This window comes from Nymphalis io, chromosome 20 (genome assembly GCF_905147045.1).
Source record: "Nymphalis io chromosome 20, ilAglIoxx1.1, whole genome shotgun sequence".
NCBI classification, from domain to species: domain Eukaryota; kingdom Metazoa; phylum Arthropoda; class Insecta; order Lepidoptera; family Nymphalidae; genus Nymphalis; species Nymphalis io.
Genome location: NC_065907.1, coordinates 8529161 through 8817518, shown reverse-complemented (window position 1 = coordinate 8817518; position 288358 = coordinate 8529161). Strand labels below are relative to the sequence as shown.

At 35.0% G+C, this 288358-nt stretch overlaps 4 protein-coding genes across 4 annotated transcripts; 3 read left to right on the top strand and 1 right to left on the bottom strand.

The window, feature by feature from the left end:
- Window positions 1–14442: 14442 nt before the first annotated feature.
- LOC126776618 (uncharacterized) lies at window positions 14443–16117 on the top strand. Its single transcript, XM_050499268.1, has 4 exons — window positions 14443–14655; window positions 15205–15282; window positions 15513–15660; window positions 15945–16117. Exons 1-4 carry the CDS (start codon window positions 14443–14445, stop codon window positions 16115–16117), a joined length of 612 nt encoding a protein of 203 aa, XP_050355225.1.
- A 25538-nt stretch (window positions 16118–41655) lies between these two features.
- LOC126776617 (uncharacterized) lies at window positions 41656–42375 on the top strand. Its single transcript, XM_050499267.1, has 2 exons — window positions 41656–41734; window positions 42206–42375. The coding sequence occupies exons 1-2, from the start codon at window positions 41671–41673 to the stop codon at window positions 42373–42375; spliced, it is 234 nt and encodes a 77-aa protein (XP_050355224.1). The 5' UTR covers window positions 41656–41670.
- A 13178-nt stretch (window positions 42376–55553) lies between these two features.
- On the top strand, window positions 55554–192418 carry LOC126776616 (uncharacterized). The gene is made up of 2 exons (XM_050499266.1): window positions 55554–57134; window positions 192314–192418. The coding sequence occupies exons 1-2, from the start codon at window positions 55554–55556 to the stop codon at window positions 192416–192418; spliced, it is 1686 nt and encodes a 561-aa protein (XP_050355223.1).
- Window positions 192419–236534: 44116 nt separating this feature from the next.
- Window positions 236535–237239, bottom strand: LOC126776615 (uncharacterized; the record flags this gene model as incomplete). The annotated part of the gene is made up of 2 exons (XM_050499265.1): window positions 236535–236697; window positions 237169–237239. Coding segments are annotated over 2 exons (234 nt in total), but the record flags the coding sequence as incomplete, so codon positions are not given.
- Window positions 237240–288358: the final 51119 nt, after the last annotated feature.

Here is a 288358-nt window from a genome sequence, read left to right as displayed (position 1 = left end):
CTAAAATTACTTTATCCAAGGTTTAGAGATTTTTTTTATTAGCATGGTGGATGCTGCTCGAAAATAAGTTGATTAAATTCAGATACACTTATTAAGGCAGATATTTAACCAATATTTTCAGGTTTCATTATAATTATTTCCTTCATTACCGACAACCAGATCTTTTATCAGCACAATATAGTTTCCAGATTTTAAGCAAACAAAATATATTTGAAAGCGAACATAGACAGCATGAGCCACGCGAATTAATGCATTTGCAAACGAAATAGTATATTTTTTTCTTCTATTTGTATCTTGTTCAGGCAGCATCACATTAACCGCGGAGAATGGTAGTGAGAATGTTAGCAGCATTTCTCCCTTTGAATCGCAATTCCGATTCTCTGGGCGAAAAATGAACCAGCCCTCCTGTTATCAGTAAAGGCAATAAGTACTTAAATACTAAAAAATATGTTTCCAAATATGATGTTCCTTACTGTATAAAACTATCACTCTGAAACAATGATGCGAACGGACGTAAGGCTCCCCATACACGGTAGAGTTGAAAATAATTGTCCTGCTGATAGGCGGCGCGCAAACTAATTTCATTGTGTACTTGCTGAGATTGAATGGAGTAGTTTGCATCGAGTACTGATTAAAATGAAACGCTAACGGGGATGTTATTGCGTTCATTTTTATAACAAATAATATAAATTGTTCGAATTCTATAAGATAGGTATAGGATATAGATATGATGATGGGTAGCATGGATGGGGTGATGGGTGCTACCGGAGTTTGTCTTCGGTGAATAAAATCATCTTGGAGTTCTTAATTTTTAGTTGAAATTAAGTCGTTATTATTACATTACTCGCTGCCAAACGAGATCAATTTACATATGAAATGATCTCGTTTGGCAGCGAAGAAAAACTGCTACATACCTGCATGTTTTAATTGAAAATCTGCCACAAGTGTATCAATAAACCCGCCTTGAAGCAGCATTCAAACCTTCTCCTCGAAAGAAGAGACTACGTCAACTTTACTTTACTTTAGTGATAACATCTTAAAAGAAAAGAGGTGCTGTGTATCTTTGCATTGTTGTGTCTTTATACTGTATTCTGTCTTTGCTTTCATTAGGATTTACAAAATAATAATAATAATAATCCTCCCGACCGATTTCAGCCGCAGCGGCTAATCTCAAGAGAGATTAGCCAAATGTGCAGAACATATTATAGTGCACAAGCGTGTGCGTGTTTGCGCAGCACTCTTTATTCCCTCACTCTCATAATTCGATGGGACGGCAATCGGACACGACCGGAAAGAGTTCAGGCGCAGGACCAATGGCTTTACGTGCTTTCCAAGGCACGGGAGTGTACACACCACCAACTTCCAAACTCCTTGCTGATATTAAGAATTTTCGACAGAAAAATATCAACAGAACATACTTACAATTAAAACTATATCCTTATGACACCCGTCCACTAACGATATTTGAATTAAGTTTTTGTATAAGCTTAATGTAGTCGGTATCATATGTTTGCTTCTTATAATTATCAATTTTAAGTTAAACTTATTTAAAAGCTAATGTTATCATAAATATTTTCTTAGAAAATATGTCAATTGCAGACGGAACTAATAAGTTTGTTTGTAAACAAAATAAAAGTTAATAAACCATAGACTATATAAAATTATAGAAAGGACTCCTGTAATTTTAAATTTTCAAATAATATTTCTTACATAAATTTTATAATTCATAGCAGACGTCTTATTACATAAATCTATTTGGATATCTTATAAAAAAATAAAATTAACGATGATGATTTTACATTTTTATTACTTTAATATAAAAATTAATCATTTTGAGATAAAAACTTAAAAATTACTTTTATTAAATCAATATTGAATATATAATACATAAATCGATAATTATGACACTCTTTGAAATCATATAGTAAATTAAAATTATTGCTATTAAGTCATTTAACGAACCAAAATAGACTACACATTAAGATTGTCCTGTCTATTAAATATGAATATCTACAATTTGATGCTTGCGGCAGTTTTGCGAACAATCAACCGCTTTACGGTTCTTTGTCTTCTTAAATCGTTGCTTGGAGACAACTATTAAGTACTCGCCTTACACAAATTTTGTTTAGATACCCTGAATATTAATATACATAGAATTATCTCCCTGCGTTTTAATTTCTACTTGGGTATTTCTTTAAACTTAGTCATGATTATCTCATACATTTTTTTTTTGTTTTTGACGTGGTTATTTTATTTATGACGTATTTATATCTCAATAATATTAATTATTTTCTTTTTATTGTATAGCAGATAAAAACAAACAGCAAAAAAATGTATTAGGTTTATTCTCATTTATTATATTAACTAAGTGAAGCAATTAATGTTGGCTAGATTATTATTTTTGCAGATTATTTCCATTGAAACAGCTTTGTACTGTTTTCAATAGGATAACTGTTTCCAATATCGTATTAGCATTTTTATACCATTCCTAAAGTTCTAGAGAAATAATATTTGTTATTTAATTGAAACATAATTATTTTAACTATTTTAAATATCATGCGAATAATTTTACTTACTGCTTGCAGTTTTTTAATTTCGAACTAACTATAATAACAAACCAGTAAATCTTGCCAGTATAATGAGCAAACAAAACACTGTAATAATACGTAAGTTCTGCTTTTAAGCACTTTGATACCACAGGGTGCCTTTCTATCTCTAGAAGCTGCTGGCGCATACCTCCAGGCTGGGTGATCCTCTGTGAGGGGGTGTGTGACTTGTCCGGAATCGTGTAAAACTATTCTTATAGAAATAGAAAACGACTACAATTAGGTCACGAGATTTGTTTTTATTTTTGATATCGTATCAAATGAAATAACTTTAACTGGAATACATAAAGATCGCCGCTGTCCGTATCAGATTTTTGCTAAGCTCGTAAAACCAGTGTCTCGTACAAACAGTTGTCCCGTTGTAATGGGATGGAAGCGTCAAATAAAGCAATATACAGCGCTGTAAAGTGCAGGTAACTAAGAGATGCGACTGTTACCTTAGACCAGTTTAATCTATACATATAAATGGATATAGATATATCTGTTAGAGATTAATAGACTACGTCCTTGCTTGGTCGATTATCATGAAAGTTGGTACATATATGAGAGCGTTGAAATAATAAAAAAAAATATATAATAAATAAAAATATTTACATAAATTATATATTTAAGTAATGAAGTAATTAAAGCGTTCATTGAAAATTGATTAATAAAAATATTAAACATAAGTTATAATGTTGTAATTAATATTTATATAATGTATTCAAGATTACTCTGACATTAAAATATTATTGGTTGTACCTAATATTGATTTTTTTTTCAATAAAAAGGGATGCTCAATTATTATTTTACTATTTTTTTTAACTCATTGTTATATCAACATAAACCTCTCCAATATTGACACATAGATCCGATTTTTGAAATGATAAAATATACTTTTAATGTTACTTCTATTTGTCAGGTACAAATTTACTTGTTAAAGGACTTTTGTACATCAAAACAATCTATTTGTTATACAGCAGGTACATTTAATGAGATCATTTGCACTCGACACAGTAAAGTGGGTGGGAAGTGCCACAATGATTTACCGCTTCTTGTTCGATGCTAATCGTGTGCTTAGCAGCATCTTGATTTATGGACTGGATTTAAGTATAATTATTTTGTTGTTTCTGCTTGTGGCAGTCTTATTTCTTATCTACAGTGGATTATTATAAGGGATTTGATTTTGGATTTTTTATTAATTTGTTAAATAACTTTTTGATACGTGTTATATTTGATAAACAAGTCTTTCATATGTATACTGATATTATGCGAAAGTAGCTCTGTTTGTCTCTTTATCATGGCTAAAACACTGAACTGATTTTGATAAAATTTGGTATGAAGCAAGCTTAAATCCCGAGGAAGGACATAGGCTAATTTTTTGTAACGACAACATACGGGTGAAGCGTGGGGCGAACACTAGTATGTATTAAATAAAGTATATATTAATAGTCACGCGTGTATAGCGTGTAATTGTCTCACTATGTATCATGCCTGTAGGGCATCATAGGGCTACTGTTCTGTTAACAACAAGAAAATTAAGGTAAGCAGATTGCCATCAAAATATATTTCCTACCAGAAAGGATCACTAAGGATAATAAGGACTGATCACACGTCTATAGTTGTGAATTATTGACATTTTATTATTTTATTTGTAATGATTTCAATATGTTTTTATCACTTATATTTACTTTTTTTCTTACAATTAATAGGCCAGCGTTTGACCGTTGACTTGCCTGATGTTAAGCATCGACACGGTCTAAAATGTAGCACGCTTGCCTATAAGAAACCTGTTTACTTGTAGTATTAGTTTACTATTATAGTTATCAATCGTAATCGAAGATCGCGGCGCAAAAGCCAGCAAAGTTTCAGATTTCGTCAGCAAGTCCCTTACGCCTCACTCGACAAGCGCTCATTTCTGTGGTTACTCTGACTTTTTTATATATAGAATAGGACGGCGGACGAGCATATGGGCCACATGATGATAAGTGGTCACGCCCTTAGACACTGGCATTGTAAGAAATACCAACCATCGCTTACATAGCCAATGCGCCTCCAACCTTGGGAACTAAGATGTTATGTCCCTTGTGCCTGTAATTACACTGGCTCGCTCACCCTTCAAACCGGAACACAGCAATACCAAGTACGTTTTGCGGTAGAATATCTGATGAGTAGGTGGTACCTACCCAGACGAGCTTACACAAAGCCCTACCACCAGTAAATGTAAACGAAAGTGACTTATATTGTATTTTTTTTTCGTATTGCAAAAATTTACAATGTATTCCGAAGAATATGGTAAAGTTATTCACACTAAAATATGATAATTAATAATAAGCCCTCTCAAACTTTTTTTCGTAGACCTCTTGTCTCAACAGCGCCGCAACGATTGATTTAAGAAACAAATATATGTTTTAAGTATATATGATTATGTTTATATATATGTTGATATAGATGGTGATGTTGTTTTTTGCATAAACAAAATGTACTAAGTGCCAAAAACATTTTATTTTTATAAAAAAAGGAGAGAGTTTTATAAAAATTCCGAGATCAGCCCTCGGTTATTAGTTGAAAAAATAATTAATTACACAGTTAATGTCGCAATTACCTTTAAAATTACTATTATAAAATGAAGAAATATAACGATTAGAGGCATGTCGTCATTTGTTTCTATGGAGAATATTTGTATATACACCAAAGGCACGAACAACATATCTACGAATATATGATACTTTAAAATATAATTATATATTTACAAAATAGTGCTCAAAAAGTGTACAACCCAATATCAAAATAAATACCGAGAGATCTCACCTCAATAGACGGGGGTTAATGATCCGAGAACTAAATGGGGCGTGCAGCGCTGACCCGACTGCTAGACATTCAATTGATTATTATTGGGTTAACTTTGTCATGCTTATACAAATGTGTCTGTGCAAATAATAAATCTATAATTAAATTGATGTATAAAATATAATTATTTTTATATTCTTCAGTCAGTCAGTTTATTTAAGCAAATAAATAAACAATAGTTTGCGTAGGCGGCGTTATCCTTTGACCGATATCTACCAAGCATCCTTTGTATTATATACTATAGGAATAACATAGTAGTTTGAGCAAATTGATCAAATGTATTTTTATACTGTATTTCAAATAATTATTATATATACATTTAATTAAAAAACATTGTGTATGTGATTAGCTATACCAAAAAAAAGGAGATGTTGTTTTGTAATATCAATAAAAATAAATATGCAGCGCGTTTTGTATAAGGTATTACTATATAATATATTTATATGAGTAGCAGCGCTTCACAATTTCTAACTACTATGACGTGACTATTGATTTTTTGTTTATACACTTTCCTATCTCATATAATTGTAATTTTATATATAGGATGGTAGACTTGCAAATAAGCTATCTGATGGACATCTATTGGCAATGGTGACCATTGCCGATAGATATTGGCACTGTAAAACATAGTAACCATCCCTTACATCAATGCACCATTAACTTAGAAACCTGTGCCCGCAGCTACTTCTCCACCATTCAAACAATACAAAGTATTGCTGTTTGGCGGTTGAATATATGATGATACTTCCCAGACGTATAAGACACACTCACAGTATATGTTTTCTTTTTAAATATAGATATAGATAACATACGATAAATTAAAAGGGTGTCAACATCGACTAAGATGGATGCAGCAGGAAAAGGAAATGGTGTCGGATCGACCCTTAACAGATTCATTTTTCAACAGCAATGAATAGCTGGGCGTGTTGCTTAATGATGGCTGTTATCTGTAATACCTTTATAATGTTTTATTGTATATTTTGAAATTAGAAAGCTTAGTAGCAGGCTTTTTTTAAGCAGCTGCAACATTGGAATTATCGTTGTTTTCTTTTTGCGTGGCATATATATCACTCGTATACATCATTGCTATATAGTATTTTAATAACAAATAATGATAGATAAAAAATTTACTCATTTTGTTATTTATTTTATATTTTAAATAATAAATCCTTTTATTAACCATGAAATTTAATGTTTGATGTCAAAGGTCAGACAAGAAGAATCATAACAGCAATACAATTTGTAGATGTTTGACGATCCACTACCATCTAGAACTACCCGAAAACCCTACTGGTCAGTATAAATAAGTTTCCATAAATAAGACATTAAACCATACTCCCAATACACTTGAATATTATCAAGTGTGGATATTGTTCACAATAGCAAGTGGTCTGTAGTGGATAATAGCAATCATTACGTCCACCTTTTGTCCGTCCGACTATCCCTAATTGAGCAACCATGGTTACGTATGTTGAAATAGGAAACCCGTCATTGTATTATTTTGCTGTCTCATTATATAGGATTTTTTCTTGACTTTTGTATCTTATATTGGCAAATGCTTTCGGTTACTTTTATATATGGTTTATTTTTTTCTTAAAGTAAATCTATATTTCATTATTTAACTATGCACTTAAATGTATAAACTTAAGTAAATCATTGATTTTAATTAATTATTGCTATTTCTTTATAATTTTTATACATATATTAATATAATTATTTTAATAGACAATTGGTGCGATCTGTATTTAATATTAATTACTTGTTAACAAATATATTTGCTTGCTTATCGTGGGCGAAATGTATTAGAGACTTATAAAGAAATCATAACATCTGTAAAACTATGTTTCATGCAAATAAATGATTATTATTATTATTATTACTATTATTATTAAATAATCATTTCTTCAACAGTCCTTGTCTCCTTGACTTTGGTGTTTGTTTTAGCTAATCATTATCATTATTGATTGCCATTGTTGATTTGACACTCAAAAGAAGAACATAGTGGATTTTAATGATTATCATTATTGATTTGGTATAATTGATTTTAATGATTGTCATTATTGATTTGGTATTCGAAAGACACATGATTGTTTACCTAATTACTGTCATTATTGGCTGTCATTGTCGATTTTGTCATTCGAAAGAAGAAGACATGTAATTGTTTTAATAATCACTGTTGTCATTATTGATTTGACATTCGAAAGAAGAAGACACTATGTCACTATGTCATTAAGCTAATCATTGTCATTACTGGCTGTCATTGTTGATTTGTCATTCGAAAGGAAGACACGTGATTGTTTTACTAATCACTGTACTTAGGTTTAAGTACATGGATAAAATGAAAGACGAAGAAAACAGTAGTCGACATTGATAACAATATTATGAATTTTCATATTCTTAACCTTTTTTTCTACTATTATTTCAATTTTTTTAAAGCTACTTACCGAACTGTTTTGTCTTTGTCTATTTCTAAATAGATATAACATCAATTTGGTTATTATGTCATTGTTTTTATATATTTTATGAAAATTAATCATATATACCTTAGTAGTTTGCGTTCGCGACTTCACCCGCATTTTGGAGATTTGGACAAGTCACATAAATTTCATTAAAATCGGTTCAGTGATTAAGCCATAAAAGTTTAATAAACAGGCAGAGCTTTTCATTTACAATATTATTATAGATATTATATCATATAAATGTTTCAAATCTTAGCAAGACTTGTAAGTTGATCTTGAGTCAGCCTCACACTCTAAAGTATGTAAAAGTAATTTCAATGTATCACTTCAAAAAAACCTTTGTAATAAGAGACAATCCAACTACTCAGGAAGCCGTTGAGAGCACAAATTGCACCATAATACTCGCCACTTGACTGCAACTGAATTTAATAGTAAAAAATTCAGAGTGGTCAGCGGACAAAGGAGTTGAGAACAATTTTCTACTTCATAGAAGAGTTGGTTCTACACGGATCAGGTAAAAGTTAGACGTGGATATGACTGGCCATGATGATGGAATTAGACAGCTATTCATCTGTACTATTAAAACTTTTGATATAACGGCTCGAATGGATAACATTAAATAAATTAAATGGATTGATGAATTTGATTCTTTTAGACAAACGCATATAGAATAGGAAATGGACAAAGATAATTCTCAAGTAAAATTGACTGCAATTATAGACTAATTTTGATATATGAAAATAATATCTAAATATAATATAATAAATATCGTTGTGACTATAACAGTCTTATCATTATTGAAATATTTTATATTACTTCATAAATATAAATAATAAATATAGCTTCCTAATGGTGATAGAATCACAAACAAATAAAACTGATACTTTATAATATCTTATAAAAATAAAGTGTGAAACGAAACGTTAAAATAATACCATATCCAAAATCGTAAACAAATTCAATCAACTCCACAGCCCGACTTCGAACATTGACTGTGAAACTCTAACAGAAAACTTTCCACAAAGCGTCCGATAAACAAAAAAAACCAAGACATGTAATCCCCCGTCGCGGACATTTTCGTAATTCCTTTGATGTGACGCGTGTCGTCGTTATCATTTTGCGGTTTTAAATTTTCCCCGCGGCTCAATTTTGTCTGGAAATTGAGCAAATATCTATATAGTAAACTGTATATTGTAATCATTTCATTGCGCTACGATATTATGTATTGACTATTCCAACCATAAGAGAGACAAATAAATAACTTTGACATTAAATTGATGCGATTCGTCAAGATCTTGAAAAGACGTGAAATTTTATTTATTTAAATACTATTTTGACTACCATACATGTGTGTTACCATTACCATTACCATTACATGTGTAGTAGGTCATAAGGCGGACTTTTTTATATATAATAGGTAGGCGGACGAGCATATGGGCCACCTGATGGTAAGTGGTCACCAACGCCCATAGACATTGGCATTGTTAGAAATGTTAACCATCGCTTACATCACCAATACGCCACCAACCTTGGGAACTAAGATGTTATGTTCCTTGTGCCTTTAATTACACTGGCTCACTCACCCTTCAAACCGAAATACAACAATACCAAGTACTGCTTTTTAATGTCTTATGAGTGGGTGGTACCTACCCAGACAAGCTTGCACAAAGCTCTACCACCAGACTTAATGCGTAAAGACATTCTCTACCAGTCAACCTTTAGGCTAAACAGAAATTTGTGAGGGCGATAATTGATAATAAGAAATATACATACATACAAATATGACAACAACAAAGAAAATACAAAACAGAGCTAAAATATAAATTTTATATATATATATGAATAATAATGCATTATAGATGTCAAAGATGAAGAGAACTAGGAGCTTTCTGACAAAATATGCTCACGGAGACAAGTCTTGACAAGTTTTTTTTACTTTTTACTCTTTTTTCAATAGTAACCCTAATAGTAACCGAGATTGCCTAGTGGTTAGAACGCGTGAATCTTAACCGATGATCGTGGGTTCAAACCCGGGCAAGCATCACTGATATTACATGTTCTTAATTTGTGTTTATAATTCATCTCGTGCTTGACGGTGAAGGAAAACATCGTGAGGAAACCTGCATGTGTCTAAATTCATTGAAATTGTGCTACATGTGTCTTCCACCAACCCGCATTGGAGCAGTGGTGGAATAAGCTTCAAACCTTTTCAGTAGTGGGACATTTACAGGCTGTTAGTTTACTTACCCTAATAGTATATATTGAGTCGTTTCATGCCTGGTTCAATAAATAAGATAAATGATACTAGCAAAAGTTTGGTAAAATATTGTTTTATAAATATTATATATAATTAACAAACAATTCTTCGTTGATTAATACTATTTTTTTTAAATAAATAATATTATATATAAGATAAGAAAACCGCATAGACTAACAGGAATAATTAGATTACCTTTGTTGTATATAAAGTAATAAAGGAAAAAAAACGCTGTTATTATTTACAGCGTTCGCGATCGGATGCCCAGTCCATTGAGCATTACAACCTGCGATATTTCCTTATTATACAGGCTGTTACTAAATAAAAACAAATATAAATTTCGACAAACATGATATTACTTATCTTATCTAACATGGTATTACGTTACTTGAAATTTTATTTACACAATTAAATAAAAAAATTTCAACACGTTCGATACTGGCCTTTGTGGCTATTGCTAATGTTATTTTAAATAAAAATATAAAAATGTTGCTAACTTGATCTATATTACTATTAGCTGTGTAATATGAGTGTCTTGAATAATAAAGATAAATGTAATAACATTTATTTAAGATTAAGATGACTAAGCGTTTTATATTTTGTATATTTTTTTATACGAGATTGTAAATTAAAAAAAAATCTTTACCTGCCAATGTTGACACCGAATTTTCTAGTTCCCAAAATTCTTATTATCTATAACTAATTATAATGAATTATTATAAGTTTTTTTTATTCAAAAACAACAACCTGTATATAGACAAATTGAAAGCAATGAAGTCGAAAGCGTAAGTTCTCAATCATTCAAGTTAACGACAATCGTGAAGAGGGGCTTTCCTCGAAATGAAGATAATACAACATTATGGATGCGGTATTCTATTTTTGTATGATACAGGTGGCTAAAGAAGTTTTTTAAGTTACTTTTTAAAAAATTGAATAACAGTTTGAAACGGTTTTAATTCAAAAAAATACTCATTTGAAATTAGTTACAATTTGATGCCAAGCCTTGCCAATTAATTATATAGTGTCAGTCTATTGCCAGTCAGATACGACTGGAAAGAGTTCAGGCGCTGGATCAACGGCTTTCCTAAGCAAATGAAATTTACATATTTCCTACATCCAGGCTCCGGCCATACTGAGAGTCTTTCATCCAGGGTTTTAACCCAGGACATCTGGATCTGTTAACCCGTTGGCCACTAATCCATTAGGCGAACGAGGTAGTCAAAAATTAAATATGGATGATAGATAATGCCACATCCAAAAAAGTCTCAAGTGAGCTTTCTTTTGATTCGCAAGGCAATAACAACATAATAGTGTAAGAGCATGTGAACGTCGACTGAGCCACCTAATGGCAACTCTTAAACAATTTAGCTTGCTTTTATGTCAGTGTTTTTCCTTGATTGTTGTTACAATTGTTGTTATTGACACAAACGCTAGACAATATACGTTCATCGTGTACATTTATTTATTCTATTTTATTTCGAACAAATTAAACAAATCTTAAACAATATATATGATAGTAACTTCAATAGTATAATACTGTATGGTAGCTACTAACGCCCTCTAATTCGACGGCACATTTATTTATTATTTGTTCATTGCAAACATAACGATCAAATATCATTTAATTTAAAAAAAAATATAATATATACATATATACATCGAAATATATATACTAAAAATATTTGTATAGTGTATAATAAGGAAGGGATGGGGTAGGAAGGAGAAATAAGTTAGGTCAATGTTTTATTAATCGGTTTAGTAATAATTCAGTCTCATCATAGCCCAAATTGAGAAGCCAGTTGGTCATTTGCATTTTCACTGGTAAGTCGTTAGTGAGAAAATATTGATCTTCTTATTTATTCTATTATATAGAATACATGTATAAAGAGACCAGCTGGCAACTTTATTGTAAGCAATAACAATGATGTTTAAAAACATAATGTTTTTAATTTTGATACTTATATCATCAAGTTAAAATAAATCAATCACTTCAGGAAAGCTATTTGTTAAGAAAATTTGACATTTCAAAGACTTAAAGTCTTTTATATAGTCCTGAAGTAATCCTATGTTTGAGTATATAAATAAATAATAATATCCTGGGACATTATTCGCACTCGGTCATCTGATCCCAAACTAAGCGGAGTTTGTACTATGGAAACCAGACAACTATATCAATGAATATCAATGAAATAAGACAAAGTATATCACTATACTTTGAAGTAGGAATGGAAGATTGAAGAAAAAAAAGGTAGTATATGCAGTAACATATACTACTTTTTTTGTAAATACATACTTATATAGATCATTACACCCGGACTCAGAACCAACAGACATGTTCACACAAATGTCTGTCCTGGGTGGAAATCGAACCCAAAACCTTCGTCGTGAAAGGCAAGTATCTACCACGCCAACCGGCTTGTCAATCTGTGGATTAATTAATTATAATTTAGTAGTACTTGTCACATATCTCATAACACATGGTTACAGAAATAAAACTTACCTAACCTATGCTATTAGTCAAATATATCATAAAATAAAATAAATAAATGCTTCTGCCATCATGTGGCCAGTTAAAAGTAATTTTGCCTGGAAATGAGTTCTGACTGTAACAAATGTAAATATTTATTATACATAGCAATGTCGGGTCAAACTATTTAAAAGTTATGAGGGACATTGTTGGAACTCTTTTATATTTAATATATTTTATTTATCAACTGTAAAAAAAGAAAATCAAAATCTGATAGCCTTTATGCCACCTTTACACATGGTGCTTTTGTCAACAGAATTGAAAGGCTTTGAGCGCGCTGCGGTTAGTTCACGTCATTTCACTGTTAAAATCTATAAGCTGCCATTATGAGATTCCCATTACGTACTTTGGATTTGATCCATCAAATATCAATATAAATATGTCCCTCTGATCGTAGCTGATCATGACGCTCATTCCTAATGGAGACGAGGCAACTGCACAGGAGATATTCTCTCACTGATGGTGTGGTGGTAGGGATTTGTGCAAGCTCGTCTGGGTAGGTACCACCCACTCATTAGATATTCTACCGCAAAACAGCAGTACATGGTATCGTTGTGTTCTGGTTTGAAGGGTGAGGGAGCCAGTGTAATTGCAGGCACAAGGAAAATAACAACTTAGTTCACAAGGTTGGTGGCGAATTGGTGATGTAAGCGATGATTAACATTTCTTACAATGGGCGTTGGTAACCACTTACCATCAGGTGGCCCATATGCTCGTCCACCTATATTATAAAAAATACTCTCATTATGAAATGGACGGCAATTTCTGCCATTACCTAGACATAAGTAATTGCATTTTATATAAAACAGAATATATTTGGTGAAAGTCTGATTAGCACCACTCTGTCTTCAAGTATTTACTAGACAAATTCTGTCTCCTTTACTCATTTAAAGGGTTAGACGTTATTTAACGGTTTTTTTTACACGTGAAACAATAAATACGCCCATTATATGACTATATAATAATGTAAATATATTTTAGAAATTAGAAATGACCATAGACAATTAGGTACTTATAGAATCATATTAAAATTCAAATATACATTTTTTTTAAATTATAGATATTCGAATTACATTTTTCTACTATAGTATCAAATACACAAACATTGACGTAACTCGAAAGAGCCACTGTTAATCCTGAATTGTTATTGACATTCAGCCCGCAACCCGTTCTGACGTGACTTTGTGAATAAACAACACCATAAATTACAATTCCCACATAAATCAGACGAAACTCTACAAAATATTGAAAAATACTAAAACTTCCGCAATGCAATTTAAACTTAAAAACTTTTCGGAGCAAAACAAAGGGAAAAACTTGTTAAGCCGCTACAAAATGGTGCTCGCCATTATGTTTTTTTGTGGCTTTAACTTCAAAGTATTTAAATTCTTCAATCGTTACAGAATCCTGTCCGTTATCTATAGCATTTGTTTGATAATTGTTAGTATCACAGCTACTGTGTTCTGTCGTGACGATATCAACTATTTTCAAATTTGGTCACTGGTTGAATATGTCTTCTCGGTTTTCATTCTTATTATCTACAATAGTAAACTCAGCAAATTCTCCAACAAATTGTTGTATATCGACACTTTTCTAAGGATTAACTTTAGACATTATTCTAAGTCTCGTAACAGAATATTCTTGACGATATTAATACTTTGGATTGTTAGAATCTTGTTCGTAAGCATCCATTGCATTTGTTATGTCTGTTTTATCAATCTGAGTATGTTTATCTTAAGTCTTTTCTCGTCTTTCGCTTTGGATATGAATAGAGTTTGGCGTTTTCTCTTGCTTGACATTGTTCGCCATAGACTTAATTTGCTTCGACAAAGACTAGACGAAATGCCTGGATATAATTATTATCTATATGCACATGATAACAAAACGGTTAAAACTGATAAAATAAAGTTCTTTACTAATTTATATAAAGATATAGCTGACATCATTGATCTGATAAAACCTGAAATTCATGCATCAGTAAGTATTATCTCTTGTATTCCGTGGCTTGATTTTTTGCGTTTTTTTATTTGTGATTAGAGCACACAAGTGTGTGTCATAATGTTAACTTATGTTGTGCTTTTTATTCCGATTCACAAGATTCTTAAAATTTGTTTTCATTTTTATGCATATAAATGCATGCATGCATGCATTCATAGTGAATGAATTACTACTTTGTTATTAATGCTGGTATTACTACAAGGTTAAAGAGGAGCACTTTTGCTGAAGGTCATGGGTTGAAATCCAGGCAAGCAAATTGAATTTTTATGGACTTAGTTTGCTTAGTAAATTGCATGTCAAATTAAATTATGCCACATGTATCCACCAATCCGCATTAGAGCAGCGTGTTGGAATAAACCATAATACCTTTTCCCCAAGAGAAGAAGAGGCTTTTGCCGAGTACAGTTTAATGACAAATAGTTTACAAATTTTCTAGTATTTTTTTAAAATTGTTATTGGTCAAAGTCGAAGTCAAAATATAATTTATTTTTAGTAGGATCTCACAAACCCTGTTTTCTTTCTTTTCAGATATTTATCAGTATTATCTGCGGTTTACCAAAATTGATTTTCAATGTTTATCATATATTATTGGTGGTCGAGGACCGTGTAAGTATAAACTTGATTGATTTTAAATTTATATTTTACATAATGTAGATTTTAATAAACATACTACTAAAATAAAAAAAGTTACGAGAACAATTGTAAAATCAGCAATCTATGTGAGTATGACATTAAATAGAACTATCAATTACTAGTTCAGGCTTGCAGCTTTGTCCGTGTTTAAGGGGGCAGGTCTTAGGTGTTCTATATTTTAATATTTTTTTATTATTATTTAGGAACCTATTGAATCTATTGGATTTCTCATTATACATATATGTCAAGTATGTTTTCTTCTATTTTCACCATGTATTGTGGTTGAGTTACATTTGATGGAAGTCGAAAAAATTCGGACTATCTTAATCCACCACCTTATATGTGAGACAGGTATTTAAAAACATTTATTTTGATTTATCCATCTTATAATATAAATAAAATTGATACAAATTCATATTACATTAAATAAATTAAGAATTAAAGTTACTAATCTTAATAAGGACTATGTATATATTATGGATATACTCGTTTATTAATTGTGCCTCACTGTATCATATCAGATAGAGATTAGCCTCATGTATATCTCATTATAGAGAGACGTACCAGTAATCATAAGTCTTGAAAAATATTCATAGAACGACTTTTTCATTATCAACAAATATGATTTGTTTCAGATCCAAAAACAAAAGAAGACATAGAAATATTTCTTACCTACACAAACATAAGGTCATTCCAAAGTAAAATATGGCGGTTTATACCATTAAATGTTTCACTACCAATAGAGATTGCCAATGTATGCTCATCTACGATTATCGTCTTAATTAACTTCACACATTTATACGGTTAGATGAAATAATAAATTATTATTTAATTACTAAGTATTTCAGCAAAATAAAGCTGTTAAGCTATTCATATGTGTCTTTTTTATTATTGGGTTATTTTATTAGCTTTTGTTATAAGCCAGTGCCACCAACCAATGGGTACTGGATTCGCAGGTACAAAAACGAGTACAATATCAATGACTTTTCACGTTCTTTATTATTGTATAAATACACTCGATAACACAATATTCGGCGATGTATATAATCTTTGCTAAGTGATTAAATTTTGTCGCGTGTCCACCATACCACAATAGTTAGTCTGGTAGAATAAGATTTAAGCCTTCTCCTTATCAGTGAAGTAGCGACAATTCCTAATACATAATAGTATTCGAGATCCAGTAGTAAAAACACATAGATAATCTCAAAAGGAACTATCTATCTAAATACCTAACTTGTATATACATATAATTATTATATATCATTTTGTAACTGGCTATATAGAAAAACTTCATAAGGATATCTTCATGTAAAGAATGAAATTCCTTCTTCTCAAGAGCGAAGAAAGCTTCATATCAGCAGTGGATTATTTACAAGTTACTTTAGTTATTGTGTTTTTAAAACCACTTTTAATATCAAACCAATACAGGAAATATTATTAATATAAAATAAATGCCTGGCCAATGTAATATTTTCACAATAACTCTCTAAAATTGACCTAAAATATATTCTCAGAGCTACATATTCAGAAGTTATTTCCTACTTTGCTTTGCTCCAAACTTGGCGTAAAAGGAATCTTAAATCCCAAATTCTATTCACATTTGCCAAAATCTAGTAAAATATACTTCATTTATTATTAAGTTGGTAAACAAGTCGTAATTTCGAATGTCTATACATTTGGTTCAATTCTTAAGGAATTATGCCAATAGCGGGAGTAGCTAGCTAGCTAAATCCTTATTATATTTTTATTGTATACTTTTTTATCAATCGTATACATAAAATGTCATATTATAATTTCAATATTTTTATCAACTTCTTATTATAATAGTCACTATCTAATAATATTATATATATATTTACATATAGTATGTAATACATATACATACTATATAAATTTAGAACAAATCTATCACAGTTTACACATATGTCATGTTTCTACAGTAGTAACGTAGAACAGCAATCTTGGAAATTAGTTGTGGCTGTCTGTCATTTCTTATGAACAGTACGTACATACAAAGGTAGGTTATTTTTTTACACTTAATAGGCAAATGTTTGACCGTTGGCCTGCCTTATTTTAAGCATCGATACGGTCTAAGATGTAGCACGCTTGCCTAAAAGAAACCTGTTCACTCTGGATTTAATGTGATGTCTTTTTCTGACAACGTGTATGCAAAATATAACGATGATAAGTGGAGTTTTTCTTTCCGTTGGCCTGCCTGATTTTAAGCATCGATACGGTCTAAGATGTAGCACGCTTGCCTAAAAGAAACCTGTTCACTCTGGATTTAATGTGATGTCTTTTTCTGACAACGTGTATGCAAAATATAGCGATGATAAGTGGAGTTTTTCCAATATTAAAGGTGTTTAGCTTGTAGCTGCTCGGATCAATGTTCACTAGGTAGTAGGGCTTTGAACACGCCCGTCGAGTTACCACCTATTCAGCAGATATTGTACCGGTAAATGCTTAGTATTATTGGTGGCGCATTTGCGATGTAAGGAATGGTTACTATTTGCCACTTACCAACAGGATGCCCATTTGTCAGTTCCCCTATAAATTTTATACTAATAAATATAATACATTTTAAGAACTTATTAATTATATTGTTTTAATTTATTGTTAAAGTAACAAGTTTTTGGCAAATGTATATGTGAATAATAAACTGGAGTAAACATTATAAAGTGTAGGAATGTTAAACAATAATTAATCTCCTCTTTGTCGCATAGGGGGGGCGACGGCGCGAGTTTAATGTTCGCGCTTGTTCTTAATGATTTCTTGTTATATGTCATGTTTAAAGATGTGTTATCTCGTGTTATATAAAGAGATAAACGCTTTATCATTATGATTCATTAGAACATAGATTCATTAGAATGTTTATTATAATATTTATATTTCTTTCTCTGGAGGATTTTGCGTTCGTATCTTTTTGAGTTCTCATATAACTGATAATAGTGGCTTTAAGCCCAGCCAAGTATTACTTAATTATTAATTCAAGTAATTGATAGTTTAGTAATTAAAACTCATCAAGATAAGTTATCGCGAAGAATATTGTATATTTCAAAGTTCACTTACTCAAATTCAGTCATGTATATATCTCGCTTTGGAACAGCGTGGTGTAATAAACTCTTTTTATTTTTAAACAAAAAAAATAATCTAATTCGACCTTAAAATTTAACTGAGCAAACCACAACTCGCACCAGAATGGCGAGCAAACCAATTTGTAATCTTCTCTTTCAATTAATGGGTAACGTTTTACGTTTGTTTTAAATATTTAACTTACTTATATAAATAATAACATATATAATAATAACAAATAAATAATAACATAAATATATTTTAATAGAATTAATATACACACAAAGTTTTTGACAAACATAATATACGTTATCGTAAATATTTGATGAGTGGAACCTACCCAGACGGGCTTTCACAAAGCCGTACCACCAAATTCATACACACATACAAATCATACATACAAATAATAATCACAAACCAAAACTTACCTCTTTATAGTTTGATCTATTGCACACATATATAGATAGTTAAATCGAAATTTTACTGCTATTCGACTATTACGTATTACGATTGAGACACCGCTTACAACTATCAAAGTTATGAAGGCGCATAAATTCAGGTGATATCCATAGTATTATGGGCATCGTTAAACTTGTTATGGTTTTAGTTATGACGTTAGTGTTAACACAGATGTGCTGCTCTTATCTTTCAATCAATTTCAAGTAATTAAAAATATTATAATAATAAATATTACTGTTTTCTAAATAAACTTTTTGGTTACTTGTTTTCGCCCGCTTGTCAAAAGGAGAGCAGGTGTTCGGTTTAAAAAAAAAAAATGTCCTTCCTCGGGTTTCAAACTTGCTTCGTACAAAATTTCATAAGAAATGTTTTGGTGGTTTACCTTTAAACGACTTAGCTACTCAACCGATCATCATAAAATTTGCATACACTTTGTCAGAGGTACAGAAAAGGATAAAGGGTACCAAGTAGTAAGTAATTTGTGTTTATAATTCATCTTCTGCTTGACGGTGAAGGAAAACATCGTGAGGTCTGTATGTGTCAAATTTCACTGAAATTCTGCCATATGTGTAGTCCACACATCCGCATTGGAGCAGCGTGGTGGATTAAGCTCCATACCTTGTCCTCAAAAAGGGAGAGGAGGCCTTAGCCCAGCAGTGACACATTCACAGGCTGTTACTCTAAGTAGTAAGGAAGCTGATAGTGGAACTAAATAAGTTAATATATATAATAGTAAGATAATATTTGACAAAAATATATTGTATATGAACAATTATTTGACTACAAGTAGTTTGATTACGTTCAATTAAACGTGATCATTAACAACATTTATCTTAAGACGTAAATAAACATAGTATTTATTATTTGAAAAATGTATTTGCTCATGTATTTCAAACTTGACACAGCTTAATACATCTGTAATTAATCAAGCGCTAAAGTTTGTACTATGAATAATCTTCAGTTCTGCTCCACCCGTGTTTCAATTCAGTCAAGCTGTGATATTCGCAAATGGGACTAATCACTTAATGCAGGTGAAGTTTCCTCTGAAATATTAAGAAGTTCGAAAGAGGTTGCATAATAAAAAGTCGCTACTATATTTTCAAGAACTCGATAGTGAAACTTGTCTTTTTATAAGGGATAATGAAATTCAATGGTTTCATTTTGAATTATATAACATGTATATTCTTTATTTATGTTTTTAATATTTGTGTGTAAATAAATTTACGATATAATCATTACATTAAAAAAATTAAGTATTTTGTTGCTAGACAAATCACGCAATTTATATACACAAGCATACCACGATATTTAAGTGAATTTGTATTTTACATAATGTAATGTACATGTGTGTTAAGCCACATAATTTAATCAATTAGTGATCGTGTAGCTCTGCTACGGGAGTTACGCCACGGCTACGAGATATATCTACGATTTTAAGCGTGCGGCGAGACTTAACGCATGATACTAAACTAGTGTAACTTATGTTCTTCGTGAAAATATAATAAAGAAATTAAAAACTTATAATAATTTAAATGATTTGTTATATATAATAACCAGAAATTAAACTTAATAGACAGAGAATCAGCCTCTTAACATAGACTTGTAGCGGTAATTTAAAGCTGAACATAGATACGTTTTAAGATCATACGTTACATAGTAAGGGTAATACAAATAAAATAAAATATTCCTTCGATAATCTCAAACATTTACGTGCGACGGTGTTTGACTTCACTTCACTTCACTTGGGAAAACATCGAGGACCGAATAATATTTCTGAAAGCATTGTCAAGTTAACTATGTAATATTAATATAATAATATAAAATCAAAGTATTCGAAAAGCAGTCTCGATTGAGGATCAGAATATATTGTTCGTTTCAATTTACTAAATCAGATAATTCAGTGGTTGGAATTAACCGAAGATTATGGGTTCAAATCCGTGCAAGTGCCATTGATTTACATTGCATGTGTTCATATTGAATGTGCATAATTAAATTCTGTCAAGTCATGTGTATCCACAAACCTAGATTGGAGTATCGTGTTGGAATAAGATCCAAAGTTTTCTTCAAAAAAAGAAGTGCAAGAGGCCACTTTGGTTCCCCATCAGCGATTATCACTCACTCTTAACAACATCTTAGATGTATGGTGCGAGTGCTACGACAATCCATTGCAATATATTAAATTAAGCACGAACTCAGCTGGAGGCAATTTTTACTTTATTTTATCTATATCGTATTTAAAAGCGCGTCATACCCTAAATAAAAATTATTATTATTAAAGTATATTTTGATTTAATTATTACTAGGATACACATTTGAAAAGGTATCGAATAAAATGTAATAAAAACATCCCCACAGATCGTTAGTGCGGTATCGTGCGCGGACACCATTAAACCGTGATACGTTTGTATGTATGACAATTCAATTTGTACCCCAATAATATCGGATTACGAATAATGGACAAAGAAATTCGACTGAGGAGTCTTATCGGTTCAAATTGAGCTATTTATTTTTATTACATAGAAATATTTATTTCACATTAAAATTGAAAAATCAATTAAAACTACTCGAATTGAAATAAAAATGTTAATCTATCAAACAAAATTGATAACGATATGATTCATAATTAATGTTTAAAAAACTAAATAAATATAAACAACACGGCGATAATATTTAGCTTTGATATTAAAAAAAAAAAATTATGTTTTTTTTTTCAAATTTAATAATTTTGTTGATATCCTAATATGGACAATGTCTTAGATTTGTACATAAGTAAAAAACCGTAAACTTAGGGCAGTATGCTACGAAGGTTTATAAGAGTTTTATCTTTTATATCCACTGCACACGCGAAGTGTCATGGGTTTTCATGTCCTTATCATACTTATGATTCTTGATTGAGTTTTCTTTATGTAAACCGTATAATGAAGTTCATAGCCAAGTAGTGTTAAAAATAAAACTTAATTTACAACAGATGTATAAAGCAAAACCTAGTAAGTTAGGAGTTAAGTGAGCACTAGTACTCTTCCGTATCATTGTAGTAACAAATAAGTTAGATCAAAATTAATTACCAATTAATATTTCATACACACTTTGCTCTCGTTATATCCATATAATATTTCCTTTTATAAAAGGGCTGTTGTAAATTATAATCGTTATAATTTGGTATGTCCTTCAGACCGATTTTGGCCACGGCGGCCAATCTCAAGAGATATTAGCCAACTACATCCTGCGTAGTTGGCTAATCAATATTATAGTGCATAAGTGTGTGCGCTACACAGGTGCACTTTCTATTCCCTAACTCTCATAATCCGATGTGACGGCAATCCGATACGACCAGAAAGATTTTAGGCGCAGGACCAACGGATTTACATGCTTTCCAAGGCACGGGAGTGAACACATTTCCAGACTCCGGGCTGCTAATAAGAATTTTCTGATAGAAAAACCCAGTAACTTTTTATTGGCCCGACAATTCCCAGAATTGAACCCAGGGCCTCCGGGTCTGCGGCCTTACATCAAGCCACTAGACCAGCGAGGCAGTCGATTTGGTATAATGTAACTATGTATTGTTAATATAAATTGGTAAGTGATTGATTGAGAATAAAAATTAAAAATGATTAAACGATAATCATGTTGATGTAATTAACATTAATCGGAAATAAAATTGTATTTATTGTAGTTGTCATTAATAAAATTAAATATTTTTTGGTGGACTCCCAAAAAAGTTGCTATGATATGCTATTAAATACTGACAGAATCCCATTAATAAATAATTTTATATTTAATTTGAAATAATCACACTATTATTGTTGGAAAGCATCATATTTATTTATGTTTTTTTATTATTTTATCTTTTATGCATATTTCCTTTTGTGTCTCTTGTAATTTATATATTATTTATTATTCTCCTATTTAGTGTAGGTGGCATCGCCGTTCTAATGTGACGTAAAAAATAAATAAAAAAGCAATATTAATTTGTGTCCCCAAATGTGTAAAGCCGCGAGTCAAATCTAACTAAATAGTAAAATATACTCAAAAAAACTATCACCAACCTGCTTTGGAATAGCGTGGTGGAATAAGTCATAAACCTTCTTCAATTCAAGGCCTTAGTCCATCAATGGCAAATAAACATTCTACTTTATAAATAATACAATTATAATATAAAAATCTTAATTGAGTTTATCAATTTTAATAAATTTATTTTGTTCATTTAATTTATAAAGATCACAAACCTCTCAACCATAATCTTTAAAGAGAGCCATAAATCCGGGCATCCGACATAATGTATCCTCATATATTTGCCATTAAGGTGAAACCATTGGCAATTAAGCAGATTGGACGCCAGCGGCATTAAACCACGTTTAAACAACGAATCGGACAGTTTATGGGCTCGCCTTTGTTATATCCGTTTATATACCGTATTCAAAACGGTATAACTCTATTGTTTTATGTTCTCCTAGTACCTGAATATTTTTATGTTACTTCAATTTATCTTTATAATGTTAATCCATTATTAGAAATCAAAGTTTTTAAAAAGTATCAGGTATTTTTTTATTGTATAGCTAAAACAGATTAAAAAAAATAATCATTGGCATTTCGAAATCAAAATTACCTTAAAACATATGCCCGTACTTATACGCAGTGGCTCAAAATTCGATGAAACTATAATATGACTATTCAAAATGTACGAATATCCAAATTTTAAAATTAAATGCTTATTATTACTGCACATATTTTTTAAATATCAGCGAGGGCATTATTAAGAACGAATTTGAACTACTAATAAATAAACAAAAATCATTGGAACAATTTAATCTTGAATTTCATGAAAATAATTTAAAATATAGCCATGTATGGTTCATGTTTCACAACATGCAAGTAACGATACTTTAAACCGCTAAGGAGATAAATCACACTATCCAGAACGCGACCATTTGTCAATCTGACGTGAAAAGCACGTGCACCCGTGATTACATGCAGTGCATGAATCATGGAAGATACTTCTTTTATTACGTTTTATGTGGAATATAAGATTCGAGATTTCTTGTCGAGTTGTGTTTCAAAAATAGTTTTCTGAAAGAATTTTGTGCTTGCAGTGAAAATATACTTTTAAACGTAAAGACAGTAAAGACGATAATATATTTACAAAGATTACGTCACAACGATTGATAAAATTTCGTCATACTGTTACATACCACTTCAAGTATGTATTTTAAGTTATAAAGACAATTAATAGAATTATGTCGTTGCCTTTTGCCAACGAAAAAAAAAATACACTCAAAACCAAAGATACTTTGAAATGTTTTAACTAACGTGACGTAACTTTCAATAATATTTAACTTAAATCTTGTTTATATTATACATCATTATAAATGTATATTCCATTAAACATTATATCTACATAACTCTTTATTTCATAGCAAAAACACTAATAATTTACATAAAGTTTACACAAGTACAAATAAACGGCTCACCATTAACAGAAACAAGTCACCCCATTTTAGTACAAGATTCATCACTAAGCAGACCTACCATTCCTCAATCACCATTAAAACTTGCTTGTTTCGACGACAAGATAAAATGCCACATCAACGACTTTACAACTCATCAAGAAAATATCCTCCTCACGGAGCAGAAAGGTCTAAAAGTGACATTACTTTATATGTGAAATATCCGTCTAAACTTTAAAGTAATTGTACTGTTCTACCGCTGATAAAGGCCTCCGTCTTACATACACATGTGGCAAAATTTAATACACACGCAGGTTTCCTCGCAATAAGAAACAAATATTTTCATCATCATTATCACGTTTTTGATTCACTTGTTCAAACCACTGTGCCATTTCGGTTCTTTAAGTTTAACAAACTGTAAGATATTAGGATACAAATACAATTAATATAATAAGATGATAACATATGCATATATATTTGTATATTACTCGAATTTTATTTATAATGATAAAAATATATAATAAAATGTATCTACTAAGCTTGAATTAATGTATATTATTTAATAAAATATTGATATAGAAAAAATGCAAAAATAGCTCAACGTAGTAAACTCACGGTATTCTCTTAAATACTGCACTGTATTTTTTTTTTGCACTTACCACTTCATGAATTCCGAAAATATTGTTTTTAAATTTGAAACCTGAAGCTATTTCCAAATGATCACTGTTCTATGATCAGCCTACGCTGAACCCGGTAACGAGTTATAGGATTGCCAAAGATGTAATTTCGAGAAATTTGATTCTGAAATGTTATAATGTTTTAGTCCCTAGTTTGACAATTCTGTGTTGGATATTAATATGTAAAACGCGTATTGGTTTGCTTAAAGTAATTAGATATACTTTCATACAGCATTGATCTAGATAATTAAATTACAATATTTTAGTTTCTTAACTTAATAACAATTTTAACGTCAAAATAACCGAAATGTTTTTTCCAAATAGAATCAAGTACAATTCCGTAACAGCCTGTGAATGTCCCACTGCTGGGCTAAAGGCCTCCTCTCCTCTTTTTGAGGAGAAGGTTTAGAGCTTATTCCACCACGCTGCTCCAATGCGGGTTGGTAGAATTCACATGTGGCAGAACTTCAGTGAAATTAGACACATGCAGGTTTCCTCACGATGTTTTCCTTCACCGTAAAGCACGAGATGAATTATAATCACAAATTAAGCACATGAAAATTCAGTGGTGCTTGCCCGGGTTTGAACCCACGATCATCGGTTAAGATTCACGCGTTCTTACCACAGGGCCATCTCGGCTTACAATTGCAAGTACAATTGCACATCTAAAAAGTTTCATTACATTTATTTTAACAAGCCGGCAGTAAATTTCGACTAAAATATTACTAACAATCTGTTATAACCTTTTTCTGTTAAAAGTTATTATATTTAAAAAAAATAGCATACAAATTATGATAACAAACTTCTTTTTAATTTATGTAAATCGTGTACACATTGTAATAAAATTACTTTGACATGACGTCATCAAAGCGAACGTATTCTTAAGAGAAGTATATTTTTAACGACACCACGCGCGGGTTGATAACGTTAAAGGCACGGTTAACGCGTTTAAGGCCTTTAACGCGTTAATGTTTAACACGCGTCTCGGATTAGCGTTTACGTTGCGTCGACGTTACGTAAACTTTACGGCAGATTACAAACGTGAGTGCTAATGAGTTTCATGTCGTTGGCGTAACTATTTTACTATCAAATGCACATAAAATAAGATACGTAACGAGGGATCCAGAAGCTACGCTTCGGGTAATTAAAGTTTTAATTAAATTTAGTTTCAAATCATATACGAGAATACTCCTAGTTTGCTTATTACAATAAATTAAGAGTCAGTTTAGTTATTTAGCCCCAAAACAATCTATTTAAATTATTTTGAATATAAGGAATAATTTAGTATCATCACTTAATATGTATAACGAATCTTATTAAAATATATATATATATATATATATATACAATTGTATTAAGCTACATTACTAACTACCTTTGAACTCAAATTACATTCGTAAAATAAAACTAAATGAGAAAGTAACGAAATTTAATTTATAATTAATAAGGCAAATGTCTACACAACACTGCTGTTTTTCACAGCAATAATTAACATTAAGCCTCATCACACCGGATGAATTTAAAAATGTGAAATAAAAATTGTACTTTGTCGGGGCCAAAGGGAATTTCCCTTTGACCGGGTCACGCGTCAACGCCTCCGTTCTTGTGATAATTTTAATAATTCCCATTCTCTTTGTCAAATGAATATTATTTATAATCAGTGACGATTTGTCATTTTCGAATGTTCGCTTTGATATTTCATTCAAAAGAGAGCCGTGTTATTAAACTAATTACTTTAATTGAATTTTGATTTAGTTCATACCATTGAAGACAACATAATTTCTTTCATTCCATTAAAGGTTATTAAGAGTTTCATTTGTAGAGAAACCGAATAATATTCAAAGTTTATTTACAATTATTCTTAATACCGCTACAGTATAGAACAATAAAATAAAATTAACTTTTGTGTCATTAATCGAAATTTAAAGCGGGTGAAACGGCGAAGCGCAACTGCTTATATAAGAATGTGCGATATTATATTTTAAAGGCGAAAGTGACTATCTGTGTGTTACATTTTAACGGTTAAACCACTGAACTCAAGGAAGGACATAGGCTTTTATATATATATTTCTTTTTTCAGTTTGATATTACAAAAAAACGTCTACTCATTTATTAAAATTTACAAATATTTCACAATATAAAAAAGGGTCAGTGTAATATTTATTAATAAAAATCAAAACATATAAATAACTAAAGCCTCTAATTAATTTCATCAGTTATTTGGCTGGCCTCTTGACCTCTAATTCTTCTTCAGTCAATAAAATGAAACACTACAGAAAATATATACACATATATATGTGTGTATCATTATAAAAACAACCCACACAAACAAACTATTGTCCGCGGAAAACGAAATATTGTCAAATAAAAAACGAAGCCAATTTACGTTCAAAAACATACGCGGCATTGAATTACATCAAAGCTGTTTCATATCACGTCCAATATGTTTAGGATTTCAATGGACTGCCCTCAGAATTAAATTGCTTTCCCCTACAGTTTTAAAGGTCTTCGTGTCCGTCATTTTTATTTTTTTCTTTTAAAATATCACATTTCGTCTTATTACTTGTTATTGGTCTGTAATAGGGAATCCTTAGCGATGAGAATACCAAGTTGCTCGCAAACAAAGGATCGACTTTATTAATATATTATATACTTATCTATGTAGAGATAACAGTGATTGTCGCTTGAATAATAATGGCTTCTAAGAGAACAATATTTGATAGTTTATGTTGAAATGATTGAAACGCCTTGCTATTCGATACAGGTGTCATAAGTTATTATGTACTACGTAAAACTGGTTTGTATCAACAACATTATACTCAAATTTGAAAAAATATTGGTTAACAAGTATCGTTTTTTGTGCCAAAGATGTTCAGTATGAGCCCGGGGCTTGGAAATATATAAAAGCCGTTGGTTCCGCGCCTGAACTATTTCTGGTTATGTCGGGTTGTCCTCCCATCGGATTATGAGAGTGAAGAAATATAAAGTACAATTGGGTTTGCGCACAAACTTGGGTAATCACTCTTGAGATTGGCAGCCATGTCCGTAAGTCCGTTTCACTGGTGGTAGAGCTTTGTGCAAGCTCGTCTGGGTAGGTACCACCCACTCATCAGATATTCTACCGCAAAACAGCAGTACTTGGTATTGTTGTGTTCCGATTTGAATGGTGAGTGAGCCAGTGTAATTACAGGCACAAGGGACATAACATCTTAGTTTCCAAGGTTGGTGGCACATTGGTGATGTAAGCGATGGTTAACATTTCTTACAATACCAATGTCTATGGGCGTTGGTGACCACTTACCATCAGGTGGCCCATATGCTCGTCCGCCTTCCTATTCTACAAAAAAAAAACAACATCACACATCCCTTATTTTCATACCTTTTTTAGTTTCGTTATATCTATTACAGTTAGAACAGAAACCGCTAAACATGAAGAAATACTAAGACATTAAAATGTACCGGTAAATCTGTGTGCGTTTGAAAGACCTTACACTCACTTTATTAGTTCGTTTCAACTTAGTAGGATTACATCATCACCAAGAAGGGCTTTAGAGGTTACAGAACTATCTACTAGTAAAAAGCAATTTAATCAAATTACAGTTTTACTATGTTAATTATGTTTTATGTATAGAAAAAGGAACTTTTATGTTTAATTTAGATTGCATATCCATTATTTATATATGTGTATAACATTGACAAAACATTCTGAAAGAGCTTGTCTATTTCAATTATTTGTAGCAGAATCTGAAAATCTCCAAAAAAAACTAAAATTTGAGTACGGCGACAGCATTGAATCGCCAAATGACTAAAGCTAATCCGTGTGCATTTTACGGAATTGAACGAGTAACTCGATTTATATGTATGTCCTTTGTTTACAGCCTGAAAACATAAGAGTAGCGACTGTCTAAACCCTTCGCTAGCAATTCAATCACAGGACTAAACAATACACGTATTATGCATCCTGACACTGCCTGCACAAATTGAATATACATTCGATAAAACAAACGATAGCTCTTATTACTAAGGAAATAGAGATTAAAATCAGTGGTAAAATAAGTCTGAAAACAGCAAAAATATCTTGCACCAGAACAATTAACCCTACAAACTCTACTTCTCGACGCAAATGGATTGGATTGCCTTGAATCGAAATTATCTGAATTGTCTTCTGTCTCTATTAAATACAAACTGATATTGTAAGTGGTTTTGATATTTGAATTGAAATGTTTAATTTATATTTAAATATTAATTTTAAAACATTTAAATTTAGAATATGAAGTTATTATTCATATTTTATTTTTGTCATCCAATCACGCTTTAGATAACATTTGACAAATGATTTGTTGTCACGTTGGTGTCGAGTATCGAATTAACTATTATATCAAAACGTTGGCGAGTATTTTGTTAACAAAAATATAGTATTTTTTTTAAATGTGACAATAAAAAAATTAATAACTTATAAAGAAAAAAAAGACACACAGAATCCTTCACTTCATTTCAAACAATAAACATAAGCACGTTCCACGATAAAATTAGAAATTAGATCGCGACTTTTTTTATTAAATATTTGATTTTTAATTTACATAGTCTGAAATAAAATTAAACAAATCAATCTTGAAAGTATTATTCTAAGCAATAAAATATAGAACGAGTGAACATGATAAGCTCAGATAATTTACTTTGTTCATTAACATAAAACTTTCAAAATATTATAAGGGAAATATCACAAGTACTCGGACAACGTACTCAAGTTACATAAAGAACATTATAAAAACTATTCCGCTTCTCCAGAGCTCCAAATAAAAACTTTATTGAGACAATGAAAAGAAAGTACTGCGATAAGAGACGTAATAATTTCAACTAACCGTCACACGCTACTTTGTCTGTTGTATTATTGAAAAATAACAAATTCAATAATAAAAACAGTTTAAGGTGTTAATGATCTTTATTTCATATGTTAAATTGTGATTCTAACAAATTAGTTTAATTGTTTACAGGTACCAACTTCGTAATTCATATATAGTTTCATAGTCATATTAATTGAATTTCATTCTTGTTGAGAAACAAATGTCTTTAACCGTAATTTTTGTAATACGAACGTGATTTCGTAATTCAAAAAGTTGTATTTTATTTGCATACACACACACATATACCTATAAAATTCAAATATTGATATTAAATTTATTTTTAATTACAAACAGACAACTTCCATTCCATAATAACTAACACGTATAGATAATGAAACACAGAAATCCGGATATTACCAGCTCGAACCGGAGAGCGCCTTGATATTGTCCTCACAGATAAAAGAAGTTGGTGAAATTGTTCATTTTACTTAAATCGTCCATTTCACGCTGTCTTTATTTCCACTGTAGTTTTTATTCTATTTATAAAGTATCCAATCTAAAAATAATATAATTATATTACTGATGCCATTTTCATTTACGTTGTTCTTGGTAAACGTTAGAAAATGTTAATATTGTCCTTTATTTACTTTTTTTTTAAATTATTATTTTGAATATTATTTAAGTCTCCATTTAATTTATTGTGCGTTTTGAATTTTAATTTTGTTCTATAGTATTAAGAATAGTTTTTTTTATTAGGTTTTACAGTTATAATTGACAACTTATTCATATTACTAAATGTTATAAAACAGTCGTGGATTCCGTTTAAATTATGTTGGCGATGGAAAATGATATTTAAAATCACAGCCAATGCTTAATTAATCTTGAACACTTATCATCACAATACTACAGACACTGATATATCATTATTATTTTAAACGAAATCAATTATTATTCATGTATTACCACTCGAAGTGAAACACAGTAATTATATATTAAGCTAAACACAACAATAAGTTTAATAATTAATATATAATACAAATACTAACAAAAATACATTTTCACTAAGCAATTAGTTATTTGAAAAAATATTATTGTATATAGAATACATTTTATCTTTGAAATAGTTAATTATAATCAAAATATATATTATTTAAGAAAGCATTTATAATTACTTTTGAATTTAAATCGTTTGTTAAAATATTAAATAAGATGTTCTAATTAGCTTGATAATTTCTCTTTTCTCCTTTTATTTATAGAATAGGAAGGTGGACGAGCATATGGGCCACCTGATGGTAAGTGGTCACCAAACGCCCTTAGACATTGGCATTGTAAGAAATGTCAACCATCGCTTACATCACCAATGTGCCACCAACTTTCGGAACAAAGATTTTATGTCCCTTATATCTGTAATTACACTGGCTAACTCACCCTTCAAACCGGAACACAACAATAATAAGTACCACTGTTTTGCAGTTGAATATCTGATGGGTGGGTGGTACCTACCCAGACGAGCTTACACATAGCCCTACCACCAGTAAGGTCACGTATCAAATACTAACAAAAAAGGTTACATACAACATTGCGATTATTTAAAAAATACATTCTTATATTAAAAGATTTTATCCAGACCAAGGTTGGTCTGGATAAAACCTCTTAAGGTACATGTACATTAAATGTTTTCTAGAGGTGCATCACTCGGTAATTATGCTAAGTGCACAAAAAGCCGTGATTAATGGTATGAGCTATCAGTCTAGACCAGATAATGTATTCGATAGTGGTTTGTGATACAGCATTTCTTGTTAACGATCTAATGGGATTACAATTTGACAATGAACGTTTGATATGATATGTTATAATATTGAATTGAGCTATACCTATATAAGTATATATGTAGCTTTCGCTCGCGGCTTCACCCGCGTGTTAGGTATTAGGTAAAAAATAGTCTATGTCCTTTCTTAGCGTACAAGCTAGCTACTTATTAAATTTCATCAAAATACCCCACCAGTACAGTTCTGACTTCACGGCTACCCCAGCCGTGAAGTAAGAACAGTCAGAATTACTTTCACATTTATAATCTGTACCAATAACAGATTATTTATAAAAGTAACAGCCTTGTTAGGAGTAAATTGTTTTGTCAGATAAATGCAGGTTTATTCACGATGTTTTCCTTCACTGTCGAGAACAATATGAATTACAAACACAATTAAGTTTATAAAACTTCAGTGGTGTTAGTCCGCTTTTTCATTTATATTTTATTTCGAATACTAAATATAATTATGTTTTGATGAAAATTCAGTGGGTTTGAATGCAATCTTCGGTTATGATTCGGGTGTATCTCGGCTCATCATTAGATTAACTAGAATATATACACTGGAGTCACAAGGCAACTTCAACCGTATTTCTTAAACCGTATTTGACAGTATTTCTAGACCTTTTTCTTTATAAATACTGAAAGGTCTAGAAATACTGTCCGTGATATTGAAGATAACTCAATTGGAATTCACATGATTTCTAAAGGAAGTAGCATCAGCAAAAACGGCAGCTTTTACATAATATTACAATCTATTTTTATTATATATATATTATGTATTTATTTATGTATGTATTTATTATAGTATATATATATATGTATATTTATATTATATATAATAGTAGTGTAGTATATATATGTATGTATGTATTATGTATGTAGTAGTGTATGTAGTATATAGATAAACTGGCTTGTACCCTTCCCATTTATAAATATTATGATCCTCTGCCCAAAGGTTGCCTGGAAGAGATCGCTGCTTAGCGATAAGGCCGCCTGTTGCACCTCATGCAACTTTTTTGTTTAAAAATTGTAATTTTTAGTTTTAAGTTTGGGTGCAATAAAGTGTCAATAAATAAAATAAATAAATATATTTTTATATAATTTTTTTTTCAACGGCACCAGAGTCCTTGTATATTAAATATATGATAATACATAACTCTGTTTTAGATAGGGTTATGTAAAGGTTCGTCTCAGTTGGTACCTACCAATTATCTCATACATAACGTTGTGTTGATATGGCATACCATGGGCATACAAATGTAGGTCATGCATGTATTATAGGTATCTATGTATGCATGTATGCGAATGTTCGTGAGCGTTTGTTTAATCTCGCGTACTTTGACTACAAATTATGACATCAATTCATAATAACTAGTAATGAATTATAATTTAAATTTCGAACGAATACATACGTACAACGTAAAAGTACTCTAAAAGTATTATATGACTAAAATTCAGGACTTCGAAGCAGATTCGAAATTATGCAAATGGCTTGTAACATTGTATTCAATATCTTATGTTTACAAAACCTGAGGAGAAACGGAGTAAGCAAAAATTAAGTCCAAAACATGTTAACCCCATACAATCTAGTAATGAAATTCGAAATCAAGGCGACACAAAACAATTGTTCGATGCAAATGATTTTATCCCGATCGCTAGAAAGAAGTTACGGAAAAAACTTACCGGAATACAGATGGATGTTGTAAACATACTGAGAGATATTACGTCGACCAAACACAGGAATTTAAGTACAGATAGCTTACAAAATAGAAAAAGTTATTAAATTTTATTTTTTATATTTCTGGGATGGCAAATAACTTTACTCCATCTGATGGTAGGTGTTAGAAGAGTCCAAACGCGACGACGGCTAGTACAGTCGGGAAGAATGTTCTGCACTATCCGCCCTCGCCTTGCCGACCCGCAAGATGCCTCTTCACGCCTCGTTTGAAGGAACCCGGCTTGTAAGAGGAGAGAAACACGTGAGCTGGTAAGGAATTCCATTTTTGCGACAAAGAAAGGAGTTGCCAAATTTCTTTGTGCGCGATGGATTTGATGTCACAGTTAGGCGGTGACATCGAGAGCCAGCACGCGTAGACTTATGAAGGAAGGGGGAAGCAGGAATTAAAGAAAATAATTCCTCAGAGCACTCGCCGTGATACAGTCGATAGAAAGCGCTCAGCGCTGCTATCTCTCGACGCAATTGTAAAGGCTCAAGGGTGTTTGTGACCTTTACGTCGCCAATAATGCGGACCACACGTCCGCACGTAATATGTTTATAAATAATTAATTAAATTATATTATGGTCGATTTATTTTTTAATATATTAGGTAGGCAGACTGACAAGTGGACCATCAGATGGTAAGTGGTCACCGCCCATAGACGTTGACATTTAAAAAAATATTAATCATTGCTTACTTCGTAAAAGCGCCATCTACCTTACAAAGATGGCATGGTCATTGTGCCTGCAGTTACACTAGCTCTCAACATCATCATACTCAAGGTGAGTATGTTTCAAATTCATATTAAAAATATATTTCGACAACTGAGCGAAAACTTGTATATAAAATTAAACAAAGTTCGACGAATTATTTTAACATGAATACACAAAATCCTCTGCCAAAAACAAACAGACAACCTGACTGTATTGTAGTCGCGTCGTTTACATACTGTTTACAGAAACACAAGCAAAAATGCTCAATGCAATTACTCTATGCGATTGTTTGCAGTCGAGCCAGTCGTTTTCGAATACGTGGTATTAAAATATTGTACGTTTATTTTCAATTGAACTAAATTTTAACTTGAATTTGTGAAATTGCTGTACTTTTTTACATATTGAATGTAACTATAACCAATAATGAACACCAGGATATAACATAGACTCAAAGGTGATAAGCCGACTATACAAGTTCACTCTCATAATCCGATGGGACGGCAAGTTCTACATGACCGGAAAGAGTTGTCTCCGTACCAAAGGCTCTAAATGATTTCCAAGATACCGCAGTTGAAACATTGCTAAGGTGCTAAATCTGGTGTAATCCGGGCTAATATTGAGAATTTACAGTGAACCCATTATTGGTTCAATCCGGGATTGAATATCGGGATAAAGATAGCTACTAGATAGATAGAGGTAAGTTTTGTTAGTTATTTTAATTTCATTCACATTCCATACAGAGTGAGAAAGGTTCAATATCAATAGGAATACTAAAATTAAAACATAATATTGCAACAGTATATAATTTTTAATCTATCATAAATAACAAAAAACGCAAACGCGTATCAATATTACGTCATCAATAACAAATGATATAATCTATCATTATTATTTGCACGATAGCAAGTCCACATCATTAATATATACTCAAATTATATATTCTGTTAACATAATTAAGTAATCATATACATATATAATGTAAACACTGCGATGATTCCCGCTAATAGATTCCGTACAACTGATTTGCATCATTACCTGAATCAATTAACGATAATACTGCATTTAAATTCGTATTACATGATCATATTTGATATCACATTTACATTATATAATTATAAACTATGTATGCCTTCATAATTATATATTTAATTCGTTCGTATTGCACTGAACTCTTCCTAAGGCTTAACCGATTTTGATAAGATAATTGTATTTGCTCGGGTACGTCTTGATGGATTCCTGTCTTTCAATCTTGTTCGAATTTAATTGAATGGACTGTATTTTACTTGATTTATGACCTCAAATACACACAATCACATACGAATTATATAATATGAATGTATATTTCGTCAAAATAAACAAAAAACTACTCACTGTATTAAAATAAATATTAAAAATGATTATTTTCTTTAATTAAAGCCCAACACAAAAATATTTAACAGCGGTAAAATAGAAAAACATAAAATAGAAATAGAAAAAAAAATATTCCTTCGATAAAGCATAAATTTATTTTCTAACAATATATTAAGCATAAAGGTCGTACCCATTCATCACCCCACTCAGTCATCCGTCAAAAAACCGCTCACCGTATTTTATTGTCTAGCAACACCGGGAAAAATTCCTGCCCGCTTTGGTATATATTTTTTTTCATGGTAACATCGGAGATATGTTTTAAACATTAGAACGTTGGGGCTGTATCGGAAAACGCTTTATTTTGATATGATGAATCGATGCATGCTGTACACATGTAAACGGGGCGACTTAAACCGCTTAGACATTGTTTTTGTAGTCGAATGTGATTTTGAATTTATGATATATACCGTTAACCTTATTTATCGATCAAATAAATATAATTTAATATAACTAATAGATAAAACAGGCATATGACTAATTTCATTGAAATTCTGCCAGTAGAAATTCCACCAACGCATTGAAGCATCGTGACAGAATAAGCTCCAAGCCTCAAAGGGAGGAGGTCTTAGAATGCCCAGTTACAGTTATAACAATAAACATTACGTTTATCCCGAACAAGAAAAAAATTGTGTATCAAGATTTACATAAAATAATGTTTTAATATTAAAATTACTCTATTTCTGGTTATCTAATAAGCGGCTTAACTGAATCCTCTCATTCGTATCAAAATATAAATATGAAAATAATACATCAAAAACCGACCACTTCTTTCGTAATAAATCGGTTCAAATCCCTTGATAATATGAAACCTTTACGTCTTTAAAAGCGTTACAGGAATATGGGCTCTATATTAATATGGTTAAACGTTACATTGGCTTGTATATTTGGTTAAGATATTATTTTGATACGTTTATTTGTCAACATGCCAAAGTAGCCCTTTGATTTCTATATGCAATGTCCCTTTTCTATACAAAATAGGGAACAAATATGACGTGGGGACTTTGAATAATATTCATTTTATTAAATTGATATGGTCTGTTTCCTCTTATTATGAAAAAGTGAATATATTCTATTCGAAGTAAAAAACAATTTTCAGACGTTTCATACCCAAAATGTACAATTTTATGTTTTATGGAAGTACATAATTATCACCTCTGAATGTAGACCGGTCGCAAATGGCTATTCTGCGGAAACCGCAGAAGGTGTTAGAGTGTATGTTTGTGGGATAAATAAAATACAGTCACGGTATTACGAAGTATATTCTAATAGGTTAACAACAGGACGCGCGACGCGATACTGGCTCACAATACAGTAATTACATATCAATAAGATACGTTTATGTTAATCTTATAACTACAATTTTGCTCCCGTTTTTAATAAAAATATATTATAAAATTAATAATACATAATCGAGATATATTATAAAATTAATAATACATAGTCGAGATGGCCCAGTGGTAAGAACGCGTGAATCTTAACCGATGAACGTGGGTTCAAACCCGGGCAAGCACCTCTGAATTTTCATGTGCTTAATTTCTGTTTATAATTCATCTCGTGCTTTTCGGTGAAGGAAAACATCGTGAGGAAACCTGCATGTGTCTAATTTCATCGAAATTCTGCCACATGTGTATTCCACCAACCCGCATTGGAGCAGCGTGGTGGAATAAGCTCCAAACCTTCTCCTCAAATAGGGAGAGGAGGCCTTAGCCCAGCAGTGGGACATTTACAGGCTGTTACTTAAGATACGTTTATGTTAATCTTATAACTACAATTTTGCTCCCGTTTTTAATAAAAATATATTATAAAATTAATAATACATAAAAAATAAACAGTTTCAATAGAACATTATTTAACAAATTACATATTTAAATCGTATGAGGACATTAAATGGTGAATGATATATTTTTTTAATGCCGTAATTCTCACCATTCAGGTATCACATTACATAGCGGTGAGGGCGATACGTGGTTACAGAATGGGGTCGTGGACGTCGGCGACGATCTCGTCAGCGATCCGCCCTGGAAACTCCAGGATGTATGGAGTAGACTGTAGACATTGTGTTCTGGTTTGAGCTCTGAGTGAGCCCCCAGCGATCCGCCCTGGAAACTCCAGACTGAAGGGAGTAGGCAGTAGACATTCTGTTCTGGTTTGAATTCTGAGTGAGCCAGTGTTACTACAGGCAAAAGCGAAATAATATCCTTAGTTTCCAAGCTTGGTTGACCATTGACGATGTACATAAGTGTGATAAATATATTTTACAATGCTAATATTTTTAGGAAGTGACGACCACTTACCTTTACCTATATGCCAATGTACCTCACCTATATTAAAAAAATAAGTTTTCAAACGCTTTTAAAACTAAAGATATCGAAATGATTTAAAACAATAAGACAATTCAAATAATTGTAAATTAAATATGGTATATACTTTTTATTTTTAATTAAACAAAATATGAATAACATTTTCTTTTAAATTCAATTATTTATAAAAACATTTGCTGAATACAAATAACTTGTCCCGCCGTTTCTTGCGTTAAATGAAACGACACAACTTATTAAGTCGTATATAAATTTGCCTCACGTAACAGAACGTTCAGAGTATCTGTTGTTGCGAATGAAACTAGATAGTCAAGTAAATGTTTAACTTAAAATGGTAGATATTGTTTTAAATATCATTTCAATTAAGTAGTTTCTGAGTAAAATTAATTCCCGTTGCTATAAATTATACTACAATTATAAGGAGCTAAGCTTAGTTTGTTTGTTATTTTTTAAATTCACACAAGAATTGCTCATATTATTGATGTGAAACTTTAATAATAATAATATCCTGGGACATTTTTCACACACGGCCATCTGATCCCAAATTAAGCTTGTACAAAGCTTGTGCTATGGAGACCAGACAACTGATATACTACATATACTACTTTTCTTTTGTAAATACATACTTATATAGAAAATTACATCCAGACTCAGGACAAACAGACATGTTCATGCACACAAATGTCTGTCCTGGGTGGGAATCGAACCCACTACCTTCGGCGTGAAAAGACAAGTACCTACCAACCACGCCAACCGGCAAATCGTTTTGTTTAATGATAGTTAATAGTTTCAGAGCGGATATATATTATATAGTTTTAGGAATCAGGATGGAAATAAGTTTTTTAAACAAAACAAAGAACAAAGGATTCAAGACTGAGCAACTGAAATATTTTTACACAAGCAGAAGTGTCTAAAACCAGCCTGGTCGACCGATGAGCTCGGCAGGGCCAGTCCCCACCACGATGATCATCACGTGATCAAGTCAAGCCGCTAGGCCACGCTCCTTCGGAAGATATTCCTAACAATAGTATATTGTTTAAATATAGCTTAATGATTAGATTGATTATCGTAGATGAAAATCGGTAAGGATTGATTTCTGCTAACGATACTCATACTCTTAATGAAGGAACGTTGCAGTTTTGAGAACAAATTGTTTTTTTTAAAGAAGCCGTTTACTTTGAAAACTGGACTAGTTGGTAAAAAATAATGAACATTGAACAAACGCTAGAGTGGAAATAATCTTAAATTTTACTCTTTATTGAAAGTCCTTGTCAGTACAAAATTAACTTTTATTTAAACAACAAGCTAACTTTATTCTTATATTCGCCACGTGCGAACCGTACAATTTTATTTGAAAATAGAACGATTCGAGAACAAAGAAGTGGTCTCTGTCAACGGCATTTCCGTTTGAAAATCGAATACAACGGTCCACGACCGTGTCCAACGACCGCCTGTCTCTGAAACGGTCCGATTTAAATGTACACAAAAGGTACAGAAGCATTGATTAAATTTTTCTCGTGATTGTACCTTTGTTTTTAATCGAATAAACGAAAATTAAGGTTTAACTATGAAGTCGCATACTACTATTTTCATTCAATACGTCCATACATACGTTTCTTAGGCACAAATATATATATATATGTAATACAGCTGCACTTCAAATCCTAGAGTATGCTCTACCATATATACCACTGAGAAGGTCTCAGTGGTATATATGGCACTCTGTCCGATCCAGGCACTTTTGGGCAAGACCAGGTCACTCTGTCAGCCTTTTTATAAATATTGTTCTAAACTATAATTTACGGCATTGTTAAATTCCAATACACTGTTTAGATTTACTATTTCAAAAGAGAAATTATCTTTAATCTCCACTAGTTACAACCTTCTAAACAAACTAACAATGAAATATAATTGTGTTTAAATAAATACCCTAATGCTATAAAGTGATGTTTCCATAAAGATATTTATTTTGAATTGTAATATACTAAAGTAAACTTGATAATCTTGGAATTTGATGTATATCAATGATCTATGACGTGACAACAAACGGAGTAATGTTATTCGATTTCTGGACATTGGAAAAATAATTAACACAATCCAATATTAAGGATCCATAGATCTTAAAATTATGTATATCAATAGAAAAGTCACAAGAACTAAAATGTAATTTACTTACTTGGTAGAAGTGCATTTTACAAACACATATGTCTAGGTGTTGTGTTTCGGTTTAAAGGGTGAGTGAGCCAGTGTAACTACAGGCACAAGGGATATAGCATCTTAGTTCCGAAGGTTTGTGGCGCATTAGCGATGTAAGGAATGGTTGATATTTCAATTCCAATATTTATGGGAGGTATGGGGTAGTTCAATTAACTAGGTCACCTACCTATTTTATGAAATATATATTCAATATTTTGTACCCTAAAATTACACCTTACAAAATATATTTAATTTATAATATCAAGTATTATTGTGAGTAAACATATATGTACATATAAAAGTACATTATATTAATTTCATTATCATAAAAGGTTTTAGTCGGAGTTATTGTTCAACATTACGGTTAGAACGCAGTAAACTGTCGTAACTCTCCATCGAATTACATTAATATTCTGTTAAGAATTAAATAAAATTAAAATGAAATCTTTGACAGTATTTAAGAATATCATGACACTTCGGCTAGTTGTCGGTCATTACCATAATATAGAATGTTCTACATTTAAAAAAATAATTTTACGAGTGTATTGTTTATTGCTCTTGTCTTTTTTTGTTTCTGTTTATGTAATTGCATTTCCAAATCCGTTCAACTTCGAAAAGAATTATACATTTACTATGGTCGAAGTGTTTTTAAATTTATTTCTGTCTTTCATACTGAAAGGAAACTACGTAAATTTTTTATACGCATTTATTGAGAAAACTCACGTGTTGTTAAATTTTAGGCGCGTTTATATAACAAATTATGTATGCGTAGCGTTAACTGTAGCACTCATAATTCGTTTATATTTTATGCTTGCAAAAGGAGGATATTCCTATTGCGATCTCCATACATGGTTTGCAATTGCAGCATACATAACATTCTGTGTTAATTACGTGTCAAAAATTATCGTATTTGAAATAATATATCAAGTAATGAAATCACTCAGAATGAAAATTGCATTAAGACATTTGATAATTAATACCACTGGAAAAGAAAGGGTCAACGCGAAAGTTGAAAATATAAGGAAATATCTATTTTTCTATCACAATACAATGGATTTCATTAAGAATATTCATTTTGAAATTGAATGTTGGGTAAAGTGATGTTTTTTCCAAATTTTTATTCCTTGACTTAATATTTTTATCGTTGTAGCGTTTTTTTCTATATTTTTTTTTCAGATCTGTATTTTATTATTGGTCGGATTGCCGAAAACTGTGATGTATATGTACAAAGGTATGAAGGCTGCACTCAGCAAGGTAATTCTAGCTATTAAAAAGTTGAAAACTCAATGTACCCGAATTCTTTAATCTGATGAAAATGTTATTAAATGCAAATCAATCAATGAGCCAATGTCCAATCGACTGCTGAATAAAGACCCTTCCCAAGGAGCTCTGTAGCTCCTGGTTCTCCGCTTTCCTAATCTAGTTGGGTCCGGCCAATTACTTCACGTCATAACTTGGCTAGAGAGCGTCCTACGCTGTATATCCATGATCTCTTCTCTAGGACTCGTCTGTTCCAACAGCTATAAACCCTTCGACGTATGTGATCAACTCACTGCCACTTCAGTTTTCTAATTTTGTAAGCTATGTCGTATCGTTTTGATTATTTTTTATTTCAGGATTCGCCGATTTCATTTTATATATACTTTTACATCGGAGTCTACACCGTATTTCTGAATAGCGTACCAGCAATTTTTTTTGAAATGATATCGAATGAAGTTGACAATATCAGAAACGTGTTACTATTATTGCTGATTGACACTCAAGGTTTTTATAGTTTACTTGAATCGCAATGAATGTTCTTAATATTAATTCAATTATTCAGTTTTGCTAACGTTATTTATTGAAAAATGCTGACTACGTCTATAATACTTTCTATGAAATATTTTTAATATACATAAAATTTGTACAAATATTTTTATAAAATACAAAATTAAAATAAAAAGAACAAAATACACATTACAAATTTAAAGCAACAACACGCCGTCTAAAAGATTTTCCTGTGGCATTGTACCCAAAACGCTGGCACTATTGCCTCTCTGCACCGCTAGACTCAGCTTTTGGGCTAAATAAGCGCCAGCTTGGGTAACCAGAAATGTGGACCAGTTTCTTAGAAATATGTATATGTCTATATCGACATCTAGTCGAAGACTTAATTTGGGTGTGTCTGCAACATGATGTTAGCTAACTTAAGATTCTGTTGTTGTTAATAAATAATCATAATTTTTTTATTTGAAGATGAGATACTACTTCTGGAGATTCAACGGACATTGGACTACATGAAATTTCGCCCATTTGAGTACAATATTTGGAGGATGATCCCACTGGACGCTTCCCTACCTTTGAAATTTGTCAGCTTATGCGTTACATACATAATCGTGAGCGCTCAGTTCACAAGTTTGATGTAAAATATTCAAAGCTTAAATTATGTCCTAGCTATTTGTCATTGTATATTATTTATGTGTGTGTTTATTAAATATAAATAATGTGTGTAAAATTTTTATTGAAACTTTCCATTTACAAGCTTTTATAATGACTCTTGATTTTGAAGGTGTTAATTATACCTATAATTAAATAGCTATGTTAAAAATAATTTAAGGCAACTTATACAACGATTATATAAAATGTGAACAGACATTTCCCAATAACTTTTTTGAAGAATATATACTTGAGCCCGGTGAAAACTCTCCGCGCTCAGGTCTTACCGAGCTTTTTTAAATTTTTATTAAAAAATCCTTTTATTTATCTAGCAACCGCTTAATTTTTTCTTTGATCGACGAAATTATCTGTTATTTTCGAAAACAACGACTGTCGTGGTCGTAGCAGCGTCGTAGCACAGAAGACACGAACACACCGTGTGTTCTTCTTCTGTGTCGTTCTTGGCTTGCTTCCGTTCTACAAATTTTAATTTCAAGAATGAGCTGCGTAGTTAGTTGGCAGCGATAGTTGATAAATATGAATAGGAAGCTATGGATTTAGATCCATTCAAGCTACATTGTAATTATCAGAACATTCAACATAAATAATAAAGCGATACTCATAAGTGAATGATAAAATTGCAAAGACTCTCCGTCAGTATCAGCGACAGTAAAATCACGTTGAAACTTGTTTTAACTTTTTCAATAGGCGCGCAAATTCGAGTAATCTGAATCGGATTATTATTTATCAATGAAATATAGAAAGAAAAAATCATTTTGCTTTCAAATTATATTTTTTTATAAATAATAATTAAGCTGAGCCTATGTTAATATTTAACCTAGATCTTATTATTTCTATTAAATATTATATTAATAAGCCGAGATGGTCCAGTGGTAAAAACGAGTGAATCTTAACCGATGATCGTGGGTTCAAACCCGGGCAAGCACCAATGAATTTTCATGTTCTTAATTTGTTATTATAATTCATCTCGTACTTTACGGTAAAGGAATACATCGTGAGGAAATCTGCATGTGTCTAATTTCACTGAAATTCTGCCACATGTGTATTCCACCAACCCGCATTGGAGAAGCGTGATGGAATAAGCTCCACACCTTCTCCTCAAAAAGGGAGAGGAGGATTTAGCCCAGCAGTGGCACATTCACAGGCTGTTACGGATTACGGAAATATTATCTAAAGAGTATACCTCCAGAAATAATTATTAAGTTTGTCAGTCGAAAAGATCTTCCTGTATGATTTAAAAAATGCGAATTTTTAAATTAGCGCCGTCTTTGCGATATAACATCACTCTCATTTTTCACGATGATATGAGTGATTTCCAGCTTTTCCATTAGTTAAAAACTCAAGAAACTCACAATGCAACAATATTTAATTTAAATAAAAATTCTAACGCTTAATATAAAATGATCATTAAAAACATTATTTTGAATTGTAAAATACTAAGGTAGACATGATAATAATGGAATTTGATGCATATCTACTGTTTGTTTCGTGTCAACCAAACCAAATAAATTCATTCGTTTTCTAGAAATTGTGCTGTACGTTAACATAGTTACAAATTTAAATGTTTAAGAGACAGTGTGTTTACAGGAGCTATGAAAAAGAAAATGATCACATTATATCAAAGTTGTCTAATACCTTTGAGTACAATTATGTATTTTAATTTATTTCTCGGGTTGTATTCAGATTTGAGCAAAAATATTGTCTTTACTAGTCTTGCTAAGCTGTATTGCATCTTCAACGCTATCGTTGGCACGATTTCTAATATCAATTTCATATTCGCATTACGTGGAGATACAATTTTGATAATGATATCAGTGTATATGTTATTTGCATATAATTATACAATTTTTGTATTTATTATTACAAATGGAGAAAATTTTTACAAATATATCAAACGTTTGAGGATTATTGAAACCAAGGGTATGATCAGACGTCGAAAATTTGAATTAACAATTTCATTTTTCGTGTTTATGTCGATACTCTTTAAAAATATTGCTCGCTTTATATATTTTATAATTTATTTATGGGCTTATGGAGGTTTTTATACGCTTGGTCCAATATGGATTACATTGGGGTTTAATGCAAGTCACATGAATAAGACGATAATGTTTGATCTATTTTGGTGTCGCATAAAATCATTACGGAAAGAAATAGAAAGAAATATTGATCTTTCGCGTAACCTGAATAACGTTGATGTTAACAAGGAAATCATGAGGTTAAAAAAATATGCCAATATTTACAGTAGTCTTCTTGACAATCTTAAATGTTTAGGGCACGCTTCGAAATCTTTGGTAAGTAAATAATAAAGACAAAATTGCCACGTGTATATGTGTACATATGTACACACACAACTAAATATACATAAATATTAAATTTATTTAAATATTGCACCAACCCGCATTGGAGCAGCGTGGTGGAATAAGCTCCAAACCTTCTCCTCAAATAGGGAGAGGAGGCCTTAGCCCAGCAGTGGGACATTTACAGGCTGTTACTATATAAATATTGCACATACATGTAAGGTCCTTCAGACCGATTTCGGCCACGGTGGCCAATCTCAAGAGAGATTAGCCAACTACTCAGGAGATATTATAGTGCACAAGTGTGTGTGCAAACACAGGTGCATTTTCTATTCCCTAACTCTTATAATCCGAGGTACGGCAATCCGACACGACCGGAAAGAGTTCAGGAGCAGGACCTACGGTTTACGTGCTTTCCGAGGCACGGGAGTGTACACAGGTCCAACTTCCAGACTCCGGGATGCTACTGAGAATTTTCTGACAGAAAAACCCAATAACTTTTTATTGGCCTGACCTGGGAACCCAGAACCTCCGGGTCGGCGGTCTTATCAACCCACTATACAGACGAGGCAGTCAAGTACATAAATGTATTATAGACATAAATAGTGTAAATTGTATATTTTACGAATATTTAAAAAAAATACAGTTTTCACAAATATAAATCTTAAACATAAAAATGAATGTTTATATATCTCTTGGAGATTTGTTGATTTCAACACCTTTTGACCGATCACCATGATGGACATATATTATATATTTTTTATGGGTAAAAGCTTATGCTATCCATTCTCTGACGCTAAAGCATATCATTGCACATTTGTTATTGCACTATAAAATGTATTCTGCACAGGTGATAATAATGACCAAAGACTGATAAGGAGGGTTACTTATATTCATGGTTATTTATATATGATGCAACTAGTAATGTAATGAGCTTTATATTAATTAAAATAATTTGTTAATTTTCAGATATGTGTTGGCTTTTTGTCATATGCAACATATCTACTATATTACATTTGTGCAATTAAAAAAACTCATTCACTTTATGTGAGTAAAATTTTATTAGTCCGTTTTAATCATTTTGTATTTTATATTAATTGAAGAAAAAAAAACTTTTAGGTCAATATTATGTTTACCATTGACGTGATGTTCAGTTTGTGTTTACAATTTATACCAGCTGTAATTATGGAGTTTGCAAACGTTGAAGTAGAGAGGATCAAGAATCACCTAACTAAACAACTTCGTATTTGTCCCAGTAAGAGAAGTTATCGATATCTAATAATTCAAATTTAATTTCTACCTGTCTGGGTGGGTTATCAGATATTTTGCCGCTAAGCAGCAATACTTAGCCAGTGTAACTACAGGGCACAAGGGACATAAACTCTCAGTTTCCAAGGTCGGTGGCGCATTGGCGATGTAAGGAATCCTTACTATTTTTTATAATAATAATATTTTTTACCTCGCCAATGTCATGACTTTCTTCTTGATATTACCAGTAGTTAATAAGTACAAGTATGTTAATTTTTTATTTGACATTGCAGATAATAAATTAAGAAACAAAATCACTGACTTTCTGAGATTCCTGGATCTTCGTCCTTGCAAGTTTACCGTCTGGCGCCTCTTTAGCTACAACGTTTCTTTAATTTTAGGCTCTATAAACGGATGTGCAGCTTCCATTATCGTAATCATTCAGCTAAGCGATTTGTATAATTAAAATTGTTAACACACACTCATAATTTATTTTTACATATAATCTCATTACTATTTTTTGAGAAATATATTTGTCTTAAACTTCCGAACGTACCCTCATTATTATTATTTATATTGATTGATTGATCGTATTTCAGATAAAATTAATTTGGAATATTAATTAAATTGAATTAAAAAATATGCATATATTCTAATATTAGGTATATTTTAATTTTATTTGTTAACATATATAATATAAGTTTATTTATAACATAATAACCTGAATATAAATAAATTCTATGATGATGTATTGTAGAATGTAGTGCTTATAGCTTGGAAATGACATTGGTTTAAGTTCATATCTAATTCTATAAATATGAAATATATAATATGTATAGTCTGTACATTTTGTTTTATTTGTTACCATTCGTTACCAAGGTTTACAGATACCTTCTATGCAATCATGATCAAACGTGCCTTACCTATTTTATTAGCAGCCATACAAGGCTGTAGTATCCTCAATTGATTGAAAAATTGACGTGTAATCTTAAAAATCCTTTCTGAATTGAAGTGGTGTGCATTTTTTTTTTTATATTCGCCTTGAGGGCAAATGACTACTCCACCTGATGGTAAGTGGTAGTAGAGTCCAAACACGACGACGGCCAGTACAGACGGGAAAAACGTTCTGCACTAGCCGCCTTCGCCTTGCCGGCCCGCAAGATGCCTCTTCATGCCTCGTTTGAAGGAACCCGGGTTGTAAGAGGAGGGGAACACGTGAGCTGGTAAGGAATTCCATTTTTTGGAAGTGCGACAAAGAAAGGAGTTGCCAAATTTGTTTTTTGCTCACGTGGACTTAAGAAGGAAGGGGGAAGCAGGAATTAGAGAGAATAATTCCTCAGAGCACTCGCCGTGATACAGTCGATAGAAAGCGCTCAGTGGTGACAGAAGGTGCTTGCCCATCAATGTCTGGGATCCTGGTGGGCTAATCAACCAGTTGGGTCAAGTCATGTGTGAGAGCAAAAGCATGAGCAGTCCTTCCAGCATGGTCAGTTTTGAAGGATTTCAACCATGATTCGTGGTGAGCATTAAAATCCCCCAAAAACACCAATTCCGCGTTAGGAAATTGCTCTTGCGCAGCATCTGCCACCCAACTAAGATGGTCAAATAATCGGCTTGTCTCCAAGTCACCATTGTGGGATCTGTAGAGGCACACGTAGACTCGACTCTGACGAACCAGGTCCACACGTACCACCAACATGGAGAAGGAGGGGTCCTCCAAGCAGCGCAGTCGGTGACAGCAAACATCCGTCCTGACGAACAAGCATACTCCGGCTTTCGCTTTGAAGGATTCTTCAAGCGTCTAGCCGGGATAATTAAGGTAGCTGGTATCGGCAGAACGGAGTATTTGTGTCTCCGTGAGAAACAACATTGCTGGCCGTGCTGTCTTGAAATAGTGGTGGACAGCGTTGAGGTTAGTGTGGAGTCCACGGATGTTAGAGAACTCGACCTCAAACAGCGAGGGTATGGTGGGGGTGTGCACCGCTGTACGACCGTTATTTCTGTTATGTTGCGCTACCATTTGGGGAAAAAAAAATGGAAAAGAGACGTGAAGCGAGCGACGTATTGCCACGATAGGGATGGGCAAAGTGTGGAGGCGTGTTTCCTCAAGTGGTTGCCTAAAGGAAAAATACACTGACCCGCCGGACGGAAGGGCCCCCGAACCCCCCCGGAAGTGGCCGCCGGGACCCCACCTTCCGGTCACCAACCGGCACGACGGTCCACCCCGAGATTATGCGTGGCCTGGTGGGGCAGCCTCATGAGCTGGTTAGGCACGCTCGGGCCCCTGTACTATGCCACGGGCGGCCAGCGGAACAGCCGTTTCATCGGGTCTCCCTGTCCGGCAGGTCAATACAGTTTCCCCCGGCATTGGTTCAACAGCCGTCTCCATTGGACCAACACCCAACGCGGCAATACTCGCTCGGGCTCTGGCTGTACGCTGGCTGACCTCGAAACGCGGCTGCAAGCCACTTCACGAGTTTTTCACCATGCGTACGGTGGTAACAAGCCAGGCGGATATTTAACATCCTACCACCAGAAAGCACTCTTTTTATTTCTAACACACAAGCTGAATTTTATCGTTACCAACAAAATATATATTGTGTTATTATGCTTTCAAAGATAAGATATAGAATAATAGAGAAAGATATAGTTATTTGTCTTTTTGAATCTTTGTAATGTTTTTGTATTGTTATTTTCCCTGGTAATAATACATAATATTAAAGAATTTGTATAAGTGTATGCTACATTGTTTTAAAAATAAAATGATGTTTATTGATTAAAAAAACTAATACTCTTTATATGAGTGTCGTTTTATTTCGAGGGTTGATGAAAGATTGGACTAATTTTATACAAACTAATATCATATCTAGTAATTTTAAAAACATTGGAAACTTTTAGTTGTTTTCACTATAAATTACTTAAGATAATTTCTCATCGCAGGGAGTTAAACCAATAACAATAAATTACGACCAATTTATTTGCAACATAGAAATAAATATTAAAAATTCAAACACAATTTAATTACTTTCGACATACTATAAAAAAGATTTATAAGTTTCCTAACTATTTTTAATACTTTTTAAAATCTTGCAGTGAAAAGTCTGGAGCAAAATATAATTTTTTTTTTGGCAACACATAAATTTTGATCAGGCTGTGTAACAATACTTATTAATATCATATTTCCACATCATCGATTTGATTGCAGGTTTAAAATTATGAAACAAAAACATTACATATAATTTTATTAAAAGCAAAACAGTTTATTATATAACGTGATAGTTGTTAACACTTGTGGGCTTTATGAAATGAAAAACAGTCCAATTATTACACTTAATTTATAATAGACAGCGTAACGTGGTGCCAGGAATTCTTAACACGAATGTGCTCCTATGGCGTGTCCTACCCACTTTATACAATAATAATCGGACGTCAGTTTATGAACTAATAAATTATGGTTAAAACGTAATTTAATAATGTGATGATTAACGAAATTATTAATAATGAATTATAGACATAATAAGGTATAGGTAAATAAATCACAGAGATAAATATCATTGAGAGTAGTTATTATATGCCACAACAGCTGGGCGCCTATGTGGTACTTGTTAACAGAATGTTATTACGAATGCAGATGATATTGATTTGGAGTCAATATTGTTATGTGAATGCAAAATATTATGCAGATCAAAATAAACAAATATACTTAAAAGCAGACAGTCTTTTAGAAATCGTAGAAAAAAGTTAAGAACTTAAAGTATTGATACATCATTTGGAAAAAAACTTTTTTGAAATTGAGACTCATTACAACAGCTTGTAAATGTAAAGACTAAAAAACCTTTTCATTCTCACTTTATTTATTTGATAAGGACATACAAATATATAATGACAAATAGCTAATAGCTTAAATCAAATTTGTGAACTGAGCGCTCACGATTATATATGTAACGCATAAGCTGACAAATTTCAAAGGTAGATAAGCGTTCAACGAGAACATCCGCAGAATACTGAACTTAAATGGACGAAATTTCATGTAGTCCAAGGTCCGTTGAATCTCCAGTAATAGCATACCATCTTCAAACAAAAAAATATATCAATTAAAAAATATGTATAAGTATGATTAAAAAATTTAAAAACAAAAATTATAAAACTGAAAATCCTGAATAATACCTGTGTATATAAGTAAATTTGATATTAATATGTTTCTAATATTGTCAACTTCATACGATATCATTTCAAACAAAATTGCCGGTACACTATTCAGAAATACGGTGTTGACTCCGATGTAAAAATATTTATAGAATAGAGGCAGCCTATACAAATCCTGTAAGGAAAACGATTCAATATCAAAACATTTCTAAAGTTTCTTCTTCAGCATGAGTATCAGTATATATATTGAGTTTTATCTTCTACGTCTTAAGAACTACAATTGTTACCTGGCTGAAGATAGCCTTCATAGCTCTGTATATATACATCACAGTTTTCGGCAATCCGACAAATAACAAAAGACAAATCTGAAACAGAAATGTATAAAAAAAACTAATTTAATATATAAAAATTGACAAAAAATCATGATCATACCCAACTTTCGATTTCTATATCAATATCCTCAATGAAATTCAGTATGTTATGATAGACAAATAGACATTTCTTGATATTATCAACTCTCGCTTGCATCCTTTCATTTCCAATTGCATTGATAATCATATCGTGTTTACATTCAACTTTAATTCTGAGTGATTTCATTACTTGATATATTATGTCAAATACGATAATTTTTGACACGTAATTAACACAGAAAGTTATGTACGCGACAATTGTAAACCATGTTCGTAAATCGTTATATTCAAATAAGCTGTTTATAATAATACAAAATAAATGTATCATAAATGCTGCAGTTAACGCTAAGCATACATTACTTGTCATGTGAATCTGTCCAAAATTCAACAAGTCATTAGTTCTCTCAACAAATGCGTATAAAAAATTAACATAGTTTCCTTTTAGTAGAAATGAAAGCAATATATTTAAAAAAACTTCGACCATTATGAACGTATAACTCGATGTAGCGTTGAATGGATTAGGAAATGTTATTGTATAAACAGTAACAAAAAAACACAAGAGCAAGAAACAGTACACGCGCAAAATTATTTTCTTAATCGTAGAGCATCCTGGATCGTAATAATGACCGGCAATTAGCCGAAGTTTCATAATATTCTTCAACACTGCCAACGAATTCATTTCGAATACATCTAATTCACGGAATGTTAATGTGGCTCGATGGAGTGGTACCGCGCTTTTGACGGAATTGTTGAACAATAGCTATGATTAAAACCTTTTATAGTAATAAAAATAATATAATTTACTTGCATTTGCAATAATACATAATATTATAAATTCATTAACTTTAGGTCTAATAATATATTACAAACATATTTACCTATGATTACGAATGATTATAGTTATTAAAAACTACCTACATATCATGATTAGAAAAATGTATCTTATGACAGTAATACATTGTTTTTACTTCAAGATTAATAATGTAGCGTACATTATCAATCAAGAAAATTAAATATATTATGAAACTGTATTATGTAATGCAGTTTGTGTGTATTGCACTCATGATTTCAAAACATTAGCTCAGTTAGGAAACCAAAGTAGATCTAAACTTGTGTGTCCTATTCCAGACGACCCTGAGGAGGCTGTACCACGAGAATATATACGGGAGAGGCTGCGGATACGTCTCTCCAATCCTTACCGAAGACGGCCATTGTATGGTAATTAGTGGGTAGGAATCCTACATAACCAGGTTACCTCCACGGTTTCCCGCTTACCTCAAGGTTATTCAAAGTTACGACTGCGTGATAAAAGGTCTAAAAATAATAATCGTTTACATTGTAATGTATCAACCTGTAGGTTGACACTAAAAATAAAATATGCCGCCCGTAATCTTAACTATTAAATTCAGTGTTTTATAATGATATTATATTAATTTTAGAATTACTTTTTTATCAAATACTCAATTGAGGTTTTGTTATTGACGTCATACTGTTGTTGCTTTTACAATATTAATGTCTATTATAATATAGGACTGAAATTACAATGAAAATTTTCAATTGTTAATCAAAACTCAATGCTTTTATTTGATAAGACAATAAATATATAATAAATGCTATATAGAAGCATTAAGTAACTACAAAACATATTGCCTTTGTTACGTTAGAATATTGACTCATTTTATATATTTATAACGTATAATTAGTCGAGCCGAGATGGCCTAGTGATTAGAACGCGTGAATCTTAATTGACGATCGTGTGTTCAAGCCCGGGCAAGCACCACTGAATTTTCATGTGATTATAATTCATCTCGTGCTTGACGGTAAAGGAAAACGTCGTGAGGAAACCCGCATGTGTATAATTTCATTGAAATTGTATTAAATTTGTATTCTACCAACCCGCATTGGAGCAGCGTGGTGGAATAAGCTCCAAAAAGAAGAAGTTCTTAAAAGGAAGAGGAGGCCTTAGCCCAGCAGTGGGACATAAACAGGCTGTTACTGTATACTCCGTGGTAGGGCTTTGTAAAACACGCCAGTTTACCTACCTAATACAATAATAAGTATGTATTAAGTATTTATGATAGTGCATATCCACTATGTTCGCACACATAAACAAAAATGCTCTGTGAGACAATACATACACAAACGGCACATATATGCGCTTTGCTCCTCTTTGTTCCAATTTTAAAATAGAAGAAAATTTACTGAAACGCAAAATAAAGTTTGGTTAAGTTTCTGATTAAAAAGTTTTATATGTACTACAATAATAATTAAAACTATGGACTCGTGTCTTATCAATGGTTCAATCGTTGAAATATTTAAAAAAACATTTTTTTGAAAATAATTCAAAATTTTATTCTTATAAAATGGTTATGAACGAATATTTATTTTGCATATAAAGACTTAAATTCAAGTTTTAAGATATATTCTTAAAAAAATTAATGTATATCCTTGAGTCTGAAGTCGTGTAATAAAATGCGGTCTGTCGGTGCATACACTGAGCTTAGTTCCGCATATCTAACGATATCTCCTAAGTTTGCCTCAATTCGCTGAACTTGAAGCAATTTGTGCAAATTGGACCGTAAAGGAGTCGACGTTATCTTGACTAGAACTTCAAATGCTTAACTCGCTAATGAGATAGATCTCGAGAGAATTATTAGGATAATGAGAATTTAAAATTGTTGCTGTTTAAATTAAGTTATCAAAATATGTATGTAATTAATTTTTTATTGAAGAATTACGGAAAGAAATATGAAATAAGTTAATAATACAAATGAAATAAATAATATTATAGCCGAGATGGCTTAGTGATTAGAACGCGTGAATCTTAATCGATGTTCGTGAGTTCAAACCCGAGCAAGCACCACTGAATTTTCATGCGATTAATTTGTGTCTATAATTCATCTCGTGCTTGAAGGTGAAGGAAAACATCGTGAGGAAACCTGCATGTGTCTAATTTCATTGAAATTCTGTCACATGTGTATTCTACCAACCCGCATTGAAGCAGCACGATGGAATAAGCTCCAAACCTTCTCCTCAAAAGGGGGAGGAGGTCTTAACACAGCAGGGGGATATTAACAGGCTGTTACTGTTACAATAAAAATTCGGATTCGTCGTCACGCTAGTCGATTTAAGTTGATTAACTTCTAAATAGTTAGTAGAGAATTGAATCCATAACTATATCCTGTAAACTTAATTTGGAAAATCAAATAAAATATATCGACTTGAAATGATTTTAATTATTCTTGTGATTCATATTTTAGTGACATTAAAACAAGGAATTGCGTATATATATTTTTATATATAATTCTCTTCAAAAGTGTTCGAAATCAATTTGCCAGTATGTTTCGAATTTCACTTTCAATATTTTATCCTTATTTAATCTGTTGCTTTACTTAGTTTTCAAATAGTTACGTATATTCAACGACTACGTGTTTTTAATTTAAATTTCATCATAGAATCTGTACATTTTGTACAATGGCTTCCCAATAAAATAAACAACTATATATTTGCGTTTATATATTGAGCTAGTGTTATAATGAAAATATATAATCTATAACCAGGCTTAGTCTGTGTATTTGGGCTTGAACAAACAATATGCTAATCTGTTGGTATCGACGATCCGTTAATGATTCAATCTATCACGCGTCACTAAAATATTCATATACAACGTCTTCAATACATAGATTGTATGTATAAATATTGTATCTTATGCCGCTCGTAGCTGAACTGGCTCAGGGGCTAGAATATTACCTACACCGAAGATAGTGGGTTTGAATTACAATTCGTGTATTCAATTTGTGTTTAATATTATTCTGGTGCTATGTCGAATTAAACTCTGCAACATGTGTAGCAGAATTCCTTCGTATTTGGAATAAGCTTCAAATCAATAAAGGATTTTTCTCAGCTGTGAGACGTATATAGGCTGTTAGGTACGTTTGTGTATTATAAATATAAAATATATTCATAATGAAATTACAAAAATCATTCACATTAAAATTAAGCGTTAATCTTTTGAAACTGAAATCAGCAGTAGGCCCATCGAGACAAGCCTGCACAATGCGAATGAAAAAAGACAAACGGTACCTTATTTTATCACATGAGTTACACTTAGAGGTAGGGCTTTGTGCAAGCCCATCTGGGTAGGTACCACCTACTCCTCACATATTCTACCACCAAAAAGCTACACTTAGGTTTCCTGTGTTTCAGTTTGAAGGCTGATTGAGCCAGAGTAATAACAGGCAGACGGTACATTACATCTTATTTCCCAAGCTGGTAGCGCATTGACGTTGCAAGGAATGGTTAATATTTCTAACAGTACGTGGATTGTATTGTTGATGGTGCCCATTAGTGGATTTAATGGTTTGTTTTTTTACGGATTCCGTCTTAACTACACAAGCAATAATCATGAAATTCTGTATTTTTTTTATAGAATAGGAAGGCGGACGAGCACATGGGCCACCTGATGGTAAGTGGTTACCAACGCCCTTAGACATTGGCACTGTAAGAAATGTTAACCATCGCTTATATTGCCAATGCGCCACTAACCTTGGGACCTAAGATTTTATGTCCCTTGTGCCTGTAATTACACTGGCTCACTCACCCTTCAAACCGGAACACAACAATACCAAGTACTGCTGCTTTGCGGTAGAATATCTGATGGGTGGGTCGTACCTACCGATTCGTCGTTGACCGTCGTAGCGTGCGGACGTGTTCGTTATCTCGAGCGAATGTTGCTAAGCAAGTTACGAATACTAACTGAAGCGAAACATCGTGGCTTTGGCTGCGTTATCTATGCGTTGTGGATGTTTTTACGACTACTTTGGCTTTCTTTAAGGGTTTTTGTTGTTTCTGTTGTGACATATTCTGAACTCGGCTGTGCAAATGGATTGTTGTTTCGTCTTGAGATTGGTTATGTTGGTTTTCACTGTTGTTTGTTGATTTGTTTTTGTTGTTCAATTATTTTCATTTTTTAAATTTATATAGGGTATTTTTGTTTTCTTTTGTTTCGTTTGATTGTTCGTTGGTTTTTTTTTTTTTTTTGTTCTGATGGACGTCGACACGGAGTTGTCGTCGTCCGACGCAAATGCTGGGCGTAAACGCCCACTTGTGGGCCTTGCGCTCTTTGATTCCGGTTCGGATACGGAGACCGAAATCAGATCGGCGGCGAAACGTAACAGTGCTAGCCGGGGGAAGCTCACTTCCAAGGGACGCGGAACTGGCCTCGCTCGCGCCAAAGCCGAGCTTAAAGCAAAGGCCGCCGAGGCTAGGGAGGAGGCGTTTGAGCGCTCCTTGAGAAGTCGGGCTTTCCGTAAGGAGACGGCTGTGATCGCGCTTGACTCTGAGGAATCCTCTTCCTCGGAGGTCCGTAGGGAGGATCCCCTAAAATTGGGTGCAGAGGAGCTGCGTGCGGAGGCTGGTCGCAATGCAGCACTTATTCTGGAGATTGCCCAGAAATCCAGCAACCTGAAGGGTGGCTTCATCAAGAAGCTCAAAGAATCTGCATCTTCGCTCCAGTCCATCGTAGATGCTCTGGCATCAAGGACCGAGGCGGAAGAGACGCGCAGGCTTCGCGCTGATAATTGCCGCCTGCGTAAGGAGGTGGACAGCCTCAAGACTGAGTTAAAAGCCCACCGCCGTGAGTTTGCGGAAATGCGGACCACGGTGGCAGTGGCAAATGAGGCGTCCACCAGCACTGTGCGGGACACACAGGCTTTGGAGGAATTTAAGGCCTCTATAATGTCGTCGGCGGTGTTTATGATTAAAGCTCAAATGGAAGGAATCCAGGACCGTCTCCTTCCAGCTAAAGTGCTCCGTCCCCCTCTGGCTGCGGACAAGAAACAGGCTGTAGTGCAGAAAACTGCACCTACATACGCGCAAGTGGTCCATCCGACCCCAACACCGAAACCCGCACAGGCGCCGAAACGGGTGACTGCAGTCGAGTCAGTCCCGCTGGCACCGACTACGTGCCTATCAGCCACCCCGACCACGTCGGAGTCCCAACCACGGGAGGCCCAGGAGACATCATGGTCCACCGTGGTTAAAAAGGGAAAGAATAAAAAGGCTTCCCCCTCGGCCGCAGCGTCCGCCACAGTACCATCAACAGTGGCGAAGGCTCAGCCGGTGGCCAAACCGAGGCTGTTTGCTCCTCGCAGGGCTGCAGTAATGGTCACTCTGCAGCCGGATGCGCAGGAGAAGGGCGTTACATACGCTCACATCCTGGAGCGCGCGGAGCAGGGCGTTAAGCTTCAGGATATTGGAATCTGTGGCGGCCTTAGGGTCCGACGATCGGCGACGGGAGCCAGACTCCTCGAGCTACCGAAAGCACAGGCGGAGCAGGCGGATAAGCTTGCTGAGAAGCTCCGCACTGTACTGGATGGTGTCGCAATCGTCGTTCGACCTGTAAAGCGAGTGGACCTTAAGGTGACGGGATTGGATGATTCCGTCACCAAAGATAAATTGGTCGCTGCAGTTGCTCGTGCAGGGAACTGCTCCCCTGACTCAGTCAGATGCGGAGTGTTGCAGCGTGGTCCCGGATATATGGGAATGGTCCGCGTCACCTGTCCTCTCACAGCGGCGAAGAAGATATCAGATGCCGGTCGCCTCCTCGTAGGATGGAGCTCGGCCAAGGTATGCGTATTGGAGCAGCGCCCTTTGCGCTGCTTCAAGTGTATGGGCCTTGGCCACACGAAGGTGCTTTGCCCATCCAAAGCGGAACGGGGGGGTCTATGCTTCCGGTGTGGCGTAGATGGCCACAAGTCGGCGGGCTGTACCGAGAAACTGCGCTGTGCTGTGTGCGCAGACGCTGGCAAGCCCTCTGGGCACGTGATGGGATCAGGGGAGTGCAACCCCCCCATCACAAAGGGTACGGTGGTCTTAGGCACCCAGACTACCACCAATGTCGGACGGCGCCAGGCCGAGGAGGAAGCTTCAATGTCAACATGAGCACAAACATAAAGTTCCTCCAGACGAACATCAACCACTGCGCCGCGGCGCAGGACCTGCTGCTGCAGTCCATGGCGGAGTGGCAGATCGACCTGGCTGTGGCCTGCGAGCCATATTATGTCCCTCCCCTACCTAACTGGTTAGGAGACTTGGACGGCACCGTGGTGGTTACTACCCGGAGTGAAACGAGTTCTCTCTCACTCATTGAGAGGGGCTCGGGTTACGTAGTGGCAGGGTGGAGAGAATTCGTTGTTGTGGGTACGTACTTCTCTCCCAACCGCGGCCTGGCGGAGTTCGAGATTTATCTCGGCTCGATCAGAGCTGCGGTGACCAGGCAGTCACCGAGGCCGATACTGGTCTTGGGCGACTTCAATGCTAAGTCACGTGCCTGGGGCAACCCTGCCACGAATCCGCGAGGAAGGGCTATTCAGGTGTGGGCACTTCTCTCCAGCCTGTCCCTACTCAACAGGGGGCAGGTTTACACGTGCGTGCGGCAACAGGGGGGGTCCGTGGTGGATCTCTCTTTCGCCACCCATGTTGTAGCACGCAGAGTGTTGAATTGGAGAGTAGAGGAGGAGGTGGAGACTCTGTCGGACCACAGGTACATCCGGTTTGAGATCTCTACCTCTCGCAGGTCGGTGGAACCCTCTAGGGTGCCAACCACGCTTCCAAGGTGGTCTCTTAGCCAGCTAGATCGTGAGCTGGCCAGGGAGGCTGCCATCGTACAGCGATGGGGTTCCACAGGAAGGTGGGAGGGCGCCAGTGCAGAAGAGCTAGCGGGCCACATGCGCAGTGCTCTCAAAGAGGTCTGCGATGCTGCCATGCCTAGGTTCCGGCATAGAGCTCCGCGCCGGCAGGTGTATTGGTGGTCGCCCGAAATAGCAGAGCTTCGGGCGACGTGCAGCCGGGCGCGAAGGGCTTACGTCCGTTGTAGGAGGCGCAACGGTTTTGATGCGGACTTGGAGGGACAGCTATTGGCCGCTTATCGTCAGCTGAAAAAAGACCTACAGCTGGCGATAAGTCAGGCCAAGGAGAAAGCTAGGGAAGAACTACTGGCGGGCCTGAACCGGGACCCCTGGGGGCGTCCGTTCCGCGGTGTGCGTGGAAAATTCCGCACGCAGGGTGCCCCCGTGACAGAGACAATGTCATCGGATCTCCTCCTGCGCCTGGTCGGGGAACTTTTCCCCCATCCAGGTGAGCATGTCCCTCCACAGATGGTCCCTCGCTCTATGATTGACGACACAGTGGCTCCACCACTGATCACAGAGCGGGAGATGGAGGTGGCCTTCGACCGCTTGAGGGCCAAAAACACTGCGCCGGGCCCAGACGGGATTCCAGGGCGTGTTCTATGTGACGCTCTGGAATACCTAGGCGTAAGGCTTCGGGAGCTGTTCGACCAATGTCTGTGCAGCGGGCAGTTTCCGAAGCCTTGGAAAGAGGGAAAGTTGGTCTTGTTGCCAAAGCAAGGTCGACCGCCAGATTCTTCCTCGGCATACAGGCCGATTGTGCTGCTGAACGAGACGGGCAAATTCTTCGAAAAAATTATCGCTGCCCGTCTTATTCAGCACCTCGACGAGGTGGGGCCGGGTCTGTCAGAGGCTCAGTACGGGTTCAGGGCGGGTCGATCAACTATCGACGCCCTGGACGCCCTGAAAACCCGGACCACGGATGCGGTGGCCCGAGGGGACGTAGTTCTGGCGGTATCGATAGATGTTGCGAACGCCTTCAATAGTCTTCCTTTCGAGACTATTGGGGAGGCACTCCGATACCACGGGGTGCCTTCCTATCTCAGGAGGCTGTTGGGGGCATACCTCCAGGACCGGGTAGTCCTCTGGGAGGGGGGCGATGGGCGTCTTGTCCGGCGTCGGGTAGGCTGTGGCGTTCCGCAGGGGTCAGTTCTCGGCCCAATTCTGTGGAACGTTGGCTTCGACTGGCTCCTGCGGACATCCGTCCTTCCCAGAATGGGGGTGTTGTGCTATGCGGACGACACTCTCATCACGGCGACAGGGCGGAATTATCAGGAGGCGGCTCGCCTGGCCGAAGTCGGTACGTCGCTCACAGTGGACCGCATAGGAATGTTGGGCTTGAGGGTCTCCATCTCAAAAACGGAGGCCCTTTATTCCACGGTCCACGTCGAGCCCCCCTCGAGGGACGGTGATTAAGGTGCAGGCCCACATGAAGTATCTGGGCCTGACCCTGGACGGAAGATGGAGCTTCGGGCAGCATTTTGTCCAACTTGGCCCGAAGCTCATCAACGCTGCTGCTGCCTTAAGCCGGCTCCTACCAAATGTAGGAGGGCCGGAAACGCCATGCCGGCGATTATACGCCGGTGTTGTGCGGTCCATGGCTCTGTACGGTGCTCCCATCTGGGTGGACGCTCTCACCGCTCGGAACAAGGTTCTCTTGCGAAGGCCGCAAAGAATCATAGCGGTGAGGGTGATACGCGGATATCGTACGGTGTCGTGGACGGCGGCAACACTTCTCGCGGGCGATCCGCCTTGGGAGCTCCAGGCGGAGGTGCTCGCGGAAGTGTACCGGTTCCGGGCGGAAGTGAGGTCGCGTGGCGACCGTCCAGGGTTGGAGGAGGTGCTGCGAATCAGGACTCTCGCCCAGCAAGCCCTGATTCGCAGGTGGGAGGAGGATCTGAGGTCCCCATCAGCAGGCCTGGCGACAGTGGAGGCGATCCGTCCCCACTTGAGTCGCTGGGTAACGAGAAAAGGCGGCACACTGACCTTCAGACTGACTCAGGTGCTTACTGGATATGGGTGCTTCGGTAAGTACCTGCACGGAATAGTCAGGCGGGAGGTAACGCCCTCCTGCCACGAGTGTGGTGCGCCTACGGACACGGCATGCCACACTCTGATGGAGTGTGCCGCTTGGGGGCCTCAGCGCCTTTCCCTGGCGACTTTAATCGGCGGAGACCTTTCGCTGCCGAGCGTGATAAATGCCATGCTTGGTAGCGAAAGGTGCTGGATGGAGATGGTCTCCTTCTGCGAAAATGTCATGTCGCAGAAGGAGGCCGCGGAGCGGGAGCGCGAGGAGAGTGCCTCCGCTGACCCGCTTCGTCGAAGAAGACCGGGGAGAAGACGCCAGCGCTATGCGCATCTTCTCCTCCCGCCGTGAGTGTCGCCGGGGCCAGAGGGTCTCTGTACCCCGAGTACCCCCTAGTATTTGGAGGCCCGCAGAAGCGGGCCAACCGTCGGGACGGCACGGTAGTATGCGCAAGCGATCCCGTGACGTCCCCCGACAAGATGGAGTGGGTACCGCTGGTTTTTAGTGGGTATTCCGGCGCCTTCAGCGCCGGCGAGTCCCACATACCCCCCCACCTTATGTGGGGGAAACACATAAATGTGTTTTTCCAGCGAGAAAAAAAAAAAAAAAAAAAAAAGGGTCGTACCTACCCAGACAAGCTTGCACAAAACCCTACCACCAGATCTGTATCCACATTATTGTAATATCCTTCTCCTCACACGCGGTGAAAGCGAGCGGAAACTAGTATATCATATAGTTATATACGACTAATTAGAAAAGTAATGTTTTCATTAAGCCATGTCCATGCACTACTTAAATGAAACGTGTCATATTAATGATGACACGTCCCCGGGAGATGTATTCGCATTTTGCATACGAATCTTTTTATTAACCGATTCAGTCTGTTCGTTCGTATTCTAGATGGCCATGACTTTTTTAAAGAAATAGAAGTATTTAACTTGTGATATATATTTGGTAATTAAAAAGTGATTGCTAGAACTTACTTGAATAAAGTTAATTTTGCTATTGAATGAAATTAATTCAATATATGTTTTAATGTATAACGAAAAAATCAAAAAATATATTAATAAAAACCCAGAATATATTTGATAAAAATACTAAAAAAAAAGATTTCCAAATAAGCAAAGATTTTTTATTTTTGCATGTCGATTTGAACGATTAATTAATTTGTTTTTTATATCAATAAAAATATGTGTTTGTGAAAATATTAAAAAAAATTGATAAATGTCAATCAAATATATAAGTATCGCTTTAAATAAAAATAAGCGTTGCATTCATTTAACGGTCTTTCATAAACACAATTGTAATAGGATGTGTAACTTTATTACTAAGTAATAACTGTGCAACTATTTCTGCAATCTTCCTTTAAGTCATTGGTGGTGTCCTATATTATGTCGCTTAAATGATTTTCCAAATTCAAACCGTGAGAGTTATTTTAAAACTTTGAAATATTAATAAACGTTCACGAGTATGAAGTCACAATTAAAGATATTTAATGCAACTGCGGTAAAAGTCAACCAATCACGGCTTAAATAAATATATTTCTATATCTGAATAAAACATCTCGCTTAACTCCCTCAGGCATTAAGTTGTAGGAAACGCAGACCATCTATGTATTTGCGTGGATACCCTAAGTGTCACTGACACACTAACATAGAAGGAAAGCGCTCTACCAACAGAGGGTTCCAGTACAGAAGTGCGTTGAACTTGGGGTCGTATTATACATCCCGCGACTTTCCTCTGAATTTCCTTTTATACAACCCTTGACGTAGAATTAAAGTGACTGAATATTCACTGAAAAAAAAACTTTTTTTTTAATATTTCATCAGAAGTCTACTGGTGGTAAGGGTTTTGTGCAAGCTCGTCTGGGTAGGTACCACCCTCTTATCAGATATTCTATCGTAAAATAGCAGTATTTGGTATTGTTGTGTTCCGGTTTGAAAGGCTAGTGAGCCAGTGTAATTACAGGCACAAGGGACATAACATTTTAGTTCCCAAGGTTGGTGGCGCATTGGTGATATAAGCAATGTTTAACATTTCTTACAATGCCAATGTTTATGGGCGTTGTTGTCCACTTGCTCATCCGCTTACCTATACAATAAAAAAAGTCAAAAATCTTTATTTAATATAGAAGCGTTACACTTACTTTTTCATTATCATAAATCTACTACCGATTTGGAAATAAGCGCCTCAGCCCTGAGAAGAACCGGCGAATGAAACTCAGCGGGATTTTTTTTATCTCATGTTTTACAATCATAGGAAATAACCTGGCATATTAATTTAGCCCATCATATTATTAAATTAATAAACGAGGATATAAAAAAATAATTTCCTTATACACACGCACAACTGAAGTAAATAATGTTGGAAATAAAAATAAAAGTAGAAAAAAAATGTTCAAAAAAAGCAAATGTATATATTATATTTATCTAAATATTTTAATAATGATTTTAATTAAATGTCAGCCACTGGGTTAACAGCTGTAAATACAAACACACTAATAAATTGGTCAAAAATTACTAATATAGATGAAAGTAAGATATGTTGATAAGAGAGAACAACCTATTTGAGCTCATTTTACTTCTTATATTTGCGTATTAAGCTTTCATATTGATCATATTCGATCCAATTTTTTATATTTATTTAGTCCCTTTTTATTTATTTATTTATTAAATAGGAAGCCAACGTTATATGTTCAGGAATACATTTATTATTGCATGTATAAAAATATTTTAATAAAATCTAATTCTTTAATAAAATACTAATTCACCAAAATTAATATGGGACCGTCTCATCTAGCCACATTTCTATCTGAACCTTAAATTGTTTCTTCCCTGAGCGTAGATGAAAAATGCTCTTTGTGTTTTCCTATAATTATTCAAGTATTAAAACCAGCCAACATGAGATACGTTTAATCTGTGGTCTTTTGACGCGGAGATGTTACTGCCTAAGATAAAAAAATATTGTATAGATATGCACTCAAGGAAAAGGGGTAGAAAATTATATATTTTTCTTTATAGAAGATTGAAAAGATCAGAGAAATGCAGCAAATGAAGGGAAGTTGAAAGATTTATATAAAAATGACTATCTACGTATTGTATTGGTCTCTTAATTAAAATATTTCTGCAGAAAATATATACTTTTATAATTACAAAGCGTAAAGTCAGAATTAATATTTTTTGAATAATAAAGCATAATTTACTACTTTATTAAATCTAAATAGTAAATACAATTTTGGGGATAAAATGTCCTAAAATCAGAGAAGAAGCTCTACTTAGTACAGATAATTATATTTTTATATTTTGCTATTTAATTTTATGTTTAAAGTGTTTGCTAAATCGAAATAGCAAAATTTAAAAGTGAAACATTTCATATAGCAATTAATAATAATAATAATATCCTGGGACTTTATTCACACACGGCCATCTGATCCCAAATTAAGCAGAGCTTGTGCCATGGAAACCAGACAACTGATATACTACATATACTACTTTTCTTTTATAAATACATACTTATATAGATAATTACACCCAGACTCAGGACAAACAGACATGTTCATGCACACAAATGTCTGTCCTGGGTGGGAATCGAACCCACAACCTTCGGCGTGAAAGGCAGGTACCTAACGCCAAACGGCTCATCAAATAAAATATATACATCAAATTAAATATATACATACAATACAGATTATATAAATAAGACACCTCTTGGAGATGGTTTTGAAACTTATTACATCACATTCCGATTCATGTTGGTGGATAAACATGTGTGAGAATATTTGATACACATTCTGGTTTCCTCACGCTGTTGTCCTTTACTGAGAATGAAATTAATTATAAACACAAATGAAGCTCAAGAAAACTCAATTAACGATTGTACCTCGAATTATACTAATTAGTGTTGCAATATTGCTAGAAATCAGGCTTAAATTAGGATAATTAAGTACAGTTAAGCGAAGAAGTGAATTTAATATTGTACTCCTCGGTGTTAAAGCATTTTTTTGTTATTCTATTTTTGAATTTATGATCATGTATATAGTTTTACAATGCTTAACGTCAATCGTTGCCTTTTTTTCATAATAATTTACATAATATTTTGTTAACGATACTCTGAAGTTGCCCCAAGGTTGAATAGCAAGTAAGCAACTTTCATTTATATGCCCGATAAAATTCATCAATATTTATAATGTTTTTTTTTAAAATATTTTATCATATGACAATACAGTTTTCTTTTACCTGTTCGTACATAATAATATATTTATAATATATATGAGACTATTACGAAAACGCATTTTAACAAATATTTTAATGTAATAATTAACCACTTTTACCCGCGACATAGTTCAGAATAGCTAATTACAAATTTTCTTAGCTCTTTCTTCAAAAATGAAGGTGTTTCAAACACACCGATGAAAGTTTAGTGGTTAAATTTTTAAAAATCCTACAGTACAAACCTACTATGTAAAAAGTTAGTAAATTTTCATTGTAGCCCAAGTAGTTTGGACTGTACGTTGATATGTCAGTCAGTCAGTCAAGTAGTTTTTTATTCTTTTATAAGTTACATTCTTTTATAAATGAAATACTAAACTCCTGTTTATGGAACATTGTTCATCCACAGACTAATTAAATAAGCTTTTATCTAAGCGTTCATTAGTCGCATATTGCGTCATCGGCTGCTACCGATCAATGACCATTTAGATTAAACCCAAAATAATTTTAATTTAATCAGCGTTTTCGTGACTGCTCTTAATTAATCAGAAACTAAGAACTGTTTAAAAATAGCAATTCCATGGTGCTTACCCGGGTATGAACCCGTAATTTTCGGTTCAGATTAAATACAGTTCAAGCCGCTGAGCCACTCGGTTCTTACAACATTGTAAAGATGTTCTGATATATAATTGAAATACATTTGAAAGCAAAAATTACTGTGTACAATACATACAATATATATATATACATATAATATGAAATTAAAAAGGTTTTTCAAGAGGTTGAAAGGATTTCTATAATATCGCGAGAATAGGGATCAAGTGTTGAACTAAAGAGAATAATTAGTAAGATCCGAGATAATACTTGATGAGGGAGCAATTACGCTTGTCGAGAGATGAGACGGTGAAAAGATAAGACGATCTTAAGATATTAAAATTTTTAACATTGTTATTATTTTGAAAAATGAACAATTTAATTAAATTATTTGTATAAAGAATTTCTATAAACGTTTATAATTATTTACTAAATTAATACAAAATCTGTTTGAACGTGATGAACTCAAAAACAAGTGAACGGGTTTCGTAGTCTTCATCATTGGACGGAATGAATCATGAGGTCTAGGCGAAATATGACAATAATTATTATGTGTTTCGACAGAAACGGTTAAATATATTACGATATAAACGTTATGTGTAGACCCTTATTCTTTTTTTTTTTTTTTTTATATGCCCCGGGATGGCAAATGACTCTACTCCACCTGATGGTAAGTGGTAGTAGAGTCCAAACGCGACGACGGCCAGTACAGTCGGGAAGAATGTTCTGTACTAGCCGTCCCCGCCTTGCCGGCCCGCAAGATGCCTCTTCACGCCTCGTTTGAAGGAACCCGGGTTGTAAGAGGAGGGGAACACGTGAGCTGGTAAGGAATTCCATTTTTTGGTAGTGCGACAAAGAAAGGAGTTGCCAAATTTCTTTGTGCGCGATGGAATTGATGTCACAGTTAGGCGGTGACATCGAGAACCAGCTCGCGTGGACTTAAGAAGGAAGGGGGAAGCAGGAATTAGAGAGAATAATTCCTCAGAGCACTCGCCGTGATACAGACGATAGAAAGCGCTCAGTGCTGCTATCTCGCGACGCAATTGTAAAGGTTCAAGGGCGTTTGTGACCTTTACGTCGCCAATAATGCGTACTGCACGTCGCTGCAACCGGTCCAAGGCCTCCAGTAGGTACTTAGCGGAACCATCCCAAAGGTGCGAGCAATATTCAACGCAAGACCGTACCTGTGTTTTGTATAACAGGCACAGTTGTTGTGGCGTGAAAAAACGCTGCACCTTGTTCAGAACTCCGAGTTTTCGTGAAGCTGTTTTTATAATAGCCTCGATATAATCCCTTGGACTAAGGTCGCAGCGAACGTCCATCCCCAGCATGGCGATTTTGCTTTGTATCATCAGCGGTGTACCACAGAGGGAGGGATGAGGGTAAAATGGTGACTTTTTCGCTGTGAGAGCGCACACCTGTGTTTTCTTGGCATTAAACTCAACAAGATTATCAGAACCCCATTTGGCGATGAGCTCTAATGTCCTATCGAGTTCATTAACAAGATTCTCCCGCCTCTCCTCAGTTTCCGCCCGCCCAGCCACTGCGCGTCCGTGGTATCCATCGTGCACTGTACTATCATCTGCATAGCAATGTATGTTCCCAAGAGAGAGCATATCATTGATATGCAAAAGAAAGAGTGTGGGAGATAGCACAGATCCCTGGGGGACGCCAGCATTCACTACATAGAATTGTGAAGCGCAACCATCTACTAAAACACGAAGGCTACGCTTGTGTAGGAAGCTGGCAATCCAGGTGCATAGCTGAGCAGGCAGACCATATGCCGGTAGCTTGGAGAGAAGACTTCTGTGCCAGACCCTGTCGAAAGCCTTGGAGATATCGAGGCTGACAGCCAACGATTCTCCATGTTTGTCGATTGCTTCACCCCAGAGGTGCGTTACGTACGCTAGAAGATCACCTGTGGACCGTTTTGGTCGAAACCCGTACTGACGATCATTAATTAGACAGTGATCTTCTAGGTAATGGATCAGTTGGTTGTTTAGAATCCGTTCCATCACCTTACAAAGTACTGAGGTGATAGCTATTGGCCGATAATTTGCCGGGTCAGACCGATCCCCTTTTTTGGGAACCGCTTGCACATTAGCTCTTCTCCAAGCCTCCGGCACACATCCCAAAGAGAGAGAAAGTTGGAACAGGCGCGTTAACACAGGAGACAGCTCCGCCGCGCACTTCTTCAGCACAATGGCTGGTATTCCATCGGGACCGCTAGCTTTCCGTATATCGAGTGATTGCAGCTCCGCACGCACATCACGTTGCCTGATTTTGATGTCAGGCATCGTGTGGCCACATGAAGGTATTGTTGGTGGCTGCGCACTACAATCATCGATCACAGAGTTGTCGGCAAAGAGTTTAGCCAGGAGGTCAGCTTTCTCCTGCGGACTGTGAGCTAGCGATCCGTCCAGATTTCTGAGCGGTGGCAGCGAAGGTTGGCAGAAATTGTTTTGCACAGACTTGGTCAGACGCCAGAAGCTACGGGAGCCCCTAGGATGCGAAATAAGGTCATGACCAATCTGTACAATGCGCTGTGCATCCGCTCTCGTGTATGCCTTCCTACAGGACTTGGAATTTTTATTGTAGTTTGCTTTCAGTGAGTCAATGTTAGATGCCCCGCTAATGCAGCCGTTGATCCACGCGCGATATGCCGCCTGCTTAGATGATACAGCGTCGGCACATTCACGCGTGAACCAACGGTTACGCGTACCCCTATTGATGAGATCTGAGCTAGGAATATAGTATTCCATTCCTAACATGATCTCATCAGCAACAGCAGCGGCACTAGCAGTCGGGTCATTCCCACTGAAGCAACGTTCCTTCCAAGGGACTGACGCATAGTAATCGCGCATACCGTCCCAATCTGCCGATTTATAGTGCCAAACGCGACGTTTGCATACCGCTGATGGCGGCAGCTTGGTCTGTGGCACTTTGGTAGATATAAGGCCGTGATCCGAAGAACCAAGTGGAGCTTGAACCACAACCTGATATTCCACCGGGTGAGAAGTCACCAGAAGATCCAGTAGAGAAGGCGCTTGCCCATCAATGTCTGGGATCCTGGTGGGCTGATCAACCAGTTGGGTCAAGTCGTGTGTGAGAGCAAAAGCATGAGCAGTTCTTCCAGCATGGTCAGTTTTGAGGGATTTCAACCATGATTCATGGTGAGCATTAAAATCCCCCAAAAACACCAATTCCGCGTTAGGAAACTGCTCTTGCGCAGCATCTGCCACCCGACTAAGATGGTCGAATAATCGGCTTGTCTCCAAGTCACCATTGTGGGGTCTGTAGAGGCACACGTAGACTCGACTCTGACGAACCAGGTCCACACGTACCACCAACATGGAGAAGGAGGGGTCCTCCAAGCAGCGCAATCGGTGACAACAAACATCCGCCCTGACGAACAAGCATACTCCGGCTTTTGCTTTAAAAGATTCTTCAAGCATGTAGCCGGGATAGTTAAGGTAGCTGGTGTCGGCAGGGCGGAGTATTTGCGTCTCCGTGAGAAACAACATTGCTGGCCGTGCTGTCTCGAGATGGTGGTGGACAGCGTTGAGGTTAGCGTGGAGTCCTCGGATGTTAGAGAACTCGACCTCAAACAGCGAGGGTATGGTGGGGGTGTGCACCGCTGAACGACCGTTATTTCTTATTTGCGCTACCATTTGGAAAAATTAGGAAAAGAGACGTGAAGCGAGCGACGTATTGCCACGATAGGGATGGGCAAAGTATGGAGGCGTGTTTTCCCAAATGTTTGCCAAAAAGGAAAATATACTGATCCGCCGGACGGAAGGGCCCCCGAACCCCCCCGGAAGTGGCCGCCGGAACCCCACCTTCCGGTCACCAACCGGCACGACGGTCCACCCCGAGATTATGCGTGGCCTGGTGGGGCAGCCTCGCGAGCTGGTTAGGCACGCTCGGGCCCCTGTACTATGCCACGGGCGGCCAGCGGAACAGCCGTTTCTTCGGGTCTCCGTGTCCGGCAGGTCAATACAGTTTCCCCCGGCATTGGTTCAACAGCCGTCTCCACTGGACCAACACCCATCGCGGCAATACTCGCTCGGGCACTGGCTGTACGCTGGCTGACCTCGAAACGCGGCTGCAAGCCACTTCACGAGTTTTACACCATGCGTACGGTGGTAACAAGCCAGGCGGATGTTAGCATCCTACCACCAGATGAGCAGATGGTCGCTCAGATATCCCTTAGTCGCCTCTTACGACACCCATGGGAAAGAGAGGGGCAGTGAGATGTATTCTTTCTCCGTCACTGCACGGATGGAAACCGTGGAGATCCGGTGTAAAGTGCGAAACCGGGGAGAATAGCTAGTATATTATAAATACATAACATTTTTTTTTAATGTTAAGAATGTCATGTCCTTCTGAAGGATTTCTTAAAGTTTAGCTTGAATGGAGAAAACGTTTATATATATTAAGTAAAAAAGGTACTTACCTCTATATATTTATAATATTCTGTTCCAGACATATTCAGTGATAAAGACGATTTCAGTATTCGTTTAAATATGAATATCTTCAATAGAATTTTCAAATTCCATCAATGTATCCATTTTATTGTAAGTTCAATATGTGAGTAACATTGACCAGTAAATGGATAAGGTAGTTATAGCCGGGTGTCCGATAAAAACCACTCTGATTGCAAATGTCCGTTCTCCATTTGTTTCGATGTATCCGAAAACAATGTTGTGCTTGAAATCCATTAACGCACCGCGCCAAAAGCTGTTCCCGTTTTACAACAATCAAAACAAATATAAATAATTTCGAAAACTATACATGCGATTATCGACTTTGTGGTAACGCGTTATGGTGTATAATAGCTTGTACAATGTAATTACTTTTGTATGGCATTTGTCGCACATTGTACAACAAATATGCATTCGTGAACAGTCATTTCGCGGCAACAAACAATACGGAATATACATATTGCCTTTTCAACTTGAAACCTCGTTGTAGGTAAGTTGTAACTTGTTATAGAAACTATTACTTTAAATAAGGGCTTCTACGTGTAAGTGTTTTCATAGCGTCATGTAAAACTAGCACGGATTTTTGTTTGTTTAAAAAATACTAGCAATGCATTTTTACAAATAAGGGTAAAGCTTGTTAGGAGTGGGTATAACATTAATCCAGCTGGTCAAGATTGAATCTGTGACTTTCTTATCATTATGCAACCCCTTTAACCTTGAATCTACGGCTTTCCTTAGGTCACCTTTTAAGCCATTGATGCCTATAGTCCCGAGGTGAATGCTTTTAGTTTATTGCACTAATGCTGGTTGGTGGAAGAATTACATCCGATATATAATAATTCAGACCAATTTCGGCCACGGCGGCCAATCTTAAGAGAGATTAGCCAACTACGCAGGAGATATTATAGTGCACAAGTGTATGCGCAAACACAGTTGCATTCTCTATTCCCTAACTCTCATAATCCAACGCGACCGGAAAGAGTTCAGGCGCAGGACCAACGGCCTTAAGTGCTTTCCGAGGCACGGGAGTGTACACACTTCCAATTTCCAGACTTCGGGCTGCTACAGAGAATTTTCTGACAGAACCTCCGGCTCCGCGGCCTTACATCAATCGAATAGAACAACGGGGCAGTCAACGAGGCAGTCCGATATATATATACATATATTCAACGTCAAGCACATGATGAATTATAATCAAGCAGCATCATAAATTCAGCACTTGAAAATTAAGCAGTTGGTGCTTGGTTTGATCCCACAATATTTGGTCAAGATTCATGTGTTCCACTTACTGGCCATCTTAGTTCTCTTTTTAAGTTAATAAAAGCTTGTGTTAAAAAGGCACGAATAAGCCCGCTACTGCTACACTAAGGAGAAAACACGACCGACATTAATTGCAACGGTCGGATGCAGTGTTTATTAAAGTTAAAATACACGTAAATAGTTGAGTTCTTAATTCTAAACTTACCGCAAGACGCGATCTTAATATGTCAAAAGTGACAAGTGACATTGACAATAGTAATTCAAATACTTGAGGATACACAAAAAAAACGTAACACTATGATATGTTAAAGAGTTCTTAAAGAATAGAATGGCAGTAGAGAGTTATTTGTTATCTCTTCCAACAATCTTATTTATATTTGCTCAGACTTAAATATGTATTGTATCTTACTTTCCACAGATTATGCAATATCACGTTCAAAAATAATATTAAAAATAAATATATATAAAATAAGAAAAACACAATGCAATATTGGTGAACGAAATAGTTATGGTAATACATTTTTCCACTGAAGGCCGAGATAAAGATCGGGATTCTATGAATAACTGAATACTCTAAAGGTATGCCAATTTTATCGCATGCCAGACGCCTTTTACATCCAAGTGTCGAGAGGCTCTTAGAAAATAGTAATGTCATCATATTAATGACAAAGAGAAATGGACTTTATGACAATAGTTTAGAGTGATTTATGCTACAACTGTATTATTTATACTGTTTTTTTGAACGTTTAATAGAGCCGAGGTTGTTTTGTAGAAAGATGGTGAGACTTTAGTGGAAGGCCGTGGGCCGTGGCCGTTAAATTCGACAAACGCCGATGATTCTTATGCCCAGGTTGTCATTATAATTGATTTCAGAAGTGAAGGAAAATAATGTTGAATAATTATGTTGAATTCAATTCTGTTACATGTATGTACTCAGGATAAGATTCAAAACTAATTTTTAATATTCTTTGCTTTGCGAGGCGTTGGCCCATGTCTGTAGCCTAAAATGTTTTGAGCTGTAACTACAAGTATATAGTTTTTTGCGTTTCAGGTACGCAAGGCTTTACGAGTCGTGCAAGTTAGTAAAATGTTTTGACGCAGATAAATAGAACAATAAAAATGTAACAGTAACTTTTTAAAGAAAACCATTAACTATTAAAACACGTGAAATGTTCTTGCGCAAAGAATGCAAATTTTTTACTCAATGCAAATTAAAATTGATACCGAATCGAATATCGATTAAATTAAAAAGCAATTTTGACGATCGCTCGATATAAATGAAACTACGGACAGCTGTAAATCACAAAGGAGTCATGTAAATCGCGCTACAGTTGTTTTCCCGCCCATAATGGCTCTCTGACAAACCGATAGACAATACACTGTGGGAGTACAGAGCTATGAAGTAATAGAAATAGAAATATAATAGAAATGTATTTAATTATTGCCAGCTCCTGGCTAGTATCACTTAAAATAAATAGACTTTTATGCTTCTTTAGCTCATGCCGAGAATCGTTAAAAATGTAAATATATATCAAACAAATGTCAAACATAATATAATTTATTCAAATATGACTTTAGTACGTATAATTCGTCATATTACAGTTTGCAATTGAAGGTAAAGCGGTCACCGTTTGGAAATGTTGATTTTATCGAAAATAACCGGGTAGTTATTTTTGTTCTTAAATGTTGTTTTCAAATGTTTTAACAATTAAATAAACAAAATTAAAAATAAATTTATAAATACATATAAAAGGCGGATTTTTGTCAATAATACTATAATTTTGTTTTCATATAAAGATTTATATATAATTGTTAATAATTTAATAATATTGTATAATTTATCATTAATGTATTGAATAGTATAATATGTTTTTTGTATAAAATTGTGTGATTCCCGTTTCAAGTCACTTCTATTCTCTTCAAAGCCCTCTGGCCTGTTATACCCAAAACGGGCATCAATCAAACGCGTAAATTGCTTCTCTCGACACGACAGCTTTAAAACGCAATCCCTTTAAACCTTATATCATAGCTATAGTTCAAATACAGGGTTGATGATTGACTTTTGTGTTACACGAAAATTTTAATCGTCCGTGAAATGAAGAGAAAAATTTTAAGATAAATTTATTAAGTATTTAATATTATCTTTTATTATGGTTGATGGTAATTAATTCCATACAAAATTAATATTTAAAAATAAAGCGACCGGACTAATGATTGTCCCTCTGAGTTAATTATTGTTATCTTACGATATTATAATTTATAATATTGAAACATATTTTTTAATAATAATAAGCTTAAAGCTATCAGTTATGTAACTTTAACATTAAAAAAAACAAACAAATACCTCAACAAATCATCAATTTATGCTTAAGTAATGTTCCTTTTTTTGTCTTCATTCTTAATAAACATGCTTAAACTTAAGCATACGTAAGTGTAAGTTTAAGTTTAAGCATAATAATAAATAAATATAAAGTTCTATTAATATAACGTAACTGTAAGATACTTATCTTTATTTTGTGTTTATAAATAATTTTCTATCGGATTTTTTGTCTGTTTCCTTTTTGTTATTACATAAATGGTATACATATATATAGGTCATATGTATGTAAATAGGTCAAATCATATAGAAGTTATACGATGACTAAAATACACACCGACGATTACACGATACAGACGACGAAAAAAAGTCATATAATAACATAATAGTTAATATTTTAAATATTTGCTCCATAATCAGTAAATTATCATCAATCAGGATGAACATGTCCAAGACCAAAATCATGACTAATCGCTACATACGTGCACCTAACATAATCGTTGGTAAGGACACCGTACAGGTGGTCAGCGATTATATCTATCTTGGTCATCATTTCACAATACCTCAAGACCAAAAAAATTTAATAAAGAGTGCGAAAGTTTAACCAATGTGTCTTGCCTATACTCACCTACGGTGCCGAAACATGGACGATTACTAAGCATAACATGCACAAAATATAAGTGGCACAAAGGCCGATGGAGCGTGCTATGCTAGGCATCTCCCTCGTTGATCGTGTACCAGACGCAGAAATCCGACGAAAGACGAAAGTCGAAGATATTGGGAAGCGTATCACGGTTAAAGTGGAGATGGGCTGGACACTTGGCCAGACGAGAAGACGGAAGGTGGACTAAAGTCGTCACGGAGTGGTGGCCTAGACAAGCAAAAAGGCCAGTGGGCAGACCACCCACCTGATGGTCAGACGATTTTAGGAAGATGGCGGGTGCTCAATGGATGCGACTAGCACAGGACCGGGAGAACTGGCGCGCCTGTGAGGAGGCCTATGTCCAGCAGTGGATTAATGTGGGCTGAATATGATGTATCAGTAAATTTAATAAAGAATACGAAAATTTGACATGATTTTTAAATTTTTACTAATAGTTCCCGCTGAATGTATGTACATAGGCTGTGTACTAAATTGTAATTTTATGCAATACGAAGCATTAAAGCTTTGCGGGTTACTAATTATCCTCTGCACTACACTTAACACTGTTTTAAAATGTACTGCCTACTATTTGCACTACTCTGTTAAAGGGTGACACTAAAATAAAGAAGAATGCACACTTACCAGCCCTCATTAGTTATTTTGTTTAAACAACTTCAACAAATCTTTTATTAGAAATACATTGTTTTTTTCTTTCATGTAAATATATATATTTTTTATAAACCTTAGTTCAGGCTTGTATTGATCATATTAAGTAAATACAGTATTAAGCTGTGTCTTAGAATATGAATATCAATTAATGAAATCGCAGAAAGTATGAACAAGATCTACAATTGGAAGTGTGCGATAGCCTTAAATAAACATGGATATATTATCAAAGCTAGAATATTCTGTTTCACGCACGCTCAATTAACTCGTTATCATGATGAAGCGTCAGCGATCACAAGCCTTCGATTAAAATTTTCAATGCGCCAAAGGTTGGCAAGGATCAAAGGGATGACATGTTATTCATTTGAATGGAAAATATTACATCGTATGTAAAAGATGCAAAATTATCAAAACCTGGAAGTGCCGGGTTAACTTCACAGTGAAACGATCAGACTTTTATATATATATATATATTTTAATAGTATAGGAAGGCGGACGATCATATGGGCCACCTGATGGTAAGTGGTTACCAAACACCCTTAGATATTGGCATTGTAAGAAATGTCAACCATCGCTTACATAGCCAATGCGCCACCAACCTTGGGAACTAAGATTTTATGTCCCTTGTGCCTGTAATTACACTGGCTCACTCACCCTTCAAACCGGAACACAACAATATCAAGTATTGCTGTTTTGCGATAGAATATCTGATGAGTGGGTGGTACCTACTCAGACGAGCTTGCACAAAGCCCTGCCACCAGTATTTTTAAGAAAATCATTAACGTATATTCTTTTATTAGACAATTATTGGCAATTATCAAACATCCTATATATTATATTTTGTTGCCTGTAAACATGAAAAGCAAAACCATATCTAAATATTAAATTTCAGCCAAACCGTTAGAGCCGTTTCCGAGATATACAATATGGGCCATCTCGACTTATTATATATATATATATCAGTGGTAAGAACGCCTGAATCTTATCCGATGAACGTGGGTTTAAACCCGGGCAAGCACCTCTGAATTTTCATAATTCATCTCGTGCTTTTCGGTGAAGGAAAACATCGTGAGGAAACCTGCATGTGTCTAATTTCATCGAAATTCTGCCACATGTGTATTCCACCAACCCGCATTGGAGCCGCGTGGTGGAATAAGCTCCAAACCTTCTCCTCAAAACGGGAGAGGAGGCCTTAGCCCAGCAGTGGGACATTTACAGGCTGTTACTTACTTACTTATATATATATATATATATATATATATAAAGTAATCAAAAAGTCAATATGTCAATAATAGGTGGCTACCATTCACCACCAAGATATTAACAAATTAAAATAACTACTAATATAATATAAGATATATAATATATAATAAAAAAAAAATGACATATTAAGGCGTTTCCAGTTATTCTTAATGAATGGTCATGTGTGATTGAGTGTTTATTGAATTAGGCTTCCGGTTATGTTATTTCAATGTATTATCTGTGGCTTTTGAGGCTTTTAGCGGAGCACTTGATAGGTTGCAAAGTGTTCACGGTTTGTTTTACTCTTTCATCTCCGGAATGAATGAAGCTCTTTGAAATGTATGATGAAAGTAGGATGACAACACTGACTGTTTTTTATAATTAATAAAAACAAATGTATTCTAATTTATTTGACGTATCATTATTTAAATTAGTATTAATAATTTATTGATTCTATCATTGTTATAATAAAAAAATACTTATATAAATATTACAATATGATATTCTACAATGTTTTTCCGATAAAACAAGTAAAACTATTGTATGGCTCAGTGGTAGAATTCGAAAAACTTAACTGAAGATCGCGCGTTGAAATCCAGGCAAGCATTATTGATTTTTCATGTGTTAATTTAAACTCGTGCTCGGTGGTGATAAAAAACATATTAAGTAAAGCATATGTCGTATCTCTGTGAAATGTTTTCCACCAACGCACTGAACAGCGAGGATAAACATTTATTTATTTAATAGGAAAGGAGAATATAGAGAAGGAGTATTAAGTGAAACATTTACTTGGGTAGACCTTCGTGTAAGTTCGTCTCGATTTCACTACCCGCTCTACAACCAAACAACGATACTTAGTATTGTTGTTTTTTGTGTTGAAGGTTGACTAAACCAGGGAAACTACATGCACAAGGGACATAACATCTTAGTTCCAAATTTTGTTAGCGCGTTGGCGATGGAAGGAATGGTCTTTCTTACAGCGCACAATGTCTATTTGCAGTGGCGACCACTTACCATCAGATAGACCATTTTCCTGCCCGCCTACCTAAATACTTTACATATAAAAAAAATTATGTATGTGTTATGTAATAATGCTTGATTCTGTTGGCTTTGTAATACTTAGTAGTAAGCGTATAACAAACTTCTCAAAATTTTGGTTATTATTAAGGTCGGTATATTTTTTCTTTACAAAGTTAAAGATAACTTCTTAGGTAACTTGATTAATGATAATACTACCTAAAAATATACTAATTTATATATTTAAAGAACGTTTTAAAAATAATAGTAATAGTAAAAACAAATGAGATTTGTGGAAATAGCATTCTATGCCTAAAGTAACCGCACCGCATAAATAATCTCCTTTTTAAGATTTTTCACAATGCTGCTTCAACGTGGGTTGATTTTCAGATACTTGACACATGCAGGGCACATTTCTTCACGTTATTTTCCAACCAACCCAAGATCTTGAGTATTATAAATATAAATTAACCATATGAAAACTCAAAGGTGCTTGCCTAGATTTGAACCCATAATCTAACTAGGCCATTGAGCCAACTCGGGTGTTAAATTCTATTCATATGAGACCAAATTAAAATACCTTATGTACATATGTTTATTAGATATACAAATTCGAATAAAATCTTTATCTCCACGAGTTTTGAAATTCGAAGTTTACTATTGTTTGATAATTTTTAGCTCGTTTGAAACATAATTAAAGAAATATATGCCGTTAGCATCACACATACTTAGCACGTGATAAGAGCGCGTTGATTTTCATACTCCCCCTTGTTTTAAGAGGGTTTCAGAGGGATAGGCGTATGATGCACCAGGTGTTGGACGATCCATATTCTGAAGTATTGCACCGTGTTGATACTACTGAAACTTGGAAGCTATTTTTTTGTATCGTTTTCAATACTTTTAATATAATTTGATAAAGTATTGTTATTTATGTATTATTAAGATTTAACCACAGTGCTGTGTTTTTATTTAAAAGTTTGTTTAATATAAAAATGCAACTGATGGCAATTGGTCACCAATTAATAGGGCACAACAATATTGGTCATCAATAATGAAAGTGACTATAAGATCTGAATATAATATACAAATCAAAAGCGGTTGACAAGTTAAAAGCGAAAGAAAATAAAATGTACTTAATGAGTAATGGATGTGAGCATGCTTTTATAATCTATTTCAGTAAAAATATTATTTAATGAAATTTAGACTTTTTGCTTAGTTAAATAGCTGTTTGCAAGCCCGGGTAATTACCACCCAATGACTCATTCCGACGTTAAATAGCATTGCTTGATAATGTTGTGTTTCGATTAGACTTAGCCAATGTAACACCTTAGTTCTCAAGGTTGGTGGCGCATTGATGTAAGGAATGATTAATATATCTATGGTCGGAAGTATCTACTTACCACCAACTCCTGCCTATATTTAAAAACAAAACACTATAACTTCCCGAAACCTATCGTATGTACATACTCGACCGTATAGTAGTGGAGACGAGTGATGCTTTAAGCGATGCGACCTTCTGCTTAAATTCCTTGGCATTTTACATATTTTTGCATAATAAAGAAAGCTTTCATATTAAAATATAATGCGATCTTTTCATTACAATTCCAACTATAAACATGAACCTTGTGGTCTTTCAAATTAACGTTTAAATGGCTTTGAGTATTAAAATTGTTTGATATTTGTTATTAGAATTTTAAATTAAGTCACATTATAAAAACCCACACACATACGCAGAGAAAATAAGTACATTAAAAAATCTCTAGTTTATTTCCTATTCAAGGCACCGTAGCAAGCGTTTACTCGTTGCTATTGAATATTTAAATACCTCGCGTCATATTTACTGTGGTTGTACTTACCAGAGGTAGGGAGGGAGTCAACAAAGCAGCGGTGAGTAATTACAGAAAAATGGGGAATAACTAGGTCACTGTTGATGTGTGCGTGAGCATAGTTCGGTGACTACACTAGTACAGGGGATTAAGAGTTCAATGACTCTAAGTGTTGAGATGACGATGAATCAGCGTGTTTAACGGGATTATTATATCTATGGATATATACATAATAGGTAACTGTGATGAAATTGTGTCTATAGGTAGGTAAAATGGTTTTTTTGAAAGGATTAACCATAGAGGGCATTGAACCTCTTCTTTTCAATACAAACAAAATTGTATGACGCTTTGTAGTGCACAGATGATATACGTATACAACGAGTAGAATGTTTTTTTTTTAAATCTAAAAAGCACCAACAAAATTTTACATCAAATAGTTTTCTTAAAACCAATTGTTACTTCGTCTGTACCTCATACACGTATTTAATACTCGTACTTTATAACGTTTTTACTACAGTGGTATTTTAAGAAATGGTAATAAAAATTAAAATATTTTGGCATTTAGTTTAATCGACGATAAATCATTTTAGTAAGATGACATAATTTTATATATTTATAATGGTTTAAAAGAAAATATTAGTGAATATGAATTTGAAAAACAACTTAAGCATTTACTTTTTTTACTGGTGGTAGAGCTTTGTGCAAGCTCGTCTGGGTAGGTACCACCCACTCATCAGATATTCTACCGCAAAATAGCAGTACTTGGTATTGTTGTGTTCCGGTTTGAAGGGTGAGTGAGCCAGTGTAATTCAGGCACAAGGGACATAACATCTTAGTTCCCAAGGTTGGTGGCGCATTGGCGATGGTTAACATTTCTTACAATGCCAATATCTAAGGGCGTTTGGTGACCACTTACCATCAGGTGGCCCATATGCTCGTCCGCCTTTCGATTCCATAAAAAAAAAATGTGATTTACGAGAGACGCAACAAGATTTTAACTTTAAATTTTAATTAACTATAAATTTTCTATATAAAGATAGGTATTTTTTTAGTTATGAAACATTTGAAAGGTGTTTAAGCTTGACACATAGACCTAATATTATTTTACGCTCAATTTTAGCAGCCTTATATTATGTTTCATACCATTTTCAGAGACGCATATTCCTAAAACATAAAGGTAACCAAGGTTAAAAGAACCGCAGTGCAGTTCCGTCGACAAGTTTAATGAACTCCCGATTAATTTTCCGTCTACAAAAAAAGCAACTAACACGAGGTCAATGACATTTAATATGGCGTCAATGTAAAACATTTCGAAGAATTTCCTAACACTAATTCTGTCCAACCTTCACGTGTTTAGTACTGTAATTATGATTTTCCGTTTTATCTTGATCGTTTTTAATTTATTATTATGGAAGTTGCATTAAATACTGTTCTGTTTATTTCAGCTGTAACCTTCAACTTTATTATTCAAAGTTAAAAATACGATTATATCTTATCTATGCATTATATATAAATACATATACATGTGACGTAATAACTAGACGTCGTTGTTGTATATACAAAATATTAAATATTATATTTTACTAGTTTTGCAAGTTTTTTTTACACGCTTATTAATAAGAAGAGGATCAAAAGCAAAGTCAAAAAATGTTATGCTATCAAACATTAAAAGTAAAATTGAAAATTGTTAGTTGTCTTCCTGGGATTTTCATAGATCTACTTAGGATGGTATTCGGTCAGTAGGATCATAATCCGGTTATCTCTATATGGCCATTTTATGTTGTAATCCAGAATTTAAAGAAACAAAAATATTTATATTATTAACACCGCAATATTTATCCTGACTTGTCCCAAATTATTAATAATAAGAAATCAACTATGGCTTTGCGATAAAACCTTTGATTTCTTTTAACGGAATATTTTGCACTCTGATATGTTTCATATTGATATATTATATATTGATTGATTAGAATATGCAAATTTACCTAAACACAATAAATGACATATCCGTTTAAATAGCTGCAACACAAAACAGTATAGACAATGTCTGCCCTTTCGCCACCCTGTCATTGCGATGCGGAATGACGTCATTGAATGCAGAGATGGATTTGGCCCATAATTCCTGAACACAAAACTTCTACCACAACATCAATATTACACGATCATGAAGCAAGTTTTCATTACATCGCTGGCTCCAAACGTTAATCCAGAAAGCTTTAAATGAATAACAGCAATGGATGAATTGCTAGTGAATTATACGTTGTGTAGAAAAGTAATTGCAGGATGACGTGTGTCATTTAAGCACTGATGGGCGGACATTAGGGCGTCTGTGGGCCTTCCATTTGTTAGGGCTTCGTGTAATTTTGCAAATGTAACGCTAACGGGTTGAACGGGAAAAAAAATGTAAAGTGGAATATTTCTATTGACAATGGAAAAAGGGTCGTTGGTTTTTAATTTAAACCATATTTTATAAGGTAGCTGGATTAAATTTATATTTTATCTGTGATGTAATAATGATTTAAATTAAAATGAATATCGTAAATTATAATGTAACCTTATTAACTTACTCTTAGTATATTATGTATACATAATTTACTTGTTTGTTTGCCCAAAAAATATATTAACACGAAGGATAAACAATATGACAAAATATTTCATAATTAGACATGACACTTATTTAAAAGGCTTATTCAATGTTGAATTTATTATTAAATGTACAGTAACCATATTGATTTACATATACCTATAGATCCGATTGATTTAAAATTTAACAAAATTACTCATTTCTCGACGTAGACACTCACAAAGAACGAGCTGGACGCAAATCCTATCCTATTCCTATCCTATAATATTTTTTTTCGAATTCCAGACGATGAAAATAGCACACAGGTTTTCAACTAAATTAAAATATTACGGAAGTTACTTTGTATGAATTTTGCCCTTACGACAACGAACAACTGGTACTATGAAATATCATGTTGTCATCTTTAACACTAATGGAATCAATTCTATCAGTGAAAAGTAATATATAATATATATATTTATTTATTTACTTTTCAAGCCAAAAACACAAATGTCAACATCATAGTTGGTCTATTGAGTTTTCTTTTGATCTTACAGAAAGTATCAGTAGCAATCCGAAGATAGCTAGTAATGTTACATGACCACGGCTCACGTTCAAGGCCGCGAAAGTATGAGATTCTTTTGTTAATGTGTTTGACTGATTGTCGGGTATCAGCTGATATGAGAGCGAACGAGTAGAGATTGTTTTCTATGCAGAAGATGCTCGAGATTGGCAATGATATGCAAACTTTTAAAATGAAATGTTTATGACGCAAAATATTTCCCTTCTATTGCTTGTATTGAGCAAGTCAGTATTTTTTTACGCAAATTAAACGATTTATTATATAGTAAATTATTTTTCATTACAACTAAGTTATATTACTATCCATGCTCAAAGGTATACCAACTGTCATTGTGATCGTTTGAACGTACAAAGATGTTGATGCGCTAGCACCATCTAGCGACGAGATACAACAACATGGATGTCACAGGGACCATTTCCGTGAATAAATACATACATGTGCTAACTTTCATGATCAATCAAACAATGTTGAAATGCACAATTTTCAATCAGATATACCATTCTTATGAGATAAACCAAAGTGAGAAATTCTCAATACAATTCTACAACAATTTTACGAAAGACAAACGATATGATTATTCAATCAATTTACGATTCTCATGCAGTGTATTTTATATTTCGAACAATATACATACAGACTATAAAACCCGTGACATTGGTAAAGGCCACGACGCAGTTCTTATAATTCTTAACATTTCTCGGTCTTACATAAATTTTCAATCTCTTTGTGGCGGGATAAAACCTTGAACTGTTTCCTTTGAGAGCTTTCTAGAGATCGCGTGGGAGTCGACCTTGGCCTTGAATGAAAAAGGTGTCTACTGTACTCGACTTTCTTTTATGTAATTTAGTACAAAATATCACTAATCAAATACTGATGCTTAATCTTCTAACCATCTCTAGATTTAGATCTCTAGTATTTGTATATTAGGAGGTCGTTGCCTGATAACACCACTGTATTGTGAGTAAATATAGAATAAAGCGTGGAAAGGAAGTTAATTATTTTTGTTTGCAAAGTCATTCTTCTTCTAGGAAATCATATAGGTTTTTCCACTTCTGATAAAATTTTGTTTTGTTATTCCATTTAATATATTTGTGTTTTGTAAAGCGTCTTACTTTTCCATAAATCGTGTGAAAACTATAAAAACGAAAATAAATATTTTTTAAGAATATAATTCTGGTTTATTATACTTTTAATCGCGCTCAAATAACTAGAGCAACTTTAACGTATTTGAACATGTTTTATAAAACTCACTCTTAATAAATATAATATTATAATTATGAGTACTAAATAATACGTTTTATACATAAAATATAATTATATATTCCTAACGCCGCTTAAAACAAACGACCTTATGTATAAACGTTGAAAATCGGCTGTTTAGTTAAACACAGATTTCGCTCTTTCTGTCATTATTGATTTGACATTTGAAAGAAGAAGACATTGTTCAACTAATCACCTTACAAAAAAAACACTGTTTATAAGGCCAATATTTTTTTTGTTATAGATTGGCAGACGGCCAAATGTACCACCGGATTTTAAGTGGTTACCACTGCCAATGTAAGAAATATTCACCATTCCTTTCATCGTCAATGCGCCACCAACCTTGGGAACACAGATGTTTTTTTTTGCTTTTGCCTGTAGTAACGCTGGTTCACTCACCTTTCAAAGCGGAACGCTTTACTAAGTATTGCTGTTTAGTGGCGGAATATCTAATGAGTGGTAAAGGCACATATGTTTATAATTATAAGAAAAACATATTTATTTTATTAACATTTTCTCCCACAAATTTATTTCTTGGTATTTTTTAATTATAAATTATATCAGTATCCATCAGCAGATGTAAATTTTTTTTAAATATTTTGAATGAAATATTTATACTTTTTTAAATCATTTCTCCTTGAAACCTAAGACGAAAAACGTGTAAAGGGCGAGCAGGGAAAACACTTTCAAAGTCCCTGACATTCAAGCAAGGTTGCGATAACTAAGACGTAGTACAAAGACGTGTAAACATATAATTTTATGTTTTTCAAGGAAAACGGCGACAACTTTATATTCCTTGATAAAAGTATTTTAAAAATACAAACAAGATATTTTTATAAAGACTCTTACATTTTAAAACATTTGAATAACTTGATATTTTATGACCAAATATCTCAATTGAAATGCTTAGAAATCAAAATATATTCATGTCTCGAACATTCATGATAAAAATATTAGATGTATGAGCAGTGAGTTTTTTTCTCTGTTATGATAATCATTAATTCTATAAAAAAACATTTTATTCATGATTTTATGAGTTTCTTACTTTTTCATAATATAAGATAAAGGGTAGCATTTTTACATAAATAACTAAGTTGCTATAATTTGATAATTTATAAGAGCAAATTGTTATTTGGAAAGTAGAATTACGTGGACGGGCAGAAAGACCACCTTATAGTAAGTGGTCACCACCGTTCAAAGACGTTGGCGCCGTAAGAAAGTTTAACCATTCACATAACCAATGCACCACCAACCTTGGGAACTAAGTTATTATATTACTTTTGCTTGCACTATCTCAGTCGCCCTCGGTCCAGAACATAACTATCCTCTGATGGCTGTTTGGTATACAAACTTGGATTGCGAGCAAAATGTACAACTACTCAAATATACTTGATTTTTTTAATATCTGTAAGTTATCTGATGTCTGTGCTTATTCCTTTCTTTACCCCCTCGATCTACAATGAGCACTTAAATCCAGCTGTTCTTATATTTGGACCAACCTTCGGGCTAGACCTACACTTCCATATTTTATCGCATTTATTCATTTTACTTTTTTCATGTAGCACGCTATTAAACTATCTAGAAAAATATTTTATATAAAACTTGGATTTCTCGCCTAACCCTTCTGGTGAATCTTGAGATCCGTTGAATAATTGAAAGAGTTCTCGAGAACGAAATACATATAGGTCAGTGGCGCTGAATTATATAGGGCTATGAGAGCTGGGGCGCTGAGTGTATGACACTTCCTTGTTGCTAAGCGACTTTTTGTTCATGAGAATAAAAATATAACTTTTAAAAGTTTTAAAATTTCAAAGATTTCGTTCAGCTTCGATCTATTATCGACATTAGAATAACTGGATAGCAATAAAAGAAAGATTTTAAGGAAAAAAAAGTAATAAAATTGATATAAGATTTTTCATCCCCAAAAAATTAAGTAAATGCAGCAGAATTTTATACTATAACAGTTTGGCATAAAGAACTTAGTAACAGCCTGTGAATGTCCCACTGCTGGGCTAAGGACTCCACTTTTTTTTTGAGAAGAAGGTTTGCAGCTTATTCCACCATGCTGCTCCAATGCGGGTTTGTGGAATACACATGTGGCAGAATTTCAGAGAAATTTGACACATGCAGGTTTCCTCACGATGTTTTCCTTCACCGTCAAGCACGAGATAAATATATAAAGTACGTACTTATCTGGATTTCAACCTACTACTTTCGGTTAAGTTGTTTCATCCACTAGGCCATCTAGCCTCTCATACTGTATTATCAACAAAACTATGTATGTAACATTACAATGATTACACACAAAGCAACTAATATAACTCAGTATTATAATATTCAATATATAATATATCCAAAAAGAAACAAAAAAACAGGGACAAAATTAAAAAATTAAATTCGAAAGAAAATGTTCAAATTAAACTCGTATACGATATGCATAATCAAGCAGCCTGAGGGGAGTATTATGCAAAATGACATCAGAGAAACAAAAAAAGACAATATTTATATCCCATACGTACCATTTAACAGCAAAAATGATACCTCAAATGAATGCAAATTTACACGCATTTGCATAAACGGTCAATATGAAAATGTTTGTAGACATATTAAAAACGATTAGGGGATAACGATTAAAAAATAAACTTCGTATTTTATTTTGTTCATTTAAATATTATTGACTTGTTCATAGTATAGACTACATTCGACTTTGCTTATGTAAACTTTGAATATAATTATATACTTTGTAGGCTATAACTACATTACTTGGGAGTCAGAAATTGCTTGGTAGTAGCGCTTTATTAATTAGCTCATTATTCATTCTTATATATTTTAATTATTATTGTTTTTGTGATTGTGATGTGAGTGTGATTGTGATTCTAATTATTAATGTATGTTATGTAATGTTATGTTTGATTATCATGTACCAGAAGTATGGGCCTTATTGCCTGAAGAATAAAGATTATTATTATTATTATTTATGTAAGTCTGTCCATATATATATACCACACACTCATCCGACATCCTACCGCCAAACAGCAATATTTAGTATTGTTGTGTTACGGTTTGAACGGTAAGTTAGCCAGGCAGGTAAGGCACGTGGGACATAAAATCTTAGTTCCAAAGATTCGAATAGTATTTGTTACAGCGCCAATAGGTGGTGAAGGCACATACCATCAGGTGGCCGATTTGGCTGTTCGCTTTTATATTTAAAAAAAATACAGCTTTGATGATTGATGTGTTAAAATTGTTAGAATTATGTATATTTCAATTTAGTTAATAGTATAGCTGTTGTTTTGATTAAAATTACATTATTATAATAAAAATAATTATTGCAATTAGTATTTTTGATATATATAAATCATATATATTAGTCTCACATCATATAAAATATACCTTAATTAAGCGCGCTCTATCTTAGACTGTATCATCACTTTCTATTAGGTGTGATAAAAGTCAAGCTAGTATATATATTTAAAAAAAATACCTTAATTGTAAAATTATGTACTGATATTAAAACACTTATTTTGTTATATATGTAATGGATACAAAGACAGACGTAATATAAAAACATATGTGAAGGTAATTGTTAATCACAATAGATAATAATTTTAAGAATAAAAATATATTATATAAAGATAGAAAAAAATTAGAGAAAATTTTGTAAATGCCCAATTTTTACATATCTCCACGTTTCAAAGTCACCAAAATTCAACGGTTTTATAGAGATGTATGTGCGTGTGTATGTATTTTATGTGTGTATGTTTGTATGTACGTTCGCCTCGATTATCTCGCGAACCAAAAGTGATATTAAAATCATGCGTAATTACATAATTATGAAATAAAAAAGTTTTGCAACGAAATCGATCCATCTGTTTTTTTAGTAAAAATAAAAATAATATAAAAAATACTGCAATTATAAATAAAATAAATTAGCTTGAAAACGATTTTAAAATATTTTTAATATTTTTTATATTCCTCACCTCTGGGAAGTCAATCGTGTGGACCTCACGGGTTGCGCCCAGTTTATTTTTTATGTAATATGTGACGACCACCACCCATGGACATCTGCAAATCTGGAGATTTAGCAGGTAAAATGCCGACCTTTAATCATATTATTAATGAATAACATTTGTGTTCATTTAAAACATTTTATTCATATTTTTAAAGTATAATATCATAGATCATAGGTACTCAAAAGGAAAAACTAAAATAGAAATTGAAATTAATAGCTATGGTGCCTTATAATTTTATTATGTACATTTTCATCGTTTCATTAATAAATAAAAGGAAACATTTATCTAAAACAATTAATCGAAGTGGAAGCAAGAAAATCATTGTTGAGCCTATTAGTAAACAAGACGTCTTCTTCGTTCGTGTCCAAGGTTCAAGTTATAAGGGATAAAATGTTAACAAACAATTTTTTAATTAATAATTGAAGAAGGATGTATATTCATAATTCCTTCTAATAGGATCTAGTGCAGGATCGAGTCCATTTTGCTAGGTACTACCAATGAATGATTTTTAACTCATTTTAAAAACTTTGTTATTTCAGAAAAAAAGCACCCGCCCTGAACAGGATGGACAAAAGAAAGCAAGGTAATCTATAGACTCGCTATATAATTGACTCGCTAAATAAAATTTCTCAGTAAAGTGAGAAGTCTAGAAGTCGGCGCTTATATTCCCGTACCTTTTTTATAACATAGGAAGCTGGACGGACAAATGATGGTAAGTGGTTACCATCGCCCATAAACATTGGCGATGAAAGAAATCCAGACGAGCTTGCACAAGGTCCTACTATTAAGCCTGAGTTTAATATTTTAACAATTTTAAGAAAAAAAAAAAACGGTATTATACTTAAACTGAATATAAAAAAAACAAGTCTTAAAATAATTGTTTATTGTTTAATAAATAGAGTATTTAAAAATGGAACAAAGATTGATTTTGACTTTTATAAAAATTGTATAAAATATCAGTATTTTCATACAGTTTATCGCTTAAACCACCCAACGTCTTCGAAACAGTGACGTCAATTTATCAATGTCCTGTCTCAGGCTCCCGACCATCCGATTACGGCGTGACATCTTCATTTTCCCTCCCCAGTTCTTAACATTCACTTGTAACTCGCCTTTTGACTTATTATTAATCTGCTATATCATTAATTACTATCAGATCGGCTTATCCATTAAGGCTTTGTTTTATATAAAATTACTTTTTGAGTTACGATAAAATCTGTCTTTGAATAAACGAATTGGGATGTTTAATTACTTTATTAAATTGAACATTTTAATTAAATTTTGTATACATAATATTGTTTTAAGATAAATTATTTATTTAAAGTTTTTATATTATTTCCCATCGTTGAAAAGACAATTAGTTTTATAGTATCTTAATAATGTCCCATAACTCAGTTAATCTCTCGTCCAGTCTCTCGGCCAGGAGGTATTTGGAATTTATTCCAGACAAAATGTTATCCAACCCATGCAAAATCACGATGTTTTCGCTGAACAAGAGATGAATTAAAAACCACTTACCATCAGGTGGCCCATATGCTCGTCCGCCTACCTAATTTAAAAAAAATGGAATACATGGAACTTCAGTGGTACAAATAGGCCACCTGCCCAAAGACATTGGCGCTTTCAGAAATATTAAACATCCCTTACATCATCACCGCGCCACCAACCTTGGCAACTAAAATGTTAATTCTCTTGTGTATAAATATGGTAATAGAATGTGATGAGTAGGTGGCACCAAACCTGACGAGCTTGCATAAAGCCATACTAGACACAAGAAACATGCTCGTACCAATTTAGACTCCTTTGGAGACGCATTGGCTCTGTAAGAAGTGGATTATATTTTATTTACATACATAACGTGCTGTTACGCTACAGTAAATTTTATCGACCAATCGATAATAGGTACTGAACTCTCTGAATCCTAATGACAAACATACGATATGTATTTTTATTATGGTAAATATAGTTTTCATTAAAATTCTTATATCACGTTTCACGAATAAAATGATTGTTTACGAGCGTCTAACCTAGGAAAGAGCGAGTTCCGAATGAAATTTTATATCAAAATTAAGCGCACAGGTGCTGAAAGGTTCAGGGTTTCTGGATAATGGAAATGAGCTACACCTGTTTCTTGGAATATGCAGTCTACGTGAAGATCAGAAAAAATAAGTAAATTCACTCGAGCTAGATGGAATGGAAAATGTAAGAACTAAAAGTTAAAATTTTTATAAAGATTTTTCTAAGAGAAAGCTATACCTTAAGTAACTTAAAAAAACTATTTATAAGCTAACAAAAGAAAAAAATGTTTACTAAAATTAAAAAATATATATTTTTCAAGAAAATTTATATTAATTGAATTGAATAAGAAAACAAACTTGATGTCCGCTTAATCGATTTCAGCCACGGCGAGCAATCCGACCAAGGGGTCAGCCAACCACGCAGGACTTATTATAGTACATAAGTGTGTGCGCAAATACAGGTGAACTCTCTATTTCTGCACTCAAAATCCGACACGACCGGAAAGAGTTCCAGACTCCAGGCTGCTATTCATAATTTTTGAGCAGAAAATATATCTCATATATATATATGAGACTTTTTGCTTCTTATCAGGCAGTCATCTTTAAAAACCTTTACAACTATTTTTACGCTTTTAATTTTGTGATTATTTGTCTTTTGGAGAACAGAGATAGCCCAATATTTAGAATACATAACCGATTATTATGAAATCAATCTCGGGATTTTCAAAGCACATTTACTGTATAAGGAGAGTCCTTAGCCCAACATATTTGACATTAAAACACTATACCTTAATACCTAGTAGTATATTTACTCCATACATTTGAAAACACGTTTTTATACTTATATATAGCTATTGTTTCAACGGTTTGGGCCGTTCCAAACATGACAATTCATAACACGACTTGCGGATATGTCGTTTACGGTTTTGGATATGGATATATTCCACAACAGTAAAAGCTAAAATAGCCATATTGGCTGAAACAATCCAGATTTTATTGACCATCCACTTTTGAAAGGTTTGTTTGAAAGTGCATTTCTGTGTACAGCGAATGGCTCAGAATAATAAAACATCTATCCAAGTTTTATGTTTTCGACAACTAGAAGTATTCGATTTTTAAATATTTATTGCTTAATAATATATAATTTTATCTAAGCTTATAACTTTTTGTATAACCCGGCAGTTACAGTTTTAAATATAATAAAGCTGTTCTTGTAACGCAATTATTAATTAGTAGCAGTTTCGTTTTATCCTTTTGTGGTGTACATACTTAATTAATGTCTTTAAAATTACAAATATAGTATGAAATATCGAATCTATTTTTTATACGCGTATTAATAAATCTCACTTGTTATCTAAATTATGTTGATTTAAAAAACTAACTTTAACTAAAATAGACGTCACACTAATGAATGGTGTATGACTAATGTCTACAAATTACAGGCTACGGTAAAATCGAAACAGATGTACAGAAATACCAATCAAAATCGTATTAGCGAGCTTTAGTTGTTTTAGATCTTTTATAGGGGATTGATTTATTAGTAATTACCAATAGGGGGACGTTTTATGTAATGATGTAAATGATCAATCCCTACGAATAATTTTGATGCGTCAAAGCTGTCAAGTCTATGTTGGTGGCGACACCAATTGTATTGTTTATTTATTGTTTTATAGCCCGTTCAATATACCAAGACTTGTATCATAGTTCCATTACACACTTAACAGTAACAGCCTGTTAATGTCCCACTGCTGGGCTAAGGCCTCCTCTCCCTTTTGAGGAGAAGGTTTGGAGCTTATTCCACCACGCTGCTCCAATGATTGGTAGAATACACATGTGGCAGAATTTCAATGAAATTAGACAAATGCAGGTTTCCTCACGATGTTTTCCTTTACCGTCAAGCACGAGATGAATTATAAATACAAATTAAGCACATGAAAATTCAGTGGTGCTTGCCCGGGTTTGAACCCACGATCATCGGTTAAGATTCACACGTTCTAACCACTAGGTCATCTCGGCTATTGCTATATTACACATTTGCACTATAGCTATTAGAAAAAAAAGTGTGAGTGGATTGAGACTATAAGAAACTGTGGCACTATCTAGCTACTTCCATAGAAGTAGTTTGCTTAAAAATGCCTTAAAATGTTTTTTTTATTTATCATTATTTATACATTCCACGTGTGAGAAGAGGAGGGAGTTAGATACCTATGTAATTTTCTGTACCCCCGACAACATATAAAATGTACATGCAAAATTTCATGATCGGTTGAGTAGTTAAGACGAAAGTGTAACAAATAAACAAACTCACTTTCATATTTATATTATTAATAAAAATAACATTCGACTTTTAGAAATCGTTAACCGAAAAAGAGCCGAGTGCCCGCAAGTTGTGTAGTATTATATTTTCGGGGAATTTAAATAAAGTAGATTGCAACACTTATATAGAATGTCTATATACGTCTTGAAAATATCCACATAATAATCGGTGGTAGCTTAACGTTATAAAATGGCGATGCAAGCGAAAGCTACTTGAGTAAATTATATTTTAGTTTTGATTTACCATTCTCAGTGTTTGTAGTATTATCAAAGGTTACTTAGTTAACTTTTATCGAATAGTTATATAACACTAATACAAATATATTTTTTTTTTTTGTCGACGTCAATGTTTTCGCGCCATCTTAGAGAAATTTCTAGTATGTGCGGCGGCGGCTGCGGTTACAATTTAGAAATTTTAAAGTTAATGGTTGAGCGTTTAGGTACGCTTAGATTATATTTTAGGTATTAATTACATTAATTACAAACACAACTCGTAAAATAGTGACCGGCATTTGCAAAACAAAATATTATCGTTAGCGGTCGGTGGGAATCCCACAAAAGGTTTATACCAAAAGAGATTTCCCCTTCAGTTATTATATAGACAAAGTCGAAGTCAAAAATCTTTATTCAATATAGAAGCGTTACACTTACTTATTGTCATAAATCTACAACCGATGCGGATATAAACACCTCAGACCTGAGAAGAACCGGCGAAAGAAACTCAGTGGGATTTTTTTTAAGCAGATTATTATTATTGATTATTAAATATGACTAATGCAATTGTGAGTGTATTTAATATTAATTTGAAACGTATGTTTAATACAATGACCACATTTGAAATTGCTGCCGTTAACTCTGCAAATGCGTTCGACGGGTCTTAATGACTTTAGGTCTCAGTTTAATTTAATATGAACTTGTAACAAGACGCTAGCCTTAAGACGTAAGTTGACACGATAAAGACACTCACACACAACACAGAGGAAATTGTGGATACGTAATAGCTGAAATGGATTATCGGATTCAATTTCTAGTCTGGGCTATCAAGTTTCTTAAGTTTCTTATCGAACGTTTGGCTAGATTTAATTTATTTGTTATTGAATTAATTTGATAAAAATATTGCATAATGTATTGCATATTAGGAATAAAACATTGTTTTTTTTTTTTTGTTTATGTGCAAGCCTGTTTGAGAATGTACCACCCACTCATCTAATATTCAACCACCAAACAGCAATATTTTAGCATTGTTGTGTTCCGATTCCGGTGGGTGAACCAGTGTACCTACAGGCACAAGGGAAATTACATCTTAGTTTCCAATGTAAGCAGTGCAATGACGGTGCAAGCGTACAGCGACAATGTTAAAAATAAATAAATATAGGCATTGCTTGGAATGGTAAGTGTGAATGGTATCTTATAGAACTTATTCCGCATGGATGTTTGGTCTGTGTGTATTGTGCTGTCGGGAGCACGCGGCGCGTTGATGTGCGGCGAGTTCAGGCGCTTAGCGTTAACAATGCAACTATGTTAGCAAAATCCCTATTGGATGTAAAATTAACGCTTATGTTTGAAACAATTGGATATTTTTTCAAGATTTTTTTATTTTATATCTCCTTAATTTTTATCAAGACTTACATCATAAGTGTGAATGGTATCTTATAGAACTTATTATTATATGTATCGTAATAGCATATATATTTTGTGATATTTTATTATATCATCAAATTTAATGAAATTGTACTTTTCTTATATTCTGTGTATTGCACTGGTGGTAGGGCTCTGTGCAAGCTCGTCTGGGTAGGTATCACCCGCTTATCGGATATTCTATCACAAAACAGCAGTACTTGGTATTGTTGTGTTCCGATTTGAAGGATGGGTGAGCCAGTGTAATTACAGTCACAAGGAACATAAAATCTTAGTTCCTGAGGTTGGTGGCGCATTGGCAAAGTAAGCGATGGTTAACATTTCTTACAATGCCAATGTCTATGGGCGTTGGTGACGACTTACCATCAGGTGGCCCATATGCTCGTCCACCTACCTATACTATAAATAAAACTATTTTATTACATTGTCTCTTTACGTGTCCTTTTTTACTCGACATAAATAGTTATAAACTTTCCTATATTATCTAATATAATAAATGTTTAAATTTAACGAATATCGTATGCATTCGTTAAATTACACAAACAATTACACAACGTACAATTTATTAGTAAATAATGTACAATTGTGAATTGTTTTTTTTTTAATTTTTACTTATACACAAAGGCCAAGTAAGAAATTAGATCAGCTATTTTGTTTAAAATGACACTTTAGTATATTTCCTATGTATTAAGGACAATAATATTTAATAATGTGGATAAAAATTTATATTTATTTTATTCTCTGATGTATTAATTTTTTTTCACTCGTAACCCTTGTCAATCTCTAATAGCATTTAAGGGTTAAATGACATACCGTTCTAGCAAATTTCGCTACGATTCATTGTTAATTGAATTATTTATAATTCGGTTACTTCTTTACGGCCCAAGTATTGAGGATTTAACCCTTTAGTCCAGATGGGTCTCTGACGATGATGGAATTTAATTTTCGTACTGTTAATACTTTAATTATAGTTAATCGAGCGATTTAAAACGGTAATATCTTTGTTGATTGTGTGAGTAATTTTGTTATGAAGTATATATATTGTATGGTGGTATTGTATTGTATGGTGTATATTTAGGAATGTGAGAAATACATATATTTTAAACAAATGTGTATAAAAACTCAGGTGCAAGCCATAAGTACTAACTCTGATTAGCCATTGGGAGTCAACCTGAGGAATAAGTACAAGACCAAAGTATATACGTCTTTTTATTGTATTAGGCAGACTGGCAAGTTGGCCGTTTTATAATAAGAGTTCACCACTGTCTATAGACATTAGCACTGTATGAAATATTAACCATTGCTTGTATGCTCATCGCCACCAACCTTGGGAACTAAAATGCTATGTCCCTTGAGCCGGTAATTATACTGGCTCACTCACCCTATAAACCAGAACAGAACTATTGTAAGTATTACTGCTTAGCGGTATAACGTACCAAGAAAATGCTGTATGTTTTACGGATATATACCATTGCCAATTTCCTAGCCCAAAAACTTTGATTGATGTGACAAGGTACTTTTACCAAGGGCCTCGGAATTTGCCTATACGCTATACACTAAACCAACAGGATATTTATCTAAAATATAATCATGAACATTCACATTTTAAATCCGAACGAACTTTATACATTATCTGTACGAATATAAAAAAAAAGAAACGCGGCAAGAGGAAATGTTTTTATATTTGTCAACGTCAAGTCCCCACGGTTTCGGTATAATATGAAAAAAAGACAATTTTTTTCTCAAATGAACCGTAGCCTTTATTAGATTAACAGGTCGATTTGCAATTCCGTGAGTTCACGTATCTACATGTTTATTTTACGGAAATGAATCGCAATTTTGGTCGGAGGGACGCTTTTGTTGACTCAGCTTTGTGTGTGTATTTCAAACGACTCATATAGAACGGTTTGTGGAGGATTAGATGAATTAAACTATTTGTTATGGAAGATTTTTTATTAATATTATTAATGTAAAAGTGACTTTGTTCGAGATGAAAATGCGAGTTTTTTTATGTTATAGGTAGGTAGACGGGGAAACAGGTCACTTGGGGTTAAGTGGTCACCACCGCCCATAGACATTGGCGGTGTAAAAAATAGTAACCATTAATTACATCGCCTATGCACCACCAACATTGGGAATTAAGATGTTATGTCCCTTGTACTTTAAGTTGCATTGGCTCACTCACCCTTCAAACCGGAACACAATAATACTATACTTACTAAGTATTGCTGTTTAGCGGAGTTAAGATATTGTGCCAAAATAAAAGCGGCACTAAAATCACTCTTGTATAGAATCGTATTCGTATAAATCGGTCGTATGGACCATCTAATTGTTAAGTCAAAACTTCCCATAGATATTGACAGTGTTAAATATGTTTATTCATACTCCGCTAATAAGCTGTCTTCCATGGAAACTATCACGGCATATTTTTTCATATTTACTTCGTTTAAACCAGGAATATGCACTATTTTTGTTCGGTTGGAAAATGATTGATGTCAAATGGTAACCACCGAGTATAATTTAAAAGACTAAATATAAATTCGTATAATAATATACAATAATGTTAATGTATAAATACAAATTGAAAGCAAACGTAACTGACGATATTACATAAGATAAAACATTACATAATATGTACTGATATATGCATCTGATTGGATTAAAAGCAAATAATAATTGCAGCAAAGGACAATTGTCATTAGCCCTATATCCATATTTGTTTTTGAATTTACCCATTAAAGACTATACCAATAAATTCATAGTCATGCTGTGATTTCCATTGAACATAAATCCTTAATCTTGAACACCATAAAATAGGAATTCGTCATGCGTTAATCCAAATTCAATACAAAACTATTGTTATAGAATAATAATGAAAATAATACGTTAGTACTTATATGTGACGAAAACTCGACGAGTCACGTGTCCATTTAATTAGTTTACTGATTCATTGCATTCGAAAATATTCACAAAAAATATCTATCACACAATTTTAAGCCTTATTTCAAGACAATAGAATACATAATAAAATACTATGTCCATATATATGCATTTTACCCACGGATTTTTGCTAAGTGGTTTTCAGCTTAAGAGTAATGCAATTAGGGTTGATATTTAAATGGCATTATTGCTAAGACGGTTGGATTGAATTCTACATTCACAATGGAATTAGTTGACCGCCCGTAGTTTTTGCTACTCAACACAATAGGTTCCTTGGAACTGGAGTGTGTTCTGAAAATTACCCCTTGTTCTTTTAAAATAAGTTTTCCATTTCCCATGGAGTAAGTGGTTGGTGAATTTTTTGTTTATTTAATAAGATTGCATTGTACTTGTTACAGATACTGCTTAGAAGACGAAAATGAAACGAAAATAACGTTTAAAATTAGGAAACTTTTTGTGACTTTAGATATGTATACTATTATTATAAAGAGAAAAGATTGGTTTTGTTATGTTTGTTTGTAATGGATAAATTTAAAATATATTTAACTGATTTTAAAATTAATTTCACCCATAGAAAGCTACATTATCAGCGAGTAGCACAGGCTATATTTAAAAAAATAAAATAATGAGCGATCCCTATGAAAATTACAATAATGTAAAACAAGTATCCTTATTTTTCCTATAAAAGCAATTATTGACGTAAAAAAGATAAATGTACCTGGACGAAGTAAGGGCGAGCTAGTATGTTATATATGTAATTCGATTATTTAAATTTGGAAGTGCACAATTAAAACCTATTTTCGTAACATCTAGTCATCTTTTTTTAATAATTTAGTTTGGCTTTGGTGTATTTTTTTTTGGGCTTACGCTATTCATGTATGATTGCATGTTTTTATTACCAGGTGACATCACAATCTATATTTTAGATTATCGATGTTATTCAAAAAAAAAACAAAAATAGTTTATTTTATAGCAAAATATTACACACTTGATACAATAGCTGGGTTGTTAGCGGAAACGATGTCATAATTGTATTTCCGGTGGTACCACACTAAGCAAGCTTGTGTCGTGGATACCTTGCTACGATTTACAGACAGCGTTCCACCTACGGTTATTAGCGTGTTCTTAAAACATTGTTGTAAACTTTATAGAAGTATATATATATATATTTCTATAAAGTTAGTTTATATAAGTAAGTATTATAAGTAGACTATGCAAGAATAATAATAATAATAAGTAATATATATATATACTTTTTTTTTATTACAAATTTTATATGACTCTGAATGTTGTGCACCAGTTATCTTCCTTGGGTTTTTAACTATTTTTATTTTGTATTAAAAAATCCGTAATCTGTCATCGATGTTATATATTCTGGTTACTCTTTAGAATAATTAAAATGTAATATATATTTATTAGTACTACCGAATGAGAAGATTAATAAGGAATAAACTCCTAAGCTTCTTCTCAAAAAGGGAGAGAAGCCTTAGCCCAGCAGTGGGACATTCACAGGCTGTTACTGTACTACCTAATGGTAAGTGGTCATCATCGCCCATATACAGTGGCAATGTAAATATATATATACAACATTTAACTCACCCAATACGCTACCAATCATGCTCATCATCACAACTTGGATAGTGCCATTAATTTAAGCACATATAAAAATAATCTTAAGCAATATTTAAAATAAAGCTCATACGTTAATTCATTCATTCTATTTGTATTTTTAGTATTTTTTCTTTGTATTACTTTTATTTTTTAGCTTTTCAAATTTTATTCCTAAATTTTAGTCATTTAACATAAGTTCTGTTCTTTGTTTTCGTTCTTTAAGTCATATCACTTTAAATTTGTTAAGTTCTTAATTTAAATTTTACTTTTTATATTAGCTGTTACTTATTTTATTACTGTGGTTTCCGTTAACTGAGGGAGCACATAGATTTATAACTCGCATATTATATTAAAACTTGTCATGTGTTTTCCTTGTTGGAGATCCTGATAAAATAAAAATATTAAATAATAATGGTTTAAATAACATTATGTTATATAATTTGATAGTGGGTAGTTTCCACCTGCCTCCTTAAAGCTCTACCGTCACATTAATAGAAAATAACTTTAATATTAATTAAAATATCTTATTTAAAAACAATACACAACAAACAAAGTTTTCAACAATGTGAATAATTTTTGAAATTGAATATTATAATCTCACAGTAGTAAAATTCAAAATATTGAATATCGAATTAAATTAACAAATAATCTCCATTCTAGTTCCCCAGCTCAGCGTGCATTTTATGTGACATTTAGCAATATCTGTCTGAGCTAAATTCGATGAAATGTGGAGTGACGGGAGGATAACGTTTGACGACTTCGTAAAGGTAATCTTCCGGTGATGTGCAATTTTATAATATATTAATTCGTTGTCCAATTGTTGTTACCGTTGTCGCGGTAGCATGCGCAAGCGATCCCGTGGCGCTCCTCGTTAAGACGGAAGGGTACCGCTGGTTTTTTAGTGGCTATTCCGATGTTCGGAGCGCATTCGGCGCCATGGACACCGGCGAGCCCCACATACCCCCCACTATTCCCGTGGGGGAAATGGGAACGCGTTTATCCAGCGTGAAAAAAAAAAATCGTTGTCCAAAAGGGAAGTCTGCTATCATTATTCTCTATAGTAAAGTTATTAAACATGATACGATGAGCTGTGTGCATACTGATGAAGGCGTTCTTGATAGAGCGAAATTGAAAATGCAGGAACGCGGACTCCATCACCAAACCGGACAAACGTTGAGAAGAATATGAAATATGATCGTAACCATATATTAAATATCAGGTACAAAAATTGTAGGATTATATTACGCTCGTTTTTTGTTTCATTTATCTTTCTTCCATTTTATTAGTTTATTGCCAAGCGATTTCATTTGTTTTTTTTTTTTTAACCAAAGCTGTTCTATTTTTTATTTAAATATAAAATAATTAAATTTAAAAAATAAATTAATCTCTAGAAATTTATACTATATATATTATATATATATATATATATATATATATATATATATATATATATATATATATATATATATATATATATATATATTTGGTATACTATTCTTTCTAATATTATAGCTTTCAGTGGCTTTATTCTTAATCTGGCTTAAAAAGGACCCCATCTGCTTTGAAGGGTTAAATTGTTATGGCTATTGCGAATAATGAGAAGCGCTTAAAGAAATTTAAAGGCTTCGGGGTGTTTTTGTCACGTCACCGGGGGATTGAAAATGGGACAATTTGAGGTGAATAAAATAAATTGTTAGTGTTAACTTATACATATATTAAACAATGTATTAATTTACTCAGATTCGCAACACGTGCTCTTAGAAAAGATTCAACGAAATCCAGTTCAATCAAACATAGTTTCTTTTTCATAATTCTTGATATTCTTTAGATGTATTCGTAAATTTCATTAATAAATTTTTTTTCTTAATTTCTTTTTGCTTACAAAAAAATATTTACATATAGATATTTTAAAGAATTGGTAGGCGGACGAGCATATGGACCACCTGATGGTAAGTGATCACCAACGCCCATAGACATTGTCATTGTAAGAAATGTTAACCATCGCTTACATCGCCAATGCGCCACCAACCTTGGGAACTAAGATGTTATGTCCTGTTTGCCTGTAACTACATTGGCTCACTCATCCTTCAAACCGGAACACAACAATACGAAGTACTGCTGTTTTGCGGTAGAATATCTGATGAGGGGGTGCTACCTACCTAGACGAGCTTGCTCAAAGCCCTACCATCAGTAAAATATATAATAAATAAAAAATAGCTATTGCACAAAATATGACCGCGTGGAATAGCAAGAATGCTAGCAGCGTGTCCACTTTGAATCGCAACTCCGGTCCTCTGGGCGAATGAACGAATGAATGAAAATGAACCAGCCCTGTCACCAGTAGAGGCAATAAGAGGAAATATAATTTATTATGTATGTAAATCAACTGACTTATCAAATAAATTCACATCATCAGACACATCAATAAATAATTATAGCTTTATTGACTATGTCAGCCACTTAGCCAATTATGCCTGCGAGGCAATGTCTAAGCTGTTTGTAGAGGTTGTACCCTCTACCAGGCAACTAATACATACACACTTGTATGTATAGTTGAAAGTACCTGGGCGACCGAGCTTCGTTCTGCTTTAATGTCTATACTAATATTATAGCAATAATATTTGTTTTTTGTGTATTTGCTTGTAATGAATAAACTCAAAAACTGAAAAACCGATTTTCTTTCACCAAAACATATATTTATGAGATTACTAAAGCAAAAAGTAAGAAATATTATATCTATGCTAATATTATAATCCAACCTGGATTTTAATTTTTTGTATGTTTGTTTGTGTGTAGACTCAAAACTACGAAGCCGATATTAAAAACTCGTTCACCTACGAAAAACTTTATTATCAGCATGTAACATATTTACTGTATTTTATTTTCAAATATACATATTCCAACGAAAATTGCAATAATATAACCCAAGGTATCAAAGTTTTTTCTATAAAAAATCTACTAATATATAGATAAATATGCAACCTGGACGAAATTAGCGCGGGCCGCTAGTTATAAATAGTTACTTATAAGCATTTTTTTTTATTATGACACTGAATTTGAACTTTGGTCCTTAAAAATGACACTTATGTAGATAAACATGAAAAGCAAAACTTCATCTAAACATAAAATTTTGTTAAACAAATTGTTAAAACCGTTTCCGAAATAAATGAAATAATTTTATATACAAATACTAGTGGAATGCAAAAGCATCAAATAGTAGCGTGATTTTATATACATGCAGCGCCATCTATCGACCAAATGATTAAGCAAATTTAATATTTTAGTAAATAATAAATATTCCAAATAAAATTGCGCGTAACTATCTCATATTAATTAAAAATGTGTTATTGTTAAAGTCTGAAATAATTGAGTGAAAAAAAATCGTATCTGTCTGTGACAGATAATTTTGTACCAAATAAATATCAACCTTGAACGGTGTGGTGGAAAAAGCATATCGCCTTTTCTAAATAGAACATGCCTAGCAGTGGGATACATAAGATCTTTAATTGTAGTTACTTTAGGAAAAAAAAACTTGACGTCTAACAATATCAAATACATTTATCTGTATCAATCTTCGTTACAAATGTACCATACACGAAAGTACCTGACGATTCCAAATAAATCCAAAACAAATTCAACTTTATTTGTATACATTAAGGTTTAAAATTACTAATAACAAACGAAATATCAAACGATCCGGTTATTTCGCTAATTCAATACATCACGTATGGAATATTCAGAACAAACATACCTTTTGAATTGTAAATGTGGTCTGTAAACACGATTTGCGTAAAGAGATTAATTAACTGATAAAATGCAAACATTTGCGGTTTGTCCTTTAGTGTTTAATCAACCAAATGTTCTTATATAATAATTAACAGAGTTTAATTTTAGCGATAAATTTGAAGCAAACATATTATTGATTGTGAAAATATGACCACGTTTCTGAATTTAACAAGAACCCAATTGGTACCCTATTCGCCTTCACAGGAATAAGTTAACATTATGTCTCTTCTCTACTCGATTTTGTTTTATCCAGCTCTCTCTCTCTATTTCAAAAAGCGGTTGGTGTCCTCATTGAGAATCACGTGAGAACCTCTCCCATTAAAAATGATTGTTTTATTCATAATTCCTTCTCAATCCTCATCCTTCTACTCTCAATAATTTACTGATGAAACTTCATGTCTTTGGATAACTACCTCTGTCTATAAAGCGTGCTCAAGAAGTGTTTAAAAAAAAGCTTCCTATAATTCTTTATTTTAATTCTACATTATGTTTAACAAAACATATTATACATGTAGCAATTATATTTATTTATACATTTACTTTATTTATTAAGCCTCTTTCCGTTGGTCCTTTGCCCAAGTTTCCTGAAAGTGATTTCTGATTAAGAGGTAATACCGGATGTTGTATATAATGTAACTTATATGTACCTTCTGATAATTTATTACATACTTATGTATATAACAAGTGGTTATTAGTTGATATTCCGTGGATATTGAAGCGAGTCAATTGATCTAAAATGTTCTTATTGAAGTGAAAACTTCTTTAGGCGGGTTGCGCTGGTTTATCGTAGGGGATAGACTCTTGGATCCGCGTCACCGATATGCTAATGCTAAAATAATGAAATCGTGGAAAATACAAATAATTTAAGTATAATCGAAGTTAATGAGGATAATAATGATTGAAATTTATGTAAGTACCAACAGTATATACAAATAATATTATTATTTATTTAAATTAAGCTGTTTTAATATTTTGTACCGAGTTTGCGAAATTCTGTGTATTTTGATGAATAAAAAGCTATATAATAAAAAGGGATAGCATTATTGCTTAGTGTAAATAGATTTGGAAATTGGACAAATATATTTAATATTTTCAACTTTTCACTTCTATCGACAGTCCCTACGACTACCTGTTTGTTTTATCGACTTTAATACCTTATGACGAAATCATTAAGCTGATTCATTATTTTCAGACTATAGTTGAACAATACTTTACAAACTAGTAGAGTTTTTCTAAATAACATTTTAAAGTTCAATATTTCATATCATATCGCCTAAAAGCTATCTGAAAAAGCGATCACGTGTCGTCGTTAAAATTTTAACCGTAAACAGTTAGTGGCAATAACGCGGTACAGTTAGGAACAGTTTTATGGTCTATAACTGTTTAACGCGTACATGACGTTATGTACACACGAATAAACTTAATCGGGCTCCGACGTTAAAAGTTCGATTTTATAGTTGAATGATTTTAAAACGATTGGATAAACGTACGTTAGTTTGCGGAATCGTTATTTTTTATAATTTTTTATCAATATTTTTATACCTCGACGAATGACTACGCTTGACGTCAGATATGAGCGTCATGAAACTTAACTAAACTAAGTTTTTTTTTTTTAATTTAAAATAGAAGAGCGAAATAGCAAATGGCAATGTAAACAGTGTAAACAATTGCACACATCGCCAGTATGCCGCCAACCACGAGATCAAGTTATATCCCTTGTGTCTGTAATAACACTAGCTTACTTTTTCAGCAATTGAAAGTCGGTATGACGGGCGGGAAAATCTTCGCAGTGGCTGGTACCGACCCAAGCTTACACATAGCAACAATAAAATTAGAGCTCACTCCACCACGCTCCTTTACGGTGAGTCCGTGCATATAAATATGGCCAAATTGTAAATAAATATTATTTGAAAATTCAGTTTCTACCCGAATTGTAATCCGCAATCTTCGCTTCACTTGCTGCACCACTGATATATTTTGTTTCGATATGTGACGTCATAGTTAAGTGTAATCCAGGTAATATGCTAACGGAGCACCAGACATGAGTTTGCGATACATAAATCATTCATCTTGCATACTGAAATACACCGGGCTCATCGAAATGTACTTCGATTTTAGAGTTATATCGTCTTGAGTCATGGAAGTGCGAAATTAGAAATTAAACATGAGACTATTTTATAATATAAGGATATATATATATATATATATAAGAATATATATATATATTCTTATGAAAGTATGTACCTAATAATAGCTGAACTCGTGTGTGTGAGTTATAATTAGCAATATATTCTTTGTTTTAACAAAAACACTGATACTAGATTTATATCAAAGCATATCTCATTTTCAAGTGAACTGACTTATTCATTTTTTTGTAGAAACTTTCCTCATATTCAATATTTATTCCCCACATACAAAGGCAGAGTAAGAAATATATGCTATTTCCTTGAATTAAGCAATTGTATAATCAAACATTATGAGAAAACAAACTTGAACGATTAAAAATTACAAAGCCAATCCCGATTCAAGCACCTTTTGTGCTTGATTTTGTCTAAATTATATTATTATAAGCCAGATTAGTATTTACTTGACTGTACTGTACTTGTACCCAACATTCATCATATATTTTATTAGGACACAGCATTACTTAGCATTATTGTGTTCCAATTTGAAGGGCGAGTAACCCAGTTAACTATAAGCACAAGAAATTTTAAATCTTAGTACGAGGCCAGTGACGCACTGTCGATGTAAGGAATGGATAATATTTCACACAGCGCCAATGTATACGGAAAATTTCCCACATTCCTATTTTATAAAAGAAATACCTGATTCATATTTTTACTTCGTAGCTCCGTATATGAAAATGCATATAAGTTCCGTACGCCGAATGAAACTTACGACGCTAATACCTCTAGACTTCTTCGTTGAAAACTTTCACAATTTAATATTGTTTGTGACACGTTTGTTCAATTCTAGGATATGAAAATTTTAACGGGAAATATTAGTTTATATGGAAATGTTCACTATTTTTACCTGTGAGAATTACAGTTGACAATTATTTTACAAAATGAATAGACGTCCATACGTTCTAAATTAAATATTTGATTGTAGTAATAATTACAAAAAATAATCTCAGAAAATAGTGCCCTCCAGCTTCCAGAACTGGTTCTGGAAGCTGGAGGGCACTATTTTCACCACCACTAGTCACAAATGGAGGCAATAAGAGGGTGTTTTTTATATTATTTTATTCAAGCCCGTTTGTTCTCTTCAGCATTTTCTGTGAATGCGCCTATGTAATGTTGTTTCATTGGTATGAGCTCTGCTGATGTGTCAATATATACATCCCACAATAGCCCCTCCCTATTGCCACCTGTGTCACTCTATCAGATCAATTCTTTATAAAGTCGTATAAATAACTTATGAAATATGTCGCATCCGGTCAATCGTACGGACACTCAATGGAACGAAAGGCGCACCAACGGTTGTGAACTTGACTCCGGTGTGATTTGGCAGAATTTCAGTTAGCTTTCGACAGAGTCGTGATGGTTCGCTCGGGTCCGGGCCGAACACTCTTTGCAAGGCATCGGTCGTGTAAGATCACGGAACTTTCTTAACCGTTCCACAAAGTACTTTGTGTGTGATATTAATTGTGAAGTGTAATAAAGTGTTATTATATTAACTTAGTGTTCATCATTTCACGATAACCCACTGTACGCCCACATGATATTTGACAATAGTGATCGAAGATGTGTTATATTTATTTTCTATTTTAAATTTCTTTACACATAAAGTTGTATGGAATATCTATGAACTTTGAATATATATATTATCTATTTAACAAACAATAATTAATACATTTAGTTTCTTTAGCTTATGGATACATTACAATTACGTACTTATTCAATGAGTACAAATGCCTGAACTAGGCCGAGCCTTAGACGCTAGTCTCTTCTGATAACGTTATTAAATTTACTTATATACTATAGTCTAGTACACTTAAATATTAAAAATTTGTTCGGTCGGTACCACCCACTCATCAGATATAAAGAACTCATCAGACACTAAACAGCAATACTTAGTATTGTTGCGTTCCGGTTTAAAGGAATAGTGAGGAACTACAGGCACAAGGGATATAACATTTTTTTTCCAAATGTTGGTAGCGCATTGGTGATGTAAGGAATGTTTAATATATCTTAAGTTGATGTTTATATTCGAAATTTATTAAATATAATTTATTCTCGTATTACATTCGTTAGTTATTTATGAATTCAGTACGAATTAAGAAAATGAGAACTGCATCAAGATGCTGTTGAACTAAGTTAGCATACATTACGTCTTCTCTCCCTAATCTAATAATGCCTACGACTCGAGTAGACTTAAGTTTGGCTGATGCTAATTTATAAGTGCTTATTTTGTAAAAGCAAACACGTGAGAATAAATGATCTGTAACTATTCTGCGTCTTTTCGTTTGTAAATAATAAAAACGGATTTTTAAAACGATTTTATTGTTTCGAAGCCTGCCTCTAGGACAACAAATGCTTCTCTTATATCGCTACTAAGATCCCTTGCGCCTGTAGTTACACTTGCATACTAACCTTCACCTTTGAAACAATACTAATAATTGCATTGTATTACCCAGACGGGTTTGCACAAAGCGCACCAGGTCATTCACCTGGTGAATGTTTAGGGTAGATCAGAGTTGACGTGGGATTCTTACTCACTAAAAACCCTGCGTGGCGAATCTTGACACAGATCAACGAGGTAGTTATATAAATTCAAAGTCAGCTGTAATTACTATAAACAATATCATCTTATATGAATTTACATATTTGTCCGTATGTCTGCTGAATATAATTTGTTGATTTTTTATTTCTATTTTATACCTTGGCTTAAACGATACACCTCAGGCGTTTTGTTTAGGTTCACTCAAATGAATAATTGACAAAGGTCGATAATTGATTTAAATTGTTTTATTTCGGTTTTTAAATTCAAACGCACCAGAGTATGTATACTTTTTTCAAAAATGTTTTTAAATGGGAATCATTTTGTTTTGTGATTCGGCAGTCTGCTTTGGGCTTGGTAACTCTCTATTTATTTAACCAGCAAGGTTTAATTTTATACTATGGAACGATTTTTTAAATTTATTTTTTATTATTGGAATATCGTGTTTTCCAGTTCTTACTCGTATATTTAACTAATTGTCAGTTAAATCCTTTACCGGTCATTATTTAATTAAGAGTAATGCGGTAAGTATTTCCTTTGCATCACGTATATGCGACTTTGAAATTGCAGAAACGTCTCCAGACCGATTTCAGCCATGGCGGCCAATCTCAAGAGAGATCAGCCAATTGTGCAGAAGATATTATAGTGCACAAGTGTGTGCGCAAACGCACTCTCTATTCCCTCACTCTCATAATCCGATGGAACGGCAATCCGACACGACTGGAAAGAGTTCAGGCGCAGGACCAACGGCTTTACGTGCTTTTCGGGGCACGGGAGTGTACACACTTCCAACTTCCAGACTCCGGGATGCTAATGAGAATTTTTTAACAGAAAAATCCAATAACTTTTTATTGGCCCGACGTGGGAATTGAACCCAGGACCTCCTGGTTTGCGTCCTCACATCAAGCTACTAGACCCACGAGGCAGTTAAAACATAATTGTATATATTACCCACATAAGGTATTGAATATGGGGAATGTTTGTTCGCCGTATAAATATTAATACATTTTTATAATAATTGTGATTTACAATTGTTGTATCCAGGGTGCATATTACTTCCTTATATTTAGGGTTTATGTAGAATAAATCTTGCGTTTAAAAACTCTAAAAAAGACAGCGCAAAATTGCGATTCAAAAGCCAGACATACAAACAACAGATAATGTTTCTCATAGGATATCAAATATTTCAATGCGTCCGTTTTTAATTATGCCCTTAAGAGAGAAAACATACTTTATAACAAGGGATTTGATACTTTTTGGAGAGAAAAAAATGTAACTGACCGGATGAAACAACGTGGTTTACGCTGTAAAGAAAATATAATTAAAAGAATTAAAAAACGATAACTCGACTTGTATATTAAGTAAACGAAAAATACAAGGATTTCGTATTATTTTAATGTTAAAATATAACTACCTAAAGTGAAAATACAGATTATATTATACCAGTTACCCCACGCGGCTTAGCCCGCGTGCGAGACTGTGTTTTAACCCTTACCCTTCTGTATTTCTGTCAAACTGTTTGCCAAATTATACAATAATCATTTCAGTATTTAAAATATTAAAGAATATAAATCAAAAAAAGAATCACATTTACCTGTGTATTGATTAAGATATTAATTAGCAGAATTAGCAGAATCATCACCAAAATCCTCTCTGATGCGCCAATTGAGCTGGTATTATTCTATTTTCATCTAACTATTGGGCTGCCCACTGGTCTTATAATATCTCAACTTCTTGACAACTTTAGTCAATCTCTCATCTTTTGCTTTGGTTAAGAGCCTACCTCCGCATTACCTATCTCCGCCGCCGTCTATGGCATTCGTCTTTCTTCATCAAATTTTTGCAAAATAATGTTAAAAAAAATTATAAATGTTAATCTATTTTTATATTTTAAAATATTTTCAAATTATTTTAAAAACTGACAATTTCAATGTTTCACATTAGCGTGACGTCACGTGACCGCCATATTCTTAATTTTAAGTGTTCGAAATATGAAAGTTTACATACAATACTAAAACTCTGGAATTCCATAAACAACATACGGATGTAGTCTCGTCTGTATAATAAAAAGAGCCGTGTGTAGAATATCGACAACCCTTTCTACGTACAATTCCTGTTGCAATCGTAAATATATCTCCGAAGCTATTAGTTCGATAAAATTCAACTAAAACGATAAATATACTCGACTTTGACGAATCACCGGTTTCCCTCGAAAAGAATACTGATACAAATATAAATCTGCTACCTTTTTATACTATTTTTTATTAATTTATACCTTATGCAATTAGTAATAGCGCTCGGTTTTCTTTGTTAGATTTTCTTTGTAAGTATAATATATATTTGTAAAATTTTGGTATCTGTGTCACTTGGGATCGTTTTGTCCGAACAAAACTTATTTACTAGCGCCCACTGAATAAAACATTAGAGAAAGAAATATGTAGACGAATGAGATAGGTGGATTCCCTATCGTGAGTAATTACAGATATAATTCGAAACCAATATCTGAAATGTACTTCTTTAGATATATATTACAATGAGAGCCTGTAAGTGTCCCATAGCTGGGCTAAAGCATCCTGTCTTTTTAAGGAAAAGGATTGGAGCTTTTACCATGCTGCTCCGATGCGGGTTAGTGGATACAAGATTTTTATCCGCCATATGCAGTTTTCCTCACGATGTTTTCCTCCACCTCTGAGGTGATTATAAACATATATTAAGCACATGAAAATCCAGTGATGCTTGCACGAGTTTGAACTTGATCCATGTCTTCTAACCATTATACCATCATGGTTCTTGTCACATTTGTAGATATATACAATATAAAATATGGATTAACCATGTGACACATATTGATTTGTGAATGAAGAATAGTTCTAGTTATAATTTCAAACACAAGATGGAACTGCAATGCTATTCTGTAAGAACTTACTTCATTACTACCCTTGAAATGTCGACAACCGACTTATGGTGATATACTATTTTCATGCGTGTATTCTCTAAATGTTATCATTATTATGATCAATATCGAATATCACTTTCTAACATTTGACTACCTTTTTCGGTGAGATGCGTGTTTTTACAAAATAGTCCTACTGATTTACGCTTTATTATATTATAAACTGTCACACATTGCGTTGACAACACGAATAATTGTTTACAGAATTGGAAATATCTTAAATTGTCGACAATATTTGAATGTAATTTTTAGAATTTTAAACAGGTAGACAATATGACAACTCATTATTTCGGTGGAAATGTCAAAAAATCTCCAATTTAAAGTTCCTGTACCTTGTTTGAAAGATAACAAAATCAATTAACGGCAAGAGTTCGATCAACCCTCAATATACTACATTTTGTTTCTTAATATTCATAGCATTCTATATACTACCCGTACAAGGACAAAAGCGCGATGACAGTACACCGAGTAACAAATACATATCATTAGCGTGGTTTCAGCTAAAATACAGTAACCATTGTGCTTTTATCGCACTAAGGTGATCGCCAGACTGTAAAATGTCCTGTATTTGTCAACTCAATGTGGTATTCAAGAAATACAAGAAAGAATTCTAAATTCTTTGACGAAACTATCTTTGTTTGAATCTGACCTTACATACTCGTATCATATATACACCAAGGAGTATTTAGTTTTACTAAAATAGGTAATGTTATTTAATGGGAAGAAATTAAATATTAAGTTTCTTGCTGGTTTTTTTCTCACTAGCACCTACGTGTGAAACGGTTGTTACTTATTGCCTGTATCATAGGTAACAGATGTTTGGTATATATATATATAATTTATATAATTTTAATATATATATAATTTATATAATTTTAATATATATATAATTTTACATAAAGTTATAAATGAATGACATATATATATATACATAATACATCCATTCTCTGGGCGGGATCACCGCCAACGGGCCGGTCGGGTGTTCGTTAATTTTTTTTCAGTCAAATTTGTCAATATTATAATTTAGACACTTAATTAGTGTATATCTTTATATAAATGATTAATTCAGGTATTCATATTATAGTTGTTCTTATCCAAGAGCTATTTTCATTTATAGTATAGTATAGTAACAGCCTGTTAATGTCCCACTGCTGGGCTAAGGCCTCCTCTCCCTTTTTGAGGAGAAGGTTTGGAGCTTATTCCACCACGCTGCTCCAATGCGGGTTGGTAGAATACACATGTGGCAGAATTTCAATGAAATTAGACACATGCAGGTTTCCTCACGATGTTTTCCTTCACCGTTAAGCACGAGACGAATTATAAACACAAATTAAGCACATGAAAATTCAGTGGTGCTTGCCCGGGTTTGAACCCACGATCATCGGTTAAGATTCACGCGTTCTTGCCACTAGGCCATCTCGTTTTTTATTATATTATATAGAACCATTTTCATTTGGTACGACCAAACCAATTACAAAACAAATTTGATTTCTAGGCATTTTTTCAACCTCGAAAACTTTTTTTATTTTCAAAAATCGAATCATCCAATCAAAAATAACGACGTGGAGGCCACAGTTTTAATCCTCAAATCCACAATAAAGCTATAAATAACAATTGTCCGCAAATATACTACGGAGTTAAGCAATAAACCAAACGGATGATTAACAGATCGGCTGTTAATAGACCGTGGAATTAGGGGTGGTATTATGAAGTTAAATAATTAGCATCCAAGCATTATATACAACAAAAAAAACGCAATATTAAATATATGCTTACAATTAGACTTAATAGCAATTACTTCATTTTCATTAATCAACAGTTAATAAATTCAGCTTCAGTTTTCTCAAAACCGGTTACATCTGGTTATGAAAATAATGACGTACACATCTCTATACGTCTTTCACGACCAGACAGTATGTTTTATTTTAATTAATATATGACAATTAATTTCTTCAAAATTAATCTGTTTGATTTATTACAAAACCCAAAAATAACTCGCCTAAATATTCCAAAAGTAAAATAATACTTTTAGCGAGAATAGTTGAATATGTTTGAAACTGTATTTAGGTACTTAGCTTTATATCTTTAGCTTTTTCTTTTTATAGAATAGGAAAGCGGACGAGCATATGGGCCACCTGATGGTAAGTGGTCACCAAATGCCCTTAGACATTGGCATTGTAAGAAATGTCAACCATTGCTTACATAGCCAATGCGCCACCAACCTTGGGAACTAAGATTTTATGTCCCTTGTGCCTGTAATTACACTGGCTCACACACCCTTCAAACCGGAACACAAAAATAACAAGTACGGCTGTTTTGCGGTAGAATATCTGATGATTTATATGTTAATAAATATGTTTTATTGTTACAATAAATGTAACTATGATTGTATATATATATTCAAATTATACCAATTCGCATTTAGTTTCAAAACAAATATGTCGATTGTGGCAGCCCTTGACGTAATTGTGGCTGAATATCACAATCGCTTTGCGGTCGCAAAGGCGTTTAATCATGCAACTGATGGCGGTATTCTAATGAAGATCGCAATATTATCTCGTGTTACTGATCCATTGATCATAGTTATCTTACAGTCATTTATAAGTACAACATCCGATCACTTATTGGAAATGAATACACGGGTACGTTTTTATCATATTGTCGTTTATATATTAATGATATGTAGAGTTTGATATGTTGACCGGTTTCAGTCAAGGTGACGATTATCAACGAAGATTAGCCAAATGTATGGAAGGAGTGCACGAGCTCAATCTCATAATCCGATAGGACGATAACTTTCCAAGGCGCGGTAGCTTAATTACTGTCAACATCCTGAGCTCCTACTGATAATTTTTCGAAAGAAAACTTAATATTTTTAACCACGACCCAAGGTATTTATGTTTTACAATTAGTCATGTATATTAAATTGATACAAACATAGCGATGACTTTCAGTCTCGCAGGTTTTCGGGCTGAAAGTCAAAGAAGGCGATAAATAATAGACACAAGAAATATAACAATCGTGAAAGATACGGTGGTTATCCGCCATTTACAATAGCTTGCTCTGGTACATTTCGGTATGAAGGATTAGTGAACTAATAACAAAGGGTATTATAACATCTTATCGCACGGCAATGTCAATGAGAATGACTATCAATTAATTTCTTTAATGGCATGTATAAATTAAAAAAAAGGATTCAAATTGTTCTAATTTTTAATTGTAACCCAAGTTCCTCTCCTAAATGTCGGTCGGTGAATCGTTATGTTCTTAACAGTTATATATAATAATCATTGGAGCAATTATTATATATTCAACAGATCTCGCTCTTTGATCTTATTCGGTCTACAAGAGTTTATTAATTTTGAACTTATAACAATTTTTATTAAAGAAATTCACACTTTTGTTCCAAGGGGATATTTCAAAGAAATCTGTCATTAATTACTGTCGACGCCAAAGGGGTTAAATCTTTAACCCTTCCCGCAGAGGGGGTAAAAAAATACCCGAAAGCTATTTTCATGCACTCCTAACTCTTTTAAACTTATTGTTTTCTTTTGTGTTTGAGTCTTTGAGAAATGGTGATTATTAGCGTTTGATGTTTGGTCTCGCGTTCGCTATTAAATTTTTTCTAAATCGTCTTTTTAATTTCAGTGACAGCCTTTAAGAATTATAACTCTTTTATTTTAATCTGTTAAATCTGCTGAGTTTTCCTTGTCACGGTAATTCTATGCAGACTACTGTGTGTAATTTAAATAATATTTAAAATTCATATAAATCAATTATCTATATAAATATGTATTTACAAAAGAAAAGTGGAATATGTAGTATATCGTTATCTGGTTTCCATAGTACAAGTTCTGCTTAGTTTGGAATCAGATGGCCGTGTGTGAATAATGTCCCAGGATATTATTGTTATTATACCAACCCCCTTATTATTAAATATATACTTCATTTGTAACTATATAATGATGTAATTAACTTATATAAATCGCACTCACTTCTGGTTTTCAGAATAAAATTGAGATTATTTATTTTTATAATACAAATGTAATACACTATAAATAAATTAAAATACCTATAATGCAACTCCCCTGGGTTTACTCGTCCTTGGCAAACATTTCTAGTGGCATATAGTTTAGGTATTTGTATTTCGGGGAACTGACAGTTTATTTAATTGAAGTCATGTGTGTGTGTGTGAAGCAATTGGCTTATAATTAATTATTATTATTTAATACAGTATTGCTAAATGCAAAGAAACTAATCAAAGAATATCCTTATTATTATTTTTTTATTGAATAGGTAGGCGGACGAGTATATGGGCCACCTGATGGTAAGTGGTCAACAACGCCCACAGCCTTTGGCATTGTAAGAAATGTTACCCATCGCTTACACTAAAAATAAGTGACTAATTTTGGGAACTACGCACTACTTACTCACCCTTCAAACTGGAACACAATATTGTAACAACACCAAGTACTGATGTTTTGTGGTAGAATATCTGATGAGTGGCTTGTACCTACCCAGACGCCAAACTTACCATCAATAAACAATGCTATATTCTTTAATTTCCTTCCTATTAACTAAACTATTCTTGATCAATTTGATAACTAACGCATGACTAAAATTATACCAAAATAGTTTTAGTAAAAAAACATTTAATAGGTCTTATCAATAAGAATCTTTGCTTAACTATAAATAAATAGCTATATACATTCAATTTAGCGTATTAAGGAAACTATGTACAGTAATTTTTATAATATATAAAAATAAAATAAAAAAACACATTACAAATTTATAGCAAAAACACGCCGTCTAAAAGATTGTTCTGTGGCATTGTACCCAAGACGCTGGCAAATTAGCATACATTCATATATTTAGATAAATATATTATACAATTTTCTATTTATCTCTACTTACGTTTAGTATGTATATAGGTAAGGTGAGCTCGTCTGTCATAGAGTCAATAACACATAATTGACAGTTCAAGTGGCAACTTGCGAGACATGCTGAGTCATCTAAGTTATAGGTGTCTATTGTATACAGAGTGTTCATAGAAACGATGACAAATAAATTTAAAGATAACTAACTACGATTTGAAAGCAATAATTTAAATAACATAGCATATATATGCCATGATAGCCAACTATCAGTTTTAATATTATTTTAATGACACGTTCACCAGGATGCTCTTTATTTTGTTGTGTCGAGAAGTTACACTTAAAACATTTATATAATAAAAAATTAAATTGTTATTTTTAACAAAATATTTGAATAACAAAAATTTATCTTTTGAATAAATGTGTTATCAAATATTAAACATTGAAATACAATAAAGATTTAAATTAGTAACAAAAAATAATCCATAATTATTAATATTAATTTACATTTTACTTTAAAAAATCTTAATTAAATTAACCAACTCCTTTAGTTACTTTGCAATGAACTTGATAAAATCGTATGTTTTTTCTCATTTGTATCATCAGAATATTCGAAATTAATGAGTCTGTAACTTCAAAGGTGCGAGAACTGCAGCAGCAATACGTTACTTTGTATTTTGGACTCAAAAATTGCATAAATCTAGCTATAATTTTATATATTTATGTTATGGAATAAGCTCCAAACCTTCTCCTCAAAAGGGAGAGGAGGCCTTAGCCCAGCAGTGGGATATTAACAGACAAATCAATCAAGATTAAATACTACATATAACTAGCAACCTGTATATTATTAATGGTAGCCTTGCCGCCCGGCTGTCATCGCCAACACGTCGTTAATCACCTGCTAGCCTCGGTCTAGGCATCAAATATAACCTAACCTGCGACCTAAGTAACGGGATACGGGTCTGTGAGATTGAGTGAGATTTTGATTAATCGTTACAGTAGAGCTATACTATGCGAACAAACACGACCGTGATATGTCTGTAATATGATATGCAATATTGATTGAAATAATTATAACATTTAAAGGTTATACGCATTAAAATAGCATACCACCGTACGTCGATATATAACATTTCATAAGTGAGATACGAAGTGAGTTTTTAACTAATAGATCTGCAGATAAAAGTGTTATATCCACAATCAATATTTACAATGATAACATACATACATAATAATTTCCCTAGGATACGTAATATTTCTTATATTTTGACAAAAAATTCGTTGGACTGAACACGGAAACATGGAAATCATATTCGAATTACTCCTATTTGTTTGTTTGTATGTAAATCATACAATACAAAATGTTATTAAATACGTTTAATAAAATACCTAACTAAATAAATCGATAGTAAAACGATTGTTTTTGTTAAATTTATCATATATTTAATATGATTAGATTCTGCTCTACAAGAATATCGCATTAAGAACATAACCTTTAAAATAAATTGAATGGGCTTAGTAAATTGAAATTGTTTCGAATAAACACAGCGGGAGAACCAATAGCAGTCTAATATCATACTAAATTCCGTTAAGCTACTGTTTACATTCTTAGCTGAGCCAGATAAGAGGTCCCCGCTGAGTTGCGGGACCCTAATGTTTTTGTAACGCGTGCTTACAAACTGTTATGCTAGAGAAGAATAAAGTTTAAGGAAACGGGTCAGAGATGTTGGTCTGGACACTAATAGGTAACAAAGGGTTTAGGAAATAAAACGTCTTTTTTATTTAGCGTAACAATGGTTCACAGATTAAAAAAATGTTGTTCTAAATCTTACCCAAATGAAATCGTTTTTTTTTTTTTTTATTATTCACGCATTTCGTTTAAAGTATGTATATTTTTTTGTTTTTTTTTCTATATTTATATTTTGTTTTTTTATTAATATTTTTTATTAATTTTAAAGACCTTTTTTCTTTACGTTACGTTTTACGTTTGCGTCATTGTGTTTCCCAATATATAAAAATGTGTTACAAAGCAGTAGAGCTATTCTGCAAGAACAAACTCGAAACTCGCCACAGAAAACGATCGTGAAATGTCAGAAAGTGATAAGCGACATTGATCATAATAATTATAGCATTTCAAAAATACATGCATAGTATAGCGGTATAACTCGGTTATTAACAATTTACGGGTAATGAAGTGAAGTAATGCTTCTTACAGAATCGCGCTACTGAAGTTAGGCTTAAGTAATAAGGAATACACCACGTGAAGTTATGACGTTTCAATGAAGATGATATGAGAAGTAATTTAATTTTCCATCGCTTGCTACAATATTGATATTTACAGCTTGCTTAGTACAATGCAATAAATTGACGCATTTTTTTTTTAGAGATATAAAACAATAACAATGAAATTCAGTAATCATATAGAAATACGAGATGATTTAATATAATTTTCCTCACAGACACGAGGTACAAGTTTCACACATCATTTATCCGCACGTCTCTTGTTTCTGCGGGCCATTTGTCAAAAACTCGGATGTCAGTCCTCGGCGTGATTTATTGTCACCCGAGCAATCGTTATAATGGATAAATATTGTATATTTTTTTTTTATTAAACCTAGGGTTACCATGGTTTTCGAATATTAACTCGGCAATTATTTATGCGGAAATTTATATTTGCCTGCCTTTTTTTATAGTATAGGTAGGCGGACGAGCTTATTGGCCACCTGAAGGTAAGTGGTCATCAACGCCTATAGACATTGGGATTGTATGAAATGATAACCATCGCTTACATCGCCAATGCGCAACTACCTAACCTTGGTAACTAAGATGTTATGTCCCTTGTGCCTGTAATTACACTGGGTCAACACCCTTCAAATCGGAACACAACTATACCAAGTACTGCTGTTGTGCGGTAGAATATCTAATGATTAGGTGGTACGTACCCAGACGAGCTTGCACAAAACCCTACCACCAGCCTTGCCTTGCTAAACATGGATGGTGCATGTTCATATATATATTTTTAAAGCTTTATACGGTTCATAACTTATAACACATATTCACATATCATAGTATAAAAAAATACTATGTTCTCATATTCCGTGGTTACCATACAATACATTGAAGGACCAACGAAATTTGGTTTACATCGAATTGAACTGCTGTGACGTCATTAATCACAATATGTAATGATGCAATGTAAATTCTTTGAATAAGAAACTTTTTCATTTCTTTGAGTATATATTCTCAATAACTGAAGTATCGTACTATTTGTCATAAATTTTTTTATGATATATTTTTTTCGACTAGCGCCTGCGTTCTCTTTTATCCGCTTTAAGATTTACTCCAATCCTGTGAGTTATAGAGTGATGTTATCTAGTCTTAAACCTTACTCTAAAAAGAGAATATCTAAAGGAATTCAAAAAATCTATTGGGCTTTATAACATTCACTCACTCACTGTTAGGTTAGGCCTCCTCTTACTCCGTCACGGTAGCATGCAAAAGCGATACCGTGACCGCCACTTTTTTATTGTCCTTTTCTGGACAATTATTTATTATCTGCAATACCTACAGTGCTAATCTGTAACTCATATTACTCATCCGTGAAATTGTGACCTACTTATGATGTACTATTTTGATGCACGTATTCTTGAAAAGTAATAATTGTAATGGTCATTGTCGCATATTTATTTCTGACATTCGTATCACGACTGTTTTCTGTGGCGAGTTTCGAGTTTGTTCTTATGGAATAGCCGGCTTTATTATAATTTAATATTTTCTTATTCCCTCTTTGTTTGCAAGATAAATAAGAATTTTTTCCGTAGACCCTAAACTAGATAACATAGAATGTTTTATTCGGTGTTGCTTACCACATTTTTATATATATATATATATAATATTATGTCAACACCAAGATACAAATTGACACATAATTGAAAACCCTCTAGATCAGATATATGACACTAATTACAAGTTCGATAATCCGACCATAATTAACCGGCAATCAAACTCAATTGACATTGCGAATAATCCACGGACCATAATTAGTGAGTAAATTCAATCCTTGTGTTGATATATATTAACGATACATAGCTTTACATTCAAGTATCATGCGTTATAAGACTGAACTATGTGTAAAAAATATTTGATTGATATTTTAAAAGATAAAATTTTAAAGCTATCACGCGTTTGTTTTTTCATTTAATATAACAAGAAACTAATTTTTTTAATCACATTGAATTATGTTAAGTAAGTGAATTATAACGAAATATATATAATTCACCGTTTCTAATACACAGTACTTATGTTTTATTAAGTTAGTAAAGTAACTTTTATTAATTTTTGTAATTCTAATACATTTCCTATTTGATAATATTTTTAGGCAATAACTAAAGTAATAAAAAAAATAATTGAAAGTACAACTTATGACTTTTTGCTCCAAAATTCCATTAAAAAAATTAGCTGAACAAACTAAATCAAGCTTAAGTTTTAAAAGAGTATCAAATGATGTCCAGCAAATCCATTAATCCAATTGCTTAAATCAATTAACAGCTAACAATACGCAATCCATTAAATTTACTTCCTTTCGTATCCCATCTGCATATATAACTTTGCTGATGGACTTTTTGTTAGGGACATACATGTCCATTGTTGGTCATCTGACGGGTGCAAATCTAATGAATAAATTAGAAGGGTGTTAAATTTAGATAATTGAAATCTTGTTTGTTAACGTTAATCTACTGTAAGTAAATTCTTTTACAATTAATGAACCTTAGTTAATTAAGTAATGCATTACATTAAGGTCATACAGTTAAATAGACTTAGAAAACACATTATTTATTAAGAAATAACTGCCACTACTTATCAACGTTGTTTACGAGTGATAAGGTAAGCAGTTCTGTGTCTTCTTCATTTGAATGTTAAATTAATAATGACCGAACTCTGTCTGTCCGTTAGAAAAAAGTTTGAGGAGGTTCTTTAATAATAATAATATCTTGGGACATTATTCACACACGGCCATCTGCTTCCAAACTAAGCAGAGCTTGTACTATGGAAACCAGACAACTGATATACTACATATACTATTTTTCTTTTATAATTATATACTTATATAGATAATTACACCCATACTCAGGACTAACAGACATGTTTATTCACACAAATGTCTGTCCTGGGTGGGAGTCGAGCCCACAATCTTCGGCGTGAAAGGCAAGTATCTATCAAACACGCCAACCGGCCCGTCAAAGCTAGCTGGTAGTAGATTTTGAACAACAATAATCACGTATAATGATTCTATATTTAACAAATATTCAGACTTTGTAGACAGTTCTAATTCTAACTTTTCTCAACCAAAATTATTTTCGATAGATTTAATTCCGTAACCGTAACCGTAACAGCCTGTGAATGTCCCACTGCTGGGCTAAAGGCCTCCTCTCCTCTTTTTGAGGAGAAGGTTTGGAGCTTATTCCACCACGCTGCTCCAATGCGGGTTGGTAAAATTCACATGTGGCAGAACTTCAGTGAAATTAGACACATGCAGGTTTCCTCACGATGTTTTCCTTCACCGTAAAGCACGAGATGAATTATAATCACAAATTAAGCACATGAAAATTCAGTGGTGCTTGCCCGGGTTTGAACCCACGATCATCGGTTAAGATTCACGCGTTCTTACCACAGGGCCAACTCGGCTTTTAGGGCCATCTCGGCTTTTATTCACATTTCAACAAATATAACCCTTGTCATGCGTGTGGGATTTAACGCTGTTTTATTGTACGGAAAATGTATAAAAAAGACCAGAGGCGGAGTGTATGAATGAAGTGTTATTTTACAAGTCAAAAGATTTCATTGAAAATCAAGGAATCAGACGTTTTAAAATGAATAAAATAAATATATAAGATATAATGTTCAGCGATTATAACATTTTATGTCAAAGCAAATTTATATTGATATCATAAATGCAAAAGTAACTCTGTCTGTATGGCTGTCTGTTACGCTTTCACGGCTATACCACTAAACTGATCTGGATGAAATTTGGTATGAAGAAAGCTTGAATACCAAAAAAGGATATAGGCTACTTTTTTAATATCTGACAAATCTGTTATTTTGTTCAATTATTTAGTTTTTATAAATTGTTATACATCGTTATCTGCAATACCTTTTCTTTCGTATAAAGAAACCTTATAATTAAATTACATAATATTATGTTCCATTTATTCTATGTATTTACCACAATCATAATCGCTGTAGTTCGTGTATTAAACAAAAATATTCTCATTTATAAGGAAATCAGTTCAAAGGGAACACAAAAGCTGTAAAAATATCGCGACGTCCTCCACAGAACCCTTGAATGACCAGTTCCTGACGGTAAATTTAGCATTTTTCCATTACAAGGGGTCGAACCGGCCCCTTACGTTTGTCCATTCCTTTCTTTATATAGGCTATTATGGAAAATAGAAAGGCGTTTCCACCCTTTCGTTTTTCTATTATTTATCGTGTACAAGTGTAATATCAATAAATCGCTGTTTAAGCTTCATTACCTTAATATATAAAGTATATATATTTTTATTTATGATTGGAACACTAGAACTTTCTATCGGTTGTTAATCCTACATATATTATAATGTGATTTCAATAAAAATAAAATAATAAAATTTTTAACAACATATATGTGGATTACTAGCAATTCATGAATAATTATATTGTCAAACAAAAATATTCTAATGCCAAGTGAGCCAGTGTAATTATACAAGATAGCAGCCAATTGATGGTGCTAAAAGTGTATAAAAATGAAGCTATGATCTGGTCTGGTAAGTGTCCCAATTATTCTATTTCCAAACATCATTTTTTCATATATATATGATGTAGATTGAAAGGAGATTGAGTCAGTGAAATTATAACCACTAGCAGCTGGTATTTTTTTATTTCTTTGAAATAGGCAAATTACAATCTACCTGTAATGACATCATATATATTTAATTAAAAATATATGTTTGTCTTAATTGAGCCGAAATTGCTGTATGTTATTTGGGTAAGTGATGTATATCATGGTCAGCATTGAAAGGGTATATAAAACAAAACATCGTGAGCAAACCTGCACTCTCCCCGGAGCATTTATTGGAGCCTTAAGAAGAAAGCAGATACTTGCCAAAGATTGTTACATTTACGGAATTATATATACTTATGTAATTTAGGATAGGATAAACAAGTTTAAAATTTTAGTAAGTTTTTAAATTTATCACAAACCGTGATTACATTTAGTATTTAATGTAGGAAATTTTTCACTCATCTATCATTCAAGCGACAAGTATTAAGCATGGAAAGGTAATTAATATGTTCACGTCGTAGACGACGGTTTTCGCAACTTCGTTTCTCATTAAGACGCCATTAAGCATCCCAGAACATATTTCATGGTAGAACCTTGCTCTTTTCATTATTTTGATGCTATATTAAATTTATATATTTTACATTTCCTTATGAAATAGATAAATAAATAAAAATTTTATAGCATTTAATTATAAAACTAAGAAATTCTACAGAAACGTAAAAAAGCAAATTTGATGTAATAAATAAAAGCCAGGTTCATAGATTTGTCTGCAAGTACGCTTATCTTTCGATCTTTTTTCTTTTTAATTAAAATAAATAATTGAATATAAGCAAAATCAATTAAAATGTTTAATTTTATTGAATAAAATTAAATACCAACTTAAAAAAAATTAAAATATAAAGGTAATACAAAACTATACAAGGATCAATAGTGCTACGGCTAACGAGCCGCACGAATGTCCCAGGTTTGAACCTTGAGATATTGTTACAATTCCCATCATAAACTTTGTTTAACTGCTTATATTTTTGTAATACAAGGGTTGTACCCTTATATTACAAAAATTCCTATTATTAGTGAATTCCTTAAAATAGATTGCTATTATTATGAAAAAAATTTTTGATTGATCCTTTGATTCTCTAGTTTAAGGAGGTTAAAGCACTTTTTAGTGTGACAAAATACAGTTATTTAATTAATTAAAATTTTACACACGTTACATTTTAAAACACGTTTTGGGACGAAAGAATATTGCAAAAAAATTCGTCCCTGACGCGGGTCCCCAACCACACAATTTTTTTTATTTTATTAAGTAGGAAGCCAACGTTATATATTAATAAAAACATTAAAATTTTAATATCATGTTACAACATGGTATTTAATTTGTGTGTAATATTAATATATTTGTGTTTAAGATATACTTGTGAGAGAACGGGAGACAAAATGAATAGTAAAACCAATTTATAAAAAAATAAAGTATATTTAATATAATAGCGAGTAATTATACCTATTTCTAAACACTGATTACAATGAATTTGATACATAAAACAATTAAGTTAAATTACATAATTAAGAGAATAAATACAAAAACAAGCTGAGCTGGGTAATTACCAAGTAAACAGTTCAGAGCACCGATAGTGCACTGAACCGCATCTGATCTGCTCGAGCGTTATATAAAGACTTGTCATTCGAATCAATTGAACAACCGTGTTATAAGACCATAACTTGATTAAAAAGTATTATCTCCCACATACTAGAAATAACTACTAAACTAACTCGTAAGCAAGATTAACTTTTTATGAACGACAAATTATATCTTTCCGTCTAAGCTATCAAATTTCTATCGTAATAACAATTCACTTAAACCGTTTTCTAATCCCAGTACTAGAACTGTTATAAGATTCCTATCGTGCACTCGTGGTTTAAATTTAAGGTAAATTGTACACTTGCGTAAAATTAGCACAACAATGCCCTTTAAATCCCAAACAGTTTCACACAATACACCCGTCATAATGAGCCGAAACCTGCGTGTACCATTTGCCTACCAACCCTTAATCTGCCGCTTGCATTTTACGAGATCCAAAGCAATATCTGTCAATGTCCTTATCAATAAATTGTGGACGTTTAAAGCAAATGACGTCGTTTGACGGTTTGAGGCGGGCTTCAGTAATCCTCGGCCTATAGGACCCCATCTGCACTGTAAGGGTTAAGTCGCGACAAATAGACCATTTGCAAATAATAAGACGCAATGAAAGAATAAATTAAGGGTCTGGGGTTGAGTGTATTCCGGTTTATGAATGAATCGATTTCATTTAGGTCGATGTACCGTCAGATAAAAAAGAATATATTTGTTAAGCTTAAAGCTAAGTAGTATATACTTAAGTTTTAAAAATCAGTAGCTGCCTAATGAGCCGAGATGGCCCAGTTATGAAAACATGTGAATCGTAATAAGTTAAAATATTTTATAGATAATCAATTTTAGACGTCACATATTTTATTAGAATAGCAACACCACACAACGTGATTGACGTCTTATGGGTTGTCGGTTGTCAGACGTCAAGTTGTGAAAATCTAAGACGGGTTCATACTTTATTATACAGCCGACTGATAGAAAAATAAAAATATAATGGTATATATATATATATATATATATATATATATATATATACCATTATATTTATATATATATATATATATATAGTAACCGTATATATATATATATATATATATATATATATATATATATATATATATATATAGTAACCGAATCTTAAATAAATTAATATATATTTATACTATATTTCTGTATATCTATATTGTGTATTCTCCCAACCCTCATTGGAGAAGCGTGGTGGAATAAGCTCCAAACCTTCTCAAAAGGGAGAGGAGGCCTTAGCCCAGCAGTGGGACGTTAACAGGCTGTCACTACTACTACTACTATATTTCATTAATTTTAAATAAGCAACTGTAATTTGCAATGTATTTATTTGTATTGAAAAAAGGATTTAAATTTTGATATTATTATTTTTGTCATCAAAACATATAAAATGATATTATAATAATAATTAAAAAGGGCGCGAATTTGAGCCAGCAACAATAAAAATGTAAATATAAAATTAGTTAAAAAGTAATTACTAAATAAATACTAACTCGAATGTCGCCAGTTAAACTACCTATATAGGTATTCAATAGAATATAATATTATATTCAATAGAATAGTAACACAATCTTTGTATCGCTCTGATTATGCTTAAGCGGATAATATATTGTCAACATTTAAGAAATAAAAATTTTGTAAACTGTAATTATATTTAAGGTCTAAAATAGTGAGACAGTGTTGTTCAAATCAAATTAACCAAAATAATGTAATTATTTCGTTCACAAAAAAGATAGCATTTTATTAAATATTTTTTTTTACATTTTGATAAATATGGGATATCATATTTCATTTCCATGACACTAAATCATTGTTTCTTGGTGCCCCATTGCGATGATGTCTTAAGGCGCGAATCTTAGAATAGCAATTAATAATTATTACACCTACTTCCGGTGACTTCCGGCGATGGCGGTACATCCGGAGGGCAATAGCGGACCGTTTCCTGTAAGTAACGATTGTTAACAGCTAAGATTTTTGAAATATCACGACATGTATTTGCATTGAATATAATTATTTTATTTTTAAGCGTTACCGTACTCTAGCCGTGGGTTGTAGCATGATATGATTTTATAAAGGCCATTAACCTTTCTCATTAAATGAGCTATAAAACGCAAGTATATTGTTCAAACGCTTACATATATGCTGATAGCATGTTTAAGCTAACAAACAAAGACTTCAGCTTTATACACAACAGTAGGAGTAGAATAATATTTGAATGTAGACTCTTATTCTACCCGTGCGAAACCGGGGCGGGTAGCTAGTACGGAATAACAAAAAAGCACAACTGGTATTATATATTACTTTTATCATGAACTCATTCTATAATTGAAGAGACACTTTGACGTACTTGTTTTTTTATACATACGAAGGCGGACGGGCAAATTGGCCACCTGATGGTTAGTTACTAATGCCCATAAATATTGGCCCTGTAAGGAACATTAACCATCTCTTGTTTCTCCAACGCGCCACCAACTTTGGGAACCAAGATTTTTCATGTGCCTGTAGTTGCACTCGCTCACTCACCATTCCAGAACACAAAAAATTGCTGTTTGGCGTTAGAATATGTGATGATTGGGTAAAAAGTATACAAAGGAAGTACTAAAAAATAAATACTACAAAAATTCAAAGTTTCAATAGCATATTGAGTATTAGTGTGTTAAGCAATAAAATTTAATCCAATATTTTAAAATACACTATACAGACAAAACGTGAAAATGAATAGTTATATCTTCGTACACCGAAAGGATCCATGCCCTATGGGGGGTCCATCAGTTTGAAGAACAAAATTGGAATCCTGGCTTGAGAAAGCGTTATTCTTAATATCACCTGATGCAGTATTGGGTGCGCAAACACAAGTGCGGCTTTATGTTGTTTCCAAGGCTCCTCCTCTTAGACTCCACTTATAATTTCTACACAGAAACGCCCAATAACTTTTAACAGTTAGCCTTTGTCTTTATAGGCTATATAGGCGTTTCTGTGTAGAAATTATAAGTGGAGTCTGGGAGGAGGAGCCTTCTATTATCGGTGTCCACACCGAGAATAGAACTTTTCTATGCTTTATAAAACGTAAAATATACGTGGATACTCAAAAGAAAATGACGTCACGTAACAATAAACAAAACAAGAAACAATAAAATCTAAGGCGTGAAGCAATAAGAGACAATATTAATTACTATTAAATACCAATATGTGTATCCTATATGAACCTTGTTACAATTGCTTAAGATTCAAAATCGCGGTAAAAGAATTATAATTTACAAATACGTCGCATAGGGCAAGGGACGGAAGAATGCCAAATATATGGTGTTTTAGGTAATTAAATGTCACATCTATCTGAGATTAATGATGTGTTACGACATGATGTGGAGCGTGTCTTGATGTTTGTGTATGTTTTGGTCATTGTATAGAAGCTGAGGAGCCGAGATATGTAGTAGCCAAAACATGCGATTCTTAAACGAAGATTACGGTTCAAACCCGAACAAGAACCACTGATATTTGATTTGATAATTATCTTAACCGAGATGGCCCAGTAATTAAAACGCGTGAATCTTAACCGATGATCGTGGGTACGTACGATTTAATGGTTACTGGTGGTAGGGCTTTGTGCAAGCTCGTCTGGGTAGGTACCACCCACTCATCAGATATTCTACCGCAAAACAGCAATACTTGATATTGTTGTGTTCCGGTTTGAAGGGTGAGTGAGCCAGTGTAATTACAGGCACAAGGGACATAAAATCTTAGTTCCCAAGGTTGGTGGCGCATTGGCTATAAGCGATGGTTGACATTTCTTACAATGCCAATGTCTAAGGGCGTTTGGTGACCACTTACCATCAGGCGACCCATATGCTCGTCCACCTTCCTATTCTATTAAAAAAAAAAATGTACGGCTTATTATAAATATAATCCTCAATCAGTTTTAGAAAATCAAACCTTCAGACTATATTTTGACAGAGCTATCTTAACCGATAGAACAATTAGAACCTTACAATAAACCGGATATCACTGTTATAGACAAACTAAATAAAACTGGATACATAATAAATTCTGCCACATTTGTATCCTATCTTTTCCTCAAGAGGAGAGGAGGCGTTTTACCAACAATGGGATGTTTACGGACCGGACTTTACATTTTAAATAGTAATGGACGATGCCCAATTTACCTCATATTCAGTTAAGTCAATCATAATATTAATCTCTCAATAAATAAATTAAAATTTTATCTTAAATAAAAATAAATATACTTTGTAATAAGCATTATAGTGGAGTAGTATGAGCCTACTAACAATGGCTGGTATGGACGATTATAATTATGTTAAATGTATATTAGTCTGGGCAGCATAGTTCAATATTATAATAACAATGCGCCTATTTATAATTCAAATTGCACTACTGAAATTACGTATAATATACCTTCATTTAACTTACATTGTTAAAAATTACATTAATTATTTAGGATACAGATAGTGTTGCCTTGCGAAATTGCTTGCAGACATATATATTATATGATATATATATATATATATATATATATATATATATATATATATATATATATAATTCTTTATTTTATTCCGTCACGTCGTAGGACCGATGGCCGTTGGAGCATACGAGTCCTAGAGTGGAAAACGAGGATCGGCAAGCGCAGCGTAGGGCGCCCTCCAGCCAGGTGGACCGATGACCTTAAGAACGTGGCGGGCACCAACTGGATGCGGAAGGCGGAGGACAGGGAGCTTTGGTGCACCTTGGGAGAGACCTATGTTTAGCAGTGGACAATGATTGGCTGTTGATGATGTATTGATTGATTCCGACTCGTCAGCCGTGACGTCAATCGGCACTACTCAACGTATTGTGTGTATATGCTTACCTTCTCCGTGTGAGTGAGTGATGATTTTCTTTAACCATCTATTATAAATTACTTCAACCATCAATTATTATATTTCACATGTGCTGGGTGTTTTAATATATAATAATATAATTTTAATTTAAAATATAATGTCCTCCAGACCGATTTCGGCCACGGTGGCCAATCTCAAGAGAGATTAGCCAACTACGCAGGAGATATTATAGTGCACAAGTGTGTGCGCTAACACAGCTGCACTCTCTATTCCCTAACTCTCATAATCCGATGGGACGGCAATCCGACACGACCGGAAAGAGTTCAGGCGCAGGACCAACGGCTTTACGTGCTTTCCGAGGCACGGCAGTGTACACACTTCCAACTTACAGACTCCAGGCTGCTACTAATTTAAAATATATTGTTTCAAGGTATAACATTTTTAGGTTTTTACAATAATTATTTTAATAAAAAAAAAAAATTCGCTGACATAATCTTTTTAGTAAATAAATTACGTACCGACCGAAACGTTATACAGTGTTTTTGTATATACATAAAATTCAATAATAACAATAGTTCCTTTGAAAATAACCCGAGCCATGTATTTTTGAATATATTTATAATATTAATGTAGCCATACACTGTGAACGGTTGGCATTTTGCAATTAAACTTAAACTGATATTTAATATTAAAACGGTAATTGCATATACGGTTGTGCTTATATACCTATTCACAAGTAACTGCTATGACAGCAAAGAAAAGTGTTATTTTGGTCATATAGCGCGAAAGCAGCCTGACAGCCTTGACAAGCTGATGGTGCTTGGCAAAGTAGAGGGGAAACGACCAAGTGGCCGCTGCCCCACACGATGGTCGGACCATGTTACCAACCTCACTGGTCTCCAAATGACCACAGCCCTGAGGAAAGCTAAGGAAAGGAAGGACTGGAGTAAATTCACAGAGATCGTAATCCAGACCCTAGATCAGAGTGGACACGATCTTCAGCAATGAAGTAAACGACCGAGAAGATGAATATGAATATGATATGTTATAAAAAATCTATGTAAAAAGTCCATGTTATAAAAATTTTTCCTCATTTGTTTTTCAGAAATCCGTTTTGAACTTTGAACGTGCTGTGATATAGTTTTTCGACCCTTCTTATTTCAAAAACATAACTTTTGTGGCTAAAAGACATAATCGATCAAGCTTTTAAAGTCAAATAATGAACTCGTCATTATTTGACTTTAAAAGTAGAAACTGTACAAACCATAGACAATAGCTACAATGTAAGTATCTATATAAACTTATATATAAAAAAATTCGTGTCACGGTGTTTGTGATCGAAATCCTCTGAAACGGCTCAACCGATTTTTATGAAATTTGTTATGTATATTTGGGAGGTATGAGCATAGGTTGTAAAGTATATACCATACCGCTAACCTTCTAAGACGGCTGATGTCTGTGCTCTCAAAATAATGGATTTTTCTGCTAGAAGATTCTCAGCAGCAATAGTCTGAAGTCAGGAAGTTGACAGCAAATTGCAATATTATGTGAGTAGCGGAGACAACCCTTCGATATAAATAATGTTTATTTATTTCTTTCAGGTTAATTTAAACTTTTATCAATTAATATCAACAGTCTATAAGCAGGATAAGGTCCATAAGGAGTATTCTGGAGTTAAATTACAAATTTTGTGATTTTATTTCAATCGATTTTATAATAGCCCATACTATAAAGGAAGCATATTACCGAAATCCTATGTCACAACGTCCTATGAAGTTCTTAGGATGTCCGATTGCACCAGTAAGTCTCTTTTTTTATAACAGCGCCTTAATATTAAATTCAGTACCAAATAGTTTAATTGTATATGCACAAATTAAAATTGGTCGAAAGTAAACTAATATCCTCCATATTATATCAGGAGCAAATAAAAGCAATTGTGATTCCGTTTCTAATTTAAATATTGATATATTTATACGGCCTGCAAACTTACATGCATAATTTACATGTCATTTTTATTACATTACAGTACATTATATATGTTTAATTTATACTAAAAAACATACTTGTCACATTAATCCGTAGCAACACTTTGGATAACATTTATTTGCATGTTGTTACTTGAGAATATAAGATGGAAAAATACGTACGACATTAGTTTTTATAGTCTTGATTCTCTATGAAAATATTCATAATATTCTATATATATGATGATGTGAAACGTCTATACTATATCATGGAGGAGCACGGGTCGGCCGTGTGCCGTAACGACAATCGACAAGACTCTTATGACGTCAAGCCCATTCTCCATCGTTCTTTAATGTTTTGTCTATGCACGATGCGAGTATATTGCATTGTTATTTATCATTATAATAATAAGATAAATGTATTTATTTTATTAACAAATCTCTGCTTCGATGCATCATCTGTAATTTATATTTTATTTTATTTTCAGGGGTTTTATAATTATGAAGATATGGTGGTAAATGCTTTCACTTTACCTCAAAAATTCTCATTCTCAGAAGGAAGATTTAGAATTGATAAAGATTCTGCTATTAACTCAAATAAGGTAGTAGTAATAAGTTGATAAAATAATTCAAACTAGAGGAATATTTACTAATGAAAAATAAGAAAACCAAGACGGAACGATTTTCTAAAGAAACCAACATAGGTTTTCTTACATTCGTTAATGTCCAAAAATCGGCCACAATATGAAATAAACTGCTATTCTGTAAGAAGTCACTTCATTCCTCTCACGTGAAATATTGACAACCGACTAATAGTGACTATTTTGATGAACATATTCTTGAAATATTATAAATTACTAGCTGACCCAGCAAACGTTGTTCTGTAATATAAATAATATCTACTAAATATTTTGGTTTTTAAATAAAAAAATAACGAATGTATTATAAGTGTGTGGGGATGGAATCTATGACAGAAAGAGGAATGGAGCGTAGACGATGACTGCCGATACAAACAAAAAACACCAACCATTCATTATATCAATTCAATATATTTAATTGTAAATACAATGTAATGGACACATCCTGGGGGAATCATCAGAATGCGTGATAGTAAAACATTTTCGGCTCGGAATTTGCCATTCATAATAGTGGCTTCACACATGGCACAGCCGTTGAGGGTTCAAATTTTGAAGTAAAATAACTGGAGACACAACTTTCATTCGTATGTATGCTGATATGCCTGGCAAATCCAGTGAGTTAAAAAACTCTGTTGGATAATTTACAGTTTCATTGGCATCGCAAATTGTATCGATCGATTTATATCTGCTGAATCTATGTAGTTTTAATCGTCGACGTCCATATTTTTTGCTGCCAAAATGGCTCTTTCAGCCAGCCATGTATGATTTTTGTATTATGTGCGTAAATCGGGAAATATGCGGTAAATGGAAGTATTTTGCGAATCAAGGATTGTGCAGAAAGTAGTGGGCAATTTTATTCATCCAGAAATTTCATAGACATCAACTTTTTTATCGCCGATATCTAACAATTAGGTCGAGAATGTGTCAGCGGATGGATCTTGTAGGATTTGGACACGCATGTTTATCTTTAGCGTTGATATCATCAGCGTACGTTGATCGTGGAAAGACGTGAAGTGTTTGTCTCAACCTGAAAGGAGTAACGATTTATCATTGTTTTTTATGTCTTTGAGTATTCTGTTTAACGCCTCAAGAGAATGGTTGTGTGCCATAGTGCATTCATCCCAGATGATAACTTTGCATTTTTTCAGCACTGTGGCCATGGACGATTGTTTTTTTATGTTGCATACTGCGTCTGGGTTATTATGAATATTCAGTATTATTACAAGGAATTGTCCTTTTGGCTTCGGCTTTTCTTCAGCTTTGACTGATTGAACCTTGGACTTTGTTCCTTATTTTTATTATTCTTTTTGTGGCCACGGCAACTTTATAAATACCGTATTTACGACTATGCTTCCTACTGGACTTCGGTCTAGTTTATTGATTTATTGATAAGACTTTTAGTCTTATATACCTCAGCTACGGCTGTGATACATAATGGACTTTAGTTCCACTTCATATATTATTAACTTATTGTGGGCGCGCTATAAAATCATATGTCTCATGATCGAAGAAGATTCACCGATGCGCTGTCGGAACCTAAAGCTGATGGCGGGCTTGGGGTCAATTCAGCCTCCTCCTTTTTTATAGTTTTCTAAATCAGTTAAATATATAAAGATGGGAAGGAGCGACGTGCTTTAACCATTCGTAAGACGTGTTAAAGGAAAAGGGACCGGGATCGCATAACTGAAATCACGAGCCAATACAGTATTTAAATAGTAAAAATATGAAGTAATAAATATAAATATAAATTTAATTCCATTTAATTAGGGTAAGTGTCACAATATCAGAAAATAATAATAACGTTTGATCATCAGTGGAATTATTGATATTTGATTTATAAAAATACCTTTATTTGAAATTGCAGCTTAATATTATTATTTTAAATGCCATTTATTTTTGTCGTATTTTAAATTATTTTATTTATTTTATTTTATTTGAATAGGGTCTCCAACAAGAAATGTCTCTGTCACGAAGGCGCCTTGGTTGCGGAACTTTCAACACACACTTCGGAACGGACGCCCAGGGGTCTCAGTTCAGGCCCGCCAGTTCTTCTGTACTGGCACCGTCCCACCTTCCCGTGAAACACCACTGCTGCGCGGTGGCAGCCTCCCTGACCAGCTCACGATCTAGCTGGTTAAGAGATCATGACTAATCTCTCTTGAGATTGGCCACCGTGGCCGAAATCGGTCTAGATTGTGATGAAAGAGGTATCTTTAATTTAATTAACGACTAACGAGTCGCAACTGTCTTAGGTTAGGTTACAATCTTAGCGTATCTTAGCCAATTATTATCCTGTTTTTATAAAGACGACCTTATTTTTCTATGTTATAAAATCTGTCATAATAAACGTAAGGCATGCTACTCATTTCTACGTTCCTCTATTTGTAAATAAGATTAAACCGAAGTTGAATTCAAAATTATGGTATTATTGACTGGGACACTTGTTTTAGTAAAGACTATGTCGATGGAAAAATTAACATGTGTACTTCTATTGTAGTTTATAATGTATACGTTTTTTTATTTGGAAAAAATAAATAGTTCAGGTTGTAGTTATAGAAAGAGATTGTATTCTCTTGACAGATATTTGGCAAAGGCAGTTAATTGTGCAGATAATTAAAAAATAAATAAATAAATGTATTTCCGTAGAACTTTCGTTAGGACGTGTGGATAGAAAAATGGATCGGTTTTATTAAAACAATAAAAACACATATATATATACATACTTTATTGTAAGCAATTATAAATTGAGACCTTCACCAACACATAATTATATAAAAAAATTAGCTGATTGCAAAGAAGGATAAGAAAGAGATAATTCGACTGTATATACATACATACATTATTTATCACATTAGGTATAACTTCTGGTTTACGAATCGATGATGATGATTCTTTTGCATTGGGCTTAGTATATCTTTAATCTTATTTGAAGAATACATTAAGGCAAATTTTTCATTTTACTCTTATGTATAGAACTATCAATTTTATTTCAATACAAAGTCAAAGAGGCCACTGACGATCAAACGACCATTACGAGTTATGTTGACATAAAGTCTTCCTTCAGAGAATGGGAAAGCCTCCGGTATTTTCATTAACGGTACATTCATGTCTACAAACCTATACCGTAACAGCCTGTGAATGTCCCACTGCTGGGCTAAAGGCCTCCTCTCCTCTTTTTTGAGGAGAAGGTTAACAAACCTATAATAACCCTGAAATAAATAATGTTTGTTACAGTAAGTTTATCGTATACCGAACATAACCTTGTGAAAGTACTGAGAGAAGCCGGATTATTATGTATTCACTTGTATTTTTTTGTGTATGTATATTTCCAAGTACCAATATTGCAATCAAATGATAGTCTTAAGATTGTTGCTGTGCATAACTAGACATAGAATTGAATTCCCATGTTTTATTTTATATATAATCTTTGTTTTATGTGACAACGTATATATAGTACACGCATATATGTAAAAATATATAAAATTGCAGTAACGGGAAACCACCATTAAATGTTATTGATTTTTAATATTGAAGATTCTCAGTAGCAGACCGGAAATCGGAGGCGTATGCCTCGGAAAGCACGTAAAGCCGTTGGTAATGCGCCTGAACTCTTTCCGGTCGTGTCGGGTTACCGTCCCATAGGATTATGAAGACAATTGAACAGAGGGTGCAAATGTGTTTGCGCACACACACTATATTCACACAAATAGGAATATTCTGCGCAGTTGGCTAATCTCCCTTAAGACATGTCGACGCAGCCGAAGTCGGTCAAGAGGACGTCATCATCTACAAATTCACTCCTATGACTACGGAGATGATACACGCGATTGTGTTAAAAAATTAATAATCTTGTGGATTAAATACTGTCGAATGCGGTGCAAACTAAAAATTTAGCTCTTTGTTGATGAAACACACTTACAGGTACCATCGGACAAGCCAAAGTTTTCATGGGACGTTGTGACACAGGACTACGGTAATATGCATCCCTAAGCATAGGACCCACAATGTTATCCGATAACATCAAATCACAAGCTTTGTAACCAAGTTCAACAAAACTTCGCTTGTACACATTTGATAGAAGTTGGTAACAGTAGAAATTTACCTGAAATAAATCAATTTTATCATTATTAATTTTCGTACAGCGGATATTATAAATTATATAGGTTTCGGTGATATTTGAGCACAAAAGAAAACACGAATACGGATGTACACGAATATTTATCCATTATCACAATTAATCCTTAGGCTTACATCAAATAATATTGTATTATTATTTATTATGTTTCAAGAGTTTTATTTGAGTTATTGTTGTATTATAAAGTAAATTCATACTAGGCACTTACATTGTAAGTATTGTCAGTGGGAAGTAATGTTACTCCGCTTATAGTCAAATAATGGATACGGCTTGAGCGATTATATTTTTTCGACGTACACGATATATTTTGCGAATATGAATGGTCGTAAATTATGATCTTAGGACGTTGAAAGTCCATAAGTAATTTCTGAAAAATAAATGATTCATTATTATAATCAAATAACTATGCTGTATTAATTAAGTATTATTTTCATGAATATATTGTTTACGGTTTAAAATTAAATTGTATATAGATACATGTTAAATTAAAATTAAAAGCCAGTATTAACAAACTCTACTTATAAATGTAAGTTTAAAACTCCCATTTGAAGTACAAATGTTTGCAATCATGTATATTCAAATATCTTGTGCGTATTTTACAAGTTTTTATTTTAAAACTAAATGTATTCTGCCAAAAATCCGTAGTTCATAGTCATTGGTATTTCAATGTAAACTAGTTTATATTAAATAATGTTTAAAGGTGTAAATAGCAAACCTTGTCCTTGCAGTCATAGAAATTACTTTTCAATATACAAATAAACACAATCGAATAAATTATTATTGCCTTTATTTTACGTATCATTTTACTTTTGATGAGGAAGGGACGACCGTTTTTAACAGAGATTTGTTTTAAAATGTTTTGTATTGAAGATACATATATATAATTTATACCCATAACTTATCTAAATGAAATCTCTTATCTAGATACATTTGTGTGCAAACAAACTATTATTATTATTATTTAAGCCTGATATCATTATTATGTAAAATAATACACAGATAAAATAAACATTTATTTTGATCATTGATTTAATAAAACAAACTTGTGCTAATGAACTTGGAGGATACTAGAGGAATGGGACAAAAAATGTTCATTTCTGAGCCATCCTAATCCCGAATACAACTTTAGTCCTTTGCTTCAGTAAGATCCTAAGTCCCAGTGTCATCTGCCATACTGCCAGTCTTCTGATTAAGGTATTTAATGCACAAATACAATTTTATCTCAAATGAACTAAATTATTATTAGAAGTATTTCGAGGTTTCGTTTGGTCTTTATTTCATCAAAATCTTCAATTGATCGATTGATATTGAATTGGTTGAATCTATCGAAAGTTATAAAACATACGTATTTTTGTTGTTTTATCTAGACACATAATATAATGACTTTTCCTAACCGATTCATCAACACAGAGCCTAATTATGCCTATTTTATGATACAAACACACACTAAGGAAGGATTTCTGGAAATTCCAGCCCTAAAGGGTTAAAATAAGGGATGAAGGATTATATGGAAACCCGTCATTTTTGAAGTTAGAAGTCATGCAATTTCATATACAAGCTTCTGGATATAAATTAATAAATTTATATTTCAGTGTTTTTGAAAATTTACCCCCTAAGAAGGTAAAATAGGGGTTGAAAATTTGTATGGGGATTCCATCATTTTTGATGTAAGAAAAATTATATTTAATATTTATTTAAGCTTCTGATTAAAAATAAATGCATACATATTTCGTCGTTTATAGAAATTCAACCACAAACGGGAGAAATGGGGTTGAAACACTAATATAAAAATTAAAAAAAATAGTCCCATCTGGTTGAAATTTACTATTTGTGTTTCTTGATTGAATTGATACACATGTATTTCAAAGTTTTCAAAAATTCCACCCAAACGGGTCGCATATTTTTAATTTGTTTTTAAACTTTAGAACGGTCGTATATACATAATCGCTTAGAAAAGTTCATTCATATACCTCTGGGTGCAAATAACGAAATGCAAAATACACAATTTCTTAATATCAATATTTTCTAAGGAGGTGCAAGTAATAATTTTTTTTAAACGAACTTTACTATATTCGTAAAGTTTGTATAAAGAAAACGTATTCCATTAATACCATGTGCACAATTAAGTGTAATTGATAGACTCGAAGCATTACCTCAACATGACCCTCAATTCCTACAGATTTATTTTAGGATGTGTGTAGTTCTCGAGGAGTGGTAGTTTTCATTCCAAGAAGAAATTATATCATTTGAATTGAAATATATAGTTCCCTCTCAAAGTGTGCTTCCCCATGACAATCAAAAGGCCCATTGCCTTTCGTTGAACATGGCCGGCACTGATTTTTGTGAGAACTATTATTACACAGTTATTTATAGTATATCCTATACAGGACAGTTTTTATGTTGCATGCTCCAGAGTGAGCTCTGCGAGTAACTACCTACACGTGCTTCAGGGACGGGCTTGGTAGGGCACAAAGCCTACCACCGTTTATAAGGAGGTGCTTCGATTATTAATTATAAATATTTTTTTAGTAAGCTGAATAGTTTTGTTTAACCTGAATTTGATAGAATAAAATAATGGTACGCTTGTTCATTTACAGTATTAACAATATCTAACAACGTGGGTAGGTGCCGGGGTATTTAACTAACAGAATCGTGGATTGGAACATTAGTTAGGGATTCACAGTAAGTTCACTGATGATGATTAAAAGAATAATCATCAATCTAAAAATAAAAAACCTCTTAACTTTACTTTTTTCTGATCAGAATGGCATTTCATGCTTCTTTAAAATCACACACTTCCAAACTATCATTTATCCTTTCCTTATATATGTTATATTGTTAACAATAAGCGAAGGCGCGGGCAACTACTTCCTCACATTCAAACTAGCTAAGTGAGATTATTTTTTTTATGTTAGAAGGGGTAAACGAACAGGAGGCTCACCTGATGGAAAGTTACTACAACAGCCCATGGACAACTACAACACCCAAGGGCTTGCAGGTGCGTTGGCGGCCTTTAAGGAATGAGTACGCTCTTTTCTTGAAGGTTTGTATGACATATCGGTAGGGAAAAGTCACCGGCAAAAGCTAGTTTCACAGAGATTGTTTAATAAAATGAATGATAAAAAATTTGTATTTTTTTCTCTTTAGAAGTAAAACCTAAAATTATCTAAATGGATTGGTACTCAAATTTAGATTTTCATAGATAGGTTTTAATAGCGTTTACCTAAATAAAATAACAATAGTTCGTTCGTAGACAAATGTATCTAGATCATAGATTGAATTTAGATATAATAAATTGTAATTGATACTTTCATTAAATAGCAACATTAAAAACATTTGAAATTAAACCACAGCTTAAAACGGTAGTCCCTTCTAATCAAAAGTAAAGTGATACGTAAAATAAAAGCAATCATAATATATTTGCATATTAAACGTAACTTTTATTACAGCAAAGAAAAGGTTTGCTATTTACCCATTTAAACATTATTTAATATAAATTAATTTACTTTGAAATACCAATGATCATGAATTTCTGCTGAATAAATAATAATTATAAAATAAGAATTACTAAATTAAGCAAAGTAACAAGATTAAAAAAGTGCACCTAACTAAAATTTATACTCTAACTGTTAACAGATGAACACTCGATAGCCTTTTATGGAAAAGAGCCTGGGACTTGGTTCTGCAGTCTTATAAACTAGTCTAACACTGTAGAATCATAGTAATTAAATGGAAATTTTAAACTTAAATTTGTAAGCAGATCTTGTTAATATCGGCTTTTTGAATTTCACATTTATTTACATCAGTTTGAATTTTTTTTGTTTACATATGAAAACAAATATTAAGTAACTCGTAAACATATTATTTATTTCGAATGACGTTAAATAATGAAATCTATTTGTATAGAATAATTATTTGATTGTATTATTTGTTTCACAGAAACTCCTTATAGACGTTCAACGTCCGAAGTTCACGATTTACGATACTTCATATGTTTCAAGTATATCTTGTACGTCGAAAAAATATAATCGCTCAAGCCGTGTCCATTAAGCGACCATAAACTTTGTATTTTTAGGCCAAGTTCACAATACCTACAATGTAAGTAGCTAATATGCATGTGCTTCACTGAATTCGTTTGTACGACTACATACGCCATCGCCGAATACATACTTATACATACTGCAACATTTTTTATGGTGAAATTTTCATGTCTTCTATTAAAATGTCTGAACTGAATTGAATTTGTTTCACCGACGAGTTCACGTACATTATTTTTCTTTCGCGCTTCAATTATTTACAGCATCGACTGTAAATTATTGTTTGAGTAAATTTTATTTAGTTTTGATTTATTTAATGTACAAAATTATAGACTTATTGTTATATTAGTTAAAAACCCTTCTTAAATGAGGTATATCATTGGTAGTTAGTATTGATAATGGGTAAAAGTAGTATTATTATAGGATAAGTGGTATTAATAGAAGTAGTAGTAGTATTAGTAGCATAGTTGGATTTTCTCCTCGGCTCAAATATCTACGAAACATAAATTATTTATTATAATATCCACTTTATTGACAATATTAAAAATAATAATATATTTCTTTCAGATAAATTTTTACTTTTATCAACTCCTATCAAACGTACGCCAGCGAAGTTTTATCCTGTGTCACAACGTCCCATGAAAACCTTGGCTTGTCCTCTTATACCAGTAAGTCTACTTTATAATAAGAGAACTAAATTCTTAGCTTGCACCTCATCCAGTTTTATACAAAAGCAAATAATTATAAAAAGTATTTTTTTAGTGTTTATAACTAATAACTAACTAATATAATTATTTTTCTTTATATAATTATTATTCTTTTCTTCCTAATTCATAATAAAATATATGGTACAAAGTGAAAACTAACGTCAATGCACCTGCAAGCCCTCCGGTGTTGCAGGTACATTAACGTTAGTTTTCACTTCAGGACGGTGGTAGTTACATTCCATCAGGTGAGCCTCCTGCCCGTTTTCCCTATTATTACATAAAAAACGTCAGGGAAAGGTCACAATGTATATGAATGCAATAAAGATAAGGCTGAGAATTTTTTAATGCCATTACTGTAGTTGAATGGAGAAATGTTTGGCTATATAAAATAAAGAAATAGTAATTTTTTCTTAAATATCAAAAAATATTAATGTTTATTTTTTTTTTCTTGACACCCATAAGTCTTGTCAGCTTGTTTGGATGCTGCTTAATCTAACAAACATAAAGTCTAGACAAACTAACATATATAATTAAAACACACACATCAAACTTAACAAAAAGAAAAACAAAATATACAGGTTAGCGTTCACTAAATAAAGCAAAACTCGTAATACATATTATGAGCGTACAGACATACTTACGACATACAGACATTATTACAAAAGTATTATTCGATATGATATTGAACCGCTTAGCAAATATTTTAGTCTATACTTAATATTATGTTTTCTCAATTTTGTTTTAAAATCTTATGTTAGTTCGTTTATTAGCTTTGATAGTTCGTTTTCCATAAATGTTGTTTGCTTTAAATATCATTAAAAAGAAACAGTAATTTCAGAGTAGAAAAAAGGATACAATATCAGACCGAATCATCATTAACATAAATGATTTATCGTCTTAAACCGGCGATGCGAATTACTTTGTTAGATATAATATAGGATTATATAGCAGGAGGATGATACAGCAAATAAAGATATAAAGGTTCAAATCAATGTTATATTGAATCGTAGTTGGTACATTGGTACTTGGAAATATACACACGTACACAAAAAATACGAATACGTCGAAAACTGTTATATAATAATTACTGATGTCGTATTTGGTTAGAACATCATGATTTAAAAGAAATCCTCTTCACGTAATTTAGTCTTAAGAACGTAAATATTTTTATCTCCACATATTGAAATGTCTTTCTAAGACTTCATCGCTTCTTACTTGTAACTGCCATTATTTATTTCAGGATAATTATTGCTTTGAAAACATGATTTTACCCTTAATAGAAGTGCCGCAGACGTTTCCATTCTCAGAAGGAAGAATTTATATAAATTTTACTCGTAAAGCAAGTTTGATCGCCGGCGGTCATATTGACTTTGGATTAACCTAAAAATATTTATTCCCAAAGAATAACTAACTTAAAAATAGTTATTATGACGGCGATTTCTTTACTTACAATCTCTTACAATGAAGTGTATTAATATTTTGTTGTATTCTAACTATTTTTGGCTCAGCGGTCGAAATCCATAATCGCTGTTGAAATTGAAAGAAAACAAAATTATATGAATTTACACGTTTTGAATTTAAATTATTCAAGTATTAATAACTCGTTTAAGACGTTTTTAATCATCAGTGGAATTATTGACATTTCATTAATAAAAACATAAATTGAATATTTGAAAGATCTCCCGACGAATCAATTCATTCTAACTTGCTTAAATAATGAGGAAGAGAAATACTTATATTATCAGAACAGTTAAAATAGTGTTAGAAACGCGATGAGTTACTTTTATTTCATGTAGATAGGTAGCTCATCGGTATTTATTAACACAAGAAATTGCTGCTTAATGTTATTGTTTTTTCAATTGCTATTTAGTTTTTTCGTATTTTGGATCAAAATAATAAAAAAAGGATATATTATCATCAATCATGATGTTCAATTTACGATGACGTCACGTTACGATTATGTATGTAAACATAAATTGTTCCGGCAGTTTATTCATCTAATTGCTCTAATAACAACCGGTACAGTTCAATTTCACAATTATATTAACTCGTATTGTAGGTGGTCGAAATTAGCCAATGTTGATGTTTTCCCATAGAAGTCACTATTTGGCGTGCGCTGCGAAATCTATTGGTAATGCCTTAAATAAAGTATTATATGTTTATAGTCATCACCTACAAAAAGTCCGCGAGGCTATAAATCTATTTATTACAATTAAGTCACAATAGCTGCTTTTTTTTCAAATTAGTCAATAAAACACAGGTAGAATCGAAAGATGATCACATTCGTATCATGATTTGGAAAGCCGGTTGGCGTGGTTGGTAGATACTTGCCTTTCACACCGATAGTTGCGAGTTCGATTCCCACCCAGGACAGACATTTGTGTGCATGAACATGTCTGTTTGTCCTGAATCTGGGTGTAATTATCTATATAAGTATGTATTTACAAAAGAAAAGTAGTGTATGTAGTATATCAGTTGTCTGGTTTCCATAGCGCAAGCTTTGTACAAGCTTAATTTGGGATCAGATGGCCGTGTGTGAAAAATGTCCCAGGATACTATTATATTATGATACTAATCCTGATGCAATTAAATAACTTCATAATATAGACTGATTATGTTCATGTATTTTCCACTTTAAATTATTCGTATAGGACCTTTCGTTTAGAAGTCAGGACTGGTATAATCAAGCAAAAAGTAAGAAAATAAGCTCTCTTCAAAGTTCCTTTCAACTTTCCCTCACGGTACTTGTTCGCTATCAAGGTCAAAGTGTCAAAATTACAAATCTTTAACATCTTTGGCTTAGGCTCTGCGTTGATTAATCAGTCAGGACAAGTCATTATATACATATAATGACTTGTCCTGCGCCTGTCTTAGGTTAGGTTTCAATACTTATCTTAGCCAATTAAAAACACAAATATATTTATATATACTTTATTGTAAGCGATTATAAATTGAGATCATCACCATCATATATTTATATAAAAATTTTACTGCTTGCAAAGAAAGATAAGGGATCCTAATTCGACTGTATATACAAACAGACTTATTATTTATCACATAAGGTATAACGTCTGGTTTATGAATCGATTGATGATTCTTTTGCATTGGGTATAGTATATCTTCAATCTTATTTGAAAAATACATTTTTTTTGGGAAATTTTATGGGAAATTTATCATGTTACTATATAATAGAACTATTAATTATATTTCAACCCAAAGTCAAAATGGCCACTGACGACCAAACGACCTTTACGAGTTATGTTGACATAAAGTCTTTCTTCAGAGAATGGGAAAGCCTCCGGTAATTTCACTAACGGTATATTCATGTCTATAAACCTATAATAACCCAGAAATAAATCATTTTCATTAAAGTAAGTTTTTCGAATACCGTACAAAAACTTGTGAAAGTACTAAGAGTAGCTCGATTATTATGTTGAATTTTATGTCACAAACAGTCAACAAATTTACTCGTATTAATTCTGTATGTATATTTCCAAGAACCAATGTTGCAATCAAAAGGATTGTTGCTGTGCATAACTAGAAATTGAATTGAATTCCCATGTGTTTAATTTATATTTAATCTTTATTTTATATGAACACGTATATATAGTTATATATTTACTGGTGGTAGAGCTTTGTGCAAGCTCGTCTGGGTAGGTACCACCCACTCATCAGATATTCTACCGCAAAACAGCAGTACTTGTTATTGTTGTGTTCCGGTTTGAAGGATGAGTGAGCCAGTGTAATTACAGGCACAAGGGACATAAAATCTTAGTTCCCAAGGTTGGTGGCGCATTGGCTATGTAAGCGATGGTTGACATTTCTTACAATGCCAATGTCTAAGGGCGTTTGGTGACCACTTACCATCAGGTGGCCCATATGCTCGTTCGCCTTCCTATTCTATATAAAAAAAAATTAAAAATAAATAAATATAATATATATATAGTACATATATGTATATATGTAGAATTTTTTGATTAAATTAATTTACTATTACCTGACTTTTGTTTTGGTATAAAGAACCGATTAGTAAGATTTGTGTTAGTATAATACTCTAATGTTAATATGTAAAAATATATAAAATTGCAGCACCGGGAAACCACCATAAAAAGTTATTGATTTTTTACTGTCGAAGATTCTCAGCAGCAGATCGGAAGCCAGAAGTGTGTACGCTCCCGTGCCTCAGAAAGAGGTAAAGCCGTCGGTCCTGAGCCTGAACTTTTTCCGTTCGTGTTGGTTTGCCGTCCCATCGGATTATGAGATTGAGGGAATAGAGAGTGCAACTGTGTTTGCGCACACACACTACAATTTGACCTGCGTAGTTGGCTAATCTCTCTTAAGACTTGCCGACGTAGCCGAAATCGAATCACTCCTCTGACTACGGTGATGATACACGCAAATGTGTTACAAAATTATTATCGTCTAGATTAAACACCATCGAATGCGGTGCAAACTAAAAATTTAGCTCACCAAAGTGATGAATCAAACTTACAGGTATAATCGGACAAGCCAAAGTTTTCATGGGACGTTGTGACACAGGACTACGGTAATATGCATCCCTCATCATAGGACCCACAATGTTATCCGTTAGCATCATATCACAAGTTTTGTAACCAAATTCAACAAAACTTCGCTTGTACACATTTGATAGTAGTTGGTAAAAGTAGAAATTAACCTGAAAGAAAGAAAGAAATTTTATCATTGTTAATTTTCTTCTGGACATCGGATATTATTAAATAATTTAGGTTTCGGTGTATTTGAGCGCAGGAAAAAACACTAATATATGTGTGCACATGAACATTTATGCATTATCATTATAATTAATCCATAATGGCTTCCATCGAATAAAATTGTGTTATTATTATTTATTATGTTTCAAGAGTTTTATTTGAGTTATTATTGTATTATAAAGTAAATTCATAATAGGCACTTACATTGTAAGTATTGTCAGTGGGAAGTAAAGTTGCTGCATTTATAGTCACATAATGGATACGGTTTGTGCGATTATATCTTTTCGACGTACACGATATATTTTGCAAATAAGAATGGTCGTAAATTATGATCTTAGGACGTTGAAGGTTCATAAGGAATTTCTATAAAAGAAATGATAATTATCTTAATCAAATGACTATGCTGTACAAAATAATTATAATTTTCAATAATGTATTGTTTACGGCTTAAAATTTAAATTAATATAAATACACGTTAAATCCAAAAAGCCGGTATTGACAGGCTCTACTTATAAATGTAAGCTTAAAACTCCCATTTGAAGCACAAATGTTTGCAATCATCTATATTCAATAATCTTGTGCGTAATTGACTAATTCTTATTTTAATACTAAATGTATTCTGCTAAAAATCGCTAGTTGATAGTCATTGGTATTTCAAAGTAAACTAATTTATATTAAATAATGTATAATGTGTAAATAGCAAACCTTTTCCTTGCAGTCATAGAAGTTACTTTTCAATATGCAAATAAACACAATCGAATAAATTATGATTGCTTTTATTTTACCTATCATTTTACTTTTGATGGGAAAGGGACAACCGTTTAAAACTGTGATTTATTTTTTTATTGTATTTTATTGAATATTTATAAATATAATTTTCGAATACGCTTAAGTTATCTAAATGAAATCTCTTATCTTGATACATTTGTTTGCGAACAAACTATAATTATTATTTAAATCTAAATTATATCATCTATACGTATAAATAAAATTGAAGTGTATTTCTGTGATTTCAAAACAATTGTCTGTTTTAAATAAGATAAGGGATGAACGATTGTATGAAAACCGTCATTTTTTTTTTTTTTTTTATATTCGCCGGGAGGGCAAATGACTCTACTCCACCTGATGGTAAGTGGTAGTAGTAGAACCCGGGTTGTAAGAGGAGGGGAACACGTGAGGTGGTAAGGAATTCCATTTTTTGGAAGTGCGACAAAGAAAGGAGTTGCCAAATTTCTTTGTTCGCGATGGAATTGATGTCACAGTTAGGCGGTGACATCGAGAACCAGCTCGCGTGGACTTAAGAAGGAAGGGGGAAGCAGGAATTAGAGAGAATAATTCCTCAGAGCACTCGCCGTGATACAGTCGATAGAAAGCGCTCAGTGCTGCTATCTCACGACGCAATTGTAAAGGTTCAAGGGTGTTTGTGACCTTTACGTCGCCAATAATGCGTACGGCACGTCGCTGCAACCGGTCCAAGGCCTCAAGTAGGTACTTAGCGGAGCCATCCCAAAGGTGCGAGCAATATTCCACGCAAGACCGTACCTGTGTTTTGTACAGCAGGCACAGTTGTTGTGGCGTGAAAAAGCGCCGCACCTTGTTCAGAACTCCGAGTTTCCGTGAAGCTGTTTTTATAACAGCCTCGATGTAATCCCTTGGACTAAGGTCGCAGCGAACGTCAATCCCCAGCATGGCGATTTTGCTTTGCATCACCAGCGGAGTACCACAGAGGGAGGGAAGAGGGGAAAATGTTGACTTTTTCGCCGTGAGAGCGCATACCTGTGTTTTCTTGGCATTAAACTCAACAAGATTATCAGAGCCCCATTTGGCGATGAGCTCTAACGTCCTATCGAATTCAATGACAAGATTCTTCCGCCTCTCCTCAATTTCCGCTCGCCCAGCCACTGCGCGTCCGTGGTATCCACCATGCACTGTACTATCGTCTGCATAGCAATGTATGTTCCCAAGAGAGAGCATATCATTGATATGCAAAAGAAAGAGTGTGGGAGATAGCACAGATCCCTGGGGGACCCCAGCATTCACTACATAGAATTGTGAAGCGCAACCATCAACTAAAACACGAAGGCTACGCTTGTGTAGGAAGCTGGCAATCCAGGTGCATAGCTGAGCAGGCAGACCATATGCCGGCAGCTTGGAGAGAAGACTTCTGTGCCAGACCCTGTCGAAAGCCTTGGAGATATCGTGGCTGACTGCCAACGATTCTCCATGCTTGTCGATAGCTTCACCCCAGAGGTGCGTTACGTACGCTAGAAGATCACCTGTGGACCGTTTTGGTCGAAACCCGTATTGACGATCATTAATTAAAGAGTGATCTTCTAGGTAATGGATCAGTTGGTTGTATAAAATCCGTTCCATCACCTTACAAAGTACTGAGGTGATAGCTATTGGCCGATAATTTGCCGGGTCAGACCGATCCCCTTTTTTGGGAACCGTTTGCACATTAGCTCTTCTCCAAGCCTCCGGCACATTTCCCGAAGAGAGAGAAAGTTGGAACAGGCGCGTTAACACAGGAGACAGCTCCGCTGCGCACTTCTTCAGCACTATGGCTGGTATTCCATCGGGACCGCTAGCTTTCCGTACATCAAGTGATTGCAGCTCCGCACGCACAACACGTTGCCTGATTTTAATGTCAGGCATCGTATGGCCACATGCAGGTATTGTAGGTGGCAGTGCACTACAATCATCGATGACGGAATTGTCGGCAAAGAGTTTAGCCGGGAGATCAGCTTGCTCTTGCGGACGCTATCTGGACGGATCGCTAGCTCACATAGCGATCCGTCCGGATTTCTGAGCGGTGGCAGCGAAGGTTGGCAGAAATTGTTTTGCACAGACTTGGTCAGACGCCAGAAGCTACGGGAGCCCCTAGGCTGCGAAACAAGGTCATGACCAATCTGTACAATGCGCTGTGCAGCCACTCTCGTGTATGCCTTTCTACAGGACTTGGAATTTTTGAAAGTTAGTGGCATGAAATTTCATATATAAGCGCCTGGTTAGAAATTAATAAATATGTCGCGTTTGGACTCCACAACCTCTAACCATCAGGTGGAGTAGAGTCATTTGCCCTCTCGGAAATATTAAAAAAAAATGTATTTCAACGTTTTTGAAAATCCACCCCCTAAGACAGTTAAAAAATTGTTTGAGAACTCTGTCATATTCGATGTAAAAACAATGATATTAAAGCTTAAACAAATAAATGGATACGTATTTCATAGTTTTTGGAAATTCAACACCAAACAGGAGAAATAGGCTGAAAACATTAGAAAAAAAAGTGAAAAAATATAGTCCAATATGTTTGAAATTTTTATTCTGAACCATCTGTATTATTTTAATTTTTAATTAGAAACAATGGCGTGTAGAGCTTAAGCGCAACCCAGAACCTCGGGATCTGCGGCCTTATTTCTAGATCATATATCAGCACTATTTATCTTTCCCAAGACATTGTTTTTCAATTGAAGTACCATTAGATTGATTAGCATAAAGTTAATATAAAACACTTTAATTTATAAATATATATACATATGCTATTTTACAAGCTTGTCAATATTAAGTTTGGACACATAAAATTATTTATTATTTAATTCCAATCCATGTTGTATTACAAATTCGTATACTTTAATACTATCAAATAAAGAAATGAGTCCGATGAAAAGATGGTCAGTATCGTTACAAGACTACTGGTGATGTAACAAGCTACTAAATAACGGAAGCATAAAAGAGTTACAAAGAAAAACTTACTGGAACAATAGTGAAGTTTCCCTAATAGATTATGTTTTATATTATCCACTTCAACAGAGGCCATTTCTACGAAAACCGCTGGTAAACACGGCAGTGTAATATAGTCATAAAGTGAAATTTGTTTATATAATATATAAATATAATAAATAGAAATATAGAAAATAACTAGAGTTTTGGATACATTGAAGATTTTTATGGCAGATATTCTATTTTTGGGGCAATGTTGCCAATTCATTTAGTCAAGTTTCGAGGTCAGGACAAAGTCAGGACTAATGTATATCTAGATGTGGTGTGTCGTGATTTGTCAAGTTTATGTGATGATTAACAAAAACAAAGAAACAGATAAGATAGTATGCCGATGCCTGACATTAAAATCAGGCAACGTGTTGTGCGTGCGGAGCTGTCTCCTGTGTTAACGCGCCTGTTCCAACTTTCTCTCTCTTCGGGAAATGTGCCGGAGGCTTGGAGAAGAGCTAATGTGCAAACGGTTCCCAAAAAAGGGGATCGGTCTGACCCGGCAAATTATCGGCCAATAGCTATCACCTCAGTACTTTGTAAGGTGATGGAACGGATTTTATACAACCAACTGATCCATTACCTAGAAGATCACTCTTTAATTAATGATCGTCAATACGGGTTTCGACCAAAACGGTCCACAGGTGATCTTCTAGCGTACGTAACGCACCTCTGGGGTGAAGCTATCGACAAGCATGGAGAATCGTTGGCAGTCAGCCACGATATCTCCAAGGCTTTCGACAGGGTCTGGCACAGAAGTCTTCTCTCCAAGCTGCCGGCATATGGTCTGCCTGCTCAGCTATGCACCTGGATTGCCAGCTTCCTACACAAGCGTAGCCTTCGTGTTTTAGTTGATGGTTGCGCTTCACAATTCTATGTAGTGAATGCTGGGGTCCCCCAGGGATCTGTGCTATCTCCCACACTCTTTCTTTTGCATATCAATGATATGCTCTCTCTTGGGAACATACATTGCTATGCAGACGATAGTACAGTGCATGGTGGATACCACGGACGCGCAGTGGCTGGGCGAGCGGAAATTGAGGAGAGGCGGAAGAATCTTGTCATTGAATTCGATAGGACGTTAGAGCTCATCGCCAAATGGGGCTCTGATAATCTTGTTGAGTTTAATGCCAAGAAAACACAGGTATGCGCTCTCACGGCGAAAAAGTCAACATTTTCCCCTCTTCCCTCCCTCTGTGGTACTCCGCTGGTGATGCAAAGCAAAATCGCCATGCTGGGGATTGACGTTCGCTGCGACCTTAGTCCAAGGGATTACATCGAGGCTGTTATAAAAACAGCTTCACGGAAACTCGGAGTTCTGAACAAGGTGCGGCGCTTTTTCACGCCACAACAACTGTGCCTGCTGTACAAAACACAGGTACGGTCTTGCGTGGAATATTGCTCGCACCTTTGGGATGGCTCCGCTAAGTACCTACTTGAGGCCTTGGACCGGTTGCAGCGACGTGCCGTACGCATTATTGGCGACGTAAAGGTCACAAACACCCTTGAACCTTTACAATTGCGTCGTGAGATAGCAGCACTGAGCGCTTTCTATCGACTGTATCACGGCGAGTGCTCTGAGGAATTATTCTCTCTAATTCCTGCTTCCCCCTTCCTTCTTAAGTCCACGCGAGCTGGTTCTCGATGTCACCGCCTAACTGTGACATCAATTCCATCGCGAACAAAGAAATTTGGCAACTCCTTTCTTTGTCGCACTTCCAAAAAATGGAATTCCTTACCACCTCACGTGTTCCCCTCCTCTTACAACCCGGGTTCTACTACTACCACTTACCATCAGGTGGAGTAGAGTCATTTGCCCTCCCGGCGAATATAAAAAAAAAAAAAAAAATGACGGTTTTCATACAATCGTTCATCCCTTATCTTATTTAAAACAGACAATTGTTTTGAAATCACAGAAATACACTTCAATTTTATTTATACGTATAGATGATATAATTTAGATTTAAATAATAATTATAGTTTGTTCGCAAACAAATGTATCAAGATAAGAGAATATATTCAATAAAATACAATAAAAAAATAAATCACAGTTTTAAACGGTTGTCCCTTTCCCATCAAAAGTAAAATGATAGGTAAAATAAAAGCAATCATAATTTATTCGATTGTGTTTATTTGCATATTGAAAAGTAACTTCTATGACTGCAAGGAAAAGGTTTGCTATTTACACATTATACATTATTTAATATAAATTAGTTTACTTTGAAATACCAATGACTATCAACTAGCGATTTTTAGCAGAATACATTTAGTATTAAAATAAGAATTAGTCAATTACGCACAAGATTATTGAATATAGATGATTGCAAACATTTGTGCTTCAAATGGGAGTTTTAAGCTTACATTTATAAGTAGAGCCTGTCAATACCGGCTTTTTGGATTTAACGTGTATTTATATTAATTTAAATTTTAAGCCGTAAACAATACATTATTGAAAATTATAATTATTTTGTACAGCATAGTCATTTGATTAAGATAATTATCATTTCTTTTATAGAAATTCCTTATGAACCTTCAACGTCCTAAGATCATAATTCACGACCATTCTTATTTGCAAAATATATCGTGTACGTCGAAAAGATATAATCGCACAAACCGTATCCATTATGTGACTATAAATGCAGCAACTTTACTTCCCACTGACAATACTTACAATGTAAGTGCCTATTATGAATTTACTTTATAATACAATAATAACTCAAATAAAACTCTTGAAACATAATAAATAATAATAACACAATTTTATTTGGGATTTGGATTTAAGGGGAGCTGATAACAACCTAGGCTCTCTACCGTCAACCTCACCTGCTCGTGGTACATCCTGCTAATCAACTAACGAGGCTCTGGCGACCGAAATCGTGGCGGTATAACCACACAAATGCTGAAATCCGAAAATGCAAATCCTGATTGCGGGCAGCAGCGCTATTAGTGAAAGATGTCCAGCCACTGCGGTCACCAACCCGCCTGCCAAGCGTGGTGACTAAGGCAAAAACCCCCCTATGAGCGACGACAAAAATTCACGGCCCCCAATTCCCGGTAATCACACTATTCCTGGCCACGGTACCGGCCATGGTAACGGTGCGATGGGGGGTGCTAAGAATCCCCGGGCTACGGCAGGGTACCACAAACGGCGACTGTTTCTGGCCACGTATAATGGACGCTCTCTGCGGCTGGACGAACATCTGACAGAATTGGAAGTAGAGTTAAGTCGTATTAACTGGGATATAGTAGGTCTATCAGAAGTCCGAAGACAGGGCGAGGACACGATGACACTAGATGCCGGTCACTTACTCTACTTCCGAGAAGGACACCAACCATCCCAAGGTGGCGTCGGCTTTTTGATCCACAAGTCACTCAGATGCAATGTCGTGGAGGTTGGCAGTGTGTCGGCGAGGGTGGCATACCTTGTCTTAAAGATAACCGAGAGGTATGCCTTGAAGGTTATACAAGTGTATGCCCAACGTCTACATACACTGACGAAGAGGTCGAAGCCATGTACGAAGACATAGTGAAAGCTATGTCTCGTACCAATACCTTCTACACAATTGTTATGGGTGACTTCAATGCCAAAGTGGGAGTACAAGAAGATGGTGAATCGAGGGTAGGAAAATTCGGCTATGGGCGCAGAAATCATCGGGGACAAATGCTGGTAAACTTCCTCGAGGCCCAGCGATTATTTCTGATGAATTCATTTTTCCAGAAAAAGCCCCAAAGGAAGTGGACCTGGCGAAGCCCCGATAACATAGCGATGAATGAGATCGACTTCATTTTATCCAATAAGCGCCAAATATTTAGGGATGTCTCTGTGATCAACAGGGTAAACACTGGAAGTGATCACCGCCTGGTAAGAGGCACCCTGAATATTAACACTAAAATAGAACGATCGCGGTTAATGAAGTCGACTCTTAGACCAACTCTGCCTCAGGTCGAAGCTGGTTGCGAAAGCTTCCAGCTGGAACTACAGAACCGATTTGCCATGTTGGAAACCAGGCAGGGCATTGACGACGCCACCAATGGTCTGGTGCGTGTCATCCGCGAGGTAGGCCAGAATTACTTTCGACAAAAGAGCAATGGACGTAAGTCGAAGCTCTCAGGCGAAACTCTGAACGAGATGACGAGGAGACGAGAACAGCAGAACATGACGCCATCTGAGTGTCAGGCACTTAACAGGAAGGTTAAAAAACTAATAAGGCGTGACACAAGACGAGCGAATACCCGGAATATTGAAGATGCTATAGCACTCAATAGGGGCTCAAAGGTTTTTGCAAAGTCACATACCTCCTGTTGTCACCTGACAAAACTCAGAACCATACAAGGCACAACCGTCACCTCAAAACCAGAGATTCTAGCTGAAGTCGAAAAGTACTATGGCGATTTATACTCATCACGAGTACCTCCACCTGAGTCCCACAGTGCGGATGACCCACGAGCCAGACTAACACGCCATCTATCAGACGATCTTCCCGACATCGATTTGGGCGAGATTAGGATTGCTCTCGGGCAACTTGGAAACAAAAAGGCTCCAGGAGATGACGGAATTACCTCAGAGCTTCTCAAAGCAGGAGGCACACCAGTTCTGAGAGAGCTGGCTAACATCTTTAATTCCGTCCTCCACAATGGTATAACACCGAAGACATGGAGCAAAAGTGTGGTGGTGCTGTTTTTCAAGAAGGGCGATAAAGCTCTTCTGAAAAACTACCGCCCCATTTCACTTTTAAGCCATGTTTACAAATTGTTTTCGAGGGTAATCACGAATCGTCTTGCCCGAAAATTCGATGACTTCCAACCCGTGGAGCAGGCTGGGTTTCGAAAAGGCTTCAGTACCGTAGACCACATACACACACTAAGGCAAATAATACAGAAGACCGAGGAATATAATCAGCCTCTATGCCTAGCGTTTGTGGACTACGAAAAAGCCTTCGATACCATCGAGACCTGGGCTGTTCTGGAATCCATGCAGAGATGCCTAATTGACTGTCGGTATGTCCAGGTGGTAAAGTGTTTGTACGAAGCCGCAACCATGACCGTCCAAGTACAAGATCAGAGCACAAGACCAATCCAATTGCATCGCGGGGTGAGACAGGGAGATGTAATATCACCGAAACTCTTTACCAATGCATTGGAGGACGTCTTCAAGACGCTCGATTGGAACGGACGCGGCATTAATATAAATGGCCAACACATTACACATCTGCGATTTGCCGACGACATTGTCATCATGGCGGAGACTCTGCAGGATTTGGAAGAGATGCTAAACAGCCTGAGCGATTCTTCAAGACAAGTAGGTCTCGGGATGAACATTGAAAAGACCAAAATTATGGCAAACCGTCATGTATCCCCGAGACCAGTGGTCGTAAATGGCTCTCCACTTGAAGTTGTGCAGGAATATATCTACCTGGGCCAAACTATACAACTTGGCCGGCACAACTTTGAGAAGGAGGCTAAAAGAAGAATACGTTTGGGCTGGGCGGCATTCGGGAGGTTACGTCATATTTTTGAATCGTCGATCCCACAGTCGCTTAAGACCAGGGTCTTCAATCAGTGCGTCCTACCTGTAATGACTTACGGTGCCGAAACGTGGACACTTACCGTAGGACTGGTCCACCAATTTAGGGTCGCTCAGCGAGCAATGGAACGCGCGATGCTTGGGGTTTCTCTAGCAGATAGAATCCGAAATGAGGACATTCGCCAGAGAACTAAAGTCACCGACATCGCGCTTAGAATTAGCTCGCTGAAGTGGAAGTGGGCTGGTCATGTCTCCAGGCGCATTGATGGCCGATGAAAAGACACGTGTTGGAGTGGAGACCACGCTTAGGCAAACGTAGTGTAGGACGCCCTGTGACAAGATGGGCCGACGATTTAAAAAAGGTGGCAGGTTCGGGATGGATGCGGACTGCCCAAGATCGGGATGGTTGGCGTTCTATGGGAGGCTTTCGTCCAGCAGTGGACGGCAAAAGGCTGAAAAAAAAAAAAAAAAACACAATTTTATTCGATGGAAGCCATTATGGATTAATTATAATGATAATGCATAAATGTTCATGTGCACACATATATTAGTGTTTTTTCCTGCGCTCAAATACACCGAAACCTAAATTATTTAATAATATCCGATGTCCAGAAGAAAATTAACAATGATAAAATTTCTTTCTTTCTTTCAGGTTAATTTCTACTTTTACCAACTACTATCAAATGTGTACAAGCGAAGTTTTGTTGAATTTGGTTACAAAACTTGTGATATGATGTTAACGGATAACATTGTGGGTCCTATGATGAGGGATGCATATTACCGTAGTCCTGTGTCACAACGTCCCATGAAAACTTTGGCTTGTCCGATTATACCTGTAAGTTTGATTCATCACTTTGGTGAGCTAAATTTTTAGTTTGCACCGCATTCGATGGTGTTTAATCTAGACGATAATAATTTTGTAACACATTTGCGTGTATCATCACCGTAGTCAGAGGAGTGATTCGATTTCGGCTACGTCGGCAAGTCTTAAGAGAGATTAGCCAACTACGCAGGTCAAATTGTAGTGTGTGTGCGCAAACACAGTTGCACTCTCTATTCCCTCAATCTCATAATCCGATGGGACGGCAAACCAACACGAACGGAAAAAGTTCAGGCTCAGGACCGACGGCTTTACCTCTTTCTGAGGCACGGGAGCGTACACACTTCTGGCTTCCGATCTGCTGCTGAGAATCTTCGACAGTAAAAAATCAATAACTTTTTATGGTGGTTTCCCGGTGCTGCAATTTTATATATTTTTACATATTAACATTAGAGTATTATACTAACACAAATCTTACTAATCGGTTCTTTATACCAAAACAAAAGTCAGGTAATAGTAAATTAATTTAATCAAAAAATTCTACATATATACATATATGTACTATATATATATTATATTTATTTATTTTTAATTTTTTTTTATATAGAATAGGAAGGCGAACGAGCATATGGGCCACCTGATGGTAAGTGGTCACCAAACGCCCTTAGACATTGGCATTGTAAGAAATGTCAACCATCGCTTACATAGCCAATGCGCCACCAACCTTGGGAACTAAGATTTTATGTCCCTTGTGCCTGTAATTACACTGGCTCACTCATCCTTCAAACCGGAACACAACAATAACAAGTACTGCTGTTTTGCGGTAGAATATCTGATGAGTGGGTGGTACCTACCCAGACGAGCTTGCACAAAGCTCTACCACCAGTAAATATATAACTATATATACGTGTTCATATAAAATAAAGATTAAATATAAATTAAACACATGGGAATTCAATTCAATTTCTAGTTATGCACAGCAACAATCCTTTTGATTGCAACATTGGTTCTTGGAAATATACATACAGAATTAATACGAGTAAATTTGTTGACTGTTTGTGACATAAAATTCAACATAATAATCGAGCTACTCTTAGTACTTTCACAAGTTTTTGTACGGTATTCGAAAAACTTACTTTAATGAAAATGATTTATTTCTGGGTTATTATAGGTTTATAGACATGAATATACCGTTAGTGAAATTACCGGAGGCTTTCCCATTCTCTGAAGAAAGACTTTATGTCAACATAACTCGTAAAGGTCGTTTGGTCGTCAGTGGCCATTTTGACTTTGGGTTGAAATATAATTAATAGTTCTATTATATAGTAACATGATAAATTTCCCATAAAATTTCCCAAAAAAAATGTATTTTTCAAATAAGATTGAAGATATACTATACCCAATGCAAAAGAATCATCAATCGATTCATAAACCAGACGTTATACCTTATGTGATAAATAATAAGTCTGTTTGTATATACAGTCGAATTAGGATCCCTTATCTTTCTTTGCAAGCAGTAAAATTTTTATATAAATATATGATGGTGATGATCTCAATTTATAATCGCTTACAATAAAGTATATATAAATATATTTGTGTTTTTAATTGGCTAAGATAAGTATTGAAACCTAACCTAAGACAGGCGCAGGACAAGTCATTATATGTATATAATGACTTGTCCTGACTGATTAATCAACGCAGAGCCTAAGCCAAAGATGTTAAAGATTTGTAATTTTGACACTTTGACCTTGATAGCGAACAAGTACCGTGAGGGAAAGTTGAAAGGAACTTTGAAGAGAGCTTATTTTCTTACTTTTTGCTTGATTATACCAGTCCTGACTTCTAAACGAAAGGTCCTATACGAATAATTTAAAGTGGAAAATACATGAACATAATCAGTCTATATTATGAAGTTATTTAATTGCATCAGGATTAGTATCATAATATAATAGTATCCTGGGACATTTTTCACACACGGCCATCTGATCCCAAATTAAGCTTGTACAAAGCTTGCGCTATGGAAACCAGACAACTGATATACTACATACACTACTTTTCTTTTGTAAATACATACTTATATAGATAATTACACCCAGATTCAGGACAAACAGACATGTTCATGCACACAAATGTCTGTCCTGGGTGGGAATCGAACTCGCAACTATCGGTGTGAAAGGCAAGTATCTACCAACCACGCCAACCGGCTTTCCAAATCATGATACGAATGTGATCATCTTTCGATTCTACCTGTGTTTTATTGACTAATTTGAAAAAAAAGCAGCTATTGTGACTTAATTGTAATAAATAGATTTATAGCCTCGCGGACTTTTTGTAGGTGATGACTATAAACATATAATACTTTATTTAAGGCATTACCAATAGATTTCGCAGCGCACGCCAAATAGTGACTTCTATGGGAAAACATCAACATTGGCTAATTTCGACCACCTACAATACGAGTTAATATAATTGTGAAATTGAACTGTACCGGTTGTTATTAGAGCAATTAGATGAATAAACTGCCGGAACAATTTATGTTTACATACATAATCGTAACGTGACGTCATCGTAAATTGAACATCATGATTGATGATAATATATCCTTTTTTTATTATTTTGATCCAAAATACGAAAAAAATAAATAGCAATTGAAAAAACAATAACATTAAGCAGCAATTTCTTGTGTTAATAAATACCGATGAGCTACCAATCTACATGAAATAAAAGTAACTCATCGCGTTTCTAACACTATTTTAACTGTTCTGATAATATAAGTATTTCTCTTCCTCATTATTTAAGCAAATTAGAATGAATTGATTCGTCGGGAGATCTTTCAAATATTCAATTTATGTTTTTATTAATGAAATGTCAATAATTCCACTGATGATTAAAAACGTCTTAAACGAGTTATTAATACTTGAATAATTTAAATTCAAAACGTGTAAATTCATATAATTTTGTTTTCTTTCAATTTCAACAGCGATTATGGATTTCGACCGCTGAGCCAAAAATAGTTAGAATACAACAAAATATTAATACACTTCATTGTAAGAGATTGTAAGTAAAGAAATCGCCGTCATAATAACTATTTTTAAGTTAGTTATTCTTTGGGAATAAATATTTTTAAATTAATCAAAAGTCAATATGACCGCCGGCGATCAAACTTGCTTTACAAGTAAAATTTATATAAATTCTTCCTTCTGAGAATGGGAACGTCTGCAGCACTTCTATTAAGGGTAAAATCATGTTTTCAAAGCAATAATTATCCTGAAATAAATAATGGCAGTTACAAGTAAGAAGCGATGAAGTCTTAGAAAGACATTTCAATATGTGGAGATAAAAATATTTACGTTCTTAAGACTAAATTACGTGAAGAGGATTTCTTTTAAATCATGATGTTCTAACCAAATACGACATCAGTAATTATTATATAACAGTTTTCGACGTATTCGTATTTTTTGTGTACGTGTGTATATTTCCAAGTACCAATGTACCAACTACGATTCAATATAACATTGATTTGAACCTTTATATCTTTATTTGCTGTATCATCCTCCTGCTATATAATCCTATATTATATCTAACAAAGTAATTCGCATCGCCGGTTTAAGACGATAAATCATTTATGTTAATGATGATTCGGTCTGATATTGTATCCTTTTTTCTACTCTGAAATTACTGTTTCTTTTTAATGATATTTAAAGCAAACAACATTTATGGAAAACGAACTATCAAAGCTAATAAACGAACTAACATAAGATTTTAAAACAAAATTGAGAAAACATAATATTAAGTATAGACTAAAATATTTGCTAAGCGGTTCAATATCATATCGAATAATACTTTTGTAATAATGTCTGTATGTCGTAAGTATGTCTGTACGCTCATAATATGTATTACGAGTTTTGCTTTATTTAGTGAACGCTAACCTTTTTTTTTTTTTTTTTATAGAATAGGAAGGCGGACGAGCATATGGGCCACCTGATGGTAAGTGGTCACCAACGCTCTTAGACATTGGCATTGTAAGAAATGTCAACCATCGCTTACATATCCAATGCGCCACCAACCTTGGGAACTAAGATTTTATGTCCCTTGTGCCTGTAATTACACTGGCTCACTCACCCTTCAAACCGGAACACAACAATATCAAGTATTGCTGTTTTGCGGTAGAATATCTGATGAGTGGGTGGTACCTACCCAGACGAGCTTGCACAAAGCCCTACCACCAGTAATAACCTGTATATTTTGTTTTTCTTTTTGTTAAGTTTGATGTGTGTGTTTTAATTATATATGTTAGTTTGTCTAGACTTTATGTTTGTTAGATTAAGCAGCATCCAAACAAGCTGACAAGACTTATGGGTGTCAAGAAAAAAAAAATAAACATTAATATTTTTTGATATTTAAGAAAAAAATACTATTTCTTTATTTTATATAGCCAAACATTTCTCCATTCAACTACAGTAATGGCATTAAAAAATTCTCAGCCTTATCTTTATTGCATTCATATACATTGTGACCTTTCCCTGACGTTTTTTATGTAATAATAGGGAAAACGGGCAGGAGGCTCACCTGATGGAATGTAACTACCACCGCCCTGAAGTGAAAACTAACGTTAATGTACCTGCAACACCGGAGGGCTTGCAGGTGCATTGACGTTAGTTTTCACTTTGTACCATATACCATTACCATTATTTTATTATGAATTAGGAAGAAAAGAATAATAATTATATAAAGAAAAATAATTATATTAGTTAGTTATTAGTTATAAACACTAAAAAAATACTTTTTATAATTATTTGCTTTTGTATAAAACTGGATGAGGTGCAAGCTAAGAATTTAGTTCTCTTATTATAAAGTAGACTTACTGGTATAAGAGGACAAGCCAAGGTTTTCATGGGACGTTGTGACACAGGATAAAACTTCGCTGGCGTACGTTTGATAGGAGTTGATAAAAGTAAAAATTTATCTGAAAGAAATATATTATTATTTTTAATATTGTCAATAAAGTGGATATTATAATAAATAATTTATGTTTCGTAGATATTTGAGCCGAGGAGAAAATCCAACTATGCTACTAATACTACTACTACTTCTATTAATACCACTTATCCTATAATAATACTACTTTTACCCATTATCAATACTAACTACCAATGATATACCTCATTTAAGAAGGGTTTTTAACTAATATAACAATAAGTCTATAATTTTGTACATTAAATAAATCAAAACTAAATAAAATTTACTCAAACAATAATTTACAGTCGATGCTGTAAATAATTGAAGCACGAAAGAAAAATAATGTACGTGAACTCGTCGGTGAAACAAATTCAATTCAGTTCAGACATTTTAATAGAAGACATGAAAATTTCACCATAAAAAATGTTGCAGTATGTATAAGTATGTATTCGGCGATGGCGTATGTAGTCGTACAAACGAATTCAGTGAAGCACATGCATATTAGCTACTTACATTGTAGGTATTGTGAACTTGGCCTAAAAATACAAAGTTTATGGTCGCTTAATGGACACGGCTTGAGCGATTATATTTTTTCGACGTACAAGATATACTTGAAACATATGAAGTATCGTAAATCGTGAACTTCGGACGTTGAACGTCTATAAGGAGTTTCTGTGAAACAAATAATACAATCAAATAATTATTCTATACAAATAGATTTCATTATTTAACGTCATTCGAAATAAATAATATGTTTACGAGTTACTTAATATTTGTTTTCATATGTAAACAAAAAAAATTCAAACTGATGTAAATAAATGTGAAATTCAAAAAGCCGATATTAACAAGATCTGCTTACAAATTTAAGTTTAAAATTTCCATTTAATTACTATGATTCTACAGTGTTAGACTAGTTTATAAGACTGCAGAACCAAGTCCCAGGCTCTTTTCCATAAAAGGCTATCGAGTGTTCATCTGTTAACAGTTAGAGTATAAATTTTAGTTAGGTGCACTTTTTTAATCTTGTTACTTTGCTTAATTTAGTAATTCTTATTTTATAATTATTATTTATTCAGCAGAAATTCATGATCATTGGTATTTCAAAGTAAATTAATTTATATTAAATAATGTTTAAATGGGTAAATAGCAAACCTTTTCTTTGCTGTAATAAAAGTTACGTTTAATATGCAAATATATTATGATTGCTTTTATTTTACGTATCACTTTACTTTTGATTAGAAGGGACTACCGTTTTAAGCTGTGGTTTAATTTCAAATGTTTTTAATGTTGCTATTTAATGAAAGTATCAATTACAATTTATTATATCTAAATTCAATCTATGATCTAGATACATTTGTCTACGAACGAACTATTGTTATTTTATTTAGGTAAACGCTATTAAAACCTATCTATGAAAATCTAAATTTGAGTACCAATCCATTTAGATAATTTTAGGTTTTACTTCTAAAGAGAAAAAAATACAAATTTTTTATCATTCATTTTATTAAACAATCTCTGTGAAACTAGCTTTTGCCGGTGACTTTTCCCTACCGATATGTCATACAAACCTTCAAGAAAAGAGCGTACTCATTCCTTAAAGGCCGCCAACGCACCTGCAAGCCCTTGGGTGTTGTAGTTGTCCATGGGCTGTTGTAGTAACTTTCCATCAGGTGAGCCTCCTGTTCGTTTACCCCTTCTAACATAAAAAAAATAATCTCACTTAGCTAGTTTGAATGTGAGGAAGTAGTTGCCCGCGCCTTCGCTTATTGTTAACAATATAACATATATAAGGAAAGGATAAATGATAGTTTGGAAGTGTGTGATTTTAAAGAAGCATGAAATGCCATTCTGATCAGAAAAAAGTAAAGTTAAGAGGTTTTTTATTTTTAGATTGATGATTATTCTTTTAATCATCATCAGTGAACTTACTGTGAATCCCTAACTAATGTTCCAATCCACGATTCTGTTAGTTAAATACCCCGGCACCTACCCACGTTGTTAGATATTGTTAATACTGTAAATGAACAAGCGTACCATTATTTTATTCTATCAAATTCAGGTTAAACAAAACTATTCAGCTTACTAAAAAAATATTTATAATTAATAATCGAAGCACCTCCTTATAAACGGTGGTAGGCTTTGTGCCCTACCAAGCCCGTCCCTGAAGCACGTGTAGGTAGTTACTCGCAGAGCTCACTCTGGAGCATGCAACATAAAAACTGTCCTGTATAGGATATACTATAAATAACTGTGTAATAATAGTTCTCACAAAAATCAGTGCCGGCCATGTTCAACGAAAGGCAATGGGCCTTTTGATTGTCATGGGGAAGCACACTTTGAGAGGGAACTATATATTTCAATTCAAATGATATAATTTCTTCTTGGAATGAAAACTACCACTCCTCGAGAACTACACACATCCTAAAATAAATCTGTAGGAATTGAGGGTCATGTTGAGGTAATGCTTCGAGTCTATCAATTACACTTAATTGTGCACATGGTATTAATGGAATACGTTTTCTTTATACAAACTTTACGAATATAGTAAAGTTCGTTTAAAAAAAATTATTACTTGCACCTCCTTAGAAAATATTGATATTAAGAAATTGTGTATTTTGCATTTCGTTATTTGCACCCAGAGGTATATGAATGAACTTTTCTAAGCGATTATGTATATACGACCGTTCTAAAGTTTAAAAACAAATTAAAAATATGCGACCCGTTTGGGTGGAATTTTTGAAAACTTTGAAATACATGTGTATCAATTCAATCAAGAAACACAAATAGTAAATTTCAACCAGATGGGACTATTTTTTTTAATTTTTATATTAGTGTTTCAACCCCATTTCTCCCGTTTGTGGTTGAATTTCTATAAACGACGAAATATGTATGCATTTATTTTTAATCAGAAGCTTAAATAAATATTAAATATAATTTTTCTTACATCAAAAATGATGGAATCCCCATACAAATTTTCAACCCCTATTTTACCTTCTTAGGGGGTAAATTTTCAAAAACACTGAAATATAAATTTATTAATTTATATCCAGAAGCTTGTATATGAAATTGCATGACTTCTAACTTCAAAAATGACGGGTTTCCATATAATCCTTCATCCCTTATTTTAACCCTTTAGGGCTGGAATTTCCAGAAATCCTTCCTTAGTGTGTGTTTGTATCATAAAATAGGCATAATTAGGCTCTGTGTTGATGAATCGGTTAGGAAAAGTCATTATATTATGTGTCTAGATAAAACAACAAAAATACGTATGTTTTATAACTTTCGATAGATTCAACCAATTCAATATCAATCGATCAATTGAAGATTTTGATGAAATAAAGACCAAACGAAACCTCGAAATACTTCTAATAATAATTTAGTTCATTTGAGATAAAATTGTATTTGTGCATTAAATACCTTAATCAGAAGACTGGCAGTATGGCAGATGACACTGGGACTTAGGATCTTACTGAAGCAAAGGACTAAAGTTGTATTCGGGATTAGGATGGCTCAGAAATGAACATTTTTTGTCCCATTCCTCTAGTATCCTCCAAGTTCATTAGCACAAGTTTGTTTTATTAAATCAATGATCAAAATAAATGTTTATTTTATCTGTGTATTATTTTACATAATAATGATATCAGGCTTAAATAATAATAATAATAGTTTGTTTGCACACAAATGTATCTAGATAAGAGATTTCATTTAGATAAGTTATGGGTATAAATTATATATATGTATCTTCAATACAAAACATTTTAAAACAAATCTCTGTTAAAAACGGTCGTCCCTTCCTCATCAAAAGTAAAATGATACGTAAAATAAAGGCAATAATAATTTATTCGATTGTGTTTATTTGTATATTGAAAAGTAATTTCTATGACTGCAAGGACAAGGTTTGCTATTTACACCTTTAAACATTATTTAATATAAACTAGTTTACATTGAAATACCAATGACTATGAACTACGGATTTTTGGCAGAATACATTTAGTTTTAAAATAAAAACTTGTAAAATACGCACAAGATATTTGAATATACATGATTGCAAACATTTGTACTTCAAATGGGAGTTTTAAACTTACATTTATAAGTAGAGTTTGTTAATACTGGCTTTTAATTTTAATTTAACATGTATCTATATACAATTTAATTTTAAACCGTAAACAATATATTCATGAAAATAATACTTAATTAATACAGCATAGTTATTTGATTATAATAATGAATCATTTATTTTTCAGAAATTACTTATGGACTTTCAACGTCCTAAGATCATAATTTACGACCATTCATATTCGCAAAATATATCGTGTACGTCGAAAAAATATAATCGCTCAAGCCGTATCCATTATTTGACTATAAGCGGAGTAACATTACTTCCCACTGACAATACTTACAATGTAAGTGCCTAGTATGAATTTACTTTATAATACAACAATAACTCAAATAAAACTCTTGAAACATAATAAATAATAATACAATATTATTTGATGTAAGCCTAAGGATTAATTGTGATAATGGATAAATATTCGTGTACATCCGTATTCGTGTTTTCTTTTGTGCTCAAATATCACCGAAACCTATATAATTTATAATATCCGCTGTACGAAAATTAATAATGATAAAATTGATTTATTTCAGGTAAATTTCTACTGTTACCAACTTCTATCAAATGTGTACAAGCGAAGTTTTGTTGAACTTGGTTACAAAGCTTGTGATTTGATGTTATCGGATAACATTGTGGGTCCTATGCTTAGGGATGCATATTACCGTAGTCCTGTGTCACAACGTCCCATGAAAACTTTGGCTTGTCCGATGGTACCTGTAAGTGTGTTTCATCAACAAAGAGCTAAATTTTTAGTTTGCACCGCATTCGACAGTATTTAATCCACAAGATTATTAATTTTTTAACACAATCGCGTGTATCATCTCCGTAGTCATAGGAGTGAATTTGTAGATGATGACGTCCTCTTGACCGACTTCGGCTGCGTCGACATGTCTTAAGGGAGATTAGCCAACTGCGCAGAATATTCCTATTTGTGTGAATATAGTGTGTGTGCGCAAACACATTTGCACCCTCTGTTCAATTGTCTTCATAATCCTATGGGACGGTAACCCGACACGACCGGAAAGAGTTCAGGCGCATTACCAACGGCTTTACGTGCTTTCCGAGGCATACGCCTCCGATTTCCGGTCTGCTACTGAGAATCTTCAATATTAAAAATCAATAACATTTAATGGTGGTTTCCCGTTACTGCAATTTTATATATTTTTACATATATGCGTGTACTATATATACGTTGTCACATAAAACAAAGATTATATATAAAATAAAACATGGGAATTCAATTCTATGTCTAGTTATGCACAGCAACAATCTTAAGACTATCATTTGATTGCAATATTGGTACTTGGAAATATACATACACAAAAAAATACAAGTGAATACATAATAATCCGGCTTCTCTCAGTACTTTCACAAGGTTATGTTCGGTATACGATAAACTTACTGTAACAAACATTATTTATTTCAGGGTTATTATAGTTTTGTAGACATGAATGTACCGTTAATGAAAATACCGGAGGCTTTCCCATTCTCTGAAGGAAGACTTTATGTCAACATAACTCGTAATGGTCGTTTGATCGTCAGTGGCCTCTTTGACTTTGTATTGAAATAAAATTGAAAGTTCTATACATAAGAGTAAAATGAAAAATTTGCCTTAATGTATTCTTCAAATAAGATTAAAGATATACTAAGCCCAATGCAAAAGAATCATCATCATCGATTCGTAAACCAGAAGTTATACCTAATGTGATAAATAATGTATGTATGTATATACAGTCGAATTATCTCTTTCTTATCCTTCTTTGCAATCAGCTAATTTTTTTATATAATTATGTGTTGGTGAAGGTCTCAATTTATAATTGCGTACAATAAAGTATGTATATATATTTGTGTTTTTATTGTTTTAATAAAACCGATCCATTTTTCTATCCACACGTCCTAACGAAAGTTCTACGGAAATACATTTATTTATTTATTTTTTAATTATCTGCACAATTAACTGCCTTTGCCAAATATCTGTCAAGAGAATACAATCTCTTTCTATAACTACAACCTGAACTATTTATTTTTTCCAAATAAAAAAACGTATACATTATAAACTACAATAGAAGTACACATGTTAATTTTTCCATCGACATAGTCTTTACTAAAACAAGTGTCCCAGTCAATAATAACATAATTTTGAATTCAACTTCGGTTTAATCTTATTTACAAATAGAGGAACGTAGAAATGAGTAGCATGCCTTACGTTTATTATGACAGATTTTATAACATAGAAAAATAAGGTCGTCTTTATAAAAACAGGATAATAATTGGCTAAGATACGCTAAGATTGTAACCTAACCTAAGACAGTTGCGACTCGTTAGTCGTTAATTAAATTAAAGATATCTCTTTCATCACAATCTAGACCGATTTCGGCCACGGTGGCCAATCTCAAGAGAGATTAGTTATGATCTCTTAACCAGCTAGATCGTGAGCTGGCCAGGGAGGCTGCCACAGTGCAGAAGAGCTTGCGGGCCTGAACCGAGACCCCTGGGCGTCCGTTCCGAAGTGTGCGTTGAAAGTTCCGCACCCAAGGCGCCCCCGTGACAAACATTCCTTGTTGGAGACCCTATTCAAATAAAATAAAATAAATAAAATAATTTAAAATACGACGAAAATAAATGGCATTTAAAATAATAATATTAAGCTGCAATTTCAAATAAAGGTATTTTTATAAATTAAATATCAATAATTCCACTGATGATCAAACGTTATTATTATTTTCTGAAATTGTGACACTTACCCTAATTAAATGGAATAAAATTTATATTTATATTTATTAATTCATATTTTTACTATTTAAATACTGTATTGGCTCGTGATTTCAGTTATGCGATCCCGGTCCCTTTTCCTTTAACACGTCTTACGAATGGTTGAAGCACGTCGCTCCTTCCCATCTTTATATATTTAACTGATTTAGAAAACTATAAAAAAGGAGGAGGCTGAATTGACCCCAAGCCCGCCATCAGCTTTAGGTTCCGACAGCGCATCGGTGAATCTTCTTCGATCATGAGACATATGATTTTATAGCGCGCCCACAATAAGTTAATAATATATGAAGTGGAACTAAAGTCCATTATGTATCACAGCCGTAGCTGAGGTATATAAGACTAAAAGTCTTATCAATAAATCAATAAACTAGACCGAAGTCCAGTAGGAAGCATAGTCGTAAATACGGTATTTATAAAGTTGCCGTGGCCACAAAAAGAATAATAAAAATAAGGAACAAAGTCCAAGGTTCAATCAGTCAAAGCTGAAGAAAAGCCGAAGCCAAAAGGACAATTCCTTGTAATAATACTGAATATTCATAATAACCCAGACGCAGTATGCAACATAAAAAAACAATCGTTCTTGGCCACATGCAGTGAAAAAATGCAAAGTTATCATCTGGGATGAATGCACTATGGCAGACAACCATTCTCTTGAGGTGTTAAACAGAATACTCAAAGACATAAAAAACAATGATAAATTGTTACTCCTTTCTGGTTGTGACAAACACTTCACGTCTTTCCACGATCAACGCACGCTGATGATACCTACGCTAAAGATAAACATGCGCGTGCAAATCCTACAAGATCCATCCGCTGACACATTCTCGAACCAATTGTTAGATATCGGCGATAAAAAAGTTGCTGTCTATGAAATTTCTGGATGAATAAAATTGCCCACTACTTTCTGCATAATCCTTGATTCGCAAAATACTTCCATTGAAAATGAAAAATGAAAATGAAAAATGAAAAAATAGTTTATTCTTTATCAAGTTTACATAGCAAATAAAGGTTGGGACCCTCTAGTGAGTATAATATAATACTCGTGACAGAAGGACCCGCTCTTCCATAACATACAATTCTGTCCATGTTCTTAAAAAGAATAAACAATATCTTACTATATACTAAAACTCACAATCAGTAGGTAAACTAACATTATATCAAAATGAATTTTACTTGTGTGTTTGTTTGTGTGTGTGTGTGTGTGTGTATGTGTGTATGTGTGTGTGTATGTGTAGGTGGGTGTATGTGTACATTACAGTAGATTAGATTATGTTTTATGAAACAGAATTAATTCGGTGTCATCGTATGTTTTTGTTTTTAACCATTCAAATAATTTCTGTTGGACGTTAAAATATTGTTCGGGATATATGTTTAGAATTTTATTAATTTTATTATAAAGGTAGGCAGAACGTGTTATATATTGGTTGCTAGCAAAAGTAATCTTAGCACCATACGTTTTAGCAATTTTATGTTTTATTCTTCTGTTTAATGAACTGGATTTAATGAATTTTAATGATTTATGAGCTTTAAGAATGATAAGTAGGATATACATTTGTCTGACAGTCAGTATCTGGCTCATTGAATATAGCGTGTCCGTTGAGAAGCGATGTGGCTTGAAGTGGATAACTTTTAGCAAAAGCCTTTGCGCTCTCTCAACTTCAATGAACTTAGATTTAGCAGCTCCTCCCCATACAGGAATACAGTATTCCAATATTGACTGCGCCAAAGCTTTATATATTTTATATAATAAGGCCCAAGAGGCTTTGTGGCGTAACATCTTAAATATCCAAATTAATTTACGCAATCTACATCCTATAGCTTCTAGCTGTGCATCCCATGATAGTCTTTGATCTATTAACACACCAAGGTACTTGAAAGAGTTCACTCGTTTGATCATGGAGCAGTTATTACAATCCTCACATTTAATGCTATTGGAAACATGAACTGTAATATTATAATTACTATCTGGCTGGGTTCGATTATAGATGGAAAAAGGCATGTAGTTTGTTTTGGTTGTGTTTAGAGACAGTAAATTTGACTTCAGCCAACAGGAGACAGTGAAGAGACCTCTTTCTGTTGTATTTTTAACTTTAGTCCAACTAGTATCTGTAAAAGCAATTGCGGTATCGTCTGCATAGGAAAATATTTTAGCATTGTTTATTTTTAAATTACAGAGATCATTAATGTAAATTAGAAACAAGGTAGGTCCTAAGACACTACCTTGCGGTACGCTATAAGTTATTTTTGAGGCACGACTAACAAACTGTCCAATTTTGACTTCTTGAGTTCGGTCGCTCAAGTAGTCCCTAAAAGAGCCAGCGAGGTATCTCTGATTCCCAAATATTCTAACTTTTTCACAAGAATGGGGACAGAGACCGTATCAAAGGGTTTTTTTAAATCAAGGAATACAGCCAAAGACCTTTTACCACTGTCAAGACTCTTAACAATGTGCGAGGTTAGAGCTTCAACAGCGTCCTCCGTGGATTTGCCCTGACGAAAACCATATTGAGAGTCTGACAAAAGCTTAAATTTATTTAAATAGTTTAATAATCTCACATTTATAATTTTTTCTATTAACTTTGATATTGACGGCAAAACGGAAATTGGACGATAGTTACTAACGTCATCTCTGTCACCACCCTTGTGAACGGGAGTTATGATAGATCGTTTAAGCAGGGACGGAAAGATTCCTTTTCTAAAGCAAAGGTTCGTTAGATGACAGATTATTGGAACAACTACTAATTTAGCTATTTTTAAAAATTTAGTTGGAATATTATCCCATCCAGGGGCACTATCTGTTTTTAAGAGACATAAGTACATCATGTACTTCTTTACAGTCTGTATCAAGAAGTACAAAGGAGTTTAACTGACTTGTATGAGTATTGGAAAAAAATGAACCACTTGTTTACTGACAATATCAGTGGCCAGTTTTTCACCTACGCTAGCAAAGTAGTCATTGATATAATTAATTGATTGAGTGGGAGAAGATCTTATGTTTAGTAATTCTGTATTATCTGATTTTGAGCAGTTCAAGTTAGTTATAGATTTAATGTTATACCAAAATTTTTTAGAGTTTTTAGATGATTTTTCCAACTGATCTCTGTCGTATTTTCGTTTTAATTGTTTGATAAGTTTATTGCAAAAATTACGATACCTTTTGTATGAGATTTTTAAAATTTCGTTAGATGGGTCTGATCTTAGCCTTTTTTGCATTCTATTTCTGCTTCGAACACATTTCAATATACCGGGAGTTATCCACGGCTTTATAACTCTTTTATTTTTAGGTACACGTATAGTTTTGGTGTTATCTTTCAAGGACTCAGCAATATTATGAATAAGCTTTTCAATTACAGTTATTGGGTTATCACAAAATAGTAATTCTGACAGATTTTTCTCCGCTAAACTAACAAGAGCCCCATCAAAATCTACAATAGTTTTTATGTTCATATGTGCTTTATGTTTAGATGTAAGTGAAGCCAAACAAAGAAATATCATATTATGGTCTGTGATGGTAGTGTTCAGGACTGCGATTTGGGCAGAATTTTTGTTTTTGTCTAATTTTAACATGAAGTGATCAAGACAATTGTTTTCCCTTGTTGGGAATGAGTGACCCGGCATCAATCTGTGCATCGATAACATGTTCATATAGTTTAATCTATTATTACGTTCCTGACTTTGCTCTGTTTCTTTAGCGACAATATTTATATTAATGTCCCCAGTTAATATAATATTTTTAAAATTTTAAAGTTTCCAGATGGGAATTTAATGAATTGATGAACTGTTCAGCGTTTATGTTTGATGGCGAACGATATATGCCCAGAATAACAGTAGTTCCAATACTTATTTGAATACATGAAGCATGACATAATTTAATTTCTTTTGCTTTTGTGCAAACAATATTTTTATTTAAGTATACCACAACCCCATCATTCTGATTGAGGTGATGAGTCGTGGCGTGCATATTATAATTAGAAAGGTTTGGAATTGTTTTACTAGGATTAATTCTACATTCGGTTAGTATAATTATGTCAGGGGCAAAGTTTAATACATTTAAGGCAACATTCAAATCGCATATATTACTATAAACACTTCTAATGTTTTGTGATATGATAGTTAAGTCGTTTTCTTTAACGGGTATATACTGCTTAAGGTCTTCAATATCACATTGCATTGCTCTACTAACTTCGAGATCGTCTATTTCATTCTGAGTAGTAAGAGACCTATCCATAACAATGTGATAAATTTAGTAAGCAAAGTATGTAGAGTATGTAAGTTATATATATAGTAGTATAATATATAGATATTTTTGTATACAATATTGTTTTAATAAAGTTAAAAAGAATACGCGTGCTTCTGTTGTGAATGGTTTTAACATATACTTTTGTAGTCAGAAAATATATGGTTATTAGGTGGTGTGTATGTGTGAATGTGTATTTGTGAATATAAGATTTAGATATGTGTACATTGTAAATGTGTAAGTGTGCTGTTGATTGTATGATGACGAAAAAAGGTAAATGAGTTCCATGCTGTGTAGTATAAATGTTCTTAATACTAATAATTACATTAACAGCTAATTCTAATAATAACCAAAACATAATTTTACATATAATATTTTTAAAGTACTTTAAATTGAAACACATTTGGTATATAAAGCCGGCTACATATAGTCATTTTTGTAATAATTGATGCGCTTGTGTCTCACTATTTATGTTAATAATAGGTGAATTTTCATCTTTCCGTAGATAAACTTTACCGTAAGCAGTCCAACAGAACTGATACGTTTTCGATTTAGCGATATCCCGAGCCAGAAAGTACAGACGGGCCCCTCTTGGAGTAAGTTGTTCCGATATGTAAATCGGAGTGTCTTCGGCTGTTCTTATCCCTAAGTGTTTGGCACACAATTTAGATTTATGTTTAATATTGTAGGCTTTACACATTTTCAAAATGCCAGTTTTTAAAGTGGTGGAGGAAGTCTCAACAACGATGGAGCTATTTTTTGTTTTTTCTTTTTTTACCCGTACTCTATAAATGTCCTTAATATCGGTTTTCTCAATATTATAGCCTACATTTCTGGCCAAACATAAAACCATTTCAGTAAGGTCTTCTTTGGTTTCGTTGGATTGTGATGGAACGTTCTGTATTTCGAAGTTACATTTACGCATCCCTCTTTGAAGATCTTCAATCCGATCCTCCAGCGTGCTTATATACAGTTGATCGTCCTTAATTTTACCTTCTAATAATTCAATTTTCTTTTTAAATTCCTCATTCTGGTCGGTTAAATAGGCGATTGAGTTTTCGATATTTATATTTATTTGTTGTATTTATTTTTGAGTAGCAATAATTTTTTGGATTTCCTTCGTTTGTGTAGCAAATAAAGATGTTATCATACTTTTTATCTCGAGCTTAAAACTATCTAGGTCTATGTTGAATTCGGTTTCTCTAGCCCGTTTGTTCCGATACGCAACATAGTTCGGTGGTGTTTTATCCTCTCTACTAATTAAGTCTATTTCCGAATAGGAGGCTGACTTGTTTAACGATGAATCCATGGTACTAGGATAGTGTATATCGGTAGGAGCTTATAATAAATAACGCTGGTTAGATCTCGTATGATAGGTGGGATTTTAGATTCCAATCAGTAATTAGTACGTAAATCGTAAGTGCAAGATGGTCCTGTCAAAAGTACCTCATAGGTGATATAAGCAGTTGGGCGGAGTCATACGACCAATTACCAAGCAATTGGGCGGGGTCATAGGACCAATGGCCAACAGCTGTAGGCAGAAATTTCAGTCGCAAGCGCAAGGTACCAGGGCAACTGGTAAACAGAAGATTCACTCACTTTACAGACGGTCTCTTGCGATTTATGTTCTCCTATTTTTCACAACACTATTTATTTACTTTAAAAGTGTAATAATTTTTTTTTTTAATAAGATAAAAAGAGGTTCAAGTAGCACGTCTACACCGTACGGCGATCCGGGGGGAAGGTCCATTTACCGCATATTTTCCGATTTACGCACATAATACAAAAATCATACATGGCTGGCTGAAAGAGCCATTTTGGCAGCAAAAAATATGGACGTCGACGATTAAAACTACATAGATTCAGCAGTCGCTGCCAGGCGAATTGGTTTTATACAAATCGATCGATACAATTTGCGATGCCAATGAAACTGTAATTTATCCAACAGAGTTTTTTAACTCACTGGATTTGCCAGGCATATCAGCACACATACGACTGAAAGTTGTGTCTCCAGTTATTTTACTTCGAAATTTGAACCCACAACGGCTGTGCACGCGATTGGTCATTAAAAATCGAATTTATCGAAGCCACCATTATGAATGGCAAATTCCGAACCGAAAATGTTTTACTACCACGAATTTCGATGATTCCCCCAGGATATGTCCATTGCATTAATGAAATACATTGAATTGAGAAATTGATGAATGGTTGGTGTTTTTTGTTTGTATCGGCGGTCATCGTCTACAGCGCACCATTCCACTTTCTGCCATAGATTCCTTCCCCACACACAATCAATTCGTTATTTTTTATTTAAAAACTAAAATATTCAGTAAATATCATTTATGTGGCAGAACAACGTTTGCCGGATCAGCTAGTAATTTATAAAATTTCAAGAATATGTTCATCTAAATAGTCATAATATATAACTGTCAACATTTCAGGTGTGAGGAATGAGGTGACTTCTTGCAGATTAGCACAGTTTATTTCATATTGCAGCCGACTTACATTAACAAATGTAAGAAAACCTATGTTGGTTATATATTTTAGGTTTTAGGTCAGATGATTATATATAAATTATTACTAAGTACATGAAATATCTATATATCTATATATATCTCCTTATTTCGGGCCCGAAATAAGGAGATATATGAGAGATGTCGTTAGATGTTACAATACCGTAATTGATTTGGAAATCAATAAAATTTATTTCACGGATTTTTTTTCGAGGTTGATATATTAACCCTGCGATGATAAATATTGAGATTTGCTCTTTAAAATTATTCGCTATTTGTAGACAAATCATTTTTATTATAAAGAAAAGAAAAATATTAATCTTATATTTTATTGTTTGCAATTATATTGTGTTGCAATCACCATCGCCGTAATAATTGTATTAAGCTTTTAAAAATCTAAAGTCAGATTTTCCGCTGACAATCGAACGCCCTTTGTGTGTTACGTTAATTACAAATCTTTTGAGGTAAAGTGAATGCAGGTAACACCATATCTTCATAATTATAAAACCCCTGAAAATAAAATAAAACATAAATTACAGATGATGCATCGAAGCAGAGATTTGTTAATAAAATAAATATATATATCTCATTGTTATAATGATAAATAGCAATGCAATATACTCGCACCGTGCATAGACAAAACATTAAAGAACGACGGAGAATGGGCTTGACGTCATAAGAGTCATGTCGATTGCCGTTACGACAAACGGCCGACCAGTGCTCCTCCAAGATATAGTATAGACGTTTCACATCATCATATATATAGAATGTAATTATTATTTTTATAGATAATCAAGACTAAAAACTAATGTCGTACGTATTTTTCCATCTTATATTCTCAAGTAACAACATGCAAATAAATGTTATCCAAAGTGTTGCTACGGATTAATGTGACAAGTATGTCTTTTAGTATAAATTATACATATATAATGTACTATAATGTAATAAATATGACATGTAAATTATGCATGTAAATTTGCAAGCCGTATAAATATTTCAATATTTAGATTAGAAACGGAATCACAATTGCTTTTATTTGCTCCTGATGTAATATAGAGGGTATTAGTTTACTTTCGACCAATTTTAATTTGTGCATATACAATGAAACTGTTTGGTACTGAATTTAATATTAAGGCGCTGTTATAAGAAAGAGACTTACTGGTGCAAGCAGATCCTAAGAATTTCATAGGACGTTGTGACACGGGATTTCGGTAATATGCTTCCTTTATAGTATTATACTATTATAAAATCGGTTGAAATTGTAGTCACAAAATTTGTAATTTAACTCTAGAATACTCCGCTTATAGATTATTGATAATAATTGATAAAAGCTTAAATTAACCTGAAAGAAATAATTAAACATTATTTATATCAAAGGATTGTATCCGCTACGCACATAATATTGCAGAAGTGCCGTAAATTGAGAACGGTTTTATGTGTGTCTTTCTTTCAATCAACTTCCTGACTTCAGGCTATTGCTGCTGAGAATTTTCTAGCTGAAAAATCCATTATTTTGAGCCTAGGGCACAGGCATCAGCCGTCTTAGAAGGTTAGCGGTATGATATTCTTATATACTTCATAACCTATTCTCATACCTCTCAAATATACATAACAAATTTCATAAGATTTTTATGAAATTTGTTATGGTTGAGCCGTTTCAGAGGAGTTCGATCACAAACACCGTGACACGAAATTTTTATATACAAGGTTATATATACACTTATATAGTAGCTATTGTCTATGGGTTGTACAGTTTCTACTTTTATAGTCAAATAATGGACTTGGCTTGATCGATTATGTCTTTTAGCTACGATAGTTATGTTTTTGAAATTCGAAGTCCAAAACGGATTTCTGAAAAACAAATGAGAAACAATTATTAATTATAACATGGACTTTTTACATTTTAAAGGTATAATTATTAAAGACGACTTTAACATGCTCTTCTGACAAATGCAAATATTAAACCTTATAAATGCCGGTAACTTTACTTGCATCCCAATCCCAAGGCACGAGTTATGAAGCTGCTGAGAATGTCTTGACAGAAAAACCAAATAACATTCTATTTGCTCGGCCCCGGGTTTTTTATTCAAGATTTTCAGCCTTAGCTAGACCATTCAATCGAAGATTAAATATTTAAAAACAAACCTTTTCTTTGCAGTCATAGCAGTTACTTGTGAATATAATTATAATTATTAATATAAGCACAAACGAATATGCAATTACCGACTTAATATTAAATATCATTTTAAGTTTAATTGCAAAATGCTAATCGTTCACAGTGTATGGCTATATTAATATTATAAATATATTCAAAAATACATGGTTCGGGTTATTGTCAAAGGAAGGAATATTGTTGTTACTATTGAATTTTACCATTGTGGAGGACGGAATTAAAGATGTTTTCCAGCTCTCTCAGAACTGGTGTGCCTCCTGCTTTGAGAAGCTTTGAGGTAATTCCGTCATCTCCTGGAGCCTTGTTGTTCCCAAGTTGCCCGAGAGCAATCCTAATCTCGCACAAATCGATGTCGGGAAGATCGTCTGATAGGTGGCGTTTTAGTCTGGCACTGTGTGACTCAGGTGGAGGTACTCGTGATGAGTATAAATTGCCATAGTACTTTTCGACTTCAGCTAGAATTTTTGGTTTTTAGGTGACGGTTGTGCCTTGTATGGTTCTGAGTTTTGTGAGGTGACAACAGGAGGTATGTGACTTTGCAAGAACCTTTGAGCTCCTATTGAGTGCTATAGCATCTTCAATATTCCGGGTATTCGCTCGTCTTGTGTCACGCCTTATTAGTTTTTTAACCTTCCTGTTAAGTGCCTGACACTCAGATGACGTCATGTTCTACTGTTCTCGTCTCCTCGTCATCTCGTTCAGAGTTTCACCTGAGAGCTTCGACTTACGTCCATTGCTCTTTTGTCGAAAGTAATTTTGGCCTACCTCGCGGATGACACGCACCAGACCATTGGTGGCGTCGTTAATGCCCTGCCTGGTTTCCAAAATGGCAAATCGGTTCTGTAGTTCCAGCTGGAAGCTATCGCAACCAGCTTCGACCTGAGGCAGAGTTGGTTTAAGAGTCGACTTCATTAACCGCGATCGTTCTATTTTAGTGTTAATATTCAGGGTGCCTCTTACTAGGCGGTGATCACTTCCAGTGTTTACCCTGTTGATCACGGAGACATCCCTGAATATTTGGCGCTTATTGGATAAAATGAAGTCGATCTCATTCATCGCTATGTTATCGGGGCTTCGCCAGTCCACTTCCTTTGGGGCTTTTTCTGGAAAAATGAATTCATCAGAAATAATCCCTGAGCCTCGAGGAAGTTTACCAGCATTTGCCCCCGATGATTTCTGCGCCCATAGCCAAATTTTCCTACCCTCGATTCACCATCTTCTTGTACTTCCACTTTGGCATTGAAGTCACCCATAACAATTGTGTAGAAGGTATTGGTACGAGACGAAGCTTTCGCTATGTCTTCATACATGGCTTCGACCTCTTCGTCAGTGTATGTAGACGTTGGGGCATACACTTATATAACCTTTAAGTCATACCTCTCGGTTTTCTTTAAGACAAGGTATGCCACCCTCGCCGACACACTGCCAACCTCCACGACATTGCTTGTGAGTGACTTGTGGATCAAAAAGCCGACGCCACCTTGGGATGGTTGGTGTCCTTCTCGGAAGTAGAGTAAGTGACCGGCATCTAGTGTCATCGTGTCCTCGCCCTGTCTTCGGATTTCTGATAGACCTACTATATCCCAGTTAATACGACTTAACTCTACTTCCAATTCTGTCAGATGTTCGTCCAGCCGCACAGAGCGTCCATTATACGTGGCCAGAAACAGTCGCCGTTTGTGGTACCCTGCCGTAGCCCGGAGATTCTTAGCACCCCCCAACTCACCGTTACCATGGCCGGTACCGTGGCCAGGAATAGTGCTATTACCGGGAATTGGGGGCCGTGAATTTTTGTCGTCGCTCATAGCCCCCTATTTGCCTTAGTCACCACGCTTGACAGGCTGGTTGGTGACCGCAGTGGCTGGACATCTTTCACTAATAGCGCTGCTGCCCGCAATCAGGATTTGCATTTTCGGATTCCAGCATTTGTGTGGTTATACCGCCACGATTTCGGTCATATCTACTTTGTTCGCTATTAATACATCAAGTCAACAAGTCATTATTATTGTTATGTCTTACTGGGTTTTCCCAAATGTCTGCCCAGTAACTCCGTAATACTTCCGGATCGATAGAATTTTCTGAATTAGTTGAGTTTGTAGACTCCTGATTAGTACTGATGTTCTTTTTATCACGGTAAAATTGTTTTTCATTATTTATAAATTTAGTATTTTGTGTTTTACGAAGAGTGCATTTGTATATCTGGGCTAGATGACTACTGGTTACTGTAAATTTTGTTTTAAGTGTGTCTAAAAATTGCAATAGAGTAGTAATAATGTTTTCGTGTGTGAAATGAACTTTATATTGTTCAATGATGGCTTTGACATGTTTTGTTAATTTTCTATTTTTATTACTGTTCATGTATTGTGTTAGTCTTTCAATTTTACTCCTTAAGTATATTACTTTTCTTTCGAGTCTTATTTGCCACTTTGGATTTCTTTCCTGATGCTGGCAGACGCGTTCTACATGTGGAATTTGTATTTTAGCTTCATTTACTTTTGCTGCCGTCCATTCAGCACAATAGATAATTGTTTGCAGTAAATTAAATTCAGTTTATTTATGTACTCGGGTAGAATTTTTTGATTAAATTAATTTACTATTATCGCTAATTTCCTTGATGACTTTTGTTTTGGTATAAAGAACCGATTAGTAGGATTTGAGTTAGTATAATACTCTAATGTTTATTTAAATATTTTCTCTATATCGTCATTTATTAGTTGTGGCTGTTGTGTAACAGCGTATCCGCATGATGGATTGTAGTGTGATTATTATTTAAATTGGTATTAATTAACTCGGAATTATTTTCTGTTAAATTAGTATTGACCGTTGAATATATTGTATTAATTGTTAATTGTAAATCTTTACTACTTTAATATTTAAATCTGTACTATCTTTGCTACATTTTGTTTAATTTGTTCAACTCGCCCATTATTAAAATATTTATTATTAACTAGTGATCGCCCAGTGGTCGAAAATCGACCATAATTTATTTAAATTTTATTAAACTTTGAATGTTATTAAAGCATTCTCAAATCTATTGTGTTGTCAAATCTACACATATAAATAAAATTTAAGTGTCTGTGTGTTATTTCAAAATAAATCCCACATAGCCATTTTAACTTTAAAAGAGGTAAAGTTAAATCTGGTTAGGGACACCCTTATCAGCTAGCGGTATGAAATATTTACGACCTTACGACCTATTCTCATACCTCCCAAATATACATAACAAATTTCATAAGAATTTGGTCGAGCCGTTTCGGAGGAGTTCGACCACAAACACCGTGACACGAGATTTTAATATATTTGATGATATAATTTAGTTTTAAATAATAATAATAATAGTATGTTGGCACATAAATGTATCTAGATAAGACATTTCATTTAGATAAGTTATGCATATCCGTAAGTTATGTTTACGAATCGTCAACACAAAACAGCTACGCCTTTTTTATTGAAGGCTTGTATATCATATCGGTATGGAAGAGTCGCCGGTAAAAGCTAGTTCCACAGAGATTGTTTAATAAAATCAAGGATAAAAAAATGTGTATTTTTTTACTCTTTATAAGTAAAACCTAAAATTATCTAAATGGATTGGTATTCAAATTTAGATTGTCGATAGGTTTAAATAGCGTTTACCTAAAAATAACAATAGTTCGTTCGTACATAAATGTATCTAGATCAGAGATTTTATTTAGATATGATGTATACTTTCATTCAGTAACAACATTAAAAACATTTGAAATTAAATCACAGTTTAAAACGGTAGTCCCTTTCTCATCAAAAGTAACAATAACTGAATCAAATAATTCATTTGATTTTGTTTATTTGCATATTGAAAAATAAAATCTATGACTGCAAAGAAAAGGTTTGCTAATTACTCATTTAAACATTATTTAATATAAATTAATTTGCTTTGAAATACCAATGACTGTGAATTTCGGCTGATCAACAGCCAATCGTTGTCCACTGCTGAACATAGGCCTCTCCCAAGGTGCGCCAAAGCTCCCTGTCCTCCGCCTTCCGCATCCAGTTGGTGCCCGCCACCTTCTTAAGGTCGTCGGTCCACCTGGCTGGAGGGCGCCCTACGCTGCGCTTGCCGATTCGCGGTCTCCACTCTAGGACTCGTCTGCTCCAACGGCCATCGGTCCTACGACATACGTGACCAGCCCACTGCCACTTCAGCCTGCTAATTTTGCAAGCTATGTCGGTGACTCCGGTTCTTTTCCGGATAATCTCATTTCTGATCTTATCCTTCAAAGATACTCCGAGCATAGCTCGCTCCATAGCACGCTGAGCGACTTTGAATTTGTGGACTAGTCCCGCAGTTAGTGTCCACGTTTCGGCACCGTATGTCATGGCAGGTAAGACGCATTGGTTGAAGACTTTCGTCTTCAAACATTGCGGTATAGACGACTTGAGGACTTGACGAAGGTTGCCAAATGCTGCCCATCCCAAGCGAATTCTTCGATCGGCTTCCTTCTCGAAGTTGTTCCTACCGACTTGTATTATCTGTCCTAGGTAGGTATATTCACTAACAACTTCGAGAGGTTTCCCCTCGACGTATATCGGTCCCGGCACGACATGCCTATTGAACATGACCTTGGTCTTGTCCAAGTTCATGCCGAGACCGACACACCGGGAAGACTCGCCTAGGCTACGCAGCATTTCGGTGAGTTGTTCCAGCGACTCTGCTATGATGACGATATCGTCGGCAAATCGAAGGTGTGAGATGTACTCGCCGTTTACATTGACTCCATACCTAGTCCAATCCAGCGTTTTGAAAACGTCTTCCAACGCGTTGGTGAACAGTTTCGGGGATATTACATCCCCCTGTCTCACCCCTCTGCGCAGTTGGATCGCCTTCGTCTTACAGTCCTGGATGTGGACAGTCATTGTAGCGGCGTTGTACAGACATCTCAGTACCTCGATATATCTCCAATCGATATGACATCTCTGCAATGAGTCGAGCACTGCCCAGGTTTCGATGGAGTCGAAGGCTTTCTCGTAGTCCACAAATGCCATACACAGCGGCTGATTGTACTCTTCGGTCTTCTGCACAATCTGCCGAACAGTATGGATGTGGTCCACGGTGCTGTAGCCTGATCGAAAGCCGGCTTGCTCTGGGGGCTGGAACTCGTCAAGTCGTCTGGCGAGACGGTTCGTGACGACTCTTGAGAACAGCTTATACACGTGACTCAGGAGGGAGATTGGTCTGTAGTTTTTCAAGAGGGTTTTATCACCTTTCTTGAAAAACAGTACCACCCCACTCCCGCTCCACGTTTCCGGGGTCTTGCCATGTTGGATGACGGAATTAAAGAGGCTTGCTAGCTCTTTCAGGACCGGAGTCCCGCCTGCCTTAAGCAACTCTGTTGTGATTCCGTCATCTCCCGGAGCTTTGTTGTTTTTAAGCTGTTCTAGAGCCGCCCTAATCTCTCCTTGGTCAACGACCGGGAGCTCCTCGGAGTAATGGCGCATAAGAGGGGCGCGCTGGTCATCAATACTGATTCCCACGGGTTTATCCGATCTTGAAGAGAACAACTGCCCATAGAACCTCTCTACTTCTCCGATAATCTCAGGCCTAGAGGTAACGACCCCACCATTTTCAGTTTTAAGTTTTGTCAGACGCGGCCTCCCAAACTTGCGAGCGAACACTTTCGATCCCCGATTTTGCTCAATCGCAGCCTTGATGGCACGGGTATTTCGGCTGAATAAATATTAATTTTAAAATAAGAATTACTAAATTAAGCAAAATAACAAGATTACAAAGTGCACATATTTCTAGTTTATACTGCCACTCTGACAATCCGTTGGGACGATAATCCGACACGATCGACGAAATCCGGGCTGACCTACTGACAATGGGTTAACAGATGAACATTCGATAACCTTTTATGGAAAGAGAGCCTGGGACTTGGTTCTGCAGTCTTATAAACTGGTCTAACACCGTAGAATCAAAGTAATTAAATGGGAATTTTAAGCATACATTTATAAGCAGACCCTGTTACCGAAACAGCCTGTGAATGTCCCACTACTGGGCTAAAGGCCTCCTCTCCTCATTTTGAGGAGAAGGTTTGGAGCTTATTCCACCACGCTGCTCCAATGCGGGTTGGTGGAATACACATGTGGCAGAATTTCAGTGAAATTAGACACATGCAGGTTTCCTCACGATGTTTTCCTTCACCGTAAAGCACGAGATGAATTATAATCACAAATTAAGCACATGAAAATTCAGTGGTGCTTGCCCGGGTTTGAACCCACGATCATCGGTTAAGACTCACGCGTTCTTACCACTGGGCCATCTCGGCTTTTTGATCCTGTTAATATCGGCTTTTTGAATTTCACATTTATTTACATCAGTTTGATTTTTTTTTTTGTTTACATATGCTAACAAACATTAAGTAACTCGTAAACATATTATTTATTGCGAATGACGTTAAATAATGAAATCTATTTGTATAGAATAATTATTTGATTGTATTATTTGTTTCACAGAAACTGCTTATAGACGTTAAACGTCCGAAGTTCACGATTTACGATGCTTCATATGTTTCAAATATATCTTGTACGTCACAAAAATATAATCTCTCAAGCCGTGTCCATTAAGCGACCATAAGCTTTGTATTTTTAGTTCAAGTTGACAATACCTAAAATGTAAGTAGCTAATATGCACTTACTTCAATTAATTCGTTTGTACGACTATATACGTCATCGCCGAATACATACTTATTTATTCTCGGCATTTTGTTCTGCAACATTTTTATGTTGAAATTTTCATGTCTTCTGTTAAAATGATTGAACTGAACTGAATTTGTTTCACCGACGAGTAGGAGTAGTGGTATTAATATAAGTAGTATTAGTAGTATAAGTAGCATAGTTGGATTTTTTCCTCGGCTCAAATATGAACGAAACATAAATTATTTATTATGATATCCACTATATTGACAATATTAAAAATAATAATATATTTCTTTCAGATAAATTTTTACTTTTATCAACTTCTATCAAACTTATGCAAGCGAAGTTTTATCCTGTGTCACAACGTCCCATGAAAACCTTGGCTTGTCCACTTATACCAGTAAGTCTACGTTATAATAAGAGAACTAAATTCTTAGTTTGCACCTCATCCAGTTTTATACAAAAGCAAATAATTTTATTAAGTATTTTTTTAGTGTTTATGACTAATAACTAACTAATATAATTATTTTTCTATATATAATTATTATTCTTTTCTTCCTAATTCATAATAAAATATATGGTACAAAGTGAAAACTAACGTTAATGTACCTGCAACACCGGAGGGCTTTCAGGTACACTTCAGGACGATGGTAGTTACATTCCATCAGGTGAGCCTCCTGCCCGTTTTCCCTATTATTACATAAAAAACGTCACGGAAAGGTCACAATGTTTATGAATGCAATAAAGATAAGGCTGAGGATTTTTTAATGCCATTACTGTAGATGAATGGAAAAATGTTTGGCTATATAAAATAAAAAAAATAGTTATTTATTTCTTAAATATCAACAAATATTAATGTTTATTTTTTTTTCTTGACATCCATAAGTCTTGTCAGCTTGTTTGGGTGCTGCTTAATCTAACAAACATACAGTCTAGACAAACTAACATATATAATTAAAACACACACATCAAACTTAACAAAAAGAATAACAAAATATACAGGTTAGCGTTCACTAAATAAAGCAAAACTCGTAATACATATTATGAGCGTACAGACATACTTACGACATACAGACATTATTACAAAAGTACTATTCGTTATGATATTGAACCACTTAGCAAATATTTTAGTCTATACTTAATATTATGTTTTCTCAATTTTGTTTTAAAATCTTATGTTAGTTCGTTTATTAGCTTTGATAGTTCGTTTTCCATAAATGTTGTTTGCTTTAAATATCATTAAAAAGAAACAGTAATTTCAGAGTAGAAAAAAGGATACAATATCAGACCGAATTAACATTAATATAAATGATTTATCGTCTGAAACCGGCGATGCGGATTACTTTATTAGATATAATATAGGATTATATAGCAGGAGGATTATACAGCAAACACAGATATAAAGGTTCAAATCAATGTTATATTGAATCGTAGTTGGTGCATTCGTACTTGGAAATATACACATGTACACAAAAAATACGAATACGTCGAAAGCTGTTATATAATAATTACTGATGTCGTATTTGGTTAGAACATCATGATTTAAAAGAAATCCTCTTCACGTCATTTTTATTAGTCTTAAGAACGTAAATATTTTTATCTCCACATATTGAAATGTCTTTCTAAAACTTCATCGCTTCTTACTTGTAACTGCCATTATTTATTTCAGGATAATTATTGCTTTGAAAACATGATTTTACCCTTAAGAGAAGTGCTGCAGACATTCCCATTCTCAGAAGGAAGAATTTATATAAATTTTACTCGTAAAGCACGTTTGATCGCCGGCGGTCATATTGACTTTGGATTAATTTAAAAATATTTATTCGCAAAGAATAACTAACTTAAAAATGATTATTATGACGGCGGTTTCTTTACTTACAATCTCTTACAATGAAGTTTATTAATATTTTGTTTGTATTCTAACTATTTTTGGCTCAGCGGTCGAAATCCATAATAACTGTTGAAATTGAAAGAAAACAAAGTTATATGAATTTGCATGTTTTGAATTTAAATTATTCAATTATTAATAACTCTTTTAAGACGTTTTTAATCATCAGTGGAATTATTGACATTTCATTAATAAAAACATAAATTGGATATTTGAAAGATCTCCCGACGAATCAATTCATTCTAATTTGCTTAAATAATGAGGAAGAGAAATACTTATATTATCAGAACAGTTAAAATAGTGTTAGAAACGTGATGAGTTACTTTTATTTCAGGTAGATAGGTAGCTCTTCGATATTTATTAACACAAGAAATTGCAGCTTAATGTTATTATTTTTTCAATTGCTATTAATTTATTTCGTATTTTGGATCAAAATCATCAATCATGATGTTCAATTTACGATGACGTCACGTTTCGATTATGTATGTAAACATAAATTGTTCCGGCAGTTTATTCATAATTGCTCTAATAACAACCGGTACAGTTCAATTTCACAATTATATTAACTCGTATTGTAGGTGGTCGAAATTAGCCAATTATTTTTTGGAGCAAACTCGAACAAATTATTTTTTTGGACCTTTCGAAGCGTGCACCAAAATGACTGTACAAAGTGATAGATCAGCTTAAAAATTCTAGTAGCATCCAGCACCTTATTTAATACCTTAGTTAAAATATTTTGTACCTATATTATTACCAAAAAAATGAAGATTTTTATCTATATTTACATCTATACTTAGCTGATAAATATTGATGATATTAGTTTTTTTCTATGTTTGTTTAAAATTGATTAACTCAAAAACTAAGAAACCGTTTTCAAAATTTCTTTCACCTACAGAAAGCAACATTATCAGCAAGTATCATACTATATTTTATTTTCAAAAATATTAGAGATCTTTACGAATGTTGATGTTTTACCATAAAAGTCACTATTTGGCGTGCGCTGCGAAATCTATTGGTAATACCTTAAATAAAGTATTATATGTTTATAGTCATCACCTACAAAAAAGTCCGCGAGGCTATAAATCTATTTATTATAATTAAGCCACAATAGCTGCTTTTTGTTCAAATTAGTAATAAATTAGTCAATAAAACACAGATAGAATCGAAAGATGATCACATTCGTATCATGATTTGGCAAGTCGGTTGGCGTGGTTGGTAGATACTTGCCTTTCACGCCGAAGGTTGCGGGTTCGATTCCTACCCAGGACAGACATTTGTGTGCATGAACATGTCTGTTTGTCCTGAGTCTGGGTGTAATTATCTATATAAGTATGTATTTACAAAAGAAAAGTAGTGTATGTAGTATATCAGTTGTCTGGTTTCCATAGCGCAAGCTTTGTACAAGCTTAATTTGGGATCAAATGGCCTTGTGTGAAAAATGTCCCAGGATACTATTATATTATGATACTAATCCTGATGCAATTAGATAAATTCATAATATAGATTGATTATGTTCATGTATTTTCCTCTTTAAATTATTCGTATAGGACCTTTCGTTTAGAAGTCCGGACTGGTATAATCATGCAAAAAGTAAGAAAATAAGCTCTCTTCAAAGTTCCTTTCAACTTTCCCTCACGGTACTTGTTCGCTATCAAGGTCAAACTGTCAACATTAAAAATCTTTAACATCTTTGGTTTAGGCTCTGCGTTGATGAGTCAGTCAGGACAAGTCATTATATACATCTATTATAATAATATACAGTTTGTGACGAAAGAGGTATCGTTAGTTTAGTAAGCGCCTGTCTTAGGTTAAGTTTCAATACGTATCTTGGCCAATTAAAAACACAAATATATTTATATATACTTTATTGAAAGCGAGGATTATAAATTGAGATCATGACAAACATATAATTATATAACAAAATTTAGCTGCTTGCAAAAAAAGATAAGGGATCCTAATCCGACTGTTATATACAGACTTATTATTTATCACATAAGGTATAACGTCTGGTTTATGAATCGATTGATGATTCTTTTGCATTGGGTATAGTATGTCTTCAATCTTATTTGAAAAATACATTAAGGGAAATTTTTCATGTTACTATATAATAGAACTATTAATTATATTTCAACCCAAAGTCAAAATGGCCACTGACGACCAAACGACCTTTACGAGTTATGTTGACATAAAGTCTTCCTTCAGAGAATGGGAAAGCCTCCGGTAATTTCACTAACGGTATATTCATGTCTATAAACCTATAATAACCCTGAAATAAATCATTTTCATTAAAGTAAGTTTTTCGAATACCGTACAAAAACTTGTGAAAGTACTGAGAGAAGCCCGATTATTATGTTGAATTTTATGTCACAAACAGTCAACAAATTTACTTGTAAAATTGAATTGAATTCCCATGTGTTTAATTTATATTTAATCTTTGTTTTATATGAACACGTATATATAGTTATATATTTACTGGTGGTAGAGCTTTGTGCAAGCTCGTCTAGGTAGGTACCACCCACTCATCAGATATTCTACCGCAAAACAGCAGTACTTGTTATTGTTGTGTTCCGGTTTGAAGGATGAGTGAGCCAGAGTAATTACAGGCACAAGGGATATGAAATCTTAGTTCCCAAGGTTGGTGGCGCATTGGCTATGTAAGCGATGGTTGACATTTCTTACAATGCCAATGTCTAAGGGCGTTTGGTGACCACTTACCATCAGGTGGCCCATATGCTCGTCAGCCTTCCTATTCTATAAAAAAAAAAAATATGTAAAAATATTTAAAATTGCAGCACCGGGAAACCACCATAAAAAGTTATTGATTTTAACTGTCGAAGATTCTCAGCAGCAGATCGGAAGTCAGAAGTGTGTACGCTCCCGTGCCTCAGAAAGTCCTGAGCCTGAACTTTTTCCGTTCGTGTTGGTTTGCCGTCCCATCGGATTATGAGATTGAGGGAATAGAGAGTGCAACTGTGTTTGCGCACACACACTACAATTTGACCTGCGCAGTTGGCTAATCTCTCTTAGGACTTGCCGTCGTAGCCGAAATCGATCATCATTTACAAATTCACTCCTCTGACAACGGTGATGATACACGCAAATGTGATACAAAATTATTATCGTCTAGATAAGGCACTATCGAATGCGGTGCAAACTAAAAATTTAGCTCTTTGGTGATGAAACACACTTACAGGTATAATCGGACAAGCCAAAGTTTTCATGGGACGTTGTGACACAGGACTACGGTAATATGCATCCCTCATCATAGGGCCCACAATGTTATCCGTTAACATCATATCACAAGTTTTGTAACCAAATTCAACAAAACTTCGCTTGTACACATTTGATAGTAGTTGGTAAAAGTAGAAATTAACCTGAAAGAAAAAATTTTATCATTGTTAATTTTCTTCTGGACATCGGATATTATTAAATAATTTATTTTTCGGTGTATTTGAGCGCAGGAAAAAACACGAATATATGTGTGCACACGAACATTTATGCATTATCATTATAATTAATCCATAATGGCTTCCATCAAATAAAATTGTGTTATTATTATTTATTATGTTTCAAGAGTTATTTGAGTTATTATTTTATTATAAAGTAAATTCATAATAGGCACTTACATTGTAAGTATTGTCAGTGGGAAGTAAAGTTGCTGCATTTATAGTCACATAATGGATACGGTTTGTGCGATTATATCTTTTCGACGTACACGATATATTTTGCAAATATGAATGGTCGTGAATTATGATCTTAGGACGTTGAAGGTCCATAAGGAATTTCTGTAAAAGAAATGATAATTATCATAATCAAATGACTATGTTGTACAAAATAATTATTATTTTCAATAATATATTGTTTGCGGCTTAAAATTTAAATTAATATAAATACATGTTAAATAAATAATATAAATACATGTTAATAAATAAATGTAAGCTTAAAACTCCCATTTGAAGCACAAATGTTTGCAATCATCTATATTCAATAATATTGTGCGTAATTGACTAATTCTTATTTTAATACTAAATGTATTCTGCTAAAAATCGCTAGTTGATAGTCATTGGTATTTCAAAGTAAACTAATTTATATTAAATAATGTATAATGTGTAAATAGCAAACCTTTTCCTTGCAGTCATAGAAGTTACTTTTCAATGTGCAAATTAACACAATCGAATAAATTATGATTGCTTTTATTTTACCTATCATTTTACTTTTGATGGGAAAGGGACAACCGTTTTAAACTGTGATTTATTTTCAAATGTTTTTATTGTATTATATTGAATATTTATAAATATAATTTTCGCATACGCATAACTTATCTAAATAAAATCTCTTATCTTGATACATTTGTTTGCGAACAACTATTATTATTATTTAAATCTAAATTATATCATCTATACATATAAATAAAATTGAAGTGTCTTTCTGTGATTTCAAAATAATTGCCTGTTTTAAATAAGATAAGGGATGAACGATTGTATGAAAACCGTCATTTTGAAAGTTAGTGGCATGAAATTTCATATATAAGCTCCTGGTTAGAAATTAATAAATGTATTTCAGCGTTTTTGAAAATTTACCCCCTAAGACAGTTGAAAATTTGTATTGAGACATTTTCGATGTAAAAACAATGATATTCAAGCTTAAAAAATAAATGGATACGAATTTTATAAATTCAACCCCAAACAGGAGAAATGGGGTGAAAACATTAGAAAAAAAATGAAAAAATATAGTCCAATCTGTTTGAAATTTTTATTCTTAACTATCCATATTATTTTAATTTTTAATTAGAAACGATGGCGTGTAGAGCTTAAGCGCATAATTAATTTTATTTTTACAATTCAGTAAATTGAATAATAGCAATAACATAACTAGTGCAGATACCAAGTAGGTATATACAAAAGGATATGTTGAGGTGAAAAAGACGCCAGACGGTTAACTTGATTGGACGAAGTTTCAAAAATATAAGAGTCAAAAATTTATCGTTACAAGACTACTGATGATGTAACAAGCTACTAAATAACGGAAGCATAAAAGAGTTAAAAAGAAAAACTTACTGGAACAATAGTGAAGTTTCCCTAATAGATTACGTTTTATATTATCCACTTCAACAGAGGCCATTTCTACGAAAGCCGCTGGTAAGCATGCAGGGTAATATAGCTATAAAATGAAATGTGTTTTATAAAATAAATAGAAATATAGAAAATAACTAGAGTTTTGGGTACATTGAAAATTTTTATGGCAGATATTCTATTTTTGGGGCAATGTTGCCAATTCATTTAGTCAAGTTTCGAGGTCAGGACAAAGTCAGGACTAATGTATATCTAGATGTGATGTGTCGTGATTTGTCAAGTTTATGTGATGATTAACAACAACAAAGAAACAGATAAGACAGTATTATAAATAATGTTTTGAATTAAACAGTTTTTTAATAAATAATTTAAAACAAGTCATTCAGATAGACATCGTTGCAAAAGTATAATTTAAGTATAATAGATATAATTATATGATATGATACAAATTATACAAATAGGTTTTTACATCATTTGATGGCCTATTATATACTTTTACTGGTGGTAGGGCTTTGTGCAAGCTCGTCTGGGTAGGTACCACCCACTCATCAGATATTCTACCGCAAAACAGCAATACTTGATATTGCTGTGTTCCGGTTTGAAGGGTGAGTGAGCCAGTGTAATTACAGGCACAAGGGACATAAAATCTTAGTTCCCAAGGTTGGTGGCGCATTGGCTATAAGCCATGGTTGACATTTCTTACAATGCCAATGTCTAAGAGCGTTGGTGACCCCTTACCATCAGGTGGCCCATATGCTCGTCCGCCTTCCTATTCTTTAAAAAATATACTACAGCCATTGGATTGTTTGATTACTAACATGAGAGCAAACTAACTTTAATATTATTTGTTTTACAACACTCTGACGTGTCGTTAGTTTTGTAACGTTAAAATAAAAATCATAATAGAATATATAGTAATGATTCAAATATTTAAGTGTCACATTACAGCTGACACAATTAATGTAAATATATTAAAACTAGCATCGAACTAACTTATAAATATGTTAATTGTTACTTAATATAATTTCAGAATATCACAATAACAGGGACAATAGGGAGGACAATCTAGTGTAATATATTGTAATATTTTGGTAACATTTAATGTAATATGTTAAAGTGATATATGTAAAATTTCTCAAAATTACTTATTGTATTTGTGTTTGATGTACCACACATCAAACTGATAAAAACTGAAAAAAAAAGTCTGTGTAGATTTGATAGTTTAAGTGATTTTCGAGGCATTAATAAAACTAATATTCTTTTATAATACTTGTTCCATAATTAATTGTATGTATGTCACAGGTTTTGTAAAAACAAATAATGCTAGTTGTTCACGAATACGCATAAAAGACTGAGTATAAATATATGAACATAAACTTATTTATTGAAAATACTTGGACCAAGTCTTATTTGCACGAAAAGTTTCACCCCTAAAGACTGTTTTGATATTGGTGACATTACACCAGAGTACACCATTTTACTGTGTTATACATATGTATTTGTGATAATCTCTGTTTAAACACGTAGCCGTAGAAGAAATCGGTTAGGAAGACATCACTCTATGTACTAACGATGGTAATTATTATTAGTAAGTTAAGTATACACGTAATTAGTATAGTAGCCAATTATTATCCTATTTTTATAGGTTATTTTTCTATGTTATAAAATCTGTCATAATAAACGTAACGCATGCTACTCATTTCGACGTTGCTCTATCAATAAATAGAATAAAAACTAAGTTGAATTAATAATATTGACTGAAAAATTCATATGTTTATTCCTTCTACAGATGGAAATAAACAGTTCAAGTTGTAAAATCCTCTTGACCGATATTTGTCATTTGGCTGTCAATAAGACAAATAATACTATAATATAAAATAAAATTTTCAGAATTTTCGACGACATATGGATAAGAAAATCGTACGATTTGGGTATAACTTCTTGTTTGTGCATCGATTGATGATTCTTTTGCATTGGGTTTGGTATACTTCCAATTTTATTTGAAGAATACATTAAGGCGAATTTTTCATATTTGTTTTTGTATAGAAGTATTTTTATTTAAACTCAAAGTCAAACAGTCCACTGACCATCAAACGACCTTTACGAGATATGTTGACATAAAGTCTTCCTGCAGAGAAGGGGAATACCTCCGGCAATTTCATTGACGGAAAATAAATGTTTTCAAATATATAATGACCCTGAAATAAATAAAATTTGTAAGAATAGTTTTAATGCACAGATATATTTTTTTCATTCAAGAAGTTTTTCGATTTCCGAATAAAAAATTATACAAGTACTAAGAGAAGCCAGTTCAATTATGATCGAAATTAAACATATAATATAAATATTTACTCGTATATTAAGAAATAATCGCAAGACCTCCCCGAACATCGAGCGCTACCAAGAAATACCACACCGTGAGAAATAATCACACCATGCATTCCTTGAAGCTACCACCTGTTGCCAGCGTCGCTGCTTTGTTTCGCAAGACCTCCCGAACATCGAGTGCTACCAAGACCATATCGTGGGGACCATTCAGTGATTCACCGATTTCGTTATAAATATGTAATTCAGACTACAGATCTTCACTTTTTGTTCTGATATCGAACAGACTGTCACGTATTAGAAATTAGAAATAATTAATTGTTAAATTTAATTACTTAAATAAACGTATAAGTTAAATTCGTTCGGTTTCATTCTGCATCCTCAACGGCAGCCCTACGTAATTGGCGCAGTCGGTAGGATGCTCGCGGAACGTTTCGCGTAGAAGATTTCCGTAATCGTGTGAAGCCCCGCCGTAGCTTGTCTAGCTGCTGCATCCAGAGCATCCGAATCTACGAGTAGTGCTGCACCAGAGGTATCCAGACATCGGTAACGCAGAGAGACCGAAACATGTTCATGTGAGTACACTAGATTCTTTTTAGTGGTTGCTCAATCCTAGCCTAACTAACCTGTTAATAAAATTTGCCAAGATTTTTCATTTAAGAAAATCGAAGGAACCTAGGATAGTTATTAGTAGTAGGCAAACTTTCGTAGATAATAGAAGAGATATTAGTTTAAGTAGTAAAGTAACAGCCTGTAAATGCCCAATGCTGGGCTAAGGCCTCCTCTCCCTATTTGAGGAGAAGGTTTGGAGCTTATTCCACCACGCTGCTCCAATGCGGGTTGGTAGAATACACATGTGGCAGAATTTCGATGAAATTAGACACATGCAGGTTTCCTCACGATGTTTTCCTTCACCGAAAAGCACGAGATGAATTATAAACAGAAATTAAGCACATGAAAATTCAGAGGTGCTTGCCCGGGTTCGAACCCACGTTCATCGGTTAAGATTCACGCGTTCGTACCACTGGGCCATCTCGACTTATAGTTTAAGTAGTATAGAAGAACAAACGGAAATGTCTGAGTTTGACACCATTTATAAAGCCTTAAGGTTGGTACCCGAGTTCGACGGAAACCCAAATGTACTTACTAGATTTTTAAAATTATGTGACCAATTGGTAGGACAGTTTTGTAGTGATAGTAGTAGTGAATTAAGTAGGTGTGCTCTTCTCAACGGAATTCTTAACAAAGTAACAGGCTCTGCTGCTCGCTTAATTAATTCTAATGGGATTCCATCCGACTGGCAAGGCATTCGAACTGCTTTAGTGAACAACTTCGCGGACCAACGAGATGAGACCGCTCTATATAACGATTTAGCTATTTTATCGCAAGGTTCTAGCACCGCGCAGGAGTATTATGAGCGTTGCCAGAATCTATACAGTACTATAATGACCTATGACCTGCATGATACCCTTGAGACCACCATTAATGCTAAACGAGATCTTTATCGTAAATTAACGCTTCAAGCGTATTTGCGAGGTTTGAACGATCCCTTAGGATCACGCATACGTTGCATGCGCCCTGAGACCATCGAAAAGGCATTAGAATTCGTACATGAGGAGATGAATACTATGTACCTACAAAATCGGAACCAAAGATTACCTGACAAAAAATCTATAAATTCTATGTCCGTACCAAATCATTTTGTAAGTGCCTATAAAATGCCTAACCAACAGTTTTCAATGCCCGCGCCTAAACCTTTTAACTTTAATATACCTGGCCCTTCACGCCCTCATTTCGTTCCACCATCTACACCGCAATGGAGACAGAATCTGTATCAACCCCGCCAATTCGGTCCAACACGTACGCAACAAATTTTTAGATCGTCACCGCCAAATTATAACCCTCAACAAAATAACTTTCAAATAGGTTCACGTCTTAACCACCAAGCTGTTAACCAACCACGTCCTATGAGTGGAGTAAGCCATTATGTTACAAGACCATCGCCGCCTACACAACCAGCAATTACAGGACATAACTGGGCAAAATCCGGGAACCCACCCCCTACGAACTACTTTAAATCTAAAGAAGTAAATTACAATAGTTTCATTGACAATTCTATATACGATGAATATGCTGATTATTACGATCCTTATTACGATATTAGCGAGTACGTAGAATACCAGCAACCGTATGAATATTCCGTACAGGAACCTTTAGAAAATTATACAGAAACACCCCAAGTGGAAGCCGATAGTGTTAAAACAAACGAGCAGGATTTTTCGAAGGACCGGAAGTCCGACACCTTAAGATAGAAATTAATCTTCAAACCCAACGTCAGCTTCCGTACATTCAAATCGCATCACCTCCTATGAAACTATTAATAGATACAGGAGCAAATCAATCATTTCTGTGTCCCGAGGTAGTGGAAAGATACTATAGTAACTTACAAGTAAATTACGATCCTTTTGAAGTTAAGAATATTCACGCCACCTCTAGAAATTACTATTCAATTACGTTACCTAGCTTTAAAGAATTTAATGATTCGGATAATATGACATTTTACATTTATAAGTTCCATGATTATTTCGATGGGCTTATTGGTACAGACCTATTAGATAAGTGGGAGGCTGTAATAGATCATAAGAACAAATTGCTAAAAACTAAAACCGCTTCAAATCCTATTAAGGTATATGATTCCCGCAACGCGAATTTGTATGAGGACATTATACCAGCGAATACTTCGAAATTACTTAGGATTCCGATAAATATTCATGACGGACATGCATTTATAGAAGAACAAACCGTTTCAAATTGTATTATTGGCGAATGCTTAACCACCGTTTCGAATAATAGGGGAATAGTTGAAGTAACCAATCCAAGTCGAAGCGACGTCATATTCTCTATGGACCGAGCAATCTCTGCAGAAATGTATAACGTACAATGTACACCTGCCAATAAACAGCAAGATCGCATAAAGGAAGTAATTTCGCGTCTACGCACTGATCACTTAAATATCGAAGAACGTACGAACTTAGAGCTGCTTTGTGCGCAGTATGCCGATGTTTTCTACTTAGAAGGAGAGCCTTTAACTTTCACCAACAAAATAAAGCACTCGATTAAAACAACTGATGAGGTTCCGGTTTACACAAAAAGTTATCGGTATCCCTATGTCCACAGACAGGAAGTACAAGAACAGATAGGTAAGATGCTAGAACAGGGAATCATTAGGCCTTCGAATTCAGCGTGGAGCTCCCCAATTTGGGTTGTAGCTAAGAAAGCAGACGCGTCAGGGAAAGCTAAATGGCGTATAGTAGTTGACTTCCGAAAGCTCAATGAAAAGACCGTAGACGACAAGTATCCCATTCCTAATATAGCCGACGTATTAGATAAATTAGGTAATTGCCAATATTTCACAACCTTAGACCTTGCTAGTGGCTTCTCTCAAGTAGAAATGAACCCCCAATATATACCTAAAACAGCTTTTAATGTTGAACATGGCCATTTTGAATTTTTACGCATGCCTATGGGCCTTAAAAATAGTCCATCCACTTTTCAGAGAGTCATGGACAATGTGTTGAGAGAGCTACAGAATACTATTTGTCTAGTGTACCTAGATGATATAATAGTATTTAGTACATCCCTTCAGGAGCACATAATTAACCTAGAAAAAGTATTTAAGAAATTACGTGAGTCCAATTTTAAAATACAGATGGACAAATCAGAATTCCTAAAACTAGAAACGGCGTACCTTGGCCATGTCATTAGCAAGGATGGTATAAAACCTAACCCTGACAAAATATCGGCAATTAAAAATTACCCCTTATACCCCTAATACCCGTACAGAAATAAAACGCTTTTTAGGATTACTTGGTTATTATAGAAAATTCATACCAGACTTTGCTAAAATAACCAAGCCTCTGACCCAATGCTTGAAGAAAGGTTACAAAATTGTCCAAGATCAAAATTATATCCAATGCTTTGAAAAGTGTAAAACTCTACTTGTCAATGATCCGATCCTTCAATATCCGGACTTTTCAAAGGAATTTATACTCACAACAGATGCTTCGAATTTAGCAATTGGAGCCGTTCTTTCTCAAGGCCCCATTGGATCAGATAAACCAATAGCATACGCATCGAGAACGCTTATTTCAAGTGAAATAAACTACAGTACGATAGAAAAGGAATTACTCGCTATTGTGTGGGCAACGAAGTACTTTCGACCCTATCTTTTTGGTAGGAAGTTTAAAATTATGACAGACCATCGGCCTTTGCAATGGGTAATGAACATGAAAGAGCCCAATTCGCGCTTAACACGTTGGAGACTACGCCTAAGTGAATATGATTACACAGTCATTTATAAAACAGGGAAAATTAATTCCAACGCCGACGCCTTATCACGAATAGAAATCCATAATGAAGAGTCTAGTTCTATTGTCGTTAACATCTCAGACAAATCTGATTCAGAAAGAACCAGAAGTATCGACTCAAGAACCGACAGTATTCATAGCGATGCAGAAAGCCCTATATTAGAAGTCCCTATTACCGATGATCCCCTTAACAGATTTAGCAGACAAATCGTATTTAACGTTGTTGGCGATATTAAAAGTAGACCTCACATAACTTACCCTTTTGAAACTTATACAAAAACTTGCATACAAATCTCCAAATCAAACCTAGAACAAGATGTAATAGATGCCATAAAAGAATACGTTACACCACGTATAAAAACAGGAATCTTAATTAATCCCCCACTTGAAATGTACAAAATTATACCGGTTATACAAAGATATTTCAAAAATTCCGCAATGAACCTAGTTCTTTCCAAATTAGAAGTTGAAAACGTTAAGGATTACCTAAAGCAACAAGAAATTATTAAGAACTATCATGAAGGCAAGACGAACCATAGAGGCATTAATGAATGTTGTTTAGCTCTGTCTAAACGTTATTTCTGGCCAAACATGAAAAACCAAGTGACAAAATTCATTAATGAGTGTCTTATTTGCGGTCAGGTAAAATATGACCGAAATCCTGTAAGACCTAGATATGAAATTGTACCACCGCCTACCAAGCCTATGGAAGTTGTACACTTGGATCTATTCAGCGTAGATAGTAACAAGTACCTAACAATTATCGATGCATTCTCGAAATATGCACAAGCATATTCTTTGAGAGATGCTACAGCCGTTAGTGTAGTTCAGGCTTTATTAAAGTTCTCTTCCCATCATGGTATGGCTCTTAAATACATTACGGATAATGGCCCTGAATTTACAAATCAACTATTTTCTGAATTCACTAAATTACACAAAATTGAACATCATAGAATATGCCCCAATACACCCAATGAAAATGGAATGATAGAACGCTTTCATAATACCCTACTCGAACACTTGCGTATCTTAAAATTAGAACACCGCAATGAATCCGTTACCAACCTTATGACGTACGCTGTAATGGCTTATAATAGTTCAATCCATTCTTTCACGAAATGTCGCCCAATAGAAATAATTACTGGTCATTTAGATCCGCGAGATCCTTTAGACATGAATATAACAGAGCACCTATTGCAGGAATATATACTAGATCACCGTAAGCGAATGTTAAAGGTATACGAAATCATTAATGAAACCGCCCTTCAGCGTCGTACTGAAATAACCGAGAACATTAATAGAAATCGCGAGCCTGAGCAAACATATGCACATGATCAACGAATCTATGTCAGAAATCCCCTAGCTAATAGACAGAAATTAGCTGCCCGCTATACGAACGATACGGTTGTAACAGATTTACCTATACATATTTATACAAAGAGAAAGAGAGGACCCGTACCCAAGTCGCGCCTGAAACGGGTACCTAATAGTGCTCGTTTGTTACAGGATACAGAAAACACTACTCGCGTTAATGCTGGCTCAGGTCCTGAAGCTGGGTCAAGCAGACGTGATAACACTTGAAAGCTTAAAAAATGGACCGGGTATTCTCCCCTTCAACCTAGGACCCACTAGAATAATTTCCCATTTCCATTCTTTTGTTCAAATTATAAATTTAAATAATGTGCGACATAGGTTAGAATCCGTTCGAGAGAAGTTAAGCAATCTAGCACCTGACTTAAATAATAAAACGTCGTTACTTTACGCTCCGCATATCAAATATCTTGCAACGAAATTAAATGACATGTCAGAGCAACTGTTAACCTTTCAAGGAAAACGTTCAAAAAGAGGCCTCGTTAACGGTCTTGGTTCCATAATCAAAAGTATCTCCGGAAATTTAGATTATACGGACGCACTAAAGTACGAAAATGCCATTGCTATTCTACAAAAGAACGAAAATAACTTAGCCATTGAAATAAATCATCAAATAAGTTTAAGCAAGCAGTGGGCATCTCAGAGTTCAAATGTTACAGATAGGATAGTAGAAAACCAGAGGAAAATAGAGAACATTATTAAAACCATCTTAGATAATGATGTTAGGAAAGAAGAAGATGCAATTAAGTATTTTCATTTAGCCCAGCTACTTACAATACTAGGTGATGACATAGACAATTTGTCACAAGAGTTGTTAAAACTACAGAATCTATTGGCATTCATAAGAGCTAAAAGCATCCATTATTCCGTTCTCGATTACGACACTTATATAGTTATGTTAAATAAACTAAAAGGTTTATACAATTCAAATGTAGTGCTAGATATTAATTTTAGGGAATATTTAGATCTATTAAGATTAGGATATTATTATAAAGATAATGATATAATCTTGGTAATTAAGTTTCCAATCATGAATCCCAATAACTACATCCTTTACAAATTGTCCTTAGCCCCTAATAGTAATGATAAAATTATAATCCCTACCTATCCATACGTAGCAATTCACGAGAAAGATCTACTGTATATAGAGACAGAATGTCCGAAGTACAGTCACGGTCATCTTTGCGAGGACAACTTAAACCGACACTATGGAGAGCAAACGAGCTGCATTCAACATCTTATACTCCAGCAACATATCCATGAAACCTGTCGGGTTACTCCAGTAATCTTATCTTCTCAAGCCATGGAACAATTGGATGATCGTCACTATGTTCTGAGCTTTCCCAACATAACGAAAGTTCATTTAACCTGTTCTCAAGATCAATACAAAAACCTTCTCGGAAGCTATCTAGCTGAAATACCTAAAGGGTGTGCTCTACAAACGTCCATCTTCACCATCACTAACCACCATGATCAAGTAAAAGGACAAGTTTTGAAAATGTTGAATATAGAATATAGTAATGAAGATCCATACAAAGCGACAGCGAAGAACATCTTGAAATTGAACAGTATAGATTTGACTCACTTACATTCAACCAATACCAGGATTGCCTCTCAAGAACCAGTGACTTTGGAATTGTCAAACTTAGACACGCTCTATCACACGACTATACCTGTCTACCTACTCATCGGTGCATCAGTACTCACTATTAGCATCGTCCTCATTCGTCGCAAATGTATGCTTTCAAAGAATACTAACCAGAAGGAAAATGAGGCAACCAGAACACAAGAAGTCCAGGACAGCCCCAGAGATCCTATGTCTCTATCAGCACTATTTTCGACAAAAGTCTCCAAATAGCTGCTGATCCTGCGGAGGGAGTTGTTAAGAAATAATCGCAAGACCTCCCCGAACATCGAGCGCTACCAAGAAATACCATACCGTGAGAAATAATCACACCATGCATTCCTTGAAGCTACCACCTGTTGCCAGCGTCGCTGCTTTGTTTCGCAAGACCTCCCGAACATCGAGTGCTACCAAGAATTACCATACCGTGGGGACCATTCAGTGATTCACCGATTTCGTTATAAATATGTAATTCAGACTACAGATCTTCACTTTTTGTTCTGATATCGAACAGACTGTCACGTATTAGAAATTAGAAATAATTAATTGTTAAATTTAATTACTTAAATAAACGTATAAGTTAAATTCGTTCGGTTTCATTCTGCATCCTCAACGGCAGCCCTACGTAATTCGTATTTTTGCCTAATCATATTTCCAAGTACCAATGTTGCAAACAAATAGTAGTCTTAAGATGTTGTTGTGGACAATTAGACATTCAATTGAAGTACCATGTCGGTGCAATATATGTAATCTTTGTTTTATAGGAACACGTATATCGGTATACATAAAAAATCTGTAACTGATCGCTGTCTGTACATGGAAGATATATGAGTGAAACTATTACCGGGGGGCCTTTATCAACGCAATAGAACCTAAAACAATGGTTATTAGAATTTTTGTCTGTTTGTCTGTTTGTTGTAGAAGCCGAGATGGCCCAGTGGTTCGAACGCGTGAATCTTAACCGATGATCGTGGGTTCAAACCCGGGCAAGCACCACTGAATGTTCATGTGCTTAATTTGTGTTTATAATTCATCTCGTGCTTGACGGTGAAGGAAAACATCGTGAGGAAACCTGCATGTGTCTAATTTCATTGAAATCCTGCCACATGTGTATTCTACCAACCCGCATTGGAGCAGCGTGGTGGAATAAGCTCCAAACCTTCTCCTCAAAAGGGAGAGGAGGCCTTAGCCCAGCAGTGGGACATTAACAGGCTGTTACTGTTACTGTTACTGTCTGTTTGTCTGTGCGTTTGTGCAAGCTAATCTTAGTTTTGGCTTAACGGATTTGAGTGCGGTTTTCATTACTGAATTTTGGCTAACTTCATTTAAAATTTTGTGTTTGTTTTATTTCAATCGGTCTATAAACAATAAAGTTATGTGTAATTTAAAGAATCATGTCCAAAATTTATTCAATACAATTGCTGTAAAATAACTGATTTCAGGTGCAGGTGCGTTGCTGGCCTTTCAAGAATGTGTACGCTCTTTTCTTAAAGATTTTATATTATATCTGTAGGAAAAAGTCGTCGGCGAAAGCTAGTTCCACAGAGATTGTTTAATAAAATCAATGATCGAAACAAATGTATATTTAAAGCTAGTTCCACAGAGATTGTTTAATAAAATCAATGATTAAAACAGATGTGATCAAAATAAAATTATCTAAATGGATTGGTACGCAAATTTTGATTTACGATAGGCATTAATAGCGTTTAATAAAAAAATAACAATAGCTCGTACATAAATGTATCTAGATCAGAGATTGAATTTAGATATGATAAATTATAATGTATACCTCTATATACATATATTTATATTCAATAACAACATTAAAAACATTTGAAATTAAATCACAGTTTAAAACGGTTGTTTCTTTCTAATCAAAAATAAAATGATACGTAAAATTAAAGCAATAATAATTTATTTGATTGTGTTCATTTGCATATTAAGAAGTAATTTCTATGACTGCAAGGAAAAGGTTTGCTAATTACACATCAAACATTATTTAATTTAAATTAGTTTACTTTGAAATACCAATGACTATGAACTACCGAATTTCGGCAGAATAAAAATTAATTTTAAAATAAGAATTATTAAATTAAGCACGATAACAAGATTGCAAGCATTGGAGAAATATAGTTTGTACTCCCATTCTCATAATCCGATGGGACGTCAATCCGACACGATCGACGAAATCCGGGCTGACCTACTGAGAATGTGTTAACAGATGAACACTCGATAACTTTTTATGGACCCACCCGAGAGCCTGGGACTTGGTTCTGTAGTCTCACAAACTAGTCACTAGTAGCATCGATATTATTAAATGGGACCTTTAAACTTACATTTATAAGCCGAACCTGTCAATACCGGTTTTTTAAATTCAACACGTATTTATATAAATTTTAATTGTAAACCATAACAATATATTATTGAAAATAATAATTAATTTGTACAGCATAGTTATTCATCATCATCATCATCATATTCAGCCCACATAAATTCACTGCTGGACATAGGCCTCGTCACCGGCGCGCCAATTCCCGGTCCTGTACTAATCGCATACATAGAGCACCCGCCATTTTTCTAAAATCGTCTGACCATTGGGCGGGTGGCCTTTTCGCTTCTCTAGGTCAGTTCTTTGGTTATGATTATTATCATTTCTTTTATAGAAACTTCTTTTGGACGTTCAACGTCCTAAAATCATAATTTACGACCATTTATATATGCGAAATGCATCTAGCACGTCGAAAAGATATAATCGCTCAAGCCGTGTCCATTATGTGACTATAAGCGCAGAAACTTTACTTTCCACTGACAATACTTACAATGTAAGTACCTACTATGCATTTACTTTATAATACAATAATAACACAAATAAAACTCTTGAAACATAATAAATAATAATAATACAATATTATTTTATGTAAGCCTTATGGATTAATTGTAATGATAATGGATAAATGTTCGTGTACTTACATATATTCGTGTTTTCTTCTTCGCTCAGATATCACCGAAACCTATATTATTTATAATATGCGCTGTCCAGAAGAAAATTAATAATGATAAAATGTATTTCTTTCAGGTAGATTTCTACTTTTACCAACTTCTATCAAATATGTACAAGCGAAGTTTTGTTGAATTTGGTTACAAAGCTTGTGATTTGATGTTATCGGATAACATTGTGGGTCCTATGGTGAGGGACGCTTATTACCGTAGTCCTGTGTCACAACGTCCCATGAAAACTTTGGCTTGTCCGATTATACCTGTGAGTGTGTTTCATCACCAAAGAGCTAATTTTTTTAGCTTGCACCGCATTCGATAGTGTATAATCCAGAAGATTATGATCATATAACACATTCGCGTGTATCATATCTGTAGTCAGTCGATCAGTCATTCTTTAAAGGGAAGATTCGACCTAGAGCACATTATCGGAATCATTACCCTTCAAGGTTTTATATGTTATTTGCAGTACTATGACTACAAGTTTCAAATAAATTTATATATACATAACGCAACATAAAAATTGCCTTTTGAGAAGCTTTCCCGATGCTGGAATTTTATAAATTGTTACATATATTACTTTACTAGCGGTGTCCAAGGTTTCACCCGCGTATAATTAAAAAAAATCTTATCTTAAAATATTTAGTTTTAATTTCGTGGGATATTGGTATTCGGTTTTTGCCGCACCCGGATCTAGATAGGGCAGGGCAACATACAATTGGAATCATACATGAGAAAAACAACATTCCCTTAAATCTATTCCGACATGAATGTCTTTCCCTGTGCTTTATTTATTGTGACTGCAAACGATACCTACACAGGAAATTGTATCCTTTTAAAATTAAAACATAAATCTGTTTTTTTAATAAGTACTTATTATCAACTTACCGACTAACTGATTCATTTTTCACCCAGAGAATCGGAATTGCGGCTAGCATTCTTACCATTTAAGACTTCACTTGTCAAACTAATCGACTAAGTATAAATTTAACACAGGATGAATATGCAACGAAACGAAATACCTACCTAACCTATAACCTTTAACGTACAAAGTTATTTACAAACCGAAAATAAATAAATGTATGTTATGAGTATTTTCAAACAACTTACTCAACTACACGTTGTAATAATATACCGAAACTATATCTTTGTCAAGAATTATTTTTTTGTAAAAACGACTTTGCAAATAATTTATTATTTAGGAAAAAAATTGATAACCATACAAAAGGTATAAATAGTCAACCCTAAAAGATAGACATAGTAAGACAGTTGACAGAATCATATTAAATAGGGTTCACCTTGTGTTACCTACAAAAGCTAAACCCTATTTAATATGATTGAACATATAGATCTGAGTTCAACTTACATTGGAAATCAGTTATTTAACAGGAATTGTATTGAATACATGTTCGACGTGATTCTTTAAATTGACATAACTTTATTATTTATAAAACGATTGAAATAAAACCAACACTTTGTTAATGAAAACCGCACTCAAATCCGTAAAGCCATATCTAAGATTAGCGTGAAAAACGCACAGACAAACAGACAAAAATTCTAATAACCATTGTTTTAGGTTCTATTGCGTTGATAAAGGCCCCCCGGTAATAGTTTCACTCATATATCTTCCATGTACAGACAGCCGTGATGGCCCTGTGGTAAGAACGCGTGAATCTTAACCGATGATCGTGGGTTCAAACCCGGGCAAGCACCACTGAATTTTCATGTGCTTAATTTATGATTATAATTCATCTCGTGCTTTACGGTGAAGGAAAACATCGTGAGGAAACCTGCATGTGTCTAATTTCACTGAAATTCTGCCACATGTGAATTCTACCAACCCGCATTGGAGCAGCGTGGTGGAATAAGCTCCAAAACCTTCTCCTCAAAAAGAGGAGAGGAGGCCTTTAGCCCAGCTGTGGGACATTCACAGGCTGTTACGGTACAGACAGCGATCAGTTACAGATTTTTTATATGTACCGATATACGTGTTCCTATAAAACAAAGATTACATATATTGCACAGACATGGTACTTCAATTGAATGTCTAATTGTCCACAACAACATCTTAAGACTACTATTTGTTTGCAACATTGGTACCTGGAAATATAAAGAGGCAAAAATACGATTAAATATTTACATTATATGTTTAATTTCGATCATAATTATCTGGCTTGTCTTAGTACTTGTATAAATTTTTATTCGGAAATCGAAAAACTTTTTGAATTATTCTAACAAATTTTATTTATTTCAGGGTCATTATACATTTGAAAACATTTATTTTCCGTCAATGAAATTGCCGGAGGTATTCCCCTTCTCTGCAGGAAGACTTTATGTCAACATATCTCGTAAAGGTCGTTTGATGGTCAGTGGGCTATTTGACTTTGAGTTTAAATAAAAACACTTCTATACAAAAACAAATATGAAAAATTTGCCTTAATGTATTCTTCAAATAAAATTGAAGGTATACCAAACCCAATGCAAAAGAATCACCAATCGATGCACAAACAAGAAGTTATAGCTGATGTGATAAATAATAAGTCTGTTTGTATATAAAGTCGAATTAGGATCTCTTATCCTTCTTTGCTATCAGCCAAATTTTTTTATATAATTATATGTTGGTCATGGTCTCAATTTATAATCGCTTACAATAAAGTTTATATTTTTGTATCTTTCATAAAATAAAAGTGATCTGGGTACGATTTTTTTATCCATATGTCGTCGAAAATTCTGAAAATTTTATTTTATATTATAAAATTATTTGTCTAATTGACAGCCGTTGCCAAATATCGGTCAAGAGGATTTTACAACCTGAACTGTTTATTTCCATCTGCATAAGGAATAAGCATATGAATTTTTCAGTCAATATTATTAATTCAACTTAGTTTTTATTCTATTTATTGATAGAGCAACGTCGAAATGAGTAGCATGCGTTACGTTTATTATGACAGATTTTGTAACATAGAAAAATAACCTATAAAAATAGGATAATAATTGGCTAATATACTAATTACGTGTATACTTAACTTACTTACTAATAATAATTACCATCGTCAGTGCATAGAGTGATGTCTTCCTGACCGATTTCGTCTACGGCTACGTGTCTAAACAGAGATTATCACAAATACTTATGTATAACACAGTAGAATGGTGTACTCTGGTGTAATTTAATCAATATCAACACACAACACAACAGTCTTTGAGGATAGAACTCTCTTTCATTTATATGTACCATGTTTAATTGGTTGTAGGCCATTGTGCAAACCTATCTGGGTATCTACTCAGACCCCTACCATACACTTATCACATATTCTACCATCAAACAGCAATAATTATTTATTTTTTGCTACAATCATGTCTTTAGTCCCTATTTATTTAACTTTATTACACTAAGGTACTTGACATGGATCTAACTCACACGTAGCCTTGTGGCAGACTGTCAATAGCATTCAAGAACATTGGGATGAAATCATGAACAATTTAGTAATTTTAAGTAATAAGAAACATAATATCTTATTTCGCAAGGTCGGTGGAGCATTGGCGATGAAAGGGATGGTTAATATTTCTCGCCAATGTCAATGGGTGGGTGGGTACTTACCGAAACAACCGTGGATCACATACCTATTACAGTAAAAAAAAAAACAAATCACGGACCAACTTTTTAAGATTTATATAATAATAATAATATCCTGGGACATTATTCATACACGGCCATCTGATCACAAATTAAACAGAACTTGTTCAGTGGAAACCTAACAACTGATAAACTACATGTATTACTTTCTTTTATAAATACATACTTATATAGATAATTACACCCAGACTCAGAACATACAGACATGTTCATCCACAGAAATATCTGTCCTGGGTGGGAATCGAACCCACAATCTTAGGCGTGAAAGGCAAGTATGCACCAACCACGCCAACCGGCTCATCAATTTTTACCTCATAATGTTCACAAATGTACGACGAGCTCACGACGATAGATAGACGATGACTATTTCCTCGTAGTCGTGAGCGTAGATGACGATTCCTCTTTCTGTCTTAGATCCCATCCCCACACACTTACAATATATTCGTTATTTTTTATTTAAAAACCAAAATATTCAGTGGATATCATTTATAAGTCAGAATAACGATTGCTGGGTCAGCTAGTAAATTATAATATTTCAAGAATATGTTGATCAAAATAGTCACCATAAGTCGGTTGTCAATATTTCACGTGTGAGAAATGTAGTGACTTCTTACAGAATATGGAAATTGACGTATGTATGAAAACCTATGTTGGTTACACCTTTAGAAAATCGTTCCGTCTTGGTTTTCTTATTTTTCATTAGTAAATATTCCTCTAGTTTGAATTATTTTATCAACTTATTACTAGTACCTTATATGAGTTAGTAACATAATCTTTATCAATTCTAAATACAAAAATGTATTAGATATGTATTTAGAACTCATAGCTATTTTGGAGTCTTATATGTTTTAGCTTTTAGGTCGGATGATTATATATAAATAATTACTGAGTACACGAAACATTATCGCCTGCTGCCCGAAATAAGGAGATTCAAGTATTCTCTATTTTTGTGTCTGTAATCTTATCAATTATAAATCCATACAATAAAATGTAGTTAGATGCTACAATACAATAAAATGTAGTTAGATGATTTGGAAATCAATAAAATTTATTTCACGGATGTTTTTTCGAGATTGATATATTAACCCTGCGATGATAAATATTGAGATTTGCTCTTTAAAATTATTCGCTATTTGTAGACAAATCATTTTTATTATAAGGAAAACAGAAAAATATTAATCTTATTGTGTTGCAATCACCATCACCGTAATAATTGTATTAAACTTTTAAAAATCCAAAGTCAGATTTTCCGCTGACAATCAAACGCCCTTTGTGTGTTACGTGCATTACAAATCTTCCTTCTGAGAATGAGAATTTTTGAGGTAAAGTTAACGCAGGTATCACCATATTTTCATAATTATAAAACCCCTGAAAATAAAATAAAACATAAATTACAGATGATGCATCGAAGCAGAGATTTGTTAATAAAATAAATATATTTATCTTATTATTATAATGATAAATAGCAATGCAATATACTCGCATCGTGCATAGACAAAACGTTAAAGAACGACGGAGAATGGGCTTGACGTCATAAGAGTCATGTCGATTGCCGTTACGGCACACGGCCGACCCGTGCTCCTCCATGATATTGTATAGACGTTTCACATCGTCATATATATAGAATATTATGAACATTTTTATAGAGAATCAAGACTATAAAAACTAATGTCGTACGTATTTTTCCATCTTATATTATCAAGTAACAACATGCAAATAAATGTTATCCAAAGTGTTGCTACGGATTAATGTGACAAGTATGTCTTTTAGTATAAATTAAACATATATAATAAACTATTTGGTACTGAATTTAATATTAAGGCGCTGTTATAAGAAAGAGACTTACTGGTGCAAGCGGACATCCTAAGAACTTCATAGGACGTTGTGACACAGGATTTCGGTAATATGCTTCCTTTATAGTAGGGGCTATTATAAAATCGGTTGAAATAAAATCACAATATTTGTAATTTAACTCTAAAATACTCCGCTTATAGACTGTTGATATTAATTGATAAAAGTTTAAATTAACCTGAAAGAAATAAATAAACATTATTTATATCGAAGGGTTGTCTCCGCTACTCACATAAAATTGAAATTTGCTGTCAACTTCCTGACTCTAGACTATTGCTGCTGAGAATCTTCCAGCAGAAAAATCCATTATTTTGAGCCTAGAGCCTGTGCTCTAGGCTCAAAATAATGGATGTTATCTGTTTCTAAGACTACTGATGACTGTTCATCAGTAGTCTTAGAAACTATGCACGCAATTGCGACATGCTCACATGCACATTTTCGTACTTACTGATGGTATACCGATAATGTATTTGTTCTTTTAGTATTACAATCATAAAACACGTATATATTTCTTATAAATTTAAAACAACCGTACAAAATTTGAAGCGACGCCTCTTGTGAATGAATTGCGCATGGTAGGATGAAGTTCGATAAGGCGGACGTAGCGCCATCTGTCATTCAACACTATGAATAATTTAGTTTTTCTTGAAATATGAACGACATTTAAATTATTTGGACATTTTTCATACTAAAAACGCGATTAAAAATGGGATGATGAGGGTAAGAGGGTGATTTGGGGTTATAGGTATTTGTTAGTGCCAAATCAAAATTAAATTTGGACAAAAAGGTATAAAAAAAACTGGATAGAGACACCCTAATTACCTATCGGTATGATATATAATTTACAACCTCTTCTCATACCTCCCAAATATACATAACAAATTTCATAAAAATCGGTTGAGCCGTTTCAGAGGAGTTCGATCACAAACACCGTGGCACGAAATTTTTATATATAATGTTATGTAGATACTTACATAGTAGCTATTGTCTATGGTTTGTATAGTTTCTGCTTTTAAAGTCAAATAATGAACTCGGCTTGATCGATTATGTCTTTTCGCCACGACAGTTACGTTTTTGAAATATGAAGGGTCGAAAAACGATATCACAGCACGTTCAAAGTTCAAAACGGATTTCTGAAAAAGAAATGAGGAACAATTTTTATGACATGGACTTCTCACGTAGATTTTTATAACGTATCATAGAACATATGTTTAATAGTTAAAGTTATTTAAATAAAGGTATAATTCTTAAAGACGACTTTAACATGCTTTTCTGACAAATGCAAATATTAAACCTTATAAATGCCGGTAACTTTACTTGCATCCTAAGGCACGAGTTATGAAGCTGCTGAGAATGTCTTGATAGAGAAACCAAATAACATTCTATTTGCTCGGCTTCGGGTTTTTTATTCAAGATTTTCAGCCTCACTAGACCATTCATTCGAATATTAAATATTTAAAAACAAACCTTTTCTTTGCAGTCATAGCAGTTACTTGTGAATAGGTATATAAGCACAACCGAATATGCAATTAACGATTTAATATTAAATATCATTTTAAGTTTAATTGCAAAATGCCAACCGTTCACAATGTAAGGCTGTTATTAATATAACTATATTCAAAAATACATGGCTCAGCTTATTTTCAAAGGAACTATTATTGAATTTTATGTTTATACAAAAACACTGTATAACGTTTAGGTCAGTACGTAATTTATTTACTAAAAAGATTATGTCAGCGGATTTTTTTAGATGATATCAAATCAATCAATCAACAGCCAATCGTTGTCCACTGCTGAACATAGGCCTCTCCCAAGGTGCGCCAAGCTCCCTGTCCTCCGCCTTCCGCATCCATTTAGATGATATATTTTAGAAATATTTAATAAAATTAATGAAAAGACCTAAAAATGTTATACCTTGACTCGCTATATTTTTAAATTAAAATTATATTATTATATATTAAAACACCCAGCACATGTGAAATATAATAATTGATGGTTGAAGTAATTTATAATAGATGGTTAAAGAAAATCATCACTCACTCACACGGAGATGGAAAGCATATACACACAAAACGTTGAGTCCTGCCGATTGACGTCACAGCTGACGAGTCGGAATAAAATAAAGAATTTATATATATATTATAATGGTATTATATGTCTGCAAGCAATTTCGCAAGGCAACACTATCTGTATCCTAAATAATTAATGTAATTTTTAACAATGTAAGTTAAATGACTGTCCAGACTGTCTGTCCAGAGGGTGGATCTACCAGTTATCTGTCCGATAGCTGGTTGGAATCACTACGGGTACGCGACCCCGGACTGCTCTAGCTACTAGTGTCACATTCCTGTATCTTCCGTGACCACAGTATCCTCACCCCTCTCCTTGATACGTTGTTTCCCAAAATTATCCTAGCGTCACGCCAAAGAAGAAGGAAAACTAATATTAAACCCGGAGTGGTGCCTCCGTTTAGGCGTAAGCCAGTCACCTGCGGCCAAACCAGCACCACACGTATTGACTCGTCATTCCTGCGGATCCTGCTGGGGAGGAGGAGAGGGTGGCATGGGTACTGGGCAAGCCCGTGTTGCCATAAAGTCGCCTGGCCCAGGCGTAGCAGCATCCACGGAGAGGACACTTCGCTCACCTGTCTTGCAGGTGGAAAACAACACGGAGAGTGGCAGTCACCGGTTATAAGTCAGCACGAATAGGCGTAAGTGCGGACGCCAGGGGCCACTCTTGACAGTAGGAGGATCCATTGTAGATCCATTGATCAGTTACCGCCTGCTTTAAGTCGGGCAGCCCCCGATCAATAAGGTACTGATCCGCCTCAGCGTTAACTTGTTCCGCCTGGGTGAACGGAACACAAGCCTTACAGCTAGACGTTGACGCTGTGACATTAACCACCTGCTCAAAGAAACAAAAATCTCAAAACCCACAACAACGCTGCTTACATGCGCTTTGCGACATGGAATGTCCGAACGATGAGGACAGGCTTCCCGAACACCTACGGAAGCTCCGATTGCGCCCAAAAACTGCGCAAAACTTACAGTATCGACGTGGAGCTTAAAAGGCTCAATATCGATATCGTAGCCTTACAAGAGACCAGAACTGAAGACGAAGGGTCTTTGCGTGAAGCTAACTACACTTTTTACTGGAAGGGCAAGAGTTCCTTGGAAACACGAGAGCATGGTGTAGGTTTCGCGGTTCGAAACCATCTCATCAACGCCATAGAGACACCTGTAGGCGTTTCCGAGCGGATTATGGTCTTGCGTCTAAACACAAAAAGTGGCTTTGTCACGTTAATTTCCGCTTAGGCACCGACGCTTAGTTCAAAACCTGAGACCAAGGATAAATTCTACGGCCAGCTCGATGAGACAGTGCGCAGGGTGAATCCAACTGACAGACTGCATATTTTGGGTGACTTTAATGCCCGCGTCGGTCAGGGTACATCAGCCTGGCCTGAATGCCTCGGTGCACACGGCATAGGCAAGCTTAACGACAACGGACAACGATTGTTGGAGTTTTGCTCAAGGCACCAGCTGTGTGTTACCAACACCTTTTTTAAAGGCAAAATGACGCGGAAAGTCTCGTGGATGCACCCTCGATCTAAACACTGGCACCAATTAGACCTTGCTCTTACAAGAAGGAGGGATCTACGGGAAACGCTCCACACGCGGGCGTTTCACAGTGCCGATTGCGACACCGATCACAGCCTCGTCGCTACTAAAGTCCGACTTGTCCCTAGAAGAGTCCATTCTTCCAAGCCACTCGGTCGAAAAAAGATAAATCTTTTCAAGACTCGTGACATGGAGGTAGTGGAGTCATTTGGGGAACTCGTCCGCGAAGAAGTTGCAACTTGGGATAGTACGGCATCAGCGCGAGTCGAATGGGAAAAAGTCAAGTCTCTTCTCACTGACACTGCAGGCAAGATTTTTGGCTATCAAAAGGCAAAATCTTACGACTGGTTTCAAGAAAACGAGAAGCACTTACTTCCCTTGATTGACTCGAAACGCCAAGCCGCTTTAAATTTTCGCCTTAACCCTTGCGATGCGACGCGTAAAGATCTCACGAAGGCAAAAGCCTCACTCCAGCGTAGCACGCGCTTCTTTGTAAATGCGTATTGGACAGAGCTTTGCCAAAGCATCCAAGCGTGCGCAAACGCGGGGGATATTGGCGGGGTGTACGCGGGCATCAAAAGAGCTCTTGGACCTACTCCAAAAAAGACGGCACCTCTCAAGGAAACTGACGGTTCTGTTATAACAGACAGCACCCGTCAGATGGCAAGATGGGTAGAATACTACAAGGGGCTCTACTCGTGCCCAGTGGATATTCAGCCAGAAGCAATGGAGCTTGTCCCGAATCTGGCAACTTGGCACGAGCTAGACGTTGCACCCACAGTAGAGGAACTTTATCTGGCCGTCAAGAAGCTCAAATGCGGAAAGAGCCCCGGAAAAGACGATGTTGTCACCGAAGTCGTCAAGCTTGAGTGCCTCTTGCCCATCCTTCATAACCACCTGGCTAAGTGCTGGGAAGAAAACTACGTCCCTCAGGATATGCGAGATGCTAACATCGTCACTCTTTATAAAGGCAAAGGCGATCGTGGCGACTGCAACTGTTACCGCGGAATATCTCTTCTTAGCATCGTCGGTAAAGCCTTTGCCAGGGCCATTTTAGGCAAACTACAAAGGCTCGCCGACCGCGTATACCCTGAGGCACAATGTGGTTTTAGATCCCAACGGTCAACTGTCGACATGATATTTTCACTCAGACAGCTACAAGAAAAGTGTAGGGAGCAACATACCCCCCTAGTCATTGCATTTGTAGACCTAAATAAGGCTTTTGACTCCGTGAGCAGAGAGGGGTTGTACTCGGTTCTTGTCAGAATTGGATGCCCCCCAAAACTCCTAAGGATAGTGCAATCGTTCCACGAAGGTATGGAAGTTACCGTCCTGCATAATGGCAACGCATCCACGCCATTCGACGTACGCCGTGGTGTTCGTCAAGGTTGTGCACTGGCCCCCACCTTGTTCGGAATATTCTTCTCAGTGCTTCTGAAGGTTGCTTTTGGAGATGAACAGCAAGGCGTCCACTTACACACGCGAACCGATGGTAGGCTGTACAACATCTCAATGCTCAAGTCCAAACGCTACAGGGAGGACCTATTTGTAGATAGTCTCCTCTTCGCTGACGACGCTGCCTTCGTTGCTCATGACCAAGCTCAACTCCAGAGTCTAATGGACAAATTTGCCAGAGCGTGCGACCTCTTTTCAATGTCCATAAACTGCAAGAAGACCGTTATTTTAGCGCAAGGATGTTTAGAGCAACCAGTCATCTTGCTTAACGGCGCACCTTTACAGGTGGTTAACAAATTTTGCTACCTTGGGTCGCATTTGTCGAGCAATCTCTCGCTTGATGCAGAGATCGACTTCCGCATCGGCAAAGCAGCCTCTACGTTCGGGAGGCTCTGTTCAAGGGCTTGGGATAACAGACACCTTACGGTAAAAACGAAAATGCTTGTTTACCAATCATGTGTCCTAAGCACACTCTTGTATGGAGCAGAAACGTGGACAACGTACGCAAAACAAGAACGCCGACTAAACACATTTCACTTGCGCTGTCTTCGGAGCATTCTGGGCATCACATGGCAGGATCGCGTGACAAACGAGTCTGTTCTAGGCGAGGCACAGCTGCCTAGCATCATGGCCATTCTAAAAAAAAAACGGTTACGGTGGCTGGGACACGTGCATCGAATGGAGCAGACCCGTCTTCCAAGGCAAATACTACTGGGAGAGGTTGTGGATGCAAAGAGGTCTGTTGGGCGGCCTATGCTCCGTTACAAAGATTGCGCTAAGCGTGATATGGTTGCGTTTAACATCCCTAGCAATCGATGGGAGGAACTGGCAGAGGACCGTGCCAAGTGGCGACGCCTTATTCACGAAGGTCAATCAAAGCATGACAATGACTGGTTTAAGCTACTAAAAGAAAAACGCACTAGGCGTCATGAGCGGGCTTCAAACCCCCGCCCATCTGGGGGCGCATACACTTGTCGGAAGTGCGGCCGGAGGATCCTCTCTCGCATTGGTCTATTCAGTCATGAACGCAAGTGCCTTCGCGATGCCGCTTAAATCATCTGTCAAAGATGCAGAGGCCTATATATAAGTTAAATGAAGGTATATTATACGTTATTTCAGTAGTGCAATTTGAATTATTAATAGGAGGCGCATTGTTATTATAATATTGAACTATGCTGCCCAGACTATACATTTAACATAATTATATATATATACATTTAACTATATAATATACATTTAACATAATTATAATCGTCTATACTTGTACATAACAGCCATTGTTAGTAGACTCATACTACTCCACTATAATGCTTATTACAAAATATCTTTATTTTTATTTAAGATAAAATTTTAATTTATTTATTGAGAGATAAATATTATGATTGACTTAACTGAATTATGAGGTAAATTGGGGCATCATCCATTACTATTTAAAATGTAAAGTCCGGTCCGTAAACATCCCATTGTTAGTAAAACGCCTCCTCTCCTCTGTTGAGTATGTGAATAATATATAATATTATTGATAATTATTTGAGGATAATTACTGAGAAAGACGTCCGTTCGGTTAAGCGTTTAATTGCGAGAGACCACCATACATAGGTTTACAATTACCCACAGTTATAAAAGTAATATTATAAAACTACCCCATACATTACATCCTCTTGAGGAAAAGATAGGATACACATGTGGCAGAATTTATTATGTATCCAGTTTTATTTAGTTTGTCTATAACAGTGATATCCGGTCTATTGTAAGATATTGTTCTATCGGTTAAGATAGCTCTGTCAAAATATAGTCTGAAGGTTTGATTTACTAAAACTGCTTGAGGATTATATTTATAATAAGCCGTACGATTCTGAGGGGCTAAAAGTTTTAATTTTAAAGCTAGTTTATGATGTATTATATAGGTCATGTCTATGTTTGTAATCAGTTTGAACTATTGTTTTGCATGCACCAGTAATATGTTGTATGGTTTTAGAAGAGCTATTGCATCGCCTACACATGTCCGTCGCTAAGGTGGAAAATTTTATTATATATTTTTGACAGTAGTATTCTAGTGTCTTTTAAGTTTAATGGTGTGAACTTCATGGTGTTAAACGATAGTTTTCTACATCCATTTCTAGGAAGTGTTATGCGTTGAATACACGAGCGGGGATGATGTTGTCTATGCTTTGTTATTATAGTGTTTATTGTACGTTGCAATTTCTTTAAATCAGATTTTGTCCAATTAATGATACCAAACGAATATGTCAATGTGGCTATGGTGTAGGTGTTGATGGCTTCGGATGATGGAGCTTCAAGCAGCATATCGTGCAACTCAGCTCGAAGCTCGTCAACACAGTTATCGTCTTGGGTCACCTCCTACCCAACGTGGGAGGACCGGGATTGCTATGTCGGCGCCTCTATGGTGACGTAGTGAGGTCGATGCCATTGTACGAAGCCCCTGCCATGGGTCGACGCGCTCGCTGCTCACAACTGGGCCCTCCTACGGAGGCCGCAGAGGGTCATAGTGGTGAGGGCGATAAAAGGGTATCGTATGGTATCTTGAACAGCGGCGACGCTCCTCGCGGGCGATCCGCCCTGGGAACTCCAGACGGAGGTGCTCGCAGAGGTGGGCCGTTTCCGGGCCGAGGCGAGAGACCGCGGGGACCGCCCAGGGTCGGCGGATGTCGGGCGGATCAGGACTCTAGCCCAGCTAGCCTTGATAGCCCGATGGGAGGAGGTCCTGGTGTCCCCCTCAGTGGGCCTGGCGACAGTGGAGGCGGTACGTCCGCACTTGAGTCGCTGGGTCAAAAGAAAACGTAGCACGCTCTCGTTTAGGTTGACGCAGGTACTTACTGGGCGCGGCTGCTTCGGTGAGTACCTGCGCAAGATAGCGCGGCGGGAAATGTCACCTTCCTGCCACGAGTGTGGTCCGCCAATTGACATGGCGCAACACACCCTGACGGAGTGTGCCGCGTGAGGGCCCCAGAGGCTTTCTCTGACGGCAGTTGTCGGCGGAGACCTCTCCTTGCCGAGCATCATCAACGCGATGCTCGGAATCGATGAGTGCTGGTCGGAAATGGTCTCCTTCTGTGAAAATGTAATGTCGCAGAAGGAGGCCGCGGAGCGGGAGCGGAAAGAGGACGCCGCTAAAAACCTGATCCGCCGAAGGAGACTGGGGAGAAGAATGAGGCGTTATGCGAACCTTCTTCCTCCGCTGCAATAGGCGTCGCCAGGACTAGGGGGTTCTCAGTACCCTGGTAATTCCCCTAGAGAATAGAGGCCTCCATACGCAGGCCGCCCGTCAGAGCGTCGCGGTAGCATGCGCAAGCATTCCCGTGGCGCTCCTCGTTATGACAGAAAGGGTACCGCTGGTTTTTTAGTGGGTATTCCGTTGTTCGGGGCGCACTCGGCGCCTCGGAGATCGGCGAGCCCCACATACCCCCCCACTGTTCCCGTGGAGGAAACGCGTAATGCGTTTTTCCAGCGTAAAAAAAGGCTTTACTGTTAATTATTATTATTATTTTTAGGGGAAACTTACAATGTTATGACATTTATAGCATATTAATATAAAATAATACATATATCAGCGTAGTCTCCACCAATAACAACTAAACAATTACTAAAATTAACAAAAACAAGACCTACATAAAATTACATTGTTAAAACATGTAATAATATTAAGTGAAATCAGTAAAGGTGTAGTAAAATATTTTGTGTAACCAAATAAAATTAGTTAATTAAACAAAAATTTAACAAAAACAAAACAAATTAAATCACATAGCTAAAACATTGTAACATTAAATAAAACCAATAAAGGTGCAGTAAATAAACAATTTATATATAAATATATATCTTTTTTAAACATGTTTTAAAAGGCAAGTAAGAATATGACTACAATTGCAAATTTAAAACAAACTGAAAGACTGAATATTAAGATAGGTTCATACAAACAATCATATATTCAGATGGCGCTAGTTGCCCTGTTAATTGCTCTTATAGTGACTCCGTATTTAAAATGAAAATAGTAATAGTAAGGCTTAATTTAGTAAAGTGAAATCGTGATATTTTTTAAAGTTTGGGGCCAATAGCTGTCTTCTATCGTTTGTGACTAGTTTGGACCGATCGTTTTATACTTAAGAAAATATTGTGTTATGTATGGTCTATACGAAAATTTTTAAACAGATTGTGAACAGTCTTTAATTGTGTATTTACTATTAACTTTAACTGTGCTTATCCAATTTCAAAAAGTGTGTGCTAAGTGGTTTAAGTGAAGTAATTTCTTGAATTTAACATTGCAAATCCGGTTATTCTATTTGAAATTTCAAGCGTCTTCTATATTGATTTTGATTGGTCGATTCTATAGTGACAATCTAACGTTCACACTGCTGTAAGACATATATGACAATTTCAACGAATTGTACAAGATAGTTTCTGGTCCTGAGGTGCATAATTGACTATTTGTAGTTAGAAGTCGTGAGTTCGATCCTGAAGAAAAATAGACTACAAGCTACTTGTTGCAAATATTATTTAAAAAACAATAATTTTTAAAATAATTTTTCTATCATAATGAAATTCGCTTGTTGTAAATCTACTGCAGAGGGAGCTACTGGTACGAGAGTATGCTCGATCTGTAAACATAATTATCACGTCGCCTGTCTATACCCGAATGGTAAGAAAAAACATGTATTATCCGACAAAAAAAAAATGGGTTTGTCCTGAGTGTGCTCTTAGTCATCCAAGACAACATAACAGCGACAACACTCCATTGAGATGCATTGACCGTGGATCACCAGAAAACATCGCAACTAGGCGCGGTGCGTCTTGTAAATCTCCCGAAGAATCATCGGAATTGTTGGTTTTATGTGATCAAGTTCGTAGAATTGTTTCTATGGAATTCGAAAAATTTTGGTCCAAAATAAAAACAAATATTGCAGATATTATATCCACTGAACTCTCACCCATTAAAAACGAAATAGCCTGTTTTCAAGATAGTTTAGCATTCATGAATAACCAGTATGAGAGCTTAAACAAAAAGGTTGACTTGATTGAAAAGGAAATAAACACACTTAAGGCTACAAAAAAGGACGTTGGAGAAATTAAAAATAATGTGGATCAAATTGAGTCTAAACTGAACAGTCGTGAACAATGGGCTAGACGGTCTAATGTTGAAATATACGGCATACCGGAAAAAAAAGGCGAAAATTTAATGGATCTTATTAAATATATATCGAAACGAATAGATTTTCCTCTTGATGTAAACAATGATTTGGACTTTATAACTCGCGTAGCCCCTAAGGATCATAGCTCAAAAAGGACTAAACCCATTGTAGTACGTTTTCTGGCTCGCTCATCACTTAACTAGTGCTAATAAATCTATTTTACAGCGGGTTAAAGTGAAAGCGAAGGAGAACAAATATTTTTATACATGGGTTAAGAATTGTGCTATTATGGTACGTCGATCAGATACAAGTCCCATTCTACATATTTCTAGCATCTAGATTTAAACAAAATAAAGTAGGAATTATCTTAATTTATATTATGTTATATCACAAAATGTTTGCTATCAGATAACGGTGGTCAAGTGGATGTTGTGTACACGGACTATTCAAAAGCCTTTGATAAGATCTCTCATTCTCTGTTGGTAAAAAAACTTGCTGCCGTTGGTATTCACGGTGACTTGCTTCGTTGGCTCGAATCTTATTTGAGGGATCGTAGCCGAGCTGTTTCTATCAAAGGTTTTTGTTCATCGTTTGTGCCCGTTACCTCTGGTGTTCCTCAGGGTTCTCATCTCGGGCCATTATTATTTAATATTTTTATTAACGACATTGTTCGATCTATTCATAATTGTAACATATTACTTTATGCGGATGACATGAAAATTTTCAAAATAATTAAATCGCCTCAAGATTGTTTAAAACTTCAAACTGATCTCAATAGCTTAGATAATTACTGTGATAAAAACCTCTTACGCTTAAATATAAAAAAATGTAACACACTAAAATTTATTAGGAAACTGAGGCCAATATTATTTGATTATAAATTGCAGAATACCTGTCTTGTAAAATTGTTCATAACATTGTTGATTCTAAGAGTCTCTTTAATAATATACTTTTTAAATGTCCTCGCCTTAACTCGAGAAACCAAACTTTATTTTTTGTACCCCTTTGTAACTGTGACTATTCTAAGAATATGTTCTTGTTACGTGCATGTAAAAGTTATAACAAACATTATACAGAATTAGATATATTTAACTCAAAAATTAGCGAATTTAAATTTAGTTTACGTCATATAATTAAATTATAGCAATATCACTTGCATTTTGTGCTTTCTGTTTTTGTTTTTATTTTTAATATAATATGTCATTTGTTTGTATTAATTTTAAGTGGAAACTTGATTGATTTATGTTTTTCTTATATTTGTTTTTTTACTATTAAGTGTAATTATAATTGTTTGTTTCCCAAATAAATAAATAAATATATAAATTAATACATTATATTTTTAATTTATTTATTTCATATCGAATTACCAACAAAAGTTATATTAATACAACAACCAATATATAATTAAGGCTAAGCAAGATTAATTTCACTTTTAATTATATATAATTACAGCATGCTTTTTATTAATTTTGTATTAACCGAGTGACCAATATATTTATACATATAAATTTTTTATTCATTAATAAATAATATATTATGATAACAATAAGTAATGTATGATAATTAGATTAAATTTGAAATTTATCGTACTTAGTATGCATAATAAATAAATAAATAGTAATTTTAATCGAAATTAGTTTAATGTTTATTTGAACAATATTGAAATATAATCTAGGAAAAATAAATGTAATATTGTAGTCAAGAATGTCAAACATAATAAAGAAAATCCACAACAATTTGTTAACAAACAACAGTTTAATATATAAAAAATATAATTAATTGGTAATTGTTAGTAAGTAACTAAATTAAATTAGAATAATGTCAAATCATATTTTATTTTAAAAAGCATTGAATTTTTCTATATGAAAATCTGAATAGAATTAATTATAATTTTGGCAGCTATGGTTATCGCAAGGATGAAAAACAACCACAATATGTTTCTTGAGTGGAATGAATCTTTAGGTCTTAATGTCAACCCTAGCAAATTTCAACCATCCTTATTGGCAGCTGGAAACAAATATCAAAAGTTCACTGATCTTCCTTGCCATCCATAATGTTTGACAATATTTTCATCCCTTATTGTGATCATGTTAAAAACCTGGTAGGTTTTTGTGATAATATTCTTAGCTGGACTCACCATATGAATGACATCAGCAGGAAAGTGTTTGCAGCTCTGAGGTCTTTGCATTATCTTCAACATTTTCTTTTAAATAATATTTGCACAGATCTACTGAATATTCTTGATTATGCTGATGCAAGCTTTGTAGCATAACAGAAGACCAATTCAATAAAACTAAGCGACTTCAAAAAACTTTTATTCGATTTATATATGGATTAAGCAAATATGACCATGTTTCACAATTTCGTTTTCGTCTAAATTGGTTACCTATCCGACTTTGATAGAAAATGCACATCCTCTCCATTCTATACTGTGTGTTGCTTCACCCTTTCACTCCTCCTTCATCGCTTGATATTCATTAGAAGATGACAATGATGATGATGCTTTTATTTGTTGTCTGTGTTTTGTTTTGCGATGACCGTTGTAATAATCTTTGACGTATGTGCGAGCTACTCAAGCACATATTTGCTATAAATATATCACGGACCAATGACTCTTTTAATTCAACGAAATCTCATTTTAAGCTGACGATGTGATTTTCTAGATTCGTATTAGTTGTTTATATCTTCGTGTTCGCATTGTTTTGTTAAATATAAATGCATATCTGTCCATAGTTGTTAAATTTATTAAAGAGGTCTTCTAAAGTGATTTCTGTTTTTTTAATGTTGAATGAATTGAATATTTCGACACATTTTACACCATTCGAGTGTAATAAAATTGTGATTTATCTCTTTTCACACTCCTTATCTAAGCCAGTGGCTAATAAATATAGTTCGAAATGTAGTAACCACTTTTTCCACATTCAATTGTTATTTATTTCGTTGTTTATAAGCAACTTCGATAGGTATCCGTGCAGTGACGGAGAAAGAATACATTTCACTGCCCCTCTCTTTCCCATGGGTGTCGTAAGAGGCGACTAAGGGATATCTGAGCGACCATCTGCTCATTTGGTGGTAGGATGCTAACATCCACCTGGCTTGTTACCACCGTACGCATGGTGAAAAACTCGTGAAGTGGCTTGCAGCCGCGTTTCGAGGTCAACCAGCGTACAGCCAGTGCCCGAGCGAGTATTGCCGCGATGGGTGTTGGTCCAGTGGAGACGGCTGTTGATCCAATGCCGGGGGAAACTGTATTGACCTGCCGGACAGGGAGACCTGAAGAAACGGCTGTTCCGCTGGCCACCCATGGCATAGTACAGGGGCCCGAGCGTGCCTAACCAGCTCGCGATGCTGCCCCACCAGGCCACGCATAATCTCGGGGTGGACCGTCGTGTCGGTTGGTGACCGGAAGGTGGGGTCCCGGCGGTCACTTCCGGGGGGGTTCGGAGGCCCTTCCGTCCGACGGATCAGTATATTTTTCCTTTAGGCAACCATTTGGGAAAACACGCCTCCATACTTTGGCCATCCCTATCGTGGCAATACGTCGCTCGCTTCACGTCTCTTTTCCTTATTTTTCCAAATGGTAGCGCAACTAAGAAATAACGGTCGTTCAGCGGTGCACACCCCCACCATACCCACGCTGTTTGAGGTCGAGTTCTCTAACATCCGAGGACTCCACGCTAACCTCAACGCTATCCACCACCATCTCGAGACAGCACGGCCAGCAATGTTGTTTCTCACGGAGACGCAAATACTCCGCCCTGCCGACACCAGCTACCTTAACTATCCCGGCTACATGCTTGAAGAATCTTTTAAAGCGAAAGCCGGAGGTCAGGGCGGATGTTTGTTGTCATCGATTGCGCTGCTTGGAGGACCCCTCCTTCTCCATGTTGGTGGTACGTGTGAACCTGGTTCGTCAGAGTCGAGTCTACGTGTGCCTCTACAGATCCCACAATGGTGACTTGGAGACAAGCCGATTATTTGACCATCTTAGTCGGGTGGCAGATGCTGCGCTCACACACGACTTGACCCAAATGGTTGATCAGCCCACCAGGATCCCAGACATTGATGGGCAAGCGCCTTCTCTACTGGATCTTCTGCTGACTTCTCACCCGGTGGAATATCAGCTTGTGGTTCAAGCTCCACTTGGTTCTTCGGATCACGGCCTTATATCTACCAAAGTGCCACAGGCCAAGCTGCCGCCATCAGTGGTATGCAAACGTCGCGTTTGGCACTATAAGTCGGCAGATTGGGACGGTATGCGCGATTACTATGCGTCAGTCCCTTGAAAGGAACGTTGCTTCAGTGGGAATGACCCGACAGCTAGTGCCACTGCTGTTGCTGATGAGATCATGTTAGGAATGGAATACTACATTCCTAGCTCAGATCTCATCAATAGGGGTACGCGTAACCGTTGGTTCACTCGTGAATGTGCCGACGCTGTATCATCTAATCAGGCGGCATATCGCGCGTGGATCAACGGCTGCATTAGCGGGGCCTCTAACATTGACTCACTGAAAGCAAACTACAATAAAAATTCCAAGTCCTGTAGGAAGGCATACACGAGAGCGGATGCACAGCGCATTGTACAGGTTGGTCATGACCTTATTTCGCATCCTAGGGGCTCCCGTAGCTTCTGGCGTCTGACCAAGTCAGTGCAAAACAATTTCTGCCAACCTTCGCTGCCACCGCTCAGAAATCCGGACGGATCGCTAGCTCACAGTCCGCAGGAGAAAGCCGACCTCCTGGCTAAACTCTTTGCCAACAACTCTGTGATCGATGATTGTAGTGCGCAGCCACCAACAATACCTTCATGTGGCCACACGATGCCTGACATCAAAATCAGGCAACGTGATGTGCGTGCGGAGCTGCAATCACTTGATATACGGAAACCTAGCGGTCCCGATGGAATACCAGCCATTGTGCTGAAGAAGTGCGCGGCGGAGCTGTCTCCTGTGTTAACGCGCCTGTTCAAACTTTCTCTCTCTTCGGGATGTGTGCTGGAGGCTTGGAGAAGAGCTAATGTGCAAGCGGTTCCCAAAAAAGGGATCGGTCTGACCCGGCAATTATCGACCAATAGCTATCACCTCAGTACTTTGTAAGGTGATGGAACGGATTCTAAACAACCAACTGATCCATTACCTAGAAGATCACTGTCTAATTAATGATCGTCAGTACGGGTTTCGACCAAAACGGTCCAAAGGTGATCTTCTAGCGTACGTAACACACCTCTGGGGTGAAGTTATCGACAAGCATGGAGAATCGTTGGCTGCAGCCTCGATATCTCCAAGGCTTTCGACAGGGTCTGGCACAGAAGTCTTCTCTCCAATCTACCGGCATATGGTCTGCCTGCTCAGCTATGCACCTGGATTGCCAGCTTCCTACACAAGCGTAGCCTTCGTGTTTCAGTAGATGGTTGCGCTTCACAATTCTATGTAGTGAATGCTGGGGTCCCCCAGGGATCTTTTTTTTTTTATTTTTTTTTTATAGAATAGGAAGGTGGACGAGCATATGGGCCACCTGATGATAAGTGGTCACCAAACACCACCAACCTTGGGAACTAAGATTTAATGTCCCTTGTGCCTGTAATTACACTGGCTCACTCACCCTTCAAACCGGAACACAACAATATCAAGTATTGCTGTTTTGCGGTAGAATATCTAATGAGTGGGTGGTACCTACCCAGACGAGCTTGCACAAAGCCCTACCTGTTCTATCTCCCACACTCTTTCTTCTGCATATTAATGATATACTCTCCCTTGGGAACATACATTGCTATGCAGACGATAGTACAGTGCATGGTGGATACCACGGACGCGCAGTGGCTGGGCGGGCGGAAACTGAGGAGAGGCGGGAGAATCATGTCATTGAACTCGATAGGACGTTAGAGCTCATCGCCAAATGGGGTTCTGATAATCTTATTGAGTTTAATGCCAAGAAAACACAGGTATGCGCACTCACAGCGAAAAAGTCACCATTTTACCCTCATCCCTCCCTCTGTCGCACACCGCTGATGATACAAAGCAAAATCGCCATGCTGGGGATGGACGTTCGCTGCGACCTTAGTCCAAGGGATTACATCGAGGCTATTATAAAAACAGCTTCACGGAAACTCGGAGTTCTGAACAAGGTGCGGCGTTTTTTCACGCCACAACAAATGTGCCTGTTATACAAAATACAGGTACGGTCTTGCGTTGAATATTGCTCGCTACTCCTACTGGAGGCCTTGGACCGGTTGCAGTGACGTGCAGTACGCATTATTGGCGACGTAAAGATCACAAACACCCTTGAAATTTTACAATTGCGTCGCGAGATAGCAGCACTGAGCGCTTTCTATCGACTGTATCACGGCGAGTGCTCTGAGGAATTATTCTCTCTAATTCCTGCTTCCCCCTTCCTTCTTAAGTCCACGCGAGTTGGTTCTCGATGTCACCGCCTAACTGTGACATCAATTCCATCGCGCATAAAGAAATTTGGCAACTCCTTTCTTTGTCGCACTACCAAAAAATGGAATTCCTTACCAGCTCACGTGTTCCCCTCCTCTTACAACTCGGGTTCCTTCAAACGAGGCGTGAAGAGGCATCTTGCGGACCGGCAAGGCGGGGACGGCTAGTACAGAACATTCTTCCCGACTGTACTGGCCGTCGTCGTGTTTGGACTCTACTACCACTTACCATCAGGTGGAGTAGAGTCATTTGCCATCCCGGGACATATATCAAAAAAAAAGGTAAAACGTTGAATTTTTATCCGCCGTTTTAAAACTTTTGACAGAAGCCACGAAACTAAATTTAAGGTTTTATTATGTTAAACACAAAGTTAATGTTCACAGCACGCACTTCTAAAACCCTGTGTTATTATTATAATTGATCTTTTAGGCTTTGTTTACACCTTTATAATATTTACGTATTAATTGTCACTGAATTAACTGATCTTGCTCACACGCAGCCTCGAGGTGGACTCATATGAATGATACAAGGTGAGATCATAAAGATACACACAATACGTATGAAATATTAGTTTTATGTAAAAAAAACCACTGGAAACTCGAAATTGATAACAAAATTTTTGATTGTGACAACTGCGTTTGACAGTGAGCGTGCGGTTCCTACAGTTAATAATATATTGATTTTTAGTTGTGAAGCAAAACTTTTAATAAATAATTAAAGAAATGGTAAAATAAATATATTATAACGCACAAATATCTATTAGATACATTATAGGATAAATCATAAGCAAAAGAGTATATCAAATGATCAAATATTAATCTCATTTCAGTTTGACCAAAGATTATAAGCATTCCAAGAGGACTGGTGAATGGAACGCGTGTGTATACACGCGTCCAATGCGTAATTGCGTAAGTGTGTGTGTTGTAGTGTGTGTAATGTTTTATTTTTCTATTTTAAAGTATTTGTAATGCTTATTTCACAAAAAATTTGACTTTCTGCACTTCTCCTCTATCTAAACTTTAACTGTGCAAAATTCCATTTTTCTTCGTCCATGCAATTGGCGGTAAAAGGAGTACAAAGTGGGGGGGGGGGGTGCTTCACGTATTTATATAATAGATAATACCGTTGATCTGCTGTTGTTTGTTCGGATAAATGCGAAAGAACTGGAGGAAATATCTCGATAAGATTCGTATGCAATTGCTTCCTATATGCTGTTAAATTAGCTTCCATTAATGTGACTCGATAGTATATAAAAAAGGGAGAGGAGGCCTTAGCCCAGCAGTGGGACATTAACAGGCTGTTACTGTACTGTACTGTACTGTACTGATAGTATACATTATTAATAGCTTCATTATGTTCCTTAGTCCAGTGCATACGTGTGTGTACTGATGTTTGGGTTAAGGGTGTGACGTTTTGATTTTAGTGAGAGCTGTTATCACATCGACAGTTTTTATGTTGCATGACTACAGTGAGCTCTGCGAGTAACTAAGTAAGTTTAGCCTCAAAAGAAAAAAACGACGTTTGCGGTACACGTCGTTTTTTGACAAAATCGCTGACTAATCCCCTTAACTTTAAAAAAAATCCCCTAAACCTTAATTTTATCTAACCAGAATGACATTTCGTGGTTCTTAATTTAAAATCACAGACTTCAATTCAAAATTTTTAACAATCATTTATCCTTTCCTTATACTTAAGCGCGAGTGAATCCGGGGGTAAAGGCCAGTATTAAATAAAATCACAGACTTTGTCTAGCCTACTTAGTTTATTATCCTATCTCACAAACAAATGATGTAACATTTAAATAAAAAACAAATCCAAAAAATTTTGACTTACATAAAAAAGAATTATAATAATAACTAGCTGACCCGGAAAACGTTGTTCAGCCATATAAATTATATCTACTGAATATTTCGGATTTTAAATAAAAAGTAACGAATTTATCGTAAGTGTGTAGGGATGGGATCTATGACAGAAAAAGGAAAGGAGCGCTTTAGACGATAACCGCCGATAAAAACACAAACCATTCATTTTCTCAATTCAATGTACTTATTTCATTAATGTAATGGACATATTCATTGTTTGATTAAAGTTAAATGTAAAGTGAAAAAACTAATATATTTTTATCCTAAAACAGTTAATTAATTTCGAAGAGCAATTGAGTGTACGATATTTTTTGTCAGACCGTTTTTGTTATTATATTAATTAATTTCAGAGATTTTTTCATGCGTTTATTTATTATTGTTTTCTTAGGATATGTCTACGGATTTTGTGTGTGATTGGTGGCTCGCCATGCATTCGTGGCACATTATGAGATTTTTGAAAAAGGTGGTCCGTTATTTGTTTTTTTTTTATAATATTGGTAAATACAAGGGGTCGCTTGTCAACCGATGCTACTGTCGAGCTCATTAAAAATATTTATAGAGCCTGGGAAGAGTCACAGGATGCCTGATATGATGGATTTGATAGTGTGCAACACGAAACGTTGATCAGGAAGCTGCGTCACTATGGGATTAAAAACAAAACACTCAGCCTCCTGATTTTGTATTTTAGCAATCGGATTCAGAGGGTTGATATAAATGGAAATAGATCTCCCGGGGCTCCAGTTGGTATGGGGGTCCCTTAAGGATCTATTCTTGGTCCATTTCTCTTCCTCATTTATATAAATGACTTGCCACATCTACTAAATAACAAACACGAGATAGTATTGTTCGCTGATAATACTTCCTTAATTCTTAAAATAAAAAGACATTTATCAATACATGACAAGGTGAACAATGCTCTCTCTGAAATACTACATTGGCTTAGTATTAATAATTTTCACACAGTAAAAAGACGAAATGTATTAAATTCACTATTCCCAACGTGAAATTTGTAAAAACGAATGTACTTTTAAATGGGGAATTTTTTGATGTTGTAGAAGCAACAGAATTTCTTGGTATCACTATAGATTCTAAGCTTCAATGGGGCCCTCATATTAATAAATTGGCAAATAGACTCAGCTCTGCAGCTTTCGCAGTAAAAAAAATTAGAATGTTGACTGATGTAGATACGGCTCGCCTAGTGTATTTTAGTTATTTCCACAGTATAATGTCTTATGGCATTCTACTCTGGGGTAATGCAGCCGATATTAATACTATTTTTGTGCTGCAGAAGACGGCTATTCGTGCAATTTATAAACTGGGCCAAAAAGATTCAGTAAGATGTAAATTTAAAGAAATTAAAATAATGACTGTCGCTTCTCAATATATATTTGATAATGTTATGTATGTACGCAAAAACATAAAAAAAATTCCTAGAAATTGTGACGATGTACGTCACAATATCTATTTTTTTTTTTTTTTACTATTAACACCAGGAACAAGTATAAACTTACAACCACTATTACCAGATTACACAGGGTTAGTAAGTCTTTGTCGCTTCCGGCCGTCGTCGAGAAGATGGCCGGAAGCGAAGAGATCTGGGCGGCAGTGTCCCGGTTCAGCGCATGCGTCATGTCGCAAAAGGAGGAGGCAGAGCGGGAGCGGGAGGACGACGTGGACTCGCTCCCGCAACGAAGAAGGAGACCTCTTCGACGGCGACGTGCCTTCGCAGGCCGGACGCTGCCGCAGAGTTAAGGTGTGGATGGCGGCGGAGCCAGTCTGTTGATCCGCCGCGGGGCTTCAAGCCCTGACGCCCAGCCTCCAGTGGCGGACTCGGGGGAGTCCGTCACGTAACAAGACGGAGGCACAGAGAAGAGGGAGGCGCGCCCTAACATCCTGGCGCGCTCTCGAGATGGGTCGCCTTATGGCGACGACCGCTGGCGGGGTTGCGTTTGTAAGTCACAACGTTCCCGTGACCCCGCCGCCTTGCGGAGAGGCGGAAATTCGGGGAGGTTTTAGTGGGTAGGACGGGGCCGTCTGCCCCGTGAGTCCCACATACCCGTCCCGGTCCCCCCGGACGTGGAACGTCCCGCCCCGTTTTTCCCGGGCGGCAGGCGTAAATGCCTTTCCTCCCCGAAAAAAAAAAAAAAAAAAAAAAAAAAAAAAAAAAAAAAAAAAAAAAAAAAAAAAAAAAAAAAAAAAGGGTTAGTAAGTCTTTTATGGGACAATGTATACGCTTTTATAACAAGATCCCAGAAAACGTTCAAAAATATTCAATTGTGAAATTTAAAATAATCGTTAAGTAACGCTTGTGTGCTAAAGGATTACACATGTTATTATTACACATGCGATGACTTTTTAAATGATTGCACACCCTGGGAATGAAACGATCGCCTCTAGGTTATTTCAAATGAAAAAAAAGGTATATATAATTTGGCTATTGTTGTTACTTATTGTAAAGGCTGAGATATAAAAATAAAAAAGTCCACTATAAATTAAATATTGCTTGATAAATAATGGTCATTGTTTTTCTTTTTTTTTCTGTCGATAGTTTTTTTGACGCTGAGCAAATGATTATACTATCATTTCTCTGATTACACCGTCAATAGTAAATACTCGAATCATGCGTATATTGAATGTATGTATTATATGAATACTTGAATTAATTAACATGATTATCTTATTTTTCAAGATTGTATTATTTACACTTGCTAAAATTTCGGTTTCTTGACTTTCTTCCATAAAATTGCGATGAAGACACGATAAAAGTCCCGTATAAATTAAAACGATAACAAAAAAATAATGCACGGTTGGGGAAGACCCGAGACCCGGGGAGGAACGAAGTCCTTTGCAATATTTTTTCGTGTGCGAATGGCCGGGAGGGCAAATGACTCTACTCCACCTGATGGTAAGTGGTAGTAGAGTCCAAACGCGACGACGGCCAGTACAGACGGGAAAAACGTTCTGCACTAGCCGCCTTCGCCTTGCCGGCCCGCAAGATGCCTCTTCACGCCTCGTTTGAAGGAACCCGGGTTGTAAGAGGAGGGGAACACGAGAGCTGGTAAGGAATTCCATTTTTTGGAAGTGCGACAAAGAAAGGAGTTAGCCAAATTTCTTTGTTCGCGATGGAATTGATGTCACAGTTAGGCGGTGACATCGAGAACCAGCTCGCGTGGACTTAAGAAGGAAGGGGGAAGCAGGAATTAGAGAGAATAATTCCTCAGAGCACTCGCCGTGATACAGTTAATAGAAAGCGCTCAGTGCTGCTATCTCACGACGCAATTGTAAAGGTTCAAGGGTGTTTGTGACCTTTACGTCGCCAATAATGCGTACGGCACGTCGCTGCAACCGGTCCAAGGCCTCAAGTAGGTACTTAGCGGAGCTATCCCAAAGGTGCGAGCAATATTCCACGCAAGACCGTACCTGTGTTTTGTACAGCAGGCACAGTTGTTGTGGCGTGAAAAAACGCCGCACCTTGTTCAGAACTCCGAGTTTCCATGAAGTTGTTTTTATAACAGCCTCGATGTAATCCCTTGGACTAAGGTCGTAGTGAACGTCAACTCCCAGCATGGCGATTTTGCTTTGCATCACCAGCGGAGTACCACAGAGGGAGGGAATAGGGGAAAATGTTGACTTTTTCGCCGTGAGAGCGCATACCTGTGTTTTCTTGGCATTAAACTCAATAAGATTATCAGAGCCCCATTTGGCGATGAGCTCTAACGTCCTATCGAGTTCAATGACAAGATCCTTCCGCCTCTCCTCAATTTCCGCTCCCCCAGCCACTGCACGTCCGTGGTATCCACCATGCACTGTACTATCGTCTGCATAGCAATGTATGTTCCTAAGAGAGAGCATATCATTGATATGCAGAAGAAAGAGTGTGGGAGATAGCAAGTATCCCTGGGGGACCCCAGCATTCACTACATAGAATTGTGAAGCGCAACCATCAACTAAAACACAAAGGCTACGCTAGTATAGGAAGCTGGCAATCCAGTGCATAGCTGAGCAGGCAGACCATATGCCGGCAGCTTGAAGAGAAGGCTTCTGTGCCAGACCCTGTCGAAAGCCTTGGAGATATCGAGGCTGACAGCCAACGATTCTCCATGCTTGTCGATAACTTCACCCCAGAGGTGTGTTACGTACGCAAGAAGATCACCTGTAGACCGTTTTGGTCAAAACCCGTACTGACGATCATTAATTAAACAGTGATCTTCTAGGTAATGGATCAGTTGGTTGTTTAGAATCCGTTCCATCACCTTACAAAGTACTGAGGTGATAGCTATTGGCCGATAATTTGCCGGGTCAGACCGATCCCCTTTTTTGGGAACCGCTTGCACATTTACTCTTCTCCAAGCCTTCGGCACACATCCCGAAGAGAGAGAAAGTTGTAACAGGCGCGTTAACACAGAAGACAGCTCCGCTGCGCACTTCTTCAGCACTATGGCTGGCATTGCGGACTGTGAGCTAGCGATCCGTCCGGATTTCTGAGCGGTGGCAGCGAAGGTTGGCAGAAATTGTTTTGCACAGACTTGGTCAAACGCCAGAAGCTACGGGAGCCCCTAGGATGCGAAACAAGGTCATGACAAATCTGTACAATGCGCTGTGCATCTGCTCTCGTGTATGCCTTTCTACAGGACTTGAAATTTTGATGCTTTTATTAGTTCGAGAGCCCAAAGGGTCTCAAACAAACATTGCGTCTTGCTGGCGTTTTTCACTGCAACACACACACAAAAAGACCAAATTGTTGTATTTACTGATAAAAACGGTATACCGATAATGTATTTGATCTTTTAGTATTTTACCAACCTTTTCAATATCATTTATATAAACAAATTTATATAATATATTTATATAAAATTTATATAAACACGTTTATATTTCTTAGCAGTTAAATAAATCGTTAAATATTTTGCAAATTTTTAAATGTCAAAATGAAGCGACGCTTCTTGTGAATGACGCACACGAAAGTTCGATGAGTAAGTATAAGTAATAAGTAGAGTAGATGTATGGTATAAGTATGTCATTATTTTGATATTGTTCATACAAAAATATTAAAATCGTGATTACAGAATGGAATGATGGGTTAGGAGGGTGAAAATTTGGGATTATATGTATTTTTTGATGCTTAATCAAAATAAAATACAAATAAAAAAAGTTTAAAAAATCTGGACAGGGACACCCTTATCAGCTAGCGGTATGAAATATACTTTACGACCTATTCTCATACCTCCCAAATATACATAACAAATTTCATAAGAATTTGGTCGAGCCGCTTCGGAGGAGTTCGACCACAAACACCGTGACACGAGATTTCAATATATTTGATGATATAATTTAGATTTAAATAAAAATAATAATATATATCTAGATAAGAAATTTCATTTTAATAAGATATGCAAATTCGTAAATTATGTTTACAAATCGTCAATACAAAACAGCTACGCCTTTTTTATTGAAGGCTTGTATGTCATATCGGTATGGAAGAGTCGCCGGTAAAAGCTAGTTCCACAGAGATTATTTAATAAAATCAATGATAAAAAAATGTGTATTTTTTACTCTTTATAAGTAAAACCTAAAATTATCTAAATGGATTGGTATTCAAATTTAGATTGTCGATAGGTTTTAATAGCGTTTACCTAAAAAAATAACAATAGTTCGTTCGAACATAAATGTATCTAGATCAGAGATTGAATTTAGATATGATGTATACTTTCATTCAATAACAACATTAAGACATTTGAAATTAAATCACAGTTTAAAACGGTAGTAGTATTTGATTTTGTTTATTTGCATATTGAAAAATAACTTCTATAACTGCAAAGAAAAGGTTTGCTATTTACTCATTTAAACATTATTTAATATAAATTAATTTACTTTGAAATACCGATGACTGTGAATTTCGGCTGAATAAATATTAATTTTAAAATAAGAATTACTAAATTAAGCAAAATAACAAGATTACAAAGTGCACATATTTCTAGTTTATACTGCCACTCTCACAATCCGTTGGGACGATAATCCGACACGATCGACGAATTCCGGGCTGACCTACTGACAATGGGTTAACAGATGAATATTCGATAACCTTTTATGGACCCACCCCGAGAGTGTGGGACTTGGTTCTGCAGTCTTACAAACTAGTTACTATAGAATCAAAGTAATTAAATGGGAGTTAAACTTACATTTATAAGCAGATCTTGTTAATATCGGCTTTTTGAATTTCACATTTATTTACATGAGTTTGATTTTTTTTTGTATACATATGCTAACAAACATTGACTAACTCGAAAACATATTACTTATGTCGAATTACGTTAAATAATGAAATCCATTTATATAGAATAATTATTAGATTGTATATTTGTTTCACAGAAACTCCTAATAGACGTTAATCGTCCGAAGTTCACGATTTACGATACTCCATATGTTTCAAGTATATCTTGTACGTCCAAAAAAATATAATCTCGCAAGCCGTGTCATCGCTGAATACATACTTATACATACTTACGTATTCTTGGCATTTTGTTGTGCAACATTTTTATGTTGAAATTTTCATGTCTTCTGTTAAAATATCTGAACTGAATTGAATTAGTTTCACCGACGAGTTCACGTACATTATTGTTTTTTTACTTCAGTTATATACAGCGCTCGATGGCAAATTATTATCTGTGTAAATTTTATTTAGTTTTGATCTAATTAATATTCCAAATATTAGACTTATTATTACATTTGTTGAAAAGACCTCGTTAAATGAGGTTTATCATTGGTAGTTAGTATTGATAATGAGTAATAGTAGTATTATTATAGGAGTAGTGGTATTCAGGGTGCCTTCCTATCTCAGAAGGCTGTTGGGGGCATACCTCCGGGGCGATGAGCGACTTGTCCGGCGTTGGGTAGGCTGCGGCGTTCCACAGGGGTCGGTACTCGGCCCAATCCTGAGGAACGTCGGATTCGATTGGCTCCTTAGGGCCGTCATCCTTCCCGGAATGAGAGTGTTGTGCTACACGGATGACACCCTCATCACGGCGACGGGGCAGACCTTTCAGGAGGCGGCCCGCCTGGCCGAGGTCGGGGTATCGCTCACGATGGACCGGATTGGGATGCTGGGCTTGAGGGTCTCTGTCACAAAAACAGAGGCCCTCCTATTCCACGATCCACGTCGGGGTCCCCCTCGAGGGGCGTCTATCACCGTCCGGGCCTGATCCTGGACGGAAGATGGAGCTTCAGGCAGCATTTTGTCCAACTCGGCCCGAAGCTCATAAGCGCTGCTGCTGCCCTGGGCCGCCTCCTACCCAATGTAGAAGGACCGAAAACACCATGTCGGCGCTTATACGCTGGCGTGGTACGCTCCATGGCATTGTACGGTGCACCCATTTGGGTGGATACTCTCACCGCTCGTGGGTGGGTACCGTACGGTGTTATGGACGGCAGCGACACTTCTCGCGAGCGATCCGATCGAGCGATATGAGTTACTTTTATTTCAGGTAGATAGGTAGCTCTTCGATATTTATTAACACAAGAAATTGCAGCTTAATGTTATTATTTTTTCAATTACTATTAATTTATTTCGTATTTTGGATCAAAATCATTAATCATGATGTTCAATTTACGATGACGTCACGTTACGATTATGTATGTAAACATAAATTGTTCCGGCAGTTTATTCATCTAATTGCTCTAATAACAACCGGTACAGTTCAATTTCACAATTATATCAACTCGTATTGTAGGTGGTCGAAATTAGCCAATTATTTTTTGGAGCAAACTCGAACAAATTATTTTTTTGGACCTTTCGAAGCGTGCACCAAAATGACTGTACAAAGTGATAGATCAGCTTAAAAATTCTAGTAGCATCCAGCACCTTATTTAATACCTTAGTTTAAATATTTTGTACCCATATTATTACCAAAAAAAATGAAGATTTTTATCTATATTTATATCTATACTAAGCTGTTAAATATTGATGATATTAGTTTTTTTTTATGTTTGTTTAAAATTGATTAACTCAAAAACTAAGAAACCGTTTTCAAAATTTCTTTCACCTACAGAAAGCAACATTACCAGCAAGTATCATACTATATTTTATTTTCAAAAATATTAGAGATCTTTACGAATGTTGATGTTTTACCATAAAAGTCACTATTTGGCGTGCACTGCGAAATCTATTGGTAATGCCTTAAATAAAGTATTATATGTTTATAGTCATCACCTACAAAAAAGTCCGCGAGGCTATAAATCTATTTATTACAATTAAGTCACAATAGCTGCTTTTTGTTCAAATTAATTAATTAATATTGCAGGACCGGGAAACCACCATCAAAAGTTATTGATTTTTACTGTCGAAGATTCTCAGCAGCAGATCCGAAGTCAGAAGTGTGTACGCTCCCGTGCATCCTGTGAAAGACGTAAAGCCGTCGGTCCTGAGCCTGAACTTTTTCCGTTCGTGTTGGGTTGCCGTCCCATCGGATTATGAGATTGAGGGAATAGACAGTGCAACTGTGTTTGCGCACACACACTACAATTTGACCTGCGCAGTTGGCTAATCTCTCTTAAGACGTGCCGACGTAGCCGAAATCGATCATCATCTACAAATTCACTCCTCTGACAACGGTGATGATACACGCAAATGTGTTACAAAATTATTATCGTCTAGATTAAGCACTGTCGAATGTGGTGCAAACTAAAAATTTAGCTCTTTGGTGATGAACACACTTACAGGTATAATCGGACAAGCCAAAGTTTTCATGGGACGTTGTGACACAGGACTACGGTAATATGCATCCCTCATCATAGGACCCACAATGTTATCCGTTAACATCAAATCACAAGTTTTGTAACCAAATTCAACAAAACTTCGCTTGTACACATTTGATAGTAGTTGGTAAAAGTAGAAATTAACCTGAAAGAAAGAAATTTTATCATTGTTAATTTTCTTCTGGACATTGGATATTATTAAATAATTTACGTTTTGGTGTATTTGAGCGCAGGAAAAACACGAATATATATATGCACACGAACATTTATCCATTATCATTATAATTAATCCATAATGGCTTCCATCAAATAAAACTGTGTTATTATTATTTATTATGTTTCAAGAGTTTTATTTGAGTTATTATTGTATTATAAAGTAAATGCATAGAAGGCACTTTTTGTATTTTTTTTTCAGCCTTTTGCCGTCCACTGCTGGACGAAAGCCTCCCCATAGAACGCCAACCATCCCGATCTTGGGCAGTCCGCATCCATCCCGAACCTGCCACCTTTTTTAAATCATCGGCCCATCTTGTCACAGGGCGTCCTACACTACGTTTGCCTAAGCGTGGTCTCCACTCCAACACGTGTCGGTTCATCGGCCATCAATGCGCCTGGAGACATGACCAGCCCACTTCTACTTCAGCGAACTAATTCTAAGCGCGATGTTGGTGACTTTAGTTCTCTGGCGAATGTCCTCATTTCGGATTCTATCTGTCAGAGAAACCCCAAGCATCGCACGTTCCATTGCTCGCTGAGCGACCCTAAATTTGTGGACCAGTCCTACGGTAAGTGTCCACGTTTCGGCACCGTAAGTCATTACAGGTAGGACGCACTGATGGAAGACCCTGGTCTTAAGCGACTGTGGGATCGACAATTCAAAAATATGACGTAACCTCCCGAATGCCGCCCAGCCCAAACTTTATTCTTCTTTAAGCCTCCTTCTCAAAGTTGTGCCGGCCAAGTTGTATAGTTTGGCCCAGGTAGATATATTCCTGCAAAACTTCAAGTGGAGAGCCATTTACGACCACTGGTCTCGGGGATACTTGACGGATTCCAGAACAGCCCAGGTCTCGATGGTATCGAAGGCTTTTTCGTAATCCACACACGCTAGGTATAGAGGCTGATTATATTCCTCAGTCTTCTGTATTATTTGCCTTAGTGTGTGTATATGGTCTACAGTACTGAAGCCTTTTCGAAACCCAGCCTGTTCCACGGGTTGGAAGTCATCGAATTTTCGGGCAAGACGATTCGTGATTACCTTCGAAAACAATTTGTAAACATGGCTTAAAAGTGAAATGGGGCGGTAGTTTTTCAGAAGAGCTTTATCGCCCTTCTTGAAAAACAGCACCACCACACTTCTGCTCCATGTCTTCGGTGTTATACCATTGTGGAGGACGGAATTAAAGATGTTAGCCAGCTCTCTCTGAACTGGTCTGCCTCCTGCTTTGAGAAGCTCTGAGATTCCGTCATCTCCTGGAGCCTTGTTGTTTCCAAGTTGCACGAGAGCAATCCTAATCTCGCCCAAATCGATGTCGGGAAGATCGTCTGATAGGTGGCGTGTTAGTCTGGCTCGTGGGTCATCCGCACTGTGGGACTCAGGTGGAGGTACTCGTGATGAGTATAAATCGCCATAGTACTTTTCGACTTCAGCTAGAATCTCTGGTTTTGAAGTGGCGGTTGTGCCTTGTATGGTTCTGAGTTTTGTCAGGTGACAACAGGAGGTATGTGACTTTGCAAGAACCTTTGAGCCCCTATTGAGTGCTATAGCATCTTCAATATTCCGGGTATTCGCTCGTCTTGTGTCACGCCTTATTAGTTTTTTAACCTTCCTGTTAAGTGCCTGAAACTCAGATGGCGTCATGTTCTGCTGTTCTCGTCTCCTCGTCATCTTGTTCAGAGTTTCGCCTGAGAGCTTCGACTTACGTCCATTGCTCTTTTGTCGAAAGTAATTTTGGCCTACCTCGCGGATGACACGCACCAGACCATTGGTGTCGTCGTCAATGCCCTGCCTGATTTCCAACATGGCAAATCGGTTCTGTAGTTCCAGCTGGAAGCTTTCGCAACCAGCTTCGACCTGAGGCAGAGTTGTTATAAGAGTCGACTTCATTAACCGCGATCGTTCTATTTTAGTGTTAATATTCAGGGTGCCTCTTACCAGGCGGTGATCACTTCCAGTGTTTACCCTGTTGATCACGGAGACATCCCTAAATATTTGGCGCTTATTGGATGAAATGAAGTCGATCTCATTCATCGCTATGTTATCGGGGCTTCGCCAGGTCCACTTCCTTCGGGCACTTACATTGTAAGTATTGTCAGTGGGAAGTAAAGTTGCTGCATTTATAGTCACATAATGGATACGTTTTGTGCGATTATATCTTTTCGACGTACACGATATATTTTGCAAATATGAATGGTCGTGAATTATGATCTTAGGACGTTGAACGTCCATAAGGAATTTCTGTAAAAGACTATGTTGTACAAAATAATTATTATTTTCAATAATATTGTTTACGGCTTAAAATATAAATTAATATAAATACATGTCAAATCCAAAAAGCCGGTATTGACAGGCTCTACTTATAAATGTAAGCTTAAAACTCCCATTTGAAGCAGAAATGTTTGCAATCATGTATATTCAATAATCTTGTGCGTAATTGACTTCTTATTTTAATCCTAAATGTATTCTGCCAAAAATCGGTAGTTCATAGTCATTGGTATTTCAAAGCAAACTAATTTATATTAAATAATGTTTAAATGTGTAAATAGCAAACCTTTTCCTTGCACTCATAGAAGTTAGTTTTCAATATGCAAATTAACACAATCGAATAAATTATGATTGCTTTTATTTTACCTATCGTTTTACTCATTATATTACGTTTTATCATTACGTCATTTTCAATGTTAGTGGAATGAAATTTCATATATAAGCTCCTGGTTAGCAATTAATAAATATGTCGCGTTTGGACTCTACAACCACTAACCATCAGGTGGAGTAGAGTCATTTGCCCTCTCGGAAATATTAAAAAAAATGGATTTCAGCGTTTTTAAAAATCTACAGTTGAAAATTTGTTTGGGGACTCTGTCATTGTCGATGTAAAAACAATGATATTGAAGCTTAAACAAATAAATGGATACGTATTTCATAGTTTTTAGAAATTCAACCCCAAACAGGAGAAATAGGCTGAAAACATTAGAAAAAAGTGAAAAAATATAGTCCAATATGTTTGAAATTTTTATTCTGAACCATCTGTATTATTTTAATTTTTAATTAGAAACGATGACGTGTAGAGCTTAAGCGCATAATTAATTTTATTTTTACAATTCAGTAAACTGAGTAATAGCAATAACATAACTAGTGCAGATACCAAGCAGGTATATACAAAAGGATATGTTGAGGTGAAAAAGACGCCAGACGGTTAACTTGATTGGACGAAGTTTCAAAAATATAAGAGTCAAAAATTTTCTCGCGCGGTTTGATCTGAAAATATTTGAATTTTAAATTGTGTTCTTGAATATTTAATAACTAACATTTTATTAGCCCAACCCAGGGTTTGAACCCAGAACCTCGGGATCAGCGGCCTTATTTCTAGCTCATATATCAGCACTATTTATCTTTCCCAAGACATTGTTTTTCAGTTGAAGTACCATTAGATTGATTAGCATAAAGTTAATATAAAATACTTTAATTTATAATTATATATACATATGCTATTTTACAAGCTTGTCAATATTAAGTTTGGACACATAAAATTATTTATTATTTAATTCCAATCCATGTTGTATTACAAATTCGTATACTTTAATACTATCAAATAAAGAAATGAGTCCGATAGAAAGATGGTCAGTATCGTTACAAGACTACTGGTGATGTAACAAGCTACTAAATAACGGAAGCATAAAAGAGTTAAAAAGAAAAACTTACTGGAACAATAGTGAAGTTTCCCTTTACTTACGTTTTATATTATCCACTTCAACAGAGGCCATTTCTACGAAAACCGCTGGTAAACACGGCAGTGTAATATAGCCATAAAATGAAATTTGTTTTATAAAATAAATAGAAATATAGAAAATAACTAGAGTTTTGGATACATTGAAGATTTTTATGGCAGATATTCTATTTTTGGGGCAATGTTGCCAATTCATTTAGTCAAGTTTCGAGGTCAGGACAAAGTCAGGACTAATGTATATCTAGATGTGATGTGTCGTGATTTGTCAAGTTTATGTGATGATTAACAAAAACAAAGAAACAAATAAGATAGTATTATAAATAATGTATTGAATTAAACAGTTTTTTAATAAATAATTTAAACCAATAGTGTTCGTACAAAATTTAGAAAATGTATATACAAGTCATTCAGATAGACATCGTTGCAAAAGTATAATTTAAGTATAATAGATATAATTATATGATATGATACAAATTATACAAATAGGTTTTTACATCATTTGATGGTTTATTATATACTACAGCAATTGGATTGTTTGATTACTAACACGAGAGCAAACTACCATTAATATTATTTGTTTTACAACACACTGACGTGTCGTTAGTTTTGTTACGTTAAAATAAAAATCATAATAGAATATATAGTAATGAGTCAAATATTTAAGTGTCACATTACAGCTGACACAATTAATATAAATATATTAAAACTAGCATTGAACTAACTTATAAATATGTTAATTGTTATTTAATACAATTTCAGAATAGCACAATATCAGGGACAATAGGGAGGACAATCTAGTACAGTACAGTACAGTAACAGCCTGTAAATGTCCCACTGCTGGGCTAAGGCCTCCTCTCCCTTTTTTGAGGAGAAGGTTTGGAGCTTATTCCACCACGCTGCTCCAGTGCGGGTTGGTAGATGGACAATCTAGTGTAATATATTATAATATTTTGGTAACATTGAATGAAATATGTTAAACTGATATGTGTAAAATTTCTCAAAATTTCGTTGTGATACTTATTGGTGGTACATCAAACTGATAAAAACTATACTTAGTTAAAATAACAGAAAGACTTGAAAAGTCTGTGTAGATTTGATAGTTTAAGTGATTTTCGAGGCATTAATAAAACTAATATGCTTTTATAATACTTGTTTCATAATTAATTGTTCACGAATACGCATAAAAGACTGAGTATAAATATATGAACATAAATTTATTTATTTAAAATACTTGGACCAAGTCTTAATTTGCACGAAAAGTTTTACCCCCAAAGACTGTTTTGATATTGGTGACATTACACCAGAGTATACCATTTTACTATGTTATACATATGTAACTGTGATAATCTCTGTTTAGACACGTAGCCGTAGACGAAATCGGTCAGGAAGACATCACTCTATGCACTGACGATGGTAATTATTATTAGTAAGTAAGTTAAGTATACACGTAATTAGTATATTAGCCAATTATTATCCTATTTTTATAGGTTATTTTTCTATGTTATATAATCTGTCATAATAAACGTAACGCATGCTACTCATTTCGACGTTGCTCTATCAATAAATAGAATAAAAACTAAGTTGAATTAATAATATTGACTGAAAAATTTATATGTTTATTCCTTATACAGATGGAAATAAACAGTTCAGGTTGTAAAATACTCTTGACTGATATTTGGCAACGGCTGTCAATTAGACAGATAATTTTATAATAAAAAATAAAATTTTCAGAATTTTCGACGACATATGGAAAAAAAAATCGTACCCAGATCACTTTTATTTTATTAAAAATACAAAAATATATACTTTATAGTAAGCGATTATATATTTAGACCATGACCAACATATAATTATATAAAAAAAATTTGGCTGATTGCAAAGAAGGATAAGAGATAATAATTCGACTTTATATACAAACAGACTTATTATTTATCATATCAGCTATAACTTCTTGTTTATGCATCGATTGGTGATTCTTTTGCATTGGGTTTGGTATATCTCCAATTTTATTTGAAGAATACATTAAGGCAAATTTTTCATATTTGTTTTTGTATAGAAGTGTTTTTATTTAAACTCAAAGTCAAATAGCCCACTGACCATCAAACGTCCTTTACGAGATATGTTGACATAAAGTCTTCCTGCAGAGAAGGGGAATACCTCCGGCAATTTCATTGACGGAAAATAAATGTTTTCAAATGTATAATGACCCTGAAATAAATAAAATTTGTTAGAATAGTTTTAATACACAGATATTTTTTTCATTTAAGAAATTTTTCGATTTCTATAAAAAATTATATAAGTACTGAAAGAAGCCAGATAATTATGATTGAAATTAAACATATAATATAAATATTTACTCGTATATTTGCCTATTTATATTTCCAAGTACCAATGATGCAAACAAATAGTAGTCTTAAGATGTTGTTGTGGATAATTAGACATTCAATTGAAGTACCATGTCCTTGCAATACATGTAATCTTTGTTTTATAGGAACACGTATATCGGTAAATATAAAAAATCTGTAACTGATCGCTGTCTGTACGTGGAAGATATATGAGTGAAACTATTACCCTTATATGAAACTAGGCCTTTATGAACGCAATAGAACCTAAAACAATGGTTGTTAGAATTTTTGTCTGTTTGTCTGTGCGTTTGTGCACGCTAATCTTAGTTTTGGCTTAACGGATTTGAGTGCGGTTTTCATTAATGAATTGTGCCTAACATCATTTAAAATTATGTGTTGGTTTTATTTCAATCGGCTTATAAACAATAAAGTTATGTCAATTTAAAGAATCACGTCGAACATTTATTCAATACAATTGCTGTAAAATAACGATTTCCAATGTAAGTTGAACTCAGATAGATCTATATGTTCAATCATATTAAATAGGGTTTAGCTTTTGTTGGTAACACAAGGTGAACCCTATTTAATATGATTCTGTCAACTGTCTTACTATGTCTATCTTTTAGGGTTGACTATTTATACCTTTTGTATGGTTATCAAATTTTTTCCTTCCGTAACAACCTGTGAATGTCCCACTGCTGGGCTAAAGGCCTCCTCTCCTCTTTTTGAGGAGAAGGTTTGGAGCTTATTCCACCACGCTGCTCCAATGCGGGTTGGTAGAATTCACATGTGGCGGAATTTCAGTGAAATTAGACACATGCAGGTTTCCTCACGCTGTTTTCCTTCACCGTAAAGCACGAGATGAATTATAATCACAAATTAAGCACATGTAAATTCAGTGGTGTTTGCCCGGGTTTGAACCCACGATCATCAGTTAAGATTCACGCGTTCTTACCACAGGGCCATCTCGGCTTTCTATTTTGTCCTAAATAATGCATTATTTGCTAAGTCGTTTTTACAAAAAAATAATTCTTGTCAAAGATATAGTTTCGGTATATTATTACAACGGGTAGTTGAGTAAGTTGTTTGAAAATACTCATAACATACATTTATTTATTTTCGGTTTGTAAATAACTTTGTACGTTAAAGGTTATAGGTTAGGTAGGTATTTCGTTTCGTTGCTGCATATATATATGTATATATATATTTCATTCCTTTGCTAAATGTATACTCAGTCGATTAGTTTGACAATTGAAGTCTTAAATATATGCAATTAAAAATTAAAAATACTTAAAAATAGTACAAATCGTGGTAAGAATGCTAGCCGCAATTCCGATTCTCTGCGTGAAAAATGAACCAGTTAGTCGGTTAGTTGATAATAAGTACTTATTAAAAAGACAGATTTACTTTTTAATTTTAAAAGGATACAATTTTCTGTGTAGGTATCGTTTGCAGTCACAATAAATAAAGCACAGGGAAAGAAATTTATGTATGTCGGAATAGATTTAAGGGAATGATGTTTTTCTCATGTATGATTCCAATTGTATGTCGCCCTGCCCTGTCTAGATCCGGGTGCGGCAAAACCGAATACTAATATCCCACGAAATTAAAACTAAATATTTTAAGATAAGATTTTTTTTAATTATACGCGGGTGAAACCTTGGACACTGCTAGTAAAGTAATATATGTAACAATTTATAAAATTCCAGCAACGAGAAGCAGCTCAAAAGGCATTTTTTATGTTGCGGTTAGTATATATGAATTTATTTGAAACTTGTAGTCATAGTATCTGCAAATAACATATAAAACCTTGAAGGGTAATGATTCCGATAATGTGCTCTAGGTCGAATTTCCCCTTAAAAGAAAGACTGATCGACTGACTACAGATATAATACACGCGAATGTGTTATATAATTATAATCTTCTGGATTAAACACTATCGAATGCGGTGCAGGCTAAAAATTTAGCTCTTTGGTGATGAAACACACTCACAGGTATAATCGGACAAGCCAAAGTTTTCATGGGACGTTGTGACACAGGACTACGGTAATAAGCGTCCCTCACCATAGGACCCACAATGTTATCCGATAACATCAAATCACAAGCTTTGTAACCAAATTCAACAAAACTTCGCTTGTACATATTTGATAGAAGTTGGTAAAAGTAGAAATCTACCTGAAAGAAATAAATTTTATCATTATTAATTTTCTTCTGGACAGCGCATATTATAAATAATATAGGTTTCGGTGATATCTGAGCGAAGAAGAAAACACGAATATATGTAAGTACACGAACATTTATCCATTATCATTACAATTAATCCATAAGGCTTACATAAAATAATATTGTATTATTATTATTTATTATGTTTCAAGAGTTTTATTTGAGTTATTATTGTATTATAAAGTAAATGCATAGTAGGCACTTACATTGTAAGTATTGTCAGTGGGAAGTAAAGTTTCTGCGCTTATAGTCACATAATGGACACGGCTTGAGCGATTATATCTTTTCGACGTGCTAGATGCATTTCGCATATATAAATGGTCGTAAATTACGATCTTAGGACGTTGAACGTCCAAAAGGAGTTTCTGTAAAAGAAATGATAATAATCATAATCAAAGAACTGACCTAGAGAAGCGAAAAGGTCACCCGCCCAATGGTCAGACGATTTTAGAAAAATGGCGGGTGCTCTATGTATGCGATTAGTACAGGACCGGGAATTGGCGCGCCGGTGACGAGGCCTATGTCCAGCAGTGAATTTATGTGGGCTGAATATGATGATGATGATGATGAATAACTATGCTGTACAAATTAATTATTAGTTTCAATAATATATTGTTTACGGTTTACAATTAAAATTTATATAAATACGTGTTAAATTTAAAAAACCGGTATTGGCAGGTTCGGCTTATAAATGCAAGTTTAAAGGTCCCATTTAATAATATCGATGCTACTAGTGACTAGTTTGTGAGACTGCAGAACCAAGTCACAGGCTCTCGTAGTGGGTCCAAAAAAGTTAACGAGTGTTCATCTGTTAACACATTCTCAGTAGGTCAGCCCGGATTTCGTCGATCGTGTCGGATTGACGTCCCATCGGATTATGAGAATGGGAGTACAAACTATATTTCTCCAATGCTTGCAATCTTGTTATCGTGCTTAATTTAATAATTCTTATTTTAAAATTAATTTTTATTCTGCCGAAATTCGGTAGTTCATAGGTATTTCAAAGTAAACTAATTTAAATTAAATAATGTTTGAATGTTTAATTAGCAAACCTTTTCCTTGCAGTCGTAGAAATTACTTCTTAATATGCAAATGAACACAATCAAATAAATTATTATTGCTTTAAATTTACGTATCATTTTATTTTTGATTAGAAAAGAACAACCGTTTTAAACTGTGATTTAATTTCAAATGTTCTTAATGTTGTTATTGAATAAATATATAGAGAGAGGTATTAATTATAATTTATCATATCTAAATTCAATCTCTGATCTAGATACATTTATGTTCGAACGAACTATTGTTATTTTTTTAGGTAAACGCTATTAAAACCTATCGAAAATCTAAATTTGAATACCAATCCATTTAGATAATTTTAGGTTTTACTTATAAAGAGAAAAAAATACACATTTGTTTCGATCATTGATTTTATTAAACAATCTCTGTGGAACTAGCTTTCGTCGACGACTTTTTCTTACCGATATAACATACAAACGTTTAAGAAAAAAGCGTACACATACCTTAAAAGCAATTAACGCATCTGCACGCCCTCGGGTGTTGCAGGTATCCATGGGCGGTGGTAGTTTCCAACAAGTGAGCCTCCTGCGATAGCCCCCTCTAACATAAAAAAAGCTAGTTTGAATATGAGGAAAGGTATAAAAAATGTCCTTTGCTCTCCAAGACCCCAACAATAGTAAGTCCTGTGATCCCGTAAGTAAGATTCCAAGTTCCAGTTTCAGAATACCAGCATACTTAGCTTTTATTACTTAGCAGCATACTTTGTTTTCAAATATTTGACAGTGATTTTTTACAGTAAAATTTGAAATTTAAAATATAACGGACCCTATATCTTCTAAAATCTTCTTTAGTGTTTAGCGGCGATATATATTTATATCGAGCAAATGGCTATAAAGGGTCCGTAAGAACTCGCATACCAACACAAAACGTGCTTTAAAATGTAGATTTTTATTGATTAATTACTGTATTTTTGTCACACGAAAAATACAACCCTCCTTTATTCAATTCTCTCCCAAATTTGTAGATTTTAATTAATTATTTTTTTAATGCCAAAAAGTTAAGTAGGGATATAAATTAATAAGTTTCGTTTAACATTTTAGTAACATAATAATTTTTCAGAATAAATATAAAATAGCGCATTATAAGTTATATATAAAAAAAATGTCATTCAAACCATAACACAAAACCGTCCTTTTATAATTCCAGTGATGCAGTAGGCTCACCTACATGGAAACTACCACCGCCATGGACACCTACAACACCCGAGGGCGTGCAGATGCGTTACTGGCTTTTAAGGAATGTGTACGCTCTTTTCTTAAAGGTTTGTATGTCATATCGGTATGGAAGAGTCGCCGGCAAAAACTAGTTCCACAGAGATTGTTTAATAAAATCAATGATAAAAAAATGTATATTTTTTTACTCTTTATAAATAAAACCTAAAATTATCTAAATGAATTGGTATTCAAATTTAGATTTTCGATAGGTTTTAATAGCGTTTACCTAAAAAAATAACAATAGTTCATCCGAACATAAATGTATCTAGATCAGAGATTGAATTTAGATATGATGTATACTTTCATTCAATAACAACATTAAGAACATTTGAAATTAAATCACAGTTTAAAACGGTAGTCTCTTTCTCATCAAAAGTAACAATAACAGAATCAAATAATTTAGATGATTTTATCTTCTATGACTGCAAAGAAAAGATTTACTATTTACTCATTTAAACATTATTTAATATAAATTAATTTACTTTGAAATACCGATGACTGTGAATTTCGGCTGAATAAATATTAATTTTAAAATAAGAATTACTAAATTAAGCAAAATAACAAGATTACAAAGTGCACATATTTCTAGTTTATACTGCCACTCTCACAATCCGTTGGGACGATAATCCGACACGATCGACGAAATCCGGGCTGACCTACTGACAATGGGTTAACAGATGAATATTCGATAACCTTTAATGGACCCACCCCGAGAGTGTGGGACTTGGTTTTGCAGTCTTACAAACTAGTTACTATAGAATCAAAGTAATTAAATGGGAGTTTTAAACTTACATTTATAAGCTGAATCTGTTAATATCGGCTTTTTGAATTTCACATTTATTTACATCAGTTTGATTTTTTTTGTATACATATGCTAACAAACATTAAGTAACTCGTAAACATATTATTTATTTCGAATTACGTTAAATAATGAAATCCATTTGTATAGAATAATTATTAGATTTTATATTTGTTTCACAGAAACTCCTAATAGACGTTAATCGTCCGAAGTTCACGATTTACGATACTCCATATGTTTCAAGTATATCTTGTATGTCGAAAAAATATAATCTCTCAAGCCGTGTACATTAAGCGACCATAAGCTTTGTATTTTTAGTTCAAGTTGACAATACCTACAATGTAAGTAGCTAATATGCATTTACTTCACGGAATTCGTTTGTGCGACTGCATACGTCATCGCTGAATACATACTTATACATACTTACGTATTCTTGGCATTTTGTTGTGCAACATTTTTTATGTTGAAATTTTCATGTCTACTGTTAAAATGTCTGAACTGAATTGAATTAGTTTCACCGACGAGTTCACGTACATTATTGTCTTTTTACTTCAGTTATATACAGTGCACGACAGCAAATTATTATCTGTGTACATTTTATTTAGTTTTGATCTATTTAATTTTCCAAATTTTGGACTTATTATTATTATATGTGTTCAAAAGACCTCGTTAAATAAGGTATATCATTGGTAGTTAGTATCGATATGAGTAATAGTTGTATTATTATAGGAGTAGTGGTATATAGGTGGTATAATATAAGTGGTAGTATTAGTTGTATTTTTAACGAAACATAAATTATTTACTATAATATGCAGTATACTGATAATATTAAAAGTGATAATATATTTCTTTCAGATAAATTTAACTTTTATCAAACGTGTATAAGCGAAGTTTTGTAGAATTGATTTACAAAGCTTGTGATTTATTTTTAACGGATAACATTATTGGTCCCATGATAAGGAAATCATATTACCGCAATCATATGTCACAACGTCCCATGAAAACTTTGGCTTGTCCACTTAGACCAGTAAGTCTGCTTTATCATAAGAGAACTAAATTTTTAGCTTGCACTTGTCCAGTTTAATACAAAAGGAAATAATCTTGTAACGTATATTTTTAGTGTTTATAATAATAATAATAATAATGTCCTCCAGACCGACTTCGGCCGCAACGGCCAATCTCAATAGAGATTAGCCAACTACGCAGGAGATATTATAGTGCACAAGTGTGTGCGCAAACACAGGTGCACTCTCTATTCCCTAACTCTCATAATCCTATGGGACGGCAATCCGACACGACCGGAAAGAGTTCAGGCGCAGGACCAACGGCTTTACGTGCTTTCCGAGGCACGGGAGTGTACACACTTCCAACTTCCACACTCCGGGCTGCTACTGAGAATTTTCTGACAGAAAAACTCAATAACTTTTTATTGGCCCGACCTGGGAATTGAACCCAGGACCTCTGGGTCTGCGGCATTATATCTAGCCACTAGACCAACGAGGCAGTCTTCTAACGCTACTTATAGTTTATTTTTTATTTTTATTTTATTTTATTTATTTGGGAAACATACAGCATAATATAATACATAAAATTTAGTAACAAAATAAATTTCACTTAAGCCAACAAAGTTTCCACTTATACAAACAAACATGGAGGGAACCTAACGATAACAAGTTATTTAACAATTTATTAAGATATATGAATAAAGTATTAAAAATAATTTAAAACAGAAAAAAAAAAAAAACGATAAGTATATTACTGACAAATACAGTTTTTTAGAGCTTCTTTGAACTTAAATAAATTTTCGTTAAATATATCTATACTAGTGTATCGTTTATTATGATTGTCACATGCTCTTACTAAAAAGCGATTTTTAGCATAGTTCGTTCTACACATTGGGACATAAAAGGTATGTTTTGAACGGGCAATGGAATGTGAGCACTTGATATAAATGTTGTTGACTAAGTACATTGAATCGACAAAATTATTTGCAATTTTGTAAAGAAAAACCTGATCTTTGCATTCCCTGCGTTTCTCAAGCGACAAAATATTAAGCTTATTAATAGCATTGGACCCAAATTTACGCGTTAATCTTCTAATAAATTTATTCTGAGCATTTTCGATAGCCATAACATACTTAGAGTATTGTGGATTCCAAACCGTTGAAGCGAATTCCAAATTAGATCTTACATACGAGTTATACAACACATTATATGTATTGATATGCTTAAAGTCTCTTCCCTGGCGAAATATGAAACCCATCATACTGTAAGCTTTTGCGATAATTTTATTCACATGCCTGTCAAATAATAAATTAGAATCTAGAAGCACTCCTAGGTCCCTAACCTCGGTTACCCTCTTAATTAAATGATTGGAAATTGTGTAATCAAATAAAATTGGATTTTTTTTTCTAGAAAATGTTATTACATTGCATTTTTCAAAGTTAAGATGTAGGCCATTAGATGAACAATATTGCACTAAAATATCCAAATCATATTGCAAGTTTGAGCAGTCATCACTTCTTTTTATGATTTTAAATAGTTTTGTATCATCGGCATATAGAAGTATGTCAGGATTTTGAAAATTTTTTAGTATATCATTAATGAAAATGTTAAACAATAGGGGACCGAGGTGAGAGCCCTGAGGAACCCCAGATGTTATGGGGACAAAACTAGAAATGTGTCCCTTGACAGCGACTGCTTGAGTTCTGTCACGGAGATACGACGTTATCCATCTTAGCAAATCGCCGTGTATACCAGTATATGCAAGTTTTTTAATTAATAGCGTATGTGGAATTTTATCAAATGCTTTTGAGTAATCGGTATACACAGCGTCAACCTGATGTCCTCTCTCCGTGGCTGAAAGAACAACATCGAGAAACTCAACAAGATTAGACTCAACTGATCTTTTATTTACGAATCCATGTTGTTGGGTAATGAGCAGAGGTTTTATTAAAGGAAACAAAGTATCGTAAATAATCTTCTCAAATAATTTAGGTATGATAGATAACATTGATATTCCACGATAATTTTTGACAATATGCTTATCTCCATTTTTAAAAATGGGAACAACAAGCGATTTTTTCCAAACAGGTGGTAGTATGCCTGAATATATGGATTTGTTAAAGAGTAAATGTAAAGGGATTGATAAAGATTTACTGCATCGTTTTAAAAACATAGGATGTAATCCATCTGGGCCACTGCCTTTAGACGAGTCAAGTTTTGAGAGATATCTTTCAATGGTACGGCATGATACATTAATAGTACTAATTAAGGACTGACTACTATGCTTGTTTAAATAATCAACCTCGGGTCGATTCACTTCTACTTCAAAAACTGATTTAAAGTAGTTACTAAATAGATTAGAGATCGATGGGCCGTCGGAGCCAACCGTATTGTCATGAAACATGGTGTCAGGTATATTATTACTACCTTTCTTTGATTTTATAAATGACCAGAATTTCCGAGAACTGTGATGAATATTATCTTCAGCCCTAGCAATAAAGACATTATAACACTCTCTTTCCATCAATTTAGTTCTGTGTCGAAGGTCAGCAAATTTGTCATAGTCACTATTATGACCAATAATTTTCCATCGTTTATGCACTTGTAATTTCTTTTTAATCAATTTAATTAAAAACTTGCTAAACCATACAGGATATTTATTGATATCGTATACTGTTTTAGCTGGTACAAAGCGATCCACAATATTATTAACTATTAAATAAAACTTATCTACTGCGTTAATTATATCACATGTTTCGAATTGTTCCACCCAATCAATATTATTTAGCTCATTGTTAATTGCGTTGTAGTCAGCAACATGAAAGCGACGAACAATTCGAGGAGCATAACGTAAATTTGAATCATTCAACATAATATCCGTCAACACAGAGAGAGACGGATGATGAACGTCTTCAGGCAAAGATAATGGTGTTGTTCTATCGACCGAACAACTACAGTTAGACAGAACGAGATCCAATAGTCTATTATTACCATTAAAAATCCCATTATACTGACACCAGCCAGAGAAGCACATAAAAGCAAATAGTTGCATAATTAAATTATTTTCGGATGGGTTTTGGATCAATCAATCAATCAATCAACAGCCAATCGTTGTCCACTGCTGAACATAGGCCTCTCCCAAGGTGCGTCAAAGCTCCCTGTCCTCCGCCTTCCGCATCCAGTTGGTGCCCGCCACCTTCTTAAGGTCGTCGGTCCACCTGGCTGGAGGGCGCCCTACGCTGCGCTTGCCGATTCGCGGTCTCCACTCTAGGACTCGTCTGCTCCAACGGCCATCGGTCCTACGACATACGTGACCAGCCCACTGCCACTTCAGCCTGCTAATTTTGCAAGCTATGTCGGTGACTCCGGTTCTTTTCCGGATAATCTCATTTCTGATCTTATCCTTCAAAGATACTCCGAGCATAGCTCGCTCCATAGCACGCTGAGCGACTTTGAATTTGTGGACTAGTCCCGCAGTTAGTGTCCACGTTTCGGCACCGTATGTCATGGCAGGTAAGACGCATTGGTTGAAGACTTTCGTCTTCAAACATTGCGGTATAGACGACTTGAGGACTTGACGAAGGTTGCCAAATGCTGCCCATCCCAAGCGAATTCTTCGATCGGCTTCCTTCTCGAAGTTGTTCCTACCGATTTGTATAATCTGTCCTAGGTAGGTATATTCACTAACAACTTCGAGAGGTTTGCCCTCGACGTATATCGGTCCCGGCACGACATGCCTATTGAACATGACCTTGGTCTTGTCCAAGTTCATGCCGAGACCGACACACCGGGAAGACTCGCCTAGGCTACGCAGCATTTCGGTGAGTTGTTCCAGCGACTCTGCTATGATGACGATATCGTCGGCAAATCGAAGGTGTGAGATGTACTCGCCGTTTACATTGACTCCATACCTAGTCCAATCCAGCGTTTTGAAAACGTCTTCCAACGCGTTGGTGAACAGTTTAGGGGATATTACATCCCCCTGTCTCACCCCTCTGCGCAATTGGATCGCCTTCGTCTTACAGTCCTGGATGTGGACAGTCATTGTAGCGGCGTTGTACAGACATCTCAGTACCTCGATATATCTCCAATCGATATGACATCTCTGCAATGAGTCGAGCACTGCCCAGGTTTCGATGGAGTCGAAGGCTTTCTCGTAGTCCACAAATGCCATACACAGCGGCTGATTGTACTCTTCGGTCTTCTGCACAATCTGCCGAACAGTATGGATGTGGTCCACGGTGCTGTAGCCTGATCGAAAGCCGGCTTGCTCTGGGGGCTGGAACTCGTCAAGTCGTCTGGCGAGACGGTTCGTGACGACTCTTGAGAACAGCTTATACACGTGACTCAGGAGGGAGATTGGTCTGTAGTTTTTCAAGAGGGTTTTATCACCTTTCTTGAAAAACAGTACCACCTCACTCCCGCTCCACGTTTCCGGGGTCTTGCCATGTTGGATGACGGAATTAAAGAGGCTTGCTAGCTCTTTCAGGACCGGAGTCCCGCCTGCCTTAAGCAACTCTGTTGTGATTCCGTCATCTCCCGGAGATTTGTTGTTTTTAAGCTGTTCTAGAGCCGCCCTAATCTCTCCTTGGTCAACGACCGGGAGCTCCTCGGAGTAATGGCGCATAAGAAGGGTTTTGGATAGCTAGCGTATTTTCAGAGTTATGTGACCACACAATATCTCCCATGTTGAAATCTCCTACAACAATATATTTATCAAAAGGGTTATTCAAATTTAAATCTGATAAGAACTCAAAAAATGTGGCTTCAGAATCGCTCTGGTGTTGATTTTTATAACTATAAGTAGCGTTAGAAGTGTCATTTTGCTTATTATTCTTTTCTTACTAATTAGTTCATAATAATATATTGGACAAAGTGAAAATTTACGGATATGAGTGCGGTTTCTAGCAATGTATTGTGGCCAACTTCACTCAAAATTTAATTCTTGTTTTATTTCAATCGGTGCATACACAAGAATGTTATGTCAATTTAAAGAATCACGTCGAACATTTATTCAATAAAATTGCTATAAAATAACTGTTCAGTTGAATTGTCTGAAACTTTAGCTACCTATAAATGATAATCTGTAAAATAATGATGATAGAAAGTTTATAGGAATAAAACAAATTTAAAATAATGGTTAGTTTCGGAGATTTAAACACCTCCAATGCAAGTTAACTCAGATCTATATGATCAATCACATTACAAAAGGGTTCAGCTTATGCTGGTATATGTCGGTTAACTTGTCCATGCGTTAGGTTAGCTATAACTTTTCATATGGTAATCAAATTTGTTCTAATATATTTTACTATTTGAATAGTCGTTTTTATAAGACATTAATTCTTATGAACGATATCGAGATAAGACCATGGACAGTTTTTGGTTCTTTTTATAGTTTTTGAACATAAATTGTTCCGGTAGTTTATTCATCTAATTGTTCTAGTAACAAACAGTACCGTTCAATTTCACAATTATATTAACTCGTATTGTAGGTGGTCGAAATTAGCCAATTATTTTTTGGAGCAAATTCGAACAAATTATTTTTGTGATCTTGCACAAAAATGTGATCGTGCACTGTGACTGTATAAATTGAACGATCAGCTTTAAAATATTACCTGCATTCAGTACTATTTATTATTATTTAGTACTATTTATTACCTTTGTTTAAATATTTTATTGCTATATTATTACCAAAAAAAAATGAAGATTTTATCTATACTAATATGATAAATAGGTAAGATATTTTTTTGTATTTACTGGTGGTAGAGCTTTGTGCAAGCTCGTCTGGGTAGGTTCCACCCACTCATCAGATATTCTACCGCAAAACAGCAGTACTTGATATTGTTATGTTCCGGTTTGAAGGGTGAGTAAGCCAGTGTAATTACAGGCAAAAAAACTTAGTACCCAAGGTTGGTGGCGCATTGGCTATGTAAGCGATGGTTGATATTTCTTATAATGCCAATGTCTAAGGGCGTTGGTGACCACTTACCATCAGGTGTTACTCAACAGGAAGCATATGGGCTTCCTGTTCTATAAAAAAAAATTGATAAACTCAATAACTAATAAGCCGATTTTAAAATTTCTTTCACCTACAGAAAGCAACATTTATCATATATATTATTTTCAAAAATATTAGAGATCCTTATGAAAATGGCAATAATGTAACCTGAGGTATCGATACCTTTACCATAAAAGTTTTTACAATATGTGGCGTGCGCGGCGAAATTTATTGATGATACCTAAAATAATGTATTACATGCTTATAGTCATCACCTTCAAAAAAGTCCGCGAGGCTATAAATCTATTAATTACAGTTAAGTCCCAATAGCTGCTTTTTGTTCAAATTAGTCAATAAAACACAGGTAGATTGAAAGATGATGACATTCGTATCATGATATTAATCCTTATGCAATTAAATAGCTTCATAAGATTATGTACATGTATTTTCTCTTAAAATTATCAGAGCGAAAAGTAAGAAAAAAGCTGCGGTGCGAGCTGACCATAGATATCGAAGCGAACAGTATTAAGCTTTTTCTATTATTTACCTACACATTTTATTTTGTTGAACACTAAATGCAGTTGAATATTAACTTTGTAATTTTAATATATTTATTTATTATTTATACTTTAAAACGCTCGATAAAAATGTTTATGGTGGTGGACAACGATGTGATGGCCCACTATTATCATCATCATCTGAGGCGTTACAACCGTGGCCACCCACGGTTGTAACGCCTCAGATTCAGCCTTAGCCTGGTTCAGTAAAAAATAGCCCACTCGGCGGCGCAAAAAATTCTTATGTTTATTTTGTTACTTGGTGGTGGAACTTTGTGCAAGCTCGTCAGGGTAGGTATCACCCACTTATGACATATTCTTTATTCTATTCAGATATCGCAGCGATGACAGCAGCGCCGAGTCTACGTCCGCACTCGGACAAGGCAAACGACGTTTGCTTGCGTCGGGCCGGACGCGCGTGAGACGCGTGCGCGATTTGTATTATAAGTACGATTTCGTTCAACCGTCCGACGGCCGGTCGGCCACCGTCATGGTCGAATAGTCGTGCGTGAACACGACGACTGGACTCCCGAACGGCGCTTAGGCCGACATTGAACGGGTTGCGACTATTACTGAGAGAGATGTGCACGTGACCCGTGTCTCACGACGAACCCGCGAATGCGCGGGCTCTCATGAGACATGCGTGCGCTCATGAGACATCGAGGCGCACGCCCGAACGCCGTCGAATGACGATGAATTTCTCCGTTCGTTCATTCAAGTTTCACAGGTTTACCCCTGAACGGTGTCACGTACTCTTGAACTCCCACTTCAAATTTAAGTTTAAAGAACTTTATTCTCATTACGGCAACGTCATTTACATGGGAACTTATATCTAACTTATAAATATAACAATTCGTTCGGATCAGCAAAACAGATGAGATAACAGTTTCAATTAATTATTTTAACAGAGAATCGTTACACAGAATATGGTTATAAAGTCGAGATTTAAACATAGAAAAATTTGTTAGAGTTTTTACTTGTTTAGGTAAATTGTTATAAAGTTTTGCTCCCTCAAAAATAATCATCTTTTTTCCACTCTTAGTTCTTGTTTTAGGCAGTATTAGATGGCTAGTACGTCTAGTTGCATATTTGTGTAATTGACCTTTGCTTTCGAAAGATATTTCTGTATGTATTTTTTGTCTAAGATTTTACGTATAAGAATACAAGTAGTGTAGTTGTATAATTGCTTAATATTCATTAATTTGGTTTCTTTATAGACTTTATCTGAAGGTGTTAAATAAGGGTAATGAAAAAGTAATTTAATTATTTTATTTTGAGCAATTTGAAGTTGGGCTATATTGCTTTTTGATGCCACACCCCATATTTCGATGAGATACAAAAGATGTGGTTTCACTAAACTATTGTAAATCTTTAAGTGAACTCGACGAGGTAAACATCGAACCGTTGATCTCAATGAACCGATTAGGCTAGAGAGTTTGTTTGTAATATGTTCTATATGTGTATTCCATGTTAAATATGTATCAAGTCTTAGTCCTAGATATTTTTCTTGCTTTTTCTCTTGCAAAGGTATATTATTTATTGTAAGAGGTGTATGAAGCTGTATTTTTTTATTTTTCGCTTTGAAAATCATATAGCATGTTTTATTAATATTAATAGTGAGCAGATTTGATTGGAACCACATATAAAGATTATTGAGATCTGCTTGCGCTTGAGGTATAATATCATTAATTGAGGATCCGAAATAAAACAAGCATGTATCATCAGCATAAAGAGTGAGTTCACCATGTAAGTCCAATTGATGAATATTATTAATGTATGTTAAAAAGAGCAAAGGCCCTAAAATGGAGCCTTGGGGCACTCCATAGTTTATAATTGCAGGTTTACTTTGGTACTTATTAATTTTAACAATTTGATGTCGATTAGTGAGGTAAGATCGAAACATATTCAAGGCATTGCCAGTGACAACAATACATTCGAGTTTTTCTAAGAGAATTGAATGACTAACGGTATCAAAGGCTTTTTTTAGATCGATAAATATTCCAAGAACTATATTTTTGTTATCTATACTACATCTTATTTTAGTCGTTAAGTCAATTGTGGCTGAAAGTGTATTCGATCTGGGTCTAAATCCGTATTGTTTATTGTACAAAAAATCAATTGAATCTAAATAATTTAATAACCTTGTATATAAAATTTTTTCACGGATCTTGGACATCACTGGCAATACCGAGATTGGACGATAATTACTTGGGTCAGTCTTTATACCTGACTTATAAATTGGGCTAACTTTAGCGATTTTAAGAATATCGGGAAAGTTACCCTCCAACAGTAACATGTTAAAACATGAATTTAAACTAGAAATAATTAAGTTCTTAATTCGTTTAATAGTTTTCGTGTTAATTTCATCAATACCAACGCTAGAATTTGAATCGAGATTTTGTATAATTTTGTTGATTTCATCTACACTACAAGGTTCTAAAAAAGATAGTTTATTAGTATGGTTGTTCATACGAGGTAAAGTGTGTGTTTTATTGTTTTGGAGTTTTAGAGGAATATCATTCGCAAGAGTTGACCCTATAGTAGAAAAAAAGTCATTAAATGTGTCACAAATTTCTGTTGGATCTGTTATACTTACTGTGTTAACTATAAGTTTTGGGGGAGCAGAACTTTGTTCTTTTGTTTTATTACTTGCTAAGTCGTTAATTAATGTCCACATTTTTTTAGGCTTCCTTTGACACTTTTCAAATTCCTTACTGTAATACATTTCCTTAGCTGCTTTTATATTACTTGCGGTTTTATCTCTTGCCATTTTAAAATTAGTTTTTAAAGCATCATCGTTTGTGTTGTTTTTGAGTTTCATCCATAGTTCATTTTTATTGTATATACCATGTATAATTTCATTATTTATCCAATCTTCCTTTGGGAGGTTAAGAGTTTTAGTTCTAGTTATCTTGCTTGCGATGACATGTGAAGTTACTAGTTGGTAAAATGTACTAAAATTTTCAGTGGGGATATTTGTGTCTTTTTTTAGAGAATTTTCCAATTTATCGTAGTCTACAGCTTCATAATTAATACGTTTTTTGGGTGGTGGATTGTATTTTTTTTATTTCAAGATAGATTTGCTTATGATCTGATATATCTGAATCCAGTAAAGCCATATGAAAATTATTTGTTCTGAGATTTGTTGATACATGGTCTATTATCGATTTTGTGTTTGTCGTTTCCCTAGTACATAAACGTTCATCTATATCATTAAGTATTTGATGGCCACACTCTTGTAAAAGTTTTTTGTACGATTTAGCTTTTCTGTTTATATTAAGAAGGTCAATATTGAAATCACCAATTACTATTGCTCTTTTTCGTTGTTGTAATTGAAAATAATAATCATTTAAAAAAGAGTTAAAATTTGTGTCATCAGGATTGTAAACAACTCCTATTTCCAGAGTATTTTTCAAGTAAAATCCACAAATAATTATTGCCGTTTATGTATGATGATTCCGTTTGTCTATGATTTAAGTCATTGTGTACATAAGCTGATACACCTCCCCCAATTTTGTCAGATCTAAAGTTGTAATAGTCCGTGTAATTGGGAAGTTTTAATAGTATGGCTTGTTCCTCGGATTTAATCCATGTCTCCGTAAGTAGAATGATGTGTACCTTAGAGGGTATAGACTGAATTATACATCTTAACTCATCCATTTTACCAGGTTTGCATAAGCTTCTAATATTTACGTAAAATAGATTTAATCTCGATTTATCTGTGTGTAGGTTTCGATAATTGTTAGGTATTTGATATGTGACATTTTCAATAGATCCCTTAAATATGGATGAGATTTGAGTTAATGGGGGTTTTTTGATGTAGAAATTATTTTGGGCATACCTTTGTAATATTTTATAATTAGATTTTCTTCACCTTTCTGTTTTCGACGCTCGAGTTCTTCTCTTAATTCACTCAAAAATTTTTGTTGAGCGGGTGTTTGATCGGAGAATACTTTTATTTCTTTATTAGGTATTTTATTTTTATTCTGCAAGATTTCTATAGCTGTATCACGACTGTTGAAACAAACCTTTAATCTCCGATTTTTATTTGGGATATATTTTCCAATACGAAAAATTTTAGTAATCAATTTTGGATAATCACTATTTATATTTGTAAGAAGATTGTTGACGGCTGATTCGTCCAAGGACTGACGTTTACTCCAGTCAGCAGAAGTCTGTTCCGGTAAACCTACTATAATGATATTTTTTTTCTCTCAAATTGCGTTCTTGTAATTCTCGAATAATTTTTTCATTATTATATAAATTCGCTGAAGAGGAAGCCGTTATTGACGTCATATTTTTAAGATGAGAAATTTCGGATTCTTGAGCTTTCATAGTTTCTTCATTACTAAGTATCTTACTTTCAAGTTCCGAAAGTTTATGGTTTATCTGATTTTGTTCAAACGATATATTAGTAGTTGAAGTTTTAATTTCTTCAATTTGACTTTTTATATCTGATATATTTTGTTCATGACAGTCAATAAATTTTTGCAAAAGTGCACTATTACTTGACATTTCCTTGTGTAACTAACTCGTGCATCTCATATTTACATTCGCAATCCGGTTGTTTACGCTTACGCTGTGTAATATTATTATTGAATTTCGCTAAGTCCGGTTGGGAGCCACCTCCAGTTAGTAGACATGACGATATTCGTGACGTACTCGCTCCTTTGTCTGTATGCATCATCGGTACAGTAGTACATCCCTTCAACTTTCCCAGTACTTGTTCGCTATAAAGGTCAGTGTCAAAATTACAAATCTTTAACATCTGTGGTTTAGGCTCTACGTTGATGAATTAGTCAGGACAAGTCATTATATACATATATTATAATAATATATAGATTGTGACGAAAGAGGTATCGTTAGTTTAGTTAGCAGCTGTCTTAGGTTAGGTTACAATACGTATCTTAACCAATTAAAAATACAAATTTATTTATAAATATAAATTCTTTATTGTAAGCGATTATAAATTGAGATCATGACAAACATATAATTATATAACAAAATTTAGCTGCTCGCAAAGAAAGATAAGAGACCCTAATTCGACTGTACATACATACAGACTTATTATTTATCACTTCTGGCTTATGAATCGATTGATGATTCTTTTGCATTAGGTTTAGTATGTCTTCAATCTTATTTAAAAAATACATTAAGGGAAATTTTTCATGTTACTATATAATAGAACGATTAATTTTATTTCAACCCAAAGTCCAAATGGCCACTGACGACCAAACGACCTTTACGAGTCATGTTGACATAAAGCCTTCCTTCAGAGAATGGGAAAGCCTCCGGTAATTTCATTAACGGTACATTCATGTCTATAAACCTATAATAACCCTGAAATAAATCATTTTCGTAAAAGTAAGTTTTTCGAATACCGTACAAAAACTTGTGAAAGTACTGAGAGAAGTCCGATTATTCTGTTGAACTTTATGTCACTAAAAGTCAACAAATTTACTCGTATTTTTTGTGTATGTATATTTCCAAGAACCAATGTTGCAATCAAATAATAGTCTAAGGATTGTTGCTGTGCATAACAAGAGATTGAATTGAATTCCCATGTGTTTAATTTATATTTAATCTTTGTTTTATATGAACACGTATATATAGTTATATATTTAAAAATATATAAAATTGCAGGACCGAGAAACCACCGTAAAAAGTTATTGATTTTTACTGTCGAAGATTCTCAGCAGCAGATCGGAAGACAGAAGCGTGTACGCTTTTGACCTGCGCAGTTGGCTAATCTCTCTTAAGACTTGCCGACGTAGCCGAAATCGGTCATCATCTACAAATTCACTTCTCTGACTACGGTGATGATACACGCCAATGTGTTACAAAATTATTATCTTCTTGACTAAACACTATCGAATGCGGTTCAAACTAAAAAAATTAGCTCTTTGTTGATGAAACATACTTACAGGTATAATCGGACAAGCCAAAGTTTTCATTGGACGTTGTGACACAGGACTACGGTAATATGCATCCCTCATCATAGGACCCACAATGTTATCCGTTAACATCAAATCACAAGTTTTGTAACCAAATTCAACAAAACTTCGCTTATACACATTTGATAGAAGTTGGTAAAAGTAGAAATTTACCTGAAAGAAAGAAATTTTTATCATTATTAATTTTATTCTGGACAGCGGATATTATAAATATATAGTTTTTGGTGATATTTGAGTGCAGAAGAAAACACGAATATATGGATGCACACGAATATTTATCCATTATCATTACAATTAATCCATAATGTTTACATCAAATAATATTGTGTTAATATTATTTATTATATTTCAAGAGTTTTATTTGAGTTATTATTGTATTATAAAGTAAATTCATAGTAGGCACTTACATTGTAAGTATTGTCAATGGGAAGTAAAGTTGCTGCATTTATAGTCACATAATGGATTAGGTTTGAGCGATTATATTTTTTCGATGTACACGATATATTTTGCAAATATGAATGGTCGTGGATTTTGACCTTAGGACGTTGAAAGTCCATAAGGAATTTCTGTAAAAGAAATGGTAATTATCTTAATCAAATGACTATGCTGTACAAAATAATTATTATTTTCAATAATATATTGTTTACGGCTTAAAATTTAAATTAATATAAATACATGTTAAATTCAAAAATCCGGCATTGACAGGCTCTACTTATAAATGTAAGTTTAAAGTGCTTCAAATGGGAGTTCCATTTGAAGCACAAATGTTTGCAATCATGTATATTCAAATATCTTGTGCGTAATTTACTAATGCTTATTTTAATACTAAATGTATTCTGACAAAAATCGGTAGTTCATAGTCATTGGTATTTCAAAGTAAACTAATTTATATTAAATAATGTTTAAACGTATAAATAGCAAACCTTTTCCTTGCAGTCATAGAAGTTACTTTTTAATATGCAAATAAACACAATCGAATAAATTATGATTGCTTTTATTTTACCAATCATTTTACTTTTGATGGGAAAGGAACAACCGTTTTAAGCTGTGATTTATTTTCAAATGTTTTTATTGTATTGTATTGAATATTTATATATATATAAATTTCGAATACGCATAAGTTATCTAAATGAAATCTCTTATCTTGATACATTTATTTACGAACAACTATAATTATTATTTAAATCTAAATTAGATCATATATATGTATAAATAAAATTGAAGTGTCTTTCTGTGATTTCAAAATAATTGCCTGTTTTAAATAAGATAAGGGATGAACGATTGTATGAAAACCGTCATTTTGAAAGTAAGAGGCATGAAATTTCATATATAAGCTCCTGGTTAGGTTAGTTAAAATGAAAAAATATAGTCCAATCTGCTTGAAATTTTTATTCTTAACCAACTATATTATTTTAATTTTTAATTAGAAACGATGATGTGTAGAGCTTAAGCTAATAATTAATTTTATTTGTACAGTTCAGTAAATTGAATAATAGCAATAACATAACTAGGGCAGATACCAAGCAGGTATATACAAAGGATATGTTGAGGTGAAAAAGACGCCAGACGGTAAACTTTGCATGGACGAAGTTTCAAAAATATTATGTTAGAAGGGGTAAACGAACAGGAGGCTCACCTGATGGAAAGTTACTACAACAGCCCATGGACAACTGCAACACCCAAGGGCTAGCAGGTGCGTTGCCGGCCTTTAAGGAATGAGTACGCTCTTTTCTTGAAGGTTTGTATGTCATATCGGTAGGGAAAAGTCACCGGCAAAAGCTAGTTTCACAGAGATTGTTTAATAAAATGAATGATAAAAAATGTGAATTTTTTTTCTCTTTAGAAGTAAAACCTAAAATTATCTAAATGGATTGGTACTCAAATTTAGATTTTCATAGATAGGTTTTAATAGCGTTTACCTAAATAAAATAACAATAGTTCGTTCGTAGACAAATGTATCTAGATCATAGATTAAATTTAGATATAATAAATTGTAATTGGTACTTTCATTAAATACCAACATTAAAAACATTCGAAATTAAACCACAGCTTAAAAAGGTAGTCCCCTTCTAATCAAAAGTAAAGTGATACGTGAAATAAAAGTAATCATAATATATTTGCATATTAAACGTAACTTTTATTACAGCAAAGAAAAGGTTTGCTATTTACCCATTTAAACATTATTTAATATAAATTAATTTACTTTGAAATACCAATGATCATGAATTTCTGCTGAATAAATATTAATTATAAAATAAGAATTACTAAATTAAACAAAGTAACAAGATAACAAAGTGCACCTAACTAAAATTTATACTCTAACTGTTAACAGATGAACACTCGATAGCCTTTTATGGACCCCCCCCCCCCAAGAGCCTGGGACTTGGTTCTGCAGTCTTATAAACTAGTCTAACACTGTAGAATCATAGTAATTAAATGGGAATTTTAAACTTAAATTTATAAGCAGATCTTGTTAATATCGGCTTTTTGAATTTCACATTTATTTACATCAGTTTGAATTTTTTTTGTTTACATATGAAAACAAATATTAAGTAACTCGTAAACATATTATTTATTTCAAATGACGTTAAATAATGAAATTTATTTGTATAGAATAATTATTTGATTGTATTATTTGTTTCACAGAAACTCCTTATAGACGTTCAACGTCCAAAGTTCACGATTTACGATACTTCATATGTTTCAAGTATATCTTGTACGTCGAAAAAATATAATCGCTCAAGCCGTGTCCATTAAGCGACCATAAACTTTGTATTTTTAGGCCAAGTTCACAATACCTACAATGTAAGTAGCTAATATGCATGTGCTTCACTGAATTCGTTTGTACGACTACATACGCCATCGCCGAATACATACTTATACATACTGCAACATTTTTTATGTTGAAATTTTCATGTCTTCTATTAAAATGTCTGAACTGAATTGAATTTGTTTCACCGACGAGTTCACGTACATTATTTGTCTTTCGTGCTTCAATTATTTACAGCATCGACAGTAAATTATTATTTGAGTAAATTTTATTTAGTTTTGATTTATTTAATGTACAAAATTATAGACTTATTGTTATATTAGTTAAAAGCCCTTGTTAAATGAGGTATATCATTGGTAGTTAGTATTGATAATGGGTGAAAGTAGTATTATAATAGGATAAGTGGTATTAATAGAAGTAGTAGTAGTATTAGTAGCATAGTTGGATTTTCTCCTCGGCTCAAATATCTACGAAACATAAATTATTTATTATAATATCCACTGCATTGACAATATTAAAAATAATAATATATTTCTTTCAGATAAATTTTTACTTTTATCAACTTCTATCAAACGTACGCAAGCGAAGTTTTATCCTGTGTCACAACGTCCCATGAAAACCTTGGCTTGTCCTCTTATACCAGTAAGTCTACTTTATAATAAGAGAACTAAATTCTTAGCTTGCACCTCATCCAGTTTTATACAAAAGCAAATAATTATAAAAAGTATTTTTTTAGTGTTTATAACTAATAACTAATTAATATAATTATTTTTCTTTATATAATTATTATTCTTTTCTTCCTAATTCATAATAAAATATATAGTACAAAGTGAAAACTAACGTCAATGCACCTGCAAGCCCTCCGGTGTTGCAGGTACATTAACGTTAGTTTTCACTTCAGGACGGTGGTAGTTACATTCCATCAGGTGAGCCTCCTGCCCGTTTTCCCTATTATTACATAAAAAACGTCAGGGAAAGGTCACAATTTATATGAATGCAATAAAGATAAGGCTGAGAATTTTTTAATGCCATTACTGTAGATGAATGGAGAAATGTTTGGCTATATAAAATAAAGAAATAGTATTTTTTTCTTAAATATCAAAAAATATTAATGTTTATTTTTTTTTCTTGACACCCATAAGTCTTGTCAGCTTGTTTGGGTGCTGCTTAATCTAACAAACATAAACTCTAGACAAACTAACATATATAATTAAAACACACACATCAAACTTAACAAAAAGAAAAACAAAATATACAGGTTAACGTTCACTAAATAAAGCAAAATTCATAACAATAATAATGTATTAACATATTATGAGCGTACAGACATACTTACGACATATAGACATTATTACAAAAGTATTATTCGATATGATATTGAACCACTTAGCAAATATTTTAGTCTATACTTAATATTGTTTTCTCAATTTTGTTTTAAACTCTTATGTTAGTTCGTTTATTAGCTTTGATAGTTCGTTTTCCATAAATGTTGTTTGCTTTAAATATCATTAAAAAGAAACAGTAATTTCAGAGTAGAAAAAAGGATACAATATCAGACCGAATCATCATTAACATAAATGATTTATCGTCTTAAACCGGCGATGCGGATTACTTTGTTAGATATAATATAGGATTATATAGCAGGAGGATTATACAGCAAATACAGATATAAAGGTTGAAATCAATGTCAAATTGAATCGTAGTTGGTACATTGGTACTTGGAAATATACACATGTACACAAAAAATACGAATACGTCGAAAACAGTTATATAATAATTACTGATGTCGTATTTGGTTAGAACATCATGATTTAAAAGAAATCCTCTTCACGTAATTTAGTCTTAAGAACGTAAATATTTTTATCTCCACATATTGAAATGTCTATCTAAAACTTCATCGCTTCTTACTTGTAACTGCCATTATTTATTTCAGGATAATTATTGCTTTGAAAACATGATTTTACCCTTAATAGACAATGCAGACATGTGCTGCAGACATTCCCATTCTCAGAAGGAAGAATTTATATAAATTTTACTCGTAAAGCACGTTTGATCGCTGGCGGTCATATTGACTTTGGATTAATTTGAAAATATTTATTCGCAAAGAATAACTAACTTAAAAATGATTATTATGACGGCGATTTCTTTACTTACAATCTCTTACAATGAAGTTTATTAATATTTTGTTGTATTCTAACTATTTTTGGCTCAGCGGTCGAAATCCATAATCACTGTTGAAATTGAAAGAAAACAAAGTTATATGAATTTGCATGTTTTGAATTTAAATTATTCAATTATTAATAACTCGTTTAAGACGTTTTTAATCATTTACTGGTGGTAGGGCTTTGTGCAAGCTCGTCTGGGTAGGTACCACCCACTCATCAGATATTCTACCGCAAAACAGCAATACTTGATATTGTTGTGTTCCGGTTTGAAGGGTGAGTGAGCCAGTGTAATTACAGGCACAAGGGACATAAAATCTTAGTTCCCAAGGTTGGTGGCGCATTGGCTATAAACGATGGTTGACATTTCTTACAATGCCAATGTCTAAGAGCGTTTGGTGACCACTTACCATCAGGTGGTCCATATGCTCGTCCACCTTCCTATTCTATAAAAAAAAAAAAAAAAATCAGTGGAATTATTGACATTTCATTAATAAAAACATAAATTGGATATTTGAAAGATCTCCCGACGAATCAATTCATTCTAATTTGCTTAAATAATGAGGAAGAGAAATACTTATATTATCAGAACAGTTAAAATAGTGTTAGAAACGTGATGAGTTACTTTTATTTCAGGTAGATAGGTAGCTCTTCGATATTTATTAACACAAGAAATTGCAGCTTAATGTTGTTATTTTTTCAATTGCTATTAATTTATTTCGTATTTTGGATCAAAATCATCAATCATGATGTTCAATTTACGATGACGTCACGTTACGATTATGTATGTAAACATAAATTGTTCCGGCAGTTTATTCATTTAATTGCTCTAATAACAACCGGTACAGTTCAATTTCACAATTATATTAACTCGTATTGTAGGTGGTCGAAATTAGCCAATTATTTTTTGGAGCAATTTCGAACAAATTATTTTTTTGGACCTTTCGAAGCGTGCACCAAAATGACTGTACAAAGTGACAGATCAGCTTTAAAATTCTAGCAGCATTCAGCACCTATTTAGTACTATTTATAGCCTTAGTTTAAATATTTTGTATATATATTATTACCAAAAAAATGAAGATTTTTATCTATATTTATATCTATACTAATATGATAAATATGTAAAATATTTGTTTTTTTTTTGTATGTTTGTTTGTAATTGATAAACTCAAAAACTAATAAACCGATTTCAAAATTTCTTTCACCTACAGAAAGCAACATTATCAGCAAGTATCATACTATATTTTATTTTCAAAAATATTAGAGATCTTTACGAATGTTGATGTTTTACCATAAAAGTCACTATTTGGCGTGCGCTGCGAAATCTATTGGTATTACCTTTAATAAAGTATTATATGTTTATAGTCATCACCTACAAAAAAGTCCGCCAGGCTATAAATCTATTTATTACAATTAAGTCACAATAGCTGCTTTATGTTCAAATTAGTAATAAATTAGTCAATAAAACACAAGTAGAATCGAAAGATGATCACATTCGAATCATGATTTGGCAAGCCGGTTGGCGTGGTGGTAGATACTTGCCTTTCACGCCGAAGGTTGCGGGTTCGATTCCCACCCAGCACAGACATTTGTGTGCATGAACATGTCTGTTTGTCCTGAGTCTGGGTGTAATTATACATAAGTATGTATTTACAAAAGAAAAGTAGTGTATGTAGTATATCAGTTGTCTGGTTTCCATAGCGCAAGCTTTATACAAGCTTAATTTGGGATCAAATGGCCTTGTGTGAAAAATGTCCCAGGATACTATTATATTATGATACTAATCCTGATGCAATTAGATAAATTCATAATATAGATTGATTATGTTCATGTATTTTCCTCTTTAAATTATTCGTATAGGACCTTTCGTTTAGAAGTCAGGACTGGTATAATCATGCAAAAAGTAAGAAAACAAGCTCTCTTCAAAGTTCCTTTCAACTTTCCCTCACGGTACTTGTTCGCTATCAAGGTCAAAGTGTCAAAATTACAAATCTTTAACATCTTTGGTTTAGGCTCTGTGTTGATGAATCAGTCAGGACAAGTCATTATATACATATATTAAAATAATATATAGATTGTGACGAAAGAGGTATCGTTAGTTTAGTTAGCGCCTGTCTTAGGTTAGGTTACAATACGTATCTTAGCCAATTAAAAACACAAATATATTTATATATACTTTATTGTAAGCGATTATAAATTGAGATCATGACAAACATATAATTATATAACAAAATTTAGCTGCTTGCAAAAAAAGATAAGGGATCCTAATTTGACTGTATATACAAACAGACTTATTATTTATCACATTAGGTATAACGTCTGGTTTATGAATGGATTGATGATTCTTTTGCATTGGGTTTAGTACATCTTCAATCTTATTTGAAAAATACATTAAGGGAAATTTTTCATGTTACTATATAATAGAACTATTAATTTTATTTCAACCCAAAGTCAAAATGGCCACTGACGACCAAACGACCTTTACGAGTTATGTTGACATAAAGTCTTCCTTCTGAGAATGGGAAATCCTCCGTTAAATTATAGGTTTATAGTCTATAAACCTATAATAACCCTGAAATAAATCATTTTCATTAAAGTAAGTTTTTCGAATACCGTACAAAAACTTGTGGAAGTACTGAGAGAAGCCCGATTATTATGTTGAATTTTATGTCACAAACTGTCAACAAATTTACTCGTATTTTTTGTGTATGTATATTTCCAAGAACCAATGTTGCAATCAAAAGGATTGTTGCTGTGCATAACTAGAGATTGAATTGAATTCCCATGTGTTAAATTTATATTTAATCTTTGTTTTATATGAACACGTATATATAGTTATATATGTAAAAATATATATAATTGCAGGACCGGGAAACCACCATAAAAAGTTATTGATTTTTACTGTCGAGGATTTTAAGCAGCAGATCCGAAGTCAGAAGTGTGTACGCTCCCGTGCCTCAGAAAGACGTAAAGCCGTCGGTCCTGAGCCTGAACTTTTCCGTTCGTGTTGGGTTGCCGTTCCATCGGATTATGAGATTGAGGGAATAGAGAGTGCAACTGTGTTTGCGCACACACACTATAATTTGACCTGCGCAGTTGGCTAATCTCTCTTAAGACTTGCCGACGTAGCCGAAATCGATCATCATCTACAAATTCACTCCTCTGACAACGGTGATGATACACGCAAATGTGTCACAAAATTATTATCGTCTAGATAAGGCACTATCGAATGCGGTGCAAACTAAAAATGTAGCTCTTTGGTGATGCACTTACAGCATCATTAGCACTTACAGGTATAATCGGACAAGCCAAAGTTTTCATGGGACGTTGTGAAACAGGACTACGGTAATATGCATCCCTTATCATAGGACCCACAATGTTATCCGTTAACATCAAATCACAAGTTTTGTAACCAAATTCAACAACTAATTTATATTAAATAATGTTTAAATGTGTAAATAGCAAACCTTTTCCTTGCAGTCATAGAAGTTAGTTTTCAATATTTTTTTTTTTTTTATTTTTTTTTCGAGGAGGAAAGGCATTTACGCCTGCCGCTCGGACACGACCGGGACGGGTATGTGGGACTCACGGGGCAGAAGGCCATCGTCCTACCCACTAAAACCTCCTCGTTTCCTTCTCCCCGCATGGTCGCCACCATCGGGTTACGGGAACGCGTTAGCACACCACCGCGACCCCACCTGCGGCCGTCGCTTTGGGTGAGCGACCCACCTGTTGTTTTTTATTGAGGTTTTCTCCTCTCGACCCGGCCGGTGAAGGCAAGGCCCTCGGTCCCACCACAGGCTGGCGCCTGGATGGGGAAACGAGTTTGAGAAGGCGGTGACCGAAGTCTGTCCGCCCAGCATCGACACCGAAACTGGACGAACCCGCCTCTCCCTCCTCCTCTACTCCTCTACTCCTGTCTCCGGCAGCCCGAAAGGACTCCGGAGACCAACTCCTCCTCTCTCTCTCCGGCGGCCCAAAAGGACCCCTGAGTCCTCCTATTTGCCACGGAGCCGCTCGCTGGTCAAGTCCCAGGAGCGGCCCGCGACACTTCCGCCGCGTCAGTCTCAGCCGCGATCGACAAGCATTCCGGAAAAACATCGGATTGCTGGTCGACCCCGTTGCCCAGGGTGCACCACGTGGAGGTGACTGACATGCACCCCAACGAAATACCTACCTTTTTTTCTTTTTTTTTTTCTTTTTTTTTTTTTTTTTCTTCGGGGAGGAAAGGCATTTACGCCTGCCGCCCGGTCCGGGGGGACCGGGACGGGTATGTGGGACTCACGGGGCAGAGGGCCACCGTCCTACCCACTAAAACCTCCCCGGATTTCCGCTTCTCCGCAAGGCGGCGGGGTCACGGGAACGTTGTGACTTACAACCGCAACCCCGCCAGCGGTCGTCGCCATAAGGCGACCCATCTCGAGAGCGCGCCAGGATGTTGGGGCGCGCCTCCCTCCTCTCTGTGCCTCCGTCCTGTTACGTGACGGACTCCCCCGAGTCCGCCACTGGAGGCTGGGCGTCAGGGCTTGAAGCCCCGCGGCGGATCAACAGACTGGCTCCGCCGCCAACCACACCTTAACTCTGCGGCAGCGTCCGGCCTGCGAAGGCACGTCGCCGTCGAAGAGGTCTCCTTCTTCGTTGCGGGAGCGAGTCCACGTCGTCCTCCCGCTCCCGCTCTGCCTCCTCCTTTTGCGACATGACACATGCGCTGAACCGTGACACTGCCGCCCAGATCTCTTCGCTTCCGGCCATCTTCTCGACGACGGCCGGAAGCGACAGGTCCCCACCTACAGCCGTGGATAGGACCGCGCGAGGCTCCGCCCAAGCCGGGCACTCTACGCGCGTGTGTTCCGCCGTATCCACGGCTCCTCCGCCACAATGGTGGCACTCCACCGTCGGCTCCCTACCGACCACCTCACACAGGTACCGGCCGAAACAACCGTGGCCGGTCAAAAGCTGTGTGAGGTGATACGTGGGTGGGCCGTGCTTGCGCTCGACCCACTTCCTCAGCACCGGCCGAATGGCCGCAACGAGGTCCCGGCTAGCACCCGGGACACCCAGTCTCTCCGACCACTCGGCGAATACCCTCTCGCGGGCCTCCTCTCGCCACGTCCGAACCTCACGTGGGTGGGGCCGGTTCTCCTCCGCTCTCACTGCCGCCTTGATCCGCCAATAGACCCTCGAGTTAGCCTCGGCCTCGAGGTCCCATGGCGGGCTTCCGGCGAGCAGGCACGCCGCGGTGTACGACACCGTGCGGTACGCCCGAGCCGCTCTGAGCGCCATCGCTCGCTGCGGACGTCGCAGCGAGGCGACGTTACGGGCGCTCAGAGCGTCCGCCCATATCGGCGCCCCGTAGAGCGCCATCGAGCGCACGACGCCGGTGTACAAGCGCCTGCAGGCACCTCCTGGCCCACCCACGTTCGGGAGGATCCTCCCTAGCGCCCCGGCTGCAGCCACCAACTTTGGGGCCAAGCGCCGGAAGTGCTCTTCGAACTTCCACCTGCCGTCGAGCACGAGTCCCAGGTACTTCATCGTCGACCCGACGGCGATGGAAGTTCCGCCCACCGTTATCGCCGCCCCCGCAGGTGGCGCGTTCCGAGGCCCGTGAAAGACGAGGGCCTCGGATTTGTGTAGGGCCACCTCGAGGCCCAACGCGCGGATTCGGTGGACTACGTGCGCCAGCCGTGGCGCGATAGGCCGCCTCCCGGTATGAACTGCCGCGGGCCGACACGAGGGTGTCGTCAGCGTAGCACGTGACGCTGACCCCCCGCAACGTGGCCCCGCGCAGCACCCAGTCGTAGCCGATGCACCACAGGAGCGGTCCTAGTACCGACCCCTGCGGAACACCGCACGACAACGACCTGACGGCCCATCCGTCCGCAGTCGGGAAGGCCACCGCCCTGCCCGAGAAGTAATCGGCCACGGTACGCCGCAGGTAGCCCGGCACACCGTGGAACCGCAGGGCCTCCATCACCGTTTCCCAGGGCAGGGTGTTGAAGGCATTGGAAATATCCAGCGACACTGCCAACACCACCCCACCCCGAGACACCTCCTCCTCGGCCAGGCCCCTCACCCTGGCGATCGCGTCGAGCGTCGAGCGGCCGGGACGGAACCCGTATTGCCGCTCGTCGAGTCCCGGCTCCATACTGCACGAAATACCTACCTAACCTAATAACCTTTAACGTACAAAGTTGTTTACAAACCGAAAATAAATAAATGTATGTTATGAGTATTTTCAAACAACTTTTTTTTTTTTTTTTTATATTCGCCGGGAGGGCAAATGACTCTACTCCACCTGATGGTAAGTGGTAGTAGAGTCCAAACGCAACGACGGCCAGTACAGACGGGAAAAACGTTCTGCACTAGCCGCCTCCGCCTTGCCGGCCCGCAAGATGCCTCTTCACGCCTCGTTTGAAGGAACCCGGGTTGTAAGAGGAGGGGAACACGTGAGCTGGTAAGGAATTCCATTTTTTGGAAGTGCGAAAAAGAAAAGAGTTGCCAAATTTCTTTGTTCGCGATGGAATTGATGTCACAGTTAGGCGGTGACATCGAGAACCAGCTCGCGTGGACTTAAGAAGGAAGGGGGAAGCAGGAATTAGAGAGAATAATTCCTCAGAGCACTCGCCGTGATACAGTCGATAGAAAGCGCTCAGTGCTGCTATCTCACGACGCAATTGTAAAGGTTCAACGGTGTTTGTGACATTTACGTCGCCAATAATGCGTACGGCACGTCGCTGCAACCGGTCCAAGGCCTCCAGTAGGTACTTAGCGGAGCCATCCCAAAAGTGTGAGCAATATTCCACGCAAGACCGTACCTGTGTTTTGTACAGCAGGCACAGTTGTTGTGGCGTGAAAAAGCGCCGCACCTTGTTCAGAACTCCGAGTTTCCGTGAAGCTGTTTTTATAACAGCCTCGATGTAATCCCTTGGACTAAGGTCGCAGCGAACGTCAATCCCCAGCATGGCGATTTTGCTTTGCATCACCAGCGGAGTACCACAGAGGGAGGGAAGAGGGGAAAATGTTGACTTTTTCGCCGTGAGAGCGCATACCTGTGTTTTCTTGGCATTAAACTCAACAAGATTATCAGAGCCCCATTTGGCGATGAGATCTAACGTCCTATCGAGTATATCAATGACAAGATTCTCCCGCCTCTCCTCAGTTTCCGCCCGCCCAGCCACTGCGCGTCCGTGGTATCCACCATGCACTGTACTATCATCTGCATAGCAATGTATGTTCCCAAGGGAGAGCATATCATTGATATGCAAAAGAAAGAGTGTGGGAGATAGCACAGATCCCTGGGGGACCCCAGCATTCACTACATAGAATTGTGAAGCGGAACCATCTACTAAAACACGAAGGCTACGCTTGTGTAGGAAGCTGGCAATCCAGGTGCAGGTGCTATTCTAACAAATTTTATTTATTTCAGGGTCATTATACATTTGAAAACATTTATTTTCCGTCAATGAAATTGCCGGAGGTATTCCCCTTCTCTGCAGGAAGACTTTATGTCAACATATCTCGTAAAGGTCGTTTGATGGTCAGTGGGCTGTTTGACTTTGAGTTTAAATAAAAACACTTCTATACAAAACACAAATATGAAAAATTCGCCTTAATGTATTCTTCAAATAAAATTGAAAGTATACCAAACCCAATGCAAAAGAATCATCAATCGATGCACAAACAAGAAGTTATACCCAGATCGTACGATTTTTTTATCCATATGTCGTCGAAAATTCTGAAAATTTTATTTTATATTATAAAATTATTTGTCTAATTGACAGCCGTTGCCAAATATCGGTCAAGAGGATTTTACAACATGAACTGTTTATTTCCATCTGTATAAGGAATAAACATATGAATTTTTCAGTCAATATTATTAATTCAACTTAGTTTTTATTCTATTTATTGATAGAGCAACGTCGAAATGAGTAGCATGCGTTACGTTTATTATGACAGATTTTATTACATAGAAAAATAACCTATAAAAATTGGATAATAATTGGCTAATATACTAATTACGTGTATATTTAACTTACTTACTAATAATAATTACCATCGTCAGTGCATAGAGTGATGTCTTCCTGACCGATTTCGTCTACGGCTACGTGTCTAAACAGAGATTATCACAAATACATATGTATAACACAGTAGAATGGTGTACTCTGGTGTAATTTAATCAATATCAACTCACAACACAACAGTCTTTGAGGATAGAACTCTCTTTCATTTGTATGTACCATGTTTAATTGTATTGTATGTACCATGTTTAATTGGTTGTAGGCCATTGTGCAAAACTATCTGGGTATCTACTCAGACCCCTACCATACACTTATCACATATTCTACCATCAAACAGCAATAATTATTTATTTTTTTGCTACGATCATGTCTTTAGTTTATTTAACTTTACACTATTTTCGTGTTAATTCTTACTAAGGTACTTGACATGGATCTAACTCACACGTAGCCTTGTGGCAGACTGTCAGTATCATTCAAGAACACGGATGAAATCATGAACAATTTAGTATTTTTAAGTATTAAGAAACATAATATCTTATTTCGCAAGGTCGGTGGAGCATTGGCGATGAAAGCGATGGTTAATATTTCTCGCCAATGTCAATGGGTGGGTGGGTACTTACCGAAACAACCGTGGATCACATACCTATTACATTAAAAAAAAAACAAATCACGGACCAACTTTTTAAGATTTATATAATAATAATAATATCCTTGGATATTATTCACACACGGCCATCTGATCACAAATTAAGCAGAGCTTGTTCAGTAGAAACCTAACAACTGATAAACTACATATATTACTTTCTTTTGTAAATACATACTTATATAGATAATTACACCCAGACTCAGAACATACAGACATGTTCATCCACAAAAATATCTGTCCTGGGTGGGAATCGAACCCATAACCTTAGGCGTGAAAGGCAAGTATCCACCAACCACGCCAACCGGCTCATCAATTTTTGCCTAACAATGTGGGACAAATGTACGACGAGCTCACGCACAGAAGCCGCAGACAGATCTCTTAGAGATCTAAGAAGCTCAGACAAAATTATAACACTAAGATAGATAAATAATTGTTTAACCCGGATAAGTAATAAATATAGCGACTACCTCTTTGGAATATTGGTTGGCGCATGTCGCTCAGATATTATTCTTCTCACCTGCCTGGGCGTAACGGACTGCGAAGTCTTACTACCGCGTACCCCACTCCACCCCGCACATTAAGTAATACTTAGGAGAAAAGACGCTTTTGGCACTTGCGTTATACTGACTTTGGTTAATACTATGATGAAAAGACATATCTACGTAGATACGTTTTTCTTTGTTAGCATAACAATCACGATACTGTAATTGTTTTTATTATCCGTTGTTTACGCTCAAGAAATGGAATTTCTTTAGTGAAACTCTTTATTTGTAATTTAGTATAAGTTTTTATTTTTGCACAACATACAGGTAACAATTAAAAAATCGGATGAGATGCGAGAGAAGTGTGACAGAAAAAATGTACAATGTTGCCATACGTAATTAATTGTAATAATATAAAATTTTTGTACTGGCAATAACTATAATACAATAATAACTTTATAAATGTAATAATAACTTAATAAATTAATAAAATGTTAACTTTATTGATAATTTTTTTTTTTTTCGTTATCTGGGCATGATGCGTGAACATATCCTCCCCCCGTTGAAGACCTAAGGTCTTCAACCGAGGAAATCTTCAGAGTTTGGCAGAGGACATAAGCGAACGAGTGATCGACGTACGCAGCCTCTTGCCGTGTCGATGTCCGCCACACGGGTGATGCCGTCTGATCCAGTGAACAGTCTGGCCACACGTCCGAGATGCCAGTTCAGTGGTGGCACCTTCTCTTCCTGAAGCAGGACATGATCTCCGATATTAAGATTCGTTGTATTAGACTTCCATTTAGTCCGAAGTTGTAGTCCCGATATATACTCTTTCTGCCAGCGGTTCCAAATCACGCCTTATTTGTTCAAGGCGGTAGGCTTTGTGCAAGGTAGGTAGGCTTTGTGCAAGCTCGTCTGGGTAGGTACCACCCACTCATCAGATATTCTACCGCAAAACAGCAATACTTGATATTGTTGTGTTCCGGTTTGAAGGGTGAGTGAGCCAGTGTAATTACAGGCACAAGGGACATAAAATCTTAGTTCCCAAGGTTGGTGGCGCATTGGATATGTAAGCGATGGTTGACATTTCTTACAATGCTAATGTCTAAGAGCGTTGGTGACCACTTACCATCAGGTGGCCCATATGCTCGTCCGCCTTCCTATTCTATAAAAAAAAAAAAAATATCGTTGGCGTGGAGTAGCCTTGCAGTCGTCTTGACATGGGGATGGTAGCGCGTTCAGCGCACTGCCAATTATGAAATGCCCTGGGGACAAGGAAAGGAAATCATCAGGGGATGATGACATTGGGCACAAGGGGCGACTATTCAGTACTGCCTCTACTTGTGCGAATAACATACAAAGTTCCTCAAATGTGAGATGAGTATTTCCTATGACTCTTTTAATGTGATGTTTAGCAGATTTAATACCAGCCTCCCAAATTCCACCAAAGTTAGGAGTATAGGCCGATATGAATGAAAATTTTATTCCTTCTCCTGACGAAAATTCAGAAAAAGATTGAGTATTTTCTTTTAGGAAAATTCCGATTTCTTTAGCAGCAGCAGTATTTCGTATTTCGACCATTGTCCGAATATATCTCAGTTCGACGGCCGCGGCGAGCAATAAACCGATGGAGTGTCATTATGAATGCGTCTTTACTTAAGTCGCTAACTGGTTCTAAATGAACGCATTTTAAACGTAAACAAATGAAAAGGCATAAGCAGCATTTTGATAATTGAGCACCACGTCCCTTTCTATTTAAGATAGAAAATGGCCCAGCCATATCGATTCCGATCGATTTAAAGGGAAAATCAACTCATATGCGATTGATAGGTAAATTACCCATTTTAGGATGTAAGGTGTCACCACGAACACGCACACAAGTAGCGCAATGTCTTACGACTTGCCTGGCAAGCTTCCTACCATTGATAGGCCATACCTTCTGCCTAACAGTTGCTAGTAGTAGCTGCGGACCAGCGTGTAAGTTTTGTAAGTGTTCGCGTAAAAAATAAAGCTTAGTTACATAGTGACCGGAATGACCGGGAAGTATTGGATGTTTTTTGTCGTAAGAATAAGCTGAATTATCTAACCTTCCACCAACCCTAATTTGAGTAGTGCTGTCAAAAAATGGAGATATATTTAATAATTTTGATTTTGATTCAATCAATCAATCAACAGCCAATCGTTGTCCACTGCTGAACATAGGCCTCTCCCAAGGTGCGCCAAAGCTCCCTGTCCTCCGCCTTCCGCATCCAGTTGGTGCCCGCCACCTTCTTAAGGTCGTCGGTCCACCTGGCTGGAGGGCGCCCTACGCTGCGCTTGCCGATTCGCGGTCTCCACTCTAGGACTCGTCTGCTCCAACGGCCATCGGTCCTACGACATACGTGACCAGCCCACTGCCACTTCAGCCTGCTAATTTTGCAAGCTATGTCGGTGACTCCGGTTCTTTTCCGGATAATCTCATTTCTGATCTTATCCTTCAAAGATACTCCGAGCATAGCTCGCTCCATAGCACGCTGAGCGACTTTGAATTTGTGGACTAGTCCCGCAGTTAGTGTTCACGTTTCGGCACCGTATGTCATGGCAGGTAAGACGCATTGGTTGAAGACTTTCGTCTTCAAACATTGCGGTATAGACGACTTGAGGACTTGACGAAGGTTGCCAAATGCTGCCCATCCCAAGCGAATTCTTCGATCGGCTTCCTTCTCGAAGTTGTTCCTACCGACTTGTATTATCTGTCCTAGGTAGGTAGGTGTCCTCCCCCTGTCTTCGGACTTCAGATAACCCCAGTATATGCCAGTTTATATGACTTAACTCTACTTCTAATTCGGCGAGGTGATGGTCCAGCCTCATCGAGCGTCCATTATACGTTGCCATGTGCAGTCGTTTTATACGGTAGCCTGCCGTGAACCGGTGATTCTTAGCACCCCCTGCCCTGCCGATTGATTGCAATCGCAATTGATTTTTGATTGCAAAGGAGAATTTGAAAGCATTTTTTGTATTCAATAGGAAAGGATTGTTTTTGTACAATTCGACAAATCAAGTGAAAAGAATTTTGCAGCTCGTCAACAGATAAAAATCCAGATAATTTATTTTGTCTATTTGATTGTTTAGAATTATGTAAAAATCGTAAAAAAATATGTGAATACTCTTTGTAATTTTGTAAAATTAGAAAAATCTTTAAAATAAAATGTAGACTCGAGTAAATTTATATATAAAAGCTTTGTTTCTGGTAAGTCTGTAATGTTATTTTGAGGTAATTTTGGGCATTGTGATTCATCATCATACAAAAATGAGGGACCTTGCCACCACATCATGTTATCGCGCAGTAGGCAAGCGTTCATGCCTCGTGAAATTAAATCTGCGGGGTTTGTGTCAGTGGGCACATAATGCCATGATTTAGGATTAGTCAGCTCTAAGATTTCCGCTACTCTATTTCCAACAAAAGTTTTTAAGTTGCTTGGATCCTTGTTGATCCAACATATTACTACATTAGAATCACACCAATGTACGACTCTCGTCAGAGTGAGTCTTAATGAATCAATAGCGGACTTACATAAGTTTACTGCCATTAAGGCTGCGCAAAGCTCGAGACGAGGTATTGTCGTTGGTTTTACAGGAGCAACCTTGGACTTTGAACATAATAACCTCACTGTTACCTCATTATTTTCATTCAGTGATCTTAAGAAGATACAAGCTCCTAAACCGACTTTGGAAGCATCACTAAAAGAGTGTAGCTTGTAGTAGCGTGAGATACGAAGATCTGCAAGTAACGGTAAGTTTTTAGATATTTCATACCAATTTGGTTTCAAATCATCAGGCACAGGCTGATCCCAGTCGATCCTCTTAACAAACCTAGCGGATCAAAAATTTGAAAGGCTTGTGACGTTATGTGTCTTTTCGTAATTATGTCATTAATACTTGTAGATTTTATTTTTACAGGTATCCGGAACATGTCATCGACTGGACCCCAACTGAGGCCAAGAGTGTTAGAAGACTCACTTAAGGTAAGTTCATCCTTTGAATTAATTTCAATATTATGATATAATTCAGGTAAGTTAGTTTTAAATTTACGTAAGGGAAAGCACGCTGAATTTAGAGTAGAAGTAAGTTTATCTTGTATATAAATTAATTGAACTTCACTGTCTGATCACGTGATAACGTCATCAACCAGGAAGTCATTTTGTATAATACCCTTTATTAATTCGTCATCGCATTCCTCTCCTACCTGCCATAGACAATTTGTGCTCACAGTACCTAGCTGCAAAGTCTGGATTGGAAGAGACTAGTCATCGTCTACGGAGCGTAGACGATGACTATTTCCTCGTAGTCGTGAGCGTAGATGATGATTCCTCTTTCTGTCATAGATCCCATCCCCACACACTTACAATATATTCGTTATTTTTTATTTAAAAACCAAAATATTCAGTAGATATCATTTTAAAGGCAGAATAACGTTTGCTGGGTCAGCTAGTAATTTATAACATTTCAAGAATATGTTGATCAAAAAAGTCACTATAAGTCGGTTGTCAATATTTCACTTGTGAGAAATGTAGTGACTTCTTACAGAATATGGAAATTGACGAATGTTTGAAAACCTATGTTGGTTATACCTTTAAAAAATCGTTCCGTCTTGGTTTTCTTATTTTTCATTAGTAAATATTCCTCTAGTTTGAATTATTTTATCAACTTATTACTACTACCTTATTTGAGTTAATAGCAGAATCTTTATCAATTATAAATCCATACAATAAAATGTAGTTAGATGTTACAATACCGTAATTGATTTGGAAATCAATAAAATTTATTTCACGGATTTTTTTTTCGAGGTTGATATATTAACCCTGCGATGATAAATATTGAGATTTGCTCTTTAAAGTTATTCGGTATTTGTAGACAAATCATTTTTATTATAAAGAAAACAGAAAAATATTAATCTTATTGTGTTGCAAGCACCATCACCGTAATAATTGTATTAAACTTTTAAAAATCCAAAGTCAGATTTTCCGCTGACAATCAAACGGCCTTTGTGTGTTACGTTCATTACAAATCTTCCTTCTGAGAATGAGAATTTTTGAGGTAAAGTTAACGCAGGTATCACCATATCTTCATAATTATAAAACCCCTGAAAATAAAATAAAACATAAATTACAGATGATGCATCGAAGCAGAGATTTGTTAATAAAATAAATATATTTATGTTATTATTATAATGATAAATAGCAATGCAATATACTCGCATCGTGCATAGACAAAACATTAAAGAACGATGGAGAATGGGCTTGACGTCATAAGAGTCATGTCGATTGCCGTTACGGCACACGGCCGACCCGTGCTCCTCTATGATAAATTATAGACGTTTCACATCATATATATAGAATGTTATTATTACTTTTATAGAGAATCAAGACTATAAAAACTAATGTCGTACGTATTTTTCCATCTTATATTCTCAAGTAAAAACATGCAAACAAATGTTATCCAAAGTGTTGCTACGGATTAATGTGACAAGTGACATACTTGTTAGTATAAATTAAACATATATAATAAACTATTTGGTACTGAATTTAATATTAAGGCGCTGTTATAAGAAAGAGACTTACTGGTGCAAGCGGACATCCTAAGAACTTCATAGGACGTTGTGACACAGGATTTCGGTAATATGCTTCCTTTATAGTAGGGGCTATTATAAAATCGGTTGAAATAAAATCACAAAATTTGTAATTTAACTCTAGAATACTCCTCTTATAGACTGTTGATATTAATTGATAGAAGTTTAAATTAACCTGAAAGAAATAAATAAACATTATTAATACCGAAGGGTTGTCTCCGCTACTCACATAATATTGCAAATTGCTGTCAACTTCCTGACTCCAGACTATTGCTGCTGAGAATCTTCTAGCAGAAAAATCCATTATTTTGAGCCTAGAGCACAGGCATCAGCAGTCTTAGAAACTATGCATGCAATTGCGACATGCTCACATGCACATTTTCGTACTTACTGATGGTATACCGATAATGTATTTGTTCATTTAGTATTACAATCATAAAACACGTGTATATTTCTTATAAATTAAAAACAACCGTACAACATTTGAAGCGAAGCCTCTCGTGAATAAATTGCGCATGGGAGGATGAAGTTTGATAAGGCGGACGTAGCGCCATCTGTCATTCAACACTATGAATAATTTAGTTTTTCTTGAATTACGAACGACATTTAAATTATTTGGACATTGTTCATACTAAAAACGCGATTAAAAATGGGATGATGAGGGTAAGAGGGTGATTTGGGGTTATAGGTATTTGTTAGTGCCAAATCAAAATTAAATTTGGACAAAAAGGTATAAAAAAAACTCTGGATAGAGACACCCTAATTACCTAGCGGTATGATATATACTTCACAACCTATTCTCATACCTCTCAAATATACATAACAAATTTCATAAAAATCGGTTGAGCCGTTTCAGAGGAGTTCGATCACAAACACCGTGGCACGAAATTTTTATATGTAAGGTTATGTAGATACTTACATAGTAGCTATTGTCTATGGTTTGTATAGTTTCTGCTTTTAAAGTCAAATAATGAACTCGGCTTGATCGATTATGTCTTTTCGCCACGACAGTTACGTTTTTGAAATATGAAGGGTCGAAAAACGATATCACAGCACGTTCAAAGTTCAAAACGGATTTCTGAAAAAGAAATGAGGAACAATTTTTATAACATGGACTTTTCACGTAGATTTTTATAACGTATCATAGAACATATGTTTAATAGTTAAAGTTATTTAAATAAAGGTATAATTCTTAAAGACGACTTTAACATGCTTTTTTGACAAATGCAAATATTAAGCCTTATAAATGCCGGTAACTTTACTTGCATCCCAAGGCGCGATTTATGAGGCTGCTGAGAATGTCTTGACAGAGAAACCAAATAACATTCTATTTGCTCGGCTTCGGGTTTTTTATTCAAGATTTTCAGCCTCACTAGACCATTAATTCGAATATTAAATATTTTAAAACAAACCTTTTCTTTGCAGTCATAGCAGTTACTTGTGAATAGGTATATAAGCACAACCGAATATGCAATTACCGATTTAATATTAAATATCATTTTAAGTTTAATTGCAAAATGCCAACCGTTCACAATGTAAGGCTGTTATTAATATAAATATATTCAAAAATACATGGCTCGGGTTATTTTCAAAGGAACTATTGTTATTATTGAATTTTATGTATATACAAAAACACTGTATAACGTTTAGGTCAGTACGTAATTTTTTTACAAGAAAGATTATGTCCGCGGATTTTTTTATATAATATATTTTAGAAATATTTAATAAAATTAATGTAAAGACCTAAAAATGTTATACCTTGACTCGATATATTTTAAATTAAAATTATATTATTATATTTTAAAACACCCAGCACATGTGAAATATAATAATTGATGGTTGAAGTAATTTATAATAGATGGTTAAAGAAAATCATCACTCACTCACACGGAGATGGAAAGCATATACACACAAAACGTTGAGTCGTGCCGATTGACGTCACGGCTGACGATTCGGAATAAAATAAAGAATTTATATATATATATGTTATAAGTGTAATATGTATATATATATATAAATTATATTATATATATATATGTCTGCAAGCAATTTCGCAAGGCAACACTATCTGTATCCTAAATAATTAATGTAATTTTTAACAATGTCAGTTAAATGAAGGTATATTATACGTTATTTCAGTAGTGCAATTTGAATTATTAATAGGAGGCGCATTGTTATTATAATAGTGAACTATGCTGCCCAGACTAATATACATTTAACATAATCGTCTATACTTGTACATAACAGCCATTGTTAGTAGGCTCATATTACTCCACTATAATGCTTATTACAAAGTATCTTAATTTTTATTTAAGATAAAATTTTAATTTATTTATTGAGAGATTAATATTATAATTGACTTAACTGAATTATGAGGTAAATTGGGGCATCATCCATTACTATTTAAAATGTAAAGTCCGGTCCGTAAACATCCCATTGTTGGTAAAACGCCTCCTCTCATCTTGAGGATAAGATAGGATACACATGTGGCAGAATTTAATATGTATCCAGTTTTATTTAATTTGTCTATAACAGTGATATCCGGTCTATTGTAAGGTTCTAATTGTTCTATCGGTTAAGATAGCTCTGTCAAAATATAGTCTGAAAGTTTGATTTTCTAAAACTGCTTGAGAATTATATTTATAATCAGCCGTACGATTCTGAGGGGCTATAAGTTTAAATTTTAAAGCTAGTTTTTGATGTATTATACAGATGACCTGGTCATATCTACGCTTGTAATCAGTTCGAACTATTGTTTTGCATGCACCAGTGCGTGTCTCAATAACCTGTATTGCTATAATAAAGCCTTCTGACTCAGGGAAGAGCACACCACGACTGAGCCATTCGTTCGACGCAAGTTTGTCGACGTTGGCTTGGCTCAAATCCTGATAGTGTCTTCCATGTAGGAACTTTCGGGCCCAATCGTTTTTTTGTTTGTTTGTCAGTTAACGTTTCATTTCTCTGTATTCTAGTGTCTTTTAAGTTTAATGGTGTGAATTTGTTATCGTTTTCTACATCAATTTCTAGGAAGTGTTATGCGTTGAATACACGAGCGGGGATGATGTTTTCTATGCTTTGTCATTGTAGTGTTTATTATACGTTGCAAATTCTTTAAATTAGATTTTGTCCAATTAGTGATACCAAACAAATATGTCAATGTGGCTATGGCGTAGGTGTTGATGGCTTCGGATGATGGAGTTTCAAGCAGCACATCGTGCAACTCGGCCCGAAGCTCGTCAACACAGCTGCCGCCTTAAGTCACCTCCTACCCAACGTAGGATGACCGGGATTTTTATGTCGGCGTCTCTATGCTGACGTAGTGAGGTCGATGGCATTGTACGATGCCCCGATATGGGTCGACGCGCTCGCTGCTCACAACCGGGCCCTCCTACGGAGGCCGCAGAGGGTCATAGTGGTGAGGGCGATAAAAGGGTATCGTATAGTGTCTTGAACAGCGGCGACGCTCCTCGCGGGCGATCCGCCCTGGGAACTCCAGACGGAGGTGCTCGCAGAGATGTACCGTTTCCGGGCCGAGGCGAGAGACCGCGGCGACCGCCCAGGGTCGGCGGATGTCGGGCGGATCAGGACTCTAGCCCAGCTAGCCGTGATAGCCCAATGGGAGGAGGACCTGGTATCCCCCTCAGTGGGCCTGGCGACAGAGGAGGCGGTACGTCCGCACTTGAGTCGCTGGGTCAAAAGAAAACGTGGCACGCTCTCGTTTAGGTTGACGCAGGTACTTACCGGGCACGGCTGCTTCGGTGAGTACCTGCGCAAGATAGCGCGGCGGGAAATGTCACCTTCCTGCCACGAGTGTGGTGCGCCAATCGACACGGCGCATCACACCCTGAAAGAGTGTGCCGCGTGGGGGCCCCAGAGACTTTCTCTGGTGGCAGTTGTCGTCGGAGACCTCTCTTTGCCGAGCATCATCAACGCGATGCTCGGAATCGATGAGTGCTGGTCGGAAATGGTCTCCTTCTGTGAAAATGTAATGTCGCAGAAGGAGGCCGCGGAGCGGGAGCGAAAAGAGGACACGAATGGAAGAGGAGAAGAATGAGGCGTTATGCGCATCTTCTCCCTCCGCTGCAATAGGCGTCGCCGGGACTAGGGGGTTCTCAGTACCCTGGTAATCCCCCTAGAGAATGGAGGCCTCCATACGCAGGCCGCCCGTCAGAGCGTCGCGGTAGCATGCGCAAGCATTCCCGTGGCGCTCCTCGTTATGACGCAAAGGGTACCGCTGGTTTTTTAGTGGGTATTCCGTTGTTCGGGGCGCACTCGGCGCCTCGGACATCGGCGAGCCCCACATACCCCCCACTGTTCCCGTGGAGGAAACGCGTAATGCCTTTTTCCAGCGTAAAAAAAAGGCTTTACTGTTAATTATTATTATTATTTTTAGGGGAAACTTACAATGTTATGACATTTATAGCATATTAATATAAAATAATACAAATATCAGCCTAGTCTCCACCAATAACAACTAAACAATTACTAAAATTAACAAAAACAAGACCTACATAAAATTACATTGCTAAAACATGTAATAATATTAACTGAAATCAGTAAAGGTGTAGTAAAATATTTTGTGTAACCAAATAAAATTAGTTAATTAAACAAAAAATTAACAAAAACAAAACAAATTAAATCACATAGCTAAAACATTGTAACATTAAATAAAACCAATAAAGGTGCAGTAAATAAACAATTTATATATAAATATTTATCTTTTTTTAACCATGTTTTAAAAGGCAAGTAAGAATATGACTACAATTGCAAATTTAAAACAAACTGAAAGACTGAATATTAAGATAGGTTCATACAAACAATCATATATAAATTAATACATTATATTTTTAATTTATTTATTTCATATCGAATTACCAACAAAAGTTATATTAATACAACAACCAATATATAATTAAGGCTAAGCCAGATTAATTTCACTTTTAATTATATATAATTACAGCATGCTTTTTATTAATTTTGTATTAACCGAGTGACCAATATATTTATTACATTTTCTATTCATAAATAAATAACATATTATGATAACAATAAATAAATAAATAGTAATTTTAATCGAAATTAGTTTAATGTTTATTTGAACAATATTGAAATATAATCTAGGAAAAATAAGTGTAATATTGTAGTCCAGAATGTCAAACATAATAAAGAAAATCCACAACAATTTGTTAACAAACAACAGTTTAATATATAAAAAATACAATTAATTGGTAATTGTTAGTAAGTAACTAAATTAAATTAGAATAATGTCAAATCATATTTTATTTTAAAAAGCATTGAATTTTTCTATATGAATATCTGAATAGAATTAATTATAATTTTGGCAGCTATGGCTATCGCAAGGATAAAAAACAACCACAATATGTTTCTTGAGTGGAATGAATCTTTAGGTCTTAATGTCAACCCTAGCAAATTTCAACCATCCTTACTGGCAGCTGGAAACAAATATCAAAAGTTCACTGGTCTTCCTTGCCATCCATAATGTTTGACAATATTTTCATCCCTTATTGTGATCATGTTAAAAACCTGGTAGGTTTTTGTGATAATATTCTTAGCTGGACTCACCATATGAATGACATCAGCAGGAAAGTGTTTGCAGCTCTGAGGTCTTTGCATTATCTTCAACATTTTCTTTTAAATAATATTTGCAAAGATCTACTGAATTCTTGATTATGCTGATGCAAGCTTTGTAGCATAACAGAAGACCAATTCAATAAAACTAAGCGACTTCAAAAAACTTTTATTCGATTTATATATGGATTAAGCAAATATGACCATGTTTCACAATTTCGTTCTCGTCTAAATTGGTTACCTATATAAATTGGTTACTTTGCTAGAAAATGCACATCCTCTCCATTCTATACTGTGTGTTGCTTCACCCTTTCACTCCTCCTTCATCGCTTGATATTCATTAGAAGATGACAATGATGATGATGCTTTTATTTGTTGTCTGTGTTTTGTTGTGCGATGACCGTTGTAATAATCTTTGACGTATGTGCGAGCTACTCAAGCACATATTTGCTATAAATATATCACGGACCAATGACTCTTTTAATTCAACGAAATCTCATTTTAAGCTGACGATGTGATTTTCTAGATTCGTATTAGTTGTTTATATCTTCGTGTTCGCATTGTTTTGTTAAATATAAATGCATATCTGTCCATAGTTGTTAAATTTATTAAAGAGGTCTTCTAAAGTGATTTCTGTTTTTTTAATGTTGAATGAATTGAATATTTCGACACATTTTACACCATTCGAGTGTAATAAAATTGTGATTTATCTCTTTTCACACTCCTTATCTAAGCCAGTGGCTAATAAATATAGTTCGAAATGTAGTAACCACTTTTTCCACATTCAATTGTTATTTATTTCGTTGTTTATAAGCAACTTCGATAGGTATCCGTGCAGTGACGGAGAAAGAATACATTTCACTGCCCCTCTCTTTCCCATGGGTGTCGTAAGAGGCGACTAAGGGATATCTGAGCGACCATCTGCTCATTTGGTGGTAGGATGCTAACATCCACCTGGCTTGTTACCACCGTACGCATGGTGAAAAACTCGTGAAGTGGCTTGCAGCCGCGTTTCGAGGTCAGCCAGCGTACAGCCAGTGCCCGAGCGAGTATTGCCGCGATGGGTGTTGGTCCAGTGGAGACGGCTGTTGAACCAATGCCGGAGGAAACTGTATTGACCTGCCGGACAGGGAGACCTGAAGAAACGGCTGTTCCGCTGGCCACCCGTGGCATAGTACAGGGGCCCGAACGTGCCTAACCAGCTCGCGAGGCTGCCCCACCAGGCCACGCATAATCTCGGGGTGGACCGTCGTGTCGGTTGGTGACCGGAAGGTGGGGTCCCGGCGGCCACTTCCGGGGGGGTTCGGAGGCCCTTCCGTCCGACGGATCAGTATATTTTTCACAAACCTACTGAATATTCTTGATTATACTGATGCAAGCTTTGTAGCATAACAGAAGACCAATTCAATAAAACTAAGCGACTTCAAAAATCTTTTATTCGATTTATATATGGATTAAGCAAATATGACCATGTTTCACAATTTCGTTCTCGTCTAAAATGGTTACCTATCCGACTTTGCTAGAAAATGCACATCCTCTCCATTCTATACTGTGTTTTGCTTCACCCTTTCACTCCTCCTTCATCGCTTGATATTCATTAGAAGATGACAATGATGATGACGATAATGATGATGATGCTTTTATTTGTTGTCTGTGTTTTGTTGTGCGATGACCGTTGTAATAATCTTTGACATATGTGCGAGCTACTCAAGCACATATTTGCTGCACTCAAGCACATTTTAAGCTGACGATGTGATTTTCTACATTCGTAATAGTTGTTTATATCTTCGTGTTCGCATTGTTTTGTTATGAAAAATGCATGTCTGTCCATAGTTGTTAAATTTATTAAAGAGGTCTTCTAAAGTGATTTCTGTTTTTTTAATGTTGAATGAATTGAATATTTCAATACATTTTACACCATTCCAGTGTAATAAAATTGTGATTTATCTCTTTTCACTCTCTTTTCACACTCCTTATCTAAGCCACTGGCTAATAAATATAGTTCGAAATGTAGTAACCACTTTTTCCACATTCAATTGTTATTTATTTCGTTGTTTATAAGCAACTTCGATAGGTATCCGTGCAGTGACGGAGAAAGAATACATTTCACTGCCCCTCTCTTTCCCATGGGTGTCGTAAGAGGCGACTAAGGGATATCTGAGCGACCATCTGCTCATTTGGTGGTAGGATGCTAACATCTACCTGGCTTGTTACCACCGTACGCATGGTGAAAAACTCGTGAAGTGGCTTGCAGCCGCGTTTCGAGGTCAGCCAGCGTACAGCCAGTGCCCGAGCGAGTATTGCCGCGATGGGTGTTGGTCCAGTGGAGACGGCTGTTGAACCAATGCCGGGGGAAACTGTATTGACCTGCCGGACAGGGAGACCTGAAGAAACGGCTGTTCCGCTGGCCACCCGTGGCATAAATAGCAAATTTATTGCGTTGTTTATAAGCAACTTCGATAGGTAAAACGTTGAATTTTTAACCGCCATTTTAAAACTTTTGACAGAAGCCACGAAACTAAATTTAAGGTTTTATTATGTTAAATACAAAGTTAATGTTCACAGCACGTACTTCTAAAACCATGTATTATTATTATAATTGATATTTTAGGCTTTGTTTACACCTTTATAATATTTACGTATTAATTGTCACTGAATTAACTGATCTTGCTCACGCGCAGCCTCGAGGTGGACTCATATGAATGATACAAGGTGAGATCATAAAGATACACACAATACGTATGAAATATTAGTTTTATGTAAAAAAAACCACTGGAAACTCGAAATTGATAACAAAATTTTTGATTGTGACAACTGCGTTTGACAGTGAGCTTGCGGTTCCTACAGTTAATAATAATTTATTGATTTTTAGTTGTGAAGCAAAACTTTTAATAAATAATTAAAGAAATGGCAAAATAAATATATTATAACGCACAAATATCTATTAGATACATTATAGGATAAATCATAAGCAAAAGAGTATATCAAATGATCAAATATTAATCTCATTTCAGTTTGACCAAAGATTATAAGCATTCCAAGAGGACTGGTGAATGGAACGCGTGTGTATACACGCGTCCAATGCGTAATTGCGTAAGTGTGTGTGTTGTAGTGTGTGTAATGTTTTATTTTTCTATTTTAAGGTATTTGTAATGCTTATTTCACAAAAACTTTCTACACTTATCCTCTATCTAAACTTTAACTGTGCAAAATTCCATTTTTCTTCGTCCATTCAATTGGCGGTAAAAGGGTTACAAAGTGGGGGGGGGGGGGCTTCACGTATTTATATAATAGATAATAGCGTTGATCTGCTGTTGTTTGTTCGGATAAATGCGAAAGAGCTGGAGGAAATATCTCGATAAAATTCGTATGCAATTGCTTCCCATGTGCTGTTAAATTAGCTTCCATTAATGTGACTCGATAGTATATAAATAAGGGAGAGGAGGCCTTAGCCCAGCAGTGGGACATTAACAGGCTGTTACTGTACTGTACTGTACTGTACTGTACTGTACTGATAGTATATATTAATAATAGCTTCATTATTTTCCTTAGTCCAGTGCATACGTGTGTGTACTGATGTTTGGGTTAAGGGTGTGACGTTTTGATTTTAGTGAGAGCTGTTATCACATGGACATTTTTTATGTTGCATGCTTAAGTGAGCTCTGCGAGTAACTAATTAAGTTTAGCCTCAAAAGGAAAAAACGACGTTTGCGGTACACGTCGTTTTTTGATATAAATAATATGTACCTATGTATATAAATTGTTATATCAGAATCGCTGACTAATCCCCTTAACTTTAAAAAATCCCCTAAACCTTAATTTTATCTAACCAGAATGACATTTCGTGGTTCTTAATTTAAAATCTCAGACTTCCTAACAATCATTTATCCTTTCCTTATACTTAAGCGCGAGTGAATCCGGGGGTAAAGGCCAGTACTAAATAAAATCACAGACTTTGCCTAGCCTACTTAGTTTATTATTCTATCTCACAAACAAATGATGTAACATTTAAATAAAAAACAATCCAAAAATTTTTGACTTACATAAAAAAGAATTATAATAATAACTAGCTGACCCGGAAAACGTTGTTCTGCCATATAAATTATATCTACTGAATATTTTGGATTTTAAATAAAAAGTAACGAATTTATCGTAAGTGTGTAGGGATGGGATCTATGACATAAAAAGGAAAGGAGCACTTTAGACGATAACCGCCGATAAAAACACAAACCATTCATTTTCTCAATTCAATTATTTTTTTTTTATATTCGCCGGGAGGGCAAATGACTCTACTCCAACTGATGGTAAGTGGTAGTAGAGTCCAAACGCGACGACGGCCAGTACAGACGGGAAAAACGTTCTGCACTAGCCGCCTCCGCCTTGCCGGCCCGCAAGATGCCTCTTCACGCCTCGTTTGAAGGAACCCGGGTTGTAAGAGGAGGGGAACACGTGAGCTGGTAAGGAATTCCATTTTTTGGAAGTGCGAAAAAGAAAGGAGTTGCCAAATTTCTTTGTTCGCGATGGAATTGATGTCACAGTTAGGCGGTGACATCGAGAACCAGCTCGCGTGGACTTAAGAAGGAAGGGGGAAGCAGGAATTAGAGAGAATAATTCCTCAGAGCACTCGCCGTGATACAGTCGATAGAAAGCGCTCAGTGCTGCTATCTCACGACGCAATTGTAAAGGTTCAACGGTGTTTGTGACATTTACGTCGCCAATAATGCGTACGGCACGTCGCTGCAACCG

Coding starts and splice junctions, on each gene's coding strand:
- LOC126776618 (XM_050499268.1), top strand. CDS start 14,443: ATGAATAGAGTTTGGCGTTTTCTCTTGCTTGACATTGTTCGCCATAGA. Junction 14,656..15,204: donor AACCTGAAATTCATGCATCA/GTAAGTATTATC, acceptor CTTTCTTTTCAG/ATATTTATCAGTATTATCTG. Junction 15,661..15,944: donor CCACCTTATATGTGAGACAG/GTATTTAAAAAC, acceptor GATTTGTTTCAG/ATCCAAAAACAAAAGAAGAC.
- LOC126776617 (XM_050499267.1), top strand. CDS start 41,671: ATGATATCGAATGAAGTTGACAATATCAGAAACGTGTTACTATTATTG. Junction 41,735..42,205: donor ATTGCTGATTGACACTCAAG/GTTTTTATAGTT, acceptor TTTTATTTGAAG/ATGAGATACTACTTCTGGAG.
- LOC126776616 (XM_050499266.1), top strand. CDS start 55,554: ATGGACGTCGACACGGAGTTGTCGTCGTCCGACGCAAATGCTGGGCGT. Junction 57,135..192,313: donor TAGGATGGAGCTCGGCCAAG/GTATGCGTATTG, acceptor TATTCCGTACAG/GAACCTTTAGAAAATTATAC.